The 283,680-nt window shown below is 46.4% G+C and overlaps 3 protein-coding genes, 1 long non-coding RNA gene and 2 other non-coding genes across 12 annotated transcripts in view; 3 read left to right on the top strand and 3 right to left on the bottom strand.

Moving 5' to 3' along the window:
- Positions 1–54,333, top strand: part of PECAM1 (platelet and endothelial cell adhesion molecule 1) — a 73,045-nt gene extending 18,712 nt beyond the window's left edge. The window contains exons 4-17 of one of the 3 annotated variants that reach the window (XM_032429505.1): positions 8,470–8,763; positions 12,205–12,516; positions 15,733–16,008; positions 20,217–20,465; positions 21,721–21,996; positions 25,142–25,429; positions 26,106–26,213; positions 27,373–27,400; positions 28,632–28,708; positions 30,714–30,767; positions 32,481–32,543; positions 39,039–39,095; positions 48,546–48,568; positions 53,116–54,332. In XM_032429505.1, coding sequence (XP_032285396.1) covers positions 8,470–8,763; positions 12,205–12,516; positions 15,733–16,008; positions 20,217–20,465; positions 21,721–21,996; positions 25,142–25,429; positions 26,106–26,213; positions 27,373–27,400; positions 28,632–28,708; positions 30,714–30,767; positions 32,481–32,543; positions 39,039–39,095; positions 48,546–48,568; positions 53,116–53,145 — 2,135 coding nt within the window. In that variant the 3' untranslated portion in view covers positions 53,146–54,332. Of the gene's footprint in view, positions 1–8,469; positions 8,764–12,204; positions 12,517–15,732; positions 16,009–20,216; positions 20,466–21,720; positions 21,997–25,141; positions 25,430–26,105; positions 26,214–27,372; positions 27,401–28,631; positions 28,709–30,713; positions 30,768–32,480; positions 32,544–39,038; positions 39,096–48,545; positions 48,569–53,115 lie in introns of all 3 variants that reach the window. The other 2 variants (XM_032429506.1, XM_032429507.1) reach the window with 2 other exon arrangements.
- Positions 54,334–90,914: 36,581 nt separating this feature from the next.
- On the top strand, positions 90,915–189,711 carry TEX2 (testis expressed 2). Of its 4 annotated transcripts, none has more exons than XM_032429368.1 (12): positions 90,915–91,034; positions 130,949–132,587; positions 149,062–149,262; positions 150,325–150,664; positions 151,907–152,157; positions 163,283–163,429; positions 167,998–168,097; positions 176,405–176,537; positions 182,313–182,432; positions 184,018–184,227; positions 186,150–186,270; positions 188,039–189,711. In XM_032429368.1, exons 2-12 carry the CDS (start codon positions 130,974–130,976, stop codon positions 188,159–188,161), a joined length of 3,360 nt encoding a protein of 1,119 aa, XP_032285259.1. In that variant the 5' UTR covers positions 90,915–91,034; positions 130,949–130,973; the 3' UTR covers positions 188,162–189,711. The 4 variants fall into 4 exon arrangements, with proteins under 4 accessions (XP_032285259.1, XP_032285257.1, XP_032285258.1 ...); XM_032429366.1 differs by having other exon boundaries at positions 182,307–182,432; XM_032429367.1 differs by having other exon boundaries at positions 151,910–152,157; positions 182,307–182,432; positions 188,039–188,161.
- An 895-nt stretch (positions 189,712–190,606) lies between these two features.
- On the bottom strand, positions 190,607–190,740 carry LOC116648171. The gene has a single exon (XR_004302456.1). It is a non-coding gene; the product is annotated as a small nucleolar RNA SNORA76 (small nucleolar RNA).
- Positions 190,741–190,768: 28 nt separating this feature from the next.
- LOC116647825 lies at positions 190,769–191,155 on the bottom strand. The gene is made up of 2 exons (XR_004302403.1): positions 191,071–191,155; positions 190,769–190,857 (listed from the first exon to the last, which is right to left on the bottom strand). It is a non-coding gene; the product is annotated as an uncharacterized LOC116647825 (long non-coding RNA).
- On the bottom strand, positions 190,936–191,005 carry LOC116648168. The gene has a single exon (XR_004302454.1). It is a non-coding gene; the product is annotated as a small nucleolar RNA SNORD104 (small nucleolar RNA).
- A 13,068-nt stretch (positions 191,156–204,223) lies between the features above and the next one.
- On the top strand, positions 204,224–281,297 carry ERN1 (endoplasmic reticulum to nucleus signaling 1). Of its 2 annotated transcripts, XM_032429477.1 has the most exons (22): positions 204,224–204,308; positions 229,338–229,458; positions 248,080–248,113; positions 249,150–249,222; positions 253,179–253,251; positions 255,536–255,658; positions 256,852–256,953; positions 257,779–258,040; positions 259,315–259,393; positions 260,200–260,365; positions 263,850–263,968; positions 266,464–266,655; positions 268,123–268,387; positions 269,142–269,232; positions 269,512–269,701; positions 270,495–270,594; positions 270,882–271,081; positions 271,522–271,669; positions 272,902–273,029; positions 275,511–275,634; positions 276,069–276,136; positions 276,678–281,297. In XM_032429477.1, the coding sequence occupies exons 1-22, from the start codon at positions 204,252–204,254 to the stop codon at positions 276,888–276,890; spliced, it is 2,928 nt and encodes a 975-aa protein (XP_032285368.1). In that variant the 5' UTR covers positions 204,224–204,251; the 3' UTR covers positions 276,891–281,297. The 2 variants fall into 2 exon arrangements, with proteins under 2 accessions (XP_032285368.1, XP_032285369.1); XM_032429478.1 differs by lacking the exon at positions 266,464–266,655.
- Positions 281,298–283,680: the final 2,383 nt, after the last annotated feature.

Genomic DNA, 283,680 nt, shown 5'->3' with positions numbered 1-283,680 from the left:
AGAGGGGGGGGCCCCCCCCCCCCCCGCGGCAATGACAAAAAGGAGTTTTTCCCCCCTGCCCCCCCCCCCCCCAACCTTGCCCCCCCGTGCCCCCCCCCCCCCCCCCCCCGTCTGTCCACTGCTGCCCACATACCCCACTCTCATCCACACCATGCCCTGCAAACACACAGGCTGCTTCCCAGGACCTCCAGTCTCTCCCACCTTCCCCACCTCACATGGAAGTAAATGGCTCCCTTCCCAGGGTTTCTGGAGAAAGGCCTTTGTATGTTTAGGCTCAGAACTGCAGGACTTGGAGCACTGGAGCAGGGAGACTCTCCCACTGCTGCCTCAGGCCTCAGGCCTCCACCTTGTTTTACACTTGAGGAACCTGAGGCGCGGAAGCCATGAGGTACTTGTGTGTGGTCAACTGGGTGTTAGCAGTGTGGGGGCCAGGACAAGGTCTCCCATTCCTGTGGTCACCCACGACCATGCTGATGACACATTTGATGTGCACGACCCCACCGTCTTGCTCCACATCGCCGGCTCTGTGGTTGAGGTCCTTGGTCAGCCTTGGCCCTTTTCTCTTCCTTTTCTCCCAGGCTCTCCCTCCCCACCCTAGCCCTACCGCCTCAGGAGATGACCTCAACTCCATCTTCACCTAGAAAACACTGCTGTCTGGAGGGAACTCCCTCTACTTCCCGCCCTGCCCCAGCTACAGGCTTATCTGCCTTCCCACCCATCCTCCCGGCTTCCCTCCCAGCTGCAGCAATGTCAGCCCTCGTGGCTGATGGGGAGTGGGGGGCAGCCCGTCACTCAACAGCACTCCCACCCCGATCTCGCTCTATTATTTCTTCAGCCCCTACCCCACTCTTAGTATCTCTATCCCCCGCCCCCTTCTGGCTCTTTCTCCTCAGTCTACAAACACAATTGGTAGCTCTTGTTCTTTTAGGAAAAAGAAAAATCACAAACAACCCACCTCCCTCCATTATCTTGTGTCCCCCTATGTATCCACTCCCTTCCTCAAACTTCTCTCAAGGCTGGTTTATGGTTGCTGTCTCTGCTTCCCCAGCTCTCAGTCTGCCCTCACTTACTCTGGCCTTAGTCCTTAGCCCCCACACCTCCCTGCCATTGGAATCCTCTTGCTGAGGGGTCATCAAGGACCCTGTAATAACAAATGCCACGAACACTCCCAGCCCTTAGCTTTCTGGACCCCTGTGCTGCCTCTGCACAAAGCCTCCTTCCTTGACCTTCTAGACTCTCTCCCTTGGTGTTCTCCTACCCCTCTGATGAACCTTCTTCCCCTTCTCCCAGGGGAGACTTGAACTTTCCCAGGGTCTGAACCCCGTTCCCCGGTCTCTTCAGGCTCCATGGTCTTAACCCCTCTGGAGTTCAACACACTCCTCTATGCTCCACATACCTGCCCTGGTCCTCTCCCTCGAGTGTCAGACTTCACAGGGCAGCCAATGGCTGACACCTCCTAGCCGTCCCTTGGGCCCCTCAAACCCAGCGGCACCATCGGGACCTTGTCCCCGTCCTTTATCTTTTTCTGGCGTTCTCTACTTCGGTCGGCAGCACCCAGACCCTTCTGGGTACCTAACCCAGGAAACTTCCACTCTTTGCCTCAACCCCCATATCCAAGCACACAAGTCTTTTCTTTATTGTCGTGAAATACATACATCAAATTTTGCTACTAATTACAGTATATTCGTAATGGTATGCAAACATCTCCACTGTCTAGTTCCAGAACATTTTCATCACCCAGAAAACAAGTCCTTTCTCATCCACTCAAGTCTACCCCTTCCCCCAGTCCCTCCGTGACTGCCCTACCACAGGCCTCCTGGGCTTTCACCTGAACCATGTCCAGGATGTTTACCGGCCTCCGGTCTCGATCTCTCTCCAGCCCATAGTGATCTTTCTAAAGCTCAGGTGTCATCCTGTCACTGCCCCCCCCAAATACCCTCAGGCAGGTCCAGCTCGTCAGCACCCCAGGCAAGGCCCACTGTTTCTGGCACCTCCTACCCGGCCTGCCTGCCCCCTCTGGCCCCAAGTCTTGTTCCTATAACTGCGCATGCCCAGAATGCATTGATTTCTTGGTCCTAGGTAGTTTTGCCCTGAACATCTTTGCTGTAAGCATTTTCACTGCATAACTAATAGGCCAAAAGGCAATTTTGCCATGAAAGTTTAAATAACCGGCTGACAGTTTGTTGGTTTTATCAACTGGTTGAGTGTGGTTTCATTTCTCCATTGACATGTGCTTCACTTTTATATTGTAGAAATCTTAGCCCTCATGATGGTCTATACACTGGTGCAGAGTTTTGAACCCACATTTCCCAGAGAACTGGGAACAGCTATCAATGGACCTGTTAAAATAGCCAAGAACAAACAACAGCGTAGGAGGCAATACGTCTTTGCGATGTAGTACAAAGTTCTGTTACAAATATGCATCCTAGTATTTGGAAACTATACCTCTCTTTTATTTTTATTTTATTTATTTATATATTTTTAAGATTTTATTTTTAAGTCATCTCTACACCTAACATGACCCTGAGATCAAGAGTCGCAAGCTCCACTGCCTGAGCCAGCCAGGCCCCCTTGAACTCCACCTCTCTTCATGAGGAAGAAACTTTAGTAAAAAAAGAATGAGGAGACCCATCAGCAAGCAAAAAGAAAAAAAAATGTATAATTCTATGAACGAGAGACTTTGGAGACAAGTGCTTAGGTACAATCCGTGAAATATAATCAGTTATTTGCAGAGAATTGCCATGAATCTCCACACATTTGAAATGTACTCAATTATTTTGTGTTTTACAATAGCTTTCTAATTGTGTTATTCATTTCTCATGTTTTATTATGTCCTTTTTAATGAATGTCCCTCTTTTATATTTTGTGATTTTATCTTTGACGGCCAAATGGCTTTACAGCAAATAGTTATGTGGTGAAAACACTTGCAACAAAGACGCTCCCTGTGAAAATACCAAACCTGTGATTTCTCATGCCCCTGTGACCTGGTACATGCTGATCTCCTGCCCGGAGCGCCCCACCGGGTCCAAGGCTGGTTCAGGGGGCATTTCCTTCAGATTTCCCTTGGCCTTTCCTGGGCCTCTCTTCTCACCTCTCTCTGGGTGCGTCTAGCATTGTACTTCAGTTATCTAGGTTCCCCCCCAGCCTCTTTGGTGTAGGACAGCAGGGATGATTTCTTATTCACCTTGTAATCCCAGCATCTGACACAGGCGCTCAATACATGTTTCACTGAAGGGGACCCAAACTGAACTTGGAGATGCTTGGGATTCAGATGAGATGGGTCAGCACATTCTCTGCTGAGCACCAGAGTTCATCAGGGGCTGCGTGCTAGCTGGCTCCCTGTAATTTTCCTGACAATGGTGGGAGGGGGCTCCCCTCCCTCCCTTTATGAGTCATTTCCAGGTTGCCCAAGAGGCTGGCTGAGTCATGATGCCTCATCTTCCCAAGGAGCATCAGCATCCGCTGACTGGTGGCTCAAGGTACAGGGAAGCAGGCCCCTTGTTTTAGGGTCTGGGGATTTGGCACAGTGGTCCATGGGTGCCTTAATCTGTGCTCTGGTGACTTTGTTACATGGATCCCCCTCCGTCAGCCTTCATCTGTCCAGGTTGAAAAGATCTGACCTCCTTAGGCTGCTGCCTAACACCAAACTTTCATCACAGTGGTTCTGACCATCTGGGGCTCAGTAAAGAAAGCTGTGGATCCTCTCCCCCCACCCCCCCAAAAACACACACTTGCCTATACTTGAAGGTGGTTCGTGGGCCCCCTACCACCCATCCGTGAACCTCCAGGGGGCCCAGGTGTGAACACTCTATTGTGTAAATAGTGAGAGCCGTACACAGTAATCCAGCTTGGCTTTTCCTGAAGTTTATTGACAAAGACAACAATGTTTTCTATACTATCTTAATAATCAGAGATTTTTGAAGATTAGTTGGGTGGCGTATTGCTGCTTAATAAATTACCCCAAAATTTAGTGACTTAAGATAACAGTTTATTACTTCACAGCTTCTGAGGGTCAGGAATCTGGGAGTTCTGGCTCAGGGCCTGTCAGGAGGAGATTGCCCGTGGAATGCTGGTCAGGATTACAGTGAACAGAGGGCTTATTTGGGGCTGGGGGATTTGCTTTTAAGTTCACTCATGTGACGGCTCCTCACCATGTGGGCCTCTCCAGAGGGATGCTCATGACTTAGCCCAGAGTGAGTGATCCTAATAAAGGAAAAAGTGCTCCAGACAAAAGTTGCAACGTCTTTTATAGATAATTTCAGAAGCAACAAACCAACACTTCAGTATTTTTGGTCAAAGACCAACCCTGGTATGAGTTGGGAAAGTGCAGGTATGGATCGCGGAAGACAGCCTCCCTGGGGCCATCGGAAGGCCAGCTGCCACAAGCACGGAGGTGGCGGTGGTTTTGAAAGCTGGGTTGCTGCTTTTATTGTCCTCACATCAGTGAGGTTTTGTGTTAGTCAAAGAGCTGGGTTTCATAAATTCACAGTAAAGTTATCGATACATTTTATAAAATCATTTTCCTTCTTCCACTTTGCCTTCCTTTCTCCTCCCTTGTCTGTTGCCGTTGGCCATGGGAGTGTGATGTTTCTTCCAGTGAATCGACTGAGTTGATTTATTAAGCAGATGTGTGTTCATTGCTTAGAAAAACCAGTTGGCAGAAGTGCCCCGTGCTAGTGGATATCATCCTTTCTAAAGAACCACCACCTGATGCTTTAGCCAAGTTCGCTGTAGGGCTCCTGTAAAAAGGATACGAATTAGGTCTGGTCAATCGGAAGCCCAGGCAGGGATGATGCTGAGCCTGGAGGGTCTGGAATAGAGAAGACGTGGGACTGCACACGGTGAGCCCCAGGGGGGCAGAGACCGTGCTGATCTCACTCTTTTGTGAACCCCCAGGATTCTGTGCCTGGCACAGAGAAGACCCCTGGAATGGTGCTAAGGAAGAGGGAAGGGAATGTCAGCCAGGGGCCAGGCTCTGCCCCTCGGTGCTCACGGCTCCTTGGTTCAGTCATTGTTCAAGACTGAAATACAAGGGAAGGCAGGTACTAGTGTTCCCGTTCTGTAGGAGGAGAAGTGGTAGCTTAGAGGGGTTAAGTAACTCCCAGCATCACCTAGCTCATGGCTGTGAACCCAGGCATGCCTGACTGGCTTTCTTCCTGTACCCAGGTCTGGGTCCCAGTCTGGGGCCTGACCTGCCACGGGTGTTCACTTCATCCAGGATGATGACAGGAAAGCAGCCTAACACAGCAGGGTGACAGATGCGGGGAGTCTGGAGAACTCACTGTCAGTAACCTGGGAAATTAAGAAATGGTTTTCTTCTGGGAAAAAAAAAAAAATCGCTAGAAATAGGGAGTGGATATAGAGTTTCAGCGCTCTCAAGACTCAAGTTTGGCTCCGTATCTGTGACTAACAGAACCTGGTTAACATTTCTCAAGCACTTCCTCTGTGCCAGGAACTGTGTTTCTAGTCCTTAAATCAGGTTCCCATTTATACTCACTATCAGTATGTCCATTGTATGGATGAGCAAACTGAGGCTCAAAGTTCAGGATCTTGCCAAAGCCACACAGTTCGTTAACGGAGGTGGGATTTGACCTAGACAATCTGGCTCTGCACTTACCTTCTTATTCTGTTAGAATCACTGTGCTAAACAGCATGTTTTATTTTTTTGAAAGATTTTATTTATTTATTTGACAGAGAGAGACACAGCGAGAGAGGGAACACAAGCAGGGGGAGAGGGAGAGGGAGAAGCAGACTCCCCACTGAGCAGGGACCCTGACGTGGGGCTCAATCCCAGGACCCTGGGATCATGACCTGAGCCGAAGGCAGACGTTTAACCGGCTGAGCCACCCAGGTGCCCCAAACAGCATGTTTTAAAATGAGGAGAAGGTCCTGAAGGGGAGTGAGATTGCCTGTCCCTACCCGGGAAGGGACCATATTAATTGATGGGAAACTAAATATGGTCCAAAGAGATTTCGTTCTGAGAGCTCACTGAGTAGGCTCCTCAGATCAGGAACTAATAAGGAATAGACAGACAACAAAGGGAGCTCTAAAGATTTTAATGCTGCAGGAAATAACTTGCATTTAAACAATCACCTTGCTTCATCTTGTAGACCGATCAGATGCCATTTTTTTGTTCATTTAATTGCTCAGAAGAAAGGGACAGGTGTGAACTGTTGTATTCATTTTAAAACCTGAGACATATTGTAGCCAAATTCTAAATTGTTCAGAAAGATTTGACTTTATTGAAAGAGAGAGAGAAGAAGACGATCTTTGCCAGTATCTCTGGCCAGTTAGCTAGCTATACCTTTTCTTATTTGAAAAATGATTTGGGACCACTTAAAAAAATTATGCACTGTTGTTCAATAGGAGATAATAAACGAGGAAATCAGAATGGGAAGAAAGTAAAGGCAGGCAAATAAAACTGGGGGGTCTTTTAGCACACAGAAATTCATCCCAAAGTTTGCTAGAAGCAGAGATGAAATTTTGGGTTTATACTTCTTAGCAGTCAAAGCAAAAAGGAAAACAAGATCCATTAGAAAAATTTGGGAATCTACAAGGTAGAAATGAATAAACACAGCTTTTTTTTTTTAAAGATTTTATTTATTCATTTGTGAGAGAGAGAGAGGATGAGCAGGTAGGGGGTGAGGAGCAGAGGAAGAAGCAGACTCCCAGCTGAGCAGGGAGCCCGATGCGGGGCTCGATCCCAGGACCCTGAGATCATGACCTGAGCTGAAGGCAGACGCTTAACCGACTGAGACACCCAGGCGCCCTAAACACAGCTTTTGCTGATGCAGTTGAAACACAGTGAAATCATGAACAACTTCCTAGTGGCATCCTCAACTAGACAATATCATGTTCCATAAGGCAATTTCTTACCAGAATCTATTAGTTTCCTAGGACTGCCACAACAGAATACCACAGACTGGGTGGCTGAAACAACAGAAATTCATTTTCTCCTAGTTCTGGAGGCTGGAAGTCCAAGACTAAGATGTTAGCAGGTTTGGTTCCTTCCAAGGCCTCCCTCCTTGGCCTGCAGATGGCTGTTTTCTTACTGTGTCCTCATATGGTCATCCCCCTGTACACACGTCCCTGGTCTCTGTCCAGATTTCTTCTTATAAGGACACTAGTCAGATTGGATTAGGACCCATTTTAACTTAATCACCTCGTTACAGGCCTTCTGTTCAAGCACAGTCACATTCCGAAGTACGAGGGGTTAGGTTTTCAATATATGAATGTTGTGTGTGGGGGGGGGGGGGGGGGAATGGGACACAATTCAGTCCCTACCTAACAGCAACCTGTGATAGAGTGCCAAACTTAATTTGGTTAATACAAGTCCACGAGGGTCCATAGCAGAGTGGTCCAAGCTTGCAGGTTTCTGCAAGATCCTCCTCTGTCCCAGGATAAGGAGATTCAGGATATGTAGGAGACTCAATAAATACACATTCATCAAGCATGGGCCCTGAGTATTTTTCTGTTATCAAAGTGTCTGAGAAGAACGGATCCCTAGGAGCCTTACTTAAGCCACGTGGTCCTGTTTTGCTTGAATAACACCTGGTGCCCATAGTCCCACACTATCTCTGGCCCCTGAAGGCCATATAAACTTTAGGTAAGGTTCTAGACTCTGCATATGGAGATCTTGTGCAAAAGATGGGGGGTGGGGGGGAGTAAGTAAGACCTTATCTTTGTATTTGCTGGAAGAAACTAAAATCAGTGGTTACTTCTGCAAGGGGAGGTAGGAACTGGGTGGATAGGAAAAGAATGGGAGAGAGACTTTACACAGTATCTTTTTCTCATATAGAAAATACGTTCTCTTTTTGGGGCCTCAGGTACACAGAATCGGATTGATTATAATCCCTGGTTCATAACATGCCCTCATCCTTGATCTGTGCACAATTGCCTTTTGTTTTATTTATATATGCATGAATTCACGTGAGCCCGCCATCCAATGCTAAAATGAGAACATCACCAACACTCTTTTTGTGCATTCCTAATCCTATCCCCCTCTTCCCTTCAGAAGTGACCACTATCCTGATTTTTTTTTATATTAATGATCTCCATTCACCTTTCTGAGCTTGCATTATTTCAAATGACCTGTAGGCTCTTTGGGATTTTCACATAGACATCATATCCTCTGCCTTTGGGGGTTGGAAACATTTAACTGCACTAGCCACTCACAAATTTCAATAAAATGCTTCTAATCTCATGATTCATGGAAGCCGATGAGACAGGAGGCTCACGGAGCACACCAGACACAGTAGCTCCCAACCCCAGGTCCCGATGTTGGAGAGATAGCCTCCTCGAGAGTGGGCACCACACACAGTCATTGCCTGTCTGGTCCCCGAGGGCCTGGGGACCCCTGGACGCTACACTGCAGAGGATGTGATCATACCAATCTGATGTGGTAAAGGACACTGGGGTGATGTTTCTGAGATAACAGGTGTGTCTGCCTCTCCTTCCCTTGTCATTTAGCTTTCACCATCAACCACATCTACATGGAGATCCTGCCAGGACAGGAGGTGCAAAATGGGGAGAACCTGACCTTGCAGTGCATCGTAGACATCAGCACCACCTCGCACATCAAGCCTCAGCACTGGGTGCTCTTCTATAAGGATGACGTGCTATTTCACAATGTCTCCTCCATGGAGACCACCGAGAGTTATTTTATTCCCCAAGCCCGGGTCTATGACGCAGGGACATATAAATGCACCGTGATTCTGAACAACAAGGAGAAAACCACCTCGGAGTACCAGGTGTGGGTGAAAGGTGAGTCCCTGCATCTGAACGGAGCTCAAGCAGATGCGCTATCGCGCACGCGGTAGCAAGAATAGTAATCGAATGGCTGGTAACACAGGCCCCAGCCTTCTCACTCCCCTGCCTGGCATTTTCCTAACCTGAGAATGTAGGCGTTAGACATGCTCCCAATATGCCAGGCTGTATCTCCTCTCCTCGCCTTTGCATGTGCTGTTCTCTCTCCTGGGAATACCCTTCTTCCTCTCCTCTCCTTCCAAACTGCTTTTCCTCCTTCAAGACTCAACTTGATGATCTCTTCTCTAACACTTCCCCAAGCAAAATCGATCACCCCCAGGGTCCTGGTCCTCACAGCTCCTGTGCAATCTTGACATTCAGTGGTATTTGTAGGACGGCCATAGGCTGAGTGTTGACATGGGCTGCCACAGTCACTCTGTCTGGAGTCCAGTTTGGGCAAGTCCCTCAGCCTCTCTAAACTTTAAAGTTCTCCTCCGTGAAATGAAGATAATAGTAATACCCAGCTTGGGGAGTTATTGGAAGGATTAAAAGGTAAAGTGCTTAGTATAATTTCCAGCACATAATGAGTTCCCAATAAATGGCAATTACTATTCACCGTATTGGAAGTGTTTCTCGCCCACCCGTCTGCTCTTCTGGAATGTACGATCCCAAGGAAAGAGACAGGGTTTGGTCCACTTTTGTATCTTGAACAAAGAATCTGGCTCATAGTAGGCACTCAATAAATGATCGTGGAATAAATTAAACAGATGAAAAAGGGAAGTACAAATGGAGAAACGAGGGAAATCATGGGGAATTTGGGTTCAGAGATACAGGATTCCATCCATCCACTCATGGATTTACTCCCTCAAGAAGCATTTCCCAAGGCTGCAAGTCAGGAAGAAAACCAGGTGCAGGACATGACAAGGCATCAGGTCAAGGCTGGCTCTGGAGGCAGTTGCTATCTGGTGGGGAAGAGAAACATTTACAAAAATAATTACAATCTAATAATCATATGATCTGAGTGCCATAGGGAGCACAAAAGTGAGAGGAAACAGTTCCTCCTGGGGAAATTAGGGCTGGCTTCCCAGAGGAAGGGACACTGGGTCCTGATACAGAGGATCGCGTAGGAGTTTGCTTGATGATGAAGTTGAGCAAGGGCAGAGGAGTGGAGTGTAGCATGGGTGGAAAGCAGAGGCTGAGAAAGAGCGCAGTGTCCCAGCAGAGTGCCCCTCGGTCAGATCCCCCAACCTTCAGAGTCTTGACGTGACGAGGAAAGATTGGCAGGGCTGAATTTGGGGTATGTTGTTGAAAAGAAACGTGCTGGCAGGCTTTTGAAACTTCGGGTAATTTTTCTTACAACTTGGATGACTGAATGGATAGAGTTAGTGAGGTGAGCCCTGTACTTCCTTGACAGCGGCCGTCATCACTGTCATTTCTGCCTTTTTGTGTTCCTGTTGGTCATCAGAGCAGTCATTCACATTCTTGTCACTTCCCGTGGTAAGAACTGCCCCCTTATGAAGTCAACAGTTGGAAGTGCTTTACGCACATTTCATTTAACCCCTGCCAAATGTGGTTCCCCCCCATTTCCAGGGGCAGACACAGGCTCAGAGAGGTTGAGTGGCATGTTCATGCCTCGGAGTTGCTCCAAGGCAAAGCTGATTAGAACCAAGAACTCTTGGACTCCAAAATTGGTCTCTCTAACTCTTTTTTTTTTTTTTTTTTTTTAAAGATTTTATTTATTTATTTGACAGAGAGAGAGACAGCAAGAAAGGGAACACAAGCAGGGGGAGTGGGAGAGGGAGAAGCAGGCTTCCCGCTGAGCAGGGCGCCTGATGCGGGGCTCGATCCCAGGACTCTGGGATCATGACCTGAGCCGAAGGCAGACGCTTAACGACTGAGCCACCCAGGCGCCCCTGGTCTCTCTAACTCTTAATCATTATTAAGGTCTTCGAGGTAGACGAAAGGCCATTCATTTGTTCATTAAACATTTATTGCGTCCCATTCTGAGCCAGGCTGAGGGCGCAACAATGAGGAAGATATGATCCCTTCCTTGGGGGAGATCAGCGTGAGGCAGGGGAATACTTTCTCGTAAACAGCTACCCCCAGAGGTGACAATAGTGGTATGAATACAGTATAGGTCACCTTCCCAAGAGGATGGCCATCGTCGCTATAGCTCTAGGCATCGAAACAAAGATTCTTGAGTCACAAGCAACTGAGTGAGGTGGCAGGTTTACAATATAAGCTAGTCTGTTTGACTCTTAAGGTGTAAGGTGGAGCTCATGACCACCAGACTACAGAGCCTGGACAAGACATCTAGTCCCAGCCAGACCCTCCTAGCTCCCCCTCATCTGATCCTGGCTCACCACTTAATATACCTCCCCCCGCAACCCTTTTCTTTGCTCTAGATGGCCCTCTGGAAAAGTCCCTCACATTCCTTGTCCCCATGCACGTGCACCCTGAAATGCCTGTCCTTAGCCCCCATCCACTCTTGTCAGCCCAAATAACACCCTTCCTCCAAGATTGCTCTCAGGCCCTGTTCCTTCTGGAGCCTTCTCTGATCCCCCAGGCAAAGAGGGCCTCCTTTTTCCTGACTGCTCCATCACTCATTATCTCTGCAACACATTCTGATGCATAGTTATTTTTCAGCTTTGCTTTTTTGAACTGGGAGGCAATGTATCCTTCCTCTCTCCCACCTCCCATGCCCACCCCAACTTCTGGCTTTGGAGTCAGACAGACCTGGAGTCGAATCTCAGTTCTGGGGCTTGATGGCTATGAGCTTTTGGATGAATCTTGCACCTCTCTGAGCTTCACCTTCATCTGTAAAATAGGCACAATTTTTTTTTTTTTTTTTTAAAGATTTTATTTATTTATTCATGAGAGACAGAGAGAGAGAGAGAGACAGAGGCAGAGGGAGAAGCAGGCTCCCCGCGGAGCAGGGAGCCCGATGCGGGACTCGATCCCAGGACCCTGGGACCACGACCTGAGCCGAAGGCAGACGCTTAACCGACTGAGCCACCCAGGCGTCCCATGTAAAATAGGCACAATTTTATCTTTCATGCCCACCCAGGAGATTATTATGAGAATGGACATGAGGTCATGGATATAAAGTCACTCCTAGCTTGTGGTTGGCAGTCAATAAATTATAACAACAACCACAGTAATGCTAATAGATACTGGCTGTTTTGTTTTGTCTTTAATTGTATCAGTTGGGAAGACTTGTCTTCCCAATGGGTTTATTAACTTTGAAGGCACCAACCGCCCCTTAAACATACTTCATATTTTTCAAAGTAGCTGGTATAGCTCTAGGTGCATACAGGCTCGATAATTACCTGGTAGGTAGCACTGAGGTTCTGGGAACAAAGCAAAAGACCCTCAGATGGGCCCACCACAGTGACCCAGCTGAGGGAGGCTTGCATATCTACAGCAAACAATACTAACGGACTTTTTCTTCCCCCCAAGGAGTGTCTGATCCCAGAGTGACACTGGACAAGAGAGAGGCAATAGAAGGCGGGGTCGTGATGGTCAATTGTTCTGTCCCAGAGGAAAAGCCCCCAATACATTTCACAATCGAAAAACTCAAACTACATGCAAACGGTTTCAAGCAAAAAAGAGAAAAAAAAAAAAGTTCTTATAACCAGAATTTTGTGATGCTGGAATTCTCAGTGGAGGAACAAGACCATGTTATATACTTCCAGTGCCAAGCCACGATCTTTTCTGAGAACCACATGGAATACTCGAGAGCCATCAAGAGTGAACTGGTCACCGTGACGGGTCAGAGTCCTAAACTCCTTTTTAAAAAAAATCACTCTTTCTGGTTTGCTGGTTGGGGAAGGGGAGAAAGAGCCCAGAATTCAGAAAGGGGGCTGGGGCCATCTGGCTGGACTGCTGTTCTCAAGACTGTTCTTAACCACTTAAAGGCTATGTTTATCGTTTAACGTGTGTGTGTGTGTGTGTGTGTGTGTGTGTGTGTGAAATTTCCCAAACAAAAGCTTCACAAATCATCTTAATATATGGGGTGTTTGGGTATTTTCTATTCTATTCTACTTTAGTGTTTTATTTTATTTTATTTATTTATTTTTTTTTTTAAAGATTTTATTTATTTATTTGACAGAGAGAGACATAGCAAGAGCAGGAACACAAGCAGGGGGAGCGGGAGAGGGAGAAGCAGGCTTCCCGCAGAGCAGGGAGCCCGATGTGGGACTCGATCCCAGGACCCTGGGATCACGACCTGAGCCGAAGGCAGACGCTTAACGACTGAGCCACCCAGGCGCCCCTACTTTAGTGTTTTAAACCACTGGCCATGACTCAGGGAAGCGATGCATCATAGAAACCACAGCTTTAAGCCAATGTGGGTCAGATGCCAGGAGGTGGAGTCTGGAGGGGATCGGGAGGGAAGGCGGTCCAGGTCCTCAACCTTTGCCTCCCACATTCGATAAAGGACTCCCCTCTTCTACCCACCCCTCATCACCGAGGCGTTGGACAAATAAGAAACCAATGAGGTGGCCTGAGGCGTGCTCTCCGTAGAGAAAGGCCATAGCAGAGAGAAGCCTGGATGCACGTGTCCAGGATGAAGGGAGCTCCGGGACAGGCAGCCCGCAGGACGGGACAGGACTCGCAAGCCAGGAAGAGTCAGGGGAAGGCACACTCTAGAGCAGATAGCCTCTAGTCTTATCTGTAGGAGCCCCAAGGTTTGTCATAAATACCTTCTGCTTGTGGTACCTATGTCACCCCCACTCATTGTGTATGGATATATGTACACATACATACAGGGATGATAGTACGTATGTATAATATTTTTCTGATTATAATACATGGTGTGGGTTCAGTTTTCAGAAAACATGGTACAATATAAAGGGTAAAGTGACAATCATTCATAGCACCACTGCACAGAGAAAATGACTTGTATGGTCCTAGACTTGCTCTGCTTATATGCTCACGCACACACACAATTTTTGTTTTGTTTTTCTTTGTTTTGACAAAAAATACAACCTGCCAAACATACTATTTTATGACTTTTCCTTAACAGTATGTTACGGACTTTTGTCCATATCAAGACATACAGATCTCGGTCATTTTTGTAGCATCTCAGAATCCTATCATAGGGATGTACCATGATTTACCTCATTTTTCCAATGATAGACAGTTAGGTATTTACCCAGTTTTTTTGCTATTAAAACAATCCTGGAATACACATGCTTAAACTTACCATTTGTGTACTTTTGCGAGTATTTTGTTTCATTATTATTTATGAGGTTGATTCCTGGTGGTCAAATTGTTGATTCAGATGTTTTTGTGCATTTGAAATATTGATGTGTATGGCCAAAGCACTCCTCAAAATGGTTGAACATTTCCATCAAAGGTGATGCTGGTGTTTATTTTCCCACATCCTTACTCTCACAGAGTATTATCTACTTTCATTATTTTTGCCAGTCTGATTGAGGCACACACAGTGTTATATCATTGTTCTTATGATTTGTATTTCTTTGGTCTTTCCTAAGGTTGAGTATGTTCTTTGCGTTTATTGGCCTCTTACATTTCCCCCTATAAACTGCCTGTTCATATACACTTGGCCCATTTTTACTGTTTCTGATTGATTTGTTTGAGTCCTTTATAAATTAAAGGCATTAGCTCTTTGTGGAGAACTATGTAAATATTTCCCCGAGTTCGTCATTTGTCTTTATGATAAGTTTTTTAGGCAGAAGTGTTTCATCTTTATTTAATTGAATCTATCCATTTTTTTCTTTTTGGCATTTTGGTTTCATGATTCACACCTAAAGCTTATCAAAGATTATAAAAGTTGGGGCGCCTGGGCGGCTCAGTCGGTTAAGCGACCAACGCTTGGTTTCAGCTCAGGTCATGATCTCAGGGTCATGAGATCGAGCCCCCTCCCTCTCCCTCTGCCCCTCCCCCCTGCTCTCGCGCTCTCTCTCAAATAAATAAATAAATCTTTAAAAAAATTGTTAAGGTAAAAATGCACCTATGTTTGCTCTTACTATTTTCAGTGTGGGGTGTTTTTTTTTTCCTGCATTTAGATCTCTGGTGCATCTGGAATTAATAAGGGTGTAAGAAAAAAACCCTTTAGTGATTATTATGCTTCCCCAGAGGGCAGTTGTTGTCCTCTCTTTTTTGACTTGTATTCAGGACAACAGACTTTTTTTTTTTTTTTAACGATAGCTATTTATTGTGAAGTTAAATGACTTCGCAGTAAAAAAACTAATGAATTAAAGTATATCACTCTAAATCCACTTTTGGCATTTTTAAATGTCCCATTTGATTTTGCAGAGTTGGCAGTCTGTGTGTGCACTCTAACACTCTGCAATTTGTTTTGCAGAAACAAAGGTTTGTGCCTACTTCTCTTACCATCTCCTGAAGATCCTGTGCCCTGGCACCCGACCCATACTTTATTAAAGCAGCGTTTTTCAAACTGCATGAGTCATGAAATCAATTTAGTCAGTCAAGGCCAGCATTAAACAACAATAAAATAGACTATAAATCACTTTTGGGTGGGGGCATACCGTTATTTAAATGTACATTTCCATGAAGTGGCAGAGTCTACATCATTGTCAGTTTTGAAAGCTATGGAATATTTATACTGAAACGCCATAGTTCCGTGAAATGGTGTGAGAGGAGCCTAGACAATTCTTAGTGGGCAGGGGCGAGAGTCTGTTTCTAATGCTCTAATTATTTTTGAGGTCATTTGAAGAAGATTCTGCAGAGGAGATCTAGAGAAGGTGGTTTCGCCTTTGGGAAGCTCAAGGGAGGATTGCAGTTTAGAAGGCTGAAGATTCGAGAATGAGTGAGAAGGGAGAAGTGAGAAGCTATCAGAGCAACTTAGGAGAAGGTTTTGGGGAGGAAAGATTGAATATTTTTAGTTAATAAGGAAGCAAGGTGGTTGGCAACAAAAAAGCAAAAAAGGGAGGACGTAAGTGCCTCTTCCCCTCACCCAGGTTTAAACCCGAGTCCAACCAGCTTGTCCTCTTCTTTTAGAGTCCTTCTCTAATCCCAAATTCCACGTCAGTCCCGAAGGAGTGATCACAGAAGGAGATCAGCTTCACATTAGGTGCACCATTCAAGTGACGCATCTGGTCCAAGCATTTCCAGAAATCATAATCCAGAAGGACAAGACGATTGTAGCGTACAAGAGCCATGGCAACGAGGCCTCCTACTCAGTGATGGCCATGGTGGAGCACAACGGCAACTACACGTGCAAAGTGGAAGCCAGCCGGATATCCAAGGTCAGCAGCATCGTGGTCAACATAACAGGTAGGGCTGCTGCTGGAGGGTGTGGGGATATGGCGGGCTTGAGCAGCCACCATGCTGGAATCCAGAATGGCCAATGAGGGCCGAAACTTCTGTTTCTGCTTGTTTGTCTGATGTGCTCAGGTGGGGTTGTGGTGCTCAAGGGGGGAAGTCAGTAAGCAGTTAGCTGTGGTGGTTGAGTGTGCAAGTTCTGGCATCAGTCAGACGCTGTCACACGCTACTTTGGCGACCTTAGGCGAGTTACTGAGCTGCTCTGTGGTACAACTCTATGAGATGGGGGAAAATGACAGCACTCAACCTGTAGGACTGTTACAATGACTAAGTGACATGACTCTGCTATAAAGAGACTCATACAGAAGAAGCACTCTGTGAATGTTAGCTAGTATGTCTGTTATTATACTACATTTATCTTTCCTCTGTGCCAAGCACTAAGCTAAATCCCAGACACAGGTCCTAAGACAGGGTCAGGAGTGAGAAAGCATTAATAAATTAAAAACAATAGTAACAATTCTTTTTGGTTGAACACTGTTTGGTTTACCTACATTTTCAGTTCATGCTTGTAACAATGCTATGAGATAGGTATCATGATTCTGCATTTATGGATATGGAAATTGAGGCTGAGATGTTAGGTCACTCACCCAGCGATCACAGGGTTACCAGATGGCAGAACAAGAATCATTCCCAGGCCCATTTGACTTCCAAACCCAGGCACTTAAAAGTTCTATTGGACTCTTTTCCCCCTTTCCTGGATTTACATCTCTCCATAGTACCTATTGCCAAAAGAAATATACTCTACCTGTTCCTGTTTCTTTTATGTACCCAGGCACTAGAATGTAAGCCAATGAGAACAGGGACATTACCTATTTTATTCAGTGCTATGTCCTTAAACACCTAGAATAGTGCCCGGCACATAGTAGGACTTCAATACATATTTGTTGGATGAATGAATGAACATTGGATGACAGGGTTTCTGAGGGTAGAGAGAGTCAGCACTTCTTGGTTGCCAAATGGAGATGTTCATTCATTCCTTCATTTACTGAAAGCCTTCTAAGTGTCAAGCATTGAGTGTAGAGTCACAGGGACAATCCACAGTATCACAGGTAGGCTGCCAACTTCCCAACTGGGTGATTGGCAAATGTGTTGGATCCTGCCAGTCTTCAGTGTGTACTAGCAATTTATCATTGATAATGACAAATATCTTGATGGTACATGTTGTTTTTCACTGATAAGACATATTATCTCATTAGAGAAAAGTATTCAATTCAACATACATTGAGTACCTTCTGTATGCTGGGCAACTTATTGGGGATAGATAGCTGTCTAAGGTCAGGGTTTGCCCTTGAAGAATTCACAGACGTAAATAGACCATTCGAATGCAATGTCATGAACAAGTACAATAAAGGGATGGGCATACTGCTGTGAGAGCAACAGGGACCAAGTGGTGAACCAACTGACTCTTGCATCAGTCAGAGCAGCATCCTTACCCGTCAGGCCAGGCTACTTGAGGAAAGCATAAAGCATCATTGGTCCCTAAGATACTACTGTTGTAGGTGATCACCTACACCCAAAAGTCTGTATCATGTCGGGTATGCAAGTCATTCAGTAGATCAGTCTCCCTGGCCCAAGATAGCAAAGTGTTAGACTCAGCCTGCCCTTCCCATCCCTTCAGCCTGAGTGCTCTGTGATCCCGAGCTCTGCCCTTTCCACATGGAGCTAACTGAGCCACACCAGGGCTGGCAGGCAAGCATCCTCATGTTCAAGTTCTACCAGGCCTTTGGAAATGTTTCCAGGCCCACTTAAACATCTGGTTATCCACACCCCTGTTGCTATCAAGCCTCACTGTCAGTGGATATAGTGACGTTAGCAGCTCACGATAATTTTATGAACATGAAAATCATTGAATTAGTCATTTGTCTTCGGATAGAAAAGACACCTTCCCCCCCCCCTCCGCCCCCCACTGTCCACCTTTTCAGATCTAATCTGTCGCCAGGTGTTGCCAGATCTCTCAACTCTGTCCTGTCTTCTTATCTCTGTAATCACATCCTAACACTGGCCCTCACACTAGGATTATCTATTGCAGGGGTGTCCTGGAGCATCTCTGTTCCAGTTCATTCTTCAACCAGCTATAGGAGAAGCCCTTCTAATATGGCCCCTATTTGACATCACTATTCATGGGCTTAAATTCCTGCATGGTCATGATCCTTCACTTTAACCCCATCCCCTTCCCAACATCCCTCCCACTCTGCCTAGATCACCCTTTCCCCTTGGCCGCTGAAAAACTTCTGCTGTCCTTAAAGACCAAGCCCCAGATCTCCCTCCAGACTCCCCCAGGAGAGTCCCATGGTCACACCTCAGTTCCCACCACACTATTCCTATCTTTATGTCAGCAGTCCCTGCAAAGATCTAGCATATGCCACCACCACTCTGAGTAAGCTCTCGAAAGACCAAGTCTGGGGTTCAACTCACCTTACATTGTTGATACTTAAAACAGAGCCTGGCACATTGTAGGAGCTCAATAAATATTCATTCAATGAGCAAGTAAAAGACTAATCCTTATTAGTCTACATGATGGTCCCACCAGTCTGTTACATTATGTCCTTTAGAAATGGACTATTGTTCCCTAATATTTCATTCCTAATTCTAAACCATCTTGCACCTACTTCTGCAGGATGGTTTCTACTTTTTACATTTTTGTTTACATATTTTTAAACAGAGAGTTGTTTCTTTGGGATTCTTGCTGAGTCATTTTTTCACATTTTTTGGTATACACCCAATGAAATTGTAAGGTATTTTAGGATGTCTCTCTTTGGTTCCTTTCCCCACTCCTAAGCTAGAGCTTTTGATCATGCTCTGAAAACAGATAAGTCAATGCTTATATGGAAGGAAGGATGGGATGTGTCTTAATAAAATATAAATTAATTATTGGGCTACCACCTTACTTGAAGTTTTATTTGATTTTATTGAGGAAAGTAGGAAAGCACTGGGGACTGATTATGATGGAAATGACTTCCATAGCTATGTAATATCAATGACAATGACAGTGTTGATTGGTGTCCCCAAACCTGTTAAATTTAGAACCAAAGGTAGATTTTGATTCCCTGACTCCTGGCTGCATTCTCAAACCTGTAGTCCAAGAAGCTTTCCTAAGAGGAACTTTGGGTCTCTGTTCTTTTCTCAATATGCAGATAGTCTCAAAAATTACTGACTCCTGGGGTGCCTGGGTGGCTCAGTTGGTTGAGTGTCTGCCTTTGGTTTGGGTTGTGATCTCAGGATCCTGGGATTGAGCCCCATGTTGGGCTCCCTGCTCAGTGGGGAGTCTGCTTCTCCCTCCCCCCAACACCCCCCCCCCGTGCTTGCTTGCATGTGTGCTCTCTCTCTCTCTCAAATAAATAAAATCTTTTAAAAAATTACTGAGTCCTTCCTTCTGCATCAAAAGCCATAATCCTGAAGCCAGAGTACACTTGCTTACACGAAGGACCAAGTCTTCGCAGCAGCTAAGTAGTTAATCAGTAATTTCCCAGTATCTGAAAATAAAAACGTATTCCATAACTACAAAATCTTGATGTATTTCAGGGAATATTTAAATAAGGAGATGCCAAGACTTCTTAAAAGTCAACTGTATCTTTACTGTTGTTGACATTCAACCTGAATTATGGTACTAGTGACTCCTTAAAGTGGCATAGAATTCTAGCTTACGAAGTACTCAACCTCAGGAGGCTTCAGGTGTCATCTTCATCTTTCTCTGTGGGAAGTTCGGGAGGGATGGGGGCCAGCTGCCACTTCTCCCCAACCTCACGCTCTCACTCTGCTTCAAGCCTGCACTGCATCCCTCCTGCTTCCAGTCTGGGCCCCTTCAACTCCATCCCTTCTCCTTCCAGATATCTCCCTCTAACACACATCTGATGCCATTCCCCTGACCCAAACTCTCCATGGTTCCCATTGCCCCTAGGATACAATTCACATTTCTTTAGGTAGTTCCCAAAGTCCTTCAAGATCTATAGGTCTTCATTCTACTCCCACTATGTTCCAGGATGCTTGAACTTTCAGGTGCTCCTTCCTGCCAGGCCTGTTCCTCTGCTTAGAACACTCCCTGTTCACCTGGATAGCTTCCTGCAAGAGTCCCTTCCTGATTCTCTCTCTTCCGTCTCTGTAAGGGGCCCATGATTGGTGCCCAGAAACATTTCACCCCCTTCCACTCACTGGTTTTTCAGAGCTATTTTCCAAACCGAAGCTGGAATCTTCCGCCACCCGTCTGGACCAGGGAGAAAGCCTGAACCTGTGGTGCTCCATTCCAGGAGCACCTCCAGCCAACTTCACCATCCAGAAGGAAAAGATGATTGTGTCAGAGTCTCAAAATTTCACCAGGATCGCCTCAGCGAGGGACAGTGGGACATACACCTGCAACGCAAGCATGGGCAAGGTGGTCAAGAGAAGCAGTGGAGTCCAGATAACCGTGTGTGGTGGGTACATCCTCACTGGCTCAGAGAGTCTTGAGTGGGATGAGACAGAGACAGTTTATCACCAGCTGCACCCTCTCCAGGCTGAAGGCAGATCACACTGAGGCAGGGGAAGAACTTGGGGGAGAGAGAGCAGTGAAATGAAGAGACCAAACAAGTGGGTATTCCTGCTCCAAGTACAGGAAGGAGGCAATACAAGGAAAGCATAGGCAAAAGTGAAGTTCATGGCTTTATTGTGGCTGCATGCTGATGATGTGGCTGAGCTGGCAAGATTCTGGCTGCTGGAACAGGCTCCCACTCCAAAGGTCAGGGAGGAAACACTCCTTATTCAACACTAAACTTCAGGATCTAAGTTCCTGGTTTTTATCCATATCCTGACTGACTAGTAAGCCCAGGTCTTCTGGTGGGCAGAATGTAGGTACTGGGACCACCTAAAGCCATGCTTCCCAGAGCTGACTGTGCATGCGAAACTGGGTTAGAATGCAGATCAAGATGGAGCCATAGTCTACATCTCTGACTAGTGCCTGCTTTGGGGATGTTGGGCCCTGGACCGCCCTCGGAGTAGAGGGTCTCTAAGTGACAGTGGAACTCTGGTCAGGCTGTCATAGGCTCTGCTGCAACTCAGTCACCATCCTTCAGTTTAACCCATGGCTGTGGTTTATGCAGCCAAGATTTTAGTCTCAACTCAACCAGGGTCATAGTCTCTTGTCAACTCACTCGTCATGGAATTCCCAAGGAAATAATACAAGAGACAAACGCGGGTCATTACATTTCATAAGCTTTACAAATAAGCAAACTTCTGCATAAGGACCTCGTAGAATTCTTGCTTCTCGAGGCATAGATACGGTTTACTTCAAGAGAGCCTGAGGCACTGAAAATTTGTTTTCAAATCGATTCCACCTGGGTGCTTGTTATATTTCTTATGCTTTTCCTGTATCTTTCCTCAACGCAACAGCAACATACGGGTGTGTGAACATGTGTAGGTGAGATATATGAAAATATAAATGGATTTAGGGGGATGTAGTGTTTTTCTTGTCACCCTTTTTTGTTTATATCATTCACTTCCCCTCTCCCTCGTCACCACACACACACACACAACCTGTCCCTCTTAAAATAGTCCTATGAAGGTAGGTAAGACAGGCAGGTAATTATGGTAATGCCAGAGAAGCAAAGAGCAGAGTTTGGAGAAGGACCCTCTTGGGCTGGATGTTTTGTTTCTGCCTTCAGTGTTGTTCAGGTTGTTTCTCTGTCGTTCTAGAAATGCTCTCCAAGCCTAGGATTTTTTATGATTCCAGCTCTGAGGTGATAAAAGGACAGACCATCGCAGTCAGCTGCCAATCCATAAATGGAACCGTGCCTATTTCTTACCACCTTTTAAAAGCAAATAACATTTTGGAGAGCCGTGACATGACCTCAAATGAGCCTGCAGTATTCAAAGACAACCCAACGAAAGATGTAGAATACCAGTGTATTGTGGATAATTGTCACTCCCATACCGAAATGGCCAGTGAAGTTCTGTGGGTCAAGGTGATAGGTGAGTTGCTGTGCTGTGGGAAGAAATCCTGTGGTTTGGGGGCTTTACTTCACATTTTCAAAGGTTTGGGGTTGCCCCGGGGGGTTGTATGCACAAGTGGGTGGTACTTGTGCAAAGGCCATAAACATGTGGCAGCGCGGGCCCAAGGCCCAGGTAAATGGGTCCAGAAGATATCTGGTGGCTCTTGGTGTGGCCAGTGACATCTCTTTGCAGAATCTTTCCATTGAACTGCTAAAATATCAGAGCAAAGTGTCCTGACGTCAAGAAGCACTAAAGTTGTGTTTTGGGGCTCCCTTAACATTTGCTCCTTTTTAGATGAACTGACAGCTATCTCTGAGAATTGTAGACCAGAGTTTTTCTCCACTATGGACTCTTGGGGAGGCAGATTCCGTCATGTGCAGAACCTGCAGCCGTCAGAGCTTCAGGCTGTAGTCTCATGGGACTCACGCTGTCATACTCAGGAGAAATATACCATTGTGGTGGGGTGGATGTTTTTCCTTGAGCCTCTGTCTTGTGCCTCTCAGGAGGCCTCAGGAGGCCATTGTTTGCATCTCTGAGATATTCCATATCCTTTTGTAAAAAGTTTAATATGCTTCTCCTTCTTCCTCCTCCTTCTTGTTTAATAACTGCCTATCTGCAGGTACCACTGTGGACCTCTGAAGCAGGATAGAGATTCCTGCTTCTATTAATGTATGGTCCAAAAGGAGCCATACTTTTCAAATTAATATCAATATATATAAAGCATCTAATGCTATAGGGCATACAAAAAAAGAAAACATGTTCTTTGTTTTCAATGATATAACAAGAAACACAGGATGTCCTGATTAAATAATGGAGAAATATTTTAGTATGTTTGAATGACAGTGCAAGTAAGCATAGAAAAAAAATGTTACTAGGGAACCCATGATTGTCGCATGAACTATCCTTACAACAATGGTGATAGGAATTCAGGGCATGAAAGATACCATCTAGCTTGAGTTAGAAGAGCTGGGTTAGGAGCCAGGTCTTGACAATGGGTCAAGAAAGGGCTGGAGATGGCCTACCAGTTAAATACATGAGCAAAATGTCTCCATGGAGCAGTTCAGAAGACTGGGTAGATCAGATGGCTGGAAACAAAAGATTGGGACTGGAAAATCATTGGATATAAACTGAAAAAGTGACTGAGCTCAACTGTGAAGGGCATCGAATGCCAGTCTTCAGAGTTGAGAATTTGTCCTGTGTGCAATAAGAGCCAGAAGAGGAAAGGAGGTCATGAGGAGGATGGAGCTTGGGGGAGATTAACCAGGGGGCTCTATCAGTTAGAAGTGGAGGCCTCAAACCTCACAATACCTTAAGAAGCCAATGAAGAAGCCTACCTGAAACTGTTTAAATTGGTTTAAATTGGGTCAATACAAGTGGTTAACATTACTGAGCCCTGACTATGTGGGCACCCCAGTGTGAAGTATTTTAGCAAATTATCTCCATTAATACTTACAATAGCCTTGTAAGATGCATTAAAATATTATCCTTATTTTATGATGATGCAGTGAAGGCTTAAGATGAACAGCTGGTGGGCAGTTGGGCTGGGAATGGGGGCCGGGCAGCCTGGCTCCTGAAGCTGGCTTGCCACCACCCCACTGTGCTTCAGCAGGAGAGAGGCTCTCGAATCAGGCTCTACCCTCCAGGACTCTGCCCTTGTGGTTGAACTCCACCCTCCCATCTCGGGCCTGGTGCTCCCTTTTGTGGGACCGGCATCTCTGTGGTCTGGCCACCCACTGCACTCTCAAGGAGGTGGTTCATAAGTCAGATGCCAGGGGCGCCTGGGTGGCTCAGTTGGTTGAGCATCCGACTCTTGGTTTCAGCTCGGGTCATGATCTCATGAGATCGAGCCCCACATCTGGCTCAGAGGGGAGTCTGCTTGGGATTCTCTCCCTCTTTCTCTGCCCCTCCACTGTTCTCTCTCTCTAAAATGAATGAATAAATCTTTTTTAAAAAATAAAGTCAGATGCCAGTCTGCTGACCAGTCCATTTTCACACTAATAGGAAAGTCTGCTTGGGAAGACAATTGAGGATCAGAATTTTGGTAATTAAACTTGTAAAATGTATATGGGAGGAAATTGAGTGCTGCTTGGATCTGCTGGGAATGCAAGGCTGGCAGGGCTTCCTAGTGGAAATGCCCAGGTCAGAATCGAGACCTGGAATCCAGGGGGAGTAATCGGACTAGAGCTGTCTATTTCGGCATTAAATGCTCTATGTTTATGTGTTAAATGCACAAACAGAAGCTATGGTGTAGGTGAGATCACCAAAGAAGAGAATGGAGATGGAAAGCTGAGGACTAAATTTTGCAGAAAGTCCATATTTAAGGGGCAAAAGGAAGATAAACTAGTGAATAAAGAGGGTGTAACAGGTGAGGAGGTTAGAGAATCTAGGCTGGGATGCATCGGAGAGGCCGCAGAGGAAGCCGCACTGGTTTGGGAAAGCCGCAGATGGGAAGACTGGAAGGACACCTATGAAGACTGGAATTAATCTGCTAGGGACTCAGGGATGGGAGAGTCAGGATCGGGTGACCTTTGGCGTATTCTTCAAAACCAGAGATGGAGAGCAGTTTCCAAAGCGGAGGGATGGAAGTCAGGTGACAGGGGTAACAAGAAGGTGGGAAATGAGGATGCGAGAGCAGTTGGTTTAGAACATTTGTAAAGGAAAAGGGAGAAAAACAGGAATAGTTAAAGATAGTGGGTCAAGGTTATTCATAAGATCTGGAAGTGCCATACATCTTTGTAAGCACAGGGAGGGAAATCACACACACATACACACACACACACACTCACACTCACACACTCAACAGGGCACAGAGATGAACTATATCATCAGGCTAAGTGGTCAGCAATCCTTGAGGTGCTAAGTGAAGGGAGGTGTCCCTAGCATCTTGTGTGTAAACAACACATGGGCAAAGGAGGCTTCAGTTGCTGTCCTTCTGGGCTAAGGAGAGGAGGGGAGATGTGAAGGACGTGGGGTGGGGGTGGTGAATTGAGTAAAAGGCACACACAGTCACGGTCCCAGTCTCTGTCACAGGGTGGCAGGAGGCTGGCCCCAAGCAGCACTGTGTCATGTTCCCTCTCTTGCACCTCCTCCTTTCCTCAGCACTGTCCCTTTCACTGCCTTTCAGCCCCGGTGGATGAGGTCAAGCTCTCTATCCTGCTGAATGAGGATGTGGAGTCTGGGAAGGCCGTCGTGCTTCGGTGCTCCGTGAACGAAGCATCTGGTCCAATCACCTTCAGGTTTTACAGAGAAAAAGAGACCAGTCCCTTCTACCAAATCACCTTGAATGACACCCAGGCCATTTGGCACAAGGCGAAGGCTAGCAAGGAGCAGGAGGGACAGTATTACTGCACAGCCTCCAACAGAGGCAACCGGGTTAAAAGCAGTCCCCAAAGCAACATACTGACGGTCCGAGGTGAGTCAGGGTCTGAAACAGTGGGATCTAGCGTGGCCTCCAAGAGCGAGGCCAAAGCCTCATCCCTTGTAAGAGGAAGTGGGCAGCTGTTTAGCTCATTTCACTGAGGGTTAAGAGACCAATGTCCTCCAGGCTCTTTTGTTGCAAGTGACAGACATGCATCCAAATTAAATATAAAAGAGGAATTGGTTATTATAAAAAATTAGAAATTTCTCACATAGTTGTAATTCCAAATTCTTGGTCAAGAGATACCAGTTGGCCCATCTTGGGTCAAATGTCCACCCATGGACTACCTATGGCCAAGGGGATTGGGTTATGTGGAAGGGACATAGTTAGGGGAGCCCACACAAGTGGGTAGAAGCTGGTTTCCTAGTGAAGGAGAAGGGCTGAATAGACCCCAGAAAGGAGTCTGCTTCAGTCCAATGGTCCTTTAAGACCATAGCTGACTCTGTAGCAAACAAACAAACAAACAAACAAAAGACACACAAAAACATCTCTCCACCAGCTATGAACAGTGTCCTTCAGAGGTTGATGTTCATGTAAGATGCTGGTTACAAGGACTATAAAAATTAGTCTTATTTGTTGCTTAAACCTGGTATTATTTCTTGCTGGCAGAGGAAAAACCTATGTGTGTGTGTATGTGTGTGTGTGTGTGTGTTTTTTTCTTCGTTCCCAGTCTTTCTTGCCCCATGGATAAAAGGACTTATTGCAGTATTTGCCATTGGAGTGATAATTGCCATCTTGGTACTTGGGGCCAGATGTTATTTTCTGAAGAAAGCCAAGGGTAAGTACAGTTCTTTCATTCCATTCTGGTAGGTTGCCCTGTCCGGGAAACTGGCCCTGGACGTGAGGGGCTTCAGCTTCATGGAGGGCTGGTGCTCTGCCCCACTGGGAACTGAGGAGATATAACTGGTGACAATTGTTTTTCTCCTTGGGGTGTCACCTTGATAACCAAAGATTTTGGCTTTGGTGGGCATAAAGCTTTTATTGCCCCCTTGGATTTAGTTAGGCACAAAGGAAAGCGATTGCTTTCCTAGCTGGACAACCCAGAAAAGCTGCATCTGGGGGGAGGTTGCATCTACATGTGGTCAGAAGATGCTGTTTCTGTGGATTTGGCCACACCTAGTCCTGCAGTTGGTAGAGTGCTATGGAGACCCACCTAGGGCCCCCACGCCCCCGCCATCCACTGAATGCCTCCTAATTTGTGCCATGATTTCTACCCTGTGCTTGAGGTTAACCACACATGGAAGGGAAGCCAGGATCACCCACTGACACTCAGGAATCAGAGTCAGCTAGCATGAACTTAAGGAAAAGGGCTCGGCCCCACTAAATTCTGCAAAAATTTTTGTAGAGCAGGGCAGGTTGTTTTGGAGCCCCGGTGCTGCTGCCTGGGATGGGTGGGGGCAGACGGGATGAGGAGGGGCCCTGGGCTTTTTCTAGAATAAGAAAGCTGCAACCCTTCTGGGAAGACAGGCTCCAGAACCAGCCCTTTCCTAAGGCTGACCCTGGCCTTCATCTCAGGCCAGCTTGGAATTAAAAGCATAAGGACTGATGTAGCCTTTACTTCTTGGAATCATCTTGAATCAAAGAGATAGTTGCCTGTTTATCTGGCTTACCTGGTTCCTCTCCTGTTGACTTCATCTCTTATCACATTCCACTAAGGAAAATTGCTCCTGGCTAAAACAGTCAAAATGTCCATATTTCTGGAGGAAATGATGTGAAATCTCTTGGTATAAGACCAAGAGAAGACCTACTTTGTTTGTTTATTTGTTTGTTTGTTTTTTTCTTCTTTTTTTAAAAGCAGGAATATATTTGGCTTTCTTTTCTCTTTTTATGGGCATTCAATCTTCAAGAAAGTCAGATATGGTTGAGATGAGTCTTCCTATCTGGTACAGACGTGGATACTTTATACTAACTTTGGATTTTCTCTTTCTCTTTTAAAGCCAAGCAGACACCAGTGGAGATGTCCAGGTCAGTGTGTGTACTTGGGAGAGAGGTGGCTACTCTGTAGACATGCATCAACTATAGGGAGATTCTGGTCCTTAGAGAGTTTTCAGTGTCTCTTGGAAAACTCAGAAAAATAAGGGTCTTAGGTGTGAGTAGCATAGGGATGCGTGTGTCTTTGGCTCCTTGGAAGATTGCCAACTGTCCTTCCATGGGAAAGAATGGCTTTATTCTGAGGTCATGCCCTTCTTATGCTGTTCCTTGTGAGATCCCCTTTTCCTTATGAAATTATATTGGTAGTAGATGGAATTTTTAAAGATTGCTTACTTGGCAAAATAGAGTTGGCCTAAGGAAAAAAAAAGGGGGGGGTAATATTTTTACTGTTCTTGAAATCCAAAATTCAAAAGTATGGAAAGGGATAGCTCTGTCCTGGAGAAAAACAGTAGCACAGGATGAAGAATTCAGAGGGGTGGGATTCACCTTGGCCCTGACACTTCTTATTTTTATTATAGAAAAGCCAAATATCCAATTTTTATTTCTCAATAAAATACATAAAAAGCTTCACATATTATATATAAATTAAAATGAGTTATGCAGAGTCCCATGCAAAATATTAAAAAGTGTCATTTTCATTTCTAATTTGAGGCTAATATTGACATGTATGAGAAATTGTGTGAGAGCAAATAAAACTCTTGATCAACAATAATGAAATCATACGTATTGCTTAAGGCAAATTATTTTGTATTTATAGTAACTATAATATACAATACTATTCAATTTGGCAGACATAGTCTTTATCTGAAACGATTTCTATAAATACATACCAGAATACATTTCTAACAGGCCATTTATATGTAAGTGAAAGCAACAAGGATATATGTGTGTATATATTTGATTAATATAGGATAATTCTGGTATGTCAAATACGTATGAGATGATGGACTATTTAATGAATGGAATAATAGAATAATCAAGCAATTCTGGAAATAAATGAAGACCGTCCAAAGGAGGACAAGAAAACGCTACTTCTTCAGAGCTTGCTATAGCAAGGGAGGGCCCTCACACTTCTTTTAACAGCAAAGAGTTTTTGTCAACATTTTGGAAAAAATGTTTATTTTCCACAGGAGAGGGTAAAGTTTTCCTCACTTCAGAAAACGCCCCCTGGTTTTCTCATATCTTTCCTTGATTGTTTTCGTGGTTTGAAGTTAGAGCCAAAAAAAGTCATACTCTTTCTTTCCTCTTGAAATTTCCTTTTAAGGCCAGCAGCACCACTTCTGAACTCCAGCAACGAGAAGATGTTGTCAGATCCCAATACTGAAGCCAACAGACATTACGGTAGAGTCATGGTTTCCTGCTAAGTGTTTTCCCCAGCTGGCCACAAACTCCCTCACCCCTCTTAGAAGCAGAATCTGTAGATGATGGGGTTCAAGTTGGAAGGGAAGCCCTGTCCTCAAGCAGGGGCACTTCATCTAACGGGTCGTGGAAGGGTGAGCTGATAAGCAAAATAAAAACTTAGGAAGAAAGGCAGAACATTCTACCCTAATCTTAACCACCTCCTAAACATCCCCGGGGAATGAAAGGTGGAGAATAATTATAATGCTGCGGATACCCATCCTGGGTTATCTTCCAAAACTTTGAACATGGCCCAGGTATAATCATTATCATTTTGTTAGAGAGAGAGAGACCAGTTATCAGATGAAAGCATTGGTAAAAGATCTTCTCAGATGGAGTTATTTATTACAAGCACAAGACAGTTTCCACTCAGCTTTTGCCACAACTGATTTCAGTATTTCTCTGTTAGTGGAGGCATTTAAAAGAAAAGAGTGGTACAAAGAGTACCTGGTGATAAGGCTTTAGTGCAAGCTTGGAAGTCCGCTCAGTAGGGTGGGAAGCCAATCCCACCCCCCACCCCACCCCCACCCCCGCATTTCTTAATCCCATTAGGTCTCGGAGAAAATTACTGCAGTCTTGGAGCCAGGGTGGTGGCCGCTTCCCAGCGGGGCAGATAATTTTATCACATGCAATGTCCTGTCCCAGACCAGGTTGGGGGCAGTTTTCTTTATCAGAAGGTCTGGGAATAGAACGCCCATGTTCTTTACTAAATGCGTAAGTGTTCCACAAAATGAGAGTTTTAGGATATGCCTCTTGCAGGGTGTACTTGAGGCATATGTTTTAAGAACTGAGCGATTCTTGTAACTACCAAATCATCAACCTTTAAAAAGTGAGTAAAACAGTGCCTGGCTGGCTCAGTCGGCAGAGCATGAGACTCAGTCTCAGGGTGGTGAGTTCAAGCCCCACACTGGGCATGGAGACTACTTAAAAAAATAAACATGTAAACAAACAAACAAACAAACAATAAATAAACAGATAGAAGAACCTGGGAATTCCTGAAGTCCATCAAATAGAACAGGAACTAAAGAAAACATACAATGTGGTACAATCCTTACTAAAAAGTGAATAAAACATCTGTAATAACAAAAGTAATGGACCAATAAAGAAAACAGAGTATCATGTAAGAAACTACATTCGGAAATATTTGGACTATTTAGCAAAAAGTAATCCAGTGTTATAGGGGAAATACCTTTTTGTGGTATAAGGGGGGTTCTTTTGGTTATTTGTATTATACATAAATACGTAGACACTAAATTGAATGCTAATATAGACTTGTATTAAAATAGGATTTCCCCCAAATTTCTAAAATGCAAGAAATACTCTAATTCTTATATTGTCTCTCCATGGATTATTTCACTTTATAAAATATTTTAGTAATCACAATAAGTAATTAGCTTAAATGCATAATGGAAAATCATGTATTCTTCAGAAGTATTTATATTATTTATAATCCATAAAATTATTTTTAATAAAGAACAACTTGATAAAAAAAAAGTTAAGAAGTTCTTTTTGCCCACTGCGGTGGCAGCCTGGAGGTACCACAATTTCTTTAAACTATGTTCTCCTGCATCCAGCTCTCTGGTTGGAGAGGGTTAGTTTGCTAGTGTTTTTCATGTTTCTGGTTATGGGCCTATCCCTTTAGAATTAAGCTTAATTTCTAATGAGCTTGCTCAAAGTGAACAATTCTGAGTCTTGAACAGTTCATAAGCAGAAGTATCCCACCCGTGGGATGGTGGGCATCACTGGTATTAGAAAGTGACCACACAGAGGTCGGATGGGGCCATAGGGGGACGAAGAGGGAATCCAGAATCTTCTACACTGCTGGTGGACCACTACACTGACGAAGTTAGGCCTCACTCTGTGTGTTAGTGGCACTGAGTTTTTTACAAGTTATATAGGAAACTAGGATTTCTGTTGCCACTCATCCTCTTTGTTATTTTTCAATTAGGTTACAATGAAGATGTTGGAAACCATGCAATGAAACCAATAAATGAAAATAAAGGTAATTATCGAACTAAGTTTTTTTTTTATTAGAAACATTTACAGAAAAAAAGATCCCTAGGAAAGAACTAAAACTGTTAAGACCTGGGGATATTACCCCCCACTCCCCTGCCGCCCCAGTGACCCTGTCCCCAGCTGCTGTGTAAAATGGGGGAGGCTGGTCACTTGCTCCAAAGATGCTATCTTGTGTCCTTACTGGAAAGTAACCTAGGGGCCCCTGGGTGGCTCGGTCGGTTGAGCATCTGACTCTTGGTTTTGGCTCAGGTTTTGATCTCAGGGTTGTGAGAATGAGCCCCACATTGGGTTCCGTGCTCAGCATGGAGTCTGGTTGAGATTCTCTCTCCCTCTCCCTCTGCCCTTCCCCCAACTTGTTCTCTCTCTCTAAACTAAATAAATAAACCTCTTAAAAAAGAAAGACAGTAACCTAAATTCCAGTAGGAAAGAGCTGGGTTATACCTACCAGGGAACTGGGTACTGGGTACTGTAGGAGGATCTCCTCTCTCTTGGATAGTAGAGGTGGGGGCGTTTTCTAAAATAGCATTGTGGTAAATCATCAGGTTGTACACCTTACACTTATACAAGGGTTACATGTCATTTATACCTCAATAAAGCTAGAAGGAAAGTGTTAAGGGTCTGGGATGGGGAGAAGCACACAGGGTACGTCGGGGGTAATAAAAATGTTCTTTTTCTTAAAAAGACGATGGGTACACTTATTTATTATTATTATCTGTATTTTATTCCTAACTTACAAATATTCTTTGAAACCTAAGTATTTAATAAAAATAAAACATACACTATAAAAAGATATAAAAATAGCATTGCTGCTAATTTTTAAAGACAATGAACAATAGATTGCTTGCTATGGCCTTAAAGCTCAGAAGGATCGGCTAACTCATTTTTCAAAATTCCCTTCCCCTCTGGCCTGCTATCACAGGAGCTAAAGATATAAAGAGGTAAATACCGGTGTCCTTGACCACACATCAGTTTTTAGTGCTGGTGAGAAAGACTCACTCTGAGACTTCAAAAACGAAACGATAGGTTGCCTGGGTGGCTCAGGCTGTTAAGTGTCTGCCTTCGGCTGAGGTCAGGATCCTGGAGTCCCAGGATCGAGTCCTGCATTGGGCTCCCTGCTCAGCCTTCTCCCTCTGCCCTTCACCCTTCTCTCTCTCTCTCTCTCAAATAAATAAATAAAATATTTTAAAATAAAAAATAAATAAGTAAACAAACAATAATGTTACTTTGAGTTAAAGACCAACAACTTTCCCAGATTCACCATAGCGGCCCGACTGCTTTCATTAACTTGTTTTTTGAAGCATATGGCTTATATTCTCAGAGCATGTTTGGGCTGGGGAAACCTGTTCCCCATTGCCTGAGATTCTTTCCATCTTGGAGATAGCTTTCTATGCCTGTGGCCGTGGAATAGGCTTCCAGAGTTAACTGCCGTGGCTAATCCTGAGCTTTTGTAAATCCTTCCCCTGTAAAAACAAGGGGACCTGGGCAGAAGGGTCCCTTCACATCCTGGGGATAGCAGGACTCATCACTGTCTTCCCCAGCCTGTGGTGTCCCTCTCACCCTGAATGGCATTCAGCCTGTGTCTGGCTTCCTTCTCGAAATAGGGACTCCTTCAGTCCTTTGAGTGGAAATCTCTAATGCAGGCGGGGGCCCCCGAAGGAGGTTTTGTCTAACTGTGGGGTGCTGTGGTTCTTTTGAGCAGAGCCTTTGACCTTGGATGTGGAGTACACAGAAGTGGAAGTGACCTCTCCTGAACCTTACCAAGGTAAACAGCATTACTGGAGTGGCTCCCCACGCTTTGCTCTCTGCTTGGGTGTAGACACCAGGGTGAGCTATGCTATGACCCAAGGACAAGGGTCCCTTTGGTCAGTCAGAAGGGAGGCAGTCAGCAGACAGACCTGGGCATGCCTACGGCAGGAGCGGGGACCCCTGCCTAGGCTTTTGAGGCATTAAATTTCATTATTATTTACCATACTATTAATAACGAGTAGGTTTTACTGAGCAATTACTAAGTGCTAAGAAATGTGTTTGCTGAGAGACCTTTTGAGGGCCGCCTCACTCCTGGGTGTTTTGGGTTTTCTTCCAGAGCTACGTTCCTTGCCCACACCTAGCATCTTCCTTAAAGAGTTGCTTGCACCTTGAGCTTGGGGAAGTGAAACGCATGTTTGAAGGTAGTGAGGGCTTGGCTCGTTAAAGGGACTCTTGGGTAAATGCTTCTGAAAACAGAGTCCCCTTCTGTGTAAACAGTGGCACTGGCTTCCCACTTCAGGTTTTGTTTTTCTGTGTGTGGTTCTCTCAGGGGCAGGCTGGCTGGAGGTCCCTGGCTCTGGTGCGGTGCTGGGGGCACTGACTCAGCCTGGGCCACCCCATAGCGAACATGAGAGCGTCAGTTCCAGTTCCTCTTGGCCCCACCAAAACCATGCATGTCCTCGTAGCCCTCCCTCACCCTAGCTCTCCCACAGGCTGCTGCGCTCAAAGGAGCCTCCCAGAGCCTTCTGGCCCTGCTGGGAAGCTCTTTAGGGCTATAGCCACGCACCCCCTTCCCACTGAGCCTAAGGGCTGCAGCTGTGTCCACTCGGCCTGGCAAGCTGAGGGCCGCTTTCCATGCCGGGAACGCCTAGCATTACCCAGAGTCACTGGGCAGTGGCATCTCTTTATCGTCTTTGGGTCCATGAGTTGGGAGGAGTTGTGGGTTCCTTCCTTTCTCCTTGCTTAGGTTCTGGGTACCATGTCAGCAGGTATGTGCACGGAATCTTGAGGTGAGGCTGTCCCCTATGGCTCCTAGGTTGTGTGCTGCCCAGGGGGGCACCGTTCCCACAGTCTGCAGTCAGAACGGCCCCTAGAGTTGATGCTGCCCCATCGGCATGCCTACACCGGGCATCCTACTTCTAAGACTGGACTGGACCTGGGAAGGTGGGGGCCATGGCAGGCCTGGAGTTCTCTTCCTCTTTATTTCATTGTAAAGAGGTTTGCTTGTTAACAAAGTAAGGGTCCTTGATGGGCCAGCCCCTGTGCAAGCAGCAAAGGTACATATATGATCCCCACCCCCCAGCCCGACCCATGGAGGTAGAGCCCGTGAGGGAGCCAGGAAAACAAGGAACCGAAGAATATATGGATAGCGTCAGGTTATGGTTAGTGCTCGGAAGGAAAGGAATGGGGAGCAATGAGAAGGCATGAAAGGTAGGTTTGGGGGCTGGAATTTAAGCTGGGGCCTGAAGGGCACAAAGAAGGTGGCCCCACTAAAAGGAGAGAGGGTTAGGAGAACCCAGGAAATGGGAAGGACAGCGTGAGGTGGCCCAGAGCTTGACTCCTTTGAGGATCTGGAAGGAGGCAGATCAGTGTTATCACCAGGGGAGAGGGGGTGAGGGTGGAGCCAAAGTGCTGGCAGTGGATGGGTTCGAGATAGATTTCAGAGACGTGGCAACACTGGATGAGATTCTATGGCAAGGATCGGGGAGACCGAATCACTACAGGTTGCATGACTGACTAACCGGATGGACGGTCAGGATGCCTGAGATTGGGAGGAACAGGTTCAGTTAGGTGAAACATGAGATGCCCAAGAGGAGACAGACAGCACAGGGGGCTGGTGCTCAGAAGCGAGTCTGGGTCGGCTGTGGCTAAAGGGGCTGTAGGGGGCTCCCCTCCAGCCTTCTCTGGTCCCGCCAGAACCTGCCAAAAATGCCCCCCCGCCACCACCCCGGGCACTGTGCATCACGGGCTCAGTCCCCTTCCTCTTTTTTTATTTATTTTTTTTATTGTTATGTTAATCCCCATACATTACATCGTTAGTTTTAGATATAGTGTTCCATGATTCATTGTTTGTGCATAACACCCAGTGCTCCATGCAGAACGTGCCCTCCTCAATACCCATCACCAGGCTAACCCATCCTCCCACCCCCCTCCCCTCTAGAACCCTCAGTTTGTTTTTCAGAGTCCATCGTCTCTCATGGTTCTTCTCCCCCTCCGATTTCCCCCCCTTCATTCTTCCCCTCCTGCTACATTCTTCTTCTTTTTTTCTTTCTTAACATATATTGCATTATTTGTTTCAGAGGTACAGATCTGAGATTCAACAGTCTTGCACAATTCACAGCGCTTACCAGAACACATACCCTCCCCAGTGTCCATCACCCAGTCACCCCATCCCTCCCACCCCACCCCCCACTCCAGCAACCCTCAGTTTGTTTCCTGAGATTAAGAATTCCTCATATCAGTGAGGTCATATGATACATGTCTTTCTCTGTTTGACTTATTTCGCTCAGCATAATACCCTCCAGTTCCATCCACGTCGTTGCAAATGGCAAGACCTTATTCCTTTTGATGGCTGCATAATATTCCATTGTATATATATACCACATCTTCTTTATCCATTCATCTGTTGATAGACATCTTGGCTCTTTCCACAGTTTGGCTATTGTAGACATTGCTGCTATAAACATCGGGGTGCACATAGCCTTTCGGGTCCCTACTTTTGTATCTTCGGGGTAAATACCCAGTAGTGCAATTGCTGGATCATATGGTAGCTCTATTTTCAACTTTTTGAGGAACCTCCATACTGTTTACCAGAGTGGCTGCACCAGCTTGCATTCCCACCAACAATGTAGGAGGGTTCCCCTTTCTCCGCATCCCTGCCAACATCTGTCATTTCCTGTCAGTCCCCTTCCTCTTAAGGGGACTTCCGGCCAGGACAGGACGGGGAAGACTAACAAGAGGGCAAGGCTGCCCAGAGATTTTGCATATGTGTAGAAAAACCCTGCTGTCCCCTGACCCTCCAAACTCTGCTGGGCGCTCAAGCAGACAGGGCTTGCCCTGGGCTCTGGCCTTGAGGTTCTCATGCTCCCCTCTCAGAGGGCCAGGTCCTGCCCCCTCCTCTGCTGCCCGCTGGGCCAGGACGAGGTGGGATTATGAGCGCTGTGCCTGATGGCCTCAGAGGGTTTGGACTGGAGGGAGCTGAAGGAGAAAGGACACAGGGTTTTGTCCTTGGAAAAGGGTCCATTTTCCACTCTTTCGAGAATGTTTCCATGTTAGAGCGTCTGGTTTTCTTTTTCTTGCGTGAAGGTGGGGTGGGCTCTAAAGGGAAAAGAGGTCCTTGGACAGGCTGAGGAGAGGTGCTTTCCTTGCCAGGCCGAGCACAGCTGCAGTCACCTTTCCCCACGTTGCTGCGAGGGTCTCGGGAGAGCTAGAGGGAGTGCCACGTGGGTGGAAATGGAGAGTTTCTAGAAGATTCAAGCTGAGTTTTCTGGACCCAGTGTCCTGGGTGCTCAGGGACAGCAGGGCAGGGCAGGCCTGGCCTAGGATGCTGTCCCCTTGCTTTCTCATGGGTGGCGGGTGGGGCATCACTAGGGTGAGGAAAGGGCCTTGTGGTTTCAAGGCCAGTGATCAGTAAACTTGATCTGGTCTTGGCCAACCCAGTTCCCTGTCCTCAAGGCTCCCTCTTCCACAGCTGGGTTGGGGGAAGGGATGAGGATCGTGCCCAGCTCTGCCTCTGACTGGCAACTGACCAAGGAATCACTGCAGGGTGGAGGCAGGGTGGGAAGGAACTTGTTAAAGCCGGTCTGTTGCTTGTTTGCTCTGAGGCTAATTGCTGGGAAAACCCCATGACGTTGAAGCCATCTCTTTCTCGGTTAAACAGAGAAAAACAGAAGCCAAAATAAAGCCCCATCCGGAAACATCCCTGACAGCAGAGACAGCCTGTTGGCCTGGGTTACTCATTAGCAGGCAGCTGCCAAGCAGAGCAGGGTGGCTGTGATGAGCTGCCAGCCCCCACCCATCACAGGGGGCAGAACTGGGGGGGGGGAGGGGGCAGCAGGAGGAATCACTGGGGCAGCTGCAAGGGTAGCCGCTCTGCCAAGAAGTGGAAATCACCCTGCTGCCCGGGCTGATCCGCAGTTATAAGGAAGAAGGGGGTCAAGTGCAGCTCTTGAGTCCAGAGGGTGTTAGAGTGTCCCCAAGGTGACCAGAGAGGTCTACCAGCAAGCCTGGGGGCTGTGGCTCTTACAAGAGTGTCCAGCCCCAAGGCTGGGCCACCCCACCTCATCCCTCCATTCCTTCCCCACGGCCCCCACTCCCACTATGGGACACGGTCTGAGGATGAGCTAGCAGGGACCCCAGTGCACCTGATATACAGCATCCTGTATCGTTTCTCCCAGCGTTGTCTGCCCCACAGCCTGGAGCTCCCGAAAGCTCCAGGTCTGAGTTACCTTTTCCCTTCCTTGTCCATGGTGCCCAGCACACAACAGGTGTTAGGATCATACCGAACGCGTGACTTGCCCAGGCCTAACATGGCACAGAATCCCTTAGGGATGTGGTAGATACCCAGGAGATGTGGGAATCCCTGGAGTCTCCCTGTATACCCCCAAATCTGGTGCCACGGAGGGAGCATGGGGAGTGACGTAAGCATCTCTGCTGGCCTCTTAGAGAAAAGCAGGTGTCCTGGCAGAGGGGTGCTTGGTATCTCAGCCACACTGGTGAGTACCAACTCCTGTTTGGTGCCTTGGGGGAGTCATATGAAGCCTTCTACAAGGCCCTGGCCACCCCAGATGGCCCAAGTTCACCTGTTGGGGGATCTGAACCACCCCCCACCTCCAGGCTTCTTCCTGGTGTTCAGGTCCTGGCACAGGAACCACCACCATTCACCATTCAGTGTCTAATGAATGACCATGGTTTTAATCCTAAGATCTAAAACCTCAGGGAACAGGCTGATTATGCCAAGGCCTTCCTGAAGCTCAGGGTCTGAGACAGAGACCCTTGCAAGGACATTGGTGCCTTCACTGTCCTATCAAACCTCTATGGCTGCCTCCAGGTAACTGTGCAAGGCCTGGGATCGGGAGGTGCACCAGACCTCAGGTGCTGCTCTGGAGGAGCTCCGGGTCCACCAGGGAGACACTCGTGGGGACAAATAATGTCAGTGTGGTCATGGGCAAGTGTCCCCAAAGTGCTGTGGGAGCACAGGGGTCCTGTGTAACTGCCCTGGGCACAGGGAAGGGGTGAGTGTGTTAGGGAGTAGGTAGGTGTGTGAGGGTGTGTGAACCCAGGCGCAGGAACAAAGCTTGTCCTGGGACTTGGAGGAGAAATGGGGCAAAGAGAAAGGGCCATGAGGGCAGTGAAGGGAGATGTTCAGGGTCAGGGGGCTCCCTGGAGCCTAGTGAGTCAAGGGTATCTTGGCACAGAGTCCGGGGGCATGCCCCGGCCATCTGCCACCAAGGAAAATAACACCCACACGATACTGAGCATGGTGGCAGGAAGCATCTTACCCTGTCTGGGGCTTCATTTCCGGATCTGTAGAAGGAGAATGTTGGCCGCATGTAGAAAGCTACCTTTCCACAATGAGGCTTCCTGGTCCTTTGTGCAGGTGAGAGGAGGCGGGGGGTAGTGGCCGGGCCCCATCCTGTTCCCTGAGGTTTGTGGGTGTGTATGTATGTACATGCTGTGTGTGTACACACTGGACGTAGGAGTACGATTCATGTAGACACAGTATAAGTGTGTGTCCAAGTGTGTGTATACACATCCTGTACGTAGACTCCCACTTAAACAGATGCCCGTGTGGGTGTTTTGTCCCCCAAACCCTGAGTCTCCTCTGGGCATAATCCATACCCTGGTCGGTCATCTGTCTGCTATTCCGAAAGAGTCCAGACCAGAGGATCTCAACCTTGTCTGCGTCTTAGAATCTCCTGGAAGCTCTTTAAAAAACCCCAGTGCCAGGGCCACCCCGGACCAATCAGAACCAGAATGAGGCCCCGGTGTTGGCATTTGAAACCAACTAGCCAGTTGACTAGCTGTGATTCAGTCACAGCTGATCCTCGAAGTCACAGATGAGGCACAGGCTCTAACCCAGGCCTCAGGTGATTGGGAGCCCATGGCCCTGCCTCCTGGGAGGGGCTGGAGGAACAGCTGGACACGGGGACACCCTGGCAGGGGAGCAAGGATGGGGCCCCCGAGCTGGAGGCTGCAGGTGGATACTGGGGACCCCTCCACCTGTGGCCTCTCAGGTCCAGGGTTCCCCTGGAGCAGGTGGACCTGCCCCCGTAATGGCCCGTTGACCTCATCCTTCCAGGTTGAGAGTGACGCTAGTTAGACCAGGATCTTCTAAAGCCAGGAAATGGCCTGAGCTTTGTGGCAACCAGGTCTCCAGGCCCTGCTGGAGATGGGTGCTCGTGGGGTGGGGTAGTGGGCAAGCAGGGAGCCTCGGACATTCTCCTGCTTCAGCAGTGGGCTGAGCTGGTGCCCAGAGGCAGCTGTTGACCTGTACCTGGTCACTTTCCAGGTCTGGAATCCAAGGGCACAGAGACGGTGTACAGTGAAATCCGGAAAGCTAACCCTGGTGAGTGAGGGCCCCTGACTCCCCCAGCCTGGGGGGCTGCTTCCCCCTGAATCATCCATGGGGGGCTTGGGAGTGGGCAGAGAGAAGAAGGAGCGAAGGAAGACAAAAAGGAGTACTGCCCCTTACACCGAAGTTGGTGACATGCCACCCCTAAAAAGTAGCCATGTGTTACGTGTGCTGTAATTTAGTCAACGCACGCGTATTAAGTGCCTACTGCATGCCAGGGAAACAGGACCTCACACATTCATACCCAGCTAATGGGCAGCTGAGCTGGAGTGTGTCCTGGCACCACTGTGCGTTCACGTGACCCCAGGAGAAGCAGCATGGCCCCACCTGTGCTCAGGTGCCACCCAGGGCGCCTTACCTGCCCTTCCCCCCGCCCTGCTGCACGGGCCCTGGTGCGCGGCGGGCGCCCAGAGTTCGTAGACAAAGTCAGTGCTTTGCTTTCAAGACATTTGGTAGCTCAGTCTTTTTGAGAACATGCTGCCTGGGGGTGGGGGGTGGGTCTGCTCCTTTGATTCTCCTTTTCTTTGATGCTGGACCCCAGTTCAGTCCCCATCTCCACCACTTCCCCATGAAGAGCTTCCCCCAGGACTGAGCACAGTGCCCAAGCAGACTTGGAACTGGGGAAGCTCCCAGCAATATCATTTTTTGTATCCTTATTCTATCCCATTCTGGGGAAATGAATGGAATACAAAGACTCCTTTTTAAATTCTGAAAATAAGTCACAACCCAAAAGGCGTGATTCTGGGGGAAATAGTCACTACGTGGATATCTTGCCTCAGGCCTGTATTTAAGCGGATTCTCTGGGAAGCGTTACAACTGGCTGGGAAGCTTCGGGACAGCCTGGCTACTCTGAGCGGGCTCCACGACCGGTGGCCGTGGTGGTCTCGGGGGGAGCCCAGACCCACGAGAACCCGAATCTTCAGAATCTGACCTCTAACAGACTCCCAGATCTTGCTGACACTGCCAACATTTGAGAAGCACTGTCCTAACCGGAGGAGACGCACATTTTAGCTGAAAGAGGGATCTCCCCTTAGTATGTTTTTTAAATGTATTTGCATGGGTAGGGCAGAAACTCAGCCCCTTGTGGAGCTTGAACACTGACTGACTGATTTTTCAGAAGCCATCTCCTGGGGCAATTTTTGGTTTCAGCATCTCATTTTGCACTCTCAATACGTTCAGAGCTAGCAAAATGCAAATTGAGAAATAAATAGACCTTCTCTATTTTTCCAGTGTAACAAAAATCTAGAGCTCCAGTAGGGTTCACACAGTCCTGTTGGGTAATTGTGTAAAAACACTCCTTCTGCTTTCCTCGAGGTCCCTGAGATTGTTCACTTTTAGTTGCTTTGGTTATGCAAAAGGATTGAGCCTGTGTTACAACATCTCTTTAAATCCTCACAATAAGTCCCATTTTACAGACGAGGATACTGAAGCATAGAGCGGTTAAAACACTTGCCCAGGTTCACACAGGAAGCAGGTCCCCAAACTGGCCCACCCTGGAGCTGGATTTCCACACTCCCGATCATGGGTCAGGGAACTGCACTGCCTTTGGTCTCGGGGAAAGGAAGCTGATGGTGTGTGGAGCCCGCAGGGATTCCCCCCAGAGGGATCCCCCGCACAGGAGACCCGCAGGAAGTCTCGGGGTGTGCTGTGGCCTGAGCCTGCTGCTGGAGACCCTTTACAGCTGGAAAAGGCCACACCCAGTGTGCATCCTGAAGGGTCTGTGTTAGGCGCCCCGCAAATTAGACTGACAAAAGACAGATTAACAGGAGAAAAACAAAATGATGAGAAACTGCAGAGTGGTTAGAGGTGGGGGCTTATTTAGCAAGTTAACCAAGAACAATAAATTTTTTCGTAGATGCTTTCTGCATCCGTTGACTGTCATTTGCCTCCAGCTCGAAATAATCCTATGCCAATGTGGCATATTTGGGGGTGGCATATTGTGATTTCCTGTATCTGCTTTAGGGCAGCTGTTCAGATGGGCTCCCTCAAGGGCCCTGGGCTGGTTCTCCAGGCCCAAGTCCTCAGTGCCCCCGCTGTGGGAACCCGACTGCTCCCTCTGGCCTAAGGCAGGAACGGACCGCAGGACCCAACCCTGTAGGGACTCAGGGTGGTATTACATCTATTTTGCTGGCAGACATCTGAGCCCCAGTCCTGGTGCTGCCACTTGGCAGTTGTGTGACTTTGACCAAGATGCTTAACCCCTCTGAGACTCCAGTTTCTTCCGCTGAGATTAAATAAGAAAAGGGGGGAGATGGTACGAAGTACCCCCTGCACCAGTCCTCGTAGTATCCCTATCCTACAGTGAGTATCCAAGGCCTTTTAGCTGAAAGATGCCAGAGAAACTTGAGCCCAGGCAGAGACCAGAGCCGTGTCCCGACTCCCCCCACCCCAGGGCGCTCCCCCTGCCCCACCTGGGCCATGAGGAGTCCACTGGGGCTTGGCACCTCTGTCGTCTGGTCTCTGACCTGGCAGCCCGTTCCTGCCCAGCGGTTGGGGGGTAGAGAGAGCCCTGGGTCTTGTAGCCAAAACCACAGTGCTGCCTTGGAAATCTGTGCTGGACCCTCGCTGAAGAGGCTCTGTCCTGGAAACCTCAGAAGCTGCTGTTTGGAGCATTTCCTGCTCAGCTGCTGCTTCCCAGGGGGGTAGGCCCCCCCCACCCCCCAACCCCACCGAGGTTGCCGGCCTCGAGTCAATTCTCTTCTCTTTCCTTTCCTCTTACTGTCAGATGCCGCTCTATGCTCAATCCTCAAAACCATCCTAGGGGGGATGGAGGCCCTACTACTATTTCTGTTCTGCAGATGGGGAAATGGGCCCAGAGGTTAAATAACTTGTCCCCGATCGATCCCACAGCCAGTGGTTGGCAGAGTAGAGATTAAGAGGCAGGGAGCCTGGCTGCAGAGTGGTGCTCCTCACGTTTCCTCTCCATGCTGCCGAACCCATGGACCGCATGCTGCTACATTTTCCAGCTCTCTGTTTGGCTTCCCATTATCATTGGTTTCCTTAGAGGCTTCACCTCTATTAAGAGTAATAGCGTGTATGGTCTGGGTGACCCTGGGTGAGTCGTGGAACTTCTTGGGACTCTGGTCACCACCTTTGTGAAATGAGGGGCATGGGTCCGAATCTAGATGGATTGTTCTCCAGGTCTGTTAAAACACAGATAGCATGGCACCACCCCCCTGAATTTCTGATTCAGTAGGTCTGGAGTGAGGCTAATTTGCATTCCTCACAAACTCTCACTAAGCGAGGCTATTGGTCTGGGGACCACACTTACAGAAGCCTCTTCTAGATGCTTCCGAGGTCCCTTCTGATTATATCACTCAAATTATGTTCTGCTTCTTGTTTGAAGAGGTAGGGTCTTTCTCATTCCCCAGCAATCTTGGAAGGATCACTCAGGGTTGGCCAGCAGAGAGAATCCCCCAACATGTGTACATGCATGTGGGCGTGTATGTGGGGGGCCGGCGGCAGCGGGGGTGGGGGGGTGGGGAGAAAGGTGACACCTAATAAAATAAAAGCCCTGGGGAGGTGGGTCTCTGGACAGGCCAGTGAACAGGCTGCGTGCAGAGCTAAGTCTTCTCTAACCTTTCCTTCTTAGGTTTTTATTCTTCCCACCTTAGTTTCTCAGTCCTCACCACCTTCCAACCAACAGCACTTCAGGGCTGGCTATTTTGGGAAATGGCTCACAGGGCGTAGTTCTGGCTCTTAAACCCCCTTTTTTCCCCTGAGTGATACAAAGGAAAACTGCTCCTCTAGATAAGCTAAAGGCATGGGGCAGGCCTGCCTCCAAGGAGCAGCCCCAGGGCGGGGCTCTGGGTAGGACCAGCGCCCTGGGGACAGGGTGAGGAGTGGCGGGCATCTGTAGGCGGGCGGGGGGGGGGGGGGAGGAGCCAGGTCTTCGCAATCTTGGCTTTAGGCTCTAAGCTCCTCGGCGCGTGCGTTTTAACTGTGACAAAAATATACATCACACTTGGCACTTTAATCACTTTTAAGTGTACATTTCGGTGGCATTAAATACATTCACATAGTCGTACAACCATCATCACCATCCATCTCCAGAACTTTTTCATCTTCCCAAAGTGAAACTTCATACCCAGTAAACAATAACTCGAGACTCTCCCCAGCCCCTGGCCACCACCATCCTACTTTGCATGTCTGTGAATGTGACTAAGCTCAGCGTTTTTATGTCAAGTGAGGTGGTTGAATGAATGCTTAAGTTGCCTTCTAGTTAGAACATTCAGAGTCTCGTCCTGGCAGCTGGAAGTAACGGTCATTTGTCTATGCTTCGGTTCATCCTGAACCATTCCCCTGGACGTGTTGGTACTAAGTAACTTCTAAGAGTTACTTCCTAGGTCCCTTGGAGCCAACCCTAATCCTTTACTCACCCTTGACTCCAAGACCCTCTAGGTATTTGCTTCTAAGCCTGACTTTTCCCTTCAAATCTGAATTAAGTCATGGATCTCAGGGGCCAGCTCACTGTGCTTCTGCCATGTTTGTGTTGGCGGGACTCCACCTGGATGGTTCTTTGCACTATAATCCTAAGGGGAACACCCTAAGCGGGAGATAGAGGCCTGGGGTTGGGTCTCAGCCCTGCCCTTATCCAGTTGTATGACTTGGCTCCTGCCCCTCATTTCTCCCTCAGTTGTTAGTTTTCTCAATATTCAATAAAATGCCCCTGACCCTCGTGGAACTGCTACAGAACACTCAGTGTTCTCAGGAGGGTGTGTTGGGGGTGGGGGCTAAGCGCTGTAGTGGGCAGGTGGGTTCAATAAAATGGGTGTGAGGGGGCATCTCTTCCAACTCAGTGTCCCCTGCTGGGTCATGGCTGTGGTTAGGTCTGCCCTTCTGTTGCAAGCCTACTATTTTGTTGACAGAGAGCTAAGCTAACATCTTGTCCCAGCCCTTAACTCAGTCCGGGCAAGGAAAACCCTGATCTTGGAGCTTTTCCCCTTTCTAGCTATTAGGTGATTCATTACAACACGTTAGGGAAAGAAGGAGAGGGGTTCTCAGTACTAGGAAATTTACTTCTGAAAGAGACCACATTGAGAGAAGCCTAAGGAGGAGGGAAAACAAGCCCTGGAAAATAGCCAGCACCGGGTTGAGAAAGAGCTTTTCCATCTATGTAACCATCAGCTGGCTTAGGTAATTGAGACCATGCAGATAATTTCTCATAATTTAGATCTGCAAGCTTAGCACTTGAGGTTTTTTTAAAGTACTTATTCCTTTTTCAATGATTTGCCTAAGGTCAGGTTTGCAAATCCCAGTCAGCAACGGGGGCTCTGGTTATGGCTTATGATCTGGCTTTCCAGAAATGGGAACAAAGTCTGTTTTTGTGTCTCTTATTAAGCAGTAATGTAGGTAGTCCTAAGAAGTGAGTGTTTAAGAAAGCCATACAGGTTACAGTTTGGTACCTTTCTCTGTTACGCTTCACTGCAGCCAATTTTTACTCCCATCACCAGTAACCTTGGACTTTATGCAGGTAATGAGTCACACATCTGGGTTCTCTTGATTGAGATGGTGGAGTCCTCCCAGGGGGCTTGTTCATAGCTTTGGTGCTCTGAGGTGCAGGGTGATGTGGCATCAGAAGCCCCCCACCACACCCCCAAATACCACCCCCCTCCCCCGGTCTCTCTTTTTACCTGTCATCAACTTCCCCTTTCTCTGACTAATCCAGGGAGAGGCTTGATTTTCTTTTGTTCCCCTTGCTTTCCTAGTGACAGGAACTAAAAGGGAGGCATTATAACTGGGCGGGGACCCTCTCCAATAAAGGCATGACCACCTCTGGCTTTCTCCACAACTTCACTCTCAGCCTGGCTGAGCCTCGTGTGAACTGCACTTTCTCGCTCACCAGGAAAGTTTGTATCTTTACTCTGACTCAGCGCTTGACATTTTCTAGTGCTCCAGCTTGTTCTTTTTTTTTTTTTTTTAAAGATGTTATTTATTTATTTGACAGAGAGAGAGACAGCGAGAGAGGGAACACAAGCAGGGGGAGTGGGAGAGGGAGAAGCAGGCTTCCCGCAGAGCAGAGAGCCCGATGCGGGGCTCGATCCCAGGACTCTGGGACCATGACCTGAGCCGAAGGCAGACACTTAACGACTGAGCCACCCAGGCGCCCCATCCAGCTTGTTCTAAAAGTACTTCATAAAATGGCTTGCAGCTCATCCAAACCAAAACCTATTAATGTATATTTACACTGGATTTTAAAACAGAAGAGCAAAGTGGTTTACTACAATCAGCAACACAGTCAAGTTCTTCCCTATGAAAGAACTCAGGTCTAGGATGACATTTCCACAGCTTGGAGCACTGGTTCTCAAGGCAGGAGACATTTTGGTTGTCATAATTTGGGCAGGGGGCGGGGGGTAGAAGGGTACTATAGCGTCTAATGTACGGAGGCCAGGAATACTGCTAAACATCTTACAACGTACGGGACAGCCCCCCCCAAAGAAGGATCCAGCCCAGGGCGCCTGGCTTGCTCCGTTGGGAGAGCATGAGACTTTTGATCTCAGTGTCATGAGTTCAAGCCTCACACTGGGTGTAGAGATTACTAAAAAACAATAAGTAAACTCAGAAAAGAATGATCCAGCCCAGAATGTCAATAATGCCAGCGTTAAGAAACCCTGGCTTATAGGAATTTACCTCCTGTGAGTCTTCCAACAGGAGAGCGGGTTTTCCTCTCTAGATGCCCGTGCCCACCTCGAAAGGTGTCCTGAGCACATCCCACCTGACAACTCCAGGCCCTGGGAAGAGATGCCGAGTCCTGCTCCAGGGACTAACCTTTGCCTTTGGGTCAGACGCTAACCTATACCTTCACATCCGAGTATCTGCTCACTCAGCCTTCACCTTCTGCTCTCTCTTTTCCTGGTGTTCCAGATGTTTCCAAAGGGGGTAGAAATTTAATATACTGAGAGAAAGAACCATAGAACAGAGGGCCTCTCTGTTGCAAGCCCTCTGGGAGGGAGAGAAGAGCACTTGGGGGTCAGTCCCCACCCATCCTGTTTGGTCCAGAGCGAGCCAGGCCAGCGGGCACTACCCCCCGGCCCCCAGGGGACTGTTTCCTACTTCAGAACCCAAGAGGGTAGAGAAGTACTCTGAAAAAAAAAAAACTGGTACTACCCACCAGATTCTATTTTTTTAAAAAAGATTTTATTTATTTGAGAGGGGAGAGAGAGAGAGAGAGAGCAAACAGGGGGAGGGGCAGAGGGAGAAGCAGGCTCCCCCCTGAGCAGGGAGCCTGACACGGGGCTCGATCCCAGGACCCCAGGATCTCGACCTGAGCTGAAGGCAGACGCTTAGCTTAACCGACTGAGCCACCCAGGCGCCCCCACCAGATTTTATTTTTGTGGTGATTGCTCTATTACCAAAAAGAAGCAGAAATTGCAAGTGTGCATAAACCTAGGGTTCCTTCAGTACTTACCAGCATATTCGAAGTTTTAGTATTTTATATTCATATTGCTTTAGGAAACACAGCCCGAGGCTCTTTCTTTCTTGTGTCTGATTGCAGAGCCCCTGGGGCTTAAGGGGAGTGGGAAGCATGGGGTCCTTCGGGTCCTTCCAGGTCAGGTTTGGGTTGGAGGTGGGAGTGCCGCCTGGGCCTCACCTCAATGCGTGGAAGTTTACACAATGGCTTGACTTCGCGGTCAGGCTGATTCATCCATTTGGCCGTTGACGTCTGCCTCTGGCCCAGCCAGGACAGAAAGGGGCCCCTTAGGAACTTCTGGCCCTGTTCCCTCTCAAGGGGACGCACAATAGAGCTGTGATAAGACAGGGTTTGAGGGGGGAAGTGGACTTTTGGAAACAGGATATTTTTAAATTAGAGAAAGAAACAGAAGGGTTGTGGCCCCCGTTGTGACAGGTGGGCTCTGAGACTTCCCCAAACTCAGAAGGGACTGGGTTTGAGGTTGGGCCGCTGAGCAGAAACTGAGGCCCCTTGGAGCACATCCCTCTAGTAACACTGAGGACTCGGAGGGCATGGGTGATGGCCCTCCTGCCATTACGTCCACCACCTTCAAGAATGGCGACCATCCCCCACACCCACATCTCCCTTCGCCAGACAAGAAGTCCCCGTGGTTTCTCTGTCTTCGGGTCTGTGTCTATAGGGGCTGTTTGGGAATCAGCCCCAACCATGTGGGCCCCTGCCCATTTAGAAATTGCTATTAGTGGGGGCCTGGTCCTCTCCAAAGGGGAAAACACAGCCCTCTCTTGCCCGTGGTAGCGAAAACCATCTCTAACACAGGCGGGGACGGCGCACCCTCAACACAACGTCTCCCGTTCTCGGTGGCCTTCCTTCACTTCACTCTGATCTTCTGACATTTGGCCAGGCCCATCTAAAGCACTGCAGCCTGGCAGGGGCAGCCAGTCCCTCTGGCAAGAAGCCAGTGTTGAGATGAGGCTCTTCGGGGGAAGGGGGAGACCATGCCATCCCAGACAGCCCTTGGGTCCTTGGGCCGTGTTTCCCAAGAGCAGTGGGTGATGTTTATACCTTCTGCTCCCTTGATCCCACTCCTGGGAGTGGACAGATTAGTATGAAATATGGAAATAGCTTTATTGGCAAAGAGGATATGGCAGCACTATTTAAAATAGCAAAAACTTGGAAAGAACCTAAATTTTTAAAGTAAGGAACTGGATAACAATTGCACATCTATTGAATGATAATTACGCGGCTACTACCAGTTAGGTTTAAGAAGGCGCCAGAGAATATTTGTAAAATCGTGTTATGTAAAAAAGATAGGCTATAAAGTGGTCTCTATTGTATATCAGAACTCAGAAAAAAAGCCTCTTGAGAGCAGAAAATCACTGGAAGACAAAAGCATCAGCAGGGTTTGAATCGACTGAGCCACCCAGGTGCCCCCACCAGATTTTATTTTTGTGGTGATTGCTCTATTACCAGAAAGAAGCAGAAACTACGAGTGTGCATAAACCTAGGGTTCCTTCAGTATTTACCAGCATATTCAAAGTTTTAGTAGAACAGAGATCATGTTTATCTGCTACTTTTCTTCTCCGTAGTTTTCAGGGCTTTTTTCCTGAAATAACATGTGGTACTAATTTAAAAAACAAACAAACAAACAAACAAACAAACAAAAAACCTCTTTAAGGGGCACCTGGCTGGCTCAGTGGAGTGTGTGACTCTTAATCTCAGGGTCATGTTCAAGCCCCACCATGGGTGTAGAGATTACTTTAAAAAAATAAAATAAAATCTTTAAACTGTTTTAAATGTCCAATGAGCTGCCGAGGATTTTATATGCTTGTCACATGGGGCTACAGGGTCCAGAGGAAGCTGTCTTGTGGGCAAAGGAGCCATCCAGCTGAGCACCCAGTGAGCCTCTGGCTCAGGGGTCTCCTTCTGCATCCCCCCCACCCCTTCCTTTTACCACGGAGTTCCTGAGATGGGGTGGGGGGAGCCTAAGGCACTCTCTGTGTGTTCTTACCTCCATGTTATCCTTTGTTTTGCAGATTTCATGGAAAACAGATATTCTGTAAGTACACATTTCATTAACATTTTTTAAATAGTCCACCAAACAGTGTAATATTTCCAAACTCACCCAGATTCTGCATTCCCACTAATTACACCCCTACAGCAGCCTTTTCTGTTTTAGACCAGGAGCCCCAGGCAACTCGGAACTAGCCTGGGACAGTGAAGGTTGGTCATCAGGCTGGCTGGGTGTTCTGGGCCTGTTGTGATTTCGAATATTCTCTCCCACTGTTCCATCATTACATCTCAGCCCTCCTGTGAAGGGATACCACCCCCCCCTCCCCCCCACCGTCACCACCACCATAGGACTGGGAATCTAGGGCACTTAGCTCCCCATGAGCAAAGTGCACATTTCCTCCTAGTCCAGGTTCAGGCTTTGGAAGTGAGGCAGACTGGGGGGTGGGTGGGGGGAGTATGCTTGAGGAGGGGAGATCCAACAGCTCACTTAAACTTTGAACTCTGAGAGCCTACGCCATCACCCCAATACACCAGGCCCTCTGCTGTCAAGGTCCTTGACCCAATGAGGGAATTAGATGAGTTAATACCGATGAGAGAGCAAGGTGATCATAACTCACGAGACGCTATGGAAATGTGGAAGAGAGACTGGCCTGGTTAGTGGTCTCCTTCCCAAGGAAGGTGTCGCTGGGATGGGCCATGAGGAATGAGTCTGACCACAGCAGGCCAAGCAGCTCAGAATGGGAGGAGGAAGGGTGTGGGGGACAAGTGCTAGGAAGAGGTCAGTTAGGGCTTGCACGCAAAGGACTCCAATGCCTCGATACAAGGTTTCACTCTGTAGGAAATTGAGGATTTATGAAGCTGCTACTTGGCAGAGGGATATGTTTTTTAAAAATGTAGAGGTCCAAGTTTAAATTTTGCCAAGACCTGTCTCCTCCTGTCTTCCCATTCCTGACCTCTGTACGAACTACCCAGCAGTGCAGGGGTTAACTAACTGGGCAGCTAGTACCTTGAGAAATGAGGAACTGCTTCTTTAAGGTCTGGGAAGAACTCTCTGCAAAATTGCTGGTAGCCCTTCCAATGGGCCCCCTGGCTTCCTTTGTTTTGCTGGAGTCTGAATTCTTATAAAATAGGGAACTCATTACGCCTTTGCCGGCAGGAAACCACTGACATTCTTTTTATGGAGGAAAGCTATCAATTTGAGGAAAAGGGGAATGAAATGAATGTCTTTTTCTAGCCTAAACCCACCCAGACTCCTGAAACCAGAGATTTGCATTGGAAGGGCAGGGGGCCCAATTTATAGGTGAGAAAACTAAAGGCTGAATGAGCAGAAGAGCCTGGCCAGGGTCACCCAGCTAGGTCATAGCAGAGCCAGGACTAGAACCTATGTCCCCAGACTCCCTGGCCAGTCCACGACACAAGACTCCCTTGAAGAAGTGACATCACCATTCCAGCCATCACAGCCTTGAGAGAGAGTGGAAAGTAAGAACTTTGCTCCATGGGCAGTGTGTGACCCAGATAAAGAGATGCTCTCCAGCTACAATAAACAGAGCTGTGTCCACCCAAGGCAGGTCTGCTGGACCTGCAGGACCGACTTATTTACTTTGTTTTCAATCCAAACGGTCTCTCTGGACAAAGGCTCTAGCTCTGGGACAGATAGAACTTTCCTTTTCCCCAGAAGTTGGCCCGTGGGTCCAGAAGTCTGCTCCCAGGATGCTCCTGAGAGCTCACCCACAACCGGACCTGCTTTCCCAAATAATAAAGCCTTTTGGCGGGAGCTCTGGGGTGCCCAGCCGTTAGGAAAGAGATTTTGAATCTTTAAGCGAATGCATTTTGTTTATAAAAGCGGCAGGTATAGTTTTGCTAATAATCAGCTGGTGAGGGTCAGGAGAAAATTAATTGAATTGCCCAGCAGGGAAATGGGAGGGGATTTCCTTCCTGAAATCAAACCTGGCGATCATTCCCAGTTGTTTAATGGCCGTTGCTTCTGAAAACACACTGGAGGAAATATCTTAACAATGAGATAGCCACTTAGCCAAATACTAATTTAGTATTGTTTGACTTGCTTCAATGGCACATTCTGACTTCATTTTTCCTCTGCCATTTTTGCCTTGTTTATAAATTGTGTTTGTGGCCCAGGCAGACAGATAACACAAAAGAGAACACCTTGTACTTAAATGAAAGGGGGTGAATCTGGACCTTCCTGGGGCTCGGGATCTTGCAGACAGCCTTGCCTTCTTATTGCAAAAAGGCAGCTCCCAGTCACTGCTGACCTCCTTCCCTCCGGGGAGCCAGCCGGCCCCTGGGCCGCGGTGGGACCTGGACTATGGGCGCCGGCCCTCCAGCTGTCTTTGTGGTGATCCTGTCCTCCTCAAACTAAGCTTCCCAATCTGTAAAACGCTGATGGTGAGACCAACAAGAAACACTACCAGCCACCCATTAGAAGGGTCTTAAGGGTAAAATGAGGAACACGTGTGCAAAGTATTTTGCAAACTACCATATAAATGCGGCTTGGTTCTCTCTTTAAAGTCCTTTTCATCACTCTGGCAGTATGAGATATGGATGGGGGATTTACATCACTTAGCCCTGAAATGCCTCTTCACAGGATTCAACCAAAGCCAGGCTTTGACTTAGGAACCAGAGACCCCCCAACCCCCCAAACCTAACCTTTCCCTGATGAGCTATTCGCTAGCCATGTCACTTTGGGCAGATTTCTTAACCTCTCGAAGCCTTGGTTTGTTTCTTCATCTGTAAATTGGAGGTAATAACCACCCCCTCCCCCCAACCTGGTTGTTGCAAGGATTAAATGAGGATCTAGCACAGACTTGGTTTATTGGAAGCGCTCTATAAGGGGCACATTCTAGAAGCAGGAAGTAGAAATCCCAGGGGTGTTAGAAGCAAAATGACCTTTGAGAGTGTCCACACCATGTTCTGGCCAGAAGCGGGGCGATTTCATGGCCGTGCTTGGGTGGCTTGACAGCTGGCCTCTGCTTGAAGCACCGGGAAGGACAGGTCTTGGATGTGAGCATGTTAACCTTTACTTCAAGGTCCGGTTGCCGGTGGCCCAGCCCTTTCCATCCGCAGTCCTCGCCTCGCCTGGCGAAGGAGAACGGAGGCGTCTAGGGAGGGACTTGGTCTGGGGCCTGCAGGAAGGCTGGACACCAGGGTCACCCCTCTGGGCAAAGCGGAAGAAATGAAATGAAGGGAGCTGCCAGGGCTGGCAGGCCTCCAGCCTCCTGGGGCCGACACTGCTCTCTTGGCCCGCTTGCCAGGGTCTCTGCTGGCAAAGGAGGAGGCAGAGCCTGGGCCTACCAGCTGGAGCCCTTTGGACCTACATCCTGTTCTGAGAGGCTCCTCAGACGTGGCAGGGCCAAAACAAAACAGGGACTCGATCTAAGCGCCCCCCCCCCACCACCAAGGAGCCCACCAGCCTGGCCACGGGGCTCCCAAGACCCTGGCTAATCCCCACAACTGCCCCCACGCTGGCCTCCTTGAGGCCCCCCCGTGGCAGGGTGCCCTGTGCTCACAGAGGGGCCAGAGTCAGGGACTCATTTGCCGCCTGCCCTTCGGGGCCCAGGGCCCCTCTACTCTAGCATTTCCCATCTGCTCCTCTCTTCACGCCCTTGCTACATCCATTCGTCCAAATCTGCCCCACCTTGGAGGCTGGCTCTATGATGCCTTCTGTGAGACCCCGGGGAACTCCTGGAGATTGTTGGGAACTCTTCCACGTGGATATAATGTAAAATTCATGCATCCTCAGTAGAGATAACAGTGCTTGGGTCGGAGGGGGGTCCAGTCCCTGGTGGGTGTGTAGGTATCAAAAACACCATACAAAGCGGTTAGAGAACACAACAAGACGGCAGGTGGAATCTTTTTTTTTTTTTTACTTTATTGTGCAAAATATACACAACAAAATTGGCCACTTGAACCATTTTTAAGTGTCCAGTTCAGCGACATGAAGTACGTTCGCATGGCCGCGCAGAAGCCACCACCATCCACCCACAGAACTTTTTCATCCTTCCAAACCAAGAGTCTACCCATTCAACACTGACCCCCCACTTCCCCTGAAAACTAGAGTTTTCCTTTCTGTCTCTATCAGTTCGGCGACTCTGGGTACCTCATGTAAATGGAATCACACAACTTTTGTTCCTTCGGTGTCTGGCTTCTTTCCCTTAGTAGTGTAGTGTCTTCAGCGTTTATCCGCATTGAAGCCCTTCGACTTTGCAGTTAAAAAACAGACCTAGAGAAGGTTCATCTCATGGGAGAGGCAGACCTGGAACAAGAAGCCAGGTCTCTCTTAACTGTCCTAGTCTCGCTCTGTGGGTAAGGGGACCCACAGTGGGTGCTTGATGGAGTCGGTGGATGTTCAGATGTGCGCCATGCCTCCAGGGAGCAGAGCTGGTGTGGACAGAAGGGAAGAGCGAGTGTGGCCAGGAGCCAGCCCCACAGGGTGGAGGTCCCGGCTGAAGACATCACTGCTTTGGGGCCTTTTTGAAGGGCTCTCTGCAGTTCTGCAGTTCTGCATGTCTTTCCACCAGGCCCGTCTTCAGTCCTGAAGGGTGTGACCGTAGCTTGTCTTCTCTCTTGTCTCTACAGAGAACGGAAGGCTCCCTTGATGGAACTTAAGGCTGTGGGTGTAGACACTCCTCCCCAGGGGGGACGTCCAACATTCCAAGAAGAGCAGATGATTCCTGTATTCCAAGAGCTCTGTGCACTTATTTATGAACCTGCCCTGCTCCCACTGCACATAGCAGTTCCTCAGGCCATCTCACCAGTTCTTCATCCATCTTACGACCTTGATGTGGGGCATAGAGAGATACAGAGGGGCTGGTGAATTCCCACCCGCCCCCCACCCCCACCAAGTTGGAGCATCCTCAGGAGTGGAGAGCTGCAGGAGGTTCAGGGTCAACAGGCCATTGGGATATTTTGAAACTTGAATATTTTATCTTGTACAGAGATAAAGAACTTTTCCAAGTATCTTCACATACAGAAACCATTTTTGTTTTGTAGTCGATCACTTCCAGTGAATGGCCTGGCTTAGGGGCTAATTTTTCTCTTTGCCTTTGGTCCTTCAAAGGTCTGTGGTTCTGGGTAGTCCCTGTTCCTTGGAAGGTACACAGCACTGACCAGACAGCTGCACCCTGTTCCCTCCGTGACCTCGCCTGCCACAAACACGAAACCAAAGCTGCCTGGGAGCGAGCCCTTTGAGATGCCAACTTGAAGCTAAGATTCATTCCGGGCAATGCACAAAATAGAAAATGACATTGGACGGAGCACAGATGTTCTTAAGCTGATTTTCTATACCCTTTCTTTCTTTTCCTCTACCATGCTGAAGGCTGCAAGACAGGAAGATGTTGGCCTACAGCAGATACTGTTTTTAATAGAAAAACGAAATGCATATTTTTCTTACTAATTTTTTTTTTATTTATTCCTTGCTAAAGAAATGGTCTCCTGAAGTCTTAAGATGTTTCTGACGGTGTCTTGAGTGGGTGGACGAGTAGGATGAGTAGCTGTGGCCATTTTGCGGTGGGATTTCACTAGGGAGCAGACCTAACTGAACCCATTTCCCCCAGCCACCTCAGTGACACAGCTGCAAGGTTTTGTATTAAATAAATTTGATCTTTACTCTTCACGGACCTGTGAAATGTTACCTTCTAAGAGGCCGCACGCATATAGGATATCTGTAGTGCTCCAGGACTCCGGGCCTTCTGAAGTCACAAAGCACCAAACGGGTCTTATCAGCCGGTTGTCTCCCATGGGCCCAGGGCCTCTGGCCTTCGTTGAAGGCAGGGCCAGACGTAGTCCGAGTGTCAGTCATTGAGTCATTAATACCCATTGGCTGGTGCTTCCGTGTTTGCTTCCCAAGCCAAAGCCTGCCAGGCTATCCCTGGCAGATGGGGTTGCCAGGTTGAGCAAAAAACAACAAAAGCCCAAAACATTCAGAATGTTCAGTTAAATTTGAGTTTCAGGTGAATAATATATTTTGAGTGTAAGTATATCCCATGTAACATGTGGGATGTACTTACACAGTAAAGTTTTCATGTATCTGAGATTCAGATTTAACTAGGCATCTCATATTTTATCTGGTAACCTTACTGGCAAACCCTCTAAGCCAGCCTCACTGGCCTCAGACCAGACCTCACTGCCCCACAGGCCGGGTCCCCATCAGAGCCCCTCACTACTGGGCCTGAAGGCAGAGGGAGCCACGGAGTGTGTGTCCTGTCTCTGCCACATGGCGGCTGCAGGAATGTGAAGAAGACTTTTAACCTCTGAGCTTCAGGTTCTTCATCGCCACAATGAGGAGATTGGAATAATGGTTCTTAACAGTTGGAGGGTTTAGACTCCTTTGAAAATAAGATGAAAGCTATGGACTCACATGCACACATGCACGTATACACACACAAAGTTGTATCACAAAAATGTCATTTCCCGGGTTCCAGGGCCGTGGACTCAGGTTGGAGGCCAAGGATGAGATGGTCTGTAATGAACTTCAGGTCTGATGGTTGAAGTGTTGATGATCCAGGAAGAGCCCAGGGCCACCATGTCAACTCCTCAGTCCCTGCTGTCACCAGAGCCACCGCCCTGGAAGCTGGGATGATCCTCTGCCTATTGCTTATGACTTATTTATGGAGCATAAGTGGGTTTTTAATTGTTTTTCCCCTCTTATCTATAATTCTGAGAGGGAAACCATACAACACATACACGGATCTTTCATAGTAGATTCAGTCGCTAAAAATCTAAGTCCAAGATCTTGGCTCAGCTCTCCTAACCTGATGGCATAACCAAGCATCTAAGCCACAGATCTTCACTGAGGAGGAGCCTCAGTCACCCTTTCCAGAAAGAGGTTGGTTTTCCTCGGCAGTCAGGGCTCCCTCTCGTGTCCTCACATTGTAATAGGTCATTAAAGGACTTAGCACTCCTTTGCAAACACGTGGAATTTTTTCCCCTCTTCAGAGGATCCTCAAGAGGCCAGCCCCCCATTTCAGGAGCATACACTGAGCACTCCATCAGCATTAACTGATCAACTGTATTCTCACCCCCGACATAGACGCAAGCTGGGCGAGGTGACTCCAAGGTCAGCATCCATCAAAGCAGTCGTTTTCTACCAGGGAGATTTTGCCTCCCAGGGTCGCTGGGCAGTGTCTGGAGACATTTTTAGTTGTCACAACTGGGTGGGGTGCTGCTGGCACCTGATGGGGAGAAGCCAGGGATGCGGCTGAATGTCCTACAATGCGCAGGACGGTCCGCCATCGCAAAGAATGATCAAGTCGAAAATGCCAGCAATGCCTGCATTGAACCAGCCAGTTATTCATTTGTCTCCATCATGCTCTGTTTTCCCGACACTGTTGGAAATAGGCCAGATTATAAGAATCACTTGGCTCCTGCTCTTCCTGGAACACACAATCCAGTAGAGATACAGATGAGGAGAGCACCAATGTCAACAGATGGGACAAAGACAGCAATGGAAGGATGAGGAATGAGAGCCAATGGGGGCACCGAGAAAGGGCTCCTAACTCTGAATTTGGGGAACCAAAGTGTCCAAGAGGAAGTTGGGTCTAACCAAAGACCTGAGGACAGGTAGAGAGGGTACTGGGTGGAAGAGGCGGGGTGAGCATGGCTGACAAAGGGGGAAAGTGTGCTAAGGCCCCGAGGCAAGAGAGAGGATGGTGTCCTCAAGGAATAGCAGGAAGACAGCCTATTGGCCCCAGGTCCTTTCCAGCCCGAGGATCAATCAGTCCTCTTCAAACAGCCACCATTGTCCTCTGAAATTTCTGCCTGGCACCGCACTGGCCTGACTCAATCTTTGAGAGTCTTCAGGAGAAGCTTTCTGAAAGTTGCTCAGCCAGAACTCAGCTCCTGAGCACAGTTGTTTTTTAAGACCCTCCATGTGTGTCATTAGCATGTTGAAGACAAAATCTCCGCCATAGACCAGATTCTGCCCTTGCTCACCACTGTGTGGCTCAAATGAAAAGGTGAACTGCAGGGAAATGGAAGCCCAGCTCTTAGAGGATAGTCTCCACAGCCGGGGCCCACAGGGTGGGGGTGGGTAGGATATGGCGGCTGTGAACACCCCGAGAGTAGGGGCAAAAAGTTGTGAGAGAATGCAGTTTTCTGGAAGAGAGTCATAGCTTTTATCAGTTTCTCAGAGACAAGGTCCAAAACAAGGTTAAGAACTACAAAATAATTAAAAACTTGTGTACGCTCCATATGATTTGATGTCTGTTAAAAACCCCAAAAGAGGGGTGCCTGGGTGTCTCAGTCAGTTAAGCGCCTGCCTTCGGCTCAGGTCATGATCCCAGGGTCCTGGGATGGAGACCCTCGTCGGACTCCCTTCCCTCTCCCTCTGACCCTCCTCCCTGCTTGTGCTCTTGCTCTCTCTTTCAAATGAGTAAATAAAAAATCTTTAAAAAAAAAAAGGAAGAAAGAAAACAAAACCAAAAGAGTGGTTAACCCATTTCTTCTCATGAGTCTACTTTGTGGGCAGTTTTAAGTCCAATATCCCCAGAGGAACTTAGCTCACCTTGAGATAATTGCTCAAAATAAAGAAATAAATGGTGATTTCAGTGTTAGAAAGAGACAGCCCTTGTCCCTCAAAAGTAATAAGCTATTAGATTATTTTGGTAAAGCAAAGAAATAGGCAGTAAATTAATTTAAAAACTTAATAGTCCAAAGTATTTCTAAAGCCTGAATTGTCCCTTCATACAAATTTTAAAACTCAATGGGAAAAAATTTGTATTTCAACATGAACTTTGAGAATAGAAGAGAAAAATGATTTCCATGTTTCCAGAGGATGAAGGAAAAGGCAAGTTGCAATAGGAGATTGGCTACCAGTTGACTCTGTGACCTTGGAGATGTCACACATCTTCAGGTTCTTCACCTACAAAAGAAGGTGTATTCATTTTCTAGGGCTCCCATGGCAAATTACCACAAACTCTGACTTCAAGTAAGAAAAAATTATTCTCCCACTGCTCTGGAGGCCAGAAGTCCCAGTCAAGGTGTCCACATACTCCCTCCAAAGGCTCTAGGGAAGACTCCTTCCTTGCCTCTTCTAGCTTTTGGTGGTTGTTGGTAATGGATGGTGACCCTTGGCTTGCAGCTACATCACTAATCCCTGCCTCTGTCACATGAGGCATTTTTCCATATGTATCTGTGTCTGTCTTCACATGGCCTTCTCATAAAGACACCAGTCACTGGGTTTAGAGCTCATCCTAATCCAGTATGACCCAATATTTACTATTTCCAAAGAAACTCACATTCTGAGGTTCCCATAGGTAGACATGAATTTCGGGGAGACATTATTCAACCCAGTACAGAAGGGATTAGACAAGATGAGCTCAAGTCCTTGCAGGCCTGACTTTCCATGTTTCTAAGATGCTCCTATAAATAGAAAGGTATGGCACCAGTGATTTACCTGAAAACAACATAATCTTTGGAGCCATCTCAGTCTGGTGTTTGCTCACTGTGCTTTGCTCTCTTGTGTTTGGTGTCTCCACCTCTGAAATTATCACTGTGTTTCTGTCTCTAACCTTCTTCATGTCCTCACTCTCCTCTCTCATCCTTTCCCTGCTTCTTCTTTCCTTTTCCCCCTCCATTTCATCCTTTTCCTTTCTCCCCCATCTGTGATTACTTGGCCATAATACAGAATTGAAGTTTATATATTTCTTTTTTTTTTTTCCTTTCTTATTCCTTTATTTCACTGTGAAAGTTTTCCTTTAAAAAAAAACTGAAGTAAGCTGACACACAGTATTACATTAGTTTCAGGTATACAACATAGTGATTGAACAATTCTGTGTATTATGCGGTACTCACAGCAAGGGTAGCTACCATCTGTCACCATACAACCCTGTTACCATTGACTAAATTCCCTATGTTGTGCCTTTCATCCCTGTGACTTATTCATTCCATAACTGTAAGCCTGTGCCTCCCACTCCCCTTCACTTATTTTGCCCCTCCCCCCACCCTCTTCCCCTCTGGCAACCATCAGTTTGTTCTCTCTATTTATGGGTCTGTTTCTGCTTTGTTTTTTTGGATTCCACATATAAGTGAAATCATATGGTATTTGTCTTTGTCTGACTTATTTTGCTCAGCATAATATCCCCTAGGCCCATCCATATTGTTGCAAATGGCAAGATCTCATTTTTTAAGGCTGAATAATGTTCTACTGTTGATATATAACACATCTTCTTTATCCATTCATCTATTGATGGACACTTGGGTTGTTTCCATATCTTGCCTGTTGTAAATAAACAATTGCTGCAATAAACATAAGGGTGCATGTATCTTTTCAAATTAGTGTTTTTGTTTTCTTTTGGTAAATACCCATTAGTGGAATTTCTATTTTTAATTTTATACATATATATATTTTTTTTTTTCCATACTGGATGTGTAGCCTGATGCGGCACTTGAACTCATGACCCTGAGATCAAGACCTGAGCTGAGATCAAGAGTCAGATGCTTAACCAACTGAGCCACCCAGATGCCCCTTTTATATATTTCTTATATTTATAGATGAGTTTTATATTCTCATTTATTTTGAGAGTCAATGCATGGAATAGTTTATATTTTTCTCTCTCTTTAGGAAAAAAAAAATGCCTCCAAAAGCCTGCAAAGTTGTTTTTGGTTTCTGTCTATATTTGAACCATGGTGGATTATTTTTCCAAAGGTTTATTGGATTCATTAGGAAAAAGTCCCCAGTTGCTGCCTTACTTCCTTCTGATCCTGGGATGTGCTAGTTTTCCTGGAACCTCTTGGCACAGGAAGATCTGGTTTAGTGCCAGAAACTATTCCATTAGTTTCTGGTACAACTAACACTCTCCGTCTCAGGGCTCGGCTTGTTCAGGCCAGAATCTGCAGCACAAGAAAACCTCTCACTGTTGGGACTTTGAAGGATCCTGGGACTGGGTCCTAGGAAAAGGAAAAAGATGCATCAGAGAACCAGACAGACATGGTCTCTGGTACTTGTGATACTTTGCTTAGAGAAGTCATGCTTTTCAGTCATGCTTTTTAGGGGGAAAATGCTAAAATGTCGAATGTTCACAGTAATTATCCCTTTCCAGTGTTAGTGTCTACTCAGGAAGTGGATCCTGAGATCTGGAGAGCTTCGGAGTCATTGCAAAAGGTCCTCAAATGCATAGGGACATATTTATATCAACCTACAAACACTAAAAGGTCAATTAAACTCATGTGGGAGCTTTTGCAAACTTTTTTGTGTTAAAGAAGAGTCCTTACACCTGAACAGGTTGGGAGCTATTGGTCTACTGTATTCATCTCTGAGTTTGTCCGAGTTCCTGTTGCCGTCTTGAGGTGACGTGCTTGTCCAGCCCTGGTAAGTATGCGTGTGCATGCACACACACGCGTGTGCTCACCCATAGGCACACATGCATATGAACAGCACACTAGAGAACAAGGATGCCCCAGCCCTGCCCCTGAACAGATCCTGTGCCAAGACCAACACAGGTGCTTCTCTCTGTTTTGTAGGAAGGTGTTGGCATATGAATATATGATATTTAAGTCAAAAAGTGAAAATCAAGACAGCCTGACTCCAAACAGTCTACATGTCACTTTTGCTTATCGGATTTTACTCAACAAACACTGAGCATCTGGCTTGTGTGAGACTCTGCATATTCCATGGCTGTGCGGAATATGCCAAGGTAAGCAGACGCCCCAAAGAAACTGGAGCCCACAAATGGCCAGCACAGACCAGAAGCCTGTTACAGGCCTCCCCAGCCCTCAAAGATGGACCCCTTACCACACAGCAGGCTCATGACAAACCCAACCAGGTCTTCTCTTTCAAGATGGAAGCAGCTGATCTAGGTAATTGAAGCAGAGGGAAACCAGGCCATTCAGGCAAAAGCCCAGGGTTTGATCAGTGCAGAACCCAGCACCAGATGATGGCTAAGGCAACTTGATACATTGCAGGTGCAAGCTCTGGGCCCTCTCACAGCCAAGGATTGTTAACATGGCATAGCCAATGCCAGGTGGAGAAAGAATAATGTGTGTGTGTGTGTGTGATGCATCTGTGACGGGCAGAGGCACAGTGCGGTGGGGACTCAGTTGAAGATGTGGTCACAGTGACTTTTATTTTTAAAAGCACCAGACAGAAAAAAATGCCTTGGGAAATATATTAAGTATATTAAAATATTTGTAAATCCTATATCTGATAGGGGACTCGTATCCAGAATAGACAGAAAACTCCTAAAACTCAATAATAACAAAAACCAAACAACCTGATTCAAAATGAGCAAAGGAATTGGATTGATAGTTCTCCAAAGAATATCTATAATTGGCCAATATTGATCCTGTTGATCAGGATCAACATCACTGATCCTTAGGGAATGCAAATCAAAATCACAGGGAGATACCACCTCGCACTCATTAAGATGGCTTCTATCAAAAAAAACCCAGAAGATAAAAGGGCTGGCGAGGATGTGGAGTTAATTGGAGCATTTGTGCCCTGTTGGTAGGAATGTAAAATAGTGCAACCACTATGAAAAACAATGTGGTAATTCCTAAAAAAAAAATTAAAAATAGAATTACCACGTAGTCTAGTAATTCCACATCTGGATATTTACCCAAAAGAATTGAAAGCAGGGTTCAAAGAGATTATCTGTACCCCTATATTCATAGCAGCATGTTCAATAACTAAAATATAGAAGCAACCCAAGTGTCCATTGATGGATGGATGAATAAACAAAACATGGTATATACACACAGTGCGACCTTATCCAGTCTTTAAAAGGAGAGAAATTCTGCAATATGTGACAATATGGATGAAACTTGAGGACATTCTGTGAAATAGTCACAAGAAGACAAATTAAGATTCCACTGATATGAGGGACTTAGAATAGTCACAATCGTAGAGACAGAAAGTAGAAGGGTGGTTGCCAAGGGCTTGGGGGAGAATGGAGGGGGTTATTAATGGATAGAGGGTTTCAGTTTTACAAGATGAAAAGTGTTACGGGGATGGATGGTGGTGATGACTGTACAACATTATGAATGGGCTTAATGTCACTGAACTGTACATTTAAAAAATGGTGAAAGTGGAAACTTTGTTGTGTGTATTTTATCACACATGGTACACACCCACATACACACACACAAATTTTTGGGTGCACCAGGCAGGAAAAAATGCCTTGGGAAAATTTTTTTAAATTTTATTTATTTATTTCAGAGAGAGAGAGAGCATGAGCAGGGAGGAGGGGCAGAAGGAGAAGCAGACTCCCCGATGAGCAGGGAGCCCAATGCGGGGCTGGATCCCAGGACCCTGGGACCATGACACTTAACCGATTGAGCCACCCAGGCACACCCTGGGAAATCTTTAAATTAAAAAAAAAGACCAAAGGTCTATAAGAAAACATGTATTGTTTGTTCATTTGTTTGAATATGTTGGCTAGATTTCATTCCCGGGTTTTGAAAGCGCATCAGCAGAAAACAGAGCAATTGTCCTTGCTTGGTGATGGGGCACAACTTCCCAGCAGCCAGAAGAGGTGAATTTGCTGTACGTGCGGTCTCTCTCTTTTGGACCATAATAAACCCTAGCAAATACGTTATGCAACTTGGAGAAACAGACGTTGCTTCCTCTCCTGTTCCTCTCTGCCCTAGAGATACTGGCCCTGGGGAGTTCCCTGTGGGGAAGTGAGAAAAGGAAAGAGATGGTTTGTAGGCAGAAACTCAATAAGTATGTGTTGAACATGAGAAAATCCAATCCATGAATTAACCGGGTTTCAATGTTGATCAAAGATTTAAGACATCAGATATTTGTAAAACATGTTCTTGGATGTGTTGAACTCTGCATTCTTCTAGACTCTCCAGTTTCCGTCTTTATTTTCAGTGAGAGCATCAGAATAGAATTCACTTGAGCCGGAAGAGCCAGCATGTGATTTAATGCTATACGCTCAGTCTCCGCCAATGAACGGATGGCATTCTTTAACCGTAACTTTGGGTATTTTGTAAACATAGGCCAGCTTGGAGCCCAGTGGATGTTACACGGAGTTCTCCTGTACCAATTCCTCCTGGAAGTGAGTCCCTGCTGAGTGCTCAGGCTTTCTTAGGTCAGACAATGAACACTCTGTAGTCCCACGTGCTTCCTGTTTAACTCAGCTGCCAAAGAAGTTAGAGCCAAATCCTGCACCCCATTAGAGTAATTAACTACTGTCAAGTGCCTGTTACGTGGACTCCCTCTTCCTTTAGATGGTATCTCTTGCGTTTTGATTCCTAACTGTTCCATTTTATATGACCTTTAATCTTGTCTGCTGCTTCAGATCCTTTTTGGAAAAGGCCTAAGACAAATAATAAAAATTAAAAATGTAGCTTCAAATTTAACTGATAGAAACAAGTCCTGTTTTTAAATTAGATTCACTTAGAAGACTAGGGACAATATCCCTCCAGTCTGTGTGACCATGGGCAAGTCTTTATCTTGCCTAAAGACCTGCAGCTCACTTCTTCACCAGCAAAATGAGGGGCTGGGGCTCTGTTATCTGGAAGGTTCCATGAGAGTGCACAGATATTTTCTTGGACACCTACTGTGTGTCAGACACCGCTTTAGGTGTTTGGGCTATATTGGGGAAGAAAATAGACAATGATTCCTGCCCTCGTGGAACTTAGATTCTAGCAAGGGGAGACAGAAATAAGCAATAAACATAATAAGCAGATTATAGGGTATGGGAGAAGATGGTGAGGGCTACAGGAAAAAGGATCAAGCAGATTGAAAGGTAATGGAAGCAGGGATGGGGCAGGTGGTGGTATTTAGCAAGTATTTAGGGTGGTCTGGGCAAACCTCATTAAGAAGTGAGATTTGAGGAAAGGCTGGAGGGAACCAAGTGAGTTAGACAAGCAGAAGGACATCTGGGGGAAGAGCACTGCAGGCAGAGAGAACAGCTAGAGCAAAGTCCCTACTGTTTGGAGCAAGAAAGCCAAAGGGCTGGGGTCAAGGCAGGAGGACATGGGAGCAGCTTCCTTGCTGGTTATGGTAAAAAGTAAAAGTTGCCTAATTGTAAATAGATATGTTTGTTCACATGCTTGTTCTAAACCCCTGCTCCTCCAAGTGTGCTCTGCAGACCAGCAGCATCAGTCATTCCGTGGCTTGTTAGAAATGCAGACTCTAGGGACCCATCCCAGTCCTGCTGAATCAGAACCCTGATGAGCAATATCCTCTGGGGATTATGAATCATATGTGAGAAGTCATGCTCAAAAGAATAGCATCTTTATAGATATTTGGGCATTTTTAACATCATACGCTTTACCAAATAAGAGCCTTATCTGATTGAGACAAAGCCGGTTTGCTTGCCTAAAATTGTCTTTCCACTTGTATGGTCCAAGGGCTGCTAAGAGCGCCACCTGGTGGTGGATTTGGAAAATTTACATTTCTAGGACAAGGATCACATTTAGGATTCAAATACTGTATCATATTTGAAGTAATTGTGGTTTTAAAACAATTGGCTTGGAATTTTCAAAGTCTCCATGTCAGAAAAGACAAAATGTTCTGAGAACTGCTCTAGATTAAAGGAAACTCTTTAGTTTCAGGGAACTGAATGCAATACGTGCATGATCCTGGATGGGATCCCAGGCCTAGAAAGAAAAAAGAAAGAAAGGAAGAAAGAAAAAGAAAGAAAGAAAGAGAGAGAGAGAGAGAAAGAAAGAAGAAAGAAGGAAGGAAGAAAGAAAGAAAGAAAGAGAAAGAGGGAGAGAGGGAGAGAGAGGGAGAAAGGGAGAAAGAGAGAAAGAGAAAGAGAGAGAAAGAAAGAAAAAAAAAGCTATTAAGGGAATATTAGTGGGCCAATTTGGAAAATATGAATTTGGAATGTGTATTAGTACTAGGGTAGTATTAAATGTTAGGTTTCCCAAGCTTGATAATATACTGTGGTTATGAAGGATATCTCTGTTCTTAGGGGATACATACTGAAATATTAGGAATAAAACATCATGATATCTGTACCTAAGTTTCAAATGATTTAGCAAAAATGGAAATTATACGTATATAAATTCCAATTTTTGTATGTATATATATACACACACACAGAGGGAGCAAATGGGCAAAGTGTTAACAACTAGTATGAATCTAGGTGAAGGAAATACACATGTTCATTGTACTATTTCTTGTCACTTTTCTGAAGGCTGGAAATCTTTCAGAATAAGAAAGAGAAACTAGTATCTTTAGACCCACTTTAAGTTGCAAGAAACTACTTGGGCACCTAGGTGGCTCAGTGGGTTAAGCATCGGACTCTTGATTTTGGTTCAGGTCATGATCTCAGGGTCCTGGGATCGTGCCCTGCGTCAGGCTCTGTGCTCAGCATGGAATCTGCTTAAGATTCTCTCTCTCCCTCTGCCTCTGCCTCTCCCCCCTCAAATAAATAAATAAATCTAAAAAAACACACACACAAAAAACAAACAAACAAAAAGAAACTACTTAAGGAGACCAGGGACCTGTGAATCAGGTAGTATGAGCTGGGGTCAACTTGAAGGTTAAGCCCATGAGCCCACGGAAGGCTGAAGCGATCAGGATCCCACCTCTCTGGGCCACGGAAAGAGTAGAAGCGAGACACCGGGCTCAGGCTTGTGTTTCTAGCCCTGCATCTCCATTTCTGCATCTCTCATTCATTTCATTTCCTTCAGGGATCATTTCTATAGTTTGTTACTGTAACTTACAAATATGATGTGCATTTATTGTGGAAAACCTCAAATAATATAGAAGCACGGGGAGTAAAATAGAAAAACCCCCATTAAAACCATTTCCCCGCTCCTGTACTCCCTGCCTAGAAATAACCAATGTGAACAGCTCCTTCCTGTCTTGTGTTCATTTATAAACCCTGGCTATGCACATGTCACGAGGACAGGGGTTTTGTGTCGCTTGCCTTTTTATCCATGGTGCCCGGCCTGGAATAGGTTCTCTTTAAATGTTGGTTGACTAAAATAAGTATTTTCTTTTACATAAATGGGATCATTTTGAATGTTTTTCCTCTGCCTGCTGTTTTCATTTAGATAGTCTCCGTGTGCCTGCACGGCTCTGCCTCATTGTCTTTTTTGCCTCATTATTTTTAACTGCCTGGTGCAACCGCCTGGTATCCCATAATAAGGAAGGACCTTCACTGTTTAACCGGTTTGCTCATTAAAGGGCACTTTTCCCCATTGCAAACAGCATGGAAAGTTCTTGCAAATATCATTATGCATGTACTTGAGCATTCTCTGGGATAAAATTTCTGGACTGGAACTGCGGGTCAGAGGATGAGCACATTTAGCGTTCAGATGGCTCTAGTCCTCCTTTGGACTCAGTCACAGGTGGTTCCCTTCTGCAAATGTCTCTTCCCTACCACACTGGAGACCACGGAGACCCTCGGCTCCTTGGGCACAAGGAGGCAGGTTCCATCCTAAGGCAGGAATGAGCTGGCCCAGAGAGGCTTCTGGTGCAGGTGGGCCCAGACTTTGAGAAGCTTCGCCAGAGTTTCTGGAGGCAGAAAGGGGAGAAGCGTGAAATAGGACAACCAAGTACACTGAGCTTTGAGCTTAGGTGGTGGGCAGCCCCCTTCTTGTCTGTACGGTGGGTATGAGCATCTCAGGTCGGGGCACCTGCCCCTTGGCTGAGTCTCTGGGGAGGAGGAAACTCATCCCTCACACAGAGAGAGAAGCTCTTCTAGGAAAACACACCAGCAGTGTGAGCCCTGGGAGAATGGATGAAGTGACGGGCGCTCACAACGTGGGCAAAATCACCAACCATGCGCAAGAAGAAAATGAGTCCGTGTGTTCCCAGGCCTGAGTAAACAGTAATTACACCTCAAAAACTTGCTAAATGTCTCTTAAGGAACCAACCCAGCAAGGCAATTTTTCTTTCACATTTAGTAGCAACTCTTCTTGTATTCATTCTCATCCAAAGTGGCCATAATCACGGGTCGTGATAAAGACAGCCACCCTCATTATCTGTTGGTGGGAGGGGGAGTAGCACGGTCTTTCTGAAGAGTAACACCTTCCAAGAGCTTTAAAAACCTTCCCACCCTTTGGCTCAGTGAGTCCATTTCTGGGCATCTATCCTGGGGCAATAAATAGACCCACAGACAATATTTATCTATGAAGATGCTCATCATAGCTTTGTTTATGGTACAAAAATATTGGAAATCACCTAAGCAGTGACCTTTAATGAGGGCTGCATTTTAGAATCAACTGGAAGTTTACTAAACCCACGTACACACACGCGCGTGCACGTGAATACGTGCGCGCGAACACGCACACGTGAACACACGCGCGCGAACACGCACACTGGGGCAGAAGCCAGGTGGCCTAGCTCCAGATGGGGCATCTCTATTTTTAACAAGCTCAAGCAGCTCATTCTTATGCTAACACCAGTTTGAGAATCGGTCACCTGGTCCCTCTTGCAGGTTTTTCTTTAAATTTGTTTTTTTATTATTATTATTAATCTCACAGTCGGCTTGAATTACTTTTATAATGAGAAAAATATATTACGAAAATAGACCAGAAGACAATAGGAAGGCCACCTGGCCAACACCAATTGTGTACCGGACCCCATCCAGGCATTGGTTCGGAAATAAAGAAAGCACAGCCTGGCCCTTCATGAAGTTCGCAGCCTTCCATGGGAGATAGCCATGGGAAAACAAATATTCTTCAATATACATGGAGAAACGTGATATACTAGGTAAGTGTGAGGTACACTGCAATCAAGGCAGTAATTAGATCTGGTTACACGTCCTGGAAAACCACTTCCGGAGCAGGAGACATTTCAGGCAGTCCTTGAGGTGCATAGAGGGGGGAAGGAAGGGGAACAGCATTCTGGATTGAGGAAACAGCCCATGCAAAGACACAGAGGCATGAACACCCTCACATACGTGAGAAAATATGAGCAGTGAGGTGTGGCTGCAGCAGAAATCTGCACAAGGCACAGGAGGAGGTGAACTTGGGAGAGGCAAGTAGGGCCAGCTCTGGGGCTTGTGCGCTAGGTTAAGGACCTGCAATTTTAGCTGGAGGGCCAGTGGTTCCCAGACTGTGTGCCAAGGAACACCAGTCCTTCTTCAGATTGATGGATAGATGCTCAGTGTGAAGGAGTCCCATGGCAAAATGCCTTTGGAAAACTCTAGGTTAATGTGTTCTTTGACTTTTTTCAATTGCAGGATGCATCAAAGCCTTTAATAGACTGATATGTCAGGGATTCTCCAAGACAAGGCAGCCTAGGGAATATGCCTCTGATTTACTTAACTATAGACCCACCACCACCACCACCCCACGTACACATACTTCGTTGCTGGTGATACTGTTTTTTAAAGAAAACTCATTATTAACATCTTACACAGTGGTGTCCCCAAGGGCAGAGTTTGGGAAATTCAGCTGTGATCAGTAGGATGCCCATGAAGAAAATCAGTGAAATGAGAGCAGCACAAACTTAGGAGTCCCACAGACCCGGGTTCAAATCCCTGTTCCCCTGTTTACCAGCTCAGCAACCTTGCCAAGTCATCAAAGAAGGTGCCTCATCAGTAAGGTAGGACCAATAAAAACTACCTGGTGGGCTTTTGGAGAGGAAAGTACAAGCAAGATGGCAGACATTCGATAGGGTCTAAGTAGTTGACGATCACCATTAGGATCTTTCCATCTGTGTTTCAGAAAGATCCCTCAGGTGCTCCGCCAAGTTTAGGCCTGCAAACAAGGGAACTGGCCTTGTTTCTGCCGGGGTGGGGCAGGCCAGGGGGCGGGGCAGTGAGGCCAGGGGGAATATCCCGCAGCTGTGAGAGGCAGGAAATCGCAGGACTGGGTGGCCTGATGGAGCCAGAAGGGACTATGGAGGGCACCCTGAGTCTAGTTCCAGTGGGTCTGGGGGTTGGTGGGAACTGTAACCAGGAGAGCAGCACTTTAGGAGGAAAAAAAAATACCAAATTATTGGGTGTGTGAAGACCCCTCTGTTGCACTCAGGTGCTTCTGTATGACTTAAGCCTGGGGCTAAAAGCTTCTCTTTATTAATTTTTTAGAATTGTAGACACAATGATTACTCCCGGTTTCAAATTGCATTTCGTGTTGTTTCTCTTTGCCAGACTTAGAGGGTTTTTATCGTGTCTTTTCCCCAGCCTATAATAACAAAAGAAGGGAGAAAAAATTTCAGGTGGGGAAATGAGTTGCTCAGCTCTTGCCTGGAGATTGCCACAAATGTGGGTGTCCGGGGGCTGTCACTGAAGAAGGGTTCTGTGGTACTGCAGCCGTGGGGGGCGGGGGGAGGGGAAGCGCTGCCCTTTGAATGGATGCCAGTGGTGCTTAGATGTTCCCACCCTGACAGACATCAGCAACCTCCTGATGAACCTGTGTGTTCACCAGGAATCCACTGCTCGTTATAAAAGACAAATGGTAATAAGAGGACTCTGCCAGACGTGTTGCAGAAGGCAAATCTGATCCTCGAGACCTCCCAGGAAGCTAGCTCAAGGCAGCCCCATTTTGCAGGTGAGGAGACTGATGCTTCCCAAGGCTAAGCCACTTGCTCGAGGTCATACAGCTAATTGTGGCAGATCTGAGATTCCAGCTCAGGTCTTTCTGGTTCCAAAGTGCAAACTCTGCCGTCCCGTGTCCTCGTGTCTTTGGAGAAGGGTACAAATAAAATGCTTGGCACAGCGCCCAGCACGTAGGTAAAGGTGAGCTAATCCTATTACCAATATTGTTATTCCTAAAACTCGGAGCAGGGTGGCTGCCAGGTGTAGAATCTGAGAACTACTGCGTCCCCCCACCCCCTAGCCCCATGTTTGTGTTGATTGTTCTCATCAGTGTTTCCTTTAAGCTTAATGGCACTTGGAGCCAGAGGAAAACCTCTTCCTCTACCCAGTGTGGGAGTTTTACAGGCAAGGAAACCAAAAGTTGGGACTTGCCAGTGAGGAGGGCAGAGGGGGACCTGAGCTCAGATCTCTTGACTCCCTGGCTGGGACGCCATCCACTTCCCTGACTGGGCAGCTTCCCTGTTCCCAGGAGGCCTGCTGTGGACTAAGGCAAAGGCTCCAGAAAGCCTCCTTTACCTTGGCTGTAAACCTACTAACCAGGATGTGGGGAGGCTATTTAATTGTATTGATGATTACAGATTATTATCATTATTATTATTATTTAGAGGGGGAGGGGCAGAAAGGGAGGGAGAAGGAGAGAGAAAATCTCAAGCAGATTCCACGTTGAGCACGGAGCCCAACTCAGGGCTCGATCTCATGACCCTGAGATCATGACCTGAGCCTCAATCAAGAGTCAGATTCTCAACAGACTGAGCCACCCAGGCGCCCCCGATCACAGATAATTATTGCAGAAAATTAAAGATGGCTGTATCTGTTACCTAGCTACTGTAACAAATGGGCACAAACTGTGGCTTAAAGCAACACTCGTTTTTTTGTTTTTGTTTTTTTTCTCTCTCACGGTTCTGGAGCCCAGAAGCCCAAAATCAGTATCACTAAGCAGAAGTCAAGGCATGATCAGGGCTGCGATCCCTCTGGAGACTCTAGAGAAGAATCTGTTCCTTGCCTCTCGAAGCTTCCAGGGGCTGCTGGTTCCTTCACTGTGGCCGTGTCACTCCAGGACCAGCATCTTCACGTTCACGTCTCCCTCTGTTCTGTCTTCACATTGCCTTCCCCACTGCGTGTCAAATCTCCCTCCGCTTCTATCTCATAAGGATGCCTGTGATGGTATAGAGGGCCCCCCGGGATCAAGCAGGAGAACTTTCCCACCTCAAGGTCCTTAAGATAATCACATCTGCAAAGATCCTTTTCCCCTATAAGGTAACATCCACAGGTTCCAGGGATTAGAATGTAGCTATCTTTTGGAGGGCCATTTTTCAACAAACCAGAATAGCTAGATAAATTCACCTTATCCTCTAGCTAGCCTTGAAGGCCCTGGGGAATGGGAGCTGGAAGGAGAAGGTCAGACAGGGAGAGAAAGGAAGAGACAGAGACAGGGCAGAAGCCTGGGCTGGGCTCATATCTAGTGGGCCAGACAGCCCCTCTGAGTTTTAGGGGTGCTGAATGAGCAGTCCGGGTGCTGACCGGATGCTCTCTGGACAGGGTCAGGGTCAGCAAACTATAGGCCACCGCTGGCTGCCTATTTTTAAAAAGTTTTATTGGACTACAGACATGCCCATTTGTTCCATATTGTCTGCTGTTGCTTTCGAGCACAGTTGAATAGGCAGAGTTGAGCGGTTGCAATAGAAACCATATGGCTGGGGCACCTGGGTGGCTCAGTCGTTAAGCGTCTGCCTTCGGCTCAGGTCATGATCCCAGGTTCCTGGGATGGAGCCCCACATCGGGCTCCCTGCTCGGCAGGAAGCCTGCTTCTCCCTCTCCCACTCCCCCTGCTGTGTTCCCTCTCTCGCTGTGTCTCTCTCTGTCAAAACAAATAAATAAAATCTTAAAAAAAAAAAAAAAAAGAAACCATATGGCCCACAAGCCTAACATTATCTGCCCTTTAAGAAAAACGATCCCAATCCCTGCACAGGGAGGTGAGAGAAGCAGGGAAATGACTCTCTGTTCCTTTTTTCCCCCTGTCTTTTTTCACTCTGTGTTTCATTTTGGGTAGTTGCCAATGCTATGTCTTCCGGTTTACTTATCTTTTCTCCCGCAGTGTCTAATCTGAAATTAATACCATCCAGTGTATTTTTTTTCCCCTCAGACATTGTATTGTTTATCTCTAGGAGTTTAGTCTGGATCTTTTTTCCTATTTTCTATATCTTTACTAAACATGCTCATTTTCTTCTACCTTCTTGAACATAGGGTGTATTGTAGCTGTTTTTGTGTCCTGTCTACCCATTGTACTATCTGCAATTTTTACATCTATTTCTACTGATTGCCTTTTTTTCTCATTGTGGGTCATATTTTTCTTTTTTGAATACCTGATAATTTTTCAATGGATATCAGACTGTGGCTGTACCAGTTACCACTTTATTCCCTCGCAGCTACGAATGTGTTCTTCATCATCCAACCTGGACTCTAAGCATTTCTTCTTTACAGCGAGCACCATATTAAGCTTTGTCAGTAGGGGGCGCTAGAGGGACACTGTAGGCAAAGGGGTTTCTCTTCCTTACTCTAAGGTACTTCTGTTGGCTTCTTGTTCCTATTGCATATGGCTGCCAGTAGAGTATGGGGGACGTCCAGGGAGACCACCCCCACCAAATTTTAGCAGCCTCAGGAATTACAAGGTTTTCTACAATGGCTGGTAGCAACATGGACTATTCCTGGTCCCGTATGAGCTCCAAAGTTTGTTCTCTCTGTTCCATTCAGGTGGTCCTTTCTCTGGCTTCTAGTAGTTTCTTCACATGTTTGTGCTGATCAGCACTTAGCTGATGGTTTGAGCAGGACGCTGTGCAGATTTCTGGAACTTTCTCTTTGTGAAGCTTTCTTCTCCAGGTCTCTACCTTGTACAATAGCTGCCCTGGCAGCCCAGCTCCCCCTCCTCAATTCAGTGAGCCTGCCAAATTTCATCTGTTTCCCATTGCCCACACCATGGCCTGCAAACCCTCCAGGCAGTTAGTTGGGGCAATTGCAGGGCTCACTTCATCTGTGTCCCATCTCTCAAGGGTCACTGTCTTCTGCTGCCCAATGCCCAATGTTTTGACAACCATTGTCACATATATTTTGTCCAATTTTTAAGTTGTTTCAGACTGGTCCCTGGTACTCCGTCTTGGTCAGACATGGAAGCCAAATCTCCTAATTTTAAAATATTCATTTATTCATTGCATGCACAGAAAATTACTGAGCACCAGCCATCTGGACGCATCAGTGAACAAAACACACAAAAATCTCTGCCCTCCCAGAGCTTACATTCTCACAGCAACTGATTAAGAAAATCTCTAATGCTGTGTGAGCCCACAAAACATGTTCTGGTGTGGACCACCAGTCTGTGAGGCCCCCTCCCGATCTCCCGGTCCCTGAGCTGTACTCAACTGCAGCTCTGTCCTCTTTCCTTCCCTCCTCCATTCAGTCACAGTGCCCACAGCTCCAGAGATGGCCCGTCCTTTTCTTTCCCAAGATAATTAATAGAATTCTTCAAACCGCTTTATCTGTGCATGCCTGTGGAAAGCAGCATGACGAATGCCTCCAAAGCCTAGAAAGTATAATTTATGGTCTTAATTAGATCTTTCTAGCATCATGGAAGGAGTTTTCTTCCTTCCTATCTCCGCAACATCACACTTGCTCTTTAGTAAATAGATTGAGATCAAACCTTGCCCCTTGTGGGGTCACAGGTAACAGGCCTAATCATCACCTTACATCTGACAGCTAAAAGCCAAGGTCTTATTTATGGGCCCTGTTACATACTAAACCACTCCCCTTCCCTGCCAAGTTCATCTTTTATTGTTCTGTTTTAAACTGGGGAGATAGCACCACATCCATCTTCTTTTGCCATACCGCCCAGGGGGTACAGACTGGGTAATGGCCATAAATATTTATGCATATATATTTAATAACAGCTTGATTGAGATATAATTCACATGCCATAAAACTCATCCCTTTAAAGTGTACAATTCGGTGACTTTTAGTATATTCACAGAGTTGCGCCACCATCGCCACCATCAATCTTAGGACATTTTTGTCACCCCCAAAAGAAACCCCATCCCCCCTGATAGTCACTCCTATTTCCCTTAACTCCCCTGGCCCTAGGAAACTACCAGTCTATTTACTATCTCTGTGGATTTGCCTTTTCTGTATATTTCATATAAATGGTATCAGACAGTATGTGGTCCTTCGTGACTGGCTTCTTTCACTTAGCGTCGTGTTTTTAAGGATCACCAAGTCAGTACTTCATTCCTTTTTATTACCAAATAAGACATCATTGTATTGATGTAGCATATTTTGTTTGTCCATTCATCAGTTGATGGACATTTGGGGGCTCTTATGAATAATGCCATCGGGCACATCCGTGCACGAGTTTTGGGGTGGTAGGCATAAATACTTAATGTCAGTTTCCATCAGCACTTCGGTTGAGGATGTGCTTGAGACAAGGTCCGTGAAGGTGGCCACAAAAGCCAGCCTGTGTCCTGACTGCTGCGCTGAAGGAGACTTCAAGGAGAGAGAAGACAGGAGAACAGGCTGCTTCTTAGCAAATTCAGCCTAGTAAACAAGAATTGAAGACTTTGCTTTTTGCCAGGCACTGAGCTGGGTGCTGGGGCTGTAGCCTCCTGCCTCCCCTCTCTTCCCCTTATTAGCTTCTACTCTCTGCCGGACTCCAGGACACCCAAGGGTCTTCACCTAGAGGGAGAAGCAGGTGCTTGACTTCAGGATAGCTCCTGTCCTGAAACAATAGTAACCCATGAGAGGGGTGCTCAATCCAGTTCTGGGAAATCAGGGAAGACTTCTCAGAGGGGGTGACTTCTGTTCTTCCCATATTATACTCTACAAATTTCTAAACTTACAGAAAGCCCTACATGCTCATTACCTGGGTTTAAGGACTGTTAACATCTTGCCAGATTTTTTTCTGGACAATTTTTTAGGTAAATTTCAGACACTGTGGCAGTTCACCCCTAAATACCTCAGTACGATTTTTTTTAATGAGGATACTTTCCTGTATACAATACTCTTATCACCACCGAGCATAAGTCATAATATTCCTTTAATATCCAGTTCATTTTCAAATTTCTCCAATTATTTAAAAAAGATTATTTATGGTTGCTTTGTTTGAAAGAGGATCCAATTCAGGTGGGGGTCCCCTTTAACCTCCAACATGAAGGGAGGCTGAGGGGGCTCTGTGCACAGAGGCAGGTCCCCAGAAAATTTGCAGGAGGAGTCTGATGTGCCCAGAGCCTGGGGGGCTGTGAAGAAGGGTCCTGCTAGTTTTTGCAGTGGCCCCCAGACTTCATGATGTCCCCTCAGGGTGGGAAGAACTTGAAATCTTCCTTCAGCCAGGGGAGAGGTCCATCCATTGATCAGCTGCTCCATCATGGCTCACCTTGTGCTCTCGATGGGGATGGGCCCTGCCTGGACTCTCAGGACAGTGCTCTTTCTACTGCCTCATGCTTCTTCCTCCAAGACAGGAGACCTTCCTTCCTTAGACATGCTGGGACACGAGGACAGTGGCAGATCCTGACTGTATAATGGCCCAGGATGGCACTCTTGCTTCCCTAGATCTCCAGTGGGCTGCTGTGGCACCCCTGGGTGACTCTTCAAATTGTTGTGTTGGTCGTCACACAAGAAGAAGGGAAATAGTGGCAGTCTCTGTTCTGAGCCCTGCCCTTTGAGAACAGCTATGTGCTCCTGATGTGGGCTGGGGGCCGCCTTTTGAGAGCATCAGATCCCACTTCCCAGCAGCCACTCACCCATGTCTTCGGAGATGTCGCTTCTTTCTGTGATGGAACCTCATTCAGACTTCCCCTTGCTGGCCTTGAGTCCACTGACAGCCCTGGATGTGAGCCCTCCTGGATGCGCCAGAGGGGCACTTAAACTCAGCCAGCAGGACTGGAGGGCCCCGCGGACCAGCTCTGACTGCCCCCAGCACAGCGCTGTGAAGCCCAGGTGTCAGGTGCAGGATGGGGAGGGGTCCTCCTTACTCATCAGTAGAGCGTCTTTCCAGGCAGTGCTCCAGCTCAGGCCTTCCCTTCGCCAGAACTTCTCTATCAGCTTATCTCATCAGGCTCACTCATCAAGCCCTCGAGAGCTGGATAAGTAATCCAGGAAGCCACTTCTCCACACATTCATTCAACATATTATTTATTAGCACATTTTGTTTGCCAGGCACTGTTCTCGGGGCCAGGCATGTGGGGATGAGAGACAAAAAGTTCCCACCCTTGCAGGATGACATATAGTCCAGTGCATTCATTTGCAGTTAATTGATTTCAACCAAGACATGGAACAGCCGGAGCACTGAGCACTGGTGTCTGCTGGTGGACAGGGTCAGAACAGTGGTGTGGTCCGTGATCCTAATGACCAACTGGTCCTTGGACCACCAGAAACATCTCGGGTGCCTGCAGGAATGCCCACTTCAGGAAACCCTGATGCATATCATCATGTACTAGCCTTAGGGCCTAGAGACACAGCCCCTGTCTCCACAATTGGCCTTGCCTGGTCCCCAAATGCCTCAGGCCCCCACTACTCATCCTTCCCCAGAGAGCATCACCTCTGTAGATGGTGAAGCTTCTCCTTGTCCTGGGTATTCCACCTGGATTCACTCTGGGGGGTGGTTTGAACCCTGTATTTTAACTACAACTCCTAGGTTCTTTTTCAAGATTTCAGGGTTATATCTCTTTAAAAGCATTATTATCTCAAGATACCCATCTGTATATAATAGTAATGGTGATAACAGTTAAAATAATCGCTGCTAATAATAGCTCTTATGTATTAGACACTGTTTTAAGGGCTCCGGGCTTTGCAAACATAAAAGAATTATAATTAAATTTAAATATAATTAAATGATTATAATAAATAATTTAATCTTCACTGCATGATGGCCCTGTGAGGTAGGTATAACATTATTATCTTCATTTCACAGATGAAACTTAGGGTTAACAAGGTTAAGGGACAGATCCAGGAGGAAATCTTCTATCCGCCTCCAGAGCCCTGTTTTGAACCGCGATGACATCTGTGTTACTTTTGGATGTATTTGAAACAACACCGTACCCTGGAGGAAGTTTTCCAGACTCTGCAGGAAGAAGAGAGAGACTGGCAATTCCAGAAGGGACATCATCTGGAGACTCCCAGATCCCCAAACCTGCTGAGGTTTTGTGAATTACAGATTCCCAGCCGCCGCCCCCCCCCTGCAGACTGCCTGTGTCAGAATTTCTGGGCGAAAGCAACAAAACTCATCATGTCAAAGTTCCCCAAACGACTCGAATGCAGCTGATCCAGGCGGGAACCTCAGGTCTACTCCCTCCACTTCACAGGAGAGGAGGTTTGGCAGCTGGTTTAGCTCCTTACAGAACAGGGGTGACCCGGGAAGGATCTGGTGTGGGCAGAGCTATGGTGACCAAGGTGCAAGTTCCTCCTGGGAAGTTCCCCTCTCAGGTGATTTTCTGGTGGGTAGGTGTCAGCTGGGTTTTCTCTGCACTGGCGGTAAACCCTAGGACAGTTGGGCTCCTCTGTAAGTTGGACACACACGGTGAACACAAGTTTCCAGAAAGGCTTCGACCGAACACAGAATAGCCATGGGACAGGTGAATTAGATTTATGCAGGATGTCACATGGAATGACATGAGCCTTGTTTCTCACCTGAGGACATTTACATGAGGTCCCCAGGATTCCCCCTGTGCCCACAGACTGAAATGGACCTTGGATTAGAAGTCCCATAGCAGGGGGCGCCTGGGTGGCTCAGTTGTTAAGCACCTGCCTTCAGCTCAGGTCATGATCCCAGGGTCCTGGGATTGAGCCCCACATGGAGCTCCCTGCTTGGCGGGAAGCCTGCTTCTCCCTCTGCTTCTGCTGCTCCCCCTGCTTGTACTCGCTCTCTCTGTCAAATAAATAAATAATCTTAAAAAAAAAAGAAGTCCCATGGCAGAAAATTCAGCGTGACATTTATGCTGCGTATGGAGCTGTATATACCATTGTCAGCTTAATTCCACCTCGATTTTTGTCTAAGTAGTTGCTGAGTTTGATCACAAGGTGGCGCTAACGGGCTTGGCGGACCATAGTTGGGGGCGGTTAGGCATTGAGGTCTTTAAAAAGAAACACTCGAGATTGCTCAGCTTCTTGACTGATTAAATCTTACATTTTTTCCCCCTACTCTGCACTTTCCAATTGGTGAGGGGGACCCCCACTCAATGATAAATTGTTATTTTAATATATTAACTCAGACCTTTTTTTTTACATGGTTGTGGCTATATGATAATGTAATTGCTTAATCATTTTTAAACTTGATATAATATTTTTCTGTTACTACAAGTTCTTCATAAACACATTTATTGCTGCACATTATACAGCGACCATATATCAAGGGCTCACTTGGAACCAGGCAAACATTAGCTGAATGTTTTATGCGCATTTTTACAGAGTCTTCTCCACAGTAGTGTCTACCCACTTAGGTGGACACTTATTACCCATATTTTACCTGCGAGTAGAAAGATGCTTAGCTGCCTTTCTCTAATCATAGTGCTATTTCATTGGGTTTTACTTAATGATTCACCTAGTGTGTCCATTTCATTTATTGCCAAATTTCATTATTTTAGATAAAGCTTCAGAAAACATCTTTATGCATAAAGCTTTTTCTGGATTCAGGAAATATTGCTGGAAGTGAACTCCTCACATCTAAACATTTGTAAGGCTCTTGATAAAGATACAGCACGAAATATGAGAAAATTTTCAGGAAAACCATCTCTGGCTGGATATTTTATGATATTAAAGAATTATTGTTCATTTTTCTAGGCGTGCTAATGGTATTGTGGTTCAAAGAGCCTTTCCTAGGGGCACCTGGCTGGCTCAGTCAGTGGAGCATGCGACTCTTGATCTCTGTGTCATGAGTTCCAGCGCCAGGTTGGGTGTAGAGATTACTTAAGTAAATTAATCTTTAAAAAATAATAATAAAAAGTCTTTGCTAGGGAAGGATAGTGAAGTATTTACAAGTGAAATAATATCTAGAATTTACTAAAAAATAATCCGGTTGAGGGAGGAGTAGGGGATTAATAAAAACAAAAAATTAAGCATGTGTTGATCATTGATAAAACTCCATTATGGGTACACAGATGTCAAATATGCTATTCTTTCCACTTTTGTTTATGTTTGAAAATTTCTATGATAAAAGGTTTAAAATATACCCATAAAAAAATCTTGTAATCTATCAGAGAAGCCAGACCCATAATTCCTATTCTGCCTAATTCAGTGAGAAAGACAGGGAAAATAGGGTAGATTTCCAGAATAGTTTGCTCATCTCTCTCTCTCTCCCCATCAAGCAAGAGTTAAGGTCTCCCTAAAACCAAAACATATCAGTCACTTTTGTTTTGCTAAAACTTTTCTTTATTTTTAATAGGATCATAGAGCTGGAAAGGGTCTTTGAGATCTGGTCCTCATTCTTCTAAACAACTGAGAATCCTCTTCTGAATTATAATCAATGCTCTATGACAATATTGTGCACCCACCTCCTAACCCTAGCTTGGGGCAGGCTTTAAGTTTCTGGAACTATCCAGCATCCCCTTCCTAGGGGGCAACCTCACCTATCGTTTTAAATTTAAAAAGCAAAATGTTTTGTGTGTTCTGGACAAGGGTAAGCATTGAGCATTTGGAGACTCCCCAGGAGAGGTCCCAGCATCACAATGAAAGAGTTAGTTATACCCTTTGTCACTCTGCTTGAACCCCTCCATGGTTTTACTCCTATCCCTCCCTCCTGGCTCTTCTTCCTGGGGGCTGGCACCTTCTATCCACCCACCCGCATTCTTGCCCCAGGATATGTGGGTTTCACCTGGCCAGCTCTTCCAGTGCAGGTCCGTCACCCAGCACTTGCTCAGTGCAGCTGGTCCCCAGGCGGTAGACCTGGAAAAGGAGGTTCGGAAAGACTGTGAACACCCCTCTCTAGGTCTTGTTTTTTCAGTCTTCAAGAGTCCTTATCAGTGGAATCTAAAGAAACAAAAACAACAGAACTCATAGATGCAAAGAACACAGAACTCATAGATGCAAAGAACAGATTGGTGGTTGCTAGAGGCAGGGGTTAGGGGGTGGGTGAAATGGGTAAAGGAGGTCAGAAGGTATAAACTTCCACTTATAAAACAAGTCCGAAAATTTTTAAAAATAAAAAATAAAAATTAAGTAAGTCCTGGGGATATAATGTATGCCATGGTGACTATAGTTAATAATCCTGTATTGCATATTTGAAAGTTGCCTAGAGAGTAGATCTTAAAAGTTCCCATCACAAGAAAAAACCCTTTTTGTAACTATGTGTGGTGTTGGATGTTCATCAGTCTTACTGTGGTGATCATTTTGCAACAGACACAGAAATCGCATCAGTATATTGTACACCTGAAAATAATATAATGTTATATGTCAATTACATCTCCATTAAGAGAGGCAAGAAAAAAATACAACAGGCACTTAGTAAATATAAGATGCTTCAGCTTTTACTAGATGAGTAATTATAAATATATTTCTTAATATTTGATATTTAATATTAGATATTCTGGGGGGGGGAGAGTCCTTAAGGGGAACCAAAAGTTAGCACGCCCCCTCCCTCTTTTTTTCCCCCTGACTTGGCCAGGGAAACAGGAATTTCTACCTATCCTTATATATTCCATGTGATTTAGGAAATAAAATCCTTCAAGGGGGGAGAGTTCACTCTCTCAAACAGCACTACTCTGGTTTTTATTAGGTTTGGTGGATGTTGGATACAAAGTCATTGGTGTCACTACTCTCTTCCCGTCATACAGAGGGAGAATTTTTGTCCTTTTCCCCAGGCCTTGGCGACTCCATCCTATGCATTTAGAGTTTGCACCTCTTTTCTCTCACAGGGCTGCTTTGTTCCCTCGATGGGACTTGTCAGGGTGAAGCTTCTGAGGCCTAGAAAGAATTGATGTCTGTCCCACCACCGTGGAGTGAGAATGAAAACTCGGGCTCATCCCAGCAGACTCTAGCCTAAAAATATCTCGACTGCAGGAACTTTGCCTGTCTGTCCTTCTGGTTGACAAGGCTGGAGGCAGCCAGGACCCTTCCAAGCTCTAGCTGGAGGAACACATGTCTATAAGAGCCAAGGTGAGGGGAGCTGATGGACGTTTCCCCTGGCCTAATAGTCCCAGAGAGGGCCCTTCTTACGATGGCCTGGTCCTGCAGAAGGAGAGAGAGACAAGATCTGATCCCTGATCTCCTGGAGCTCACCATCCAGGGGTGGAGATGCTAGTAATGGTCAGTGTCACAGAGGGGACACACAGCAGCAGCAGCTGGATCTAGACCACTCTGATTTACAACCCGGGGCCAAAGGAAACGGTCGCCAGGGTGACAGGCCTCAATTTCACCTTTAGAAAAGGAAGATTCTAGTAGAAGTGAAGAGGCCTTGAGAAGAAGGAGGTAGATATTGATGAAAAAGGTTGAACAAGTTGGGATTTGATATTGATAGATCTCTAGAAAGGGGGAAAAGGCAAGGAGGCTTCAGGTTGTTCCCTGGGTACTCCATCCGCATAAACACTAACCAGAATTGTAGCAGATACACAAATTCTATAGCCAAGCTCTTGAAAAGGTCACTGAGATATAATCACGGCTCCATGGGAGCCTTGAGGGATGCCAGCCAGGACCCAGACTGTCATGTCCTTTAATGCTATGGCAAGCAGGTCCCCTCCATGGAGACTGCTGCCCGTCATGGGCACCTCCTCCCTGGTGCTCCACCCACAGACCAGATCCTTACAGATGAGGGCCAAATCTTCTTATCAGGCATTTTATTTTTTTGGCATCAAACTATTCTCTGTTGCCCAAACACCATTGGAACTACAGAATGGAAATGGAGAGGGGTGGAGAAAAGAAACACCAGCCATCCTATCACACTCCCTCATATCAATGTGTTAAAATTTCCATTTCCAGCCCGTGTGCCAGATGAAGAGAACAGGCCCGTGGGGACAGTGTTGGGTGGTCAGAGCAGACATCCCAGGGCCTGTCCTGGCCAACACCCCATTCTTACATTTCCCGGCACCAACGGACAGATCGACGCCCTGCCTGCTGGACAGGAAACAGACCACCAGAAATGTGTGACCTGACCTGGGTGGCCAAGATTGCTGTCTCCGTCGCAGCCTGGCTTGGAGGGGATGTGAGAAACCAGACTAAGGGAGTGAATTTTGGATAAGGTGAAGGGTAGCCAGTAGACGTTTTGGAAAGGACTGAGTCAGGGTCAAGGAAGACAGAGAAGCGACCTGAGATTTGGCAGAGTACAGATACCAAGGATTTGACAAGCGTGTTTCAGGGGAGCCGTGGAGGCAGAAGCCTCAGGAGCAGGTTAAAGAGGAGGAGAATTTTTGGAGAAGTTGTGCCGGAAAGGATGGTGGAGCATGGGACCGCATGAGGGAGTCTTGGGCCAGAAAGAAGGGAGTTTTCAGAAGAGAGCTGCTAGGGCATGTTTGTGTGTTGGCGGGAATGATCTAGTAGAGGGGAAGAACCTGAATATGGCGGAGAAAGGGGGGGTGACTAGAGCAGCAAACTCCTAGGAAGCCAGCGAGGTCAGCCTTCAAGAGGACCGAGGACAGGAAACAGAGAGTATGGGTGAAGGTACCACAGGTAGACTGTTGCGGAGAAGATTGTGGGCTTTCTGTCCCCCTGGGCCGGAGGAGATGAGGCCAGCAGCTAAGAGGGGGAAGGTGGTGTTGGGCATCGGCAGGGAGAGCAATCAGCACTGTCCCAGAGAGCGGGAACATGAACCCACTGGGGGAAGGCAGCGTTGCTGTCTGGCCTGGCATACCCATGGGGGGTCTGCAAGGATGGATTTAAGCTGGAAGCACTGAGTGAGCATGAAAGCAGAGTCCCTGTGAGTGCTGCTGCTGGCTCTGGGGAAGGAGAGAAGCGGACACATTGGAAAGTTTGGATGTGTCCGAACCAGGACTTGCTCATGGACTGGATGTGGCCAGAAGAGGATGAAACCAAGAATAACTCATTGTTCTTGACTCAAGCAAGCGAGTTGGGGGGAGGGGGGGAGCATGGACTAAGATGGGGGTGGAAGGGACCAAGAGCTGCATTTGAGGAATTTTAACATGAAATGACTATGAGGCATCCATGGAGACAAGCAGGCAGGTGGGGAAGCCTGGAGCATAAGGGGGAGGATTTTCTCCTCTGCTCTGCTCCGCAGTGTGTGAGAACGATGCATGAGCTGGGTCTGGGTGTGTGGTATCACCGTCCTGACTTGCATGAAGAGGAGGGAAGTCTCCAGCACTAGACTACAAGCTCCTTGCAAGCAGGGCCTACATTTTATTCACTGATGCATCTCTAGCACCTTTCAGAGCACCTAGAAGGCCATAAGTTCTAATCAATATTTTCTGTCGAGATAGATAAATCGCATCATGGGCCCCTCTAGCCTCCAGAAACTGGGTGACTTTGGAAAGTCTGGGACAAATACCTTCATAGCTTCACGAGAGAGGCCTTGCTAATTACAATGATGACAAGGATTTGGGGATGACTTATATAGTCAGGGAGGACCAATTGTTCTTCTGAATAATCACTTAAATGGGTCACACCATGATTGCTCAGAGTGACACAGGTGGCAAGGTGGATGTAGGGGTTAGGGTGGGGTGGGTGATCAGAAAATGGGAGGAAGGTGAGTTTAATTCCACCAGAGAGCTGGGTTTGCTTTGTGACCTCAGGCTAACTACTTGACTTCTCCCACACTTTTAATTGTTTGTTTTTGTTTTTTTTTAATGGAAGTGATAGAGATCTACCATCCCAAATGGCCATAGGCACCACTAATAAAATTATGGCACCTCTGTGACAAACAAGGGAACCTGAGAAACCAGAAGCTGACAAGAGTTCTCAGAAGCAGAGACTTTGTCTCTGCTCCAGGAAACTTAGCCAGGTGCCTGGAATGTGTGTGCGCCACAGGAAGAAAGAAGAAGGAACTGTGTGGGGTGAGGAACAGAGGTGCCATGGACACCAGAGTCTTCCTACAATAGTAAAGTGACCACGTGGCAGGCAGCCAGGTAAACAGCCATAGAACAATAGACAGATGGAAACACGCAGAATGTAGGGCATGGAATGGTCTAACCTCTGGGATTTTATAGGAGACTGAAGCCCAACAAAGGGCATCCATTTGTTCACCAGGCATTTCTCAAGAGCCAATTATGTACCAAGTGCTGGGCCAGTGTTTTGGTTAAATATTGCTGCACAACACATCACCCCAAAATTCAGAGGATTAAAACAATAGTCATTTTATTATTTCTCACACATCTGTGGGTCAACTGACCTCAGCTGTGTGGTTCTTTTGCTCCATCGGGTGATGGCTGAGGCTTCAAGTTATTTGGGGTGAGACTCAGCTAGAACCTTCAAGATGGCTCACTCGCAGAGACGGCAGTTGGTGCCGACCTTTGATTGGGAGATTACCTGGGTCTTTCACTTGGCATGCCTCGGTTCTCTTCTGTATGGCTTCTCCACCTGGCTTGGGCTTCTCAAAGCATGGTGACTGATTTCCAAGAGCCAGGGAAGTGGAAGCCGTCAGTCCCCTTAATGCCCAGGCTCAGAAGTCCCGGAATTCCACTTCTGCTGCATTCTATTGGGTGAAACCCAGTCATAGTGTGTGTATTAGTTACCTCCTGCTGCATAACAAATAATTCTAAAACTTAGTGGTTTAAAATGATGATAAATATTTATCTCTCTCAGCTTCTGTGGGTTAGTTAGGAAATATGGAGCAGTTTTGCTGGGCAGTTCTGACTTGGGGTATCTCATGAGATTGCAGTCAAAATGTCAACTGGAGCTGTGCTCATCTCAAGGCTTGACTGGGACTGGAGGATCCATTTCCAAGATGGCTCACTCACTGAGTTGGCAAATTTGGGTTTGCTCTTGGCAAGAGGACTCTGTTCTTCTGGATGGGCCTCCCCACACCCTGCGTGAATATTCTTGTGACGTGGTGGCTGGCTTCCCCAGAGTGAGTGATCCAAAACACCAAGGCAGCCCTTTACAAGCTAGCTTCAAAGGCAGACTTCATCACCTCTGCATGCTTTTTTGTCACATAAACCACCCCTGATTTGCAGTGGGAGGAGACCATGAAAGGACACAAATGACCAGGAAGTGAGGATCACTGGGACCATCTTGGAGGCTGGCTATCACACAAGGCTAGCCCAAGATTCCAATGGGTGGAGAAATAGACTCTACCTCTGGATGAGGGGAATGACCAAGACTTCGTGAGCATCTTTACTCCTCCAGAGCCAGGCCCTAGGGACTTAGCAGAGGACCAGACATCAGAGCTTTGTGCTTACAGAACTCACAGTCTAGACCACAGTCTAGCTCCTACAGTCCAGGACCACACAGAAAACTAGTGCCAGAGAATGGATGTGTCTATCATTTTCCTTATACAGATGGCAAGCCTGAGGCTGAAAAAAAAAAAAGCCAGTAATACACCCAAAGTCATATAATAAGTGGCAGAGCTGAGATTAACACTCAGACCCTTCTGACCCCAAGCCAAGCCCTTCTTTCCCTTATCCTGTACTGCTGCTCATTATATTACAACGTTAAATTTTAAATAGGGAATACAATATTGTATATAGTATAAAGTAACAGCTATGTAAATCAAACTATGCTTCTAAAAAGAACAGAAGGAAATATAAACAAAATATTGACAGTTTCTAATAAGTGGTAAGAAAATGAGTGAGGGGTTTTTTTCTTCCTTCTTCTAGGTTTCTGTTTTTTTTTTTAATACTCTAAACTGAACTTCTATCACTTTCATAATAGAAAACCCCAAACCATTTCCTGCCGTGGTGGATCACACAGGCCCAGGAGGAGAGAGGGGTGCTGGGGGGATTGGAGGGGGAGCTGGGGGTAGGGGGTGAAGAAGGAGCCCTTCACCTGTGGATTTTGGTTCTTCCTCTGCTCTGTGGCTGTTAATTAGCTCACCTGTGCAAACAAAGCTGAGCCCTCCACTGAGGTGTGGGAGGAAGAACCTTGTCCTAAAGAAGATCTGTGCTTCCCACTCTCCAGGAACGGGCAGGGCAAAGGAAAGTAGAGGGCTGATGTTTCTCCTTCTTAATGGGATATATCTATAATGCTGTTTTCTGGTCCAAGATCAAGGTGACTTCCCCTCAAATATGAGCTTACATACTGACAGAATATTTGATATTGATGCTTTCCTGGAAACTCCAAGATAGGTAGTCACTGTAGTTAAAACTAGTTGTTTAAAGTATTAAGTCCTTTTTTTTGTTTCCTGCGACCATGTGATCTCTTCTTTCACCTTTATATTTGAGGCTTAAGCATGTCACTCCATTGTCTTCTTCCATGGCCAGAGTGTGTTTTCCCTAGAGTGAAAAACAACAGCTTCCATTAATTGAGCACCTATTACGGAAAGATGCTATATTAAGCACTTATGCACCCATTTACTCTTTACAATAGTATATGATGTGGTATCTCAATTTACAGATGAGAAAACAAGGGGCTCAAGGAAATTCAGTATCTTCTCCAAGGCCACATGGCTTGGAAATGACAAAGGCGAAACCTGAGCCCAGGTCCAAATGGCCCCCAAAGCCACTCGCCTAATGCTGATTCCCTAAAAAGAACATTGTAACATTAAAAGACATTTGAAAGTTTATATACTGATATCCCAAGATGGCAGTTTGGTGGGGATTGTACAAGGTTCTCTTTTTGAAAATGGACTTTGTATCAGGAACGTCTTAAGCACCACTTGAGAACGTCCAGCCCCGGCTGCAGTGGCCAGTTCCGTGGCTGTACTCCTACCAGCTTCCCAAATATTTCCTTTGCCTAAGCACTCCCTCAAATACAGACCATCCTTGTCTTCTGAATTGCAGAGGTGTTGAGTAAAATAGATATGTGGAAACGGCCAGGACTAGCAAGTCCACTTTCATTTCAATTCTATTTAACAACCTGGTCAGGAGCTAACATTTCCCACTGACTCGTGGGAAATATACCAGAGTATATAAATATATAATATATAAATCTCCTTTTCAAGATTTAAAAACCAAAACCAAAAAGCCCAACCTTCCCCTATGTTTGGGTGGATGTATATGTCGTTAAATGGCCAGCTGAGCCCTCCCATTTCTGCTACTTAAGGGGTGATATACCCTGATGGGGACGAGAGATGCAGGGCTGGGGCTACCCATGTGGGCTGCACTCCTGACTCTCTCATCCCTGGAGTTAGAACTGTGCTCCAGGGTGATTCTGGACAAGCTGGAGATTGAATTTCCCATGCTGCCGTGGGGCAGTGGACCTGGTGGTTGGAAGGTAGCAAGGATGGTGGGTGACATCAAGGTTATCGGGAAAGCAGGGGTGTAACTATTGTACTGTGTTTCTGTGGCCACACCTGACCTTGTCATCACTCAGAATCATTCTTCTGTGAAAACCTTGCCTCAACCATCCCACTCCAAATGAAGGCAAAGCTGGTTCTTCTCATCTCTCCTGCCGCCACGTATTTCCCCCTGCCTATCTCCTCCTCTTTGGATTTCCTTCTATCTCCATCCAACACAGGACCCAGCACCCACCACTTCAAACCCCCTGTTGTCAGTATCCGAGCTGTTTTGTTTTCTTTTTTTAAAAAGATTTTAGTTATTTATTTGACGGGGCGGAGGGGGAGAGAGAGAGCACAAGCAGGGGGAGCGTCAGGCAGAGGGAGAAGCAGGCTCCCCGCTGAGCGGGGAGCCCGATGTGGGACTCGATCCCAGGACCCCAGGATCATGACCTGAGCCCAAGGCAGACACTTAACTGACTGAGCCACCCAGGTGTCCCCAAGCTGTTTTGTTTTCCTCCTGTTCCTGACCCTGTAAATTCATGACTCTGGATTCTCCACACCTGGAACTGCCTAGCCCTCGGCAGTCCCGGGCCGCCTCAAGTGTACGGGCCCGCGGGGCTGCCCCGAATTCTCCTTCTCAATCTGGCAGCTCCCTCTTTCATTCCTCTCAGAGGCTTTTCCAGTTCTTCACTGTTTCCTTCAAAACCCTGTTGTCAACTCCCACCTACTCTCAAGAGATGACTTTGCTTCTCACTTTAGAGCTAAAAAAATAGAAGCCAGCAGGCAGGAATTTCCTCAACTTCCTGCCTTCCACCTATGAATGAAGCTGCACCCACACCCATTCTTAGCTGCATGGAGCTTACTGCAGTGGAAGAGCGGACCCCTCTTCCTGCCCCAGGACTGCTCCCTTTCCCTGTGGGCCTCCTGGGACCCTGTCCCGTGGGTCCTCTTCTGCCCAACCTCTTCATTCTCTTTTCTTAGCTCTTCTCTTCAGCCCAGCTCTGGGGGTCCTCTGCATTTCTAGGCCTACCTACACTGCTTTGGTCAGTGACCCAATAACCAGTCTAATTTCCAAATCCCAAGATTCACTGTTCAGACCTCCTCCAACTTGAACCTTCCGAGGCTATGTTGCTATAGACCACTTCTTCCTTCTCCAGTACCTTCTCCCTTGGCTTTGGTGACAACACTCTTTCTTGGGTTTTTATCGCCTTTCTGGTTTCTCTTTTGAATAGCCCTCATCTGGCCACTCCTAAAACCTCATCTGTTCCCCATGGGTTATTAGTGTTTATTCTGTGCACCATAACTCCTGAGCTTACATTCGAGGAAGCCTATCATGATCTATCAACTTGCTGATCTTTCTCTACTAGATCTAGTGCCCAAATTCTACCTTTTCTTTTTTTTTACACTTTTTTATAGTTACCTTTGTCTCCGTCCCCAGTGTTTAGTATACCACCTGGTACTTACTGAGCTCTCCATGATTGCTCATTAATAGTACAATTCGCGTCACAATGGATCCCTAGCCTTTGTTAGGTATACAAGTGGATTGACTTTTTTGTTTTTGTATATGTTGCAACCATTTCTCCCTTCAAAAATGCAATGTAGCATCAAAACATTGAATTAATGGGGCGCCTGGGTGGCTCAGATGGTTAAGCGTCTGCCTTCGGCTCAGGTCATGATCCCAGAGTCCTGGAATCGAGTCCCACATCGGGCTCCTGGCTCAGCGGGGAGCCTGCTTCTCCTTCTCCCTCTCTCCCTGCTCATGCTCTCTCTCTCTGTGTGTCTCAAATGAATAAATAAAATCTTAAAAAAAAACAAAAAACAAAAAAAACACATTGAATTAAAACTCTTAGAGCATTTTTGTTTGTTTAGAGTTTCAAGAGAAAATAGGGATTATCTTGAAACATCATAATAGGGAATAATTCAAGTATACCAGAACCTAGGTAGGCTTAAGCTGCAGTCTGGGTTGTGAGAGAGATCAGGTTGATGGCTGGGGACAAAGGGGGGGCAGATGTCAGAATAATATAATAACTTGGGCTTGAATTTCTATGACTTCTATTGTAGGTACAAAAATATATTTTACTTTGTACATGATGTACATTAGAGCAACTATTTGGGGGATAGAGTAAGGAATCTTGCTTGATATCTGAATTTAGCATCACAATCCCTGAACTTTGTCACAGGTCACCATAATGAGTACAGATGCCAAACTCTAAAATGACTCTTCATTTACAAGTTCAAAGTCCATGTAGATTCATATATATGTTCTTTATTTGACTGGATTTTCATACCAGCCCAAGGAGGCAGAATTTGTTATTATCCCATTTTATAGATGAGCAATCCAAGGATCAAAGAGACTTAATTATGTAAGTTGTTCAAAGTCAAACAGATGTAAGTTAGAGCAATGAAACTTCAACTCCAAGGCGGTGCTTCTATATCACACTGTCTTTTGGGGAAGATTAGTGATATTTGCTTCTTTTTGCCTTTTGAAGTTATCCATCCTGTTTCTGGCAGCAACAAAGGGCATTTTGGCAGGCACTGGAGTAGGAGGATCCTTGTCATTAGGGTCATGAATGCTGGCTCTTTCTTTAGCTAGTCTTGTGATCTTGGACGCATCAGCAATCCTCTCTGGACTTCAGTTTCTGCATCCGTAAAATGAGGAAAATAGCAATCCGATCTACCACACAGGATTATTGTAAGGTTTCAATGAATTAATATGTGCAAAGGCCTCGACATAGTAAGGTGCATAGTAGCCTCTTAATAGGTAGGAAGTGTTAGATTATTCTGTTATTATATATTCATTTATTTTTCAAAGCATCCAAATTCCTCACTTTTCAAAAAGAAGGGATCCTTCTTAGTGTTCCTGCTGGATCTTATTGGCCTCTAGTTTGAGGTCAGATTGATAAGGTATTAATTAATCTAATATTTATGTAGGGCTTGGAATGGGCACAGAGTGGGGTGGGCACTCTGAGATGCACCTTGCCAACTTCCAAGGACGCTTGCAGCAGTGCAGTTTCAGGGCCTACCCCTCCCCAACCCCCCACTGAGGAGGGTAGTTTAAGATGTGGCCAGAAAGAGTCTGGGGCTCTAATTGCCCTTGTTGCACATTTCCAGATATCCATGAATGGAGCCCTCTCCTGTTGAGACAAGAGTTCCTTTTCCTTTGGGAATGCCAAGAGGATACATGGTAATACCAAGGAAGTGATATCAGCAACCCAGAGACTTAACACTGACTGACAAGGCTGATCAATGTGTGTGTGGAGCTGTCCCTGGCAAACACAGCACCCAGCAGATATTACAGCAAAATATGGGGTGTTCTGTGGAGGCCATTTGCTCCTCATAGGAGGGGTCCAGGTGGACGGGGCTGACCTTGAAATTGAAGGCAGTAACTTCTGGGTCAGATGTGTATCTGGGACACTGAGGATGAGGAGAAGAATGTGGCTGGGAGGGTGGGCAGGGCTCAATTCACTGGAAGGAAGCTCCGGAGGGGCAAGGCACCCTCCTGGGCTTATGACTGGGTCTGGGTGTGTTTGCCATTAAGATATTTCAGCACTGGGACGCCTGGGTGGCTCAGTCGGTTGAGCGTCTGCCTTCGGCTCAGGTCGTGATCCCAGGGTGCTGGGATCGAGTCCCACATCGGGCTCCCTGCTCCGCGGGGAGCCTGCTTCTCCCTCTGTCTCTCTCTCTCTCTCTCTCTGTCTCTCATGAATAAATAAATAAAATCTTTAAAAAAAAAAAAAAAAAAAAGATATTTCAGCACTGTCTCACCAGTCAGAGAACAAGACTGGTTTGTTGCTTCATCCCAGCCCAGTTCCCTTCAAATTCAGTTCTTAGCATGACCCACTCAGGGAACTGCTCTGAGTTTCTTAGTAGGCGACCTCCAGCCCAGCTGGAAAGTCTCCCAGCCATATTACTGATTTTGAGGATAAAAAAGAGTTTAGCTTTATTTTTGACAGTTTAAATTTGAATTTCATCACTATGATGGACTCGAAACATGCACCTGAACCTGTGTGGATCTTGTTTGTACCACCTACATTAGATTATCTTGGGGGAGGGATGCCGAAAAATGCGTATTTTCCCCAGTCCCATTCCAGAAGTGGGGAATTAGAGACTCAGGAGGGACCTAGAGATCTTATTGTTAAAATCCGCCAGGGTGAGACTGAGAATGTGCCTTTTTAAGTGAATTTCTGGGATTGGACGGGAGGCATGAGGGCCTTCTAAAATCCAAATTTGAGTAAATATGCCCCGCGTGGGACCCCTGGTTCTCGTAGCCTCAGTTTCTCCCTCCGACCGGGGCAGGTTCTGTCTCCACTTGTTTGCTAGGCTGCAGGAAGAGGAAATTAGTAAGTGCAAAGAACTGAAGAAAGCGCGGCAGCCGGGCTGGGAGAGAAGAGAAGCTCTTACCCCTCCCATCCGGACTCTTCCAGGTAACCCTGCCACCGCCCCTCTCTAGCCCCTTGGGCGGCGGCCCCTTTAACAGACCTGACCAATCGCGCGCCCATTTCCGCGGCCGCTCCCCGGCGCGCGGGTAGGGGCTGGATTGGCCGGGCCTGGCGCGCGGCCTGCTCCGCCCCTGCCGCCCTCTGGTTGGCGGCGGTGGCCGCGGGCGCGGGGCGGGTCCGCCGGCGGGGCGGGGCGGCCGGTGCCCGGGGGCGGGCGGGCGGCAGGACAGCGGCCGGAGCCCGAGCCCACGCCAGAGCTGTGGCGGCCGCGGAGCACGGGCGCCGGCGCAGTACAATGAAGGAGCCAGCGGAGCCGGGGTGAGCGCGACCGGGGCCGGGCGGTGGAAGGAGCGCCTGCGGAGAAGGCCCGGGCTGGGGGCGGCCCGACGCCGCTGGGTCCCGGCTGTGCTGGGGGCTGGCGGCCGTTGGTGAGGCGGGGCGCGGGGATCGGGGCCCCCTCAGGGCTCCGCCCCGCTGTCACGGCCTGGTGTTGACGGGGACGCCCACACGCGACGCCCCCGGGCGAACCCCTCTTTCCTTTGGGGTCGGGTGTGGCGGTTTGGGCTTGACCCGGACCGGAGGCGCCGGCCAGCCCGTCCCCCGCCCCCCACCCCAGCCTGCCGTCCTCGGGCTCCGGGCTCCCGGCTCGGCCCGGGCCAGGGAGGGCAGTCCACACGCAAACTAAGGGAAAACAGCTTGTAATTTTATGAATGGGGCCCCGGATTCCTGCCGCCCCCCTCGCCCACGTCACGAAATGCTTGCAAGTCGAGAACCGCGGTTACTTTTACGCGGATCTGTCAGGGGCTGACTGCGCTCCGGTTGTTTTTCTCCCAACTCCTGGAAATCGCGGGTGGCCGTGGGGCGGTTTGCGTGCCTTAGACAGGAGGCGGCGGCGTGCCGAGAGCCGGGGGATCGGAAGGTTAACAAGTGACATTGGGCTGAGGCCTAACGCCAGGTGCCCTGCCCGGGAGCGCGGGTGTGACGGTGGAGGCTGTGGCTGTTGGCCGCTGGCTAGCACGCCAGCGAAACCCAGGGACCGCGAGAAGGAACGCACAGCGACAGCGACTCCAGTTGCAGCATGCACGCTGCCCAAATTGCACGGCCGCCGCGGGAGTTGGTGCAGGGGAGTTTTCCCCTTTTTCGAAAACGGTTTTTGGAAAACTTAGCCCCTCAGTGGGTTGATAGTTACTTAACGGTTGTTATGGTTACGGGGCATCAAATGTAAGGGCAAAGTCTGTTTCCACCCTCGCTCTTTCTCCAGAGCTATGAAGTACTTTGTCACTACGTTTTACAGACACTGTACTGGGAGGACATACTTTTTTAGAGTTGAAGGGAAAGCGTGGGCTCCTTGAAGGCAGGGGTGGTACCATATTCCTGTTTGAAGTCCATCGTGGCTGGTCTGCACAAGAATTGAAAGGAGCCAGCCTTCTGCATGTTTTGATGATCCTCATCAAAGGATTTAAAGGAGCCCTTTCAGGAGCCAGATGTAAGCTGGAAGGAAAACAATGAGTGACTTTTATATGGAAACCAATAAGGAAAAACAGAGGGGCAAATGATCCTTGAACTCCAGGGTAAGGGGGTATTTGAGGAGTCTAGGTTTGACAGTTTAGAACTAGGTGACTCCGTGAAGCTTATCTCATAGGAGGTATTGGAAGAGTGAAACGGCCATTGCTGTTAGCTCTTTTTAACCCTTAAGCTATTTTGGTATTTCCGATTCTTCCAAGAATGGGTAGTTGGTCTAAACTTATGGAAAACATGTAAGCCTCCTAAGGGTACCGAGTGGGTTTTTGCCAGACAGTTTCTTTCACACAGGGCTCTCCAGGAGTGTCAGTGAAGGCCTCCAGTCAGCGTGTGGAGGGCTCTGGGTGAACTGAGCTTGGCCTGCCCATTTATCTGCAGGAAGAGGTGCTGTGCCTGAGAGGAAAGAGATTAACAACCCGATTCAAGTCAGAGGATGGTAGTAATGGAGACAACCAACAAGTAACCCAGGGGCTGGGACAGAGGGAGGGAGGGAGGGGAAGTGCAGGAGTTTGCTTGGGCTGAGTTTCTGGGGCTTGGAGGTTTGAAGAGAGTAGAATGCCCTCCTGTGAGAGGGTTGGAGATATCACATATACCAAACGTATTGTTTTTTCATTAGAGATTATGTTTTTAGAATACTTCTGGAAAAGCAGCAGAAGAGATTAGGCTTTCAGGTAGAATAAATGTACAGGATGTTTTGGAGTTTTCGTTTAAAAGAAATTGCATGTAGTTGAAAAATATTCATTCAACTAATTTTTATTGAGTCAGTAGTGTGCCAGAAACTGCAAGGCAATTGTGGGTTGTGGTGGAAAAAAACTAAAATGGGTGGAGGGTTTGTTTCTACTTGCCATATGATTCGCCTTCCCTCCAAGTCAAAAGCTCTCTTCTGAGGATGTTCTGAAATCCTTGAGGAAAGAAAGGGGAGAAATGCACAGAATATTACTTAATGTAAGAACAAAACAGAACAATGGGAAATTCTTCCCACCGTAGTTCACTTTTGGTGTCAAACTGAAGCTTTAAAGAGTGGTTTTCTGTGTCAGGTTTGGTGTAAGATTATCTGCATCCTCATATCTATTGATCCATATCTTTTCATGGTGTTACTTCCTGTTCTTTCTTTTTTTCCCCTTTCTCCTACCAATTTATTTATTCAGAAATTTGGAAGTTCATTAGACAGATACTGTCCTTGGTCTCTAGGTGCTCCCACCTCATTTTCTTTGCCCGAGCATCCCTCAGCATCTACTTTCCTCTGTCTGATCCTTATTCTCCCCGGAGGGTCCCCCTTGGGCATTGTTGAGGTCACAGGGAATGTTTGTTCTTTGATTCTGTCCCAAAGCAGAAGGCAGCTAGTATAGAAAAGAGAGCATTTGTTGAATTTCAACTCCAGCTCTGTACTACTTTCTCTCTCTCTCTCTCTCTCTCTCTCTCTCTCCAGGAGATAATCTATATCAATATAGATGTAGATGTAGATATAGGTATCTTCTCCAGTCCTTGAGCAACCCTCTAAGGGAGATAGATGATGATGGTAGCCTCATTTTATAGAAGAGGGAACCGAGGCTCAGAACAGTATAAGTAACTTGTCTAGAGTGATAAGCTGGTTAGATGGTGGAGCAAGAATTTCAGTCTAGGACTTTCTGATTCCAAAACGTGCCTCTTCCATTGTACTGTATTGCTTCTCCCAGAAGAGGAATGGCAGTTCTAGCACAGTGCCTTCTTTGGACATATGAAAGGTCAGGTTCAGAGCTGTTCAGAGAATTGCCACAGTTAACATGCTTACGGTGGACCAAGAGTTAGCACCCTGTGTACTGCCTCTCTGCCTGGTACCTTTTTGGGTCATTCATGTGGCTGCCAGGAAATTTGAGTTTACTGCTGTGAAAAGGTGATCTGAACTACCAGGGCATATCCCAGTGCTTCCATTTAGCAGCTTGTGACTTTGGGCAAATTATTTTTTCTCTCTCTGTACCTCAGTTTCTTTATTTGTAAAATGGGACAGTATTCACATTCCAGCAATGGTAAGACAAGTACAGTTTGTCTCATCTTAACATTTCTGAAGAAAAATATAGTTTTTATTATAAGATATTAAATATTACAATATAATATATAAGATATTAAATAGAGAATTTAAAAATCTTTCCATTGAAAGGACTGACTAAACAGTGATTATTACTCATTCAGTAAATATTTGAGCACCTACTGGAGCCAACCATTGTGCCTGTCGTTGGCAGCGATGTCCATTTTTGGTACATAAAATAATGGTACGTCTTAGTAGTGGGGTCCTAGATTAGATGAACTATAGTAGTGCATTCTTTATTTTTTTAAATATTTGAGAGAGAGAGCCCATGCGGGCATGAGCTGGGGGGGTGGGGGGCAGAGGAGAGGGGGAAACAAACTCCCCACTGGGCAGGGAGCCTGACACGGGGCTCGATCCCAGGACCCTGAGATCATGACCTGAGCCAAAGGCAGACACTTAACTGACTGAGCCACCCAGGCGCCCCAGTAGTGCATTCTTTATAGGTAGTCGCAGGGATTACATGAAGTCGCTCCCGTGCCTGGTACATAGTGAGCACCCGATATCAGTTGATGGTACTGAATGACAGGGTTAGGGTTAACTGGTGGGTGGCTCTGGCATAAAGCTGGAGAACATCTCATAAGATTTGCCACTTGGAGCCTAGGCAGTAATCCATGATCTGTGGGCCGGAGGAACGTTTTCCATTTTGCCTGGAACTCTGTCCTTTGGCTGACTCTTGTCCCCATGAGAAGCATTAACTTTGGGAGCTAACGAGCCACGCACAGACAGCTCCCTTTGTCCTGCCTATTCATTAAGGTCTTTGTCAACTTTAAATCCCAAGTTAAAAATAAATATCATTATAAGAAGATTGGAAACCTACACTGATGTCAATAGTCTTACATGTGGATTTTAAAGCACCTCAAGGTTATATACAAGATTCTGTGTTTCCCCTTTCAAAACTTTTAATGTCTAATTGCTTTGGGTGAAGTGTCATGAGATGCCAGTAACCAGAAGGAGCCTAGGAGGTCATGAAAGTACAGAAGCCCCTACCTAGCACTGGGTGAGGTAGAGAGAATTCTAGAGTGGGCATCAGAAGGCCTGCTCCCAGTCCTGGGGCTTTATCTTGTTATTGTGTGTGTTCTTGGGCCCTGGGCCCATGTGTCTCTCTGGGTCTCGAGGCTCTCTTTTCAAAATGAGGACTTGATTTCTCAGTCTCCTCCCCTGACTCCCTCCAACACAGTATCAGAGATTCTGTGAGTTTGTGAACTAAGGATCTGAGAGATTAAATGGTCGAAAGAAGTTCCTTCATTCAGGCCTCCTGAAGTCTCACTTGGGTGTTTGTGATCCTGCTTTGTAAAGCAGAAAACAGTAGTCAGGTGATAACAATATGAGTAACTGTCATTTATGGAGGATTGCTGTGTGCCAGGCATTGTCTGCTTTTCAAACTCTCATGGCCCTGTGAGTAGGAGAGACCAATGTCAACCTTATTGTAAGATGAGAACACCCACGTTCAGAGTAGTAAGTACCTTATCCGAGGTCACACAGCAAAGAGGAGGGCTTCTGCCGCTCTCTAGTGTGAGCTTGTGGTTGTTTCAGGTGGACTCTGCCTCATCTTGGTATCCTCTCAAGCCACGGGCCCTGGAAGTTTTCCAGTTTAAAAGTAGGATTCCTCCTGCTTTGAGGTCACACATCTATCGGGTGCTGACACCTGTTTAAATTTGAGTTCTTGTTCAGGACATCTGCTGTGTATTAGGAGAACTTTGTTCAACCTAAAGAATAGCCCCTGTGGGAGTTGCAGGCGACCTAAGTCCTTGAAAGGCAAGGTTTTTCTTTGGTGAACTGAAGCCACAAGCTGGGTCACTGTGAGCATAAGTGGGACCGTTGAGAGCAGAATCCAGTCCTTCGGTGTGGAAGCTGATGGGATGGGAAACGTGGGTGGGCTTTGAAACAATCAGGTAACCTTTCCCTTTTGGGTTTGCCTGGAGGGTTGGTTCTAAGGGCTTTTCGCTAGGCAGGTTATTGGACCTAACAAATTGAGTGCCTCCCTGGCTTATGCTAATAGTTGAGAACGGCACAGGGCTAGCAGAGCCCTCGTCAGTCATAAGCTTATTAGGGATTTGAGATTTAAACCCACCCCTTGGAGCCCTCCTGCAGTAACCTTTCAGAATCACAAGAGGCATTTCTGAGTTTCGTTTCTCTGTTGTTTCTTACAGTTGGTGTAAGCTGGCCTGTTTTCTTACGCAATTTTAAATTCTTTTTTACATCTACTGCTATCTTTTAAACACTGTTCCTAAAGATGGTTATGTTTATCATTTGGGGTTTGAAATAGAGAATTAAAAAATCTTCCCATTGAAAAGACTAACTATACAATGATTATTACTCATTCAATAAAGATTTGAGCATCTACTGGAGCCAACCATTGTGCCTGTCGTTGGAAATCCAGTGGGGAGCAAAGCAGATGTGGTCTCTGTGGGCACATAGCACATTATCTAGTCCAGACAATAAACAAGTCAAGAGATGTATACACTGTGTCTATAGATTACATTGTGATAAGTGGATAGGCTTCTTCCTCTGAAGGGGAAGAACAGGGCACTGGGAAGGAAGAAAGTGAGGGAGGGAGCTAGCACCTGGGAGTGTCCAGGAAAGCATTTCCAGAGGAGCAGCTTGTAGAAAGTATGGCATGGGGAGGAGAGGAGGAGGGAGGGCTTGAGGAGGTAGGGGGAAGACGAGTCACAGGGAGAACCGTGCAATGTAGAGATGAAGAGCCCGGGCTCAGGAGCCAGGCACTTCTTCAGGGGACTTGGGGATTTCTTAGGCTCCTGGTGCCTCAATTTCCCACCTCCAAGTGGCCGTTAGGATTGAAGGAGCTGATGTCTGGGAAGTCTTGAGAGCAGTGCCAGGCACATACAAGAAGGGCTGGGGGTAAGGGTTTGCTGATTCTCACACAGTGGGGATCTTGACCTGGAGTGGATGAGCTTCTCTTCTTGGTCAGCATTTTCCATCATTCCATGTGTAAAGTAACCACAGGGCTGAAGATGAGATGGAGATGGCTAATATGCACATCTGCTGGATGCATTCTAAGGTAGCTTGGTGTTGGACGCTCTGTGATACGCTAACCATTGAGCACATGTGGCTGGGGAGCACCTGCCGTGGAGCCTCAGCCCCATCTGCTGTGGGTGCCATGTTCAGCCGGAAGCGTTGTTCCTCAGCTCCTTCCTACAGTTGTCTGCTTTGGTGTTTGATATGGAAGGTAGATTTTTAGCCTTCCCCCCCTCGCCCACCCATAAGAGGAGGCAGAGGCCGGTGGCCTCATTACCAGGTGATCAAAGGTGACAACTCAGAGTTGCTAAGTGCAGTACCCGCCTGAACTCATGCCCGATGAGATTTGGTGTGGTGCTTTCTTGGGGAAACAGCCACACCTCGGGATCATACAGGAGGAAAACTTCATGAAACGAGTCACTGGCTTTGGTTCTTTGGCCTGGTTTAGGATGTTCAGTAAAATAGTAGAAACCCAGCCATATCAGAGTTTGTAATTATCCTACAGAGTATTTTTTTAGAACTGATCAAATTTGTATATAATTGCATTAGTTCCTTTTAAAAAAAAAAAAACTTATTCTGAAAACATTTTTTAAATTTACAAAAGTAGAGAATAATATAACGATCCCCATGGATCTATCATTGTTTCAATAATTATCGACATTTTGCTAATCTTGTTCCAAGATAGTTTCAATTTGAAGCATTGTTGGTGGATTTTCTGTCACAGTATAAATGTATCTTTGGAATATAAAATTATATGGTAGATATGGTCCTAGAGGAAAAAAAAATTACCGCATGCTGCCTAATTACAGGACTGGTGTTAGTAGTTGAAATTCAGAATCCTAAATGAACATTTCTTGCAAGCCCGCATAGACTTGCTCATGAAAAGTAGGCATCCCTGACCGGACGCATATGGAAGACTATAACCTTGGGGTCTCAGATTGGAGCCCCATTCTTCCAATGATATACTCAGTGAGAATGATGCCTCCTGAGGCTGGGACAGGAAGCCCATCCAGACTAGAGGGCCACCCTTGCAACTTGGCAGGAGAATGCATTTCAAGTCTGGGTCAAAGACACAGAACATGCTTCTTTTGTAAGATGGGCCTGAACCCACTGGACAGCTCCAAGGATGGATTCCCATGGACTCCTTCCCCCTTATTTCCCTTTCTGGATTATTCTACTCTAAAAACTGTTTGATTCCTTCAATGAACCCAAATTTTAAAGAACATATCTTAAGTTTCCCCTTGTCTTCTACCATGCTTGCATTCATTCCTTCATTCATTCATCACCCAACAAACATTTGAGGAGGTTGCGCAATGGGTCAGATAGTGTGCGGTATACAGCGGTGAGCAAAATTCACAAGGTCCTTGCCCTCCTGGAGGAAGGAGAAAAGCAGAGGTCTACTAAAAAATATGTCCTAAGAAATACAAGTGCTACAAAGGACAAGTGCAAATGGGAGTGAGGTGAGGGGGTGGAGCTGTTTCCTGAAGAGGGAGCAGGTGGTTCAGTTCCTGAAAGGCCTAGTTCCTTTCCTCCTGGGAACAGAAAGGTGCTTGGAATATAATAAACCAGGAAGAGAGAGGCACGGGCCCAGCTGAGGCAGAAGGCAGGAGGGGCTAGACCATACAGCACTTTTCAGAACATGGATCTTACTCCATGAGCCACAGGAAGCTCTCATAGGGTTTTGAGCAAGGATGTGGCGTGCTCATATTAGGATTTTTTTTTTTTTTTAATTTTGTTTTTAAGTAAGCTCTGCGCCCAATGTAGGGCTTGAATGCGAGACCCTGAGATCAAGAGTCTCATGCTTTGCTGACTGAGCCAGCCAGGTGCCCCCATATTAGGAAGTTTTAAAACCACTTCCACTGCAGTGGGGTGAATAGATGAAGTCACTGTGGGTAGAGCCATGAGGGGGTTGCTGTTGTCTTCCAAGCAAAAAGGTGGTCGTTAGGACCAGATTGGTGGCAGCAAGATTGGAGAGAAAGAGACCATTCAGGAGAGGTTTAAAGATAAAAATCACAGCACTTGGTTAAGGACTAGGTAAGGGCCAGCTTGCATTTGCAGTGAAAAGAAATGTAAATTACTTCAGGCAGAAAACATTGGCTGTGCATACTCTGCAACTCACTGGTTCCCTTGGCACCTATTTTTCAGAATTTCTAGATAAATTTAAAGCTGTTCTCCTTACTTGCTCTTAAATCTATTCTTGAAAACTGTCATCCACTTTTGAAACATGTTCATCGAGCATCTACTATGTGCTGGGGAGAAATAGGTGAGCAAGACAGCCCAGGCCCTCAGCCCATCTCCTCTGCACCTCTCCGTCCTCCAGGCTGGGGTTGCCTTACCTCCTGAAACCTTCATATGGGCCAGGTTGCAAGGGCTTCCTGTCCGAGCCTCAGGAGGCATCACTCTCGTTGAGTATGTCATCAGTAGCACAGGGCTCCAAATTGAGGCCTTAAGGTTAGAGTCTTCCATATGCAGCCCACAGTCAGGGACATAGTAGTCTTCCTCTCTATCTAGAAGGTAGGGACTATGCCCCGTTCATATTTGTATCTCCTCCCTCTCACACTCCCCACCCCCCCAACTCCCATCAGCAAACCAGAGTGCTCTGCCCTTGGAGGTATTCAGCAGGTGTTTGTTAATAGCCCCTGGTACTACTCAAGAATAATGCTAGGTGGGCCCTAAAGAGGGCTCTGGGCAGCAGTAGGAGGGGAAGAATCTTCCTGATGTTGGGAGAATACCCGTTGGAGAGAACGGAGGCAGTTGTGTTTAGACCTAGCCCTGCAGATGGGCAGACTTGCCCTTCCCTTGAGGCCAACTTCTAGATGAGGGGAGGAGTCTTCCTCCTCAGATCACCTGTCACGTGGGAGGGAATCATAGGAGACATCTGGGTCTTCACCGGAACTTTGAAGTTCTGAATAGGAAATGTACTTGAGGCAGAGAAGGTGGTTAAATTTCCTTTACAACTTTTGTGATTGTGATTCTGAGAGAGAAAACTGATGTGGGATGTCATTAGCTGGTTTCCTAGGTAACTTTTTTTTTCCTTTGTTTTGTTTTGGAAGAATGGATTGGGTCCCTAGACCAGGTCCTCTGATAACCAGAGAGGAGGCATTTATTGAAGACAAGAGTGATGTATTTTCTGGGAGACTTGCAAGTCTGGTTGGGATGGCTTTAAGCTGAATATTAACGGGATAGAAGAGAAAAGTATAAAAAAAAAAAAGTATACAGGAAATTTGCAGAATGAAATGACATAGAGACCTCTGTGACTTAGCCGCAATGTGGGCACCAAAGTGGTGCCCAGAAACTCTCAAGTGGAAATTAGCACCAAAAGCTGCTTGAGAACAGCGTGGAGGGAAGGGGTCAGGAATCTGTCAACTCATGCCTGGGGGTGAGCAGCCAATGTCTCCAGGCACTGGAAACCTTAACATCACTGCCAGGTAAATAAGTGATCTGCCGGTAGGTCGGATTGGAATAGAGCAAAGTAGTATGGGCACACCTGGCCCCAGAGAAAATCCTAGGAGAGACTCCTCTGTGTGCCTTGACCACAGAAGGCTGGCAGCAGGCCTTCCAGTCATGACGGCAAGAGCAGGTATGTATTGTAGGACGGCCTGTCAGACTGAGGTGGCAGTGATTTTGTTCCATAGGCAGATCTTAAAAGAAGCCCCTGGCAGATGTAGTAGATCGTGAAGACGTTTGTAGGTGAGTGTTATTAGAAGTGGACCACGTGGTAAATTTTAACACTACCTTGCTGATATTTTGCCTCTGAGAGCTGGTAGAGGGAAGTGTGTGTGTGTGTGTGTGTGTGTGTTGGTGGGGAGGGGTGCTGTTTGGACCTAATGATGACAAATAAGGAAAAGCCGGTTGACGGTGTAGATAGGGTAAAGGGAGCCTGTGACCGTGGCCCAGAAATAAGCCCAGAGCTGGGGTTTAGGCAGGCTGGCTTCACAGCCCCTGCTCTTGGAGCATCTCCTACCTCCTGTTTCCTTTGATAAAAAGAATGGAACTGCTCCTCACATTAGCTGTACAGGAACCATCTTGGTGTCCTCAAATCCACATGCCTGTTGGAAATGACCTCTCGAGTATCAGGCTATAGCTATGAGTAATTTGATGTGACTCCTCCTTGGTCTCCCATTTGCCTCAACTCCCCCCCCCCTGGCCCCCCCCCCCCCCCCCCGGAAGAGTTAAGAGTAGAAACTGCAGTACCTGTCCTAGAAGTCTGAAGGGAGTTGTCCTCAGGGAAAGTTGAGCTGCTTGCCCTGGCTAAGTTCAGAGGCAAGATCGAAGTGGAAAATAAGAGTAGCAGAAAACCCATGGGAAAGGAGTTGCTTTTGTTTTAATTTCTCAGGGTAGGCTAATGTCTGTGGGGATATGATGAGTGGTATTCGATCCTGTTGGGGTAGGTTAATAGTAAAGCAGGAACATTAATTTTTTTAAGGCTAAAACTCCCAACAGAAATGACTATTGATCATACTCTGAGCCAGAGACTAAACTCGTTTGGTCAGTCTAGCTTTTGTCTTAAGGTCTGACTGTGATCAAGAGGGGTGTTGGCAGAGGCTTAACAGCCTGAAGCGAATTTTATTTGATGAGGTCTGATTTGTGGCATGAAAGTTTTACGGAAGGAAAAAACCTATCTTGAGTTTCTGAATTAGGTGATAGAGTTGCTTTGGCAGCAAATGTAGGCAGGGCAGGGCCCAGAATTTTCTGGGGCAGGTGATCAAGAGGTCCTTCCAGCTATACGAATTTATAATGCCAGAAGTGTTAATCTCAAAAAATAGAATTTTAAACATGTTTAAATTATATGACCCACAGCCTAGAAGTCTTCCAGGAATTTCAGGTTTAGCTATTTCTAAGTCCTAGCTGGATTGTGGCCTAAGAATTTTAGCCATTTTGTGTGATCTGTCAGAGTTGATCCATTAGCTGCAGTTTCCCCTCCCAGAAACATGCTGCTGCTCCTTCTGGGCTCGCTTGAACAGCACTGCACAGAGGGGTGGGCACTGTTGGTTGGTAAATGTTCAGTGAGATGGGTACTTTATAGCAAGCTAAGGAAAAAAGTGTGATTTTTTTTTTTTGCCATGTTTTTCTATTTTAGGAGTTCATACAGGTGCCCCGATTGGTGTTTAAAGAGGAAACGAGAGGTTTTTGCCACCGTAAAGCAGAGTGGTTACCTGGGTCAGCCCTGTCAGTTCGTATTTCTGCCCGTTGTCGTAAGGTGCATATCCATATCTCTCACTGGTGTGATGCTATTGCTTAGGGAGGGAGTGACCCTGCGAGACAAGCAGGAAGCCCTGAAACTAGCTTTGGAACCTTTCATCCAACCAGCTTGATGGTTTCAAGACAAATTCTTTGGGGCTTGAGAAAGGACTCATCAAATGGGTTATCCCCACATTGAGTTAACATGGGCTGGGTATCCAGTGATCCCTTGAGCATTCAGCAGATGATGCTGCTCCCAAGACAGTGGCTGTGCTTGGGGACTGTCACGGGGCAGGTCCAGACTCTCTCTGGCAGTGAAAGTCAGTTTTCTGTGAGTCTTCTGTGAGTCTCTTAAATGAGAGTCTCTTAAAATCTTCACCCACTTTGTCATTCTTTTTAAGGAAGGTCTTGAAGAATCTTAAAGCAAGTGTTTGCATAGCATGAAACATGATAAATTCTTAATTAAGAAATGGTTAATTAGATTTTTTTCTTCCTGATTAATAGCTTAGAAGTCAGTGTGCCAGTTTTTCTTTCTTTTTTAACTTAGGCAAGCACTTAAGTATATTTTGGAATATTTGCTTTTCAATTTTTTGGTTGTTTGTAGCATGTCTAGAAAGGAACCACCTATTTTCCCATTAAGGTCTTGGCCCAGGAGTAAAAAACCCCATGAAGCTTTGGAAAGCACTAAGGACTGTTGTTTTCTTGAGGCAGAATTTCACTTTGCTCTCTCTCTTGTCCTGCCCAGACTTCTGAAAGACCACACACCCACCATCCAAAGGGTGTACATCAAAACTTTATACTTCTTCCTCAGAATAATGTAATGAGTTCTTTAAATCAGGGTTTTTAACCTTGAGGAAGAGAAGGGAGAAGTCTGTATCTGCTTGCAAATTGAATGTGAAATCTTGCGGGTATTTGTGTACTTATATTTGGTGGTGGTAGGGTCTTATGTTCATCAGGCTTTCAGACAGCTAAAGTCTCTGTACCTGTCATCTAGAAAACTCTAAAGCCAGCTTTTTAGAAAGGAGGGACCAATTAACAGTAGGGGAAGAACCTAGAGCACAGACTGTCGGTTCCTGACTGGTGGGAGCCCATGCCCGCAAGCCTGGCTTCTCCCTAGTCATACCTGGCTACCGCTGGGTCCCTGAGAGCCTCTTTCCTCCCTACTGGCCCCTCTCCCCTCTTCAAATCTGTAAGGTATCCTTTGTTGGGAGAGCACTGGATGAACTTGTCCTACAAGCCAGGTGCCATGTGCCAGGATATTTTGTCTTTGGTTTCTTTAGTCACTTCCTTTTGTTCAATGCCCTAACTGCCTCCTAACTTCTTGTAGGCCTCTCTCCTCATTTTTCTTGCGTTTCTCTCTTATACCACCTTCTCTTCCTCCCCTCCTCCTCCCCCTCCCTTTTTTTTCCCCCCCCTTAATGTGTTCTAAGTTAATCTATTCCCTGCCATTGGCTTTTCTGTTCGGTCTGGTAATTCTTGTCTGCAGCCAGAAAGGGGGCCCTGAGCTAGACCCTGAGCTAGACAGAGAACTGGGAGGCTGGTCCTCCCAGCCCTGTGGTTCTGGATGGTGGATCCTTCCCCTCCCTGGGATGCCTTGGGGTCCATCCTAGAAGTCCAGCCATCTGCTCTGGCAGCCTCCACCCAGCCAGGAACACACACATGGATTTGCTGTCACAGGACCCTGCCTTTCCTTGTGGACCTCATATGTATCCTATCATGGTGAGCTCGGTTCATGAAAGTATTTCTTTTTTGTTTTATATTCCTTATTCCAGTGTTGCCAGAGGCAGAAACGACAGAAGTTATTGCTTCCAGAAAGACTGTTCTTCCAGGGGCAGGCCAATATATAAGGGAGCACTGGTGACAAATGTGCATGATTGCAACAGCAGACAGTTAAATTACGGTAAAAGATGGTCATTTTCTACCTTTGGTAGTTTAAGCTTCTTTCCCTCTCCGAATTTCTCCCCGTGCTCTGGGGGGCTAGGCGTCTGGCCCTGAAAGGGTTTGGGAGGAAGGTCTCCTTCTCTTGCTGCTTTTGAGGATTCATTAGCCCCTTGGCAGCACTCACCTTCACACGGAGGTGGGCATGTGATCCAGAAGGCTCTGCTTAGGAAACCAGATCTCTTAACTGATAGAGCCATCTCGTGAGCTGGTAATGCAAGCTGTTGGTAATTACAAAAAACCTACCGCGAAATTCATCTAAAATTAATGAAGAGTCAGCACTGTGGATTTTAAATACAGAGGAAGTTATGGCATCGGCTCTCAGTTATCTGAGTAGATTATTTCTTGCTCATCTTTACGCCTTTAGCTGGCTTCCCTTTGCACCCCATTGTGCCCGTGGGCTCTCTTCCCACTCCGCTCTGCTCGGTTCACATTCCTCCCACACGAACCCATTTTAATGGGAAGCTACCGAAAAATGCTGTGCCTTCCCAAATCAATTGTTTGGGATTATCCATTCCACTTTTCTCTTCTGTGAACACAGAGAAGTGAAAGGTCCAATGTATTTAAAAGAAAACAGTAAAAATGTATGGAGAACAAACACATGTGAGTGAAAACCAGCTAGATGAATAGAACATGTCTGCTTTTCCTGACATTGATTTTTTTTTTTAAGGAACATTGTTCAATACTTTATTTTGTGTGTATGTCAACATTTGAAGGTCTCTAGATCAGTAATTACATAGACTGAGATAAATGGTTAAGGTATTTTGAGGCTAAAATTTGTATTGCTTTGGTGATGTACTTTATAGGTATATCATCCCTTGATTTAATAGGAAGGATCTCTGGTCTATATGTGCTTTTATGTGACTTGAAGAGCAACTAACTATTCCATTTAAACAGATTTCAGTTAGGACAGTGGTTTTGAGACATCTCATAATGGTACCGTTCTCAGACTCTTGGGATAGAATTGTCAAATTATAGCAAGTAGCGTTAGAAATAATTTTGCAATTTTCTAAGCAGATTGTGATTTCTCCTTCTTTACGTCTAGTTGTTCTGGAAATAATAGTGTAAAGGTACCTTTTTCCAAAACTGATTATTTTCCAAATACAGTGGTACCTTTTGGTTTAGAAGAAATGATAGAGGAAGATTGTGGTCCAGGAGACAAGCAGAGAACAGGGTTTTTTTTTAGCCTTTCTTTTATTACACCTTTGGCCACATTTTTGAAGAGAGACCAAGAATTGCCATATGTGTGAAAGAAAATTGGTAACTGGGTAGACTTGAAATGAAAGTGAGATTTTCAGAGTAACAAGGTCCACGTTCTTACATGGCTTGTAGAAACAGGATGTGCAATCACAGTAGGTCTAGCAGCTGGGGTTGGTGGAAGTGGAGAGTTCATGGAATCTGAAGGATATTTAAGTTGGTATGATATTTAAATTTCCAAGTTAGAAAAAGCTCATCGAGAACAATGGTTTGTTAAAACCAAAATAGAAAATAAATTTTTAAAAAATGGAAGGGGGAATGTGCACGTATGCATCTTATAGGATGTTGAAAAAAATTTTAAATACCTGGGACACAGTTTGAGGAGCAGGCCAGAGCACAGTGGGAACAGTGCCTTAAGGATTACATTTGATGTAGAAGCACTCAGTCAAAGAAGAAACTTGCCCAGGAGGAAAGTTTCTGTGGAGATGTGCCCTGCATTTTGAGTGAGTGATGTACTGGAGCATTGCAGACTCAACATTGATTTTGATCATTCTTATGAAGCTGGATAAAATAATGTTGTTTCTGAGGAAAAAACAGTTATCATGAAGTGTCAAGAGCCCTGCAGTGGAAAATGCCAACAGCCAAGAATCCCAAACAAATTCCAGAATCAACATCCTAGGTGCAGACCTCACGCTGACGTACCGTCTTGATTTACCTTACTGTGAGGTCCAGTGGGTTTTTGTTGGGCACCCCAGAAATGCACGGGATCCATACCCACCAAACAGGTGTTGCAGCTAGTACTTAGGCTTCCTAGTATTTTTCCTGGGAGAAAGTGTTTGATCTGGAACAGTTCCCAACTGGGTAGAAACCTTGCTCACCAGAGGTGGCTCTGAGAAACTTTGGTTTCACGCGCCTGGGTGGCTCCGATGGTTAAGCATCTACCTTGGGTTCTGGTCATGATCTCCAGGTCCTGGGATCAAGCCCTGCATCAGGCTCCTGGCTCAGCGCGGAGTCAGCTTCTCCCTCTCCCTCTGCTTCTCCCTGCTGTTCATGCTCTTTCTCTCTATCTCTCTGTATCAAATGAATAAATAAAAAAACTTAAAAAAAAAAAAAAAAGAAACTTTGGTTTCCCAAAATAACGGGTAAAGTTCTGCTACCCCCTAAAAGAGCGGTGTTTTAACTTTTGGAATATACGCCCCTTCGCGCCTCTGAACACTAGAAAACTACACATGTACACACAGACCCAGTTTGGCCCGTAGGATGTGAAGAACCCTTGATGTAAAATAGTAAGATGGAAGGTTTTGAAGAGAATGTGAGGAAGGAGTTTGCTGCTGGTACAGAGGCCATTTTCCAGTGGGAGGTAGAGGTGCTCGCTTGGGAGTGTACTTTGTGCGTTGTTGGGCAGTAAGATTTAGCAGGGCTCGAACACGCAGCCAGACCTATTTTGAGAGAGTTGTACACTCTGAGAGTAGTGCTTCCAGAAGGTGCAACTCCCTGCTGCCCTCAAGAGCTGGGCCCAGTGTTTGCTGTCAGAGGCTTTTTGGAGAAGGTCTTTGTAAGTGCGGTTATTTAGTATGCGTATATCACAAAGCAGTACCAACTCTGCATTTATTTCCCTCGTTACTATTATCCTTTTCCCCTTAAGAAGACTGATACAGACATTGACCAAGTGGGTTTTAAGAGCCTAAAATTAATTTGTTAGATAAATTGCTTCTTATATAAGTTATAAAGGAGGCATTGCATACTTTATTATGAACAATGTGATTTCAGAATTCTCCCATTTGAGAATATATATTTTTAAGAAAGTGCCTTATAAGAACTGCATGTATTGGATTTGCATCCTGCTTTCAAATCCTCTGTTCCACTTTGCAGTGGGGCTGGCCTGTGAGACAAGTTGGGAGTGGGGTGGTTCTGGTCCAAAGGCAGGCCCAGGAGCTACGGACACCTTAAGAGTTCTGTTGGTGGCAACAGCTCTGCGATGTCCACTTCTAAACCCCTGGTAGATGGTGACTTGCAGAGGAGCTCTTATTTATGCCATCAAGATATATAGGGTGCCTGGGTGGCTCAGTTGGTTAAGCATCTGACTTCGGCTTAGGTCATGATCTCTGGGTCCTGGGATTGAGCTCCCTTTTGGGTTCCCCATTTGGCGGGAAGTCTGCTTGTCCCTCTCCCTCTCCTCTGTACCTCCCCCGCTCCTGCATGCATGTGCACATGCTCTCTCTCTATATATATATAAATAAATAAAAAATCTTAAAAAAAGAAAAAAGGTCTAGAAGTCACCACCACCCAGAGGTATTCCCTTTTTCTCCTGAAGGATCCTTTTCTTTGACAGCGGCTGGCTTGGAATTTTGGTTTCCTAGAAGAAATGCATTTTCCCAGCAGAGACAACATTATATATACACAGTGGTTCCGTGGGAAAACAGAGTTAGGAAAGGCTTGTGTTCCTGTAAAGGCTACCACCCGGTAGGGACGATCTGGGTATGAAGTTAGATCTCATTTTGTCCTAGCAAGTGTTATAATATGTTATATTCTGGAGCTAAAACCTGATGCCCAGTTGCTAAAAATATACTGGGCTGTAAATGATATATTTATTTTCTATACCATATGGAATTCTCTGAAAAGGACATAAACAGGTTACTTAGGTATTAGGTGCCGTGTTCTTTCATTCATTTAACTAATAAATATTTAAGTGCCTACTCTGTAGGGCGTATGTTCTGTGGGCTGAGAGGTAATAAGTAGGTAGCCATGTAACACAATGTCAGGTAGTAATACCGTTCTTAAAAATAAGGGGATGGGGAGGCCGTGCTTTTAGGATAAGGTGGTCAGGAAGGTTTTTTCTGAGGAGAACTTAGAGCTGAGTCCTGCCATTGTTTTTACTACAACCAATTTTGGGGAGTAACAGTTGTCTTTGGGGCCATGGAATTCAGTGAGGCTTCTTTGCAGAGATTTTGACCAAGTAATTTGAAGAATCTTTTGAGGAGTTGGGACTTTGGTATCAGTGACATTTTGAGAGAGTGACTGGCCTTATTCTGGTTGGTACCCTCTTTTTCTTACTGTCAGTTTTCCTGTGGCAGGAACAGGAGGAGACAGCCTTTGGCCATCCAAAGCAGCAGACCGAGCATCTCCCTGCTCTTGGGTTGGCTTCGAGCTTGGCCACTGAACTTGCTTTCTGACAAAACGTTTTGCATGCCCAACGGTCTTTAAAATACGTGAACCGACCCTTCACTTGTCACTCCACAAGGTCTGACAACCTGAATGCTTTCCCTGGAAGGGTCACCACATCCAGAGGCCAGCTGACCTGGGCTTGGCCCCGAGTCCCAGACACAGAGGCCTGGCTACAGGCTGAAGGGTTATAGCTGTTGACCTAAGGCTATTTTTTTTTTTTTTTTCCCTCCTCAGTGTCATTTGTAAGCATTGAATCACGAAATTATAAAACAACCTTTTAGGAAATAGTTTATACTTCTTCCAGTGACGCTGTCACTGTCCAAAACCTCTTCTCACACGTGGGGCCTGTTAGTTAGCCCCACGGTTCTCCCCTGTACTCAGTAGTCCCAGGATACATTAATAACCAGTATTTGCATAGGGCTGCGATGGACAGACCCAGGGCCATACCTCTGCCCTTAGTCCTCACAACATCCTGTTGTTATTGCTGCCCCTTTGCAGACCAGGAAACTGACCACACCTGTCAAGGAAGGAAGGGCACTAGTCCTACGAGGAGAAGCCCGTATAAAGGCTAGTGTGGAACCTCTTTCATCCCCACACAGATGCTGTGAGGTACACTTTATTTGTCCCCTTCTGTAGATAAAAAACTGAAGCGCAAAAAGATGATGTAACTAGCCTGAGGTCACAAGCTGGTGAGGGGCAGAGCTGGGTTTGCTCCCCATCTGATTTGGAAAAGCATGCTCTTACCATCCTGCCAGGCGCCTACCTTACCTGCCTGAGGCCGCCTGTCCCTTGCTTCCTTCTTCCCTTTGTCACTCCTGCTCTCCCCCTCTTCAGTATCACCTTGGCCACTTTGCCTGGTACCTGAGCCGGCCTCCCTGAGTCTGTGTCAGGCGGGTGGGCGGTGCCAAGTTGAGCAGTGCTTCTGAGATCCCTGGAGGGCTCACAGACTTTACACATTTGTGGACGAAGAGCTTTATACACACACAGACACGCATGTATGTATATACATATACTTACATGCGTGTCTGTGTGGAGATATAGAGGAAAATTAAACTGTCACTCTAGCATATCAGACATTCTTACATTTCTGAACATTGTGTGAATCAGTGTAGGTACTAGTTTGTGTTTTTTCCTCACTTAATCATGATTTTGTTTGCATATTGCCTCATTTCTATATCATGCACATACTTGCTATTTGTTGTTGTTTTTTAAAAGATTTTATTTATTTGAGAGAGAGCGTGCATGCGCACACGAGCAGGGGGAGGGGCAGAGGGAGAAGCAGACTCCCTGCTGAGCAGGGAGCCCACTTGAGGCTCGATCCCATGACCCCAGGATCATGACCTGAGCCAAAGGCAGATGCTTAACCAACTGAGCCACCCAGGCGCCCCCATACTTGCTATTTGTAAGGACTATGTGATATTTCCTGTTAACACACCTAGGATCCTTGGTTGACTGATTGAGTTGTTAAGCTTTGGGGCCTTGCAAGGAATGTACCTGATAGCATTTCTTCTTCAGGAAAAAAAAGTTCTGGGTTTGGCTTAAGAATAAGTGGTTTTGCAGAATTGTTCTGTAAATTAGAGGCAGCTTATTCACCATAGTTTCAGTGGATTTTCGTTGGAAACATGTAGTAGACATTTGATGAAAAACAAATATTTGTTTTTTCCAGATTGGAGTTCACATTTGGATCCCAATGTTAAAAGCAGTCATAACTAAGACTTATAAAGCCTTTTTGGGTGTGATTTACATGTCTAACCAGGCAAAACCCTTTTCAGAAGCTAGAGTAGAGAGGACTGAATTGACAAAGAAAACTTTTTAAAAATTAAGGTTATCTTGAGGCTAAGGATGAAATTGACGGGTGATCACAGAAAACACCTTCCGAAATAAATATCCCAGCGTTCGACTTCTACAGCAGAGGATTGACATCGAGCAAGTAGCGGCTGTTTCCTTTTCCCTGTGGTGTTGGGCGTCATTAAAGGGAGTTGCCCAGACCCGTTTGCTTTGCATTTCAGCCCTTACTGGCAATGATGCCTTAGGCAAGTCTCTCAACTTCTCTGTCTCCTAGTCCTCGTTTGAAATGAAAACACAGTTCCTGCCTCTTAGGGCCAAAAGATGGAATGAGGAGTGTCTTGATGTATCTGGGACTTAAATCTTCAATCAGAGTTGTTCTCCGTAACTCAGAACTTCAGATGCATTAGTGCATGCCAAGTGAGCTGCCTGGATGATGCCAAGACTCCCCCCCCCCCCCCCCACCCCGCTCCTCATTTTAGGAAACAGTTATTTTTCCTGCTCCAGTTTGAAGTTTCTTGTTTGCTGCCTGGTTTAAATTAGGGTCCCAAAAGTTGAAGAATTGTGTGTGTGTGTGTGTGTGTAGAATAGTAGATGGCATTAAATTTCTCTTGAAAGATGTTCCAAAAAAGTTGAACGTAGGCAGACATTTCTGAAATGGTTTTATTGCATATGTTACTTGCACAGGATTGTTAGAGGTTCATGACTTCAAGAAAATACTTTGTCATCCAACAAATTCTCTCTCTACTGTTTGGTTTTTAAATTTTTTTTATTTTTTATTTTTTAAAGATTATATTTTAGAGAGGGGGAGAGAGAAGGAGGGGAGCACATGTGCAGGAGTGGGGGGAGGTGCAGAGGGAGGGGGAGAGGGAGAGAATCCTCAGGCAGACTCCCGACTGAGCGCAGAGACCGACACAGGGCTCAATCCCAGGACCCTGAGATCATGACCTGAGCTGAAATCAAGAATTGGATGCTTAATTGACTGAGCCACCCAGGTGCCCCTGGTTTTCCATTATTTGTGAGGAACCATTTGTCTCCCTTCCTGGTGGATGTGTAATAGTATCAGTTATTGAATCAGAACTTTCAACACCTTTCTGACATCCACCCATGGAGGCCACCAAGTGTCAGACTCTTAACGATGTCCCAAACTGAACCTATTATGTTCCCCCTAAACTGATCCTCCTCTTATTCCCAGACTTGATAAATGGGATCGCTGACCACTGTCTTGTAAGCCTAAAGCCTAAGGCTTGTCCTTAAAAGCACCTTCTTCCTCGTTCCCTATGCCACCCACTAAGTCCCATGCATTTCATCTCTCTCTCAGTCTCTTTCATCTTCACAGCCACCTCCCTTGTCTGAGCTACTGTGGCCTCTCACCTAAAATGTAAGAGTGTAACTGACCATTCTGAGTCCTTTCTTGGCCCCTCCCAGTCTGCTTTCACACTGTACCCAGAGTAAGCTTTTCAGAATGTCCATCTGATCACCTGCATACTGCCTCTAGACCACATATGATAACCCTTCAGTTGTTCCTCATTGCTCTTGGGATAAAACCGGTTCCTCAATGTGGCCTTTAAAGTCCTGCATGACTTGGTTCCTGCTCACTCTTCCAGTCTCATGCTGTGTACACTAAACCCACATTCAAGGGTCCTTCTTTGGGTTCCTCCGTTAGGCTGTGCTCCTGCCTCAGGTCCCTTGCTCATGCCATTCTCCCTTGTGGACTGCCCACACTACCATCCTAGCCAACTCTGACTCATCCTTGAAATGTCAGCCCAATTCCCACTTGCTCCAGGGACCCTTCCATGACCAGTCCTCAAACTGATTAGGTTTCCCCACTGGCTGTACTCTCTTGGCACCCTTCATGTTCCTTCATAGCTCTTGCATTGATTATTTGATGGTCTCTGCCCCCTGTCCTTCTCTAAGCTCCCTGAGGGCTGTTCCAATACTGTGCTGCTTTGTGCATTGTAAGGCGGGACGCAAATGGCAAGTACTGAATGCAAAAACGTGTCTCTGCTCTCGGAGCTTAAACTCCACATGTCCAACTAGAAAGGTTTGGCTGAGATTAAAATGTTTGTGCAAACAAACCTGTACCAGTGCATAAATTGTGAAATTAAGAGAGCCTTAGATCTACGATCAACTCCAAATGCTTGTTTTATATACATAATAAATTGAGAGGAAAATGAGTTTGTCTTTAGGTGTTGTTTTTGAAGTCAGTTTCTGTATGGTAGTACCTTGAGACATTTAGATGAACATTTCGTGGAGTGATTTACATAGGGAAAGTCTGTGGTAGCAACTGCCAGAGATGGTTAGTATAAAAGGGAAGGCAGAGACATCAGTAAAGTCACCAGGTAATCAATAACGTGGGTAGAACATTTGCTACAAACAACAGCCTCATCTGATGCCACCTCGCACTGTCTCAGTGAAGTCCCAGCTAATTGTGACCAACTTCCCTAAGGTGGAAATATGTGCCCATAGCACACAAAAAGGGATGTGCAGTATTTTTAGGGTTAAGATTTTCGTACATGCAGTAGAACATGTATATACAGCAGTGAAGTAGGGGGGTGGGTAGAACAGGTAGTGCTGAGGGTGATATGGGCCTGCTGGATTTCTTTTTGCTGTAAACTGTGGTTTACTATAAGAAAGTCTTCCCAACGTGGAACATATTTCCTTAATAGGTTGATTATTATCCCAAGCAGGCTTTGAGGGACCTGTAACAATAGAGTGAAGAATAAAGCATTTTACCGCCTGTTCTGTGACTTACTGGGACTTTTTAAAAAAGTACTTTTCATTGCTTTCCTGAGTTGGCTTTAGACTCAGGGTCCACCCTGGAGCTGGTGCTCCCCCTGGACAGACAGTGTGAAGGTCTTTGTCTTTCAGCGATGGGCTTGGCATGCAGCCAGTGCTCAGTAAATGTTGAATGGATGGAAGTCTTTCTTGAAGCACAGAGCACCTGTAGAGAGCTTCTGTTGCCCATGGATTGATTTGTCCTTGGAAACACCTGAATGAGGCAGTTAGTAGGGGTGGGGAGCATCGCCTTGGAGCGTGAGCCCTAGCTCTGCTAGTCAGTGGTTTTGTTGCCTTGGTAAGTTGCCCAGAACACTTTCATCCTTTTTTCTCATCTGCAAAATGTGGGAATAATAATAGCTCCTACCTCACCGAGTCATTAGGCTTCAATGAGATCTTGTTGGTAAGGTCCTGAGGCCTGGCCTGTGTAAAAGTTAATTATCAGAATCCCTCTGATACATCCTCACAAGTCCAGATCGTGTCTGACTTGGATCTCTATGGGCCTCGGCCCTCCTTTCCTCCGAGAAATAATTCCTGCTGCTTTGGGTGACAGGGACATGTACTGCTCAGTACCTAGACGGTGCTCTTTACCATGGAAATTTAAATGGCTGTCATAAAGTTTTTAAAGGAAAAAAACTTGTATTTTCTGAAGATGACCATGATACATCTTTATTTAAATAGAATAACTGCCAAACAGGGTCTTTTGAGAACAAGTAATCATACCCCTTGGTATACTTCATCATGTCCACTGGGAGAGAGCATCGTGGTTAATGATAACATTTCTCATGCTGTTGGTGCCCAAACTTCACAGTTTATGAAGTGCTGTCCCATTTATTCTTTCTCCCAGCAATTTGAGGGGTGAGTTTTCGCCATCACGCCCCTCATTTGACAGATCAGGAACTGCGGCCCCAGCGAGGCTGCTCCCGAGCTGGGGCTCTTCCCAGTTAGCCTCAGCTGTACCGGGCTATCCTTTTGGGTGTTGAGTTATCTCTGTGGGATTTTATGGTATCCTAATTACACGTGGATAGCCAGAAAATTTTGCTCCTGTTTTGGCATTTTGCTTTGGCAGAGAGTACTCTCTGAGGACCCACATGAGCTGGAAGACAAAACCCAACAACAAACTCAGCACTAATCATCTGGAAAGGGCAGGACGCTGCTCTTAGGCAGTTGCTGGACCTATGAATGGAAGAACATCAAGATCACAACTTTACAGCGTTCACTCCTTTGAAACGTCAAATGGAGCCCCATAACAGCTGTCAGGTTTATCGTGCCTCCAGAATTAGATTAGGCAGTTTAGTTCCAAGCTGTGTACTCGTATTTCTGGTTATGAAATGCTCCTTGTGCGTATATTCCCTGATCTGCCAAGAAACAGCTTTTTCTCTTGTTACTTTGTGCATCCAAGTTTGTTTATTTCACTTGCCCTTCATTTCTGCCTTCTGTCCTGCTTTGGGCCTTGAGACAGTGATGAAACAGACCTTCAGGAATGGGCAGCTGTGGAGGCCCTGGCTGGGGTCAACTCTATTGGAAATGCCTTCCTGGATACCTAGGGTCCAGGTTTGGGGGGGATAGGACCAGCCCCAAGAGATGAGGTCACAACTCAAGGGGCAAACGGTGCAGTTGAGGGTATCAAAGATCAAGAGCAGAATGCAGTCATGTCCTGTGCCCATGGAAGAGGGGCCCACCTCTGATTCTTCATTTGAAATATCTGAAGTAGTTCACTGATTAACCTTGATGGAGGTAGGCCTGCCCCCCCCCCACCTTTTTTAATGTAGGTTCAGAGCGGTCACCTCTTACAAAGGAGTTGCCTCCAAGGTAGTGCCTTCTAACGTAGATGTAGGCTGGATTAACTAGTTACTGGTGCTGAGGAATAGCTGACACTGTCTCACCAGCTGAGTTCCTGGTGATTTCATGATTTCATCACATTTTCCTGTGTGTGTAAGTTAGTAAGTAAGTAAGTATACTGCGTTCCTGATATTCCAAGTTGATTTAGACCAGTGAGTCTCAATTCCATGGTAGGTATTGGGGCATGTGTGTGCACATACGTAAGCTATGATTACTAGGGAATTTTTTTCAAATTATTTGCCTTCTAAATCCCCCCTTCTCAATTATGACAGGTCCTGAGATGGGGAGGGGTGGCTGTGTCGTTTGCGTGAATACATTTCCTAGGATTTTCTGGTACACCTCCCCTCCGCCCAATCCCAAAATGCACTTGCCCTTTGATTACTAGGGATAAGAAGGTGCTCAGAGCTGGCTGATCAGCTGTCCCACCGCAGTCTGCTGGGTGGAGCAGATATAGGCTGGTGGTTCCAACCTGACATCTGCAAAGGAACCCATGGGAGCCAGGGGGCCATTTTCAGTATTTCAAAAGGCTTAATAGAAACTGCATTTACCCAGGATAAGGACACAAAAGCTACTCAAATTATCAAGTTTCTTTTCTTCTGTTTGGAATTGCAAGTCTGTGTGGTTTCATGCTGATTCCAAGTTCTGATTGGCTGTAGATTACATAAGAACTTCTGAGACAGGATTGGTCTAACTCTAGACATTGTTATTAGAGCTGGTATCAGGTCTCATTCCCCAAACTGAATGTTCTTACTGCCTTTAGAATGAGGTTGACCTTGACTATCAAAGTTAAGCAACTGATTGTTTCTTGCTTGCTTAGCAATGTTTATCATCATTACACCTGTGGCAGTGATTTGCTTTCATAATGTTATTTAAAACCCTTTATAGGGCACCTGCGTAGCTCAGTCAGTTAAGCATCTGCCTTTGACTCAGGTCATGATCCCAGAGCCCTGGGATCGAGTCCTGCATCGGGTTCCCTGCTCAGCAGAGAGTCTGCTTCTCCCTCTCCCTCTGCCCCTCTCCCCCTCTCCCATGCTCGTGCGTGGACGCTCTCTCTCTTGCACACACACGCTCTCTCAAATAAAAAAAATTAAAACTCTTTATAAATGTAGATTATTGGTTAAAATTTGGATCAGCATTCAAATGCAAAAATAGTAAACAGAATTAACCAGTTACTATTCAACATCGTTTGTTAGCATTTGGCAAAAACAAGTGGCCAAGTGGGGAAGGGACAGAAAAAAAAGAGGTTGCTGGAACTGCAGATCTCATTCAATGCCTTTATTTTTTAAATTTTTAAAAGATTTTAAAAGATTTACTTATTTTAGAGAGAGAGCATGCACCCAAGTGTGGGGAGGGGAGGGGTAGAGGGAGAGGGAGAGAGAATCTCCAGCAGACTCCTTCACTGCTGAGTGAAGTGCCTGATGCTGGGCTTGATCCCATGACTCTGAAACCACGACCCTGAGCCGAAATCAAGAGTCAGACGCCCAACCAACTGAGCCACCCGAGGTGCCCCCAGTGCCTTCATTTTAAAAGTAACCAGCTCTGCAGTAAAAGCAAAAAAGACAACTCACAGTAAAGCACCAACTATTAATCTTTAGTCTCTGTAGCTTCCGAGGATCCCGTTGGCTGTGCTTTTTTTTTTTCACGCACACCCTCCCAAGTTCCACTTTTTCATGTTGTGCTACAATGTATAGACCTTTCGTATTTCTGCTTTGCCCCTGTGTTTGTAATTCTTAATGGTCACAGCTGCCTGAGCTAAACCTGAAGCCAGACAGGTGGGACAGTCTAGTTTGGGTGGTTAGAGAGGCCGGGCACAGGCTGTTTGATCCTTGAGAACGTGGCCAGGCGGGGTCAACTCTGGTCCGCACGGATAAAAAAGATGTGCTCTTGCCTGCTGCAGATGCTGATAATAATAATTTACATATGCCAAATGTTGTTTCTTCATTTTCCCGGCAGCCTTTCTGAGGTGGGCACTGTTATCTCTTTTTGATTTGTAGAATGAGGAGAAAGAGGCCTTTGGTGATAATTTGTCCAGAGTCCCACGCTGGTCAGCGGTGCGGCTGGGATCTGAAGCTGGGTCAGTTTAACGCCTGCATTTGAATTCTTAACCAGGTTTCTCTGACTTCAGAAAACTTACCACCTTCCACCTTCATCCTCACAACAAACACATCTGTTGTCTGCATTAAAGTCGCAGAGGCTTAATATTAAAATAAGATGGAACAAATGCTGCAGGCGAGCAGGAGCCCCGGAACCTCCTGTCAGCATCAGAGCTTTGTTAGTCCTCCTTGGGGCAGAGCGGGGTGAACAGCCAGCCCACAGTCAGGCTTTTCTTTCGTTCCATCCTGTAGTCGGCCTTGAAGTTTCTTGAACTTGCCTAGGCACAGCAATGACAGCACGAGGTCACCTGAATCGTTTATACAGTACTTTGCGGGGTAATCTTGGCTATTAGTAGCTTTTTGCCCTGACCTTAGAACCTAATCCCCACTGATGAGTGGCCATCAAGTTACTAATTAGAAGTTATCTGTGTGCCCTGTTCTATCCTCCGGACAAATTAAAAATGTTCCCATGTTCTCCCCGATGCCTTTTGTCATGGCGATGCTTGAAAGTCATCAAAGCGGTTCTGCCGCTGCCGGAGGGGCCCCAAGAAGAAGTGTTTCCTCTGACTGCCGCCTGGCCTTTATGTGTCTGGGGGCAGGCAGGTCCGATTCCTCTATTTTTCCAGGGTCTTGCTTCTATTGAATGAGAAAATTTTACACATGAGTTAAAACAGACTCATGTCCTTGGGCTGGATTGGAAATTGGAGTTCAGACTGTAGAAGTCTGGTTGGGGCTGATGGGTGAGAATTGTCTGGGTTTACACCCTGGGCCTTTGGCTTCCTGTTGTCTAGAATTGTCTTTTTCTGGAGTATGGACAGGGGGCCGTAGTTCTAGGGTCCTGGCATTATCTGGATTCAGAATGTGGTTTTGTTTTATGCTCTGTGTGGTTGGAAAGGTACATCTGTACCACAGTGACATTGTGGATTGCATAAGATTTATGGGCCCAGGAACCTATTTCCCATGTATTTTCCTTCAGGTTAAATGGATTTTGAATTTCAAACAATTGACTTACTGATGAACTTTTGAGACTCAGTCTAATCTTGCGTGAGAACTCACTTTCTATGATTACTTGTGTGGCATAAACGTTGTAGGAGGTCAGCTGAGAGGCCAGAATTGTCTAGGAGGAAGGCCTGGGGTTCAGTTCAAGCATCACTAGCTTCATGGAGGATATTACTCTTGACGAGGCAGAGGCAAGAGGGGAAGGCATTTCCAATAGAGGTAGCTGCATGAATGGAGGTGGGAAGGAAGATGGTTTTCACATGAACCAGTGGCTCATCAGACCCAACCAGAATGTTGGGAACACGTTGGAGAGTAACTGAAAATAAGGTTGAGTAGATAAAGGGGCCCGGGTTATGTTGGACCCTAAAAGCCAAAGAGATTAGATGAGACAAAAGATAGGTTTTTGAGCCAGAAGAGGGACATGATGAGAGTAGTGTTTAAAGAAGGCTAGCCTGGCTGCAGAATGCCACGTGGGCTGGAGGCTGGGGACGAGGGATGAAACCAGAAAGAAATGTTGAGGTATGAGGTGATGAAAGAAGAACTCAGTCAACAGGACTTGGGGAACAAAAGAGTTTTGGAGGATAAAGAAGAGGAGAACATCAGAGATGACCCGTGGGGGTTGGAGCCTTGGTGGTTGGAAGATCAGTGGTCCCTTGATGGATGAGAGGGAGTTAGTGTGGGGTCGGGTTGGGTGGACAGGAATGAGGGGACAGTTGGGTCCATTTGGTTTAGAATTAGGCCTCTTTAGACCTGGATAGGATCTGTGTCTGGGTGTAGATTAGAGAGGAACAGCTAGAATTTCTAGCCAAGGGATGGATTTGTGTATATAGTTGGGTATTGGAGACAAGATGGCAACTCATACCACCTTCCCAGTGACTTAGGGGCAAGGCCATCTGCTTAGTGGGAGAAAAGAGGGAGACACAATTGGAGGTCTGGATGAGAGACAAGGCCTGGAATCACACCAGTGGGGGATCTGGCCAGAAAATCAATGAGCTATTTCAGGAATTTCCTGGAAACAGCAGTATCCTAGGTCAGGTGTGCATGCTGTAGTCACCTCCTGACTGGGGTCTGGAGCAACCCCTACCCAGCCCTCTCCCCCCCACACCCTCCCTAGCTGGGACGGAGACACCTGGTAATGGGAGTGACTTGCAGGCTGGGGGTGGGGGTGTCTCACAGGCAGTAAATAGCAGTGTTAATGATTCAGAGAGGGTGGTACAGATGGTGGTTTCATCTGAAGAACTAGGCCAGCCCCTCTCTTACCTTGCTCTCTTGCCCCATTAAAAAAAAAAAAAAAAAAAAAAAAGCCAGGCAGAGGAAGAAGGGGATCATCTTTTGTGAGAGGGTATGGGATTGTGTCCCTGTAAGGATAGGTGGGAACCTGGAGGAGGTATAGTTTGAATCCACAAGAGGGTGAAGCTTTTTGTTGCCACAGCACACGCAAGTGCTGATTATCTGCATCTCATTCTTAGTAGACTCGGCAGACTCTCCACCTATGACCAGAAGAAGTGAGGGATGTTTCCACAGCTGGGCTAAGTAAGACAAGGTCTAGAAGTATTCGTTAATGTGAGATGAACGGTTTCAGTATTATTAGAAAAATATTTTGGCTTCATTGCCTTGGCACATTAATCATTTTAAGTGTATTCTGGTTCCCTTTGCTTGACTTGAGCAATTGCCAAGAATTTCTCTGGGCAAAATGAAAATGTAGGAACTCTAAGTAGGTTCTGTTCCATGAACATTGAATCATAGAACCATAGACATATAGAATTTAGAGCTTTCTGGAAAACTTCTTGAAGACGAGGAGGGTCCCCTCAGTTTACAGTGAAAGGACCCAGCGTCAGGGAAGTGAAGTGGGTGAGCTCCATCACTGTCACTTGAGGGTCTTGGTCCCCCTCGGAGCTCCTGGCCCTGCTGCCTCATGGCTTCACTCGGTATGAATTTTCAGTGGCTGATTCTACTACCAACTGAACAATTATCAAAATCTCACACTTGGGTAGAACTGTTGGGCTCCGTCATATCACTGGGCTGCCATCAGCTCAAGTCCTTCCCTGTCACATCCACAATGGTGGTTGAGTAGGTTGGGGGAAGGTTCCCTGACCGGGGCGGGGGGGGTGGGGTGGCTATAGACAAATAGTCCTCTTCAGAGGGAACCACAGTGTGGCCAGTTGGCCATCCGGGACCGTGCCTCTACCAGGAACACAGTACCTCTTGATTTTGCAGGTCTTGAACATGGCCTTGGGTTTCTTGCCTCCTTTTTTCTCATGGTCTGTCCTTCACTTGGAATGTACTCTCAACCCTGAGTGAGAGAGCACACAAGTGGGAGGGACAGAGGGAGAGGATGAAGCTGACTCCCTGCTGAGCAGGGAGCCCGATGCGGGGCTCAATCCCAGGACCCTGGGATCATGACCTGAGCCGAAGGCAGGCGCTTAACTGACTGAGCCACTCAGGCGCCCAGGGAAACAGTTTTGGAAGGTTTTTACAATGAGCTTGAAACTGTGTTTAAAAAAAAAAAAAAAAAGAATGCAAATGTATAGATGCTATGTAACCCTATAATTTCATTTCTTTCTTTCTTTTTTTTTTTAAAGATTTTATTTATTTATTTGACAGAGAGAGACATAGCGAGAGAGGGAACACAAGCAGGGGGAGTAGGAGAGGGAGAAGCAGGCTTCCCCGCGGTGCAGGGAGCCCGATGTGGGGCTCGATCCCAGGGCCCTGGGATCACGACCTGAGCCGAAGGCAGACGCTTAACGACTGAGCCACCCAGGCGCCCCTATAATTTCATTTCTAAAACCTCATTTACTGAGGAAATAATCAGAGGCAGTCAAAGGTTATGTACAGAATTGTAACACATTGTAGCAGTGTTTGTAATAGCAACAAATTCCAAGTAATATCCTGTGTTGAAAGGGTTATGATATGGGATATTCATTTTATGTAGCTATTTAAAATCATGTGTAAAAGAATCTCTGTTGACTTGAGGAAATACTTAAAAGCACAGTTAACATCTAGGGAATGCTTGCTTTGTACCAAAGAGCATGCTCAGTGTTTTACATAAATTGTTTTATTTAATCTGAAGTCTTTTGCCATTCCCATTTTACAGATGGAGAAACAGAGGCTTGGTTAGTGTAAATAATTTGCCCGAGGGTCAGACTCCTCCCAGGTTGGTGGAACTGAAGCCAAAGGCCTCCCTGATACCCATATGCTAGATCACTTCACTGTGTAATCTTGTGTATAAAAACAGATTGCATGCATACATATGGTGTGACTCATTTTGTAAAAATGAATCTTTCTGTGCCTTAGTTTACTCATGGGTAACTTATGGGGGATGGGCAAGTACAATTTTATATTCCAAAGATCGTGATTTTATTTTAAAGATGGACACGCATTTACATGTAATTTTTTTCCAGATTATGAAAATATTTGGAAATACCTAAAACGAGAAAATAAAAATTACTGATAAGCAAAAGTGACATTAGTGCTGCCGGTCCCCCTCTGTTTTTGCCTGATGTATGTGTGGAATGAACATCTTTTTTTTTTTAAGATTTAATTAATTTATTTATTGGAGAGCACACACGGGCGCGTTGCAGGCTCGATCGCACAACCTTGAGATCATGACCTGAGCTGAAATCAAGAGTCAGATGCTTAACCGGCTGAGCCATCCAGGCGACCCTGGAATGAACATTATTGAGGAACCTACTGCAAAATTGGTTTCTGAAAAGTTCTTAACCAGTTATGTTCCAACCATTAGTGCAGTAGTGGGTTTGTCTCAATGTGCTGTTGACAGCATCCCGCATTATATTTTAATGATGGAATGATGGCATTTGATGACCAAAATTGTTTCACTGATTTGTTTCCCAGCTGATGTTTTTAGTGAGTTGAGCTTCTTTTGTTTGTTTGTGTACTGGCCATTCGAGCTTTTGGGTGAATTGCCTGTTTATGTATCTGTTGATGGATGTATTGGGAATTACCTGTTGATGATACCTTCTAAACTTGATCATTTAAGACCTTAAGAAAGACTATCAGAAAGTCCTTATAAGGGGAAGTTTCACTGTCAGGTGGAATGCATTTTTATTACAGGGATGAATTAGTGGTGTATAGTTAAAACCTGATTTCTTAACTACTTGGGATTGATTTGGCTTTAAAATTTAAGGAATGAGGGGCACTTGGGTAGCTCATTTGGTTAAGCATCTGCCTTTGGCTTAGGTTATGATCCTGGGGTCCTGAGATGAAGCCCCTCAGCGGGCTCCCTGCTCAGTGGGGAGTCTGCTTCTCCCTCTGCCTCTACCCCTCCCCCTGCTCCTGCTCTCTCTTGCTCTCACATGCTCTCTCTCAAATAAATAAAATCTTTAAAAAATAATAATAAAATAATAAAAATAAAATTTAAAGAATGATTGGTGAAAGGTACACGGCATTTCTTTGTATTACTTTTGCAACTTACTGCAAGCCTCTAATATTTCATAATAAAGTTTTAAAAAGTTCAAGTTATGGTAAAACTCAGGCTCCTTCCTGTTAGTACTTGTAGCTGGCCATGATCATTCTGACAGGTAGAGCCAGAGGGAGGTGGGAGGGAGCAACGTTTGACAACAGATCCAAAGCCAAACAAGGGCAAGGAGCACTGCCTTTTTTGTTTTTTCAACTTGGAAATTATTTCAAAATTTAAAATGGTTGCAAAAATAAAAACTGAAAAAGGAGCACTATGTACTCTTTCCCAGATTTGCTTGTTGTTAACATTTGACCCCATGAACATCAGCTGTTGAAACATGTTTATGTGGTGACCATAGCCACCAACAACTCTTGTCTCACCCTCCTTCCAGATTTCCAGCACCAGTCTCCTGGGTTCCAGGCATTCACTCACCTGAGCAAAAACATCTACACCCAGTTTTCAAATTTCTGAAGAACCTACAGGGGTTCTGTTTCCTAAGATTTAAATATAAATCCAAACGCTTAGCCTTTTAAGGCTTTGAACAGTTGATTCCCTGCCCCTCAACTCAGATATTAACCTTCCTCCCCTGCCCCCCAGCGCAGCCCCTCAGCTGTAGCTAACCCAGCTGTTTAGCCACCCTCTTGTTCTGACTTGTTCCCACCTCAGGTGCCTTGCCGTGCGCTGATGTTTCATATCTGCAATATTCTTTTCATGTCCGTAGGCCTTGTGCGGTTGTGCTGGAGGTGTGACTGGTTTTGAAGGGGTTACTATGAACTGAACTTGGATTTTATTATTGGGACCAGCTAGCAGTCTATAAAGCAAAATTCTAACTGTGTAGATGCATTTGAACACCTTTTTCCTCCACGGATACGGCCCTCTTCCCAGGTGGGCCTTCTTTGTGGCAGGAAGAAGGTCCATGCATTGGCCGAAGAGGGTGGACGTGGGTTGGAAGAGACTTTTTGGGGTGTGGGTCTTGGAACCTAATAACTAATGGGAAAGGCATTCTGAGTTTCTGATAGTCGAGGTGCCTTGGGAGCCGTTGTCGGTGCTGGAAGTACTTTCCTCTTTCTTTTCTTTTTTTAAATGAAACTAAGGCCAGAGCTAGTTCATTATCTGTAATGTCAATATTGATTTTTGTTGGCGAGGCGGAGTATTAACAGATTAGAATGGCTGCTGGCAATTCTCAGCCGCTTCATTGAATTTAAATGAATCAAGAGGGGCGCCTGGGTGGCTCAGTTGGTTAAACCACTGCCTTCAGCTCAGGTCATGATTCCAGAGTCCTGGGATCGAGCCCCGCATCGGGGTCCCTGCTCATGCAGGAAGCCTGCTTCTTCTCCCTCTGCCTGCCGCTCCCCCTGCTTGTGCTCTTTCTCTCTTTCTCTCTCTCTTGCTATCTCTCTCTCTCTGTGTCAGATAAATAAATAAAATCTTAAAAAAAAAAAATGAATCAAGAGACAGCTACTCGAAGGCACTTGAAATTTTTAGGCTCAGTCAGACCTTCCTATTATGGCCGGTTTGACCAGATTCAGCTGTTTCCTCTGCAGTCTTAAGGCCTCTTCCCTATTTTTTATAAAACCAAATCCTATTAAAAAATGCACAGATAAGAGGTATTAAACCATTCTCTGCCACACAGTGCAGCTTGCCTCTTTTCCCCTGCTAAGAGAAGTTTTTGAATTAAAACTATTGACTGACACAACCCATGGTAGCAGGTGGTACTCACACATCATACGTCCAAGTGCAAGTTTGTTCAGAGGCAGCAAATATCCAACAGGCGGAATTTTACAAAGACAAAGCATTTTAATAATGATCTTGAAGGATTAGTGATGCTTCTGAGAAATGAGGCATATTCCAGACAGGCTTGCCTCCTAAGATCTGCTATATTACTGTGTGCTCTTTATCTGGAGACTAGTTCAGTTTTCAGTCAAAATTGTTCTCTTCCCTCCTTGCTTCCGTCCTCTTCTTTTTCCCTCCTCCGGTGCTTCCTCTAATCTAGTATGTGATTTAGAAATTAATAGTAATGATGGTAATAATAATGGCCACATCACTGTTGTTTTTTTTAAAGATTTATTTATTATTTTAGAAAGAGTGTGTGTGTGTGTGTGTGTGTGTGTGTGTGTGAGCAGGGGGAGAGGCACAGGAAGAGGGAGAAAGAGAGAGAATCCCAAGCAGACTCCCCGCCGAGCATGGAGCCCAATGGGGCTCAATCTCAGGACCCTGAGATCATGACCTGAGCTGAAATACAGAGTTGGACGCTCAACTGACTGAGCCACCCAGGCTCCCCTCACTATTTGTTTTAATGTGGGAGGACCAAGTGGATGAATTGCTGATAAGTGAGTGACCTGGAAGGAACTCTTTTCTCTTTTTTATGGCTCTGTAGGACACCAGGATTGAATTGTTTCAAAGACAGCTGGAGGTAGAAGGACAATTTTTATTAGAAAATTAGTTCCCCCCCCGAAAAAAAAATCACCAGAATTCAGGGAGGTTATTATATGAGTTAATAAATGCCAACATTGAGTCTTGAAATAGCTTTTCATTTTTCATTATGTAGTCTGATTTATTGTTGATTGGTTTTTCATGGCTAATTAATGATGATAACCTTTTTGAGTGACTAGAAATAAAATAAATTTTATGGATGTTTCATATTCTAACCTTGACTGTACTAAGTTTGAGAGCCTTATGGACTTCATGATAGGGAGGGCAGTTGGCTCCTGGCTTCCTGTTTAAGGTCTTTGTTTTTTATGAGTTCAGGTTAGATGGGAGCTGAGGCATTGATTTATTCCTTGTTTTTAGACTGGATAGAATAAAATCCAGCATAAATGCTAGGGAGAGAAGCCCTTCTTTGAGGCTTTCTCAGTCTTATTTATTTATTTTATTTATTTAGAGAGCGAGCACAAGCCTGTGCCTGAGGAGGGGGAGGGGCAGAGAGAGAGAGAGAATCTTCAACAGGCTCCACACTCATTGCGGAGCCTGATTTGGGGCTCAGTCTCACAACCCTGAGATCATGACCTGAGCTAAAATCAAGAGTCACACACTTAATGGACTGAGCCACCCAGGCGCCCTTTATTTATTTATAGAGAGAGGAGGCTTTCTCAGTCTTAATGAGAGCAATGGCCATCTCTACAAGGCATAGGAACTTTAATGGAGAATTGCAGTCAGGATCTTAGGAAAGACCCATCAGCAGAACAGTTTGAAATGTCCTTTTTCCCTGAAACCTACCTGACCAAGGCTAAGGTTCGGGGAGCACTGGGCTCTAAATAGCTTTTTTTTTTTTGACCTCCAAGAAGTATGAGAGCATAAATACAATTACATTTGTTACCTTAGAATGTAACCACATGGCAAAGGCTGAAGCACAATGAGAGCTTTTTGAGTAGAATTGTTTTCATTGGCATGATAAGTAGCTCAAAGTATTTTATTATTTCATTGTTAAGTTTTGAATGAATATTTTTTAAAATATTTTTTAGTTTGAATTTATGGTAAAATATGCATAGCATAATATTTACCACCTTCACTGTTTTTGGGTGTACAATCCAGAAGTGTTAATTAAGTATATCCACATTGTTATGCAACCAATCCCCAGAACTTTTTCATCATATAAAACTGAAAATGTGGACCCACTAAACAACTCCCCATTCCCCCCCTTTCCCAACCCTCAGTAACTGCCATTCTGTGTTCTTTTTATTTGAATTTGACTACTTGAGATACCTCAGGTAAGTGGAATCATTCGGTATTTGTCTTTTTATGACTGGCGTACTTGGCTTAGTGTAATGTCCTCAAAGTTCTCAAATCTAAGAGGGCCCGTTTGTCTCTTGTTCACTCGTTGCTGAGTAGATGTAGCCCTTTGGAGTTCCAGCTCATTGTGGAAGGGCCTTCAGTTAGTGCTCTACCTCGGCCAGCCCTGAACTTGGATTTCTGCTCAGGAGATCATTAAAATTAAAGTTCTGGTTTGCCAGAATCACTCAATGTCTTGAGGGCTAAAGTGGCTTCTCTAGAGCTCTTCTCTGGGTTCCTGTTTGCCTTAGCCTCAGCCTGGTTATTCCTTTCCCAGTTGTAAAGCTTGAGTGCTTTCCAGAAGATTTTTTTTTCTTTTTAATATCGAATTCAGTGTTAGTTATTTTCAGCAGAATGGTGGGCCTGATAATAGAACTCACCTTCCCAGACGCCTCTGCTACCCCCATCCGTTCTGGGGCTGGACGTGATTAATCTTTAACCCCATTTGGCTCGTGACCAAATCAGACTTTTGCTTAAACGCACACCTCTGGCAGGAAATCCTCCTCTGTGGCCACATGAGCTATAGGCCCTCCCCCCGCAGGACTCAGGAGCCAGTGTCAAAGCCCAGGGTCCTGTGATCTGCTGGTGGCTTTGGAAGAAGGAGACCTGTTGGGAAGGAAATTTCCTTCTCTGGCCTTTCAGTTCCTGAGGGCTTGATAAGGTGGTCTCCTTGTTTGGAGCCCCGTTATAATTGAGTTGGAGTAGAGGGCAGGAGCTAGTTACTTTTTTAGGATGCTAGATTGTCAGGAGGATGATGAGATGACTCTTAATTTCTCCACACAGCTGGTCACAGGCTGGTGGCTGAGAACTGAGCTTTTAGTCCCTGGGAGAGCTGTCCGTGAGGGAGCACAGGGGGTGGGTACCAGGTCCAGGACAAAGCAGTCATAAAGCACGTGGGTGACAATGCTGGAGGAGGCAGCCTGTGTGGTGAAAAAGGCATCAGGACATCAGTGTCAAAAGCCCATGTCTGACTGTCCCTCCCTTCCCCCTTCTCGGTCAGTGCCGTGGCCTTGGACAAACCATGTTATCTTCCTGGGGGAGGGTCAGTTTTGCTGGCCCCAGCAGCCAGCCACGGGAGGACAGAGAGGAGGGAGCTTGCAGTAGCCCGGGAGGAGGCAGTGACCCACTTGATGGGTTGTCTAGAACCCAAACCATTGACTCTGGTTCCACCACATTCAATTATCTAGCAATTTTGGTCCTAGAAGCAGCTTTTCTTCAATCTAATCCCCTCATTTTGCAGATGGGCAAACAGGGCCCTGAGATTTTCTTCTATTTAACAGTAGTAGTGCTGCTGTGGCCTCACAGGGCAGGTTTTATCAATGTTTTATCATATTTTATCAGGTAAAATAGATAAAACACAAACATAAAAATAAGCCTACAAAAAACCCCAATCTGGTGAAGTAGAGCAAGGCTTCGGTCAGTGCGGATGCGGGGGAGTTTATGCTGGATCTCTGCGGCTACTCCCTGAGCCCTGGAGAAAGACACTGGATGGTAAGCCAGACTGCCTGCCCTTAGCTGGCTCCCTGGCACCCAGCTCTCCGTGGGTCCAGCTTGGGCCCTACTGGCTGACGTAGGCCTTGAGACAGTCTGATCGGAGAGGAGCAGAGGCCCCTTCAACTGGCAAGTCAGGGGGCCCGACTGTGTGGAGGAGGATTGGGCAAGGAGGCCCCAGTGGTGGTCCTTCCTGGGCAGGTGCTTGCTCGTTGTACCGCAGGCTCCTGGATACACTACTGTTTTCTCTTTTCTCCCTTTGGCTGCTGCCTGGACGGGACTTTGCCTGCGGATTCCCAGGCCATCCCACCCTCAACGATAGACAGGCCTCTCCACTCTTGCCTTGCTCCCCAGAGGACTGACTCAACGCTGTTCAGCGCCCAAATCGTGCTCTGTCTTACCCCTGTGCCCGCAGTCATTTTAACTTGTAGCCACCGCTACCCGTGAAACAGCCTCAGAACAGCAGAGCCTTACAGGTCATCCTTTATGTTATTAAAACAATTTAAAGATTTTATTTATTTATTTGAGAGCGTGCACGCGAGAGAGAACTAGCAGGAGGAGCAGATGGAGAGGGAGAAAGAATCTCAAGCAGACTCTGCACTGAGTGGGGAGCCCGACACAGGGCTTGATCTCACGACCCTGAGATCACGACCTGAGCCGAAGCATGGGACGCTTAACTGACTGAGCCACCCAGGTGCCCTGTTATTAAAGCAATTTAAATGAAGTTTATTTTTCAGCCTACTGAGAATTATCAAGTATCAAACTTTTCTTTTTAAATTACCTCTATAATTTGCTTCTTAAATTACACTTATAAAACTAGGTGACAGTTAAATGAAAAACGTGTTGCACTTGGTATTTTTCTTCTTACTAAGCTTACAAACCTGTTGGTTTAAAGATAACCGGGAAGGATTGTCCTGGACCTGAGGCTGTGTGTCTTTTTAACTTGCCCTCAGCTCCTGGATTTAAATTGCTTTGTCTGCCCATAAAGATCATTCCCTTTTCCTGAATCTGTTGGGGATAGGAGAGCCTGAGGGTCACGGTGAGCATGGGCAAAACTCTGTTGGAAAGTTTCTATGAACATAACTTCTCTTAAGTATTGATGCTAAAAATGTGCAGTTACAGATGTGTCACCTTGTGACTGTGCCCTTGAGTGGTCGTTCTTGTCATCATTGGGGTATTTTCTGTTCTAGTGACGCAGGATCACTGCCACCCACGCCCCCACCAAAGGTTTACTTTTTCTCTTGTTGGTAGTATCAGGTGCCAGCGTTCTGCACATGAATATTTGACAGAAGACTCAAATATAGGAGTTCTTCAAACTAAAGAAACAAGCAAGCAACGTAACATTGATCACCTCTCGTAGATTACTTGTATAAGTGTATTATGTTGGGTTGTATACAATCATCTATAAACGTGTAGGATTTTAGATTTGGAAAGAACTCGTGATCCTCCATTTTACAGATGAAGATTCTGAGAACCAGAGAAGTTTTGGCTTGTTCAAGGTCCCACAGAGTCAGCTGGAAAAAGAGCAAGTGCCAGGGGCTCTATTTGCCTGCCAGCATGTATATACCAGCAGCGCCCAAGGCTGCGCTTGCACTCCCCAGGATGCCGCTCCTGTACTTCTGGTCTCCCCCTGCTCCCCAGCACGCACCCACCCTCCTGGAGGTAAAGGCCCATTTGGCAGGACACATCATGCCCATGTTCATCTTACACCTTTTCGCTTCTTTCCCATCATGCCCCTTCTGCCACAACCTGCCCATCCATTTATTATTTAATTTAATTTAATTTTTTTTTTATTTGAAGTAGGCTCCATGCCTAGAGCCTGGGACCTGAACTCATGACCCTGAGATTAAGAGTCACATGCTCTATTGACCAAGCCAGCCAGGCGCCCCTTCCCCATCGGTTTAAGAGGCTGAGCAGGTATCCTCCTTCCCACACTGGTCTTAGCTTCCTCAGAACACCTGAAGTTCATTCCTCAAGTGTGTTTTAGCTCCTTTGATAGGGTTTCTTTCCAGATTATGGTGTTAATTTCCATTTTGTAGGGTCTGTCATGGTGTGTGGTATCCAGTAAATAGGCCTTTAGTGAATAGGGAGAGAGGTAATGTACTAGATACTGCAGGGTCGGCTTGGTGTCTTCTGTTTTGCTGCCCAGCTTTTCAGGTGTCTGTCTTCTCCCCAGCTGGCTGCTGAGTTCCAGAAGGGCAGAAAGCATAGCTTCCACGTCTCTCACCATAGCCCTTAACGGAGTTCTTGGTTGGTGATGGGTTACAGCATTGAGACTTAATTTTCCTGCCCTCTGAATCTTGGGTTCAGTTTAAAATGTTTCCTTTATCCTGAAGTCCCAGAATATGACCATGTCTTCATGGCTACCTAAGTACTCTGCCATTTGGGGAATAAAGGAGCCAACAGGGTGATAGCAATTCATCTAGAGATTTCCCTTTCCGCCCTTGGAGACTTTGCTGCTCCTTCGCCGTGGCAAGATAGTATGAGTCCTGGTGGGAGAAGCAAGCCGAATATTTGTTAGGATTGCTGGGAAAATAGCACTGGAAGCAGTAATCATCCTGAGTTGGCTTTTTATAGCTGGCAAACAGTGGTGAAGTTTTTGTTCTAAGATTCTCAAAATCCCCAGGCTGCTGCATTCTATTCCGTTGGACTTCTGAGGTAATGCTGGTAACCTCTATTGTGCAGGTATTTCAAGTGTTGAAATATAGAATGGCTGGTAGAAACGAGCCAGTTAAGAGGGAGGAAACAATTACTCAGCTGTTGTGAAGTCAGACAGATCGTATGGCCTTTGTAATACCGGTTTGTAGCTTGCTCATAAAAGAGAATGCCTAACTGGGATTTATCTGGTGAAAATTAAACCATCAAACCCGCTCAGGTGAGAAACAGTGGCCATCTGCCAAGTAAAAGCATAATCACCATTTGGAAGGGAGCTTCATCTGTGCTCCAGTGTGCACTCGATAGCCTCTCCTGTGCGGAAACGGCTCTCTGACTTCCGGTTTCCTTGCTCTTTCCGCAGAGCCTGAGCCCTCGAGAAGCCGGCGATGACAAGTCTGAATGGTCGCCATGCCGAGAAAACCATTGACATGCCAAAACCATCAGCCCCCAGAGTGCACGTGCAGAGGTCCGTGTCCCGAGACACTATCGCCATTCACTTCTCGGCATCCGGGGAGGAGGAGGAGGAGGAAGAGGAGGAGTTCAGGGAGTACCTTGAGGAGGGGCTGGACGACCAAAGCATTGTAACAGCGCTCGAAGCCAAGGAAGACCTCTATCTCGAACCCCAGGGTGGCCATGACTCCTCTGGCCCTGCCGCCCAGCCCATCCTGGCAGATGGACTGTCCGTGTCCCCTGCCATTTTGCCTGTCTCCGAGAACACGGTAAAGCTGTTGGAGTCCCCTCCTCCGGCAGCGCGAGTATTAAGTACGGTGCCATTGGCTCTGTCCCCAGGGTCGTCTTCGTTAGGCCCCTTAGCTAGCTCTCCCAGTGTGTCATCCCTTTCTGAGCAGAAAACCGGTTCTTCCTCCCCGCTGTCCTCTCCTTCCAAGTCTCCTGTCCTCTCCTCCAGTGCCTCATCTTCTACCCTGTCCAGCACCAAGCCCTTCATGAGCCTTGTGAAGTCCCTGTCGACCGAGGTTGAGCCAAAAGAACCCCCCCACGCCTCGAGGCACAGGCACTTGATGAAGACATTAGTCAAGTCTCTGTCCACAGACACCTCGCGGCAGGAGGCAGACGCCGCGTCCTGTAAACCACCCGACTCCAAGCTCAACTTACACCTGTTCAAGCAGTTCACACAGCCACGCAGCACAGGTGGGGACTCCAAAACTGCACCTTCCTCCCCACTGACTTCTCCCTCCGATACGCGCTCCTTTTTCAAAGTGCCCGAGATGGAGGCTAAAATCGAAGACACTAAGCGACGCCTTTCAGAAGTCATATATGAGCCTTTTCAGCTCCTTAGTAAAATTATGGGGGAAGAAAGTGGCAGCCACAGGCCCAAAGCCTTATCTTCAAGTGCTTCAGAGCTCTCCAATCTGTCCAGCCTGAACGGTCACTTGGAAAGCAATAACAACTACAGCATCAAGGAGGAGGAGTGTGATTCCGAGGGGGACGGCTGTGGGAGTGACCCCAGGGCCGCAGATGAGCCCTCAAGAGAGGTGGAGCCGAGAAGCTCCCAGGTGAGCGGTCTGAAGGACTTAGGCCTGAAGACGAGCTCTCTGGTTCTTGAGAAGTGTTCCTTGTCTGCCTTAGTGAGCAAAGAAGATGAAGAGTTCTGCGAACTGTACAGTGAGGACTTTGATTTGGAAGCAGAGGTAGAGAGTACAGTCGATAAGCTCCCGGATATCCCTCTCAAGCCCGAGGTGCTGGCGGATGATGGTCCAACTCTTGACAGTGAGGACGAGGCCCACTCGGCCATGCAGCACCCCGAATTACCAGTGAAGACCCTGGGCTTCTTTATAATGTGTGTCTATGGGTACCTCATCCTCCCCCTCCCCCATTATGTGAGCGGACTCTTTCTGGGAGTTGGTCTTGGATTCATGACTGCGGTTTGCATGATTTGGTTTTTTACACCACCAAGTGCTCATAAATACCACAGATTACATAAAAACCTACAACACTGGAACACAAGATCTCTGGATATCAAAGAACCGGAAATACTGAAGGTAAGTCTGCAGCCACTGGTGAGCGCACGCGCTGTCTCCCATACAGCCTGATTTGTAGATCCAACTTCATTTTTTTAGTTGATTGCCATGGGTTTTCACACAAGCAGTGTTTTTAAGCCTTTGAGATCTCTTCATTCTCCGGCCAAGCAAGAGACTTCTCTGGGAAACCTCATTCTAGTTCACGTTTTAGCAATTCACCAAGTTTTTCAAGGATCTCCATGGTGCTAGAGAGTAGCATTTACGTCCAGTTCGTATTTCAGTCTCTCTCTAAACTTTCCAGGGATTTGCTACTTGCTGAGGATTTGTTATAGCTGAGTCTGCTAGGATTGCGTATTCTTGACACCCTGGAGGAGGGTTCAGCGCTCCTGGAATGCCAGCGGAGGAAAGGAGGAAGAGAAGGCAGATTGGTGTCATGGTTGGCCTTGTTGGCACTCCTCCTTCCTTTGTGCATCGTAAGATGCGGGCTGGAGAAAGAGACCTCACTTCCCAGTGTGCAACAGTCTCGGGATTTGGGCCCCCCCTGAGGGTGCTGGGATGATCTGTTAGGGTGCTAGAAGAAAATATTAGAACTTCCATTCACATTTATTTTTGTATATTTAAAAAGCTGCTGTGTTTTGTGTATGTCTCAAAATATACGAGATATAAACTTAACAGCTGTAGCTTAGTTTGTAAGTCATAGGCACATATACACGTTTTATATATATACATATGATTTTTTAATTGTGGTAAGATGCAGATAACATACAATTGACCATCTTAACCATTTTAAAGTGTACAGTTCAGTGGCATGAAGTACATTCACATTGTTGTGCCCTCATCACTACCGTCTGTCCCTTGTACCCCAGAAGCTCCGTACCTGCTGAACAGTCACTCCTCGTTTCTTCCCTCCCTCCAGACCCCAGCAACCATAGTTCCACTCGGTCTTTTTGATTTTGAATACTCCGAGTGTCATATAAGTGGAATCAGACAGTATTTGTCTTTTTGTGACTGGCTTATTTTACTTAGCATAATCAGAATTAGTCAGAATTTCCTTTTCTTTTAAGGCCGAATAATAATTCCATTGTGTGTATATACTCCCATTTTCCTTATCCATTCATCCAGCAGTGGACACTTGGGTGGCTTCCACGTTTTAGTTATGCTGAATAATGCTGCTATGAACATGGGTGTATAGATATCTCTTTGAGATCTTGTTTTCAGTTCTTTTGGGTATATACCCCAAAGTGGGACTGTTGGATCCGATGGTAATTCTGTTTTTAATTTTTCGAGGAACTGCCGTACTGTTTTCCACAGTGGCTGTACCATTTCACCTTCCTGCTAACAGAGCACAAGAGTTCTAATTTCTCCATATCCTTGCCAACACTTGTTTTCTGGGTTTGTTGTTTTGGTTTGGTTTTAGGGTTTTTTTTGGTAGTTCAAAGCTGGTTTCATTTCTCTTTTAATAGGGTTTTTCTCCCCTCTGTTTAAATAAGAATGCTTAAAAAAGTGGCAGCATCTCTTTCTATTGCAAAAAAATAGAAACAAAAACAAAAAAGCAAAACAAGGGAAGAACGCTCTAAGGGTCCAAAATACTATTTGTTTTCTAGTTTCATAAACTTTATCTTATTAGAAAGAAATACATGGACAATGTTTTTTTGGTTTTGCTTATTTTTTTTTTAAAGATTTTATTTATTTATTTGACAGAGAGAGAGACATGGTGAGAGAGGGAACACAAGCAGGGGGAGTGGGAGAGGGAGAAGCAGGCTTCCTGCCTAGCAGAGAGCCCGATGCCTGGCTCAATCCCAGGACCCTGAGATCATGACCTGAGCTGAAGGCAGACGCTCAACGACTGAGCCACCCAGGCAGACAATTTTTAAAAAACACAGGAAACCCAAAGAAAAAAATTATTTTTTTTATCATACTAGTGGGAAGGGATTAACGATTTTGTTATATATCTTGGTTCTTTTTTTAAATTTCTGCGAGTGTATATACACCACACGTGTGCATGCTCACTCTTTTTGTTTTGACTTAATGAATCATGTATTTGATTTTTTTTTTCTTTCTTTCCCATGGCAGTATGTTAGTTATGGGACTTTCTTTTTTAAGAGAAGCTGGTGCTGAGTCTTGAGGATATGACACACTTAAGCTTAGTATTAATATATGAAGTGGAGTAAGAGTGACTCATTATGGTTGCTATGCTTTTTATAGGGTGGTGCTGTGACTGCCTGAGTTACATGCGCTGTAAGTCAGTTAGTATAACTTTAGCAAAGAAAAATGGTACTTCTATGTTACTCCGATGCCTAACAATCGTGACATTCAGTTTTTTTTTTAATTTTTTTTTAAAGATTTTATTTATTTGACAGAGAGCACAAGCAGGGGGAGCAGTAGAGGGAGAGGGAGAAGCAGGCTCCCCGCTGAGCAAGGAGCCCGATGCGGGACTCGATCCCAGGACTCTGGGATCATGACCTGAGCCGAAGGCAGCTGCTTAACCAGCTGAGCCACCCAGGCGCCCCGTGACATTCAGTTTAAACTGGTTCGAGCACTTGACTTGTTTAGGGTGGCTTCATTACTGTTCAGGAAAAGTTGTATCTTAGCCTGGAGTCTTCTGTTTAGTGTACTGGGCTGTTTTTAGAAACCTGGCTAAAGGGGCGCCTGGGTGGCTCAGTCGTTAAGCGCCTGCCTTCGGCTCAGGTCATGATCCCAGGTTCCTGGGATTGAGCCCCACGCTGGGCTCCCTGCTCAGCGGGAAGCCTGCTTCTCTCTCTCCCACTCCCCCTGCTTGTGTTCCCTCTCTTGCTGTGTCTCTCTCTGTCAAATAAAATCTTAAAAAAAAAAAAAAGAAACCTGGCTAAATACTTTCTTTATTTTATAAAAGGAACACTACTACAGATTAGAAGGGTAGGTTGTATATTGTAAGCCAAAAATTTCAAATGCAAATGTTCTTTGGGCTTAATTAATTTTACTGAGTTGGAGATCATACTCTGGAGAACCGTTTAAAAAATATGACACTTTAAACATTTAGCAGTGTTGACATTAAATTTAGGACTCAAATGTTGTGATAAGAAAAGGAAAGCATAATGGAGTCTATCTTTAAGCATCTATTTTGTGTTACATTTTCTCATTGGACATTGGCTTTACTTTCTGTAAGAGTAGGATAACACTAGCTATTGTAACAAATTACAAGTTTGTTTCTTGCCTGTGGAACAGTCCTGTTTGGGTATTCCTGGTGGGTGGGTGGCCATGCCCACGTGTTGATGCAGGGGCCCAAGTTCCTTCTGTCTTGTGGCTCAGCAAACTTTCTTAAAAGGCCAGATAGTAAATATTTTATGCTTGTGGGTCATATAGTTTCTGTTGCAATCACTGAACTCTTTATTGTAGCAGGAAAGCAGCCACAGACAATGTGTAAATAAATGGGTGTGGCCCATTTATAGAAACAGGCCTCAGGCTCAATTTCTTGACCCCTGCCTAGGGTATTAGAGTTTTTTGCATCCAGCTGGCAGAAGGAGAGTGAGAAAGCAAAAGAAGGCCTGCCTTCTGATAATGCCTGGACCTGGAAGTGACACGCATTACTTCTACTCACATTCCATTGTGAGCTAGTCACATGGGTCCTCCAAAATGTCAGGTGTCCTAGGGAATCTGGGACTTGGCTGGGCAACTTCTTCCCAGCAACAGCTATACACTGTAGAAAGGGGTGCCCAAAGTCTGAGGCACAGCTCGCCTTCTCTGCCTCACTTTCATAGTACTTATAAGAGCCCTAGTTATATGTATATTTATCGCCTATCTCCTCCAGTCCACCATAGGCTTCATGAATGCACAGGCCATGTCCATCGTGTTCATCGTTGTGTCCTCAGCACGTGGCACATAATGGGCACATGATAAGTACTTATTGGATGAATAGGTGGGTAGATGGATGGATGATGAATGAGTGAATGAATGAATGAGGCTTTATCGGGAAATGTAGGTGGTGAGGCAGTATTGACCCTGTCATCTCCTAATGAAGTTGCTTTTTAAAAGAAATCCCTGATACTTAAGGAAAAAATTTAGTTGGGTTGAGAGGGGTGGTCTTTTGAGAAGACAAAAAGTAATTACCAAAAAGTACAGATTATGGAGAGGTTTTTCTTTTCCCACTGCAGTGGAAAAGCCAAGATGGTCCATCTTTGACAGGATTCGGAACTTGATTACTACTTAGAAATCTCTGGCAGCAAGTCTGCTCTTCTCTTACCTGCACTCCTACAGCGCTGGCCTCCTGAATTCAAAGGGAGAAAAGACTGCTGGCATCTGCCAAGTAGAGCATTAGAGAAATGGGGATAGTGGCAAGTTCTAGATTTCTGCTCTCTAGATTTATGGCTTTAAGAGTGATGCAGGAGATGGGCCTTGGTTTCTTTATAAAACAGATCTGTGAACCTGTTCCTAGGGTCGGAAAAGCCCCTTTTTGAAAATAGGCTTGATTTAGGGAATTAGCTGTTTTGAATTATTTTCTGTGGAGGATGTAATGGTGCAGTTCTTGAGGGCAGGCATGGAAACTTTAAAAAAAAAATTCACAGACATGGGTTATAAAACCTGCCTGTGATAAAGATCTCTAGTATAGAGGCCCAGCATTGACAGTGATCCTACGTACCTCGTGCCCTCAGTAGACTCTCTGGGAGCCCCATGAACCAGACAGGCAGGAGGGTTAGTACTCCAGGACTATTTTAGGAGACTGTGTGTCTTTAAACTTCGGAGCCATGTAAGTTCTCAGTGATGGGTCCAGGACTGAGAGTCTGAGTCCTAAATTGGCTCCATAAACAATTCAGAAAGCATTGCAGTTTTTCTTCAGTGAGACTTCACATGAAGATGAAAGGGAGGAGAAAAGTAAAGCTCTTTTGTACTTTATCCAGGTGATTTTACTGTTCCATCCACACTGTGGACATTTGTATTTAAAAATGACCCCGTTACAGGGGCACCTGGGTGGCTCAGTAGGTTAAGTGCCTGCCTTTGGCTCAGGTCATGATCCCGGGGTCCTGGGATCAAGCCTCGGGTCGGGCTTCCTGCTCAGCGGGGCGTCTGCTTCTCCCTCTCCTTCTGACCTCCCTGCCCGTGCTCTCGCTCACTTTCTCTGTCTCTCTCAAATGAATAAACAAAGTATTTAAAAAACAAAATGACACTTCTGCAGGGGTGAGTATATGGGTTGGAGAGTCACAAAGACTGTTAGCAGCCAAGTACTAGCTGTTCTCAAAAACTGATATGTGGCTGATTAGGCCTCATGACCCTCCACCATCTCTCACTCGACCCTGCCAGTCAGCAGCTCTCTCGTCTGGGACGGAAGCAGTCAAAACCTCTGGAAGGCCAAAGAGTTGTCACCAAGTCCACAGAACAGCTCTTAGAACCTCCTCCAAAGCCTGCTCGTTCTTAATGTTTGGGAATTCATACATTATGATTTCATACATTCATGCTGCTGATGAGAAGCAGCAAATAGGAGAAGGGTGGCTACACAGACACCAAGTGACAAGTCGAACTCGTGAGAGCCCGGGGAGAGATCAAAATGCTAGGAGACACTAATTTGACTGAAAGCTTGGCAGTCTGGGTATGTTAGCCCAAGGCAGAGCGTCATGTGTGCTGCAGAGTCCCAAGGCTTCATTTTGAGCAACAACCCCTGTGTGGTAACCTGGGGGTTTTATTTTGGGTGACTAGCTAGATACCCTAGCTGGGGACCCTGGGAAAGAGTGGGTTTGGGCATCAGGAGAATTGCATTTGGGATGTTTGTTTTTGCTGAGCATTCTTAACAAGTTGGATGCTTCTTCTCTAAGAATGTACTTGTCACAGGAAGCCTGGGTGGCTCAGTCGGTTAAGCGTCTGCCTTCGGCTCAGGTCATGATCCCGGGGTCCTGGGATTGAGCCCCGCATCGGGCTCCCTGCTCCACGGGAAGCTTGCCTCCCCCTCTGCCTGCCACTCCCCCTGCTTGTGCACTCGCTCTCTCTGACAAATAAATAAATAAAATCTTAAAAAAGAATGTACTTGTCACTTGACTAGGAGTGTACTTAATTCAGTGCCATTCCTGTACACTGATGTTTCCACATGTCTGTAATGATAAGCTTCCTGAAGATTTCATAAGGTTCTTAGATGTATGTTTGAGTGTATGACTCACGCAGTTTTAAATTATATTCATGGGTAAATTCTTTATCTCAGACTTACAAACCACCCCGTAGAACACAACAGTAGAATGTTGGTTTCCGGAGTGATGATCTCTCTTTTTTTTTTTTTTAATTTTTTCTAAAATTATTTTAATGCAAACGTAAAAAAAGTCTGTCTCTTTTTAAAAGATATGGCCCATGGGTACCTGGGTGGCTCAGTCGGTTAAGCATCTGCCTTTGGCTCAGGTCATGATCCCAGGACCCTGGGCTTGAGCCCCGCATCAGGCTCCTTTCTCGGTGGGGAGACTGCTTTTCCTTCTCCCTCTGCCATTCCCTCCCCTCCACCCCGCTTGTGCTCTCTGGCTCTCTGTATCTCTCCGTTAAATAAATAAATAAAATCTTAAAAAAAAAAAAGATATGGCCCAAGAAGGTCAACTAAAATTATGTTTCCACCACTGCAAGACTAATAGAAATGAATTTTAGAGAACCTTTTTTCCTTAGGTTATATCACATTTAGATTTTTAGTAAGAGGGATGGATTTTTTATTTATTTTTATTTTTTTAAAGATTTTTATTTATTTATTTGACGGACAGCGAGAGGCAACACAAGCAGGGGGAGTGGGAGAGGGTGAAGCAGTCTTCCCGCCGAGCAGGGAGCCCGATACGGGACTCGATCCCAGGACCCTAGGATCATGACCTGAGCCGAAGGCAGACACTTAACGACTGAGCCACCCAGGCGCCCCAGGGATAGATTTTTTAAATCATTGCAGTCCCTAAATACAGGCTTTGGTTTTGACATGTAAAAATGATTTTGTGAGGAAAACATAAATTTTGAGAAGAAATTCAAACTTGTAAATTTAATCTCAATTTCATACAATTCTTTCTTTTAAGAAATTAGAGTGTGCAAATCTTAAGGAGAGAACAGCCCCATTACAGCCAAAAGAGACTTGGGTTGCTTTTTTGTTGGTGTCTTATAACCCCCAATACAATAAGAAATAAAACATTTCTTTCTACATTATACTGAACTGAAAATATACTACTCCCATAATGGGTCACTTGAGTTTTTATGGATGGCTTTTATAAATATGGCTATTTCCTAGTGTCCTTTGTTGCTTGAGAAATACCAGGTGAGATGTTTCAGTGTTCAGTTTATTGTAGAAAATGTCTAGTATATACAAGAGAATAGTATAATGAAACCCCATGTACCCAAGGCCCAGCCTCAGCTTCAATAATTATCAACATTTTGCCAATCTTACTTTTCCTACTATTTGCCAGTACATTCTAAAACTGTTCTTTGGTCACCTGAATTGGGTAGATGCTGCCCTGAAGGATGGAAAAGCTGAGATAAAGGCCATTTTGCTGTGGCTTTAGCTGTGACCCCACTGCTTCTAGTGGTGTGGACATGAAGGTGACCTTGGAGCAGTCAGTTGGAGGATGTGGACGGTATTGAGGCTGGTGCTCCTCTCCCCAGTGGACTTTTTTTCCTTCTTGATGGTTTCTTTGAGTAGCGTTTATTTTGAATGTTGACTGTTGGCTTAAGGCTGTCATTCATAGTATGAAGTCTGTATGTCTGTAGGTTTTTTTGTCTTTTCTGGGTAAAATCAAATTTGTATCTAAAGTTCTGTAAATTTAAGTAGACTGTTCCTGCCATAGTCTCTAAGTCCATGATCTGTGAGATCATGTTTTAACTGATGATCCAGTTCTAAACCATTAATCCATCAAAAAGGGTCGAAACCTGCAAAGAGAAAAATCTTGCTTATGCTTTAGTTTGGGGGACAAAAGAAAAGTCCCCAAGCTTTTTTATGGGCTTCAGAGAGGATTTTCAGCAGGAGGGGCCTCGGGCCCTGGCTCTGTCCTTATGTTTAGGATTTGTTCCTTCCCTGATAGGCTAGATGAAGGAATGATGCCCGGGAGCTGAGTGACAGGCAGCCTCAAATGCCAGCACAGCCATGTGACAGCACGATGTCAGCCCCACAACACTGAAGACAGATAGAGAAAGCCCCATCGCTTCCTCAGGCCAGAGGGCTGGCGCATTGCACTGGTCAGCACAGCGTCAAGCTGACCGAGAGAGAGCATTGGTCTTGACCTCCTGGCTGGCACCGTAACTGAAAGTGAACACAGTAGTAGTTCTTCCAGACTTTATTATTTTGCAAAAGGTTAATTGCAGCTTTTAATCTTTCCAAGTATTAAATGAGTCCCTTTATAGATTGTGGTTTATACTTTCAGCCAGACATGGCTTCTAAGTCCAGTGGAGAATTGAAGAGAAACCCCTGACCTTTTACAGACAGGATCACAGGACCAGTCTGTGGGCCAGGCAGCTGCAGGCCAGCTGACTGTGGTCATTGTCCCCCGGTGCATGCACTGTCTCCATTTTAACAGCTCCAGCCTCTGAAAGAAACAAGGCTTGTCTGAGCTGCTTTAGTGTGGGTTGAGAGCATCTCTGAGTTTTTAGTTGAGCTGTTGAAATGGAATGAGTTGCTAACTATATACTATATCTCTTTATCCCCACTCCTATGTCCCATAACAAAATAAAATTGGAGAAACATCTTACTTGGTAAGAAATGGAGGGTTAAGAACTGTAGAACAGCTGAGCAGTGGACAGCTGGGCACTATATGGGAAACTGTGGGGGGAAGGCCTTGAAGTTGCTGCATGCTCTCAAGATCTGATATTTGACTGCTTAGGTCTGGAAATTCCGTTTGCAGCTGAATCCAAGGGGTTGGTCAAGCTGCGGGAAAAAGTTGGCTGATTGATGGTATCAAAAGGCAATGGGGTTTGCATTGGGAGATCACTTTCTGCAAGGGTAGCCTGCGTGGTTTGGGGTCAGTAGGGTGCATTAGGGGACAGAAGCAGGAGAATCATGCCTGGTGGTTACCTCTTGGCCCGAGCCTCCCAATGGCCATCAGCATCCTGGATGCCTGACTGATGCAGGTCAAGTGCAGCCCCTGTGAGTCTCTCAAGGTTTCCTATCAAAGCTTGTAATGTTCTGGAAGGAGCCTTGCATGGGAGTCAAGAAAGCTGAGCACCAGTCACAACACCTACCTCTCTCTGTTACAGAGAAGTGGCTAATTCAGTTTCTGTCCTGAAAAGCTTGAACATCTTTTACTCCTAAGATTCTTCCTGAGGTTACTTATTCTCTTGTTCTGTGCTATTTTGTGCAGTTATAACTTGGTTTTCTTCTTGGGAACAGTGACCAAGCCTTCTACTTCAAAGTAACCTCTGCCAGTCTCTGCACTTAATAGAATCTCAGCTCCTTCTGTGCTTCTCTCTGCTTATGCAGGTAGAGCAATATTTACAGGCCGTGAAGGGCACACCAGCTTGTCCTGCTCACTTGTGCTTTACATACAGATTTCATGTAATCCTCATGGGTGCCATCTGAATTAGGCTACATTCATGTATTCAGTCAGTGAACATTTGTTACAACTCTGATTGTCTTGTGTTTGTACTCAAGTAGACCAGGCAGTTAACAGATACAGTGATAGGAGGAAGGTAATAGAGAACAGAGCCTAGGTGATCAGAGAGGCTCCCAGGGAGAAGTGTCATCTTTGCCATGACGTGGGGGATGACTAGCCGGACCGAAGGTGGGCCATGCCATGGAGGGGAGGTAGGAGCCTGGGCCTCGAAGTCAGGTAGACTTGGCTTAAGTCCTGGATTTGCCACTCTCTGGGCCACTTTTTTTTTTTTTTAAACCCCTCTTTAGGCAAATCACTTAACCTCTCTCACTGTTTTGCTCACTTAGAAAATTTTGGGTAATTGGCAGAAGTAGCTAATGCACCTGAAGTGCCTGGATCATAATATGAGCTCAGATGTCAGCTATTATTACAAATATTAATGTCTTAAAAATCTTACGGGTAAGATTTATTCCTTTTAGTATATATGCAAATTGTACCTCAGTAAAGTACTGTTAGCATGGAGAAATTCATCACGGCTGGAGCAGAGGGTAAGGTGGGGAGGGGGGAGGCATGAAGCTGGGAAATAAGCCGTGTTAGACCTTCTCACTGGCAAGAAGACCAAGGGTCTAAGGATAAGCATCATCCAACTTGGCAGTTAGCAAGTGGCGAAGCCAGGATTGGAACTCAGGTGTGTCAGACTCAGCAGTTCTGCTGATGTTTGTGGGGGTGTTGCAGTGTTTTGACCAGCAGTCTGTCATGTATGGTTAAGGGTCGGGCCTCACTAAAGCCAACAAATGATTGTCCACAATAGACATGCAGTTGCAATCCTGATTCGTGGGTTGTATCTATTTGTTGGCAGCCATGGGCTTTAGCCTCTGGTAGCTCCTGAACACAAAGAAAATGGTTGAGTAGGAAGCAGGCAATGTGAAGATAAAAGGGAGGAGAAGCCACAGGGCCCTTTGTGTTGGAATGCAGCCACTGGTGATTCTGAGAGGAGCATGGGGAGGAGGAGGCTCAAGCCAGCCTTGAACCAGAATAAGGGAGCTTGGAGCCCCCTGGACCTTTCCTGAGGAAAGGCATCTCCTAGATTCTCTTCCTAGGCCTACCCCTGCCTCTCACCAGTGTCCTCTCGCGGGGCAGGTGTGGCATTTTGTTCCCGAACTGTGTAGGACTTGAAACTTTCTTTTCTCCTCCACATGCCTCTAAAGCAGGTTGTTCTAGTATTTCTGCAGTTTGGCAAGTGGTAGAGGGTAACCTGCTTGTTATCTGCCAGAGCAGTCAGCAAAGGAAGACCACATATCATCTTGGAACTGTGGCCACGTTGCGGGGGGTCACAGGCTGCAGCCCAGCAAAAACTCCAGAGGGCTGGCTCTCTGGCTTGGGTAGGAGCTCAGGCTGCTGGGTCGAGAGCAAATCCCTGAATCACTGGAAGTGGTTGCTCTTGTTAACCAGATACAGGGAGTTTACCAGGAATAGTAACCGGCCAGCAGTTTGTTAGACTAGTACAGAGCGATGGCTCTTCACCAGGTGATCCTGTAAACAGATGAGCTGAAGCAGTCAGTGCTTGTGTCCTAACACGTGTGCCTGTGTGTCCTGTCTTCTTTTCTATAAAAAACAGAGGGATAAGCTAAAAGCTTAATGTGATTTTGTTTGCAAATTGAGCATCTTTTAATGACCTTATAGAACTGTAAGAGTTTTCAAAAACTTTAGCCTTTTACTTAGATTACTTTATTCTTACTCTTTAGTTTTTAAGATTGTATGTTAGCTTTTTTTTTTAAGTATATATATTTTTTAGTAATCTCTACACCCAACATGGGGCTTGAACTCACGACCCTGAGATCAAGAGTTGCATGCTCTTCTGACTAAGCCAGCCAGGCACCCAACCTGTTAGCTTTTTAAAGTGGTTTTGAATTTCTTTTTTTTTTTTTTTTTTTTTAAAGATTTTATTTATTTATTTGACACAGAGAGACATAGCGAGAGAGGGAACACAAGCAGGGGGAGTAGGAGAGGGAGAAGCAGGCTTCCCGCGGAGCAGGGAGCCCGATGTGGGGCTCGATCCCAGGACCCTGGGATCACGACCTGAGCCGAAGGCAGACACTTAACGACTGAGCCACCCAGGCGCCCCTGGTTTTGAATTTCTAAGATTGAATGTTGCATCTGGAGATTACTTAGATTATCTTCTCTCATGTAATTTGGTAAAACACCTAGTAAAACACAGCATAAAACTGCATGTGTTGGAAGTATCAGCAAGAAGGGCGCCTGGCTGGCTCAGTTGGTAGACCGTATGACTGTTGATCTCGGGGTCAAGAGTTCGAGCCCCATGTTGGGCATAGAGATTACTTACTATAAAATAAAATTTAGAATCCTGGAAGTGTCAGCAAGAGAAGAGAGGAGGATTTTGATCATTCTGCTTGAGCCAGGTGTCTAGGTTCGAAAAGCCAGAACCTACGAATTGGATGTGTGCTAATACAGTAGCCACTGGCCACATAGGGCCGTTGAGCCCTTGAAATGCAGCTAGTTCAAACTGAGATGTGCTCTAAGTGTGAAATATGTGCTGGATTTTGAGGAATTAGTACAAAACAAGGAATGTAAAATATAATTAATAATTGTTAATGTTATATGTTGAAATGATAATATTTGGATATACAGTTGACCACTGAACAATGTGGGGGTTAGGGGCACTGACCCCCTGTGCAGTTGAAAATCCCTGTATAACTTTTGACCCCCCCCAAAACTTAACTACTAATAGCCTGTTTTTGGCCAGGAAGCCTTACCAATCACAGTCGATTAACACATATTTGGACAATATATGTATTGTATACCATTTCTTAAAGTAAAATAAGCTAAAGAAAATATTAAGAAAATCATAAGGAAGAGAAAGTACATTTATAGTAGTATACTGTATTAATTGAAAAAAAATCTGCGTTTAAGTGAACCTGCACAATTCAAACCCATGTTGTTCAAGGGTCGACTGTATTGAATTAAATAAAATACATTGTTAAAATTAATTTCACCTGCTTTTTTCTTTTTTTATTATGGCTACTAGACAATTTAAAATTATGTATTTTCATGATGCATATTTATGGTTCATATTATATTTCCACTGGACAGTGCTTCCTTGGACAATTCTGCATTTTCTGACTTACTAGGAAAGGCAAAACGAAAGCAATTGGAGAGAAACAACCTTTTATTCCCAAATGCCTCTTATTCATTAATCAGTTAACCTGTGCAGTCTCAGGAGTTTCAAAAGGGGAAAATCTTTACAGCTCACATTACTCTATTTCTCAGAGACTGTCCTGTTATTTGAGAATAACTTCATAATATGCTTATCTTTTTTTTCTTTCAGCCTTTCTAGTCTGGTGATGATGACAACTATAACGCAGGGTATTTTGTCCAAAATTCCAGTATCATGTTAATTCTATTGACTTTTTTACATGTCCGCTATAATTTTACATAGCTAGAAACAAATGAAAAATCTTTTATATGGAGATATTATTGTAGAAATGTTTGACTTATATCAAATTATGATTATCATAACTCAAGAATCAGTAATAAAAGGTTTAACATCTCAGCTAAGATGTAATTATGAACCCCACAGAGGGTATCACACATGCCATGTATCCTCAAATAGTCTCTATTCTAGGCAGGAGATGTACACTCAGAGTGAAATAATTCAAGAAGAGCAATCCCTAGTGGGGACTGTATAGCTAAACGGCTCATAAATGACACTGATAGAAGTTGCTATTTTAATCTCATTGTCATTCCCTGGCCCTAAGAAATTCTTAAGCACCAGCCCTTCCATCCCTCCCTCCACAGATTCTTCTTGGTTTTAGTAGCTCTGCAAGTAAATACAACCTGGCCTTTGAGCATGGCTCCGAAGCAGCCCAGAAAAATCAGATCTGCTTCAAATTCTTTATTAATCTAGTTGCCTTTAGAACTTTAGGCCTAGTAAACCTATTTAGGTAAGAAAGTATTTTCTGCAACCAAATTGGATAAAAAGAAAACTGTGGATTATATGCCAGGAGATCTTTAGCAAAAATGTTGCTTGAAACATTTTAGACAAACATTGTTTAAAAAGACAAATATATTTATAGAAAATGCGTATTTTTTATAGTGTACATGGAACATTCGCCAGATACACCATATTCTGGGCCATAAAAACTTAATGAATTTAAAAGAACTGAAATTATAAAAAGCATGTTTTCTGACCATCATGAAATTAAACTAAAAATCAGTAACAGAGATATCTGGAAAATTCCCACACATTTGGAAATTAAACAACATACTTCTCACTGGCCTGTGAGTCCAAAGATAATCACAGGGAAAAGTAGAAAATATTTTAATCAAATGAAATTGAAAATACAACATATCACAAATTGCAGCTGATGCAGTGTTTAGAGGGAAATTAATAACATTAAGTGCTTATTTTAGAAGTACAAATTACCAATATTAGGACTAAAAGAATATTGCTAAATTCCACAGACTTAAAAAGCATAATAGGGAAATATTACAAACAACATTATGCCCAGAAGTTGGGCCACTTAAATGAAATAGACAAATTCTTTATAAGACAGAAACTACCAAAGCTCATTCAAGAAGAAATAGATAGCCTAATTTCCAGTAGAAATTAAAGAAATTGAATTCATAGTTAAAAACCTTTCTACAAAGAAAACTGCAGGCCCAGATGGCTTCCTTGGCAAATTTACCAAACCTTTAAGGAAGAAATATTCTGCACAAACTCTTCCAGAAAATAGAAGGAACACTTCCCAACTCATTTTATGAGCCTAGCTAATATTGAAAGATATTGCAAGAAAACTATAGGCCAATTTACCTTATGAACTTAGGGTGACAAATGAACAAAGTATTAGCAAGCCAAATTCTGTAATGTATAAAAAGGATAATAATAGTACTGTGCTGTTAAACTGGTTCTCTGGATCAAGAGGAAGTCCTCTTTGTACCGTTCACTGATTTCCATTGTATAAAAACTCCCACAAACAAAACAAAACGAAACCCTCCCACCATGGCCAATTGTAAGCTACCAGTGTGAGGTCACTGACAGTGGAGTCAGGAAGAGATGTGTAGAATTAGCTCTCGTGAGTTGGTGTAACCCAACTTCAGCACATCATGACCAATGCATAATCTTCCCAAGAATGCAAGACTGGTTGAACATTCAAAAATCCATGAATATACTTAGCAAAATAAATCTACCCAAACTGGTGCTCTTACTGTACAGTCCACTTCAGGCCCCACAGTCTCTTTGTTGCTTGTCCCCCTTTTCATTTCATTGCTCTGATCATTGCAACATCTAGATTACACCCTCTTCCTGTGGCCACTCGCTTGCTCATTTAACATTTTTAATAGATGCAGCGATGCAATTAGGAGGTGGGAGAGCTACTCCTAACTCACGCAAAAAAAACCCTACTAAAATATATAAAACTATATAATTGTCTCATAAATTTCACACACACACTCCATGGTGAAGTATGTTTGTCTGTTTTTACTTACATTCAGGGTACTCTTTGTGACGACCTTTTAATGGTTACGCCAGCAGGGTTGTCACATGGTAAAATGAAGACCTAATTCTCTACTGATTTGGGAGCATCCTTGAGTCAAAAATCCTGTCATTTTTTAAATCTTTGTATCGACTCCTGACACATTACTTGGCACATAGACTCAGTGCATGTTTTGATGAATGGATAAATAAATAGAATTCTAAGGATTCCTCATTTGCAGAGGCTCTCAGGTCAAGACTTAAGTGTGAGACTCAAGTACTCACTGTGGAAATGGCCATTCTTTGAAAAGAATGACATTCCCAATTGCATTGTGATTTTTAGTACTTCTCTGCTCAATTCAAAAACATTTATAAAATGAGGGGAGTAGAGGGGTGCCTGGGTGGCCCCTCAGTTGGGTAAGCGTTTGATTCTTGATTTCTGCTCAGGTCATGATCTCAGGGTCGTGAGATTGAGCCCTACATTGGTCTCCTCATTCAGTGGGGAGTCTGCCTGAGATTCTCCCTCTCCCTCTCCTTCTGCTCCCCCCCCCATGTGCACATGCTCTCTCTCTCTCTCTCTCTCAAATAAATAAATCTTAAAGAAGAAGAAGAATAAAATGAGGGGTATGGAAGAGAATCAATTAAAATTCCCTAGAGAACTTTTTTTAAAAAGATCTGGGCCACTGTATCATCTGAAAAAGGACTGGGGAGCAGGTAGAGTATTAAATGATGAATATTGATCATCGCTATGAGAGTAGCTTTACCATAATTTTATGGTGTGTTAGGCTTTTGTACACTGCCCATACACTTTAATATGTGTGCTCTTTTTGAAGATCAATGTATAAGTAAGTACATTCATGTTGTTGGGGGGGGGCACCTGGAGCACAATTTTACTCATTTAAGTTACTATATATCTTTGGATTTTGACATACTGTTGATTATATCTATAATTCTTAATGCCTAATTTCTGATCATCTGCCTTACTGTGTGATTTAAGTGATCTAGAAATGGAGTGGGAGTGGTAGGTCTCAGTTCTGGAATGATAGCATGAGTTAGTATGATCTGTGAAATTCCAAAGATGGTTTGCAGGTGAGCTGAGAAGAGGATGAGTTTGGCTAATTTAAGAAGGCCAGACTGGGTAGGATTATTCACCCCTAGAGGAGGTTAGGCTGAAAGACTTGCTCTATTTACATGAATAAAACTTCTGAGTTTCCTGATTTGCTTGTTATCTTTAAAAAAAAAGAACCTTTTATTTAGAGAAATGGACATTATCATTATCCTCCCAAATCCGGATTTTTAGTTATCAGAAACATAGCAGATTATAGCTCCACGCTGATTATCCTTCAAGCTTCGCACCTGTCTTAGCAACTCCTAGTCACCAATGAATTGACACTTGCATCACAGTCAGGTTTGGTTTCAGTGTCCTGTGTACCTCAGATCTTCGTTTTTGTATCAAATAAGATTTGTGTTTATTCTAATTTTACTAATGGAAGTTTTTCTCCATCAGGGATGGATGAATGAGATTTACAACTATGATCCAGAAACTTACCATGCAACTTTGACACATTCAGTCTTTGTCCGACTTGAGGGTGGGACCTTAAGACTTTCAAAGCCCAATAAAAATATATCCAGGAGGGCAAGCTACAATGAAACAAAGCCAGAGGTTACCTACATCAGCCAGAAAATCTACGACCTTTCAGACAGCAAGGTGAGCCTGGCTAATTTGAGAAACTAAAATGAAAGAAAAGCATTTGGAATCTTGGTTGTTTTACTGCGTTTTTCCCCCTCAAAAGGGTGTGTGTGTGTAGTGTGTGTGTGTGTGTGTGTATAATTTAGGGCACTACCTTTCATGCAAATCACCCAAGCATCTTTTTAAATGTAGATTCTATTTCAGCAGCTCTGAGTGGGGCCTAAGAGTCTGCATTTTTATGAGCTCCCAAGTGATACTCTTGCTGCTGGTGGTCCATGGACCACACTTTGAGGAACAAAGGCATAACACACTCATCTGACTTTGAGAGTTAACTTTTAACTTTTCAGTCCAACAAAAAGCTAAGTGTAGTGGTGCTAGGGTAATAATGAATGAGGACTCTGTAAATGTGAAAATTATGGATATGCAAAATAATTCCATTTGATAAGTGTTATATACTGCTGTTGTTGAGAAATATAAATTGTTGGTTATTCCAAAAAGCTGTAGGTTTTCTGTTATAACTCATGTGAGTGATCTTTAAATTTACCTCAAATGACAGAAGTATTTAAAATAGTTTTTGTATAAATTTACTCTTGAGACTGATAAACTTGAGCTTCCCATCTAGATGTAGTTTGATAAATTCTTTTTTTTTTTCTTCCAAATTTATGGTTGGTCCAAGGTCATGAAACTTAGTTGATGATAACCTGCTAAATAATTTTTGTGTCACTGTTACCTGAAAATTATAGATACTTAATCATGGAACACTACATCAAAAACTAATGATGTGATGTATGGTGATTGACATAACATAATAATAATTTAAAAAAAGAGAATTACACATACTTGTAACTCTTGCAAAATTCTTAAACATCTACTTCTGGAATGAGTTTGAAGAATAACAAATCACTTCTAAAACTTAATCCCAGTTTCTATAGTCATGTTGTAGACAGGTGGTAATTATTTTACACTCATTGTTTTAGTCAAAAAGGCTATAAAGTTTTCATGTGTGTTCTGAATAATATTAATGCACAGTGTGGCCAGTTCTTAATTTTGTATGTCAGTCATCATTTCCTTTTCCTGTAGATTTATCTTGTACCCAAAAGTTTGGCTCGAAAACGAATCTGGAATAAAAAGTACCCCATTTGTATCGAGCTTGGTCGACAAGATGACTTTATGTCTAAGGCCCAGACTGATAAAGAGACTTCTGAAGAAAAGCCTCCAGCTGAGAGAGAGCTGGGAAGCGAGGACCCTAAGAAGCCACCCCATCCTCAGGAAGGAACACGATCTAGCCAGCGAGATCAGATACTCTATCTCTTTGGGAGAACTGGCCGAGACAAAGAGGAGTGGTTTAGGCGATTTATTCTGGCATCTAAACTGAAGTCGGAAATCAAGAAGCCACCTGGTGTCTCTGGAAATAAACCAGGTAATGACATGTATGCTGAATGCTTAAGTATTTTTAAAGGGTCCATAGGAGAATGGAGAGAGATTCCCAGGTAGGAAGGAAGGAAACCCACCCTGAATTGATGACCCTCCACCTAAGGAATGTTCTCAGGACTCACTTGCCTTTTAGGCTGGTCATGGCAACCCTTTGCACCGGATCATTTAACCAGTGATGGAACAGCTTGCAAATGTATGATTTTTGCCTTTGTTGGTAACTTAGGATTATATTTATTTGTACATACTGTGACTCTGAGAGAAGAAACATCAGGAGAACCCTGGTTGTGATAAGGAGGCGGGTAAGTCAGGGCAGCGTATCAGGCTAGTGTTCTCAGGCTCCCGGCCCTGAACACGCTTCTCCAAGCCTCAGATCACCGTAGAAATGCAGACTCTCTGGCCTCCCGACTCACATTTGTACTGATAAGTGAGCCTCTGCTCATTTCCTGTCCTTCTGCCCCATGTATCCCACTTGGGCCCTCACTGAACCTCTCAGTGTCCTCCAGACATCCTGGGCCCTGTCTTCGCTTTTTGCATATGCTCCTCCCTCTACCTGGAATGTTCTTCCCCCACCTGCACCAGGAAAATGCCAACCATTTCTTCAAGAGGCAGCCGAGAGGACTCTACCTGTGAAGTTGGTACTGGGGCTTTCTTGGGAGAGGTAGTCACCTCCTCCTTTCTGCCCTGAAAGTCCTTCAGTCATGCTTCGGTTGCCATGGTTATTATACAGAGCTGTAATTTATGTGCCTAGGTGCCCAAATTCAAGGGCAGGGATTATGTCTCATTCTTCTTTTCATGTGGAATTGGCCCAGAGAAGGGCTTGATAAAAACCTTTGTTGAATAAAAGATGACAGGTCTGGAATTGCTGTGCGCTGTGGGCGAACGGTTAGCTTGCGGCCCACTTGCCATTTGTTTCTGGGGCTGTGGCAGTTCCATATTTGACCCTCAGTGATCACCAGGAAAAAAGAACAAGGTTACTTACCACATGGACTTCATGGCTTTCAGTTCCTCTGAATTGTTTTAGAGAAGAAGAAAAACCGTTCTAAAAAATGAGCTGTTATTAGAGTCGGAGGTATTTCTCAGGATAGGAAATAGCCTTATAAATATTTTTTTAAACAATCATCTGTTAGCATGTTAGCTCCTTGTCCACTTAGCCCGGGGCAGTCTGTTCGCTGTTGCGTTGACTTTGCAGTCGTTTCCTTCCTGCGTTAACAGCCGCCCCCCTTTGCGGCAGGGGTTTTGCCCTCGTACAGCAGACACAACAGCCCCTCGGGGCACCTGACCCACAGCCGCAGCAGCAGCAAAGGCAGCGTGGAGGAGGTGATGTCGCAGCCGAAGCAGAAGGAGCTGGTGGGCACCGTGCGGCAGAAGATGCTGCTGGACTACAGCGTGTACATGGCCAGGTGTGTCCCCCAAGAAAACCGAAGCCCCCAGAGGAGCCCGGTGCAGAGTGCGGAGAGCAGCCCCACGGCTGGGAAGAAGGTAAAGCTGGCTGCCCAGGCCGTGGCTTTTCTGCTTTTCTACTCAGACTCGTTTCTGCAAACGTAAGCCCTTGGAGCGCTTCCTGTGTACCAGGCCCTGCCCTAGGCACTGGGGACACAGTAGTGAACGAGACAGATGCGGGCCTTGCCCTCGGGGAGCTTGTGCTCTCGGCAGGGAGGCAGCAAGAAACAAACAGCTGGCGGTGGCAAGAATTAAAAGAAAGCCCAGGATGGAAGTGGGGAGGGTGGAAAGTGGCCAGACTGCTATTTTAGAGTGGTGGTCAAGGAGGGCCTCCTTACGGAGGTGACGTTTGGGCAGAGACCTGACCACAGTGAGGAAGTGAGCCATGGGATGAGTGTGGGAGGAGCCTCCCCAGTTCGGGGGACCGGCCCAGAAGCAGGGGTATGGTTGGAGTATTCAGGGAACCGTGGTGAGGTCGGTGAGGTGACGGTGAGCAGGGCACAGAGAGGCAGGGCCTCATGGGATCAGTTCTGAGGAAGATGGGAAGCCCTGGGAGGGTTTTGAGCAGGGAGTCATGTTGATCTATTTAAGTTTAAAAGTGGCTGTCCGTGGAGAGTGGGCAGGAGGAGGAAGAGAGTGGGTGGGGGGCGCTTCCAGCTGTCGGGGATGGGGCTGTGATGAGGGATAGCAGCAGGTGCTGAGAACGGCTGTAGTTGGGATCTGTGTTTATAGGGGAGCGGCTGGATTTGCTGATGAATTAGGTGTGGGGCGTGAGAGAACCAGAGGGGCCAAAGATCACTCCTAACCTTTGACCTGAGCAACTGGGCAATCAGTAGGGAAGTTCTCAGAATCGTTAGTAGTAGAGGTCTGATTCCTCAGTTACCTTTGTATTCTCAGACTCGTTAGCGATGTCCAGTGCTTTTGAAGATTTGCCACGAGCATTCTCCCCACAGCGTAACAAGCTGGCCATTGACTCAGGATCATCTGCAGTAAGATAACTAAGCTGCCATATGCCAGATTCTGTTGGGCACTGTGATAGAATTCCTCTGATCCCTTCAGCAGTCTTGCAGACGAGATGGTATTCTCTCCATTTTGTAGATGGAGAAACAGGTTCACGCGAGCTAAGTAGCTTCATTTCACAGTTGCTAAGTGGTGGCGTGTACAAAACCAGATGACGCTCCCAGGCCCTCAGCTGCCACCACTGCCATGTTGGTGGCCGTTAGAAAGCTGTGCTGGCCCTCAGGCCTCCTGCCACTACCCCACTCATCTCCTCAGCACGGCGCCCAGCCTGTGCACACCCAGCCTGCTTTCCTCCCGCTCAGTAACTCACTGAAGTGTGTGACCTCTTAGAGTGACCGTATCTGCTCTGAATGGGAAGCACTTGGTGCCTTCTCTGTGCTGTTAGCCAGTCATGGGTTTTGCTTCATTCTGTTGGTCCTCTCCAGTGGGGAAGAGGCCCCCGAACCTTCATCCGGCCGACCTTGTCAGGCCAAAAAAGACCCTGTGCCTGCTGGCCCCTCACCCACTGCCTCCACCCTCTGACCTGAGTTACCAACTAAGAGTGGGAAGTAGGCCTTCCTCTAGGCTGGAGTTGGGCAATACAAAACTATTCTAGGCATGTCCTGTTTACCACCCGTGAATCCCCCTACCCCAAATTCCTTTTCTCCCTGGGTTGTCAACTGTCTGAACTCTCATCGAATTCAGGGAAATCAGGAGGAGCATTTGTATACTAATGGAAGAAAATTACCCCATGAAATGCTTGCTTTTTAAAAGAGTTCCTTAAATTAAAAATACAAAAACAAAACCATGTTTTAGAACATCGTGTCCTCAGTGTGTGTTGCATGTGCTTGTCGTGTTGTGTCATCACTGGAGTCTCTGGAAGCCCCAGGAGGGGCTGGGAGGCCCCGATGGCCCATAACTGAGCCCCTTGACCCAGCGTCCCTGTCACCCGGGGGCTTCTCTAGTGCAAACGTCCTTTCTGAGTACTTGGCATTTACCTCTTTAAGCACTGTAACATGTTTTTCCTCTTCTAAGTCTGATGAAAATCTTTAAAAACCACATTGCATTTCCTGGCCCCCTTAGGCAGAGCAGGCAGGGATGATTTCATCTTGATAATTTAAGGACTTAACAACAAACAGAAATTCAGGCTGGTCGTCATGCAGGCCTACTTGAGGTCAGAAGCCTTTCACCCCCATCTGAGCCACCCCAGGCTGCTGATTCTGCAGTAGTTTTCTCTCGATTGTCAGTTGGCTGGTGTTGGTATATGGCCTTCTAGTTGCTTCTCCTTGAGTGCTTATCCCCATCTCCCACCCCCCACCCCTAAGGCAACGATTCTAGTCTGTGTGGGCTAAGAAACCAGAAAGCCAGAATTGTGTGAACAGGATAACTGTCCTTGGAAAGGGAGCTTTGGAAGAAGGTGCGTGGGGTCTAGTGCTGGGCTCCCGCATCCCCTTGGCCTCCCTGAAGCACGTGTGGGCCGTGTCCTGGCTCTCAGGGATGGTCTGCTAGTTAAGACCGTCTTGAATAAGGTATGGGCATGTGTTATAGTTAACTATTACTGTGTAACAGCCCCAGAAGTCGTGGCCTAAAACCATAACAGTTACTCATTTTGCTTACCAATTTGTAACTTGACCAGACTTGGCAATGAAGGCTTCTCTCTACTCCATACAGCATCAGCTGAGGAGGCCCCACTAGGGGCTGGAGGAGCTGCTCCCAAGATGCCTCACTCGCATGGCTGGCACGTAGATGCTGGTTGTTGGCTGGGAGCTCACTTCTCCGTGTGGCCTGGGCTTCCTGCAGCTTGGTGACTGGGTTCCAAGGGCAAGTCTCCCTCGAGAAAGAGCCAGGTGAACACCGTATCACCTTTTATGACCTTATCTCGGAAGTAAAATAACATCACGTCTGTCATGCCCTATTGGAGCAGTCAGCACACCTTCCCAAGTTCAGGGAGGGGCAGAGATTCTACTTCTTGCTGAAGAAGTAGCAAATTCTTGGAAGAACATGTGGGATGGGAAATATCGTGGCACTGTTTTTGGAAAGGAAGTTCTGCTAGTTTCCTCTGCTACTTTGATTACTTTTCACCCTTTAAGGCAGTTCTTAACTAGTTTTATTTCTTATTAATTTTGCAGTTTGAGCGCACGAGGACCTTCTCCCTCCATTTTTAACTTGTTATGTTTGGTGCATGTGAAACATTAACATGGTTCCAGAGGTCAAAGCTGTACAAAGACCTACTCAGAACAGGGCCGTCTCCCCCACCCTCTTTCTTCTGTTCTTCCATGCTATTCCCACTCACCCCCCCTGGAGGAAGCCAATCTCCTTAGTCTCTGGTTTATCCTTTCTGGCTTTATTTTCCCTTCTGTCTTAGTCGAAAGGTAGCATATTATGGATACTCTTTTGAACATTACTTTTTCACTTACTAGTACATTCTGGAAATCACTCCACATCAGTTCATAGATGTCTCTCCCTCCTCTTGTTTTTAAATAGCACCAAGTACTTGTTCCATTGTATAAATGTTTCATAGTATATTCATTCCCTCTTTTATAAGGGCATATAGGTTTCCAGTATTTTGCAATCACAAACAATGCTGCAGTGAATAATTTGTGTATTGTGTATTTTTGTGCTGTTGAAGGTGTATCTCCAAGGTGAAATCTTAGAAGTGAGATCGCTAGATCAGAAGGTAAATGCACATGTAGTTTTGTTAGGTATTACCACATTCCCCTCTATAAGGGTTGCACCAGTGTTCACTCCCACCAGTAGTAAGAGTGCCTGTTTCCCCAAAGGCTCACCAAATGTGGACCCTTTGGATGTGGTCAGTAGTGTTCATCCTTCCTGCCAAAGACCGGGCCAGGTCATTTCTTAGGGTCCATATTGCCTCTGATATCATGAGTCCAAGAGAAATTCAAAGGGCTCAGAGATAAAAATGAACCTTTGACATCTCTTCGGGTGACACTGTCACATTGTCAGTGTCGGCTACCAGCCAGAGCTTACCCAGAGGGAGCTTGGGACACAGCTCCAGCCTTTGCCTCAGCTTCTTCTCTCCCCATTCTCCCCCGCTGCTGCCTCTTGTAGGCCATGGTCAAAGCATCTCTTCCCCTGAGGGCTCCACGTCTAATGGCAACTTCCACCCGCTGGGCCTCCTTTCTCACATGGCACCTAGTGCTAAACTAGGTTTGGAGGAGAATGAGGCCACTGGTTCACAGGAGCCAAACCCAGGATACAATTAGTAAATCTAGACAAGGTTTGTGTTAAACAATGCTGAAACACTTTTGGTGTTTATTCTTACTTATAATAATTAAAAACATATTCAGGGGATTCTGCATACCGAAACCACTTTGGAGCTCAAAATTGGAATTTTAAAATCACTATTTTGGAAGAAGGGCCTGGTTCTCTAGATGTTTAGTGGTTAGTGACTAGTCACTGAGCCCTGACTTGCCCTCATAACTGCTTTGTCCCACAGCCACAGACTGTGCAAGCCTCCGAATCTCCAAACCCCCATGGTGTTGGCGCCATTTTCTCACTGTTCAGGCAACTTAACCTCTAGAATAGTTGAGAGACCATGAGGCTGGCTGAGGAGACTAGAGCTTTATTGTCTTGTCAAGGTAGTGTGCTTGGTTGGAGATTTTAATAGTAATTCAGAAAATAAGAAAATAAGGAGACTTTCTTTTGAAACTAATAATATACTATATGTTAAATTGAATTTAAATAAAATAAAATTTTTAAAAAAGGAAACTCTATTTTTAAAAATGTCTAAAGGTGGCATAGTATTACCCCTGGTGTGGTTACCTCAGGAAGGGAGACTGCACAGGCTGCCTGCAGATTTGCTCAGGGGTGTAGAAAGGCCAGGGAGGCTGCTAGTTCTGTATGCCCCAAAGTGGCCTACCTGGGAGAGAGGACCATCGGTGGGTCAGTGCTGTGCCTGTCCTCTAGGCAGGTGCAAGACTCCAATATTCAGATTGTGTCACACACTTCCATGCTCATTATCCAAGGAAGATCCTAAATGTTTAGGGATAATGTAGGCTTCCCAGGTTTGGAGAATTCTGTCTTCATTATTACTAGTTGTACTAATTATCTTGTTAGCTATAAACTGGATCATGAGATATAAATCCCTGTTTGCAGTTATCAGGAGATGAGAACCCTAAAAAGCAAATAGGAATCAAATAGAAACCAGGAAATCTTAATTGGTGGAGTGGTTTTCCAAGGCTTCCCTTTCCTGTGCAAAGTCACCTTTTCAAACATTTAAAAGCAGAATTGAAAAGTGCTCTTCCTACAGTGAGTAAAAAATCTGAAGCCATAGAGCCAATTTAAACATAAATTTTAGAAAGGATCCAGAAAAGAGTGCCAAGACAATTCAAGGAATGGGGAAGGGGAGGGAAAGAATAGTCTTCAACAAATGGTGCTGGAACAGCGGGTATCCACATGGCAAAAGAATGAAGTTGGACTTCTGCCTCACACCATACACAGAAATTAACTCAAAAGGATCATAGACCTCAATGTAAGAGCTAAAACTATAAAACTCTTAGAAGAAAACATAGGAGTCAGTCTCTGTGGTTTGGGGTTAGGTAAAGCTTTCTTAGATAAGACACCCAAAAGTACATGCAACCAAAAAAAAAAAGATAAACTAGATTTCATCAAAATTAAAAACTTTTGTGCTACAAACAATACCATTAAGATAGTAAAAAGACAACCCACAAAATGGGAGAAAATATCTGCAAATCATATATCTGATATTCTAGTACCTAGAATAAACAAAGGATTCTTAAAACTGAATAATAAAAAGGTAAATGACCCAATTAAGAAATGGGCAAAGGGGAGCACCTGGGTGGCTCAGTCAGTTAAGTGTCTGCCTTTAGCTCTGGTCATGATCCCAGGGTCCTGGGATCAAGCCCCTCATTGGGCTCCCTGCTCAGCGGGGAGCCTGCTTCTCTTCCTCCCTCTGCCTGCCGCTCCCCCTGCTTGTGTGCTCACTCGCTCTCTGTCAAATAAATAAAATCTTTTTCTAAATTTTTAAAAAAGATTTTATTTATTTGACAGAGAGAGACACAGCGAGAGAGGGAACACAAGCAGGGGGAGTGGGAGAGGGAGAAACAGGCTTCCTGCGGAGCAGGGAGCCTGATGCGGGGCTCCATCCCAGGACCCTGGGATCATGACCTGAGCCGAAGGCAGACGCTTAACGACTGAGCTACCCAGGTGCCCCAATAAATAAAATCTTTAAAAAAAAAAAAGAAATGGACAAAGGATTTGAATAGACATTTCTCCAAAGAAGACATATAGATGGCCCATGAGCCTAGAAAAGATACTCAGTCGTTAGTCATCCAGGAAATGCGAATCAAAACCATAACGAGAGGGGCACCTGGGTGGCTCAGTCGGTTAAGCAGCTGCCTTCGGCTCAGGTCAGGATCCCAGGGTCCTGGGATCGAGCCCCGCATCGGGCTCCCTGCTCAGCGGGAAGCCTGCTTCTCCCTCTCCCACTCCCCCTACTTGTGTTCCCTCTCTCGCTGTCTCTCTCTGTCATATAAATAAATAAAATCTTTAAAAAAAAACCCATAACGAGATACCACTTCACAACCACTAGGATGGCTAGAAAGAAAAAGATAATAGCAAGTATTAGTGAGGATGTGGAGAAAGTGGAACCATTGTATATTGGTGGTGGGAATGTAGAATGATGCGGCTGCTGTGGAAAACACTTTGCTTGTTCCTCAGAGTAAACATACAGCTCTACGATCCAGCAGTTCCACCTCTAGGTATATATCCAAGAGAAATGGAAACCTGTGTCTGCACAAAAACTTGTACACAAATGTTCATGGTGCCATTATTCACAACAGTCGAAAGTGGAAGCAACTGAAAAAAGTATGGTAGATGCACACAAGAGAATGTTACTCTGCAATAAAAAAGAATAGTGTGTCAACACCTGCTACAGCATGGGTAAATCTTGAGAACATTATGCTTACGAGAGAAGTCAGTCACAAAAGAATACATATTGTATGATTCCATTTATATGGAATGTCTAGAATTAGGTGAATTCACTGAGATAAATTAGGGGTTGGTTGCCTGGGGCTGGTGGGGGGGCTGAGGGTGGGGGGGATGGGGCTTGTGGGGACAGTGGTGGTGGGGACGGTCGTGGCAGGGATGGAGTTGGGGAAGAATGGCAAGTAACTGCTAAGGGAAACAGGGTTTCTTTGGGGGGTAATTAAAATGTTCTAAAGTTGATGGTGGTGATGGCTTCCCACCTCTGTGAGTATGCTAAAAACCATAGATTGTTCTCTTTAAATGGGTGAATTGTGTGTTATGTGAACTATATTTCCATAAAGCTGTAAAAAAAAAAAGATACAAAACCATGTTAATTTGATCCAATTTTTTTTTTTTTTAAAAGTACTGTATCCTAAAAAGTTATATACATTGAAAAAAGACTGATAGTAAATAGAGGAAAAATGTTTTAAATAATTATATTTGTGGGGCGCCTGGGTGGCTTAGTCAGTTCAGCGACTGCCTTCGGCTCAGGTCATGATCCCAGGGTCTTGGGATTGAGCCCCACATCGGGCTCCCTGCTCAGCAGGGAGTCTGCTTCTCCCTCACCCTCTGCCTGCCGCTCTGCCTACTTGTGCTCTCTCTCTATTTCTCTGTCAAATAAATAAATAAAATCTTAAAAAAAAAAAAAAAAAGCCAGGGGTGGCTTAAAAAAAAAAAAGAAAAGGAAAAATAAATAAACAATTATATTTGGATAGTGGGATTATGGGTGTTTTCTGCAATAAATATGTACTGTTTTTATAATTGGGGAAACATCTAACAGACCTGGGGGAAGGGTCTTCCATTGTGCCTTCTCCTGGACCCAGCGGTCCTTTGTGAAACCCTGGTGGCACCAGATTGTGTGTGACCAAACCTTAGGAGCGGAGGCACTGAGCTCTCTTTGGAACAAAAAAAGCTGGGCTGGCCTTGGCTTCCTGGCCATTTGTTACAGGAAAGATTACACCAAAAAATTAAGTAAATTTGTACTTTACTCTGGAGGTTAGCTTTTAATAAACTATATCCCAAGAGCTACTCAGATAGTCATGATAGCCTCCTTCAGCTTCGGACCTTTTTTTGGAAGTCATTTTGAGAAAGGTGCCCTATCTAAATGTACCTGTATAGTTGAGATGGTGAAATGAATATTCTTCTCACATTCCTTCCTGCGGGCAAATGGCAGTGTTAGGAAACATATGCATATTTATTCTTCAAGCTCTTAAATTTTTACTACATTCATTGGAAGTGAGTTCTTTCTAGTAGCCCAGTGAATCCAGATTTTGTTCGTAAAGCTGCTTTGAAGCATTGTCAGTGTTCTGCTGCTCTTGGATTTTTCTTTGTTCCCAATGAGTCTGTGGAGAGAAGCCTGTAGAAGGAACTGTTGAAAAGAAAAGATAGCCTGCTTGTCAGTTATTTCAGAAATGTGTCTCCACATCATATGCCTTTGACTTGGACATACATTGTGAAATAGCCTTTGTTTCTTGCTATTTTGTGTTAAACCTGTTTGCTGTGAGTATCTAGGGCTGTAAAGAAAGGTTAATAGAGGGTAGACTCCCCGACTCAAGAAGGGAAAGTGACCGGTTCTCTTGTGTCACCTACAAATCTAAGCAAGACATGCACTGCCTTGTGTGGGCACAACTTGGCACTGCCGAAATACCTGGGGGAGGAGGGCACTGTCCTTGGTGGGTGTTTACTTGGAAGTCTGTGTAGATAATCTGGACTGGATAATGTGACTCAAAGACCGTAACCTCAGAAACGCTGGACCAGATTCCCTTGGGGGGTGGGGCACAGATGTTCAGGCAGAGAGAAAAGTGATTCTAAGAAACATGTACCACCTGTGGAATGACCCAAGTACCCAGTGGTCCCAGACATCTGCTCTTGCATCCAGGACCTGGAGGTAGAAGTGTCTTGGTGAGGGGCGCCCGGCTGGCTTCATCGGGGGAGCGTGCGACTCTTGATCTCAGGGTTGTGACTTTGAGCTGCACATTGGGTGTAGAGATTGCTTAAAAATAAATTTTTTTTTTTTTTAGATTTTATTTATTTGAGAGAGAGAGACAGAGACAGTGAGAGAGAGAGCACAAGTGGGGAGGAGAGGGAGAAGCAGGCTCCCCACAGAGCAGGGAGCCCGATGCAGGACTCGATCCCAGGACCCTGGGATCATGACCTGAGCTGAAGGCAGACGCCCAACCAACTGAGCCGCCCAGGCGCCCAAAAATAAAATCTTAAAAAAAAAAAAAAAGATTACAGCACCAGGAAGCACAGAGGTGCTGTGTAGCCATTGAAATGAGTGAGGTTAGAGTCATGTCTTCTGAAATGGAATGACCAACATGTATTATTTTTTAAACCGGAGTTTAATTTTTTTTTAAATGAGACTCACCAACATTCTTAAGGGAGACCTGTGAAAACAATCAAATTTGAAGGACTCCTAGAACATAAAATATCTCCCCTTACACCCGATAATGTTAGATTGAAAAACACAGGCAAACTTCCAGACCCCCAAAGAGAGAGACGGCGCATGCTCTGACAAGACTAGTGGACCGCTGTGTGCTGGGCAGTCCAGTAGGCCCTGCACAAGCTCAGTGACCGGTTCAGACCCCCAAACTTCAGGCTTCAGAAAAATCACACGCAGGTATGTGCCATAGACCTTTGGGGGTACTCACAAGTCATCAGATCTCCAAGGGTCGAATCCAGGAGCACTAGGCCACCTGGGTATGGTCCCCCTGGCCTGGGCACACAGGTCGCGCTGGCGTGAGCAAACACATACAAAGCGTGGAGATGACAAGCGTGTCTGATGTGTGTTATGGCTGCAGGTGGCCCGGGAGGGCAGGGCAGATGCATTTGTACAAACCACAGAGGGAAGAGAAAGGGTAAACAATTCGCTGATTTCTGCTTTTCTAGTTTTTTTTGGTCCTTGCTTTCCAAGGCTAATTGTTTCTGTAAGGCTGTAGTCTAATTAGAGACCTCAGCGTAAGGAAATGTCTGTCACAGCAGGTGCCAGTCCCACCACCTTCCTCCCTCAGGACAGAGCAGGTGGAGATCAGGGAGAAGGAGGCTGTGAGTCAGGCTGTGCTGATAAACCAGGGGCCTCAGGCAGGACACTGCATGGTTCCAAGTCCGTTTCCTCCGCCCTAAAATAGAAGTCAAGGTTCCGTCTTTCTGGAGTATTGTAAGACGTAAATGAACACCCTGAGAAGCAGTCTTATCGCAGGGCCTGGCGCAGGGTCCGCGGCCGCAGCAGTGACAACAGGTGGTGGTCAGCAAGCGTTACCCGCACTGCCAGGTACCTCGCCACACCCTCAGCGGCGGTCACTGCCCGCTTCTGTCTCCTGCTTCACCCTGCCTGGCCCTCCCCGGGCAAGAGTCCATCATCTGATGAGTAGCCTGGGAAATCAGAGACTAACTCAGGTTTGCTCTTGTCCTACCTTGCACACTGGCCGTGCTAGATGTTTGAGACAGATTGTACCTGGCGGAGGGGAGGCCCAGGGGATGTCACTGGGCTGAGACTGGGGAGAACAGCTGTAGGAATTTTCACAGAATTCCTGAGAACGGGCTCTCTCTAATCCGAGCCTGCGGTTCTCAACTTTACCTGTTCATTACATCCGTGAGGGAGCTTCGGGGAGTTGTGATACCCACTCAGATTAGTATCTGGGCGTAGGGCCCAGGCACTAGTATTTGTAAGCACCCCCCTGCCCCTCGCCCAGGAGGGCTGTGAGTTCCCAGCTACTGTAAGAGTCCTGGGCACGGGAGGCTTTGGGGCTGCCTCGGTAGGACCAGCCTGATGGTTACATGTCCAGGGAGCCCCAGTTAGTTGGAAGAAAGGTAGGCAGACATTTGATCAGAGGTGCCATTAATCAGAAGTGGGTACCGAGCTCATTTGGGAGGCAGGGCAATCTGGTTGAGCTAATTGTATGAAATATTAGCTTGTTCACAGGAAGACTGGCAAAAAAAGAAAACAGACAAAGAGGAGTTTTTATCCATGATGGTGGCTTTTGTTTCTCCCTTTTTCTATTCACTGACATAATGAGACTTGTAATTTGTAGGGAAGAAATACAACTCCCGTGGCCGCCCATCTCTGTGGGGAGGGACCTTCAGTGACTTTGGAAAAATAAGCACCTGTCTTGTTCTCCAGTTGCTTTCCAGCTAATTTTGGTTCCCTTTCTTTTGCCAGTTGCCAGAGGCTCTGCCCTCCGAGGAGGAAGAACAGGAAGCCTGGGTGAATGCCTTGCTTGGTAGAATGTTTTGGGACTTCTTGGGAGAGAAATATTGGTCTGATCTGGTGTCTAAGAAAATCCAAATGAAACTCAGCAAAATAAAGGTATCGTTTTCCACACAAGAAGCTTCCAGTTCCTCACATTTCTTAATTTGGAAGTTTTGTATCATTATATCCTAAGTGAAAAATAACTTGGTTTAAAGCATATAACATGAGAACAGCAACATATCTGAGCTGTGACCTTGGCCATATGACTCACCATACCTGGGGACTTAGTGAATGTTCCTGTTTACTTTTTCCTTTGTGTTGCTCTCATTGTTATCCATTCTAGGTGATAATTGAGAATTTGGTTTGGGAAAATGTGAGCTTTTGTAGCTGGTTTGTCATGTAGACCTCTAGTATCTTGAAATTAGTAAGGAACTTAAATTGTACTTCAGGAGCCCACCCAGCCTCACAGTCTGGGGGCTGCACCATCTCTGCTGAGGAAAGTGCCAGACTCCAGACCTCTTTCCCAAGTCATGCTCCCTCTCAAAGCCCAGAAAGTTAGCATTGCACTCTACATGTGTCTGGGCCTGACCTTTACTTCTGGCCAGATGGTATTTTATTTTGGGCTCTCTCTTTGCTGAAAAACAACAGTCCTGGTGCTGAGCAAGGCCCACTTGGAAGTAAGTTTAAACTGCATAAATATTCCTCACCATTGCCACTAAATGACTCATTTAGCACCACCTCCACCAACCCAGAGACATCAGTTAGGTTACGTAGAAGTAAGTTTTTGACCCAGGGAAGACCCAGCCAAGGAAGAGTCCCTTTGGTCCCCAAATGAAGTTGCTCAGTCAGCACCTTAAATCCGTGGATCTTTCTGGGTCATAGATACCTTTGAGACACAGAAACGAATGAATCCTTTCCCTAGAAAAATGCACAGTGGTGCAGAATTTTGCCCATGACTTCAGAGGGTTCAAGGACTCCAGGTTAGGAAACTGTGAGCGAAGGTAAAATTACATTAGAAGGAAAATGTGGGCATGGAGGAGCTTCGATGTGACTTTTGTCATTCCTTTGGGTGACAAACCAAGCCTCTTAGGGCTCAGTCAAGCTCTGGCAAGCTCTGTCTGCCAGCTGCAGGCCGGTGTCTCTTTCCTAACCCCTGATGAAGAGGAGAGCCGCTCTCTGAGCTGGAAGAGCAGATGTCGAGGCAGAATTTGGGGCAAGGATTTGGGAGGGCTCAGTTGACATGAGTCAGTCTGTTGTTTTTCAGGTAGATTGAGGCTTGAATGCACTCTGCTAGCCAGGTCCAAGGCGGGGAGCAGGAAGCGGCAGTGGCCCTCCCATGTTCACAAACAAGCAGCCAAGCTAGAGCTCACGCCACCGCCTCCCCCTTTCTGGAAAATGATGGAGAGCTTGCTGAGTTCCTGGTCAAGACACACAGGCGGGGCTGGCGCTCCGCGGGCCCTTCCCTGAGCAGGAGGGCTGGGGTTCCCGGCAGAGGGAGACAGAAAGCAGGGTGTGCCTCAACTCCAGACGGGACGCTGCCGTCCCTGTTACACACCTTCCAAAACAGACAGGGCAGCCTCCCCTGCTTCTCTCGGGTGCTGGAAGTCCGTGGAACCTCTGCCGTGTGGAGAACGGTGGGTTCTCTCATCCCAGAGGAAGTTGAGAGAAAGTCTTTTATTTTCATCATCTCCCTTTGCTGGTCATGTGAGCTTTTTCAGTCTGCAGATAAAACTGGGGTCAGAAGTACTAGAAGGTGAGGATAGAGAAAAGTGGCCTGGATCCAGTAGTGGGCTGTGCTCCCTCCATTACCAGCCTCACACCTCCACCCTGCCCTGCGTGCCCTGCGAGACCAGAGGAGACCCTGGATGTAGTGGAATAAACAGAAAGGCAGCAGGATATTACTCTAGTTCGGAACCTGCTGCCACCCCTGCCAAAAGGACTCTTATTATCACCAATAGCCAAATATTCTGGGAAGAACGAAACCTAGTAGTGAGCGTTGGTTAACGGCCAATACAAGAGCCAGAATGGCTGGAGGAGCCTGAGCTGTCCTGTCTGCTGTGACAAAGATCTCTTCTGTCTCCTGGTTTCCCCTGAAGGCCTGACATATGGAGAACTCTTTGCTGGCCTTGCCCTGCAGTCTCACATTGTCACCCTCACATGTGATAATGACTCATGTTGTGAAAGAGCAGCCCTGTGGGTGTACCTGGTGCCCAGTGATGGTTTAAAACAAGCTGAGTTTCTGCCCCAACAGCAAGTACATTCTTGGCCTCCGCCGGCCCCTCCCAATACCGCCTTGGGGTCCTCAATCGTCAGGGGCCTCTTGTGCCCATGTCAGCAAATGTTGTCATTGCAGACAGCTTCCAGCAGTCCCTCCCACCAACCTGAGAATGTTCCATACACCTGAATGTCCAGTTGGGTTCACTCAGGAGAGTAAAGAACATGTAGTGGGTTCTCGTCTCACTGTGGTGCCTTTGAAAGGGAAGAAGAGAGTTTCTGGTTGAAAAGAGCTGGAGTGACCTTTTGTTGCCTTTCCCTGCAGAGTAGGAAGGAGGCTGACCAGGCTAGGGCCTGGTCCTGAGAGTTTTGATTCAAATCAGTTGTGATTTGGAGGGGAAGGGTGCTTAGAGATGTTCTAGAATCTTGGAGTGGGCACTCAGGTGAATAAGTAGGAAGCGAGGCTCTGCTGAGCCCCTCCTCGTAGTACCTGCAGGTGATTAGAGCCCAGCCCAGCCCTGCTGAGTCTTTCCCAGTCCCCGGTCCCTCAGCCCCTTCTTTGTCTCCGGTTCCTCCTCTGCCCTTGTAGGACCACAGGGTGCAGGGTGGGAGGGCTGGGAGGTTGGACAGGGGACTGGGAACGCCATCTCTGCATTCGTTCCCCTTGCTCAGTGTCAGACACCTGTTCCCACAGAAACCAGCATGCCCCTGGCTCACTGAGTATTAGAGTGGTAATAACAGACAGTCTGGGGCAAGGGTGCAAGAATTTGGCTACACGTTCTTGGCCAGGTAGGGTTCTGTAGGCTGATCGGGAGGCCAGCCACCAGGTAACATTGATGCCTTAGAAAAAGGTTTTCCAAATCCAGCAATCACCAATTCAAAATGCACGTTTGAGTACTGTCTTTGGTCACGTTTTGTTCATCACAGACATCATGACTCTCACCGACCCACTCCTGCAGAAGAGCAGAGCAAGAGTCCTCTGGTGAATCATCAAAGTGTATACCTTTGACAACTGAAGAGGTCCAGCCAAAATAGGCATTAAATCTATGCCTGGCTAAATGCTACCTCCTTTTATGGGAAATGTTCCGCATATATTTATTTTAAAAAGCAGTTTGATGCTGGTAAAAAACAAGGCGCTCATTACAGGCCCCAGTGTCATGGGAATCTCACATTGACAGGGGGTGCTGCAGGTCAGTGGGGAAAGTATTGGTGGTTCAGTAAGACGCCAACGAGCCATTGAGAAAAGAAAATTAAGGTGGATCAGTAATTTGTATCTTACACTGAAATGAGGAATGGACTACAGATTAAAAAAGAATAACTATACCCATACCTAAATTCAGGTGAAAGAAACAGATGAATTAATTCCATAGTCTTGAGGCAGAGTAGGAATTTCTAAGCAGATTAGTACTCATGCTATTTGCTTTAGAGCGGATTCCTACTGACGCGGTATGAGTTGGGGTCCCAGCAGGAGAAAGATGGCACACTCAAGTGGCGTCACCTGAGAGGAGAGTTTATTAAGGGAAAGACTTATAAATATGGGGGCCAATGTAGAGAAACCAAAAGGGATAGGGTAGGACCCAAGGCTAGCAGCAGCGGGGAGCTGTCAGCACTCCCTGTAGGGGCAAAGCGGGGAGCAGTTACCAGACCTTGGGGCAGCATGGCTATGTGGAGAGTTGCCTGTCTGACGGGAGCCGTGGCCTTCAACAGAGGGAGGGGACAGCTATCTGACAACACTCTTCCCCGAGTACCTCCCATCTTCCCTGCCCATTGGTGTTTCCCACTGGCCAAATCCAGCCAGAAGCCAGAGGATGGGAGAGCCCATCCATGTGATTTGTTCCCAGCCTCTCTGGGAACTCAAGTCCAGGCAGGGGGGGCAAACAGAAAATGTCCAGCACTGGGTCAAGGGATGTGATTTTCTTTTTTTCCAAGGATTTTAATAAATATTGTGAGTGAGTTTGCCTATCAGAAGTGCTATAGCAATTTCTTAACTCCCCACTAGTAATCTGAGAGGGGTCCACTTTCCCACACTCTAGCCAGCTCCAGGCATTGGTAACCTGACCGGCATGGCTGGCTTCTCCTCCTCAGTCAGGTCTTCGGCCAACGGCACTCCTCACAGAAGCCTTCTCCAACTTCCTTGGCCAACACAGCCACCCTGCCCTACACCCCAGCTCCCTCTATCCCACCCCACTGGTCTTACTGTCTCTGGAACACTAATCACTCTCTCAAGTGATTTGTCTACTTAATGATCTGTTTCCGCCTCTCCAACGTAAGCCCCATGAGAGCAAGGACCTTGCCTGACTTGTCCGCAGCTCTCTCTGTAGGATGATGCCTAGTATGCGGTATATGCTCAGTAAATTTTGGTGAAATTAATGTGTCCCCAAAACCTTGACCTTGACTCCTTCTTGAGCGGATGCTGAATTCTAATGACCAGGTTACTAACGTCTCATTTGTTGTTTACTTCTCTCCTCCAGCTCCCCTACTTTATGAATGAACTAACTTTGACGGAACTTGACATGGGGGTGGCTGTGCCAAAAATCCTTCAGGCCTTCAAGCCTTACGTTGATCACCAAGGTAACTAGCAGAGAATTGACCATTTGTACGAGGGTCGAAATGTCTCCATCACTGCAGATCGAACACCAAAGCTTTGTGTTGGGAGGGGGTCAGGGACGTTTTAAGCATCTGTCTTACGTTGATTATCTTTTGTTGTGAAAAGTCACAGCCTTCAACTGATGGGGAACAGATCAGGAATAGATCCCCCTCCTAATTCTTCTAGTCTCTCGGGTCCCTGCTGGTCCTGCCCCAGCCCAAACATGCCCATGTACCCGTTGGCGGGGCCTGGACTCTGGTGTGATTCAGAAAATAGCCCCCGCCCCTCGCGGCCTCCCGTGTGCCCCCTGCAGCCCTCCCCTCTCACCAGGAACTGCTGCTTCTCCATCTGCGCTCGTGCCTTTGCCCTGCCCCAGCTTCTAGGTTGCAGATTCTTTGACCTTCATGTTTCACATCTCGCCTTCCTTCCCACCTCGCCTTCCTTCCCACACCTAGAAGGCGCTCTGTATGTGTTTAAAAAAATGAAGACAGATGTTGTCAGCAATATTTTGAGCGTACAGCTCTCTGCTGGGGGAAAGTGCTCAGATTTGATGTTTAAGACACGCTCTTGACACATTATTTACACCTACTCTGCTGAGTTGGGGCAGGAAGAGTTGATTAGGATGTATAGAGCTTAAATAAAATTATGACGTCAAGATTTATGCGTGTTTTGTGGCATGTGGTTTTAAAAGGACCGTGATGGAAAAGTTCGTACACAGGAGTGGGGTGAAAAGAGGCGCGAGTCAGGTAGGCCAGAATAGTCCGTGAACAGGCAGGAAAAATCTCCCCACCGTGGAAGCGGTCAACTTCTTTTCTGTAGTATTGCTTTCCACACGCACCTCTTTCCACCTAAACTGGACCGTCATTCCTCAAAAGGCACAGGAACAAGATAGGGGAGAAAATAATTACAACTTTCCAAGAGTGATACTTGTTTTGAATTGTTTTGTAAATTTAGGGACTCTAATGTCTACTTTTGTCCCTGCAGGGCTGTATCACATGGCTCTTGAATCATATTTAGTGAAATCATTTTCTGTGTTGTATACATTTGATGTAAATACAGAGATTTTTTCTAGCCCTATAATTAGCAGCTCTGATTATCTCTTTAACAATATTTCAGCTGACAGCGAGCCCATATTTCCATGTTTTTAGCATTCCATGGATTTCAGAGATAGAATATTATTTGCAAATCCAAAAGTCTACCTAATATTTGCATGTTGAGATCACCTGTAACCCTTTGATCATTTCCACACTTTGATAAATCTGTGTGCTCCTGGATTTGGCTAATTTCTGGTACACTGAGGGTAAAACTAGAAAAGATAATTTGCAAATGGTTTAGCTAGAGTTCTTTTAACCGCATATGATATTTTTATTTTTATTTTTATTTTTTTATTTTTTTTAAAGATTTTATTTATTTATTTGAGACAGAGAGAATGAGAGAGAGAGAGAGAGCACATGAGAGGGGTGAGGGTCATAGGGAGAAGCAGGCTCCCTGCCGAGCAGGGAGCCCGATGCGGGACTCGATCCAGGGACTCCAGGATCATGACCTGAGCCGAAGGCAGTCGCTTAACCAACTGAGCCACCCAGGCGCCCCGCATATGATATTTTTAAAAGATACGTTATGTCTTGAGAACCTAGCTAGGATCTCCACCTAATCTGTGTATGAGGGGTTGCCTGCCTTTCTTCTGGCTCTGGCGGGCTCTGGGCTCCCCTTTGCTCTTTGCCTCTTTGGAGATTGACTTGTAACGAGCTGGTAAATGATCAGCTAACATACACCTCCACAGAGTCAGGCTTAAGGAAAGTAAATAATATGTGAACATGCCCTATTTCCTAATGTGTTAGCAGTTTCTTATCTCTGTCCTTTGTTGAATTAGTAGAAATTTCCAGCAAGAAAGAAAGCAGGGCCACAGCTGGGCTTTGCCGCATCTCAGGAGTGTCCCTGTAGCTTTGAACTCTGCGGCCTCCCAGGGCAGCTTTGCCAGGCTTTGAGGGAAATTCACCAAATGCCTAAGTCTCTTTCCTCTTCCTCTGGAGCAAGACATTTCACTACACAGATCAAAGCTTTGCTGGTTTTTAATCCATTTGAGGCTATTTCACTCGTTTCAGGGCAAGTTTTAGACATCTGCCTGCTTATGTAACAAGGGAAGAAATGTTACGAAAGAAAGGAATGATAAAAGACATAAAGCCTGTGGGTTTTAAAAGTTTGATCACATTAGGTTTTTCCAAGTCGGCAAAGGATGCATGCGATAGTTAAAGCAGAAATAAACGTAAAGGAAATGTGCTGTTTTGGATTCCATTGCTCTAAGGTAAACTTTTCTTTGAAGGAAATGAAAATCAAGGGTGACGGGCTAAAACTGACTCTGGGAAGCAGAGCTCACCTTCCAGGGAAATGCAGGCCAGGTGAACAAGCCCCCCACAGCTCTAAGGAGGGGGCACCTCCTGGGGGAATGCACCCCCCTCCCACACACACACCCCTACCTTTTTTTTTCTTTCTTAAACGTTTCCTAACTTGTGCTTGTTTGTTGGAGGCACATGGCTGAGGGGTGGAGGAGGGTGGATATTCGGGCCAGAGCCGGTTGGATCACTGCATCCTCGGGATGAGGGTTGAGCTGTGGTTCCGAGCGCAGCTCTGGGGCCAGGGCTTTGGGATTCACAGTTCTGCGGCCGGAGAGGGGGGGTTCCATACACCCCACTAAGCACTCTCTCCAGTGGGAAGCCTGTGAGTCGGCAGGCGAGGCTGGTCTGAGGACTGAGTGAGTCAGCGCGCGCGAGGCGCCTGGAAGGCGAGCGCGGTACGTGCTGGCTGTTCTTCCTTTTACCATCAGTAGTGGCGCCTTCACTGCTGCTCCTGGAGAGTCTAGAATGTGGGCGGCTGCGGTGCGCAGTTGACCCTTTTACAGGAATAAATGGAAAGAAAGAGGCCATTCTCAGATGTTGTGGCCTTGCCGCTAAAAGGAGCGACGTCTGTAGTTCTGAAATCCCCTGTTGGCCACCACGGGCCTCTCCCAAGTCCCAGGACAGCCAGCCAGTTTCTCAGGTTGAATGACCGCCTTTCCCAGGCGCGTCTTCACTCCCCACCAGCGGCAGGTGGCTGGAAGAGAGCGAGCTGTCCCTTGGAAACTGGCCGCGCCCCTCCCGCCTCCTCTCTGAGCCCGGCCCACTCCCTACGCACCTCTGACTGGGGGCCGTGGCGGGGGGCACAGCGGGCCCAGACGCCCCAGGGAGGCAGAGCAGTGCCTGCAGCCATGTCAGCCAATGTCAGGATGAACCACGGGTGTGGGCTGGACCCCTCAGGTTCAGGTGCATTTAGGCTTCAGGACGTTTGGCGCACGTATGTAAGTCTGCAGATAGGCACTGAGTGTCCCCCATAGAGCGCCGTACTGCTTACACCCTGTTTCGAGATACCAAGTAACAGCCCGAGTTTTGACAGAAGGTGTTGGATTCTGTGGTAGGAGTACCATGTCCCACAGGAACAGGAACCTTGTCTGCTTTCAGAGAGGCGCTTGGTCGTGACTGGTGGTGTCCACCATCAGCGACTTGTCTTCTGGCCCTTAACATTTAGGGCCTGGTGTCTTTATCCAGTGCTGAGACTGAAGTTACTTTGCCACCGAGTATTGCAGAAAACTGGAACCAGAGTCCGTCTGTGACCTGCTCATTCCTTCCACTGTGCCCTTGTCAAGAGCATAGAGGAGAGGGGCAGCCCAGGGCTGAGCACAGTACAGGCCAGACCGTGGGGCTCAGCGCTGACAGGCGTGGCCCCACACACTCTGACCAGATCATGTGGCAGAAAGGAAAATTACTTTTTTTGTGGAAAGGGAGAGAAATCCGTTTTGTGGAACTTGGTTGGGGTGCAAGAGAGGAGACTCTGACTTGCGACTAGATCAACCTTGAGAGGCGGAGCTGTTTCTGAGAACAGTTACAGGTAGACAGAATGGCATCTGTCCTAAAAGACACATTCACATACAAGGAATGCTAGTTTTCTGTGGTATATGAGTGAGCAATATGGCACCAGGAACAAAACAATCACTGGTATACTTTTCTAAGAACCTATAACTCCAGCATCTGTTCTTGGTAATATATTATTAAATGTTCCATTTTAAGAAGTTTGTTCTTTGGATGCCAATGTTGCCTCTCAAAGTGAAAGTCAGCCAGTAATAGTTACAGTTAGAGAGACATGGAGGAGCAGATAACATGAGGGCCAGGCTCAGGTGAGCAAGGCTTTGGGTTCTTTTACCCCTTCTAAGTGGCAGGTACCCCGTTAAGCCTACTTTAATAGTAATAAAACAGTGAGCTGCCGAGTGAAATCACTAGATCTACGGGGCCACAGTTGGGCTGTTCCTGAGGCCGTGGGATCTATCAAACAGAACACTAGGGAGGCTGGTGGACCTCTAGTCTAGCTGTCCCTGGTGACACGCACTAAGGCGTGCTCACCTCCCGTGGCGCCACGGTCAGTCTGGCCCAGGTGGCCCCGGCCATCTTTGTTCATCTTCGAGCATCGGGTGCCTGAGGGCGGGGATTCGTCTCAGTGTCGTTAGTCCTGATGTCTCGCACTGAGAACTCGAGGAACATTTTGGATGGAGCAGGCTGTGACTTTTTCTGCAGTCTCCCCTCCGAGTGGTGGTGATGGTAGCTGATGCTGCCCTCAGCTGAAGAGTGGAAAACCGCCCTCTGAGCTCCTCGCAGGTCCTGCCATGAAAACTGACTGAAGTTGTCGTTGTCAGTTTGTTCCCCCATGTTGCCAGGTGACGGGCTGGTTTTAGTATATGTGCTGCCGAAGCGAGCACGGTGACGGGCTGGTTTTATAGGGACCTGTTGGTAATCAGCTGCCACTCTTCACCACTGGACGTCCTCGTCCTTGTCACATGAGGACCCCTTGTGGTGGGGGGGGGATCTGTTATGGACTGAATGTTTGTGTCTCCCCTGTCCCCCCACCCCCAAATTCAAATGTTGAAGCCCTAACCTACAATATGATGATATTTGGGGAAGCGACTAAGCTTAGATGAGTTCATGAGGGAGGGGTCGTCATGATGGGATTAGTGCCCTCAGGAGCAGAGACCAGTGAGCTAGCTTGCTCTGTCTGCCATGTGAGGACAACACAGTGAGCAGGCAACCTTCTGCAAGCCAGGAAGAGAGCTCTCAGGAGGAACTAAACTGGCCAGCACCTCAATCTTGGACTTCCAGCCTCCAGAGCTGTGAGAAAAAAGTGTCTGTTGTTGAAGCCGCCCCGTCTGTGGTTATTTTGTTCTAGCAGCCCAAGCAGACCAACCCAAGACCCTTTGTCTCCACGGCCTTTCTGGAGAACCTCTAAGAGCACTGATGGCCTTACTCCTATTTAAGGGCTTAAAAAATTGTCCTGCTCAACTTCTGGTTTTTGTCCCTGAGCACTACCAAGAGCAGATGGTTGTAGAAAGCAGCATTTTAAATGAAATGCCTCACAAAAGAGTCTTAACATTTGTCAGGAGCACAAAAGAAAAAGCTCTGCAACCACATTCATCTAGACGAGTAGCATTCAGCTTAGTTAGAGTTAAGACACCCCTCGTGGAACAGTGTGTGTCCCCATCCTTACATTGTTGATGCATTTGTCCCCACAACGGGAAGACAGGCTCCCGAGGAACTGTGAATTTCATCTTTCAGTCACACAAGGCAGGAGCCTCCTGACTCACCTGTTACATAACATAACCGCTCGGTCTCAGCTCCAGGTTGTGTGTGCTCCAGGGTTTTCAGGGTGCTCTTGGGCTCACTGAATCATTGTCACAGGGGCAAGTTTTTCTTTGCACCTAATGTTAAAATAGTCTCCTTACCCTCATCTAAATGCAGGCATGTCATAGTAAAGTAATTTGTTGGAATGGTTGCAGTTTGTATCTGTTTTTAAAAGTTCTCAAGCCTTTCTTGACTCCTTCATATTCTCCCTGAGAGCTAGGGCTGAACAAGGCCATGGGGGTGGGCCTGTTGGGGTATAAACAATGATATAAAAAACCAGACCCCACTGCTCATGCAGAGGCTTGGTCGGAGGTGCATGTTTCGTGCCCTCCCCAGGCCAGACAGGGCTCTCTGCCTGCCCAGTGCCCCCTTGGCCCGGTGACCTCCTCTGGTCTGGTCCGCATCTGCCATGGCAACAGCAGGAAGCGCGGCGGGAGCAGAGAGTCCCAGAAGTAAGGAAGTGGGCTGGTGACAGCAGAGAGAGGGAAGAGCCCTGGCTGGGAGGGACCCAGCCCTCACCTGAAGAGGCATTGCGGTCCCCCTTGTGCACATGAGGAGGCTGGTGAACAGAGGTCTAGAAATGTCCAGTGGAGCTCAAGCCCTGGTCTGAGTGACAGCACTCCACATGCATCTTCCCTCTGCCTGCCTCCCCTGAGCTCCTGGCAGAGGGAGCACTGGCCCACACGTCCCCGGGTGGGATGTCCCAGTTCCCGGGTGTAAGCCAGCTGTTCACTAAGCTATAGCCACATCCCCTCATATAAAAAACAGACAAAACCTTCTACTTTATAAGAAGTAAAATTCTGATGCCTTTTTTAGAACAATCTTCAAAGGCAGTACATACTATTAATATTTATTAGAAACCTGACCAGGATTTTCAAAAGAAATTATTTTTGAATACATACAGGAGCCAGGTAGTTGGAGCCTGTCGATTCTCTAGTTTAAAAAAAGGTGGAGATGGGGCGCCTGGGTGGCTCAGTCGTTAGGTGTCTGCCTTCGGCTCAGGTCATGATCTCGGGGTCTTGGGATCAAGCCCACGTCGGGCTCCCTGCTCCGTGGGAAGCCTGCTTCTCCTTCTCCCGGAGCTCCCTCTGCTTGTGTTCCCTCTCTCGCTGTGTCTCTCTCTGTCAAATAAATAAATAAAATCTTAAAAAAAAAAGGTGGAGATATTCTACAGCAATAAATATCTTCTTTATTGATGTTCTATATTGAGTTTGAAGCCTATTCATATCTAGCCTTTGCCCTATTCCCTTTCCACTAGAAGTGATTAATGACTGTCTTCATTAAAGCAGATGTCCCCTTTGTTTCCAGTAACAGTACCTTTGAAGAGCAAGCTAATTGATGATTTTTAACTGCTTAATATAAGCAAGAAATAAAGCAGTTTTGTGAGTTGCTACAAACAAGACAGTCACAGTTGACCTGCACATCACTTAACGTCATTCGTGGAAAACAGTTACCTTCAATTATGATAAAAAGAATTTGTTGAAAACAAAATGGGAACCATTCCGCCTTTAGTGAAGAATTACACCATTAGTGCTTCTTGAGGTTAAGCAAAGCTTTTATCTGAAATGGTGGCCAAATAAGGGCTAGGTTATTTACTGTAATTGCTTGAAAATGCTGCTGTGTTTCAACAATGCTTTTAGATTAGTTTCCTGCTTCCTTTTGGATGTTGTCATGCATCTTATGAGGATCTATGAAGTTGATTAGCATTTAAACACCCACTTGAAGGATCCCATTTTGATTGCAAGTCCATGAAGTGTTATGGAACCCCGAGTCTGAAAACTCGCAGCATAGCATGTTCTACCCCCAAATCCCAGAATCCTGGTGTGGAAGGTCGGGCGATGATCCCTGATGGCATTTTAGACTTCTGGTCAGTGGCCGCTTCTGTTGGTGGCCCATCCCAGTGAAATTCCACAAAGCTGAAAGCCTCTTACGTATGATCTCACTGACACTGGTGTCTTTTCTAAGGAATGGGGTTTTAAACTAAGGTACCAAGCGGTTACCCCACTTTATCTGGATAATTCTGGGGCTTGAACATTAATTCGTCCATTACTAAGCAATTTCCAGAAAGAAAAGGATGCGAAAAATGTTTGTCCCGCTCCTTATCATACCGAGCTCAGTCTGAAGCATTTCCACTCCCCCACCAACATGAGATCATTTGAAGGCAGTGGTTCTCACGTGCATCTTTAAAGAATAGGCCAGCATTCAGTGAGGTCTCTGCACCTCTCTTCTGCCTCATAACTGGCTGGGAATCAGCAGACTTTGTCCTGGCTTTGCCCTGGGTCAAGCCATCTTCCTGTTGGGAGTGTATTTTCTTACTAAATGTGAGAATGAACCCAGAGAACAGGACCCCTCCAGTGCTGACAGGTGCCCTGAGCTCACCGTTTTAATGGATATTCACATGTTGGCAAGTTGACAAACGCCTGAACCATTTCCAAGGGCTTGTCTTTTCATGACCTCCTCTTGCATGCATTGGTAGTACAGGCGATATAAATCTACAGACTTTCAATGTGATAAATACAAATTTTTATACTGTCATCTATAGTCATGTTCTTCTGGGGGGAAAAAAAACTTCTGTTTTTTTCACCATTTCTCCAGGACTCTGGATCGATTTGGAAATGTCCTACAATGGGTCCTTTCTGATGACTCTCGAGACCAAAATGAATTTGACCAAACTAGGTAAAGAGCCTCTTGTTGAAGCCCTGAAGGTTGGAGAAATTGGCAAAGAAGGGTAAGGGGCCATATGAATTTACTAATCCAACCCTGGGGAACCAAGCTCTCCCTCTAGTCTTTGAGAAGCAGCTTTGATGTGTAGTGAGCTTCCATGCATGTGCTTCCGGACCACAGAGGATTTCAGGGAATGGTTCCCTACTCTCAGCCCCTGAAGACTATGAGTCCCCACCTCTGCTCAGCACCTTGTGGCCTCAGTGCTCCCAGTGGGGCGCACACAGCATCACTTACCCAGAGAGCATCACTGACTCAGACTGGTAGGGCAGGCTCATCTGCACAGTAAAAAGTTCTGTGTAGAGAATCATCATCCAGAAACTTCCTCCTCCAGCTTGCAGCCCCAAACAGCATTGTGTGGGCAAGGCTAAGGTCCCTAGGGGGTCCGTCTGCTTTAATCACAGAGTCTGAATTATTTCTAATAAGACAATTGATTTTATAGCCAAGAGGGTGTTCCTAAGGCGTTTTGAGATGTATTTTCTCTAAATAATACAATATTGATTTGCTTAGTAGTAAATTCCTCTCTTTGTAGAAGATATTGCATCTGCTGCCCAGAGTTTGTCTGATTTAGTAAATATTTTGCATTTGTGAGATAGTTAATGAAGGTTAATTTTTTTCCCCCTTAGATGCCTAGAATGGGTAAGCTGGAACTTTACATTCCCATACACCTTTAAAAAGACTGCTTCTGACCACAAATTTGAATTATATTATTGTTTTGACCAAACTAAAAATGCTGAGTAGAGTCTATTTCTCACATCTTTATCCCTTTGGCATGGAATTAACAGTACGTTGACAGAAAAACCCCACAAGGAGCCACCTTCTCAGGGTCTAAATATAAGACACGCAGACTCTTAGCTTTTTGCTTAGTTATGATGCCGACCTAATGCTTATATTCATACATGCGGTCATAGCAAACGGGGGTGGTCGTACATTTGAGAATGTGCTTTTACTTAGATTATTCTGATTTAATGAAATAATTGGAAAATTTCCCCGCCTGTATGAAATCTAACCTGTATCTGTGCTATTTTCCTTTCGTTTTTCTGCTATTTGTTAAAATGTGTTTGGATTCGGCAATCTGTGGATTGTATTTTCTGGTGAGTGGTGTTTATCAACTCTCCATGTAGCATTTCATACCCTGTAGGTGCTGAGTCTTGTTTGGTCCCATGTGATGCCACTAGGAAGCTTGTCCTTTCATCATGTTCCTGGACGTAAAGGCTCAGTGTGTAGACCTAAGAGGATTGAGGTCAGAGTATTTAAGAGGCTTTCTCGGGAGGGAAAGTCTTGCCAACTTCCCTGATCTGAGTTGCTGGGGTTTTGGTCTAGTTCTCTAATCAGACTCCGTTTCCTGTGTCTGGACGCCCCCACCCCACTGCCAGGTCTGTAAGACAAAGCACGCGTCCGCAGCCTGGCCTGTAAGACAAAGCACGGTGGGCAGAAGCAGCCTTGAAAATGAGGTCTAAATACCCAGGAGAAGGACAGAGCAAACTTCAGTCAGAAGGACTCCATTCTGGAAACAGCCCTGTGCCAGCACCGAGCTGCTGGGACTCCATTGGAAAGGGGCGTCTTGGGCGGCAGGTGGGGCCCCGACACAGCCAGGTCCCTGAGAGCCTGGTCCTGTAGGCCTTCCACGTCACCCTTACTCACGTGGCTCTCGGCACCATTTCAAGTTCGTGAACCCCGGCCCGTCAGAGGATGGACATGTTTCTGAGAAAGCAGTGCTTCTCCAGACTGCATGAAAAAAAAATCCTCTGCTTTGGGAATATGATGGTATTATTTTGTCATATACTTCTGAAGTACCGTTTTTTCCCTAGTAGAGTCTGGTATAAAATGTTTTACTTCTTCCTGTGAGGGTGTTACCTTATATGTTGATGGGTAATTGGCTGTCATTTAATTTTAAAAGCAAGGGAAAAAAGCCGTTCCAAAAGTACTTCGTTTGGGAGAAAAAGGCCTGGAAAAATGGACCGTTAACTTTTTTTTTTTTAACATGAAGGACCCCTTTGGGAATCGGAGAGCTCCGGGTCCTTCTCCCTGGAAATGCCTGCACGTGTACCGCTTTGGCTCAGTTTCTGGGAGTACTGAGAGCCTCTGAAAGCCCATCCATAGCTAAGAACCTAATCCCAGAAGTGATTCTAGAACACACTTCTTCGCTCCCTCAGTGATGAGCATATAGGAATACCCTGAGTCTAAATGCCAGGGAGAGAGCAACCCACAACATTTTCCTTAATGGTGAATCTCTCCAAAGAGGAGGCTGTGGCAGGGCCTCTGCTTTGTCCACGGCCTTTTTTCAGTCCCCTTTAAAGTGTACAAATGATCGGGCCCGGGGGGAGCCTCTAGAAGATGCTGCTCACCCTGTGGGAAGCCCCACTTGTAGCGAGTTTGTTCGTGTCCTCACGTTATTACCCTGAGGGTGATAGTGACACACGGCAATCTGTGTTGCTTTAGTCTAGTGAAGTCCCTTCTCTTTGAAATGTGTGTATACTTTTTATCTGTAGACATTTTTCCTTTAATCTTTATTTCCCAAATAGCCGCCCTGTTACATGTTGTAGTTAACATCACTTTGGGGCAATAAGGTGCTCAGAGTGGAATTCGGGTAGCGAGCTGAGCAGTCGTAACTTTAGGAATTGACCCGGAGAGGACCAGAGTGAGGCAGTAAGGGAAATGTTCTGCACGCCGTCTGCTCTCTGAAGGAACCGTGGCTTTGGAGGAGGGCATTTCCTGTAAGGCACTTGGCCTGTTCATGCTCCACCACTGCAGCCTGGGTCCAGTGTGCCAGTCCCCCCAGGGGGGCCCCTGCGACCTCCGTACTGGGTCACGGGTCCACAGTATACCCCAAACCACCACCCCCCTGAAGCGCCTGAGTCTGGGGAGCCAAGTGGCTGCAGCCCACGCTGTGGCCCGGGCAGGCTCTGGGGGTGTACGCACGCATGTGTCTGTGGTGCCGATTTCACTCAGAGAAAATGCGTACGTTCTCATGTGTGGCCACCTCCCTGGGCTGTTTCATCTAATTATGCATCCTTCATGTAAAGCATTTTTTGGAGCTGCCTTTTAGAACTGCCTCCAGAGTCTGTGACATTCTTTTAACTATTCTGAGCACCAGCAAGTCATCCTGCTTTGTAAGATGGATTGGATCTTGGAGAAGGTGTTGGAAGTTGTTCAGAGGCAATGGAGATTATGAGACCAAGAAATAAAACGGTTGGTCCAAGATAGAGCATCAGTGATAAAATAATTCACTTTTTCTTACGTGTCTGACTCCAAGCACATGTCCAAAAAGATTTTTAGCAGGGACAGCAAAACTAGAATTAGCCCTTTAAGGTGGCTCTTTGAAAGGATATCATCCTCATCTGGATTCTAAGATGCGTTTTTAAAAAGTAGGCTTATTACGTTCTAGCACCCCTTATATAAGTAAGAATGTGCAGTGTATCTTTCTCTCAAGTTCATGCTGACATCATGAGATCATTAAATGCACGTTCAGTTATAAAGCTGAGTATCAGCCAAACATTGAGTGACACATTTAATTAGCTAAGTATTGGGTGCCATGTAGAGGTACCGTTTGCTCAAAATCAGAATTTCATGTCACCTGGTCTACTTTAACTGATATGGCATTGTCTAAATTATTAACTTCAAGCCACAAAATTTATTCTGTTGTCTGTCCTGCGGAGGATTAATTCGGGAACCTGAGAGCTCTCTGCAGTGCTCAGCCTTTGGCATCTTTTGCTTCAGGTCTGGAGGCTGCCAGATGACAAATACCAGTGGGGACAAGACGGGATGGTGGCTCAGCAGGTTTCACTGCAGCCCCATCTCGAGGCAGCATGCTGTGCCGCGTGGATGGGGAGCAGGCTCCCTGTGCGGTGAGGACACAGACGACTCCGTCTGAGAGCGCCTGGTCTGAGAGCCAGGGAGCCCAGGCACCGTACTGATGGACAGGGACAATAGATGTCTCAGATGGCTGTGTTAGCTTTGGGGATTTGCCTCCCTGACTCCTCATCTCAAGCCCCAATTTGGGCTTTCTTGGGAATAATATTTTGCTGGCACATTTTACATAAAAGATCTCTGTGAGGGCTGCCCAACCATGGAAAAGTTCTGAAATGGCTTTGCGACCAAGGAGCATCCATAAGCATTCCTGGACTAGCCAGGACTCTAATGGAAGGAGGAAGAGTCAGTTAGGTACTGTCCCCATGGCCAGGGACAAGAGGCTTTTGTATCTGCAGGGGGAGTTTCCCTTTAACTGTATGCTCAAGCCTGTTGGCTGAAACAGCTGGCTCTCATGTTTCAGAGCTGGGGTGGAGGAGGATCCCCGTGTCCTGCCAGGGAGGACACTTGCAAGGTCTGCTTACAGTCGGGCTCCTGTTTCAGGGGTGGAGATTTCAGCCCCACCCTTCCAGGGCTGGGGCCTCTGCTGGGCCTTCAAGTCTGCACTCGTGTGTGTACTCTGCCCTTGGGTGCCCTTAGCCCCCATGGGCTAAGAGATGGCTGCCCCTGTGAGCATCAGAGGAAGACCCCAAAAGGGATTGCACCTGTAGGGACAGGACCTAAGTCCCATTGCCTTTCCCTGTCCTGGTAGTTTTGTCCTTATCAGAAGTACAAGGCCTCACCTCTGCTTTGTGACCATTTGGTTGCTTAGTAGTGTTCAGAGACTACTCTGTCCCTTGGTGGCTTCATCGCAATGAAGTCTCTGAGCCTCAGAGATGGACCCTGCCTCTCTGCTTCTCTGAAGCAAAGCCACCATCTAGGGAGGGAACTGCCTTTTGTGGGGCCAAAGCTCAGCCAAGAACCCCGCCCCACCCCACCCCGGGCTGGAGAGGGGCACTTGCTACTGCTGGTGATCTAGTAACCCCCCTGACTCTGGAAACTGAGTATCCAACCTGGCAGGATTAATGAGGGACTTTGCTCATTGATGAGGCTTTGTAATTATTTTTTTTTTTAAGATTTTATTTATTTATTTGACAGAGAGAGACACAGCGAGAGAGGGAACACAAGCAGGGGGAGGGGGAGAGGGAGAAGCAGGCTTCCCGCCGAGCAGGAAGCCCGATGTGGGACTCGATCCCAGGACTCTGGGATCATGACGTGAGTCAAAGGCAGATGCTTAACGACTGAGCCACCCAGGCGCCCCATATTTATTTTTAAAATGGTTTTTAAATTTGTATTTCTCCAGGAAACTTCCTGGGTTCTCCCGTCAGTTGCTTCCCAGAGTCCCTTGAGATTTGTCACTTGTGATCATTGGCTTTTTCTCTGGCCTTCCGGAGCTAAGGCAGTATGGGATAGGATACGTAGTTTCACTAGGAAGGAGTCTTGAGTCAAAATGAACCTGGAGGTGACTAAGGAAGCATCATAGTTGTTGAGCTCAGCCAGAGTCAGGGGCTTGCCTGAACATCCCTGTCATGGGTGAGAGGAGGTTATGTCACCAACATAAGCTGTCACCTCACCCCTGTAACCATCATTCTTCCCATTCACCCTCCCACTTGGCTAAGTAGCTGCCGTGTTGATGAGATCACTGCATTTTGTGTGGACGGCATCACACTCCCGCCACCTGTCCTGATGCATGCACAAAATGGAACTCTTGAGGCCCAAGTCCTCTGTGCTGCTCCCAGGGGCCTTGGCACTGAAGAGTGTCCCGGGCAGCCTGGCCAATCCGAGGACTCTTGGATTGGGCCCCTTCTTTCCTGGGCGGGGTGGGCGGAGTGAGGCCATGTTAGTGCTGGTGCTGGTGGAGCATGTGTGTTCTCTCTCTAAGCAGAGCCTGAAGGGCAGGCTACGGTGGTGACTCTGCCCTGATCAGTTGCAGGCCCAGGGCGTACTGTCTGGCAGACAGCGATGAGGAGTCCTCCAGTGCTGGCTCCTCTGAGGAGGATGATGCTCCAGAGCCCAGCGCCGGAGACAAACCACCTCTCCCGGGGGCCGAAGGGTAAGTGGATCCGGTTTCCAGAGGCTCCAGGGGTCAGGGTACCAAGTTGGGAGTGAGCTTCCCACCCCCCCACCCCCCCACCCCCCCAGCCCCGTTCCTAGTAATCTTTCTTCCTCCTTCACATTGAGTGAATGGTTTTTGCATTAAGAACCCAAAGTGGCTTAAACTTCCAGGCTGCAGAGCAAAAAAGACCCGCATAGCTTTCCTTAGCTAACAAGGTCCCCCATCAGAATGGCTTTCTCAGGCCACTGAAGAAAAGTATTATTTTCTAAAGATTTTATTTAAATTCAAGTTAGTTAGCATATATTGTATTATTAGTTTCAGGGGTAGAATTCAGTGATTCATCACTTGCATGTAAGAAAATTCTGAATAGAGAACTGAGGGGCGCACTTGTGGCACAGCGTGCGCAACACCTCCCCCTGCTGTCGACGGAGGGCACTGCGCCCCCTCGGTCCAGTCGCCCTTCTGTTGAGCTCCGGGCATTTCTTTGGTGTGTTTTGAAGATGTGGGTCACTTAGCTGATCTTTTGGATCATGAATTTCATTTTCGGGCTCCCTTTGCCTGTTACTTAGACTATGGCATAATCAGAGTATTTACACAGCTTCTCTGTAAGGATCTTTTAGTTATTTAAAGTGAGTTGAAGAGACGAAGATTATAAAGAAACCAGAGATTCAGAAGCACTGGTAAGAAAATATCAGCCTATTCACTTTTGAAATCCAACAGAAGGTGGAGAGAATCCAGACGTTTGAGGAGTTGATACTAAAGTTTGTGGGTGTTATTTGAAATCTACCCTCTTGACCTTCTTAGGAATCACTGCTTTTCCCTACACACATACACATACTATTCCTGACACTCTGAAACTCTGGAGGATTTTAAAAAGCAAATATCCTCTCTTCCTAGGGCAGTCTTATGGTAGATAGGACCTGATAGAAAAGCTTGCTTTCTTGGCCTGCTAGCCTGTCAGCTTGATTAGCAGTTTTCTTTAGAAAGAAGCTCTAAGCGCTTTGAAAAGTAGTTGCCACTTAAAGCTGATAAGACGTCACCTAAAAGGCAGTCCGTTAACGACTGTATTTTATGTCCCTGTTGATGCAGCATGATTTCTTATTTGATGTGTAGAGATGGGGAGGTTTCTCTAAGAGGACACAGGATTTATAAGCAGTAGTTGAGGTGTATTAAGGAGGACAGGTGAGATGCCTTCTCTGCACTGTGAGGACTTTGTCTCTCCACTGGTCACGACCTGGGCTCTGTCTGATCTCTACACCTTCTCTAAAGTAGTAGTTTCTCAGTTGGAGGTGATTTTGCCCCCCCCCCCCCAGTGGACCCTGAGCAATGTCTGGAGACATTTTTATTATCATGACTGGGGGAAGCATGCTATTGACGTCTAGACGGTTGAGGCCAGAGATGCTGCTAAACCACGTACAGGAATACAGAGGGCAGCCCCAACCACAAAGAATTAGCCCGTCCAAAACGTCAGTGGTGCTTCGGTTGAGAAACTCCGGTCTAAAGTAAGGTGAACGCTGAGCCACAGAGTTTTTGTGTGTGGAGGAGCAAAGTTTATACTAACACCTGTGTCCCTCATTTAAAGGTATGTTGGAGGTCATCGAACAAGTAAGATTATGAGGTTTGTCGATAAAATTACCAAGTCAAAATACTTCCAAAAAGCAACAGAGACAGAGTTCATTAAAAAGAAAATTGAAGAAGTCTCCAATACACCCCTGCTGCTAACCGTAGAAGTACAAGAATGCCGAGGAACCCTGGCGGTCAACATTCCACCCCCTCCGACTGACCGAATATGGTGCGTATAACCTCTCGCGGGACCATCCATATCCCAGCCTGCCTACCACCGCCATTATGGAGAAGTACCTTCTCCTGGGCAGAAGCACTGTCAGATGTTCTTCAGGGAACCTTCATGTCCGTTGCAAATCCAATTCTGCTTTTTTCTGTGAATGGTTAATTCACATTGAAAGCTTCATCTTCACATGTATCTCTTCTTGGTCTTCCTCCCCTTCAAAGCCAGCTCTTTCCCCCAGTTAGAAGAGCCACCCTCGGTAGAGCTCTTACTCTCTGCCTGGCCTGGGGTGTAGCTGCTTCACCTGGTCAGTCCTCACAGCATCCTGCGGAGATAGGTACCACTGTTACCCCACTTTACGGAGGGGGATCATGCATCCGGCAGAGCCCGAGGTACTTAGGGAAGACTCCCCGGGTTAGACCTAAATGTTAAGGAGGCAGAGCCCGTGTACTTGGTAATTGTGGTAGAAGGTCTACCCAAGGAGTTGTCATCGAATGAACCAGTGGTTCTCAACCCTATCTGCATATCACAGTCACCTGGGGACTTGTTAAAAACAAAGATGTACCCAGCCCCCAGGATCCAGGACATGGGGGACTAAGCCAAGATTGAGAACCACTGGAATAACCTATTATTCATGGGTCCAGCAGAAGAAAATCACTATCTGTGAACTGCAGTTTAAAATTGTCATTCCAGATCGTTTAAAATGTATACAAGTGTATACAGTGATTGCAGGAAACTTCATTGTACCAGAAACTACGTTGGCATGAAAAAAGATAGCTCTGTTCTATCCCAGAGTGAAACTATCATGCTGGTGCATACCCCTGGCGTTTAGAAGGGCTTATGAGAATGATCAGAAGACAGTTTTTGAATTGAATAACCATTTGATGATGATACCAGTGTTTCCCAGTAAAAACTTTAAAATACCTTTTTAGATTTTATTTTTAGAGAGTAATATTTTCATTGTAAAAAAAAAAAAGGGAACAAATGAAAAAAAGTGGAGGGGAAAAAAAGCCTCTAATCTTACCGCCCACAAATAACCACCATTAATATCTTACTGTCCAGTCTTCCAAACCTAACAAGAAAAAATTTTTTAAAAGTAAGAGTTGATGTATTTCTTCACTTTCATGCTTTAAGATGTATCAGTTACAGGTGACACAAGGCTTCTGGGGGAGTACTACCCAGGGCATTTGTTATGAATCCATAAAGTTAAGTATAGATCTTGAGAGTGTTTAGAAATGCTTATAGCAATTTGACATTTTCGTTGTAATTTTTAAAACATTGATCCATGACAAATGGAAGTTTTTAGGTAATTTGATAGCACACAGTCTCTTGTCTAGATCCTTTACCAACAGTTTTGAATGCCAGTCTGCTCCACTGGGAAGCCTTAATAAGCATGCTGTGCGGGATGGAATGAAAAAGCAGGTTATAGAACGTTCTCTATTTACATATACATATTAGGAGTGTGGGGAAAATTGACCCTGCTTCTCTCAGTAGTCCTGTCTTGGGGTAAGATTCAGGGAGAGGCAGTATCTTTCACATTCTGCTTTGTACACATGTATTTTGGGGGGTTTGTAATGTACATATGCTACCTTTATTAAAATAGCAACAAGAAAGATCCTTGCCATTTCAGGAAAAACAAAAAACCAGAAAACAACGCCCAGGTCAGACTTTTCCAGTGGTGCTTTCTAAATTTCCCAGCTTGTCAGAACTGTTCTCAGGTCATCACAGCCCTACACATAGTCCAGGGACGTAGGAGCTCACAATTCCTGTTTGCTGCCTTGAATCATTTTTAGAGGGGATTTTCAGAGTAAGAACATTTACATAGGGATGAAGCCCTGAGTAGATGAACAGTGTTTGCTGTTGGTACTTGTCTACTTCCTCTCTTTGCATCTAAATGTAGTTGTTTACTACTTGTCTTCTTCAAAAAGGTATGGTTTCCGGAAGCCACCATATGTAGAGCTGAAAGCTCGGCCAAAACTTGGAGAGAGAGAAGTGACTTTAGTTCATGTGACAGACTGGATAGAGAAGAAACTGGAACAAGAGTTTCAGGTAAACATGTGGTGTCACCTGGTGTGCGTTTCACCTGAGTCTCAAAGCTCAGGGCAGAACAGAGGTTCTGAAGTGCATCTGGGTCAGGATCCTCTTTTGAGAATCTAATGAAAGCTATGGGCCCTCATCCCAGGAAAGTACCCATCATGATCAAACGGGCCTAACGCTTTACGTACAGTTTGAGAAACCCTGAACCTTATCCACAGAACCCTGTAAAGTAAGTAGTTCAGAGGAAGCCCCAAAGGTGCGTTCACTAGGCCAGAGCTCATTCTCCAAGCCTGTCCTTCTGCTTTCTGCCCCCAAAGCTAATAGCAGTGTAGCCGAGGCCCCGGGATGAACCATCAGATATTCGAGGCACATATGTCTTCCAAGGTGTTATGGATTGGCAAACAATTTACTTCGTAAATGAGTTTCACCTTTTGAAGGAGACCTCCTATTTTGGCAGTGGTATATTTTGAGCTCTTGTCTTTAAAATTTTATACTTGTATTTAAAAGCTATGGATTGGGCGCCTGGGTGGCTCAGTCGTTAAGCGTCTGCCTTCGGCTCAGGTCATGATCCCAGGGTCCTGGGATCGAGTCCCACATCGGGCTCCCTGCTCAGTGGGAAGCCTGCTTCTCCCTCTCCCACTCCCCCTGCTTGTGTTCCTGCTCTCGCTGTCAAATAAATAAATAAAATCTTAAAAAAATAAAAAAAAATAAAAAAAAAAATAAAAGCTATGGATTAACTGAAAACCAATTGCTGGAAAGGTTAGTAATAGCACCAAGTGAAAAAGTACTTTGAACCCAGTGGGGGAAAGACAACCTTTAGTTTTTAACTTTTCCCTAGATCCTACAATAGGCATTAGAGTGGGTCATCTCTTTCAGGGATATTGGGGTACAGGGAGCACAAAGAAAGGACGAGGGAGCAGAGGTTGGCATCTGGTTTTGTTTTGTTAAGATGTATTTATTTTAGAGAGTGTGGGGAGGGGCAGAGGGAGAGGGAGAGAATCTCAAGCAGACTCCCTCCAGAGTGTGAAGCCCATCGCAAAGACCGCGGCTCAGTCTCACAATCCTGAGATCATGACCGGAGTCGAAATCGAGTTGGACACTCAGTTGACTGAGCCACCCAGGCACCCTGGCACCTGGTATTTTTGAGGCAAGTTGGGAAGTTGATGGGTAATTGCTACAACCTCCAATAGCCACCTTTTTTTGCTTTTGTGTATGCTTTTGTAAGAGGGCATTACTGGAGACTGAATGCATTGCCAAAATTCAAGTGCGTAAAATTAGTTTATAAACAGGACAGGCAAAGCACCATTACTATCAATCACTGATTATTCTTTGTGCGTTCATTATAGGACTTCTTTCATACATAGCTTTGTCTGGTTCTGGGTGAAAAAAATTAGCTTACATTTTGTTGCTAAGATTTAACTGGATAAATTCACTTGGAATTTGTGTTCTGGACATAGCAATTTGGAAATACTATGAGCCCGTGAAGCCAGTTCTCTTTAAGTAATGGTATTGAATATTTATGAATTCATGAGTTTTATCATATGTACATGAAATCAAAGGCTGCTTCCACCCCAGAGCTGACTTACCGGGTTCTTCTGTTCACGTGCTGATGTGATTCAACTCTTTTTTAAGTGTGGCAGAGGAACTAGTTTAGAATGTGCACAAAAAGTTGTTTGATATGTACTTTTTAAAACTTCTCCAAAGCCTAAAATGATCAGAACAGAGTAGGGGGACAGCCTGAGAAAAGAACATTCTTCCACATGGCTGTTTCTTTCTACAGAAAGTTTTTGTCATGCCAAACATGGATGATGTCTATATCCCCATAATGCACTCAGCCATGGACCCTCGCTCCGCTTCCTGCCTCCTCAAAGACCCACTTGCGGAGGCTGCTGATCAGCTGTGATGGGTGAAGATCTGACCTTCCCAGTATCATGAGACCTAGCGCAAGGTGTGGGGTTCTCGGCTGCCTTCTGTGCTGTAGCATTGGCCTCTCCTCGTGCCACAGCTTCTACCCTCCACCTGCTGGTGCCCATTCCACCGCGAGGTGTCATTCCACGCGTCCAGGAACTGGTCTCTGGGTTGCCGGCTGCAAAGCTGACTCAGCAGAGGAGACTGTGGAAGAACCACCACGGTGGACCCAGAGCCTACAGATGACTCACACCGTGGCTTTTTTGAGTCTACCAGTTTCTGTGGCCGCAAAAGAACACAGTAAGAGTAAAGCTGTACAACTGGAAAGCTGTCCCCTTGCCTTGACCCCTCCAAAGCTTTTCCTCAGGCAGCCAGTGCACAATGGGACATTTTCTCACTTCTAGTTTGTGGGGGATGCAGCCCTCCACACTGCCAGAGAAGGTCAGTTCAGGAACATGTGGAGGGTGGGGAGTGGAATTTTGTGAACCATTTCATTGATGATAAAGAGATACGCATAGCAACTTTTCATATTGTGCATTTTGGAAGCAAGTAGCCATAGCACGCACGCACACACACACACACATTTGATCAGCTGGGGTGGGGACAGTGGGATTTGTGAACATTAAGCAAAGCCATGAGATCAAACCATCCCAAGCCTTCTATCAATGATACAATCACCTGATTTCTAACTAATCCCAAACGTTTTCCTGAGACATGAGCATGTGTGAAAATGTCCAATACTGCACATAATGAGTGGATTGGAGTGTGGGCAGAAAGCCAGAGCCACAGCTTTCTATCTGGCACCTCCTACGTGCTCTGTGCTTCATATAGGCATCTTAAATGCTTTGTTCATCTAACTGGTTTAGGATATTTTGAGGTTGTGGGCAGTTTCCTCTTCTGACAGCCAAAACGGAGAACTCTCTTACCACCTTTGAGAGTCGAGACCAAGTTTGCTCAACATTAAACACTACATTATCTAAAAATCCATGTGACCTTTCTTTAATGTTGCCAACCTTATTTTGTGCATTTGTGTCAGAATCTTTAGTTTACAAGTTTGGGGGCTCTCTAGGTGTATAATTTGCTTTGAGAAGTACTCTTAAAACAATTTTTATTGTTTAAAGCTGCATTCAACATCAAAACTACCGTGGGTAACTTTTGATAACTTACATCTGTGGACAAAGCTAATAGTGGTTTTTTAAACAGCACCTTGCCTGAACATGACTTTAAAGAAATTAATATATTGAAAAAATATATTTGAACCCTTGATTACTTTAAATGCACCATTAAACATTTGACTTAAATTATTTGATCATTCCAGTTGGTGTACTGTTCTAATTTCTCAGTGTGTAGGCCGATTTGCCGGTCAGTCCGCATGTCTTGTTCACTGGTCTATAATTTTTGTGCAATAACTAAAGGCAAAGGACTAGATGCACTACTGTGTAAAGAGATTACACGACTACCCTATTGCACTTAATCAAATAGTATGTGGGGATTTACAATCGCTTGCGTTGTTTCACAAAATAAATATCTCAATGTCAAATACTAGATAAGCATCCAAGTTATTTCTACTCAATCCTTTTTGGATAATAGGGAGAGAATAAACAGTGTGTAGAGGTCACTTGGGCACTCAGCTGCCAAAGCAGCTTACATTTCCTGGGTGATCACCAGATGGGCTTTCTAATATTGCCAGGTGGTCCTCACCTCAGCGGATTTTAAAACACCCGAGGGGCAGTCTGGTTTCTGTGCTGGATCTTACACCCTCAATAGCCTCCTTAATCCTGTGAACTTGGAGCGCCCTGCAGTTACTACACACCAAAGCAGTTTAAACACTGCCCTCATGCATCCTGGCCCTTCAACAGTGCTGCCTTGTACTCAGAACTGATACACCTTTCACCTAAACCCAGGTGAGATGGCTCACCACCACCAATCATCTAGACCGGGAAGGAGTGTGCATCTACTTAGGTGCCTGATGTGACCAGAAATGCGTAAAATTTAATTCACCTTTACAACGACCTCCTTTAGGCTAACTGGGCTAATTTGTCCAAAGCCTTTATCCCCATGCTGGGCACAGTATACAAATAAGAGCTGGCCCTAAATGGTAGTTTTTCTAAATGGGTCGCTGCTACACCTTAGCCAGGCGTTTTTAAATTCATGCAGCTTCAAGACTGAAACCAGTTCCGGGGCCCTTCAACTGCTCACACTTAGCTGCCGCCCCCCCTTCAGAGGCCATCCACGCCGCGGTTAACCTGCAGGTCTCGAGATCACGGACGATAGGACTTACAGGACAGGTACAGAAACGTGCGGGGCACTGAGTAGCAGGGCCTACGGGATCCCCGACGTCTCTCCAGGGCGCTTCAACCTCGGCTACGAGGACTGAGGCTGGAGTCGTCGCAACGCCTCCCTCCCCGGAAAACCTCCCGCCCCCTGCAGCCGGGTGCCGCCGTGTCGCTCGCGGTTAAAAGGGCCGCCGGCGGGAGAACCAGGCGGCCCCAGTTATGCGCAAGCGCGTACTCTGGCGCTGCAGCCTGACCCCCGGCGCCACGCGCAGGCGCAGCGGGGGCTCAAAAGCAGCGCGTCGCGACAAGGAACACAACACCAGCGCTGGGATCAAACCATTTTATTGAAGGGCTTCGGGGAATGGTCCGAGGGGAGGAGGACAGGGAGATGCGACGTCCTCGGCCCGGCCGGAACCTGCAAGAATGAGAGCGGGGGGTTAGCGGGTGTGCGCCCGCAAGCCCGTTCCCTGCCCGCCGCAACCCCGGAGGCCCGGCTCAGATTGTAGTTCGCATCACCCGCATCAGCAGTCTAACACGTGCTTTTTTGGGAGTGTCATCACTGCAGGCCCCCCGCGACCCACCCGGCTCCCGGGCCGACCCGCCGGAGCCCGGCACAGACACATCTCACCTTCTCAGCGTCACAGTCCCCGAAAGACTGATCCCCTTCCTCCGGCTTCTACTTAAGGAGCTGACAGGAGGCGGTTGGGCGGGCCTTACCGGCAGTAACCAATAGCAAGGGACACTTCCGGTCACGTGCCCGTAAAGTAGCCTAAAGAGCGGCCGTGCTCGCTGAGTCCTCCAGAGTATAGAGTGGTCACGTGCCGACCATAGAGATGGGCGTCAAGGAAAGACTGTGAGTCTGGATTTCTTTCCGAGTCTAGGTTGCTGGCTTGTAATTCGCGCGTCTCTGTACAGTACACCAAAGGGCAGTTTACAAACAGGACGCAACTGAGTCACTTTGAAATGTTCTGTGCCAGGAGGTAGGCTAGGAGCTGAGGATATAAAGGTGACAGTCTAACTTTGTTCCTGAATTGAAAGTAACCTGTTCGGGCAAAAAGAGCCTGTCTTTGAAGGTAGAGGATGTGCCAAAAAAAAAAAGAAAGTAGAGGATGTGCAACCAGATCCTGACTTTGTGACGAGTTCCTTGTATGACCCTCAATTTGAGAAAAATAGGAATATCCAAAAAAGTTGTGAAGATTAAATGAAATCATGTCGGTTGCCTGGCACATTCTGAGTGGTAAACAAATAATTGTTTTGTTGTTGTTTTTTTTAAGATTTTATTTATTTATTTGACAGAGAGAGAGCGAGAGAGGGAACACAAGCAGGGGGAGCGGGAGCGGGAGAAGCAGGCTTCCTGCGGAGCAGGGAGCCCGATGCGAGGCTCGATCCCAGGACCCTGGGATCATGACCTGAGCGGAAGGCAGACGTTTAACGACTGAACCACCCAGGCGCCCAACAAATAATTATTTTAAAGGAATGCTGTGAGGTGGAAAACTTAGGTGAGTGCAGAGCTTTAATAAATGCTAAAATAGAGCTATGAACAACCTACTGTGGAAGCCCCAAGGAGAGAATGCCTAACTTTGGGAAAGTTAAAAGTACTTCTAAGTACTGAACTCTTAGAGTAAGCCAGACACACTCTTCACTACAGTTGACCCTTGAACAAGGAAGGGGGTGAGGGAGGTGTTGGGGCACCCACCACCCAGCGGTGGAAAATTCCTGACTCAATTATGACTCCCCCAGAGCTTAACTACTAGTAGCCTACTGTTGGCCAGAAGGCTTATGGATACATAAACAGTCAATGAACTCATATTTTGTGTTGTATGTATTATATGCTATATTCTTATAATAAAGTAAGCTAGAAAGAAAATCATAAAGGAGGGGCGCCTGGGTGACTCAGCAGGTTAAGCATCTGACTCTTGATTTCACCTCAGGTCATGATCTCGGGGTTGTGAGATCTGCCTCCCATGGGGCTCTTGCTGGGCGTGGATCCTGCTTGAGATTCTCTCTTTTCCCTCTGCCCCTCCCCCTGATCCTGCACACTCTCTCCCTCTTAAAAAAAAAAAAAAAAAACGCATAAAGGAAGAGAAAATACGTTTGCAGTGCTGTATGGTATTTGTTGAAAAAAAAAAAAGGTGGACCCATGCAGTTCAAACCCATGTTGTTCAAGGATGAATTGTAATGGAGAATAATATGGCACTGCCCTGTGAGAGCTTGCTTTACCAGGAGAGAGAACAGCAACCAGTCACAATATCTGGTTTTCTTTATTTCCTTAATGTTCTCTTTGGGAAATCTTTTCCTTTTTTCCTCCTAATTTAATAAGGAAAATGTAGTAAGAAAAGCATTTCAACCTGACCTTGTAGTTAAATTGTACTCTTATTTTCATTATTTTCGACACAGTCTTTAGTTAAATTTAAAAATTCCTCTATGACCCAAAGTAATGATTATTTTGTCAAATGTCTTGTGACGTCTATGCAGTTATTTTTATTGCTGTTTAAATTTTTATTATTTTCTACATTTATTACATTGTGGTACAGTTTCTACATTAGGAAATGAATACAAGTTTTCTTTGTGGCCTAGAACATCTATTTTTACAAATGTTCCACAGATTCTCAGGGCACCTGGGTGGCTCAGTCAGTTAAGCATACGATTCTTGGTTTCACCTCAGGTCATGATTGTGAGATCCAGCCCCAACTGGGTTCTGTGCTCAGCTCTCTGTGCTCAGCCGGGAGACAGCTTGAGATTCTCTCTCTCCCTTTCCCTCTCCCTCCCCATCTGCCTCTCCCTCCCCGTGTTTCCTCTGTTACTCTCTCTCTCTCTCTCTCTCTCACACACACACACACACACACACACTCCCTCTCTCAAATAAATAAATAAAATCTTAAATAAATAAATGTTCCATGGATTCTTGCAACGACAGTGTTTTCACTATCATGTACATTGACATGAAATATTTATTAATTCAACCTTAAGTGTGTTGTAATCATATTTTCCAAATGTCTAATTTATACTTGATTGGGAGTATATGTACTGTCACTGACTGTGACGTGTTAAGATTATGCTTCAAGTATGAAATGCTGGGGAGGATGCAAAGCAACAAGAACTTTGCTCCATTACTATTTAGGAATGCAAAATAGTATATACATTTTGGAAAAGAATTTGGACAGTTTCTTATAAAGTTAACTTACCCAAGAGAAATGAAATTTTATGTTCACACAAAATCCTGTACCAAATGTTTATAACATTATTCATAATGCTTCCAAAGTGGAACTACCTAAAAGCACCTACCTAAATCCACCTTCAATGGGTGGATCTTAAGCAACTGTGGTACATTCATACAATTGAATGATACTCAGCAATAAAATAGAATGAACTATTGATACATGCAACACTTGCAAGAATCTCAGAGGCATTATGCTGAGTGAAAGAAACCAGACTCAAAAGATGGTATGATTCCATTTATATGATATTCTAGAAAAGAGAAAACTATAAGAACCAAAAACAGATGAAAGATTTTCCAGGAATTGGAGGTGCAGGAGCATTTGACTACAAAGGTGCAGCATGAGTGCATTTTTGAGGGTGATAGAATTGTTCTGTATCTTGATCGTGATGGTTACATGACTTTATGTATTTGTCAAAATTCGTAGAACTATACCCCCACACGATTTCATATTACTGTAGGACATTTAAAAATAAAAAATTAAAAAATTATGCTTCAGTCGTTTTCCTTGATTATTTCTATTGTTATTTGCTTGGTATATTTTGAGGCTATGCTATTTATCTCATTACACTTTGTGGCTGATAATATTCCATCATGGATTATATGTATCTATGTATAAAATAACACTCATGTTTTTTGCCTTGAGTTCTAATTTGTCTTACATTAACATTGCTACTTGTGTCTTTTTTTGTTTGTTTGTGTGTGCTGGTATAACTTTGCCCATCCCTTTATTTTTAACCTTTCTATGTTATTTTGTTTTTAGTGTGTCCTTTGTATGAGGCACATGGTCGGCTTATCGTGTTTAGCCCAATGTGACAATATTTGCCTTTTCAAATTTTTAGTATGAAATGTCTCTGCACACAAAAGAGTACATATAAAGTATATGTGTGGTTTGGAGATTATTAATAAATTGAACATTCATATGCTCACCACTTTTAGAAAAATGACATCATCGATAATTTTAAAGCTCACTTTCTGCCCCTTCTGATTCCATCTCCTTCCCACACTCTCAGAGGAAACCACCATCCTGAGTTTAGAGTTTGTCTTGTTTCACTTTTTTTTTTTTAAGTTTTGCTTCATACATTTATATGTTATTTAGTTTTGCGTGATTTTGAGCTTTATAGAAATAGAATATATGTATCTTCTATGACTTACTCTTTTTATTGCATAATATTGGTGACATTCACGTTGTATGTTTGCAGCTAGTAATTGTACTAAGGCAACCAGATTCACTTCTGTGTAGCATCCCAGTACACGGTTACATCACTCATTACACATCTGTTCTCTTTATGTTGGATGTTTACAGTACCTACCGTTTTCATTATTGCAAACAAAGCCACTCCGAATATTCTTGTATGTGTGCAAAAAAGTTCCTTTGGGGTATGTAGATTGAAGCACAATTGCTGGGTCGTAGGGTAGGCACATTTCCAACTTTCTAGATAATAGCAAATAACTTTTCAAAAGTGGATACTGTACTTTGCACTCCCACATTGGCCTCCACCTTCACCAATTCTTGATATTGTCAGACACTTCATACGTGAGTATAAAATGGTATCTCAGTGTAGTTAAATTTTTAAAGCATTTATTTTCATACAACCATTGACCAATCAGCTGACAATCAGGTTTTCTCTTCTGCAGTTGCTCTTTTAAAATCTAACTTTATAAAAAAAAAGAAAAATTCAACTTTACACACAATAAAAGGCACCCATATTAGGTGTCCATTTCCCTGGTTTTTGTTTGTTTGTTTGTTTGTTTTTACAAATAGGTACATTTGGGGGTGCCTGGGTGGCTCAGTTGGTTAAGAGGCTGCTTTTGGCTCCGGTCATGATCCCAGGGTCCTGCTCAGCGGGGAACCTGCTTCTCCCTCTGCCTGCCGCTCCCCCTGCTTGTGCTCTCTCTGTCAAATAAATAAAATCTTTAAAATAAATAAATGTCTTTTAAAAAAAAACACAAAGAACAAATAGGTACATTTGTGTGACCTCCCCCACAATCAAGACACAGAAAATTCTCATCGCTCCAAAATGCTTCTCTCTTGCCTCTTTGTAGTCAGTGCCCGCCCTCTTCAATCACCAACTCAGGCAACCACTGATCCATGTTCTGTCATTACAGAATGACTTTGCCTGTTTTAGATTTTCTTGTAAATGGATTCATGCAGTTTGTACTCTTTCGTGTCTGGCTTCTGTCACTTAAACGAATGTTTTTGAGATTCATCCATATTATCGTATCAGTAATCCATGCTTTTGTGTTGCTGAGTAGGATTTCATTGTATGAATATGCCATCATTTGTTTTTCCATCCACATATTTACAGAATTTGGGTTTTTTCCAGTTTGGGGCTATGATGAATAAAGCTGTTATGAACATCAGCGTAGAAGTCTTCTTATGGACATTTATTTGCATTCCTTTTAGGAGTGGAATTACTAGATCATGTGATAAGCATATGTCTTTAACCTTATAAGAAACTGCCAATCTATTTTCCAAAGTGATTATACCATTTTACACTCTCACCAGCAATGTATGAGAGTTCTGGTTATTTCAAATCCTAGTCAGCACTTGGTATTGTCACTCATTCTAATGGGATAGCTCATGGTGGTTTTATTTTTTATTTTTTTAAATTTTATTTATTTATTTGACAGAGAGAGACATAGAGAGGGAACACAAGCAGGGGGAGTGGGAGAGGGAGAAGCAGGTTTCCCACTGGGCAGGGAGCCCGATGCGGGGCTCGATCCCAGGACCCTGGGACCATGACCTGAGCTGAAGGCAGACGCTTAACAACTGAGCCACCCAGGTGCCCCAACTCATGGTGGTTTTAATTTGCATTTTTCTGATGACCAAAGATGGTGACCCTCTTTTCATATGACTATTACTATATCTCTTTTTGTAAAGTGTTCAGATCTTTTGCCCACTTTTAAAATTGTTTTCTTACTAATGAGTTATATGAATTCTTTAGATCCTTTTTCACATCTATATATTGTGAATATTTGCCTTTTTATTTTCCTGACAGTGTCTTTCAAAGAGGAGGTGGCATTTTTAACTTTGATGAAATCCAATTTATCATTCATGGGTTTTAAGCAAGAGAGTGACAGTCTGGTGGAGTTCAAGCTCCTTGTGACATTCCACAGCCCAGATTTATCTCCTCCCTTGAGAATAACATGAGCTACTAATAAGGGAGTGCCTACCACAGGCAAGGCACTTGACATATTTTAGCTCTAATTCTTGGGATAGTCCTGAAAGGTAGGGAATGCTATTTCTGGTTTTTAGCTCTAAGTCCGAACAATCAGAACCAGGGCTCATAAAGATTAAGTAATTTGTTTACATTTGCACAATTAATAGATGGCCAAGCAGAGCTGGGATTTGAATTCATAACAATTTGATTTTAAAGCTTATGCTCTTTGGGGGCGCCTGGGTGGCTCAGTTGTTAAGCGTCTGCCTTCGGCTCAGGTCATGTCCCACGGTCCTGGGATTGAGCCCCACATTGGGCTCCTTGCTCGGCGGGGAGCCTGCTTCTCTCTCTCCCACTCCCCCTGCTTGAGTTCCCTCTCTTGCTGTCTCCCTCTTTCTGTCAAATAAATTAATTTTAAAAAAATCCTAAAAAAAAAAAGCTTATGCTCTTTGATCACTATACCATGCAACCTCCTAAGGGCCACACTTTGTTTTAGTCAAAACTATTCCTTGTTATCTGAGAAGGTTGAGCTCAACCAACATACATACCTCCACACCTCACTTCTGAGGGAGGCTTACTAACCTCCCACCCCATGAACTACCCAGTGAACCAAGGGACCAGGAGCAGGAGGGGCGGTGGGGAGTCCTAACTCAGAACAGTAGATGGACCCAGAAATTATACAGAAGAGCTAAGACCCAAGGCCCTGGGAAGAGAGTCAAGAAGGGCACTGAGTCTGGAGGAGGCTGAGGTGAGTGTGGAACAGGGCTCCTGGGAAGCGAGAGGGACACCAGCATGTGGGGATAAAAGATGGAGAAGACAGAGAACACTGTCTAGAACAATCAGCCAGCCAGCACTGTGACTTGCTCTGACGGCTGCCATGGGTGTGTATGTGTGGGGGGAGGGGATGTGTGGAAGCTGAAAGGGACCCAAATCATCCCATTGTGATTTCCCTCAACTTTCCTCTTCTCTACCTCAACATAACACAGCCCTTGAGACCCCTCTCTCTGGTCTCAGAGGAAGATGTGACCTCTCATTCACTTTCTTTTTCAAGAAACACTTTAAAATTTAGTCTCCCTTCCATGCTTGATCCTGTTCTGGGCATGGGAAATATGAATGTGAAGCAAAGAGTCCCTATCTTCAAGTAGCCCACAGTGTAGCTGAGGGTAAAAAGAAAACCCCTACATTTTATGCACTTCATGTCCCTCTTTCAACCTCCTTCAACCAGAGTCTTCTTCAGAGTGCAGGCATAGGTGGGGAAGAGAAAAGGAGAAAGAAAACTCTGCTTTACTGAAGGTTGGCCCTGGGCCAGGTGTGGTCATACACATTGTTGATTTAGTCCTCCTAGAAATGGTGAGCTGAGCCAGCATTTTGATCAGGGTTGATTGGTTTTGAGTGATGAACTCAACTTGAACTAGCTGAGGTAAATGGGGGAAGGTCTGGTTCAATAGAGGGGGCAGGGCTGGGCAGGCCAATCTCAAGCCAACTCAAATCAGAACGTAAGCTTGGCCAGGGCACCTTGACTGCATCTGTGCATTTCTTGTCAACTTCTTTCTTTTCTATTGGCTTTCTACTGGATGGAGGCAGTTCCTGGGCCTCCTACCTCCTGGCTTGGCCACTAGAAAGGAAATGAGTTTCTTTTCATGACTCTAGTTGGAGTAGGGTCAAGTGAAGGTGGCCAGATGGGTGGCTGTTTTGCTTATCTAATACTGCATACCCAAACTACTCCATAAGTTTTATGGAGTCAGCTGTTTTATTATCTCTTACAAGTGTGTGAGTAAACTAGGCTCAGCTGAGAGGTTCTTCCACTCCATGTGGTGTCCACTGAGGACACCTAGGGGCTTGACTGGGCTGGAACATCCAAGGTGGCTCACCCAGATGGCTGACAGCTGGGGCTGGCTGGCCACTGGGGGCTCAGTGGGAGCTGTTAATTACAGCAACCCCATTCTCCTCCAGGTGGCCTGTGTGTGGCTTGGGCCTCTCCCAACATAGCAACCAGGTTCCAAGAAGGAGTATCCCCAAAGTGAGAATTCTAAGAGGAAGGAAATGGAAGCTGCCAGTCCTCTTAAACCTGGGCTGGTAAGTCCCTGAATGTCACTTCTGGTCAAGACCAATCATGGAGCCAGTCTAGATTCAAAGGAGGAAAAACAGCTCTATCTTTTTATTTTTAATTTTTATTTATTTACTTATTTAATTTTTAATGTTTATTTATTTACTCCCCACCGACCCCTCCTGGCTGCTTCCCCACCTCATCTCCCACTGCTCCCCAGTGTGGGAACCAAGCGTGGGCTCACCGAGGAGTCAGCTCGGGCTTCCATGAAGCCACACAGGGTCATCCCTTCCTCATGCCCCTCCTCTTCCCCTGCCAAATCTGAAAGGACCCAGTGCAGAAACCACTTCTTCCATGAAGCACCCTGCCCCCCGCTCCTGCTCTATCCATCCCACTCCCTTCCTCCACCTGATCCATCTCTCTCTTGAACACCACAGTTATGTTTCTGAGTTTACTCCTGCTTTCTCGAACTTCTCACAGTCAGCCTTGCATGGTGCTTATTTCAGTGCATGTCCTGACACTTTTGCCAACCTGCAGACTCTGTCATATTCCCTTGTGGCACCCATCCTTTGTACTCAGAAGCCCTCGGCAATATTTGTTAAAAGAATGAATGAATGAATGAGTAGTCATCATCCGTGGAGAAGTCAGAGATGAAGTCATCTGCAAAAGGAAGCTGACTAGATTATAACTAAGTCTGCCTCCTGCTCTGAAATCCGGTTACGTCTGTGAATGAGTTCTAAGGACAAAGGAGAGAGAGTCGGTAAGGTCTACTATTAAGCTGTGAGAAGCACAGTCCGGAAGGAGGAAAAAGAACCAGAAAATGGCAATACCCAGAGAGAGAAAGTTCAGAAAGAAGAACTATTAACACATCTGAAGAGAGGCCCAGGAAAAACTAGATGAAGCATGGCCCCTGGGATTTCACAAGAGGAAGAATGTTTATGAGCTGCCTGAAGGAAGTTTCCAGAGAGTTCTGTGGAAATAAGCCAGACCCCAGGGGAGTAAGAGGGACTGGCCAGGGAGGAAGTGGAGGCATTTTGAGAGGACCGCTATTTTCATACTGGTGCTGCGTTGGCTCTTGGAGAATATTCATATCTGATAAACGGTGACAGTGTGGACGCTTCCCCATGGTGGCATACAGACTTGGTATGACTGGGTGTGAAATATGGCAGCTCACAGGCAAGTGAACAAATAATCAGTCAGGATTAGACTGAATTATCTCACAGGGCAGAACTCCCAGGAGGAAGCTCACTCTTCTCTCCCACACGGCTGCTCTATCACTCACATTCTTTTGCACAACCCCCAGATGAGACCAGGAGGCTTACATGTTGTTTGAGGCAATGCCCCTCATCACCACACATTTGTACGAATTTCTGGTTGCTCTCAGTACTTCGGGGAAACGCCAAGCTGGGCACCTAACTATGTTTACAGGTCACATAATGGTACCTTGTCATCATGCTGTGGGAGAAGCAAGAATAACAAGCAGCTAATGGGGGAGAGTGTCATAGCCCCTGGGGTTGACCAGATGAACTCTGACATCATGTACGTAGCTGGGTCCTAATCCAGGTCATGCCTCTTGCTCCCTATGTGTTACCCCTGCCAGACTGTAAACCTCTTAACATTTCAATGTGTCATTTGTAAAACGGGGCAAACAACACCTACCTCTGGAACTGCTGTGCAGGTAACGTGAGCTGATCCCATAAAGCGTGTACTTGCACATTCTCAAACAATAGGAAACAGCCAATAACTCTTAACTGCGATAATGAGGAACACTCCCCTTTGCGGCACAGGAAAGTGTGCATTGGGTTGGATTCTGTGGGAAAGAGTTCTTCAGAGCACCACAGTCTTTTCAAATCCGGTCATCCTGGAACAGGACGAGCCGAAGTTCTGTTTGTCTAAACACACTGCTCACAGCGACAGTGGCTTTTCTTAAATTTCCCTTCAAACAGTAGGACATGAAGGAGATAAAGATGTCACTTGCTACCAGAGACTCTCGCCTCATTGTTTTACTTATCCCGTAACTACCCTACATGTGCTGGAAGGTCAAGTCTGTTTGGAAGCTGCAGCAGCAACACAAAAAAAGTCAGTCACCTTATTCTGATAAAGATGCTGTTCCTTTGAGACGTTCCTGGAACTGTCAACCATGGCCTCTCTTTTGGGTTTTATCAGCTTCTTTTCCTTTCAAGATTCCTTCAAGAGAAAGATAAATATCCATATGATCTCACTCATATGTGGAATCTAAGAAACAAAACAGATGAACATAGGGGAAGGGAGGGAAAAATAAGATGAAATCAGAGAGGGAGACGAACCATAAGGGACTCTTGCTGGAGGGGAGGTGGGTGGGGGGATGGGGTAACCAGGTGATGGGCATTAAGGAGGGCACCTGATGTAATGAGCACTGGGTGCTATATGCAACTGATGAATCACTGAATTCTACCTCTGACACTAATAATACACTATATGTTAATCAAACTGATTTTAAATTGAAAGACTCCTTCAAAGGCAGCTACCCTCTCACTAAATAGCTCTCTGCAAACCAACCTCATGTTCATTTTTTAAATGAAATTTTGAAGAGTTTTAAACAGAAATGAAGAGGCACCAACTCTTTAAAGACTGAGTCATAATTTATCCCACCAGAGGGCGACATTTGCTAAAATAAACAAAAGGGATTAGAGGCCACAGGAATTAACACCGGACATTATGAGACAGCTGGGGCCCAAGATCTTGGCTGCCCTCAGTCACCTGTGAAAACTGGAAAACGTACAGGCTCTGGGGTCCACCCCTGGAGATGCTGAATCAGTGGGGGACGAGGGCACGAAAAGGTGTTGGAAATCTGTTTTTTAAACATTCTCCAAGTTTGGGAACCACTGGTTTAGAGAGAAGTGAAAATAAGATTTTGTGAACTCACTTTCTTCCGATCCCCAGCTCCTCAGACATATTCTGGTCCTGCTGCAGTCCTTGTCAAATCCGATACACATATTTTTCTTGCCTTGGTGAAAAAAGAGGGCTTAGCTTCACACCAAGACCATGACCTTTGCCTTGTTTAGTGCATGCTATTTAATGCAACTTCCAGAAAGGTCACTTACTGCCCATTTTCAGGTCTTTTATAGGGGCAGGTCCACTTCAAAGGCACCCTACAAAAGTATTTCCGTTTCTGTTTTTATTTATCAGTGATGCCAGCTTTAGCTTTATCATTAAGCAAAAAGCTTTTAAAATAGTACTTAACTTTGGAGCAACCTTATGGGCAATGTTACCATAAATAAAACCAGGGCTTACCATAGGAGTTGCCAATCAAGTGGAGAAGTGCATAAAACATGGGAACTGATTAAGTGTAAGAACAATCTAATTGGTGCATAAGAAATTCTGAGAAATTCTGAGAACCTCTAATAGTGCAGTTAAAGCCTGGGGATTTGGTCCAACTAAGTACAAGATGCAAAATATACCTACTCCTTGGGACAGGTTTTTTTTTTCTTCGTTAGATCTTTAAAGCTGATTTATGAGTCAGATGAGTCATATTCCCCTTTGTGTTTCATCTACTGTGCTTACAAGGTCACAGTGACATTTTGAATTGTCAAAGGGCTGCCAGAGTTCCAGCACAAAAAGTTCCCCTCCTAGACTTACTCTGTTTGAGAAAAAGCACCAGTGAAGGGATGTGAGACCAGCATTTTCTAGTCAAGCTCCTCTTTTAACTCAAACGTGGTCTTGCAGATCCTGTCGTCAGCTTGCAAGCTGGACAGGTGATCATTAAAAAGCTCCTCCCAGTTTCTGTGTTGTAGGCTCCTCCGTGGACACCTGGCTACACAGCCTAGGAGTGATGGAGCCTCTGCCTTCACACATCTCTCTGTCAATCCCAAACCTCTCTACATTGAAACTGTGCAGATAACACTTTTCAAAATGTGTCTACCACTTTCACAGTTGCCAAGATTCATCCCACTCTTAAAAATTGGTGTTAGATTCTCCAGCAGTGGTAGAGATTGGTCCCTTGACTTCGATCCAGGTGTTGGTGGCTGGGAATAGGGAACTCTGTTTATGGGATTTGGGCTACCAATGAGCATCTATCTGTCTTATACTCAAATAGGGTTGATCCACAGTGCGCACAGACCAGACATTTGGTCAGTCCCCTGCTACTTCTTTGCTGTTTTCTCTAGCATCGCCTACTCCTTTTTCCCCAATCCCTGAAAAATCTTAGGCTGTCATGTGAGCAAGTCAGGAAAAATTAGAGAAGTTGCTATCCCCTTTTTCTTTTTCTCCAAGGATATGTAAATGTTATGCTTTGAATCTTAGTTTATCCTGTTACAAACAGTATGTCTTCTCTCTCCACTTCCATCCAAGTGGAGAGCAGCATGGGACCCAGTGACCATATAGGTGCCAGATTTTAAATTCAGGTTAATAGTCCATAATCCTCAAATAGGTCTTGTATGAGTCCTCAACACACCCACTCGCTCCAATGAGTTGTGACACACGTCATCTCTAGCTCCACGAAGTCACATCTGCTAAATGCCTCATAAACACACAACGCAAGCCGCTGAAATGGTTTCCTTCTTTGCTTATAATTTTTGGAGAATGACTTGGCTGTAGTTTATTCCAAAGGGAAGAGATGGCTGTTGGACGAGATTTGAGGGGAATTCCTGAGGGCAAAGGGAAGAAAGGGGCCTTGGGGCTAGCTGAGAAACAGCCGGAGGACCCTAGAGCTGTGGACTTGCGCGCATGGCAGAAGTGTTGTGTTTGCTGGAATCCCTGCCAGCTGCTGACCCTGGCTCCGGAGGTCGCCCATGATTCCACCACGACGGAAAGACGAAGCGGGGGCTCTGGACAACCGGCACCGCCCGTCTCCTGGCCTTTCCCCTGATCGAGTCTTCCGAGTCTTAACGCAGCGGATCTCTCCGCGGGGTTGGCGGGACCGCCTGGGGAAGGGGTGCACCCGCGGGGCGGGATTGCCGGCTTCCCCCAGGCTTCGGCAAAGCTCCCTGCCTCAATCGCTCAGCGCCCCTACACGCCGGACACCCAGGCCTGGTCCTTCTCCCCCAGGAACCGCGGCCGCCTGACGCCCGGCCAGCGGGAGGCCAGCACCGCCCCGGCCCCGCCCCTCCAGTACAGCCCCGCCCCAGGCTCCGCCTCCGGGCCCTGCCCCCGCCCAATTTCGGGGCCGCCCCTAGGTAGGCCCCGCCCCCGGGCCCGCCCCGACCGGAAGAAGCGCCGACACCCGGCGCTTATAGGGCTGGGCATGGGGGTGCTGCCACCGCCTAGTCAGCCCTGCGTCCGCTGAAGTCCGGCCGCCGCGGCGCTGTCGTCGCGGCGCCCCCGCCCCGTCCTCAGCCCGCCCGCTCGCCCGCACCGCCCCCCCGGAGCCGGCCGGCCGGGCCGGGAGCCAGGCCCGAGTCCTCGCCATGCCGGCCCGGCTACTGCTGGCGCTGCTGGCGCTGCTGCTGCTGCCTGGCCCCGGGGTGAGTGACCGGGGGAGCGTGGGGTGAGGGACAGCGCGGGGCGGACTGGGGTCCGAGCCGGGAGCGCGGTGGCGGCCCGAGGCCCCGCGCGCCCCAGCGGAGGCTCGGGCAGGGCGTAGGAGACGGCGCCGGGCGGGGAGCGAGCACCTCCGGGCCGGCCTGAGCGGCGGCCGCCGTCTGCCGGGCCGAGGCGCACGCCACCCGAGGGGCCTCGCCGGCCAGCGCGGCTGTCACCGGCAGCGTCTCCCGGGGCCCCGTGCGCTCCCGCACAACTTTGCGGCGTCCCGGCGGCACCTCGGGGCCTCTTGAAGGCCCCGGGCGCTTGGGAGGCCGCCCCACCTGCCGGACCCTTCCCACAGGTGGGCGCCCGCTCTGCCTGGCGGTGGCCGCGGGGCAAGGATGGAAGGGGCCCTATAATCGAGGGGTGGGAATGTCTTGCGTTTATAATCCTTGTTTGAACTTTTAAAAATGCGAGAACTTTGGGAAACGAATGCCACGGGGTGAGGGCAAGCATTTTTACCTGCGAGTGTGATTCTGCTTACCTGCCTTGCAGGTTTCTAAGTATTCAGAGGCAGGAGGCTTCCTTTTGTGCACCAAGACTTCGTGAAGCAAGTTAAGCTATGGGATTTACACTCTTTTTAAATATCCCATGTGGGACAGCGGTGAAGCCGCTTCAGAACTTTAAATGAAAGACTTGTCTCCTCACGTGAGCACTGTAGAGCGGTATGAAACGTCTTTTCATCTTTTCCTGGAGAGAAGCGCCTGGATTACATTTATTTAACTATTTAAGGCCTTTACTCAGGCTGTGGATTTGGGCCCCGTGGCTGGGGAGGACATTTTGTGGACAGACTTGGCTTTTTTCCTTCTAGCTGAAAAAAACCTGAATTAGTGGTTTTTTAAAAAACTCCTTGTTCAGGATGTGGGTATGGTACATTGGTTCAGGTTCTTGTTTAATGACTTCCACTATGTACCTTTTAATATGGTATATCATGTACCAGGTGTCCAGGTGGAGAATTGACATGTGTGTACCTGAGTACCACAGTGTGACGTCTTCGGAGGTTATGCACTTATAGTCTGTGCTCTTGGAGTAACAAGAATTTGGAAATAGATGAAGTAAAATATAAGATCACCTTTTTCAAATTTGGGGGTTTTTTAAGGGGAAAATTTGTACACACTTCGCGATAGAACTCATGTAAGTTTTCTTCTTTTTTTTAAAGATTTTATTTATTTTAGAGAGAACACAAGGGGGGGGGCAGAGGGAGAGGGAGAAGCCCACACCGGGCTGACCAGGGAGCCCCATGGGGTTTGATCCCAGGACCCTGAGCCCAAGGCAGATGCTTAACAGACTGAGCCACCCAGGTGCTCCAGGTTTTTCTTCTAATTAAAAAAGATAATCCACTTTCACAACTAGGGTCACATTTTGAACTTGAACACTTCACCTTGGTTAACTCTTGCTCGGCATCTATTCATAAATAAGAGTATTAAATAGAATGACCAAACAAATGATATGGAAATTGATCATTTCATATCAGGGCCTAGATGTATATGGTTTTCTTTGCCACATCTTTCCATGGGCTGTTATTTCACAGGATTCTAGTATTCTAGTTATTGAGTAACTTAGAGCCAAAAATAACTATTTAGCTTTAGTTGGGACTATAGTTTCAGTTTGTGTAAATATTTCCAAATTGTATTTAGAAATCCAAACTTTTCAAAGTTCATGGTAAAATATTCCAGACCCTTATCAAAAAGTTACATTTTAGTGTAACTGCTTTGTAAGTAAAATGTCAGAATTTCACTCCCAGACTTATCTACCAGTAAAAATTTTGATCCCCAAACATAGAATTATTATTTTAAATTCTAAATGGAACCCATTGCATAGTATGCAGTTAAACTAGGCAACAGTGATGTCCCGCAAAACATATTGGGTGTAAAATTGGACAAAGTTCAAACTGGACTTCAAATTGAACTGAGTTCAAACTGGCCACTAGTTAGCTGTGCCCTCAGACAAATTATTTTACTTTTTAGAGTCTGTTTCCTGATACGTGAAGTGGGGAAAACTAGCACGTGTGAAGGCACCTTGCATATCATAGGTAATAAATGTAACCCCCCCCATGTTTTTAGTGTCATTATTATTTTTTTAATGTTATTATATGCCTCTGCAAAGAATATTTTTCAGTGCTCTTTTTTTAAGTTTTAAATTTAAGTAATCTCTACACCCAGTGTGGAGCTCGAACTCATGACCCTGAGATCAAGAGTCATGTGCTGTACCGACTGAGCCAGCCAGGTGCCCCAGTGCTGTTTCTTTTTGATTGATGAAATAACTAGTGCGTTGGAAGCAATACTGTGAGTTTCTTTCAAGAGTGTGTGTCAGATTGAGCCAGACATTGACTCATCCTAGGCTGAGACTTGAGGCTATCATATCCAAAATGCAGTAACATCGGTGTTACCTACTGCAGGCTGTCTCTTGTTAATCCAAATTGTGCTTATTTAGTGAGTGTTTTCCCTCCTCCCTGGGCCTGGATCTTGTACCCAGTGTTGGTTTGTGTTACGTCATCGCTGTCCTGTAGTCCTCATTTAATGGTGTTTATGCACCATTTCTGTCAAGTACCAAACAGATTGGTAGCATGTGAGCAAAATGCTTTCTTCAACTATAATATATACGATTTCTTTTATTCAGCCAGTGTTTTGGTTTTAGAGGAGAATAAACAACGTCACTGAGAACTGAGGGCCATGTGTGTACGAAAACACGCTGAGGATACCATCTGAGACATGAGTCTTAACTAAAAATGTCCTTGCTTATCATTTGCTCTGATAGCTATCACCCGCATGAATGATCCTACAAGGCGATATCGACTATTTATACTGAGGCCGTGAGGAGAATGTTTCATTAAGCTCATATCAGGGCTGCTGATCATGAAATTGGACTGTAGTTGTTCACATGTGTGTGTTTAGTTTCATTAACCTGCCTGCCCGTTGGGCTTTCCGCAGTAGTTGAGCTTCTCAGAGCACAAGAGAAAATGTGTATGAGAGTTCCTCTTGAGAGTGTTCAACAATAGATCATATTCCTGAACATAAAACCAGTGAGCTACGTAAAGGTTTCTTCTTGTCTGGACAGAATAGTGCCACTTGCATGGTCCTGGGGGGAGAGAGTTCTTTGCCTGCGTCAGATTTTGACTCCATTTTTCAGGTTGAGGAATCTTTGGGTAAAGATTTCATTTTCACTGGAAACCTCTCTGGTTTGGGGATCCAAAGTAATCTTTAGGTTCAATATTGTCTACGTTTTATAATGATCAAATGTTCTCCCTGAAGAGATGATATAGGCGAGAAAAATGTAATGTATTCAGTTTTTATTATGCACAAATAACTAGGGGCCTGTAACCTAGCAATATGATTAGAGTGTGATGCTGGCTTAAAAAATAGGGACAGTGAATCATAGTTTGTGAATAATAAACATGCTGGTTGGCTGTATTTCCCAGGGGTTGGGGATTTTTTTTTTTTTCTATCTTTATCTTCACCTATATCCCCCGTTTGGTTTCAGACTTCCTTGCCTCAGAGCAACACATTCTTAGTGATATTTAAGTGAGTGCCGCAGACAAGATACGGGCTAGGAAAAGTAGAACTTTTAAAAGTAATCATAAGCTCCCTGCTTGCATTCTTTTTTTTTTTAATTTATTTTTAGTTTCTACATAATTTTTTTTTTTTTTAATGTAAGCTCTACACCCAATATGGGGCTTGAACTCACAACCCTGAGATCAAGAGTCACATGCTCGACTGAACCAGCCAGGCACCCCTCTACATCGCTTCTGATTATCATATGATCTTTGTTCATGTACAAACACAGCAAATACAGCAGCATAAAAATATGTGTTCTATATTTATGTTTAGTTTCACAAAAGTTTTCTGTAACTGTTAGGAAATTTTCTGAATATGTTATTGAATTTGTCATTTTGACTAGCACCTTAGTAAACCATCATCCATGTCAAAAGCATTTGAGCCTTCTGTGCCCAGCCTGAGGTTGGAGACGGGTCTTACTGACCAGGATCAGTATGGTAATAAACCATGCTTTGCCTAGTGGCCACCCTACTGGGACCATATGGGTTGTTTCTAGTCTTCTTACTATTATAAGGAAAGGTGTATTTCCCTTTCTTCAAATCTTCTCTGTGTTTGGTGCTTTCTGTAAAACTTGGGAAGATTTTCAAAAATCCCTCAAAGTAATCATATTTTTATAGAAATGTTAAAAAGCTTAGATAAGTCTAAATTAAAACAATAAACCTGTACTATCCAAACATTCTCTATTAACATTTTTAAGAGCTTTATTGACATATAATTCACATATCCTACAGTTCACCCATTTAAAGTATATAATTCAGTGGTTTTTAGTATATTCACAGAACTGTGCAAACATCACCACAATTTTGTAATATTTTCATCATCCCCAAAAGAAACTCCATACCTATTAGCTGTCACTCCCCATTTCCCACTTACCTCCCAGCCCCTGGCAACCAGAAATCTACTTTCTATATCTATAGATTTACCCTGGACATTTCATAGAAATAGAATCATGCTGCATATGATCTTTTGTAACTGGCTTCTTTCACTTAGCATAATGTTTTTGAGGTTCATTCATGTTGTATTGATGTTTTGTTCTTTTTTTATTGCTGAATAATATTCCATTATATGGATATACCACATTTTGTTTATCCATTCATAAGTTGGTGGACATTTGGGTTGTTTCCCCTTTTTGGCTATTTTGAATAATGCTGCTATGAACATTTGTGTACAGATTTTTGAATGGCCATGTATTTTCATTTTTCTTGGGTATATACCTAGGTGTGAGATTTCTGGGTCATGTGGTAAGTAATCTTTTAAGGAACTGGCAAATGATTTTCCAAAGCACCTGCACTACTTGACATTCCTACTTGCAATGTAGGAGGGTTCTAACTTCACATCCTCACCAACACTTGATATTCTCTGTCTTTTTGACTGTAGTCAGCCTAGTGGGTATGAAGTGGTAATTCATTATGGTTTTGATTTGCATTTCCCTGATGGCTGATCTAATGTCTTGATATATAGCTTTCCAGACATTTTTTTCTGTGCACATATTTGTGTAGATATTTTTCTTCCCCAAACTGGAATATATCCTAAATCTTTCTGTGTCAATAAATTTAATTCTGCAACATTATTCTCACAGTGGCATACTACTTCTCTGAATGGATATACCGTGATTTTTTGGTTTTGTTTTGTTTTTTTGGATATACCATAATTTGGCCATTCAGCCATTTAGATATTGAGGCTGTTTTTAATTTTCATTACTATAAACAATGTGATGGGGTGCCTGGGTGGCTCAGTCGGTTAAGTGTCTGCCTTTGGCTCAGGTCATAATCTCAGGGTCCTAGGATCAAGCCCTGCATCAGCTCCCAGCTCAGCAGGGAGTCTGCTTCTCCCTCTACTCTGCTCCTTCCCCTGCTCATTCTCTCTCTCTCTCTTTCTCTCTCAAATAAATAAATACAATCTTTTTTAAAAACAACAACAATGTGATAAACCTCTTGTTGCTAAGCATATCTTAACTGCCTAATTATTTCCTTGGAATAAATTCTCAGAACCAGAATTTTCTAATCTTATTTACTCTTGCCCTCTTCCCCAGCCTCCGGGGAATACTGGATGTTTTAAAAAAGCACAAAACTAACCTTTAAATTGGTTTTGTAGCAACCATTTTAAAGTAACCTGTTTTCTTTTAGCAGTGTGGATTTTAGGTCAAGTGAAAATGGAATGTTTAGATCTTGTTTTGTTTATATTTTGAAGATGTAAATAACCGCAGCAGTCTCTTGATGACCCCTTCTATACCTAAAAGCTGCTGAGAAATGTTTTATTCTGATTTGTTAAGTGACTTGTTTGCAGAGTCCTTTGGTCTGCAGTGGTTTCAGATCAGCTTTCTAGCAGATGTGGCTCCCATGAACACCCTGAAATACCTCGGGATAATTCTGCAAGTTTGGTTTTGAGGGTAGCCGACCTTCTGCAGACAAGATTGTTTCTGTAGTTTGTCATGAGGCCATTTAAGTTTTTGCCTCAAGGCTGTTAATAAGTCAAGAACTGGTGCATTGACTGTCCCTTGTGAAGACCATAGTTCTTAAAACATATAGCTTGTCCGGACAGGTGTTTTTCCTGGGAAGATTCAGGTACCACTTGACAATGGAGTAATGCCTTTGGTGGTGTTTTGTCTTTTCCACAAACATACCTAAACTTACTCATCCAAAAGAATGTTGTGTCTTTCCAAATAATCACCCCTTCAAGGGTCAGAGTTCATGTCATACAAATCAGTTGAAAAAAAAAATTTTTTTTTTTTTTTACTTTTCATTATTTCATTTAGGAATTTTTTTTAACCCATTTAATAATTCAGGAACCCTAAAAAAGCAAATATTTACTCTTAAGCCAATGATACTTACACAATTTAAAACCTTTCCCAATTCCTTCCGGTATTTGCTTGAATATAACTTCTACATGGTTCACACTGAAATTTTGATCAAAACTGTTACTCAGCTTGATTGCGTAATTTATTGAGGACACTTGTATTTGATTTTTGGTTGTTTTTGAAAACCAACTGAACACTTTCTATCACTTAGGGGATTCAAAAGTATATTCTTTGAAGGGGATTTCCAAAAAACTCCAGAAATATTGTGAGCAGTGGGAGCATATACGAATAAATGGATAGCCTCCCAAGATAACTAGAGTCAGGGTAGAAGGAGTCTTGTTGATCTAGCCCAGTGGCTCTCTGTATTTTCCCCACCTCAGGTAAGGAATAGGACAGTGCACATCCATCAGTAACAGTGGGAGCACATTCGAACCTTGGAGGGTGATATTTGGGGCGTATACCGTGTCCTCCCCTCCCAAGTTGAATAATAGCTGCTCCGCTGTGCTCCCCAGAGCAGACAGATGAGGAGGCTGAGACCAGAGAGGGCTGGTGACCTGTCCAAGATCATGCTTCAGTGGCAGAACTGAACTTTGAATCTAACCCTCCTGCTTCCCTTCGAAGAGCAGCTCCTACAGTGCTTATGTCTGGTGGGTTTGTTAGAACTGTCCGTTTACTCCAGTCACACCCTGAGCAGGTGACCGACCATGTTGCAAGGAGAGATTGGCTCTAGAGAAGGACTGGGCAGAGAAGAAAGTAGACTTCCTTGGAAGCTTCAGGAGCATGCTCAGAAAACGCTCTTGTTCCTCCCACGAAAGTCATGGCCTCTTACCCTTTGTTCCAGTAGTAGAAAGATGCAGCTTTGAGGTGGAAACATTGCCTTCACCTGAGACTCTCCATCAGCGAGAAAGACCATTTTCAACTCTGGAGCCAAGTACAGTGATGGTGGATAGAGTGGATATTCAGAGGCCCTTAAAACCAGGTCATAGTGGAAGCTCATTTCTTCGCTTACGTCTAATAATAACCAAGCAGGTGCATGTTTTTCAGTAAGATCTTGCCCAGAAATGTTTCTGAAATAGCAAAACTGAAAGTTCAGGTCTTAAAAGCCTTTAACCAGAGTTGCTCTTCCATGGTGCAGTCAGTCTTTGGTACAGAATCCTGAAAAGCTAGAACCCTCTAATCATCAGGCTGGGCCTGGGGTGTTGATCTTTGCAGAGGCCCCTACCTCCCAAGCGGTTCCGGCACCAGGAAGTGGGTCTGTGGTGACAGGAGAGAGAGTGGCCTTGGCCCTTGGACCATAGTGGAGGACGAAGGTTAGCTTCGGTGGGTCTCGGGAAAGTGTAATGAGGGAGAGAGGAGACCACCAAGAAGGTGCCCTGGTGGGTGGGGGGGGAGGGCTGTTGCTTCTCTTGCTGGTTTGCCCTAGAAGGAAGGGACCCTGTCTTGCTTATCTGCATCCTTTGCGGCATTTAGCATGGTGAGTTGGCCATACCCATTGCAGTGAGCACTCAACAGGTAATGATTGAATGTTCCTTTTTGAAGCTCTTTAAGACCAATAAAACAAGGAGCTGTTTTATCGTCAGGCATGTGGGTTGTGGATTTCTTAGGGGGGAGTAGGGGGGGAGGAAGAGGTTGCTGTACCCTTTAATGGGATCTCATCAATAGTGTTTCTACAGCGTGAGAGGGGCTTCCAGGGTACTTGGTTGGGTGGGCATCAACCGTAGTATGTGGGACCCTCTTGATGGGCTCCTCATATCAGTAATGAGATTAATCTTTCCATGGCCAAACCCTGCAAGATAAATGGTTTGTGATTATTCCAAGTCAGTTTCATTTTTCACTCAGCATGATGTTTCATTGTTAAAAAATGAACCTTGGTCTAGGGTTGTCCTCTTATGTATTAAACATGATTTCCCTAGTTAGTAGACTAATTTATAATTATAATTCAAAACCAGCGCTTTCTCCAGTGGATTATTTCCCCACCCCCCATTTCAGATGAGGGAATAATTGTTTGTCTAGGCTGCAGAAGTGTTTGTCAGGGAAACCAGATTTTTTCATACGTTTTCTGAACAAACGGTGCTGTCAGAATCCCTAGATATTGTCATTGATCTACAGTTGGGTCATAGGAGTTTGTTGACCAAACTGAACCACATCTCTCTTCTCTTAAAGTAAACAGCCTGTCACTCCTGAGGGGCCTCTAGGAGTGAGAGAAACACCTGCCTGGAGGGCCACAGCTGCAACTAGGAATGTGTTACATGAGGCAGTGCGTCTCAGACCTGGCTGAATTAGTCACCTAGAGTCACCTGGGGAGCTCTTTAAAAACCCTCTGTTCAGGCACCACCCAAGGTGACTGAAATTGGAATCTCTAGGAATGGAGCCCAGCACCCTTTAAAAAAAAAAAAAAAATTTTTTCCCCCCCAAGCCCCAGATGATTCTAATGTGCTGTCAGGCAATTCTTGTACCTTAATCGTGGACAGAGCAAATGCATCTCCCTGTGCCCTGTCACATCACAGAGCGCTAGACCAGACTGGAGACAGGTTTGGCTCATTCTGTAGAGAAATTGAGGTTGATACATTCTGCTAGTTAGTGGCAGAACTAGTAATGGACCAGGTCGCATTGTGCTTTTTCTAATATATTGTAGTGCCCAACTTTTAATGAACAAGTAATTCCAGGCTGCAAGTACTGAATACTGAAATTGTTTTTTAGGGACGCCTGGGTGGCTCAGTCGGTCAAGCGTCTGCCTTCAGCTCAGGTCATGATCCCAGGGTCCTGGGATCCAGTCCCGCATCAGGCTCCTTGCTTGGCGGGGAGCCTGCTTCTCCCTCTGCCTGCCGCTCCCCCTGCTTGTGCTCTCTTTCTCTCTCCCTCTCTCTCTAGCTCTCTGACAAATAAATAAATAAATAAAATCTTTTTAAAAATTGCTTTTTAAGAAATCAGCTTTAGCTTATAAACTGGCTTTGTATTTTTTTTTTTTTAAGATTTTATTTATTCATGAGAAAGAGACAGAGAGCACGAGCAAGGGGAGAGGGAGAAGCCGACTCCCTGCTGAGTTGGGAGCCTGATGCCGGGGCTGGATCCCAGGACCTGGAGATCATGACCTGAGCCGAAGGCAGACGCTCAATCATCTGAGCCACCCAGGCACCCCAAAACTGGCTTTGTATTAAATACACTTAATCATTGAATTATAAGATGTTTAGAATTATTTAAAGTTCTACTTCATGCTTACTTGGTATTTTTGCCTTCTCCATATGTTAAGAGGTCTAAGGAATCAATAATTCTGGCTTCCAGGTTCCTTTACAGTACCCTCTCTGAGTTGTTTTTCTTTTAAAGATTTTATTTTTGTGAGAGAATGAGTGAGCGAGCACGTGTGTGCGTGCACAAGTTGGGGAAGGAGCAGAGGGAGAAGCAGACTCCCCATTGAGCAGGGATCCCCATGGGGGCTCGATCCCAGGGCCCTAGGATTGTGACCTGAGCTGAAGGCAGACGCTTCACGGACTGAGCCACCCAGGTGCCCCCATCTCTGAGTTAAAAGAGCCTGCTGGAGCCAGAGTGAAGCAGCTAAGGGGAGTGGGTGTGGAAGAACTGTGTGAAAGGAGTAGGTTCGATAAAGTACAAGAATGAAGCATATAAACAAAAAGGAACTATCTTATCAGGGTGAGAATGTGGGTTGGAAGCCAGTCGTGGGAGGGTACGGTTTGTGATACTCGCCTTCCCCTTCTCTGGGAGGGCTGGATATCCGGATTATTCATCAGCCCGTGGGGATTCTGCAGCAGGTGCCCAGTTGAAGGGCCTGACAGTAGAACGCACGCGGGAGCTGGCCAGCCCGTTGTCTCGAGCAACTGGACTAGCCTTGGTTGTTACCCTAGGAATCCAAATGGGTGGTTTAGAAGCAAGGGGAACTCGCTTCCAAGTTTTACGTTGACTGGGCTTGACCAAATCTAACGCCCTGGATTGGGAGGTCACTCTTCGATGACAGCTTCTGCATGGGGCCGGACATCTGACCTGACAGAGTTGGGTGAACTTCAGGGCAGGGGCCATGTTTCCTGACCGAACTTCATGCTGAAAGCAAATCCCAGTTCTGTACTGCTCAAGTAGACAGATAGGTGTAGTTTGTCATTGTAGCTGTTCTGAAACATAGTTTTATAGGCATACTCTCCTGTTTTCATGTGTATTTTGACCCCTACGATACACATGTATTTTTTCAGTGAGTGGGAGATGGGAGGGGAGGGGTTGGGTGCTAGCCAGCTAGGAGACTTTGGACAAATGAGTTATTTCCTTTCTGTTTCCTCATCCATAAAATAAGGCATGAAACTAGAAAATCTAGGCCAGCCTATTCCTAAATGTCTTCCCAAATTAGGAACACCATTTAGGTTAAAGTGACTAAGGCCCCCCCCCGTGCAGTTTTACATCCACTCTTACCTGCGTGGTCGAAGATGGGAAGGCTGCTTTGGGCCTCCCAGCTTCCCTAGCTCCCGAATGTGGTGGATTCCATCCATTCATTCATTTATTCACCCATTTTATTGGGTATATATTATATGCTAAGCACTGTTTGAGGTGCTTGGGGCACATTAATGAACACAACAAGACGTGCCCTCACGAAAACCTCTACTTGATAGAGAGAGTCAAGCCACAATAGCATGATAAATACATAAACCTATTTGTGAAAAAGTGATAACAATTCTATGGAAAGAAAGAAAACCTAGAGCAGAGCAAGGGAGACGAGGGCCTGGGAGTTGCCACAACAGTGGGCTGTGGTTTCATCCAGTGTTGCTCACCTGTCCTGTAAGGTGCAGCACAAGCGTGGGGCCTTGCCTGACCACTTGTCCTCCCCTAGACAAGAGCCCTTCCCCTACTCTGAGTGACATCACATCACACAGTGTTGGCGTTAATATATGGGTTTGTACCCTAGTTTGTTTCTAATCTCCTGAAGGACTGGTATTGACAACTCATGTATGTTTGAAAATACTGAGCAAATATGAGATATTGAGTGTAACTGTTGCCAATTTTTAATAACAGCATAACAAGAGAAAGTTTAAAATTCTATCAAGGAACTTTTAGAAACCCCCACAATTCAGGGAACAGAGCCAACAATTCTTTGGTTTTTGTGATGGCTCTGCTCCCAAATATACATGTGGTGTGTATATATTTTTTACAAACAAAATTAAATAGTTTTTTTCTATTGTAGAAGTATCTATAAGCTCTCCAGCTAAATTCAAATACTGCAACAAAGATGTAAAGCCAGGTTCGGGGAATCTCAGACTTCAAAGGCACCACCTGTCTCTGAACAATCCAGTGACCTTATCCTATAGTTGTGTTAGGGTTCATTTTCCACTTGCTGTGGTCTGGTTTTGCAAAGCAGAAAACGGTTTCCTTTATGCATAGAGATTAAGAACAAGTTTATCTGAAGTTCTGGCACTCAGCTGACTGGGAACCAAACCACAGTTGCTTCGAAAACCAATCCCAAGTCCTCTTGATCTGTTAGTTCAGTACTAGGAAATCTTTAGGGCTTTTGGTGCCTGGGTAAAGTTCAATCACTTATCTGATTTGTGGTTTGGAGAAGACCAAGATCACCCTTTCAGTTTAGGAGGTGGTTGGTTTTAGTATCTATAGCAAGAATGTGTGCATGGGAGTCACCCATTTCCTCCCACATAACATTAGTTGATTTCTATGGTATTTCTTTTCCCCCACCCTGAACCTTAAGTGAATCAGATTATTACTGATTTCCAACGTTGAAATATTTCAAGATAAGCGGAGACAGTGGGATGTTGAAAGACCAGGATTGGGAATGACTCTGCTTAAAGGCATCAAGACTTTAAAACTCTCTCAAATTCTTATGTGGGTTTTGGGCATGTTTTGATTGGTTGGGGCTAGAAGAATCTAGAAGAATCTGCAGTAAAGCCTGAGGAGGGATGAAGGCCTGGTGAATCATGGGTCATCACATTTCTGAGCTAACAGGCAGATTCAACCCAGTCGTCTTACTTTGTAGAATCGGAAACTGATACCCAGAGAGATTTAATGACTTGCCCAGAGCCCAAACCCCAACTCATACCCCCATGCCCCATCTCCTTTCAGCTTCGTTCATCCAGAAGCATATGTTGAGCATGTGCCAGGCTCATGGGGATACCTGAGGAACTTTGAGGTTTTTTAACTTGGAGTTTTGAGGGCATGATTAACGGGCTTTGGAGTTTACATGAATGCAGGCTAGGCTACAGAGTCAGGACGAAGGCCTGAGCTGGGAAGTGTGGGTGCAGAATCTTAGGGGATTGCTCCAGGCACCGGTCTGCCGTCAGGAGGCGTGGATGTGGACCTACCGTCGTTTCCCTTGTATTGTACCACTTCTCTGCCAGATGGTAAACTCCTTGAAGGCAGGAGCTTTATAGGCCTTGGGACTCCAGTGCCTTATGTGTGACAGGACCCCTCTTCCTGTATGTCTGTAGGATAAAAGAGAGTCCAGCCTGGGGGTGGGGCTGAAATGCGTGAACTAGCAAGTAAATTGTGCATGGAAGAGTCAGCCAACAGGAAGAAGTGTGAAACAGGGAGTGCCTGGATGAGATTGATAAATACTTCATATCCTTGCCAACCTTCTTGAGTAATGTGGGACTGTGATCTGGTGACTTACCTCATTTTATAAGGTTAGTACCCCCGAGATTTCTGCCTGCAGGACAGAAATGGCCCTGGCACTGACAGCGGGTTCTGGGGAGATGGAGCACCCCAGAAGTTTGAGAACTTCAGAGGGAGCTTTCTGATCCCATGTGTGGGGGGCTGGACAGAGAAGTCCCTCAGGTGAGGGTCTTGGAAAGCAAGAGCCCTTGTACTGGGATTCGCTCTGTAGCCATATTTCACCACGACAGTGATTTACTAAACCTGCCCGTGAAGTTTCGGTGTGTTTTGCTCATACTCCGCGATAAACCAGTGAAGAAACATTAGTCTAAGATTAGGGTAAGTTAAAACACCAGAGAAGACTCACCTGGGGTGTGAACACAGATTGTCTGTGTTTGGTATATCAAATATTTCACCTTCGGGGAGGGTTGTTTTCCCCTCTAGATGTGCTTTACACCAATCAGAATAGTACACCTTCCTATTGTTTCTGTGAGCTGCAAGGGTAACAAACACATGAAGAAGGTTCTGATTTTGTGGCTCACTGTGCATGAATGCGCACTTGGGCTTCTGTCTGCTTCCCCGGCCCCACCTTGGCCCATTCCCCCCAGAGGTCTTCACACACAGTAAATTATCTTTAGTCTCAGGACCTTTGCATAGGCTGCTTCCTCTCCCCAGGCTGTTCTGCCCTTCCTTACCGCCCCCCCCCCATAGATCTTAATTCAAATGTCACTCCTTTAGGAAAACTTTGGCACTATGCTTCCATGCACCCCCATCATGAGACCACAGCAGCTTCTCCTAGGCTCTCATGGTTCCCTGTGTCTTTCACAGCACTCACTGCAATTTGTCATTCTGTTTGTGTGATTATTTACTGTGGTCCCTTATTAGACTATAAACTCCACCAGGGCAGGAATAGATCTGTTATGATTAGATCCTATTGCCTTACGTAGTTCTTGATTAGTTGTAATAAGAACTGGCACCCACACGGTGCTCACTGTATAACCAGGCACGGTTCTGAGAACTTTACATGTACTAACTCATTTAAACCTCCCAACAGCTCTTTGAAGTAGGTATTATGACTGTCCCCATTTCCGGGTGAGGAAACCGAGGCACGGAGAGCTGCCCGGGGATGGTCTAGCTCCAGAGTCTGCCCTTCTAGCAGCCACACTGCCAGGCACTACGTTGAAGCATAACAAGTGGAAGTTGAATTATCAAGCATCATCAGAGAACGGGGGCTACGACATGAGTGAGTTTCCAGATAATTCAAATACAGTCCCTGAACTTGAAATGTACCGTTTGGTGAAAATCTCTTCAGCACTTATATTCTCCTTCCTGCTTAACCACCATCAACCAAACATATTTCCTTAACTATTCAGATTGTCAGCACCGGCTCCTGTCTACTCGCTGTCTGCCCACAAGGGTAAATAGGGAGCAGTTGAGCTACTCTGAGACAGAGTAGATAATCAGGTTTTTGAGTGTATTTACTTTCTGATGGCATCTTTGGCTACCACCAATTTCTTTAATAAAACGATCTTCCCTAGTATTTACATAACTCTTGTCTTTGACGTTCTTAACATTTATTTTGCTTTCTTAGCATTTAAAGAGATGTTGCTGTTCCTCAGTTTTCAAAAGAAAAAACAGATTTGGGAGCTTTGCCACCTTGCCCCACAATGCGGATGCCCTCGTAAGCCACTTTTCTGACCTGGAGAAATTGGCAGTAAGATTGGATGACCTCCAGACGAGGCAGAAGCCTGACCAGCATGGTGACTTTAGGAAGAGAGGCCTCTGGGAAAATGGAGCCTGTTGGCAGCAGAGTGGCTCTCTCCTCCCATCCCTGGGCCGGATGGTCATTTTTCCTTTCTCAGCAGCGAGTTGTGTTCTTCTTGGTGTCTGGAAGGGCTTCTTCCTTGACCCCAAAGGCTTGGTAACTCCCTGTGGGTAATGCTTTGCTGCTTCTGTTCTCTGCCCACTGCTCAGTAGGCTGGAGAAAGCAGCCTTGTTCCATCCAGGCCAGTCCTCTTGCTTTGCTCTGGTTTCTCAGCCCTCAGTTTTCACACCACAGCTCTGAGACTTGGTTGTGCCAACACAGTCTTCTAAGCAGTCTCTTTTGCGTTCCTAGCTCTGTCCACATGTGTGAGAATTGCATGGGGTTGTGTACATTTGCCTCTCAGAGAAGCTTAGAACATAGAAACCTGCGCTGAAATTATGGATATCTGGTGACATCAGATTTTTTTTTTTTCCACACGAAAAAGTCAGTATTTCAGATCTGCGTTTCCTTCCCTTTTTTGTGAGCCTCTTATTCCTGCTAAGTGCAGTGGTCATGGCTTCCTACGTGAGGCTCGTCAGCATATGTTTGGTCATTAAAACGGTTCTCACTGTTCGAAGGAGTTGTCCTGTGCTCATCAGTAATGTGTGTTTCCTTGGCACTGGCACTAAACAATTACTCGCTTCATCAAAGGATTTGGCAGTAGCTACTGTATCATCATCATCATCATCATCAAAGAGCATTTTTTTTTTTAAACCATTGGAACTGGCCTGGATAAATGTGTATTGCAGGAATTTTTTTATGGTGGCCAAGGCTGTGACCTTTAACTTTTTCTGGTGTTATTCCCACCCACTTTAGATCTACAGTGGGATCTCAGGAATTTTTATCCATAACGTTTTTTAAAGACCCCACCCTACATAATTTGCAGTGCCTTTTGGTATATTGGGTGTCTATGTAGAATCCACAAATTACATTTTGGTCTCATCCAAAAGCTCCTGCCCCCATATCAGAGCAGGATGCTTGCTGATCTTCATCTGCCCCAGCAAAATTCAAAGGGGAGCTCCAGGCCTGAAGTAATTTAAGCTTATGGTTGTCAGAGAACCATGATTTAAAGTAGTGAAATTATAGTGTGGTATAGTGAGCAAAGGACCAGACGGAGAGGCGGACGCCTTGGTTCCAGTCCTGTGTCTACGGTTAACTGTCTCTGGTGCCTTGGGCAAGTCACTTCACCTCTCTGGGCCTTGACTTCCTCTCTCTTTTTCATCTCTAAAATGGCCTATCCCAGAAGCCGGAAACAGTCCCCGCTGTTTGATCTGTGTTGTATGGAACCATATGGGCTTCAATGACTATCCGGCTAATCAGAAGAACGGGGTGTGGTGCACTGGGCCAGTAGGGAAGTAGATAATCCTCAAATGTACTTGAAACGGTGGGGCTTCTGTCTAGGGGAGGACAGACTGGCCAGGTATCTATCTCAACTAGAGGCGCGTTTCATAGTGTTTAACTTCTATTATAAAGCTTGGTAACATCTGGCAAGCTTAGGTGGCAATTAGGTCATAAATACAGTTGTTTGTAGATCATTTTTATTTCACTAGAGCATTTACCCACTTTCTACTTGACCCCAGTTGTTCCCCTCCCCCCAAAAGAAATCTCTAGCCAGTGTAAAGAGTAAAATTGACAGTTTGAAACTAGTTGCAATTATCAGGACTGAAAAATTTGGTATCTAATGGAGTCCCTCCCCCCCCCACCTTGGAGTTTTCGTAGGGGGCTTCCTCATGATATGTTTAACTGCACATGAGTATGCAAACTCAAGTAGATGAAATCGGGCTTCCTGTGAGGCTGGTAGTCCCCCAATGCATTGATGGTTGAAGTCAGACCTTTCTCAGTTTAGTTTGTTTACCATGCTGCTCCATTAAGGTAAGTGAGCCTCCCAGGGCTCTCAGTTTTTACAGGATCCAAACTGCTGCTATTTCCCTTTAATGAAGGCAACAAAATAATAGTGGCAATGCCTGCATTCTGAACCTCAGCCACTGAATGATTGTGAAACCTTGGGTTTTAGTTTTCATGTCCATAAAATGCTTCGGGGGCCTTGGGGATTTGATAGCACCCGAAACAATAAGAGCTTGTTCCCTCGGCCATGACGTGCTACAAGGTTTCCCGCAGCACCTTTCATGCCCAAATGTATCTCCCCCTCCCATGGTGTCAATATAAGCTGGCGGCAGAGGGACCGTGGAGACCAACAGAACTGCCACCTGCTTGAGCCCAAGCAGTTAGCCTGGGGCCCCGGAACCAGTTTGGGGGAAATATATTCACCTGTTGTGAAAGTAACCTATCTTTGGGCTCAGGAATAAGAGGACTTATGAGGAAGGAACCTTTTATGAGAACCATTAGAAGAGTAGCCTAAACTGAAGAATTGTAACTGTCTTGGGTGGTGGTTAATTACACCACACACAAGGATTGCCACAAATGCAGGTTTAACTCTCTTGGTTGCTTGGTTTGGAAACCACACAGGGCTGTTCAGTTAGGCCTTGCCCTTTTCTGCATCCCAGCCAGACACTTGACTCCCATCCAAAGCAAATGTCATGGTTACCTTTATTGATTAATATCAGGAAACATAACAGCCTGTAGTCTGGTTAGAAGGAACTATATAATTGATGGATTATTGCTGACCTACCTGCAGCCAAACAAAATATAATAGAGTTAGGGTTGATTTTGTAGTAGACTGAGATCACTAAAACAGACACAATTAAACCAGAAAGTCTCTTAATATCACTAATGTCTTAATTCTGTTCTTAATCTTTATCCCAAGTCAGCAGGGATAGTCTGCAGACAGGAGACTAAATACAATGAGTTTTGTGTCACTTTGTACACTTGGCTATATAGAAGCCTCCACGATGGGAACGAGTACTTTACTGTTGGATCAGACATATAAATAGATGGGGGTTGGGGAGCAGAGTATGATTAGAATAAAAATCTTTGTCTGTCTCTCTAATCAGGCTTTTACATATGATACCTTCACAGGTAGGCCTTTAGGATCTGCTAGTTTTGCCCCCCTCTTTCTGATTAATAAGAGCCTTAAATTCATGTGGCCTTTTTTTTTTTGGTCAACAAGAGATCTTTATGTAATGGGTGTGTGCTGACATTTACTGGGCACTGATGTCAGTCTTCTGCTTTGGTGAATTCTTGATAGTTTTTTGGCCATCATCTGCATGGTCTTCTACAATGGGATCAGTGGTGTTAGAATAACAGTGCTCTATTGGGTACTTTTATAAAGCAATCAGAATTGCAAATAGCCAGGCTTTGTTGAAGTTTATAGTCTGAAGTAGATGGTATTACTGCAAACAGAATTATAGATACAGATGCCCTTTTCTTGAATATTGTTCAGTGCCTGCCAGGGAACTGTGTTACAGAATACTATTTTAAGGTAGTTTGTGCTGAATTGACCTATTACTGCACAGGCTGACACGTGTGCACGCGCGTGTGTGCGCGTGAAGCCCTAGAGGGTTGATATCCCATTATGGCATGCCAGAAAGCGTCTTACTGATCTCTCAAAATCAGCTCATCCATCCTGTAGCTTTCAGCTAATTATGGCCAGCAGAATAATCCCGTCTGTTAGCCATTACCCCTCCCCTCTGCCTTCTTACCCATCAGACACCACCTCCCCTACCACATCCGCACACGCACACACGCACTCTCTTTTCCCTCCTTTGGCATTGTACATCCCCCACAGAGAATGCCCCTCTCACCTCTGAGCATTATTGCTAAGATTAATAATTATAAGCTCTGATTCCTTAGCACATTCTAATCCATTCGAAATCCCTTATTTTGCATTTGGTGACATGCAGCTTTAACTGTTCTCAAGATTGCATGTATCCTTAAGTAGTAAGACAGAACATCATGGAAATCTTTCTTATCTAATCCTTTCCTCACTTGGGGACTTGTTTTACATCTTACCCATAAAACTGTAATGTGTATATATTAACCAACCAAAATGAGCTCATAAGTCACTTTACCTCTGTTGCCAGCGCCCAGTGGGTTTGAGCCCTGGTAAGGCGAGCCACGGCACTGCGTAAGGCCGGCTGGGTGTTGATGGCAGGTTGTAGGTTCCAGGAATTTAGGTACACGCTATCTTGTGTAATAATATTTTATTGGAAGCATGCCGGTATCCTTGCTGGAGTAACACAAGTATTGTACTTTTAGTTTGGAGGAATGGTTTTCTTAGCCTTAGGGAAACTAAAGTTTGGACTATGCAGTATAAGAGTAATCCAAGGAACACAGGAAAACTTAATTTAAAAAACCCCAACAAAACAGAAAAACAGCCTCTGAACATATCCTGGAAATTGGTGTGGTACTCCTAAAAGAAAAAAAAAATCATGTTACTAGCCAGATTATTGTGTTCTAATATTATTATGAAGACTGTAGTCTGGTAGAGTGCAAGTAGGAGGTAGAGAAGATTCAGAGAACAGACTGTAACGATTTTTACTGTTTCTGCTGACCTAAGCTGGCGTTACAGTGTTGCCATGTAGATTAGCTTTTGGAGATGTTGGGTTGTGTTTGACTTGATGGATTTGCACCCACCTGAGAAGTGTGTGGCTCTCTTGTTCACAGTGGTGGGTCTTCTGGATGTGTGTGTACACCCCTTTTGTGGGGGTGGGTCCTCACCAGTGTTGTAAACAGAACCAGCACTACAACACTTATCATGTATGGATGACTTTGGAAAGCAGTATGAGACGCACGTGTGCATGGCACCGCTTCTTCCCACTGACTGCAAGGTGGAAAGTCTGTGCTATTTTTATTAACTTATTCTGAACCTTGTTATTAGGTAGTCAGTGTGTGTGTGTGGACTGTTTCTTGAAATGTGTGTCTGAAACTTAAGCACTGTATTTCTTTGGAAAATGCAGCATTTCTGAAAACCCTGATGGGGACCAGTGGGTTCTCCTATGTTCCGAGCTTGCGGTATGCTTCCTTGCTGTTCTTCCTCGGGGGGCGGAGGGTGAGTAGAAATGAGCAACCACCTCAGTGGTAGACGTGGCCCCTGAAACCAAGCCCTGGGCTTTGCTGGTTGCTTTCCAGGCACTGGTGAGCTGCCTCCTTGCCTGACCAGTCCCAAGTCCTAGTTCAAGAATGGGTGGGTTTTTGGGAAAGGCGGTTTCATTTGTTTTTGTGCTGCTTCAACACATCCCAATCTTTTGTGTCTGATTCTCTTTAAAGACATTTTTTTAAAAGATTTTATTTATTTGAGGGGTGCCTGGGTGGCTCTGTCGTTAAGCGCCTGCCTTCGGCTCAGGTCATGATCCCAGGGTCCTGGGATTGAGCCCCGCATCAGGCTCCCTGCTCAGTGAGGAGCTTGCTTCTCTCTCTCCCTCTGCTGCTTCCCCCACTGCTTGTGCTTGCTCACTGTCTCTCTCTCTAGGAAATAAATCTTTTTAAAAAAAAGATTTTATTTATTTGAGAGAGTGGGCATGAGCGGACGGGGGCGGGGGAGTAGGGGCAGAGGAAGAGGGAGAAGTAGACTCCCTGCTGAGCAGGGAGCCCGATGTGGGACTCAATCCCCGGACTCTGGGATCAGGACCTGAGTCGAAGGCGGACGCTTAACCGACTGAGCCACCCAGGTGCCCCTGAAGACATTTTCTAAACAAAGTTATTTCAGAACTCATTTTAGGAAAGATTTTTTTCTTACCTGAAATATAAGCGGTTGAGTTAATTAATGCAAGAACAACTAACAAGTAGCTGAGTTTAGAATATTAGAATGAAATTCTAATTTTAATCATCTCTATATAAGTTGTTGGTAGTTGCTTCCACATCTTGGTAGTAAAGGCAAAGTGAGTGGTGCGTTTTATGAAATGGCGTAGATGCTGGGCTTTGCTTTACCATCAGAACCTTGAACATGAGGATGCAGTGACAGTCCTGCCTTTGTTTTCATGGGAGGAAGGCTCTTGTTGGAGTCCTGGCCGAGCAGGGCTGCAGTGAGGGCTGTTCTACCACCACTGAATGAACCTACATGAAATAAGTTGGTGGTACTAGCAGCCCTTTGCCCAGCATCATCTGCCCTGAATTGCCAGGCTTCATGCATAGTTCTCCGGCTGGGTGTTTGCAGCATTGTTACCTCCTGGGAGAGAGCGTGCGTGGTCAGGCTTCCATGAGGACCAGCTGGCCGATGGATGCTTAGTGTTAGGTTAGACTAGGTTACCGGCCACTAGCATTCTCCCCCTCCACAGTGTCATTGTGATAACTTCTTAGAAGTTGCCATCAGGGCGCCTGGGTGGCTCAGTCAGTTAAGTGTCTGCCTTCTGGCCCGAGTCATGATCCCAGGGTCCTGGGATCGAGTCCCGCATCAGGCTCTCTGCTCTGCAGAGATTTTGCTTCTCCCTCTGTCCCTCACTGGGCTCATGCTCTCTCTCTCTCGCTCTCTCTCTCTCTCAAATAAATAAAAATCTTTAAAAAATTAAAAAAAAAAAAGTCTCCATCAAAGCCAGGAGTACATATCCCACTCGTTGGAAAAATGAGTCAGATGCCAGGTAGTCAACCTGAAGCAGATCTACAGAATCAGCATTTCGTTTCCATTTTCAGGCTCTCCGGAAATGAGCGTGTGTGACAGTAGGGCCTCCAGCCGTTTCATCCATCGTAGAGAGAAGGGAGCCCCGGCCACTAAAATGGCTGGGTGAGGTAACGTGCAAGGTCGTTACTGTGAAGCAGCATTTTTAGATGTTCAGGTACAAATGGTTCTCAGCCATGCTCAGTATCCCAAAAGGCTTATAGAAGCTTATTTAATTCACCTTAGTAATAGCAACTGTATCTGAAGGCAGGCATTTTCACGCTTTCAAAAATGCTGGCGGAGAAAAGCCAGAAGTGTTGTCATGTTAATTTGCCATGTGAGAGCATAACACTGTTCAGAGTGGTTCCCCGGACATTCTAATTGGGAGCCGTCAGCAGCCTCCAAAGAAGCGAGAAGCCTGTTGTGACAGGGTTTGTGACGTCAGTGCGGACGCTGTGATTAACCGTCGGTGCTCTCAGTTGCTAAATTCAACTTCTAGCCAAACCTGGTATTTTTGAGATTTTCAGAAGATTATGTTAGTTATGTGATTAGTGTTTTATTTCGATTCACCAACCAACCATAGACAATTGTTCTTCCTGTGGTTTCCAAGATGCTCAGACAAGGCAGGTGGCTTTTGTTTCCACACTAGTAATGAAGCAGCACTGATATGTTTTAGTAAATATTGACCCATTTTAATGTTAATACTGTGATAAGATGTATTTGGGAGCATTCAGTTCATTAAAATTGTACTCTAGGCTTTACTAACAATGACAAAACTCATCTATTTCTGGATACACACTGTCTTACCGAGGGACCTCTTTGTTTCTAAACTTTTGCGTCTGTGTGGTGGATATTAATGATCGAAGGCGGTTGAATTGTCTGAGAATCCTAATATGGAAAGCACTTCATCTGGAACTTGAGGGCTTGCTGAAGCTCCTTTAAATTTCAGCTTCCCTCCCACCTGCTAACTTGTTCCTCTCCATTCTATTTTATGAAAAATTCATCGCCAATTACACGATATTTTAGAAAATTTAGAAAATACGGAGAAAAAAAACCTGTTGCTATGATTTTGCAGTATTTCCTTCATCTTTTTTCTATAAATATATATATGTATTATTATTTTTTAATAGGGGTGTGTGTGTTTGTTTTGGGACAGTTTTGGGTTGCGAGGGACAGAAATCTAGTTCCAAGAAATGTAAGCAAAGGGGGAATTTCTTGGAAGGCTTTCTGAGCCCAAGGACAGGAAGTTGGCCTGAGGAAGAGTAGAAGCCAGGGCACACTCTCTCCCTCTGTCAGCTGTGTTTCTTCTCAGGCTTCTTTCTCCGTTTCAGTCTTTGTCTCTCCCCCATCCAGCAAACATTCACGGAAATCTCCCGAGTTTAATTGCTTACCAGTTCAGTGACCCAGAGAGTTCAAAGCAATTCTTGTGTCATCCCAAGACCTGTTGTACAAAATGCCTGTTCCTCGGGGAGCCGTTTGACAGGTGGAGGGGGGCTCAGCAGGCCTTTCCACCTCTTGGTCCCCAGGTGTGCATACTCTTCCCTTTTTATTTATTCAGTCTTTAGACAGCCCCCACCTGACGTGATCCCACTGTCCCCCATCAGCTGCAGAGCCATTGGACCTTCTCAGTGGGAGATAGCCCTCAGGCTCACTGAGCTACAGCCCTCAGCGGTCTTGTCCTCGGGCCACTGTTCTGCAGGCCCATGTGCTCTACGCAGTGAGCGTTTCTCTGGTTCAGGTGTGAGCAGGTTCAGATGAAGCTTGTCACCGTCTATACCCTGTAGGCTAAAAGAATTTCATCCCCAAAACACTGGGTATGCAGGACCTCTGGATTCCCTGCTAGGGCAGGCACCACCCTTGAGGCTTCTGTTTTCCCAGCCAGGTAAAAAGCAGACTCTTCTTCCTCAGACTTGAGACTTTACACTGAGAATAGACTCAGCAGGCAGTGAGGAAGCTTGCTCTTGGTTCTCCCATTCCGGGTGAGCGGGCCCTGGCTCTGGGCAAAGGAAAGGGTGGAACCTCCTCGCCTCTAGGCCAGGAGCAGGCAAGGGAGGAGAGAGTGAGGTTCTAGCGGCGGCTTCGTCCCCTTTGCCAGTGGGTCTCCACAGTGGAGAAGGAATGCAGGGACGAGGTGTTTGTCCTGCCATCTCGGTCTGCTTTGGAGGGAGCCGTTGGGCTTTCCTTCTTAAGGGATTAACTAGGTGCCATCCTGGTTCTTACCAAGAGTGGGCAGCTATTTTGGGGTCAGGCTGCCATGCACAAGTATACTCCCAGTCTTGTTGTTTAGTGCTAAAAGCCAGCCATACTCCTGTATTTTAAAATTTTGTGCCAAAATCCAAACTCTCACAGTATAAGCAAGTTGTGTTGGCCCGTTTTTAATTTAAGACCCACAGGAACCAGATAATTTGTGGGACTATACGGTGACAAGGAGAAAACCTTACTACAAGGTGGCATTGCTGAATGGGCCCAGACTCAAAGGGGTGTAGTCTCAGGAAACCTTACCAGCTGTCACCTGCACATGTGTGCCTTGCACGTGTGTACATGCATGTGTGCACACAGTGGCTTCCGTGGAAACCGCGTGGGTGAGGGTACAGTTCTTAGCAAAGCTGGAGGATAAGCAGACCAAAAAAATCTGCCCAGTAGAATCATCATCACAGTGTACATTGAATTTTGGATTCGATATTTTTCACGTGAAGACCGGTAGAAGCATTTTTCTACCTTGCTGTAAATTTTCCAAAGTGCTATTTTAATGATTACATAATATTCCACTGAATGTATATGTCATAATTTATTTCAGTCTTTAAGATATTATTGGAAATTCAGATCTTTCCAGTTTTTGTGTTTGTAAATGGGATACAGTGAGCATCATTGTGCACATGACTTTTTCCATATCTGGAACTGTTTCTATAGGATATAGAAGTGGAATTATAGGATCAAAAGTCTGAGCACTTTTATGCTTTCCAGAAAGAGTGCACTAACTTACAATTTTCATTCCCACCAACAATGGATGAGAAAGTAAATTTCACCACCTTTGGCTATTTTCTGTAAAGAGAGTGCGTGTTTTAACTCATTAAGCATAAAAGATACATTTTTATTTAAATTATATTTTGATTATAATGAAGAACAATTTGGGTTATGTTTTTCATATATTTTATAACCTGTCTTTTTTGAAACCTTGGTGTTTTATTATTATATAAATTTTTTATATAATGAGAGCTGTTTTTTCCTATTTTGCTTTAAATGCTTTCCCCTAATTCTTTGCCTTTTTAAAATTCTGTAAGTGCACGTGGGTATATGTGGGTGTGTTGGCATTCTTCTTTACCATGGAGGCTTGCAAGATGACCAGGTTTTAGAAAGTGAAGTATAACCAAGAGAAGGAAGTCCATTAGAAAGCTGAGCATACCTTCTTCCTGTTTCAGTGGAGGCTACCCATGGATTATTTCAGAATCCCTGTCTTTGTCATATCAGGTTATAAGCCTATCTGTCTGCAGGAAGGATTGCTGCTTAGATAGTATAAAGCAACCTGGGGTCTAGTCCTGACTCGGCTGTTGTCTAGACATGGGCCCTTGGACGTAGGCTCTGTAACTTCAATGTCTTTGTCTGTGAGGTAGTGGATTTTAGAAGGATAACTTTTGGGATGTCCTGGGGGGGGGGGGGGGTCTGTGTGTGGTTGTACATGCCCAAAATGAAGAATCCTATTGAACATGAAGATTCTTCTACATCTCATTGCAGATTTTTGGAAGTCCCAGCACAGTGACACTTCCTGAAACCTTGTTGTTTGTGTCAACTCTGGATGGAAGTTTGCATGCTGTTAGCAAGAGGACAGGCTCGATCAAATGGACTTTAAAAGAAGGTAATTTGGATTTGGTCCTTGGGTGACATGGACATTTGCTCAGCTGCTTCCAAGGAAGCATATTCCAGAAAAAGAGAAAAACAGTTACACATCTTTAATAAAATAAAGGATAGTGGAGTCAAGGAGAGGAGAGAGAGTTATACTCAGAGGGTACATTTACAGCTTGAAGGGATCATTCACCAAATGCATCAGCTGAAGAGGCAAGCTTTATCTTTTTTTTTTCTTTCCAGATTTCATGTTTAAGTGGCTCTAGGCTTTTCTATTAATAGCTCTGGCTGGTAGGTCTTTCACAAAGACATACTCCATTAAAATTTTTAAAGTTCTATCTAATGATTAGAATCTTGTAATCATAATTATCAGAACTATCTTCTGTAACCTCAAATTACTCATTTGTTTTTATAGAGGCTGAAATACTTGAGGGCTATAAGATTTGATATTCATCCAAGTTAGCCACTTTATTGAGTCTTTACGTAAAGTTGAAGGAAGTGAAAGACTGAGCTTGTTTTCTCATTTAATCTGCCATGCCTCCTTTTTTATGATCATGTCTTCCTGGTGATAGTTAGCAGAGTGGAGTCCTACAGCTAGGAAATTGTATTTCATTTCCAAAGTAATCTTCGTGGATAAAGCCATGCAAATCCAAAGATTTGGGGCTTTCAGAGTCATCTCTATTATTCTGTCCAGTAATAATTCTGATTTGGCTTTAGATAGGGTGTGACCAGCATGCTCTCTTTCGTCACTGATCTGTGACTCATTATTTTCATGAGCACAGCAAGTGTTTTTCCTTCGATCATAAAATGTTCCAAAACACTGTTTTAGATGGAAAAATATTGGCATATGTCAGAAGGTCACACATCATTTTATCAGTTCGACAGCAAACCTAGTTACCACCCAGAGATAATGGCAGCTGGGGTACCACACACCTGCCTCACCTGTCTGGGTCCTGCTTGGATCAGCAAGAACCGTAGGCAGCTGACAGGACCAGCTCTCTCAGGAGTGAGTGGCCACAAGAAGACTATAGAGCCGGCATTTGGCATTGCATTACAAGCTCCCAGAATGTTATCCGTACTGTCTCTCCTTCATATTTAAGCCTTTTAACATTTTTATTTAAAAAATTTTTAAAAAATATATTCATTTGAGAGAGAGCATGTGCGAGAGCACAAGCAGGGGGGAGGGTCAGAGGAAGAAGGAGAAGCAGACTCCCTGCTGAGCAGGGAGCCCAACATGGGGCTTGATCCCAGGACCCCAGGATCATGACCTGCCTAAACCTTAACTGCTTAACCGACTAAGGCACCCAGGCAACCCGCCTTTTAACAACAAAAAGCACAGTTCTTTAAATTTTCACAATTTCTGATTTTGTCCAAAGGTGAAATCAACAAATCCTCAACACAAGGATTGAGATAAACATTTTTACCGTTGGATGTTAGGGCTGGGCCCTCAGTCTCAGCATTCCCAGGCAGGGCATTTTTGGCCCAAGCTACTTCATTCTTCTGCTTTGTTTTTCCCTGCATGTATTGTTTTAAACTGATCTTGTCGAAGTCTTAATTTCTACAAGTAGCCTTGGCTGTATCTGGCAAAACCGTGTCTCACCTCGTTTGTTACTTAGTCAAACATAAAAATCCGTCTCTTCTCGCCTATACTTTATTTTTTATTTTTTTAAAGATTTATTTATTTGACAGAGAGCACAAGCAGGGGGAGCAGGAGGGAGCCCGATGTCGGGCTCGATCCCAGGACCCCAGGATCATGACCTGAGCCGAAGGCAGCCGCTTAACTGACTGAGCCACCCAGGCACCCCTCTTCTCTCCCATACTTTAGAACTTAAAGAATTGTTCTCTCTTTTACTTAATTAACGTGTGTTTAGAGAATCTAGTCTGTGAAGGATACTTTATAGGGCACAGAGAAGAAAGAGCCCATGCTTGCCCTCAAGGAGCCCGCAGCCTGATAGGGAGAAAGGACAAGTACCACAACTTCAGCACGGAGCCAGGGTTTGTAAGGGAGGTGGTAGGGACTGCAAGGCCTGCAATGGAGCGAAGGAGGCAGCAGGTCTCGGGTGTGGGGACAGGTCCTGTTAAGGAGGAGCTTAAGGACAGAGGTGGTGGGAGAGCAGCTGGAGGGGATGTTGAGCCCTGTGGTAGCATCAGGGCTTTTGTATCTGAGTGAACAGGAAGCTGGGACCATGCATGTGACTGAGCAGATGAGTGACTCAACAGGTTTAAACCTTTAATCCTGCAGCGGAGTGTGGGAGTGTGGGCTGGCGACAGGGAGGCCAGGGCTGTAGGGCAGACCTGAAAGGGGGGCAGGGGGAAGGGAAGGTGGGACAGAAATATGATCAGTAGAATCCAGCAACAGATTAGGGAGGCAGAGCAGGGAGGTGTTAAAAGACACTTAGAGGGAGAATTTGAGAAATCTCAGTAAGGTCTAGTAATTTCAAGTAATACTTAACATGTTCTAAGTCTCATTGTTTTTCTGAGAATAGACTGGCTTTTTTTAGTTAAATTCAGTCCTGGATATGAGTAGCTGTATAAAATATATATATTTCTATACATCTGTGTACTATGTCTATTCCAGTATATATGTATGTATTTCTACACAAAGATTAAAAGTGGTAATGTATAGAGACCCTGAATTTTTAATTTAGTTTTAATCTTGCAATTGTAACTAAAGATTTCAGAATTGGTATTTCTAAGCCATTAATCTGTAAATCCCCCATAAAGGTAACCCCATGCTGTTCTAGGCCCTGAGGATATGGCAAGTGAACGAAACAGACAAAATCCTGCCCTCCTAGAGCTTTCATTCTAGTGGAAAACAGACAAGGAAATAAATTATGTAGTGGTGATAAGAGCGGATTTTATTGAAGAAAAATAAAGCGGGGAAGTGGAATTAGGGAGCACCGGGTGTTGGGGTGGGGAGCTGCAGTTTTAAGCACGGATGGCCCCACTGAGAAGGCGTCATTTGAGCAAGAACTCAAGGTGGCAGGGGAGTCTTTAGGCAGAACACAGCAGGGAGGAGGTGGGAGAGTCCTTGGTATGGTGGAGGAAGCACCCTGGCGTGGCTGGAGGGGAGTCGGGAGTAAAGGAGAGGAAGAGTAGTAGGAGATGAGCTCAGAGCCCCAGTCACGCAAAGACACAGTGCTGTCTTCGTATACTGTTTATTATAAAAATGCCCCCGCTACTGTCCTGGAATGAAATGTATAAGACAGTAACCTACACACACAATTTCAAAAAGAAATGCATGTATTACCCAGCTAGTAATCTCACACTGGGATAATAGAAAAGTACTTTTTACTCACATATATGTGATTTAACACGTAAATACTCTCACATGGTGACACTCCACTTCTGAGTGAATGCGGTGCCTGCTAATGCAGACTGATCAAAACACCGGGATACTCACGGTGACTGGATTTCCAAGATGGTGGACTATTCTTGGTAATGCTCCAAGCCAAAGCAGTGTGACCTTAACCCAATTTATACAGTAGTTACATTCTGAGAAGATTAGTTGTATAAAATTATGCAAAAAGTGCTTTTGTGCTTTTATACAAGTGAGGTTCTAAGCTCAGGGAGTTATTAAAGGTTTTTGGCCTATGGGAGAGCCTGACAGACATCAGAGCAGGGTGTAGCTTTGGGATGATCTTTGGCTGCGCAGTGCTATCTGCCCCACGCTTCATGCTTGTCTTCCTCCCCCACCCCACCCCCCACCAGTCCCTGCGACCACTAAGAAATGCCCTCACAGATGTCCTGAGTACCGGCAAGCTGTGCCCTCCCGATAGAGCTCTAGGACCTGGTGGCTGGTGTGCTGAAGCCACCACTGGAGATAGCTGAGCAGAGGAGTGACATGTCCCGGTACCACAGACTGATGTTTGTGCCCCTCCAAAATTCACATGGTGAAGCCTTACCCCACCATGTGATAGTATTTGGAGGTGGAGCTTGGGGGATTTAGCTTAGATGAGGTCACGAGGGAGGGGCCCCCATGATGGGATTAGTGCCCTTGTGAGAAAAGGAAAAGCCCAGAGCGCTTGCTCTCTCCCACCATACGAGAACACGGCGAGAAGGCTGCCATCAGCAAGCCGGGAACAGGGCTCTCACCAGAACCCAACCATGCTGACACCTTGAACTTGGACTTACAGCCTCCAGAACTGTAAGAAACAAATGTCTGTTGAAGCCACGACGGCTGTGGTATTTTGTTGTGGCAGCCCATGCTGACTAAGACACCTGGCCTCCACTTCACGGGGTCAGCAGGTGCTATGTTGAGACTGAGCTGATGAGGCCAGGAGGAAGCTGGAGACCAGGCGGAGGCTACTGCACCAGTCCAGGCAAGGGAGGCCACGGTTTTGGGCCTGAGTGGCAGTGGGGAATCAGAGTCAAATGGAAGAAACTTGCTAATGCAAACAGAGCCCCGTAACTCCTCAGGCTGGGGTTATGCAGAATATATACCTGTTATTCCATTTCATGGTTTCCTGACTGTTTACTTGTTTCAGGGGCCAACAAGCTGGGAGAGTTTTGGTTTTTTCTTTCCACAGATTGGTTTTGGCAGGTGCTTTTGTTCTTCACCCAAACATGTGTTGCTGTTCCCAGAACAGAAGAAATGGAGATTTCTTACCCCACAGCAGCAAACTGCACCTAGTGCAGAAAACGGAGTTTTGTTTTCAGAAGCTAATTTGAGTTGTGACATACCAAGTGAGGTGTGGTCTTTCTAGGCTGTGATTTTGTGATTGTAGCAACACCAAAACTGTCTGTCTTTGTCTGAAATTTCACCAGTGAAGACAGTTGAGTGTGTTTCCTTTCTGCACTTTCAGCCCAAATGCAAACAGAAAACATTGCTGCCCTGTTTGGTGTTAGATTGGTTTTCTAAAGCTTGCTTTGGCTTGGTGAGGGTGAAAGGATTTTCTTTGGTATCTCCAGGGCTGGCTTAAGGCTTCTTGCATTCACCTTGGAATACCGGTTATTAAAATTAACTAGATAACTAGGATTATTTGAAAGACTAAACTAGACAGAATAGAATAAAAGAAAAACTAGGGTTATAGGGGAAGATTTTCTTCAGATTTCACGTGCATTTGCCTTTCTTACCATGTGCCTCTTCCCGTGGTTCCTGCTGGTGCTGACAGCCACGGCCCACCCAGTCTGGAAAGTAGAGTGATGCTTTGCTACTTGGTCACTGAGTTCTGTCATGTAGACTGAAGTAGTGTCTCTCAAATCTGACTGCTTCTCCCTGCCCTCCTTGCTAGTGCCTTAGCCAGGCTCTCCACATCCCTTTCCTAGATCAGTATAGCAGCATCCTGGCTGTCCTTCAGCCATCACGCTGCTGTCAGACATGCCCCCTAATGAGACCACGGACCATGCTGCACCCCTGCTGAGATGGCCTTGGTGCCGTCTAAAGCAGTGCTCCAGGTGTGGTCTGCCCACCGGTCCTCCAGAAGCACAGGAGGGATCCTAAGCGTCATCCATGATGGGTTGGAATTTTCAATAGCTGGTCCTTCGCCACAGTCAGAGAAGCACTGGTTTACAGGGTCAAGTCTAAGCTTCTTGGCGTACATGCAAGGTCCTTCACCATCCGGCCCTTACCCACCCCTCTAGGCCTCAGAGACATGGGGCCTTAGCTTGTGTTCCCTCCCCACCAGCACCGTGCAGTGTTGGACAGGCTCCTAGTCATCTGTCAAGATCCCCTTCAGAGGCCACCGTCAGGGTGAGCTCCTTCCTCATCTGGATTCTGGGGTACTTCGTGCTTGTGTTGTGAATTTTTGTTTGCATTTGTCTTCCCAATGAATTCTAACTTCTTTATTTTATTTTTGAGAGAGTGAGAGCACAGGGGTGGGGGGAGGGGGAGAGGGAGAGAGAGAATCTTAAGCAGGCCCCAAGCTCGACGCAGAGCCTCACACGGGGCTTGATGTCATGACCCTGAGATCATGACCTGAGCTGAAATCAGGAGTCGGACACTTAACTGACTGAGCCTCCCGGGTGCCCCCTAAATTCTAACTTCTTGAGGCTGGGCTCTATAGACAACCAGGGATGCTCTGTAAATGTCTGAGCCACCTAATGCTGACTCGGGTCCCAGAACCCTTCCCACTAAGATGTCTTTTGGAATCCCTGGGAAACAGGCGAGACTGGACTCTGCCCCCTTGGGATGCGTTATCTGTCACTTGGACCAGCAGGTTCCAGTTCCAGTTCCTGATCTTGAGTTGCATGTGGCTTTCTGTGATTTTTTGCGGTTGGTTTTCTCTCCTGTGCCTAAGCAGCATGCATGTTCCTCTGAGTCTGAGATCTGCCTTCAGAGGTGTGGCAGAAACAGAAGAAGGGAATTGTAAGGAAGGACAACATTCCGTTAATAGTTCTAATCTGTCTTCTCTTTGGAATTTTCTAAGCTTAAGATATGCATTACTGCCTTTGTACCTCCTTGCTTAAGCACAAAAGAAGTGTTTATTTGCTCTCCATTGTTTTGGAGGACTGAAAATCAAGTCCTGAGAGGGGGATAAGAGAGAGGCCTGTTTCTACTTTTGAGTATCTTGAAAATGTGTTTTCTTTCTCTTTTTCGTATTTTCCTTTTTATCCTGGAAGATTCTAAACATATACCAGCGTAGAGACAACTAGAGATGCAAACGCTCCTGTACTCCTCGTTCAGCTTTAGCGAGCATCTGCTCATGTTCAGTCTCATCGGTGCCCCTTCTGATGTCCCTCCCTCAAGCCTGGGCTTTACCGCAGAGCGACAAGTCTCTCAGTGTAAGGGGTCTCTTAAAAAGTCTCCACGCAGAGGGGCACAGATTTCAACTCCGGGGGTCTTCTTTGCAGCATTACTAGGTCTGTACTGGGACATGGTTGTGAATGTTGAAGGCTCTGGCTTTGTTACTTGTCCTTTTCATATTGGGATGACTGTGCCAGGTTTGATGGCACTCGCACCGCTCACGAATGAATTCCGTGAAGTTCTGATGTCTTGAGAGGCGTTTGGGTTGCAGGCCGTAGCATTGAGTTGTCTTCTCTTCCTCCTTGCATTCTGTCACTGTTGATTGTAGTGATCAATGTGCACTTTTTACGTCTGAGTTACTTCTGTCAGGGGGAAGGTCAGTAAGAACATAGTAGAATCCGACTGCCTTTAGAAAGGGAGGTTTTTCAGATTACTTTGGTCCCTCCACATGATTGTCTTTGTCAAACATGACATTTGGTGACTTGCAGGGGTTTACCTGCAAGAAACCTTGTTATGTCCTCTTGCAGTTCTGGTGAGATTTGGAATTTGAGGATCAGCTTTTGATTAGATGCCTGCTTTAAAATGCTTTCCCTGGGGCCCCTGGGTGGATCAGTCGGTTAAGTGTCTCCCTTCAGCTCAGGTTATGATCCTGGAGTCCTGGGATCAAGCCCCACATTGGGCTCCCTGTTCAGAAGGGAGTCTGCTTCTGCCTTTCCCTCTGCTCCTACCCCCACTTGTGCACACGTGCTCTCTCTCAAATAAATAAAATCTTAAAAAATAATAAAATGCTCTCCCTATGAAAGCTGAACTTTGAAGAACATTTGAGACTTGCTCTCTTACACGTTGGACCTTACAACTTTAATGGGAGCTTAAGGTTTAGATTACAGAAGTACCTTTCCTTTGGGGGAGGAAATGAGCTGCCACTGGGGAGAAATATTCCCTAATTGGTTCACTTGAGTGCATTGAACATATTTGGGAAACTTACCTTTTGAGTTAGGGGAAGTGAATGACCTTGTTTCTACTAATAATTTTTATAAGAAAATAGTATTAGAACCTTAAGCATTTTCTTGAGGAGATGCCAGTGGGTTTATTGCATTCAGACCAGCCAATCTAGCTTCACTATCTGCTAGGATTAAATCTCCACGTCCTCTTTAGGTCCTTTTTCCACTGCATTTTTCTGATCAGGAGGCTTTGTTGCTACATTTCCCCCTTTTGTTTGGTTCCTGACCAGCCCTCTTGCCACCCTTCCTGCCATCCTTCCTCCTGCCCCCACACTGGCGCAGGCCATCGGACTGGGGTTACTGGGCCGCCTTCTTCACTGCCCTTTGTGACTCCTCCCTTTCTCTTTCACTTTGTGCCCTGATGCCTGCCTGTCTAACCTTCCTTCTCATCGGATGTGGATCACGTCCCTCTTTTGCTCAGAAGCCTCCAGTCAGCCCCTGGTTAGTGCCCACCGTGTACCACATCACAGAGTTTTCACAACTTTCTGCTCCACGGCCTCTCTGCCTCCTGTCCAGCCTTACTTGCATTGCTCCTCAGAAGGAACACTTGGCACTTGCCAAGCCTGTGTCCTCATTCCCACAAGTGGGGTGATGGTTCTTCACTCATGCTGTCTGGTCATCCCCGCCCTCTGAGTCATCCTTCTTTATGAAGTCTGTCTTCCCCGAGTACACTAGCCCCCAGTGACTTCCCTCACCTGGGAAATCCTGTGGTATGTACCACAGGTTTCGGCAGTTGATCATTCACTGTTCATGTATATCAGCTTTATAAACTCCTTTCTTTATCCCACACAGCATGGAGCAGAGAACCAAGCTGATGGCAGATGCCCAACATTTGCTTTTGAGATGTGTATGGTAAATCTCAACAGATAATTACTAGTAGTTGGGTTGTTGTCATACTCTTTCTCAGAGAGAAAGGGAGGGAGGGAAGGACAAGGCTCTTGAATATTTGGTATATGAGGAGGCTTCATTTCTGGGTTTTATGGTCCATAAATACCTTTCAGAAGGGCCAACCCAGAAGAGTTCGTATCATTCCTAGAGGTATACTTAGAAGGGGCTGGCTTGGAGAATTTCACATGTTCTGTGACATCTTAGTTGTACCCAGAGAAGTTGTCTAGTCTGAGAGGAAGCTGGTTTTTTATTTATTTTTATTTATTTATTTATTTATTTTTATTTATTTAAAGATTTTATTTATGTGAAAGATAGAGCACACAAGCAGGGGGAGTGGGAGAGGGAGAAGCAGGCTGCCCCCTGAGCAGGGAGCCCCACATGGGGCTTGATCCCAGGACCCCGAGATCATGACCTGAGCCAAAGTGAGACACTTAACCATCTAAGCCACCCAGGCACCCCAGGAAGCTGGAGTTAAGAGCACAAGCAGGGGGGAGCGCCTGGGTGGCTCAGACGTTAAGCGTCTGCCTTCGGCTCAGGTCATGATCCCAGAATCCTGGGATCGAGTCCCACATCGGGCTTCCTGCTCGGCGGGAAGCCTGCTTCTCCCTCTCCCACTCTCCCTGCTTGTGTTCCCTCTCTCGCTGTGTCTCTCTCTGTCAAATAAAAATCTTTAAAAAAAAAAAAAAAAAAAAAAGAGGACAAGCAGGGGGAGAGGGAGAGGCAGGCTTCCTGCTGAGCAAGGAGCCCAACGCAGAGCCCAACATGGAGCTTTCATTAGAAAAAACTTACTGGAATGACTATATCCCACATACAGTATTGACTATCTTAAATTCCTGACTTCCTTTCATTCTGCCAGGTGTGTAGGAGTCAGCTAGGTGGTTGTGCTTTGGAAAGAAGAATGAGGTGAGACAGAGTGGAAAAACCTGTGCTCATCTAGATCCCGCCAGAGAAGCAGTGTTCCAGAAATATCAATGCTCATCTGAGAAAGAGAAGAGAATGATCTTGTAAGGTTCCTTAAGCTCCAGTCAAATGGGCAACCTGTTCTTGTGGCTTCTGTAATCAAAGGAATCTATTCCTTCCTACATGGAAGAAAGTCTGCCCAGAGCTACCTCCAGGGAGAGGCCGTCAGACCTGAGGTCTGTTTTGAAACACTTATTTAAATTTTGGTTGACTTCATCAGGGACATTTTTCGGTTTTGCTGACTTATCACCCCCATGTTTTCCCACACCCTCACCAGTTCTGCTGGGCGTGTGTTAGGGAAGCCTGCCGTGGTGCTGACAGGGTCCTTCTTGCTCTTTGAGCCGGTTTCCCTGCCGTGCCTTCAAACCCTTCAGGCTTCACTTCAGAAAGGGAAGGTTTAGGGCATCTCGCTGGCTCAGTCAGTAGGGATCTCAGGATCAGGAGTTTGAGCTCCATGTTGAGTATAGATACTACTTTTTTTTTTTTAAAAAAGTGAAGGTTTATATTATAGGTGAATGCAGGAAAAAACAGGCTTTTCTTCTGTACATATCGGAAAGGCTTTTCTTAAATGGCTTTTTTTAAGTTTCTCTCTTTTTAAAAATTTTTTCATTTTACAAAAACTTCAACACACACAAAAGTGTGGAATAGTATCATGAGAACCTCATGTACCCAGCGCCCAGCAAGCACATGGCAGTCCCCTTCATCAGCTCCTTCTTTATAGCGAGTGTCAGATCATTTTTTTCCCATACATTTAAATTATTTTTAAATGTGAGTGAACGTGGGGCCCCTGGGTGGCTCAGTCAGTTAAGCGTCTGCCTTTGGCTCAGGTCATGATCCCAGCCCCCTGCGTTGGGCTCCTTGCTCAGCAGGAAGCCTGCTTCTCCCTCTCCCCCTGCTTGTGCTCTCTCTCTGTGTCAAATAAAATCTTAAATGTGAGTGAACAAACAAGTGGTGTGTGGCAGCTCTCTTTGGCTTTTATTGTATAGGTTTCTGTGTGGAAAAGTCCTTTTCATTAGAAAAAACTTACTGGAATGACTATATCCCACATACAGTATTGGCTATCTTAAATTCCTGACTTCCCTTCATTCTGCAGACAGCATTGTCTACTAAGTACGAGGGGAGCAGAGGCCCCCTGGGCAGTTACCCCGGACATCACTCTCTGATTACTCATTAAACTGTACATAAGCTTTATGTACTTTTTCCATGTATATTTCACAGTGTGCAACATAGATGGTCTCTGTCCTTCAACCTGCTTAAAATTCAAGCCAGCCTCCAGATACTTGAGACCCAGAAGGGCCACCTGCCCCTGGGGGAGCATGAGCAGTGCCTCCTAAGGACATGCCAAGTGCAGTGGACGGTCATTTTCTGATTTCCTGTAGCACAGAGACCAACACGAAAGCATGGGGGTGTTCAGGGAAGAGACGCGATTGAAAGAGAATCCTGGAGAAGAGTTGGGCCCAGGTTTTGCAGAACCTTGAATGCCTAGGCCTCTGGTTCCCAAACGGTGCTGAGGGGCCCCGGGTGCCACAGTAAATTCACACAGGCACTGCATCTTGTTTTAAATTTTTGAGAGAAGCGTAGCAGTACGCAGCAAGTGTCAAACACCATGCTCGAGGTAGTTTCTGGTTTCAGCATTAGGTTGTGCTTTTTTCCTTTCAACAGTCTATCTTTGCAAAGCTGAAGTTTTGGTGGTTGCTGTAATAAAATTCAAATACCGTGTGATAATCAGTGTGGAGTGGTAACGAGGGCGACAGTGTCTAATCGGGTTATAAGTTCTGGAATCTGTGCGGCATCCAGCAGGCACACAGCCCCTTAGTAAGCAGGTGTGGTTAAGAAGGAGATAAATGGTTTTCTTTCCGTTTACGTGTTTTCCTTTTTTTCACGTGGCTTCTAAGTTGCTAGTCCCTAAATACTTAGGTCGTGTAGAACTAACTGTTTAATAAATGGAACTGTTAAGTATTTCTTTTGGCCTAGGGTGCTATGAAGAAATTACTGAGACACAAAGGGTGCTGTGAACCAAGAAAGTTTGGGATCCTCTGACTTGAGCCACAGAGATGGAAGGTATTCAGTAGGCAGAGAGGGGAGCCATCGTAGGGTTTTACGTGGAGGAAAGATGTGAACAGATTTGCCTTTGTCGAGCCCTTGCAGACAGTAGGTAGAATGTCCATCTGAAAGGCAGAGATCCCAGACAGGGAGCTGGTTAGGAGACTGCTGGGCAGACCCAGGGAGAAATGGTGACTGCCTAATTTGGCAGTGGTAAAGGAGGACACAGGTTTTGAGAAATGTTTACTGGGTTGAATCTTACACAAGTCAGGATCTAATTGAACGGGAGCGGGTTAGAACTAAGGGGAGAATCAAGGACAACTCTGAGTTTCCGGATTGTACAACTAGGTGGAAGTGAGGCCAGCCAATCTGGGAATGTCGAAGAGGAACAGGTTCTGGGGGGGAATGACATCGGGGGTTGAGATACCCTATAAGCAGCTGGAGGTGGGGCTGAATCATGGACTCCACTGGAGAACGTCATAAGCTGCCATGTGGAAACCTAATAGGAAGGATTTGCAAGTGTTTGTTAGATTTGGTCACTAGAACTTGACAGTGGCAGTTCTGGTCTTATTCTGAGGGTAGGGGCCAGAGCGCAGGGACTTGAGAAGGGCACAGAAGGCGAGAAGGTGAAACGGGGTCCAGAGCAATGGTTTACTAGTTAAAAGCACTAATTCCCTGGCCTTACCGACAGAATCTGCTTCTTGCGGGGAAGGACCTGGTACCCAGCATTTTAAAAAGTATACAGACACTTACACATTGTTGGTGGGAACCTAAAATAGCACAACCACTTTGAAGAGCTGTTTGGCGGCTCCTTGTCAAGTCAAATGTAAACAAGCATGGCTCCACTTTCTAGGTATTTTCCCAACAGAAAGGAAAACCTAGGACCCAACAAAACTTGCACACAGATGTTCATAACTGCTTTAGTCATGTTTTTCCAGCCCCAAACTGGAATAACCCAGTGTCCCTCAGCAGATCCATAAACAAATTGTGGCATATCCATACAGTGGAACACTACTTAGCAATATAAAAGGGCAGCTGGTGATAGGGGCAACAATGTAGCGGAATTTCAGAAACCTGATGCAGAGAGAAGGAAGCCAGACACAAGAGAAGCTAATGGGTGAACTGCATTTGTGCAGTTTTGGAACAAACACAACGAATCCGTTGGTGGTTATGTGGGGTGGGAGTTGGGGATATTGAATCCAAAGGGACGTGAGAAGATGCTTTGGGGTGACGGAAACATTCTAGGGTGTGAGGGTGGTTACATGGGTGTGTAGGTTTCTCAATATTCCTCAAATTGTGCACTTAAAAGGGGCTGCATTAGGAGAGAAAGGAGAGCCCCCAGAGGTTGGGTTGTTTGTGGGCTGAGGGGAAGGAGTTAGCCAGCCAGAGGAGGATGGGAAGATCCTTGGAGACACGGTACCGCCCGGGGGCTGTGTAGTACCTATGAATGTGAAGGTGAACACATTGTCCTTTTATAGAGAAGGGAAGGGTAGAATTGGACAAACCTGAGGAGAAGGGTAGGAAGTTTGGGAGAGCTCACTCTGCCCCCTTTTCCTCCCCCTGTGCCACAGAAGGCAGAATCGGGTATGGAGATGAGGAGGCCTTGAGGCAAGGGGTGAAGGTTTGAAATACCAGCTGTGAGGAACAGGGAACAGAAGCCAACCAGGAAGTAGATAAATGTATCTCCTATGACTTGGGGCCCAGCTGGAGAATGGTTTCTTCAAGAGTGATTTAGTGTTTTCTTCAGCAGCACTCAGAGCCTGGGTGGAGGAAAGGGGATTGCTAGGTAGATTTTGGGTTGAGGGGTGATAGAGCATAGTTGCTGGATTATTAAAGGTAATTAATGATGGGTGTCCAGACTGGGCAGGAATAGATGTAGGAAGGAGACTAACAGGAATTGATTGCTCCATTCAATCAATGTATTGAGCACTCCTCTGTGCCAGGCACTGTTTTAGGTGTTGGGGATATGGCAGACAACAGAAGATAAATCCCAGCCCTCATGTAGTTAACAGTGGCTAGAGTCATTTTTTTTTTAAATAATTAAAATATACTGTACTTCAGAGGTGGTAAGTGTCGTGGAGAAAAATCAAATAGTGAAGAGGGGTAGGGAATTTCTGGGCGGTAGGAGTTGGTCATGGAAGACCTCTGTGAGATAGTGATATTTGATCAAAGGTGTGGGCAGAGGGGGCAGCAGATGTAAAGGCCCTGAGGCAGGGGCAAGCTAGACCATATTTGAGGAATATGAAGAGGCCAGCTTGGCTAGAATAAGCAAGGAGGAAATAGTGGGAGAGCATTAGAGGGTGGGAGGGTGGGATTGTGTGGGATTTGTAAGCTACTGTGTGACCACTGGCCTTTATGATTGAGATGGGAACCACCAAAAGATTTTGAGTGGTAGAGAAGAATAATCTGACTTCTGCCCTTAAAAGGATCACCATTCTCTGTGTCAAGGCACAGACTTCAAGTCTTGACAAACATTTAGTCCTTATTTAATCCACATAGAGATGCCTCATGAGGTTGGTGTTATTATCTATTTTTTCTCTTTCTTTATTGATGAGGAAATTCAGGCCCAGAGAGATTAGGTAATTTGGCAGAGTTAGGACTTAAGCATAGACTCATCTGATTCCAAAGGCCACATAGACCAGAGAAAAAGGAGCCCTTAAAAGGGAAGGGGTTCTGATGATGGAGGGATACTGGGTGTAGGAAACAAACCCTAGAGTTTGGCAGCTGACAAGATGTGTTGGGGAGATGTGAGTGTCAACAGCGTCATTTGGAGCTTGCCCGTCTTCTAAGAGAATAGTGGTACTGTTAATAAAATAGGGTGTCAATAGTAGAAGTAGGTTTGAGTTAAAAGATGGAGGGCATGACTTTGGGCGGGTGGTGGCTGAGGTGCTGGTAGGAAGTAGTGGAAATGTCTGGTTGATCCAGAAAGAAGAGCTCAGAAGATGATGGGGACCTGGAATCTCCCATCGTGGTTGTGGTTGAAGCTTCAGGGATGGGTGTGCTCTCTGAGAGGACTCAAGGGAGGACCTGGAAATGTCCCTTCCTGTGGGAGTAGGGAGGGAGGGAGCAGAAATCAGGCCGTGCAGGGCCACAGAGGCCAAGAGGTGAGAGACTCAAGGGGCAGGGTGAGCCATGGAACGGGAAGTGGCAGTGGAGGGGCCGCCTCCTAGTGGGTGGTCAGAGCAGCAGGTACACGGGCTCGCCAGAGTGGTGGAGAAGCAGCCGAAAGGGTAGGGCTGTTGGTGCTGCTGGATGGAGCCACGAAGACCCATAGCTCAGGACGGAGCAAAGTCAAGAGTCCACGTGTGGCCCAGCACAGAAGGAGAGGGCATGAGGTTCCAGAGAGGATGGGATGGAGAATGAAGGTGCAACAGGTATTTGTGGAAAGACGAAAATTCATGTCTTGTGGAAATAAAAATGTTTAAATTTTCACCCTTGTGAACTTGGGCAAAGGAAGGATGTGACCATCTGTTTGGAGGCATTTCTGTCCCTGGTTAAGAAAGAGGCTTCGATGAGCACAACAGTGGCAGTCCGGTCACACAACGTCATCCGGGTCTCTCTGGGGGTAAAGATTATGCCATTTCAAGCCTGAGCTGGACCCGTTAGGGGAATCGGGTCCAGTCCGGGGGCTGCTCTCTGGGGAGCAGTGAGCAGGTTTGTGTCTGCCCCTGTCAGTTCCTCCTCTGATAGCCTTGCCTTTACCTTGATTAACCCGTTTTCATACTTGCAAAGCAAGCCCCCCTTCCGCCCCCACCCCTTTTCTCCCTTCTGAAAGTGAAACAGCTTTGTGAGATGGCTTTTATCCTTATCAGTCTCCATATAGATAGAGTGGCTTGTTTTGTAGCAGTGTTTGTTTATAGCCTTATACGTAGGCCAGGTTTCTTTTCACATGGCTGAATTTTTTTTTTTTTTTTTAAAGCAAGAATCTTGCCTGATACCAGTTCCCATTATTAAATAAAAACAAGCACTTTTCCATGTTGGGCTTTCATTGCACATCTTTCAGATGATGCTGTTTACTTTTATTTTGCTGGCTTTCCAAATATTTTTTTATCTCTAACCTTTTATGTTATGGAAAATTTCAAGCATATGTAGAAGGAATAGCAAAATAACTCCCCAGTGTCGCCACATTCATCTTTAACAGTTATCAGTTGGCTGCCATTTTTCGTTTTATCTGCCCTTCTTGTAGTATTTTAAAGATTTTGTTTGAGAGAGAGCGCACGTGCATGCAGGTAGGGGGAGAGGCAGAGGGAGAGGGACAAGCAGATTCTGCGCTGAGCGCAGGGCTCGATCTCACCACCCTGAGATCAAGACCCAGGCTGAAATCAAGAGTTGGACACGTTTTAACCCACTGAGCCACCCAGGCGCTCCTTTTTTCTATAGTATTTTAAAGCAGATCACAGATGCAAATGATTGTTTAAGAAAACAAAAATCTAGGGTATAGGTCACCGCTCCTCCTCAGAAGCCAAGCAGCACTTTGCTCACCCGTGGGAGCTGACTTAATGGTGGTGCTGTTACATGGCTTCCAGCTCTGCACATGTTCATTCCAGGGCCCGTATCTTACTGAGTGGATGGGAATGCTAAGATGACCAGAAGCTCCTCCTACTGGAGTTCCTGTCCTCCTAAGCCTAGAATTCTAGAAGCACAGTTCTTACACACCCGTATATCTGTCCCACGGGTCGTTCCCTGGCTCCTGCCAGTGGCCTTTGTCTTCCCGGGAACCTGTTGGGTACAGGACACGTGTTGGGACTTCAGGCCTCAGTGTCAGGTGACCAGCGGATGAGCTCTAAGAAACCAGGAAAACCTGCACCTGAAGACAGGTGTGTGAGCGGGCACGAGCGCCGTCCGGCAGACATGAGCCTGTGACCAGGACTGGAAATCCTGTCGGTCTCCGTGTCTTGTTGCCGGGGAAGGGCGGGAATCCGGCAGTGTCCTCCTCAGCTGTGATTATCTGCGGTAGCTCAGAGCAGCCGAGATGAACAAAAAAAGGGGCCTTCTGACTGCCGTGTTTTGTTCACACTGCGTGTGGCGTTGTCGCTCCTCCGGGCTTGCACGCCGTCCGGGCCGGGTCGCGGGAGCTGGGCCGTGATGGCACCGCGGCCCCTTTCAGTGGGTGAACGCCGCGCGCTCTTGTTTCCTGTCTCTTGCATCAGTCTGTTTGTGAGAGAGTACCGAGAGGTGACTAATGGGGACGCTAAACACTTCCTAACTGAAAGTTCCTCCTGTTTCCTAAAATGTTTTCAGCTTAATGAGTTGTTTGTTTGCTGCCCACAGACCACATGTGCTGTGTGCGCTTCTGTCCCCGTGAACACCGTGTATGCTTTTGCGTAGGAGCTGGGCTTGCAGAGCAAAGTCAACAGATGATAAGGCTTGAAAGAGTTCTCTTCATCTGAGAATCCCAGGCGACGGGGGGAATCAGGCAGCCGTCCGTCACGACCAGCTGTGGAGCCTGGCACCCTGCATCCAAAACCCTGTGACACTATTTGCCATCCTCAGCCCCGGCTTTGACGTTGCGGACACCGGGGCTGTGCGGCCCGCGGGGCTTTGGTTGCTGGGAATCCCTCAGGACGGCGCTGTCCTACGCCTGTGGATTTTCGCTCTGCGTCGTGTCGGTGCGCCCTGATGCCCCCACCGTCGGCCTCCGGGAACCGGGAGCATCCTCTTGCTTCGAGCCTGGGAGAATCTGGGGAGGGAGAAATTCTCCTGGTTTTGACTACTGAAAATATAAAATTGACTTTGAGAAAATGCTTTTCCCCCCAATTTAAAAAGTAATGCCTGTTTAGATTTTGGGAACTACAGAAAAGGTGGGGGAGTCACTTCCAATAAAAATAACTTGGCATGTTTTTTTGCCTTTCCATCATTTTTTTTTCTATGTGCATTGAAGATTTTCTCCTCAGCTGCATTAATACTCTGTATAATGTTATCTTTTCTCCTGAACATCACAATGTAAAGATTTGTACATGTTTTTAAAATTGTATAAGCCCTTTTAGAAGCCTTAATTTTCTGCCAAGTGGACATTCCTTAATTTAACCATATTATTGAATAGTTAAGTCATTTGTAATGCTACTGTGAGCATCTTTGTACACAAAGCATTTTCTATGTTTCATATTACTTTTAATCTCGATTTTTATAGAAAGGGAATAATTTATGGATCAAAGGGAATCAAGGGAAACAAGCCCTTGGAGGCTCTCAGATCGCCATAATGCTGCCCCAATGGGGTGTATCCATTTACCACCAACCAAATTCTCATCAACAGGAAAATTTATTCTTAAGCCACAGTTTTGTTTTTCCCAATGGGAGTTCCTAGTATCACTCCAGGAATCTGTGACAAGGTGATGGCTTCAGTTTTAAAAGTCCTTGATATGTCAGACACACTATGACTCATTGTCCACTGTGGGTTGCGACTGGTTCTTCCTTCGCAGTCCATTCCCCAAGTTATGTGCATATTTCTTTTTTTTTTTTTTTTAAGATTTATTTATCTGTTTTAGAGTGGTGGGGGAGAGGGAGAGAGAGAATCCTCAAGCAGACTCTGCGCTGAGCACGGAGCCTGACATGGGGCTTGATCTCATGATACTGAGATCATGACCTGAGCTGAAATCAAAAGTCAGGTGCTCAACCTACTGAGCCACCCAGGCGCCCCTGTGTGCACGTTTCTTGACATCAGTTCCATTCTGCTATGTTCTCTAGCCAGTCTCGGTGACAATCTGTGTCTTTGGTGTGTGTTGTGTTTTTTTTTTTTTTTTTTTTAAGATTTTGAGAGAGAGAGCAAGTACGAGAGGGGGGTAGGAGCAGAGGGAGAGAGAGAGAGGCCAACTCCCCCTGAGCAGGGAGCCCGATGTGGGACTCAGTCCCAGGATCCTGGGATCATGACCTGAGCCGAAGGCAGAGGCTTAACCGACTGAGCCACCCAGGCATCCCTGGGTGTGTTTTCCAAAGTGCCTTCATATACACTCTCTGGTAAATTTAAGATTTTGATACCACTTGTGAATCTGTCCTGGGGACCTTCTTGGAATCCTGATATTTTAGAGTCTGATGATGCCTTTGTTGTTCTTTTGCACAGATCCGGTTCTGCAGGTTCCAACACATGTGGAAGAGTAAGTGTTCTGATTTGTTCAGTACTTCCCTTTAATTCATTTTCCTTTTTTAAAAAATTCATTTTCTTAATTATTCAATCAATATTTAGGAAGCTAACTGCTGGGAGTGCATATATGCATACACTTTTATACACTTAAGGTATAATGAGAATGATGGAGACATGAAGTCTTATAGGTGCTATGACCTGTGTTGTGTGGTCAGTTCTTCGGGGGAGGGAGGCAGTGATATTAAAGAGGCTTCCTTGAGATGAAACTCAAGTTGAGTTTTGTGCTTAAGCTGCCAAAGTCCTACCAAAGGGTTTAGATCTCTCCCTTTTCACTGTCGTACCGTGAAAGGAAACATGAACGTGACCTGCTACTAGAGAGTGTGTTATGGCCCCTGTAAGAGCTCAAATGATGGGACATCCTAAGCACAGAAAAGATTCAGCAAGGGGTTTTTGAGTTCCTGCTCCTAGTTCAGACTTCACCAGGTTAACCTTACCAAAGACTACCTCGTATCTACTTTACAGGAAGCCACGGACTGGAGACCATCATCCATCTCCTTGGCATGTTTTCTCTGATGTCAGAGTTTTCATGTCTCATGTTTTCAGACTCTGCTTTTATTGCCTCCAGTTTAAAAATAAATGTTTGTTGAACACTAAAGGTAGATTTGTCCTACCTGTTTATGTACTGTTCCATGCTATTAAATATTAATTGTTGAAGTTCTATACACAATTGACTTAGAAACTGAAAAGCAAACTTACTGGGTCCTTTTTCACTTATTTATCATCATCCAGAGTGCTTTGACCAAATGGTGATTTACTCTTCTATGGTTTTTTACTTTTTTTTTTTCTTGCAGGTTGCTTTTTTCTGCTCAAATATAGCCTATCACCATAGGGATATTTTATTTGTGGCTAAAAGTGAAAGAGCAGTGGGTGGAATTGTCTTATACACACACATGCCCCCCTCCCCCCAATCATGACTTTGCATGGCTTTGATATTTTGTTCTGTGCCCTGGGCTATAATTTATCACTAATACTTACTGCTCAACCTCTAGGCCTGCCTTCCTCCCAGATCCCAATGATGGCAGCCTGTATACGCTTGGGGGCAAGAATAATGAAGGCCTGACGGTGAGTGTATTTAGATTCTTTGTGTACTTCAGAGGTTCCAGACCAGTGGTCCTCAACTGTTGCACACTGAGATCACCTAAGAGCTTAAAAAAAAAAATTCCTGGAGATTGTGATTCAGGTGGTCTGGAGTGAGATCTGGGCATCAATATCTTTTTTTTTTTTTTTTTTTTAAGCTTCCCAAATGAGCTTTTATTTTTTTTATTTTTAAAAGTTTTATCTATTTATTTGAGAGAGAGAGAGCATGAGTGGTGGGGAGGGGCAGAGGGCGAGGGAGAAGCAGGCTTCCCGCTGAGCAGGGAGCTCGATGTGGGGCTCAATCCCTAGACCCTGGGATCATGACCTGAGCCGAAGGCAGACGCTTAACCGACAGGGCCACCCAGGCACCCATCTAAATGAGCTTTTAAATGGCAGCCAGAATCCAGAAACGCTGATCTAGACCAGCAGGTTCCCATGGTCCAGCCAGCACACTGGAGGGGTAGAATACTCCCTTTAACAGCAGGACTTCCTCTAACTAGAGATTCTCAAATTGGGGGTGGAGGGTAGTTTGAAGCATTGCCTACCCCCACCCACCCCAGCAAATGTCCCCTTCTGGCATGGGGAGCTGGTGATATTCCATTCCCATCCCATCGTCATTTGAGAACCTAGACCAGTGGTTCTCAGCCTTAGCTACACATTGTAATACCTGGAGAACTCTAAAAAAAAAAAAAAAGTCTAGATCCCAATCCCAAAAGTTTCCACTTAATTGATCTAGGTCATCAGCAATTTTTAAAAGCTCACCAGATAAGAGACTTTAGAAACAGGTCCACACTTATGGTCACCTGATCTATGACAAGGGTGATGCTGCAGTGCAGTGGGGAAGGGTGGTCTTTCAATAAATGGCATGAGTCAGCTGGGATGTCCATGAAAAAGTATCTTAACTTCTGCCTCACACCAGATACACGAAACTTAGTTTCAGAGAGATGGCATACCTAAGTGTGAAATGTGAAATAAAACTTTAAGAAAAAAAAGTAGCAGAACATCTTCACAACCTTAGAGTAGGAAAAGATTTCTTTCTTTCTTTTTTTTTTTTGACTCGACTCCACACTGGGCGTGGAGCCCAATGCAGGGTTTGAAAACAAAACCGTGAGATCAAGACCTGAGCCAAGACCAAGAGTTGGACACTTAACCAGCTGAGCCACCCAGGTGCCCCAGAAAAGATTTCTTAAGTAGAATGAGATAAACAAAACAAACACCCCACACTAACCATAAAGGAAAAAAACCAATATATTCATTTATATTAAAATTAAGAGTTTATCTTCATTAAGAGACACCATTAAGAGAGGCAGGCCACACTGTACTTGCAAGACACATATGACTCCAACAAAGGATTCGTATTCAGAATATGTAAAGAACTATGGATTATTAAAAAGAGAACCCAATAGAGAAATAGCAGAAGAGGATATCCAAATGGTCATTAAACATACGAAAAGATACTCAGCTTCATTAGTCATTAGGGAAATGCACATAAAAATCACAATGTCCTACTACTACACACTCACTAGAGTGGCTAAGATGAGGAAAATAGACAAAACGGGTGTTGGGGTGGGGAGTGGAGCAACCAGAGCTCTTGGACACTGCTGGAGCAAGTGCAACTTGGCGTATCCAGTTTGGAAACCGTAAAGATGCAGAATCTGTAAAGCGTTATGACCCAGTAAGCCTTCCCAGGTTATTATGTACCCAACAGAAATGCCTGTGTGTGTTCACCAAAGACAGGTACCCAAATGTACTGCAGCGTTACTGAGAATAACCGAGAGGTGAAAACTGCCCAGACAGCATCAATAGTAGACAGAATAAAGAAATTATGGAACAGTGATACAATTTAATAGTCTATACCAGTGAGAAGCAACAGTCTGCAACTCTACATGGTAACATGGACGAACCTCACCAACCAAAGGTTGGACAAAAGATGACAAACAAGAAAGGCTGCACACTGAATGATTCATTTATATAAAGCTCCAAGACAGGAAAAACTAGTCTATGCTGTTTTGAAGTTAGGATAATGATTACCCTGGAAGGTTACGATTGGAAGGGAAGGCAAGAAGAGGGCTTTCAGAGTGCTGGAAATGTCCTGCTGCTCCGTGTGGATGCTGGCTCTGTGGGTTGGTTCACTTTGTGCAATTTCACTGAGCTGAACTGTACACTTCCGTGTGCCATTTGTATGTTCTGCTTCAATAGAAAGTGGTTTTTTTTTAAAAAAAGCCTCCAAGTGATTCTAATGTGCAGCCAAGGTTGAGAACCAGTGGTCTAGAATGTAAGTGGCTATGAGTTCTAATCGGGATTTTTTTTTTTTTTTTTAAAGATTTTTATTTATTTTTTGACAGAGACAGCGAGAGAGGGAACACAAGCAGGGGGAGTGGGAGAGGGAGAAGCAGGCTTCCGGCCGAGCAGGGAGCCCGATGTGGGACTCAATCCCAGGGTCCTGGGATCATGACCTGAGCCGAAAGCACACCCTTAACAACTGAGCCACCCAAGCGCCCCTAATCGGGATATTTTAACCTTATCTTCTGAATACCCATGACTGGAACCGATGGGAGGAAGGCAAGCCTTGCATACAGGTGTGCGTGTCCCACGTCAGCATTTCCCTTCATATACCCAGAGCCTGTTTCTGAGTGCTCTGTTTGCTAGACACTGTGCAGCGATTTGTGGAAGTTGTCTCATGTTTCAGCAGCCCTCTGGGATAGAGACGTTATCCTACGTAAGAGGCGTGGAAGCTTCACCCATAGAGGTGAAGGAATGTGCCCAAGGCCAAAGTGTCAGGTGTTGGAACTTGGGACTTGAGCTCGAACTTCCAAAGGATGCTCTGACCACCACCCCTCACGTCTTCCTGTGTTGTGGGTTAACAGTTCCGCAAGCCATGTGTTTCCCAGTTTGGGCCTTGAACAGGCGGCCTGTAGAAATGCTCAGCAGACTATAGGGCTCCAGACTGGAAGCCTTGCAATGACCTTCTGATTCTCCAAAACATCTGGCAAAAACCCAGTCAGCCATGTCAGCCTCCTGTGGCATTTCTCCTTTTAAATGTGGGGATAATGGGAAAATCCAAATGATTGATTATTTCAAGTTCTGTTTATTAAAGCTAGAGAGAAATCTTTTCTTTTTTGGAGAAAAAGATGACAGTGTAGTAGAAGCAGGTATCTGTAGAATAGTTTCAAGAACACAGAATGTTCCAAAAATAAAGTATACCGAAACGAACATTAACCAAAGGAACTCGTCACATGTCAGCTGTAGACTCAGAAGACTCAGTTTTATGATGAAATGCAGTTGAAACATGTGAATTCTTTTGAGTTTAGTTTCTTTTCCTGCACCTACCGTAATTTCTTTTTAATACCAAAAGTCTTAATTCTCTTGCTTTTTCAGTAGAGCATTATTTAATGAAAACATCAAAGTGACTTTTTCCACCTCAAACTCCTGGGTCACCCACATAATGACTACTTCTCCTTTCCCTTAAAGCTTCAGCTGGGTACTGAGGTTGCTTCTCTTCAGAGTTAATCTCGGCTCATCCACACTCTGAAAAGCATGTCATTCCACTCAGCCTAGCTGGCTCTGGGTCAATTTTCAAAGACAAGAGAGTTCTTTCTGCCCCCCCGCCCCCCCGCATTTCAAAAATTGTATAACTTCTCCATATTTGTATAAGTCTTTTCAGAAAAGGTTTGTGTCTCCCCCAGAGGTGCTCTGGAAAAGACACTTTAAGGGGCTTCTGGGGGGAGGTTATCTGGGAGCTGGAGGCTTGTTCAAAGTGGTTAAGGAAGCTTGGGGCGGCCCTTCTCCTTGGTTTCCAGTTAGGAAAACTCCCATCAACCATCCACACTGCTTCTCTCTTCTTAGCAGAATTGGGTAACAGAAACAGACTGTGCAGTAAAATTATAATAATTGCACAAGACGTGGTTAACTTATTTTTTCCTTTGCCTCCTTTTTTAAAGAAACTTCCTTTTACCATCCCAGAGTTGGTACAGGCATCCCCGTGCCGAAGTTCAGACGGAATTCTCTACATGGGTAAGAGTTCTTGTTTTCAACACGGAGACTTTGATCTCTTTGGAAATGAGTCCCAGAATCTGGGAAAGTGGCGCGTCAGAGAGCGAGGTGTGCGGTGACTCCCCACCAGCCTTCTGGGAAAGGTCTTTCTTGCCTCGGTTGTGCTTGTTCGCGCCAGGATCAGCTGACCAATTAAGAAAGGGTTCCCCCCACTTGGGAGCAGACTTGACACCATTAATATGGTTACTCATTTAACAGGCTTTTAGCTGCTGTGTTGACTTACCCCTGTGATTTAAAGATTGCAACATACCCAGGAGCAATTGGATGAAATTTAAAGTGAACACAATAGTCTGAGCCAAGAAAGGGAAGCCAGGTTCTGCCTATTAATTATAGGACTTTCTTAGTATTTCCTGCTATCAGAATATTGGATAAAACAGCACTTAACAGCTTGGCTAGATAAGCTGCCTTCAAATCTATGGGGTCACTTCTTTGAAAGCATCAGATCCCCTGCTTTTCTTTTACCGTGTTGCTGCCAAAATGTCAATAAAAATGCATTTGTAATACAAAGGAGAGCTGTGTTTATCTTGAAATCATAGTAGTAATAATATCCTGTATTTACATAGCAGCTTTCCTTCTGAGGAACTGAAAGTGCTTATTGCCTATTCATGCCTCGGGAGCTTTATGTGTATTTCTGGGCCTCAAGTGCAGGCTGGATTTTAATTTTTTGCCTGGACACAGGGGCTGTTGCTTTCTTCCACACCTTCAGGATGAGGAAGCCCCAAGCCTCGAGATTCAGAGGAAGTGATCAACATAGGCTTTCTCTCTCTCTCTCCTGGGCCATCTTCTTTTTTAAGATTTTATTTATTTATTAGAGAGAGCGAGCACAAGTCGGGGGAGGGACAGAGGGAGAAGCAGGCTCCCTGTTGAGCAGGGAGCCAGACGTGGGGCTTGATCCCGGGACCCCAGGACCATGACCTGAGCCGAAGGCAGACGCTTAACCAGAGCCACCCAGGCGCCCCATCCTGACCATCTTCTGACTGTGTCAGTGTTGTCTGTCTGGGCTTCTAACTTTTACCAGCGGTTCATCACTTACGTTGCATTTAGGATAGTGTGTTTCTATCATCTTTGTGTGGTGCCCTCTTAAGTGAGTTCATTAAGCATATTTAAAACTGTGGCAATTGCCCAGTCCATCCTTTAAGAGGTAGCTGAGTTATGCAGACTGTAATGGTCCTCGAAGTCACCAGAAGGGTGTCATGCCAGATGGAAAGGGATCATGGGCATGGCTGTTTGGTGATGTTTTCACTCTATCTGCAGATCTTTTTCACATTAAGATTTTGTCGTTGAGAACAGAAAATTATCATCCATGGACAAGTTTCACATATGTAGACTAGGCCTGTGTGTTACACCTGTTGAACTGAATGTAGCTCCAGCCAATTCTGATGCCCTGTTCTGTGATCTGTGATCACAGACATGTGATCTTCCTGACGTCTCTCTACTCTGCTTCCAAGAGTCCCTTGAAATAGGACCGTTGGCCAATAAGTGAGGAAGATCCCAGTGACCAGAGGCCATGCCTTACAAAATAGAAATGCATACCTTACGGTGACTGTGTTGACTTTCAGATGGGAGGCCTATGCTACCGACCCAACATTAGCGGGTTGCTCTGGTGTATGTACCGTAGAAACATGTTCACACCTTTTAATCAGCAGACCAAGGTGTGGGGGTGTAGTGTGTGTGCCTGGGGAATAACTTACTGGCTGGAGTCCGGGGCTGAGACAAGTTTGGCCTCATTACCACCAGGTTGCAACCAACTCTACTACCTAGTCCCAGGTACCAGCTAATTAGAGTTATAAACAGTAACTGTAGATCCTCTTTACATGTGGGCTCCTTAGTAGGGGTGTGGAGATCTATGAATGATGGTTACCAGGGAGGTAAACCCTGGGTGCATTTCTCTATTTATATAGATCCTAGTCTGTGGGAAAAGGATTGTCCTTCAGAGGCCAGGCTTTTCATATTTAAGGCCACTCATCAAAGCAATGAAATCTATGAGTTTTATTAGGTTTGAAGACATTTTTAAACCATCATTAGGCTATTAAGTTATTATAAGACCCAGTGGGCCAAGAAGTTTTATTAACTCTGCAGTAGCATTCAGCTTGTCACCCTCAGAGCATCATAGAAATGTCTTCAACACCAGGAGAACTCTGGGCCTCTCAGCTCAGAAAACATCTTGGCCTGCTAGTTTGGCAGGGATACATTTTTTTCCATATGGGGTGAGTGTAAACCACAGTGTGTCCTTGTGACCTTTCAGGTAAAAAGCAGGACATTTGGTACGTTATTGACCTTCTGACCGGGGAGAAGCAGCAGACTCTGTCATCGGCCTTTGCAGACAGCCTCTGCCCTTCCACCTCTCTGCTGTATCTTGGGCGAACGGGTAAGAAGGGACCTTCTGTTGTGTACAACCTGCCTGTTTCCAGAAAAGGACGTGAAGTAGCCTCTCCCTGGGTCTCTGCTCCGGGCTTCATTCTCTAGAAGGTGGCCAGAGCTGTCTTCTCCAAACACAGATTTTACCACGTTGTTCCCCTTTAGAAGCCCCCCTGGTGGCGCCCCATGGCCTGAGGGATGAACCCACAGCACCAGAGCCTGCAAAGCCTCCGTGGTGCAGCCACGGCCTCTTTTAGCTCCTCTCTGGCTGTATTTCCCAGACTTAAACATTTTCCAGTCAGTTCCCAGAATAAGCATTGCTATTTTTAAAGACGTTCCGCAGTAGGTCCCTCTCCACCAGGTATGCACCTGTTTGGCTTGATTTGATCTTGACCCTGAGGCCTTTTTTACAGTGAGACTCTTCCAGCTGGAGCGTCAGTCCTGAGCCCTCTCTATTTTCTCTGTATTCAGCTTGAAAACTGAATGGTTCCTTCTTCAGCCCCTCTGTCTCACATTATATCACATGCAGTTAAGAGAAACTGCTTGGCACTTTCTGCGTTCTGCCTGGAGATCTCCTCAGCCAGACCCGCAAGATCCTTAGGTGCTTTCTTGTGCTTTTCCAAGTTACTGCAAGCCGTGGTCCTACTAGTAGTGTCTCTGTGGTGTGACCTGGGCCACCCCTTTGCAGCTTCCAGGAGCAGTTTCCTTACTGCTCCTTCGGTCTCCACGTCAGCCTGCCACCCTCCCCCTGCCACCTTGTCCCAGCCAATGCCACACGTTTCCATGTGTTGTCGTGGCCCTTTCCCACGTCTGGGTGCCGGTTTATAACATCAGCTAACTGTTGCTGTATTCTAAACCACCCCATCACTTAGGTGGTTTTAAACGACACCGTGATAAAAAAAATAAAACAGTGATGCACAATAAAAAAAAAAAGTAAATAAACACGGTGATATTGATTCTGTGAGTCATGAGTTCAAGGGCACAGCGCAAGTGCCCTGTCCCTGCTCCACATGCTGTCAGCCAGGTTCACTCATGTGTCTGGGACTTCGGTTCCCGCCCACGTGGCCTTTCTCTTGCCCCGTGGACGGCCTGGACGTGTCACACACGGTGTGGGGAGGGTTTGTCTGTTGCAGCGTAGGTAAGGTCGGCACCTCAGCGGGTGCTGTGGCCCCTGCAGGTGACCGGCTGGTGTGTGTTCTCCAGAGTACACCATCACCATGTACGACACCAAAACCCGTGAGCTCCGGTGGAACGCCACCTACTTTGACTACGCCGCCTCTCTGCCCGAGGACGACGGGGACTACAGTAAGTGTGCACGGCTGGCTGGGTACGTGTGACCGCTGAGGAAGCCAAACGCTGGGTTTTCTCTGAAGGCACTCTCAGCCACCAGCTTCCGGGCTTTCTAAGGCTTCGACAGTCGGTATTGAAGGCAGGGGCCTGGGCGAGAAGTGTGGAGGGGAGCCTTAGTAGAACAGGTGGGCCATTTAGCCTGAGAGGAGGGAGGATGCGCCTTGTTGAGTCTCTCTGTGTCCCAGAAGGAACGTACCACAAACCCATGGGAAGCAGAACTAAGTACCTGCTGTGACGTGAACAACCCACCCCCTAGATGTGACTCATCCCCTAGTTTATTTCTCTCGTAAACGTTCCCCCAACTCAAATGAAAACTGAAAGCCAGTTTTGCCATCTGAACACTGATACCTGAAAGTTTGACAGAAATCTCCTCTGTGGGGCAGATGTGGGTCGTGTCAGTGGTCAGCTTTGACTTTCCACTCCATCAATTGGTTCGAAATGATTGCTATAAAATATCCGAAGCCTAGGCCTCTCCACTGGCTCTTTCCTCCTCACTGTTGACTCGCACTAATTGCATAGAGCGCTAAAGAATCTCACCAAGTAAATTGCCTTCCCCAGAGTGGTCCTATCTTATGTTTATAAAGCAGGCAGCTCTCACTGTCCCGATGTTGTAGGGCCTGTGCGGGTTTATTGGAAACAAGTGAAATTGTCGGGAGGGTATCTGAGAATACTCCAGAAGCCTTGTTTCCTCTAGCTGAGTGACTGCCACTTGCCAGGGCAGAGAGGATGTGGTCACAAGATGGGGTGAGACCGCATGCTTTGTTTATTTGATCCGTACAGAGATGTCCCACTTTGTGTCCAACGGCGACGGGCTGGTGGTGACCGTGGACAGTGAATCCGGCGACGTCCTGTGGATCCAAAACTACGCTTCCCCCGTGGTGGCCTTTTATGTCTGGCAGAGGGAGGGTCTGAAGAAGGTGATGCACATCAACGTCGCCGTGGAGACCCTGCGCTACCTGACCTTCATGTCTGGGGAGGTGGGCCGCATCACCAAGTGGAAGTACCCGTTCCCCAAGGAGACGGAGGCCAAGAGCAAGCTGACGTGAGTCAGGGGACCCTGGGCAAAAGAGGGCAGCCGTGACCCAGACGTCCCGGTCCTGCTGCAGCGTGGCAGACAGTACACAGGATGCCACGGTGCAGGGCACGCCTCTCGGAAGCCACGAGGTGGATAAAGAGCCAGGACTGGCTCAGTCGGAAAGCTTGTGATGCGTATAAGAACCGGGGCATCCCTTGACGCTTCGGAGTTCTCAAGTATTAAATAAATCAGAAATATGGACAGGGATAAGAGACTGCTGATTCAGAACCACAGTACAGTTTGGATCTATCTCAGCTGACGGAGGACAAGAGCTATCTTTACCTTTTAACTTTCTAAATTTTCTAAATTTTTTACTGTAAGTTATATTCGTTTCCAAAACCAGGGAAAGGGTATTACCGCATGTATGCCTGAGCCTCAGCAGGCTTGTGTTCACCATCCCCACCTGTTAGCACCCTGAACCTCGCTCCCTTGGCCTTGCCGAATCCCCATTTCCCGCTCTGCAGAGCTGCTGAGAGAGCGGATGAGACTGGGAGAGTGCTAAGTTGTACAGCACCTTTCACACGAGAGATATCTATTGGGAGAGGGTTCAAGAATTTAGTGGACGACCAACCCCAAACTGGCAATGGACGGTAACCACAAGGGGTCTGGAGGTGCAGCCCCTGCCTTTTCACGCTGACCCCACAGACAAGGCCGGACCCTCCCCCCACCTCACCCCTCCATGCCCCAGGCAGGGACAGCCCCCCAGCCGGGGGAGCAGAAGCCTCACCCAGATTGGAACTTTTTGTGTATCCCTTTGCTGTAGTCATCCACCTGAGAGCAGCTAACTGTTTCTTAGGGCTTCTGTGGAACCTCTAGACTCCCGAAGAGTCACAATTCAGAATGGCAGCTCGCCTGTCAGAGCGGGCTATGGCCAGGGCCATCTTAGCGGCTTTGCAGTGGCCGCGAGCATTCAGTCCTTCCTGGGGGAGCACCGTCCGTGGTTGTTTCTGCAGGCCGGCGTGGGGATGGTCCAGCGCAGCCCTGCCCTTGGCAGATGAGGAAAGCAAGGCTTGCAGTTAGGTGACTTGTGCGCGTCTCTGGAGGCGGTGACAGCCGGGGCCTGCAGTCCAGGTTCCCAGGACAGTAGCCCTGCCTTCACGTCCCCACTGCCCGAGTGCCAGGGGTTAATCTGGTTATTCTTAGCGTTGCATTTGGGCCTGGGATACTTCTCTCCAGAAAGGCCCCTTTTGTGGGACGCAGAAATTGAATGGCTGGAATGTGTATTTCTGCTTGTCTCCTAGGCCCACCCTGTATGTTGGGAAATACTCTACCAGCCTGTATGCCTCCCCCTCCATGGTCCACGAGGGGGTCGCCGTTGTGGTAAGTCTCCTCTGGGCGGCTCACAGGTGCAGCCTCCTCCCAAGCACTCCTCTTCCATTTTGGCAAAGAATGACTCAATTATATTTGAACATCCTGCGGGTAAAGAATGCAAGACACTGGTCTTAGATCCTCAGAAACAGTTTTTGCACATACCACATTCTACTTCTTGAGGAAAGATGCATGACAAGAGCAGCTTCCTAAGCCAAGGGAGCTCGGTCATTCCGCTTTGCTTTCCTGTTCAAGTCTAAACTGCCCAGGCTGCTGTTCACGCCCTCCTCCGTCTCCGTCCGGGCCCTCGGGGCCCTTCTGCCGCACTGCTTGGGGCTCTGTGGGAGTTGTACAGGCCATCTTCTCCCCAGTTCCAGAAGGTTCCTGTTTGCCTTTCTCCACCTTTGTTCAGGCCGTGCCTCACACGTCAAATGCCCTCCCTCCTTTTTTCCTGCTCAAATCCTTTCCATCCTTTGGTGACCTCTCGAGGCCTCCTCAGACCTCCCCAGCCTCTTCCAAGTGCAGAGCCAGCACCGGGCTCCTGGCCGGAGCTTCTTCCACCCCTCACTTACCGCTGCTTCTCCCAGTAGCCTCCGGAAATTCCACACGCATTCTTCCCAAGTCCCAGACAGAAGAACTTAGATGTCCCTGATAAAGGTGTCAGCGCAACAGTGTCATGTGTTGAGGGAGGAGCTGCTGCCATCTGAGGGCCTTTGTGTCTTGCTCTGTTCTGGACCAGCCCCACACTAGAAATCGCTTCCCTTGGGTGCACGTCTACAAGAGCTGCCCCAGACCTCGCTCCTGTGCTTTATTCACAGCCCCGAGGCAGCACTCTTCCTTTGCTGGAAGGCCCCCAAACCGACGGGGTCACCATTGGGGACAAAGGGGAGTGTGTGATCACGCCCAGCACAGACCTCAAGTTTGACCCTGGGCTCAAAGGGAAGAACAAGCTCAACTACCTGAGGAACTACTGGCTTCTGATCGGTAAGAGCGGGTTTTGCATCCATTCCGGCCGCCACGTGCTGCCCCCTGGTGGGCAAAGGCCGGCCTCGCTAGTGACCGTGGTCAACTCGGCACTGGGCTCAGTTCAGGTCCAAGGTAGTCTTTCAGACCTGGGGCCGTTTTTACCCCCAAGGAAAAGAAACAGGGTGGCTGTGTTACCAAGTCAGTTCTCAAAAGCCATTTAATGTTCCAAAACCCAAGTACTGACTTAACCTTTATGCAGTTCTCTGGCACACTGACCGTCTGTTCGTGCCAGGCACTGGGACTAAGCGCTTGAGAACCCACCTCCTCATTTCTGCCAGTAGACACCCTTGTTTTTCCACTTAGGGGAAACCAGGGCGATTCCTATGGAAGAGTTCCCTGGGGCTGGGGCTGGGGCAGGGACTGGGGGGAGGGGAGGGTTGGAGACCCAGGAGGGTTGGAAGCCATGAATAGGTCAAGGCTGGACTTGGGTCAAGGAGCCACGGCAGAAGTCCCTGGTGTGTGTGTGTGTGTGGGGGGGGGGTCCCCCCTTTTCCTTTTGCTTCTGTTGTTGCTGTCCTTGCTAATGGCCCTCAGGGGGAATTGGGGGGTCCCGTCAGCCACAGAGATAAGTTGAGATGACACTCGAAGGCAGTGAGTGTGACAAATGAAGGCAAAGTCACGTGAGAAGAGCTGTGTCTCTGGCAAGTGTCCCATGTAATTAGAGCGGGGCAGAGTTTTCTCGAGTTTGATTTGCCTTTGTGTGCCCCGTCTCCCCCAGTTCCGCTGCCTCCCGGCCCCAGAGGTGGTGAGAGGTGGGGATGTGGCCTCGTGAGGGGGGCCAGGAGGCAAGTGGGTGCCAGCTGCTGAGTGGAAGGGGGCAGAGAGAGGGCAGCTCTGGAGGCACCGGGAGGGGATGTGGAGCGGCTCGGAAGAGTATGGGCCCAGGAGGCCTCAGGATCGGCCCCGAGGCAGCACCCGGGCTGGTGGGGGGTGGTAACTTAACTGGGTGTTGCAGACAGGAGCCTGAGCCTCCTGGAGTCCTGATCAGTCCCTTTATGGTTGTCCGGGTCTTGTTCTTCCTGACTCCCTGTAGCCATTTTTTCTCTGCTGATTATTTCTACCAAATAATGGGCAAAGGAGGTAACAGTAATTCTGCCTTTTTTTTTGAACAGAAGTTCAAGAGCATGCGTGAGTGGGCCATGTGGGAAAATAGCTGTGAGCGAAGGCCATTAAAATTACAAGGTCACATAGTTTTCTGTACCAGTTAAGGGATACATAAACTGCCCACCAGTGGCCAAGAAGTGAAAAAATAATTGGAAACTAAGGAAATGTGTACGTAAGACTATAAAAACTGTGGGGGAGAAGTCTTCATGGCTAGGTCGCAAAATGATACCCTTTTAAAGTGGAAAGGTTGTCCAAGTAAGAAAACTGAGAAACTCAACAAAGTATGAAGAAGTAATTAGGGAATCACCCCACACTTCCGAAGTCCCCTGGAGGAACTCCAGAGCTAGTCATTTTTTAGTCAATTTTAAATAAGGAACTACTTGACAATCTTTGCAGGGACTCGGGGCCACAGGTAAAATGACATGCCCTTTTATGTCCAACTGTGTCCTTTGATTTGGTTTTTGGGGAAGACATTAAGGATATCCCCACTTCCACGTTGGTCTTGAAAATAAAATGAGTCCACTTAGCTTGAGCGGTGTGGTCTCTGGGTTTCCCCAGAGCAGTGGCGCTAACCTGGGGTGCTCTTGGCTTCCCCTGGGAGTTTTGTCAGACAAGCATGTATGACCCCTGGAGATCCTGATCCAGTAGGTCCGGACATGATGATGATGATGATAAATAAATCACGAAGTCCAGGTACTGTTTGTACAAAATGTGTTGGGATCTCCTGATGATGCTTGTGGAACAGTTGGTTCAGCGTGTGTAGCATGAGAGCACCAGAGGCCCAGCTGGGGGAGACGCCTGCCTGTGAGCAGAAGTGCAGCAGGAAGCGAGGATCCGGGCCAATCCTGTCTGTAGTGGTCTGTTGCCAGGTCACTAGCAGGGAGGCGGACTTGAAACACCGGGAGCAGGCCCTGGGGGTGGGGCAGGCAGGGCTCTGTAGCACAGGTGGACACATGGGAGAGCAACCCGTTTTCTCCTGGGAAGGTTTCTTGTTAGTGAGCCTCAGAGGTACCCAGAGAAACTCACATTCAGATCCCCGGGCCCCATCAGCAAGTCCGATTCCAGGGTCTGAAGCAGGTAGACCCCACATGAGGACATCATGCTTCCCAACAAAGCACGTCTCACAGTTCTCACAGACAAGGGGAAACTGGTGGTGGTTCAAAACAAGACGAGGTTTCCCCAAAGAACGATCTTGTAGAGGGGCACCTGGGTGGTTCAGTCGGTTAAGCATCTGCCTTCAGCTCGGGTCATGAACCCAGGGTCCTGGGGTCAAGCCCCGTGTCAGGTTCCCTGCTCAGTGGGGAGTCTGCTTCTTCCTCTGTTCTCTCTCTCAAATAAATAAAATCTTAAAAAAAAAAAAAAAAAAGAACGATCTTACAGAGAACTGATCTAAAGATAAAGATTTTTCCAGATCAAGAAATGTACATAGTGTGGACTAGTTCTTGTTTATTTTTGTCTTAGAAATATAGACCATAGAATCTCTGATAGGTTTGGGACAGCAGTAGAAAGATCATAGGGTGAGATCCGAATCACAGGGAGAGAACAAAAAAGGAAAGTGTGTCCTGGGGCCAACAGCCCAATGAGAGAGAGTTAACTGGCTCTTCTGGGTAATATAGGAGTCATTTAATATTAGAGCTAAATAGATTTTCAAGCCATTATCGAATCCCAGTTGCCTATTTTATTCAACTTTGTCTCTCTTACAGTAATATGCACACAGTAGATGCTCAATAAATGTGTAACATATACTAGGTAGTCTTCAAATAGCGTAGAGAACAGTGAGTGAGCGCAGAGAGAACCATGACCCCCTGCTCCCGTAGCAAATGCATCCTGTTTCTCTCTTGTGAATAATTCACCACTTCCCAGGATGGAAGCTCCCATTTAGATAATAGGAATAGAACTCCACCTGAGCAATTTAAATACCAAGGTGGGAATGTGATCGCCTTAGTATAGTGATGTTTACAAGGTAGGCCTTCAAGGGAGAACTGCTTGAATTTTTAATGAAGCTTCAAGATGCTTCAGCAGCCCACAAGGTAAATTAGGAATTACCCACAGAAGTCTTGCTCTGAACATATCCCAAAGATCCTGATTCATCTCTCCTGACAAGGACACTTCTTTGCCCCTCATTATGAGATCCAGAACACTGTATACCTGCCACTGGGTAATAAAATTTCTGTCTTAATGAGATTTTTCTGGTAACTGCCTCTCCTTTTCTCTTGCTTTACAAATGTGGGTGTTTGCACTCTGGGCCCCTCAGTGGGGAGCAACTGTTGCCTAAGCTTAGCATGGAGGGCTCCCACTGTGGGGAACTGGTCTCATGGAAATTTGTTTCCTCTCATAGGACACCATGAAACCCCCCTGTCTGCGTCTACCAAGATGCTGGAGAGATTCCCCAACAACCTGCCCAAACATCGGGAAAACGTGATTCCTGCCGATTCAGAGAAGAAGAGCTTTGAGGAAGTGAGTGGGGACGTGAACAGTTAGTTTCTGGCTCCTCGTGTCAGGTGCTGGGGGAAGGCATTTGCCCTTGCCTTTGGAGCTTGCAGTGGACTCAGGAAGGGAGAGGAATGCTGGGGAACCCATAGCAAACATCACCCAGTGAAGGCCTGGTGGGTAGGAAGACAGAGCGCTTAGTGAGGGCTGTGGGAAAGGCAGAGGGACGGGGGAGGGAGTTGGCCTGGTGGGACAGAGGTAGAGGTCACGGGAGGACAGAGAACAGCAGAGATGAAGGCCTAGACGTGGGACGAACCCTACGTGTGCAGCTCTGGGGCTGAGACCAGATCTGAGGCCACCAGGTGGGGGGCAGTGGGAAGTGGGACCACGTGCTGCAGAGGAACCATGTTACCGAGCTTTGCTTGCGCCTGGCAGTGGAGCCAACGGTTGATGAGAGGAGGAGGCGGGAGACCTGAAGCTTCATGAAGCCACGAGTGGCCCTTTGGAAGCGGCCGGCTTGGCTGCTCGGTCTGGTAGAAGCTTGGTCTGGCAGGGACCCAGCGTGCCCACAGAATGGAAATTTGGGCAGCAGGGAGGCCCACCCAGGTGGTAGCTGCCATGAGCCTCTGACCTGGGCTGCCGTCCTGTAGCTCTGGAGAGACAGAGTGCCAGGCAGGGTCTCAGCTGGATGCAGAGGGCCACCCAGATCAGGACGGTCAGAGGGGAGTTAAGGAAGGGATTATTGGCACAGATGTGGACAGCCCTAGGGGTTCCCTTAGCATCCTTTAGCCTCAAGTTGGGAGGTGGAGCTTCAGTTGACATACTCAGCAACCCCAAAGAATTGGACCTCCTTTCCCTCCCCCTGCCCCATCTGCTGGTGTCCCAATCAGGAACCAGAGGGCAGGGAGACTCTGCTGTGCCCACAGGTGGCCGCCTTCTGAGGCAGAGCAGGTGGAGAAGGTGGGAGGGTGGTTCTGCAGGGGGGTTCCAGCATGGCCGGTGGGGTGGGGAAGGTGTCCAGAGAAGCCATTTAGACTTGGTAACTGCTGCAGCCCTGCCGTGGGGGACTCGAGCCCGAGAGGGGCCTGGACTATGGGCAAGGTCCGAGGAAGACGAGGGCGGCTGGCTGATATGGGGACCGAGATCGCCGCAAGTTCACTGTAAGGCTCAGATTTTATCCAGAGAGAAAGGGAAGGAAAATTATGTAGCTGTTTAAGACTCTAGAGCGAAATATCTCGAGTTGCCTGTCGTCTCTGGAGGTAGCCAGTTAGAGAAGCACTCTGAGTCCTAAGACAGGGATTTTGGAAAACTTTGGTGCCATAAGGTCTTGATCTGATGTTGGTCTTATTAAAGTCACTCGTATCTACCACTAAACACGTAGAAAATAAAAGTATAGAGAAGAAAATAAGACAGACCCTTAATCTAATGCCCAGAGATAGCCACAGTTAAGATTTTAATAATCATCCAAACTTGAGCAGAGCTTTTAAAAACTCCACTAAAATACTCTGAGGTGCATTTATATGGCAACAAGACAAGCTTTTTAACAAACACTTGACCGAATATAAACCTAGTGTTGTTCCCGGTCACACGCTCAGCAGACATTCCTCAGCTGTCTGCTCCCCACCAGCTGCGCCGCCCCCACCCCATACACCGTGGGAGTGGGGCAGCCAGAGGGGAGAGACGCACAGGCAGAAGTCTGGGCCCTGGGGGGGCAGGGGGGGAGGTGTGCAGGGCGGGCGATGCCAAGGTCTGCGCTTGCCGGGAGGCTGTGTGTTTGCCTCACTGGGCAGCTGGCGACGGCACTCCCGGGACACGGAATGTTTGAGAACACATCGATGCATTTTCCCAAACTGTTCTTGGAGTCCTAGAGACTCCCGGAAGCTGAGACGGGAGGTCCGCTTTTATCTGGTTTAATTTTGGGCTTCCAAGTAAAGTTTTCTTTAACAAAAGATTCTGATGCTTTTCAGAAACTTTGAAAAATACTGGGATATGTAAGAAAAATGATTTTGCTTTTGGAGTTGCCCTGAAAGTTTACAAGCAACAGAAGCAAGCTGCTTTATTATTCTTCAGCCATGTGTGTGCGCGCACGCAGGGTTTTCCTTTTTAATGTGAAATGGTTTTATTAAAGTGACTATCAACCTTTTCACCAGCCTTTGTCACCGATGACATCAGAGTTTTCCCAGATATCAAATCTACCCTCAAAGGAGGATGTCTTTGCCTTCAGTGAGGATTTTCAAAAGAATATAGGATCTGAAGGCCCTTCCAAAAGTACTGCTCTTAGAACTGTTTTTGAGTACTGATAACCTCACAGCAATAAAGCCTGGCCTCTCAAGACAGTCACTTTGATAAAGGCAGCGATTATTTGGCTGTGTGATCTCTGGTGAGCTTAAAAAAAAAAAAAAACAACCCAGCACATTCTACAGTATGATCCTTCCCGGTAGTCATGGCTACTCTTGACCATTTGGTTCATTTATATCTGGCCAGAAATTGTTCAGTGACGTAGTCACTCTGTCCCATACAAGGTTATCAACCTGGTTGACCAGACTTCAGAAAACGCGCCTACCACCGTTTCACAGGATGTGGAAGAGAAATACGAGCATGCCCCTGCCAAGCCCGAGGCCCCCGTGGACTCCATGCTCAAGGACATTGCCACCATCATCCTGAGCACCTTCCTGCTCATCGGCTGGGTGGCCTTCATCATCACCTACCCCTTGGTAAAGCTCTGCCCCTTCCCTTTGCCCTCCCGGGTGTTTCTGAACTTCCGTGCTGGTCATCTGGTGTCTGTGAGCTCCATGCACAGCCACGCACACGGCAGATAAGCAGATACGTTTCCTTTCACATTTCAAAGTTAGTATTTGCTTATCTTCAGAAACATTGTAGTTAAAAAGACACTAGTTTCTCAGGAAAGGACAGTTGTTTTTTTTTTAACCTATGTCTTAGAGTTAACTGATTGTAAAAGCTGATTTGTAAACCTTGCTTTTGCAGGTCATTTCGAATAGTCAACTATATTTTCCTTTTTAAGAATAGGCATGATAGATGAAAATCCACTTAACTTTCCTCCCTTACAAACTGCCTGTGAGAGATGCCAGCTAGAGTGAAAAAGGCGGCATTCCTTCCACTTTCTATTGGAAATGAGTCAGCTAAGATTACATAGTTGAATAGGTTGTCAATTGGATAAAACAGTCTAGAATATTCTTTCATCAGGTTGCTCAGAGCACTGAAGTGTCATCACCTTAGAATACTAGTGTCCGGGAAGCTCATGTCCCCTATAGGAATGTGAATGACTAACTCTTCCATTTGTGCAAATGGGTTCACTTGCATTGTTTTATATTTTACCTCACACAGTCATTATCGCTGTGCCCTACCCACAAATGAAGAAGCTAAGCTCTGGGGAAGTTAAATAACTTTCCCAAGGTTACTCAGCTGGTAGGGGGCATTTCCAGGATTTGAACCCAAGTTCAGAGAAAGAGAGTGTGGGGGTGTACACGAGAGCCAGAAAACTCCCAGGGGGGGGTTGGCTACGCAGCCGTCCCTTCAGTGCCCTTCCCACACACAGGCAGTGATAATCACGGATCACTGCTACTTCAAATTATGACAGAACGTATTTTCCAGAATAGATGAGAGGAGTAAGGGAGGTGGGGAAGGCAGCGTGGTGAAATGGGGGGAGTGAGACTTGGCCAGGCCACGTGTTTCAGCCACATCCTGGCTGTGAGGCTGTGAGCCCCAGCTGCTTCCTCTGCCTGGCTGGATTGGTGCCCATCTGTGTGCCAGCCTCTCTGGAGTACACGACTGCAGTAGACAGCAAGCCCAGGTCTTCCTGTATCCACCATGCTCTGGTTCCTTGTTTGTAACAACTCCCGGACTTTCATAGAAGTCCCAAAATTTTAGAATTGAATGGACACCCCCCCCCCACCTTCATCTGGCCCAGCCTCCACCTACAGCAGAGTCCTCCCTCTTGTCCCTCCCAGGCCCCTCCAGCAGGGGGACTGGGCTCTCCTGGGAAATCCTAACTGGCAAGAACCCGTCCTGCCTCCTGTGCCTTCTCACTGGTCTCGGCCCGCCCTGTGGGGGTCTGTAACGGGTACGGGCTTCTTCTGCCACAGGGAGCCTCTCCCTGCTGGCCTGCCTGTGTCCCTGGGGGAGTGGGCTGCACTTGTTTGGACGTGTCTCTCTCTTCCCAGAGCATGCATCAGCAGCAGCAGCTCCAGCACCAGCAGTTCCAGAAGGAACTAGAGAAAATCCAGCTCCTACAACAGCAGCTGCCCTTCCCTCCGTCTGGAGACATGGCTCAAGATGCTGAACTCTTGGACTCGTCCGGCCTGTACTCCGAGAGCTCGGGCACCAGCAGCCCCAGCACGTCCCCCAGAGCCTCCAACCACTCACTGCACTCCACTGGCTCGGCCTCCAAGGCTGGCACCAGCCCCTTCCTGGAGCAGGACGATGAGGGTAAAGCGAGTTGCTGTCTTCCCTTTCCTTTGAACTCAACCTGAGAACCATAAAGTACCAAGTCCTCCTGGGGAATCTGCATGGGATTATGGAGTGCCGTTTCTAAGGGTTCACCGTGTTCTCACCTCATTCCCTGTCACTCTGGCGGCCGGGCTTCCATGCCATCCCAGGGCCTTTCCCTCTCAGGGGCCCTTTGGGGGACCACCTTGCCCTCCCTCCATCTTGCTCCATAAGGGCTGGCAGTTGCTGCTGGCCAGAGGGCCACTGGGTGTCTGGCTTGAGAGCGTTCCTGAGGCCAGCCAGGGGCCCCGTGTGACAGTGCCATTGTTGACCCCCATTCCTCTGGGGGGTTGGCTCAGACCGGCCGTCAGGGCGATATTCTGAGGGGATGGATGCCGAGCTCGTGCAAGAGAGCTGAGCCCCAGTCCCAAGCTGGAGGCCGCTCCTGGCCTCATTTGCACATCCACTGCGGCTCCCTGAAGGCTTCAGGCGCAAATCGTCTGTGCATCTGTGGCAAACCCCTGTCTCCTGACAGTAACACGGAGGCAGGAACGGAGGGCAGGAGGCAGGGGAGCCGTGGTCCTGGGCGTCAGGGAGGCGTGGAGCCCGCCGGCTCTCGCCTACCGCGGGGCTGGGAACATACAGCCTGAGAGGTCCCGTCCCTGAATCTGAGCTCAGGAAGCTCGCACCATTCCGGCCTCAAGGTGTTTTAGATTATGTTTGTTTAAAACCACTTCTTCCTGTTTTGTCCCAGATGAGGAAACCAGCATGGTGATAGTTGGGAAGATTTCATTCTGTCCCAAGGACGTGTTGGGTCACGGAGCTGAGGGCACGATTGTGTACCGGTGAGTGGCCCCGGGAGCTCTGTGACTTCGCCGCCTGTCCCAGTACCTGTCAGCTTGCGGGTGGCAGGCCAGGCTCCAGGGGTGCAGCGGGGTCACAGCGGTGGCGTGGTGCCAAGACACAGGAGTTCACCTCCGGGGCGGAAGCGACGGTTGGTCAGGGCTGTGAGGCTCACGAGGCGGCTGCTGGCTCACGGGACAAGGAGCACGGTGGGTCCGTGGGTCTCTCGTGTCCACAGCCTGTCTTGCCCCCCCAACCCAGCCCCTGATCCTTGTCCTCAGGGGCATGTTTGACAACCGCGATGTGGCCGTCAAGAGGATCCTCCCCGAGTGTTTCAGTTTCGCGGACCGCGAAGTCCAGCTGCTTCGAGAATCAGATGAGCACCCCAACGTGATCCGTTACTTCTGCACAGAGAGGGATCGGCAGTTCCAGTACATTGCCATCGAACTGTGTGCAGCCACCCTGCAGGAGGTGGGGGCCCTGGGGGCAGCCTTGCCGGGGCCGCTGCAGCCTTCCTCCTCCCGGCGGCGGTGGCTCGAGGGCCTGCAATTTCTTTTTCTTTTATTTCTCTATATTTACTTTATTGAAGTTATAACACAGCCTACTCATTTCAGTGACCAGTTTGGTGCGTTTGACAGGGGCACACGCCCATTTAACCACAAACAATCCAAACGGAGAGCATTTTCAGCACCTCAGCTTCATTTGGGTGGGGCAGTCTTTGGGTGCGGTTGGTGTCTGTCTCCCTGTGCCTCCAGGAAACCCCACAGTTGTTCTCACCACTGGTCAGGGCTGGTGTGGGCTTGGAGGATGCTGGTTGAGGAGTCAGGCCTTTGAGATCCTCCATCGATCTCCTTTTGCTCAGTCTCCAGGCTGACTGTGAACCTACCTTGGTATTAGCTGGCTGCACTTGCAGATTTACCTATATGAGGCCATGAACTTGAGTTCCTTGCCCTTACCTTTATCACTGTACACTAGTCCGTCAGAACTTCTGGTTGTTTAAGTGAGCCTATGGCTTCAGGAGAAAGTCTGTTGGCAAACGTGGATTTGGGCAGAGAACGTTGTCAGTAAAACTTCCCATTTCTTTCTTAAAATAGGAGCAAAGAAAATGAGCTGACCTAATCCCAAATGTTAAAGCAAAAAGCTGCAGGCGGGACTTTTCTAAATAAAATTGAATCACTTGAAAGAAAGAAAGAGCGTGCTGCGCAGAGGTGCCCCTCTCTGCAGAGGGGCTTTGTGCATGACCTGGCCATGGTGTCTCTTGCAGTACGTGGAGCAGAAGGACTTTGCCCACCTCGGCCTGGAGCCCATCACCTTGCTGCAGCAGACCACCTCGGGCCTGGCCCACCTGCACTCCCTCAACATTGGTGAGAAGCTTCCCTTTCCCAGGCCGCACCCCAGCTGAGGGGGGAGGTTGGGGAGGGTGGCCGACTGCTGGCGTGGTCCATCCCTCCGCTGAGAATCTGTGCTTCATCGCTGGCTTGCACGTGGGGTTTTTAGGTGGCCTTTTGACAATAAGAATTTGAGGAGGAACCTTTCATAGTCGCAGACCAGAACCCTTAGAGGTGGCAGCAGGCCTGCTGGGAGTCAGAGAAAGTGCACTCCCTGACACTACTCATGGTAAATATGGGACTGATCTGGAGCGTTCTATTAGTTCACAGAGACCTGAAGCCCCACAACATTCTCCTCTCCATGCCCAACGCGCATGGCAGGACCAAGGCCATGATCTCGGACTTCGGTCTCTGCAAGAAGCTGGCGGTAGGCCGGCACAGTTTCAGCCGCCGCTCAGGAGTGCCGGGCACAGAAGGCTGGATCGCTCCAGAGATGTTGAGCGAAGACTGCAAGGACAACCCGGTGAGCACTGGGCACAGCTCTCAGCCTCTTGCCTCTTCAGGAGTGACAGCTTCTGAATTCAAGACTTGGGGGCTGTGGCACATGAAGAATGACATTTCTTTGTCAAAGAGCTTCTGTGTGAACAGCATGCTGCTGGCACTTTCCATATAGTCTCCTGCTCAGACGAATGAAAGGGACATATGTGGGCAATTACTATCCCCCCCCCAACTTTTCCAGTCACTTCCAGCCCCAGCCCATCGGCTCTAGAGCCCACATTCCCCACTGTGAACGCCAACGCGCCCACAGCCCTTGCAGCTCTGGGCACTGCCAACATGCTAGACGAGTCTCCCGGGACCCCTTCAAGGTGGGAGAAGCGGCAGCAGCACTCCGGTCCTCACTGCTGCTGAGTCTGAGGATGAGAATTCTCCAGAAGGCCTCTCACACCCTGCCTCTCTTTTCAGACCTACACAGTGGACATCTTCTCTGCAGGCTGTGTCTTTTACTACGTGATCTCGGAGGGCAGCCACCCTTTTGGCAAGTCCCTGCAGCGGCAGGCCAACATCCTCCTGGGTGCCTACAGCCTCGACTGCTTGCACCCCGAGAAGCACGGTGAGCGGGCCACGGGGCGGGAGAGGTCGGGAGCCACCCCAGCTGCCCAGGTGGACCCTTGGCCTGGAAGGGTGCCAGCTCTGTGCCCCCCAGAGGCCCTTCTTTCCAACTGCTTGCCCTGTGGGCCTCCGTGAATTGATGACTCATTCCGAAGCTGGTAGAAGGTTGGGTGGGTTGTCTTTGGAGCACCTCCTCCTAAAGCCAGGCGGCTCTGAGGTTCCTTCAGGTCACCCAATGACCTCTGTGACCTGGGCAAGGCCCCCTTTGGGGACCTCTATTTTCCTGCTTGTGACTTGTGAGGGGTTAAGTAACCTGAGGTCCCTTCCTGCACCAACATTCAGGAAAACAGATAGTCCATGCTCTGTAAACTCTTGTGTGCAGGCCAGTGGTCAGTGGGTGTGGTCTGGGCTGGGAACAGACAGGCTGGCTCTTGCTCTCCGGGTGCAGGGGCAACAAGTCTTTCTTCCTGACTTCAGGGTTTCCTGTGTTATAATTGACCCATGACACCCAGTACCACCTTTTTAAAAAATTAAAACTGGGGCACCTGGGTGGTTCAGTCGGTTAACCGTCTGACTCTTGATTTCGGCTCAGGTCATGATCTCAGGATCGTGAGATCGAGCCCCACATCGGGCTCTGCACTCAGCACGGAGTCTGCTTGGGACTCTCTCCATCTCCCTCTGACCCTCCCCTGCTCGCATGTGTGTGCACTCTCTCAGTCAAAATCTTAAAAAAAACAAATTAAAACTAACTTACTGTTTTGGTCATGGATTAATTTTCCTTATTCCCTGTAGAAACAATAGGTTAGCATAAAGACCCACAACGCCTTTACACCGTGATGAATTCCTGCTATTAATACCTTTGTATATCTTATTCCAGTCTTCTAATTAGACAGGTGTGCGTCCTTTTGTAAAACATGGAGGGTAAATCGTACATGCCATCGAATCCCTCTCCATGTTGACTGGTGCTCCACAGGGCATCATTTTAAGAGCACAGCCCAGGACCTGGAGGCAGCATTACCGGAGCCTCCGCTAGTGGGTATCTCCAATTACTCCTTTTCCCAGACACCCCGCCCATCAGCTGACGTTTGTGCACGTTCTTAATTCCATTACTGCAGTGAGCTCCTGTCGGTAGAATCTTGAATCAAAAGGCACACGTGCTGTTAAGTTTCAGGTATTTCACGGCGACCGTGGGCCGGTGATAATGAGTTACTTGCTTGTTTTCCTCCTTTGTAGAAGATGTCATTGCCCGGGAATTAATAGAGAAGATGATCGCGATGGATCCTCAGAAACGCCCGTCCGCAAAGCACGTGCTGAAACATCCGTTCTTCTGGAGCCTGGAAAAGCAGCTCCAGTTCTTTCAGGTCGGTCTCTTGGGTTTTTGCGTTTGGGGTATTTTTTTAATCAAAACCTTCATTTAAGTTCTCCCAGATTTTAAAAAAACAGAGCAAAAGACAATGAAACAAATGACTCCTAATCCCATAACCAAGGGATAACCATGGTTGACATTTTAACATATTTTCATCATATAGCTAAAAGTGTGATTGGGGTCAAACTGTATATACAATTTTATATCCTTTTCTTTTCTCAGTACCTAATATTTTTACACAGTATTTCGTTCAGTGTTAATAATAGCATTACTAGTATTTGCAGTAGTAAATGTAGTGTTTTAACATACTCTTTTTCCATGTTAAAGTTCTAAAATTTTTTTTTTTTTAATTTTTTTTATTTTATTTGAGAGAGAGAGTGAAAGAGAGAGCACAAGAAGGGGTAGAGTCAGAGGGAGAAGCAGACTCCCCACCGAGCAGGGAGCCTGATGCGGGACTCGATCCCGGGAGTCCAGGATCATGACCCGAGCCGAAGGCAGCCGCCCAACAAACTGAGCCACCCAGGCACCCCTAAAAGTTCTAAAATTTTAATGACTCTAGTACTCCATCCTACGGATGTGCCATAATTTAAAAACCTTATGTTATGGGAACTTTCAAATATACACAAAAGTAGAGGGAATACTATCATGAACTCCCCTTTATCCATTCTCCAGCTCCAGCAATTAATAACTGAACCTCTACTCCCTCCTCGAATCTCCACCCCAGATTACTGTGAAGCAAATCTTAGGCATTATATAATTTCATTCAAGTCTCCTAAATCTAAACATTTACTTACATTGGATTCTTTCTATCCTCTTTTACCTAATCTTTGCCCAGATCTCTTTTCGCTTATGTTGGATTCTGAGACGTGAAATTAATAGGATCAGTAGAGATGAGCTCTGTCAGTGGTTTGGCTGTCTTTTTTTTAAGATTTTATTTATTTATTTGACAGAGAGAGACACAGCGAGAGAGGGAACACAAGCAGGGGGAGTGGGAGAGGGAGAAGCAGGCTCCCCGCAGAGCAGGGAGCCCGATGCGGGGCTCGATCCCAGGACCCTGGGATCATGACCTGAGCTGAAGGCAGTCGCTTAACCGACTGAGCCACCCAGGCGCCCGGTGGTTTGGCTGTCTTAAGGCTTTGTGGTGTTGCCCGCCCGGTGGCCTTTGTAGAAAGGGAACGTGTTTCTCAGAGTCTTCCCCGGTGTCAGTTCAGCACAGCTCGTCCAAACACATCGTACCCAGCCCACCGGCTCTGGAAAGCAAGCACACGGGCTCAGTGCTGTTCCTCCTGGGGCTGGGTCAGAGTGAAGCTTGGGTTTAGGAGTGACCATCACCCTGTCCTGGAATCTGACTAGAGCCTTAGCCCCCAATATTTAAGCTCCTTGAGGGCAGTGGTGGTTGACTTCTGGTTCGTCGCTGCCTGGCATGTGGCAGGTGCTTACTAAGTATTTGGGTGGATTGGGAAGGCGAGGGTTTCGTGCCACTTTCCACGGACAACATTAGGATTGTTCACTATGTTCCACGGATCATAACATTACAGTTCGGAGGTCAGGTGTCCTCAAGGGACGTCTGGAAAGTCGCCAGGTTCCTTTGATGATGACAAGATGTAGAACAAGAATAAAGCTCACACAAAGGGACCTCCAGCCCACCGTGGGTTAGGATTTAAGCTCTTCATTTTCCCGAGCCCGCTCTCATGTGAACACACCTGCCTCGCGTTGTATCAACTAGCCACCCCGGCTCTGCGGCAGAAGTGTGTGTCTGCAGGGTGCCCAGGGCTTTCCTCTAGCCACTCTAAGTTTGAGAGTCAGCCAGTCTGGCTTCATCTTCATCAAAGAAAGAAAAGCCTATGGCCAGTGAGTCTGTGTGGGGCTCCTCGCTCCGTTTCCTCAGCTGCTGGAGCTCGCGCTCGGCTCTGGCTGGGGCCCTCAGACACGGGGCAGGGCGCGAGGCTAGAGCAGGGCCTCCGGAGCCCACACGCTTGTCAGCAACTTTCTGCCTCTCAAAGAGCGCTTCATCCATCTTTTCTAACTGTTTGTATGGGGAGTGCTGACCGGCTGTGGGTCTGAGCATGTCCTGTTTCCCTGCGTTGACAGAAAAGCCCAAGATGCAAATCAAAATTGAGCTTTTGTTGTTGTTGTTCATTGATGAACGTTGATTGCACTACGGCTCCGTGTGAGATGCGGTGTGCGTGCACAGGGGTGAGACGTGGGTGCGGCATTAGGGTTCCTGGAGAGGTGTGACACCTCCCCTGTCACGGAGGTGCTCTGTGTGGGTCTCTCCCCAGTGAGCCACAGACGGGGCTGCTTGCAGGGGAGAGGGTGATGGATCAGGAGGGACCGAGGCACAACACTTCCTGTCAGTCCTGAGACCCGAGGTTCATGTGGCAGCGACCAATCTGTGACTTGTGTGTGTGTCGCTCCTCCAGCTTCCGATTCTCCACACCCTGACCATCATCTGCTGCCCTTGTCACCCTCACAGGACGTGAGTGACCGAATAGAAAAGGAGTCCCTGGACGGCCCGATAGTGAAGCAGCTGGAGCGAGGCGGGAGAGCTGTGGTGAAGATGGACTGGAGGGAAAACATCACCGTCCCCCTGCAGACAGGTGACCATGCTGATGCCCCGGCCGTGCATGTTGGCAGAAACGTTTCAAGAGCAGTAGCCATTTCTAAGAAGCGAACATGGAACTGGCAGCTCCAGGCGGTCTGGGCTCCAGATCCTCCTCTCGGGGTTGAGGCTGTTGTGGGTGTGTCCTCTGGGGTTCGTTACGCTGATGTGGGTTTCATTTTTGTCTCTTTGAATGACAGGTTAGTGACGGGTGCTGTGCTCTTAATGGTTGTTTGTGCTTGTGGGTGCGACCCAGAGGTGGCATTCATAGCGCTGCCCTCAGTCAGGCTCGCTCTGGGGGACACACTCCTTTAACCCCGAGCGTGGTGTAGTTCTGTTGTGTTTCAGTCTGATCACTCATCCCCAGGAGCCCCGGGAATTTTCTCCTTTAGAAATGGGTTTGTTACATTGCATTCCTTGTTTTTTCCCTAGATCTGCGGAAATTCAGAACCTATAAAGGTGGCTCCGTTCGAGACCTCCTCCGAGCCATGAGAAACAAGGTAAGGGGCGTGAACCCCCGGTGGTCCCGGTGACGGGGGTTACAGCCACCTTTCTCCTTTCTGTTCTCTGTGTGTCCTTCCATTCGTACTAGAATTCTGAACTTGCAGGGCCAACTTGTTCCCTTAGATGGGTTTTCTCTTCCGGGATGTTGAGGTGAGGAGTTCCGCTCTGGGAAGCGGGCTGTCTGGTGTCATCTGTGGTCTCTGCTGACTTGTGTGTGCCCTGTTCCTGTCTGAGACAGCACGGTATAAACTCCCTTGATGGGGACCTTCCCACACAGGCCTGGCCAGCGGGCCACTCCGGTAGGGCAGCTCCTGCCTGCCTCCCCAGCCCTGGGCCTGACTCGGCTCTGAGGCACCCTCCTGAACGAGGGGAAGCAGGGAAGGTAGGCGGCTGGACCGTTGAGTATCTGAGTCTTTTCTCTTTGACAGAGAACCAACTGACGTTCTATCTTCCTTGACTAGCGAGAGGATCTTTCACCCGTGCTTCCTGGGCTTTCCAGCTGCTAACCCCTGTGTCTGTGTGTCCGCCTGTTTGCAGAAGCACCACTACCGGGAGCTCCCCGCGGAGGTGCGGGAGACGCTGGGCTCCCTCCCTGACGACTTCGTGCGCTACTTCACGTCCCGCTTCCCCCACCTCCTCTCCCACACCTACCGGGCCATGGAGCCGTGCGGCCACGAGCGGCTCTTCCAGCCCTACTACTTCCACGAGCCCCCAGGGCCCCGGCCTCCATTGACTCCAGACACCCTTTGAGCCAGGGTGGTCCTCCGTTCTGGTGGCCGCAGCTGTGACTGTGGGCCTGGTCTCTACAAGCCCGAGCCTGACGCCTCCCGGCTGGGCAAGGAGACCAGGCTCCCAAACCAAGTGCCTTGAGCTGTCCACAGTGCAGCCAGCAGGGGATGATGCCGACCCCAGGAAGCGGGAACCATGACCCGTTCTGACCTGTAGGGAGCTGGGAAGATGCTGGCCACGAAAGTCCTGCACTCGGGGGTCCTCTGCCAAGGAGGGCCCATCCCAGAGGCAGCGACAGAAGCATCCTCCACCTTCTCCTGGATGCACTTGCTTCAGACCTACACTTTCTTTTTTAAACTTCCTGTTTGATGTCAGCCTGTGGGCCTGTAAGGAAGAGAGAGGAGGGAATCCCACGTTTTGCCTGCGTGTGGGACCAGGAGCATCTCTGTCCCCGGCCAGCGAGGCTAAGAGGCACTAAGCACAGCTTCTGCTCGAAGTGGGGCTCCAGAGGTGAGGGCTGTTACGGAGAAGGCAGTCGTTCAGAGCGTGTCGTTCCTGGGGATCGGCGATGCCGCACTCATCACGGACACACCCAGAGTTCCCCAGCTCACTCTGACCAGTGTTCTTTGGGGGCAGTGAGAGTCTTGAGTGTGAGGCGCGGCGTTGGGACAGGTGAGCACCGCACACTGGAAGATGAGGCCGTGTCTGCAGATCTCTTAGAAACGAAGAGGACGCTCTGTCCTGAGTCCACGGTAGCCCAGTGCATCAGTGGCCTTTGGTGGATTTGGGGGATGTTTAGGAGCATTTGGGGGCAAGAGGTGATAAGTTCCCCATCAAGAAGAGCAACACCCAGGCAGGAACAGGCCTTTGGGACCAGAGGGGAGCAGGCCAGGTGGGACACTCACGGCCACCCTGGGGGAGTCCTGGGCCAGCAGGTGGGCAATGTGGCTCCTCCGTCCCTGGAGCCAGCAGGACGGGCCAGGGGGTCGGGAGAAGAGGCCAGGGTCACCACGGGCTTCGTGGGCAGGCTTTTATGTTTCTCTTGGCAGATTTTAATAACTTTATATTTTGATCATACTGTAGAATGCTATGTTAGCATAAGTAAGCTGAACTTGAAGCTTCCTTGTGAAGAAGATAAATGCAAGATATATAATTCACTTTTTATTTTGTGGGTACCAAAAGTCTCCATCCCCTCCAGAGAGAGCATTCACGTTCAGAACATGCTCTGCTGCTGAAGAGTAAAACAGTGTAGCAAGGCTATATACATCCATTAAACAACTTCAAAGTAATAGTCCCTAAATTATGTCAATATCTTTTTTTGCTAAAATTAGTGTAGTTTTTAACTTTAGTTTCAGTCAGAAATTCCTGTCTTTTCCTCTACCGAGAGCCTTAGCGGTTAAATGTGAGCAGGGTACAGTGTGGAGGTGTTCCCCGTGTCCTTTGTCCAGCCGGGTGAGTGGGTCCCTGCACTTCATTCAGTGCTGGGGAGCTCGGAGACTCCACTCAGGAGTAAGGATGTTACTGACGGACCGAGAACTCACTGTTTCTTCTGTGAAATACTTCCTGATGGTGGATTGGACTGAGGGCCACTCCTCAAAATCTCTCCTTCTGTCTTCGTAGAATTCAGTTTCCTTCCTTTCATAATGCCCGGAGTCACTTTTTTCCTTAAATTCACATTATCCTCCATCTGCGTTATCCTGCACCCTCACCGGTTACCTCATCTAGACCTGGGAACCCCGGTGTTCTGGGCTGGCCTTGTGGTGAGTCTTCTGCCATACTGCTCGTTTTTCAGGAACCCGGCCAGATGCCTGCCCTCTCCCTGCTCTGCTGCATCCACGCCATTGTCCCTGTGGCCCTGCGGTCACTTTGCGGCCGGGCCTGAGTGGCAATCCCCGCCCCGCCAGGCAGTCAGGTGGAGAAGGTCCCACAAGTGACGGGCAGGCTGTCGGCCCTCTATGCTGCTTCTGTCTCGTGGCCGAACGGTGTCGTTGGGGGAGTAGCCAGTCACTTCTGGCTGCCCAGGGTTTGTGTCCTCTCACTGTTCGGGCCCAGCTTGTCTCCAGGACAACTGTTTTTCACATGCCTTTTCTGCTTCTCCTCTTCATTTCTAGCCACCCATCTTCTCAAATTCATGTATTCGATGTGTTGGATTCTGGGTACTCGCGGGGTGAGCCAGGCCGGATCCTGGGGGCTGGGGACGCAGAGGTGAACAAGATAGGCAAAACCTCTGCTTTTGTGAGAGCGTAGAGGGAGAGACACAACAAACGGTAAAGATCAGGGCTCCAGGAAAAGCCGTCCTCCGTCAGCCTTCTCTCCGTCACTTTTAGGAACCTGGTCACTCCTCAGCCCCTCGGATGGCTTGAAGAGGTCTCATGTGGACCCTGGTTATGCAAACTGCTCGGGCATTCTCCGCCACATCTCTCTCGTCTCTAGAATCCTGGTTTCCTGTTGTGCTCTGCACCATGAGAAGGTGTCTGTCCTTTGCTAGAACAGGGCTCTGCAGCCTTGTGCATCCTGTCACAGCGGAGCTAATTTGATCTTTAGCACGATTCCTGGAAGGCTGTTTAACTTTTTAGAAGTACACTATCTTCATTGTCACGACAGAATTTAGTCATATCTGTTGGGAATCCCAGGGACACTCTCATTAAATCCTGTGTTGAATCTGTCTTTGGCACGCCTGCCAGAATTTCTCCGGTTGCTTCTTGAGTCTTTTTAACTGCAGTTTGTCGAGAGCTCCCATGTCACTAGGCATCAGAGCACTTGCACTTTGGGGGATCATTGGCGTCTGTGGTAAGTCACTAAATCATCTAGTGGTGGATCTAAAACCCTGAGTGCAGAGGGGCTCTCCCTCACCCCTCCCTCTCCGTGCCATAGCCGTCCTAGGCTCTTTCCAGTGAGACCTCCCTCTGACCCATTACACGGATTAGAAGATCCACAGGTTAGTGGGCCCCGCAAAGTATTTTCTTTCTACCAACTCTAGAAGAAAGGCCTTGATCAGAATCAACTCCGGGCAAGGTTTTGTGTGAATGTGATTTGTTTACCATTGCACTTCTTTCACACCACAGTGAAAGATGCGGTGGCTGCTGATCGGACCTCTCGCAGATGTGGGGGGCCTCTGGGTTGTAGACCTTTCTCTTCTTGGCCGCTGTCTCTTCAGAAGTTGGGCTCCGGCCGGGTTTGGGTTTCCTGAGTCTGCTTTCGCTCTCCCGCTCTGTGTATTGGGTCCTCAGCCTGGAGGTCCTCGCAGAAGGTAGGCTGGTTCACCACCTGTGCCACGAGCCCTGGAAGAGCACACAGCATGCCTGTACAGAGCCTCTCTACATTCTCTGCTCTTTTAGTGTCTGAACTCCCTTTTCTTCACATATCCCAGTGTCTCTTCCTTGCTGATTCCTTCACCATCCTGGAGTTGTCCTTGCAGCTGGTGGCCTGGCATTGGCCTTTCCTGGAAGAAAGTCACTGGGTGTCCCCTACAGATGAGCCGAAATGCCACCTTCCAAGGTTGGACTATGATCTTTTAAACCAAAGTGTCTCCTCATCCTGCACTTTGTTTTCTTGATGAGACAGTGATTTCCCCCACGAGTAACCCTGGTTTCAGTTTTTTGTATCTGCACGTGAATCCGTTCTGTATTCATTGGGCAACCACAAAGAGCGCATCTGCAATGAGCCTCCCCCTGGGGCAGCCTTAACCTCCACTTCCGGCCAAAGTCCCCACCCCGCTCGCCTCACCCTGTGTTTGGCGGGTACAGTGTTCCTTTTCAGTATCCCAAAAGCTGTGACGGGGGCATCCCCACTTACCTAGAGAGCATTACCAGTCAACCATGCGGCATTCTCAAACGCAAACCTTACGTAGTGTTCTTTTTGCCATGACCTATTTATTTAACCTATTTATATTTATTTAATTTTTACTCTGACGTATATCCAGCTATAATTGCACTTGCTTTTAAAGCACATCAGATTTGTTTTGGACAACACACCCCTGACCATTCTAAAACTGGAAAAAGAAAAGTTATACTGTATCCTTCCATGGGATGGACGCCTCACAGTAGTTTTATCATTAAAGGGTGAGAAATTCGGTCAGGGTAAAAATTTTCTTTTTTGAGTGATTTTTTTTAAAAATTCTGTGCCATTGTGTCTTCTCTATAGACAGTTGTTTAATGGGTATGTGTTAATTGTGTGATAGAATCCTCTCTGTGAACCTACAATCCTCTTTTTAGCTTTATATTTTATAAACTGCCAGATTGTACAATTTTTATGTGTATTTTTAAAGCTTGATGTGAGGGTAATTATCTAAGTTAAACAGCCTATTTTTGTACCTCTTGTACAGTTTTATAATTCTGCTGATTGATAAAGGCGTCTTACGCAGCGCCAACCACAAATAAAGGTAGTTTTAGACCTGGAAGTCGGCTTCGTCTTCTTAAAAATTTGACCCCCACTCTCGGGCCTGGGGTCATTCCTGGCCCTTTTCCTGGCTGTAGGGGTCTGGATGGTGAGGGTGAGCAGCTGACTCGGGGGGTGAAAGGGGTGCGGTTGCCCGCCGGTGTCCGAGGCACGGTCCAGGGGGCTGGAACGTCCTCCTTGGTGACTACAGGGAAAGGTTCTTTAAAACCCTGCAGGGAGGGCGCCTGGGTGGCTCAGTTGGTTAAGCAACTGCCTTCGGCTCAGGTCATGATCCTGGAGTCCCGGGATCGAGTCCCGCATCGGGCTCCCTGCTCGGCAGGGAGTCTGCTTCTCCCTCTGACCCTCCTCCCTCTCATGCTCTCTGTCTCTCATTCTCTCTCTCTCAAATAAATAAATAAAATCTTTAAAAAAAATAAAAAATAAAACCCTGCAGGGAGTCCCCAAAAGTATTGGTTTGGGCTGAATTCCAGGAAGCTGGCCAGGTTGGGACCGAAATGCCCCATGGTGAGAATGAGACTCCAGCAGAGTTTGGGGGTGGGGGTGTACAGTGGGGAGGACCCGGGACCAAGAAGCCCATGAAGAGGTTAAAACCACTTCAGGAGCTCGGCCAGCGCAGTGCCAGGAAAGCAGTGACCTGAGTGTGTCAGGGGCACATACTCCATCTACCCACATGCCAAGGAATGAGCCAGCGGCCAGTCTGGTTGGAATTTAGAATCCTGCCAGTGTGCTTCTTCCTTTCCATCTGGTGAAAAAGCAGAGGAGGTTCCTCTGTCTTGGATCACAGGAAGGGACCGCTCACAAAGCCCCAGGACTGGCTCCTTCTGCTCTGCCCACCACCGTCCCATCCCTCTGGCTCGGCAAGGCCCCAGGAGCGTGCCTGACAACCATGGACACAGCCTCTGAAGCTCTGGATCACGGACACGCCCAAACCCGAGGGAGCTGCAGGATGCTGTTGATGCCCGCTCGCTGCCTCCTGCCACTCGATGGAGCAGCAGAAATAGCTCTTGGAGTCCCCAGAGAGCTGCGAGGCCGGAGCAGGGGCCACATTTGGAATTGGCCCAGGCCAGGGAGGGGGGCCTCTGGTAGCACCCTTAGCTGCCTCTGAGAATAGAGACAGGCGCGGGTCCTCAAGAGGGAGGCCAGCAGGTGGTCGAGACACTGGCATGGCCAGGGCGACGGTTCTGGGCCACTGAGGCAGGGTTTGCTGCTTGGCATGCTGAATTGGTGTTGGGCTGCAAAGAGGGTGCTTTTTTCTGAATGTTGGATACATTTCATTAGGTAAATGTGTGTATTTACACAACAGCGTTTCATCAGCAAAGGCACCGACTGGTACTCTTTCTATTATTTGTCCCATCTGTCATTTGTGCTGGGCGCAGGCCTGAGCTACAAGAGCTCATGAAAAGAGCCATCTAACAGCCTGACCTGTCTGCCCTTCCCACTGGGCCTGACCTTATTCCTCTCCCCCTGCAGACCAGCATTTCCCTTCAGATCAAAAACATACAACATCTTTCGTTTTAGCGAGACACTGACTGGACCCTTCGCCAAGGCCAACGATCGGGAGATGATCTCGCATCTGGGCCACTTAGCTGGGGGCAGAGGGAGCAGGGCTGGTAAGAAGATGGCAGCCCCTGGGAAACCATAATAAAAGATGGCAGGGGGTAGAGGGCACGGTTTCCAGAAACAGGAGAGGCTGGGCCGGCAGGACAGTAGCTGAGTGAACTTGGCCTCTGAGAGGGTTGGCAGGTGAGCCCAGTAGGTGTTCTTCCCTGCCCTCCCCAACCTTTGCCTCCCCAGGTTCACCTACGCCTGCTCAGCGGTTTGGATGAAGCCACAGAAGTGTGCTCATTGGGTTTGCCTGCCGGCGACACAAACCTGGAAAGGGTAACTAATCACGAACATGATTCATGACCCAGTCAAAATTCCAGAAGGTTAACAAGAAGCTGGAATGCCGAGCCCAAACCCAAAGGATGATCGGAAGCCCTTTGACATGACAATGGGGTTGGGGGCGGAGGGCAGGGCCGTGAGGGGCTTGGGAACTGCCACAGACACTTGAAAGCAGAGCTGTTGGGGCCTCAGCCATCTGTCACATGACAAGGGGCTGGCTTTGCCCTCTTGCGCCGGAGGGTTTCAGCTAGCCTAGTGGGGAGCAGGGTCCAGGCGGGAGCCTGAGCTGCCCGACAGTGCCAGAGGAGGCTGGGCAAGGGAGGGAGAGCTGGGTCTCTGGAGGAATCCAGCAGAGAGGACAGGCCCCATCCTGCATCCCGAGCAGATCAGGAAGAAATTCTTCCTTGGGTCGGAGGTTGCACTCAGGGCCCTTCCAAATAAGCATCTGTGGCTGAGGCCTGCCCCTCCCCGCAGTGAGTTCCTGGAAAAGGCTGCCTGGCTGGGTGTGAATCACAGGAAGCTGGGGCGG

Source organism: Phoca vitulina, unplaced genomic scaffold (assembly GCF_004348235.1).
Source record: "Phoca vitulina isolate PV1807 unplaced genomic scaffold, GSC_HSeal_1.0 scaffold41, whole genome shotgun sequence".
Classification (NCBI taxonomy): domain Eukaryota; kingdom Metazoa; phylum Chordata; class Mammalia; order Carnivora; family Phocidae; genus Phoca; species Phoca vitulina.
Note: the sequence above shows the minus strand (reverse complement) of the source record. Positions and strands in the feature narration are given on the sequence as shown.

Excerpts from the sequence above, each read along its gene's own strand:
- TEX2 (XM_032429366.1), top strand. The coding sequence starts at position 130,974 with ATGACAAGTCTGAATGGTCGCCATGCCGAGAAAACCATTGACATGCCA. Across the intron at positions 176,538-182,306 it reads GGAGAAATTGGCAAAGAAGG|TTGCAGGCCCAGGGCGTACT; the intron begins GTAAGGGGCCAT and ends TGCCCTGATCAG. Across the intron at positions 184,228-186,149 it reads CCTCCGACTGACCGAATATG|GTATGGTTTCCGGAAGCCAC; the intron begins GTGCGTATAACC and ends TTCTTCAAAAAG.
- ERN1 (XM_032429477.1), top strand. The coding sequence starts at position 204,252 with ATGCCGGCCCGGCTACTGCTGGCGCTGCTGGCGCTGCTGCTGCTGCCT. Across the intron at positions 269,233-269,511 it reads GAGGGCACGATTGTGTACCG|GGGCATGTTTGACAACCGCG; the intron begins GTGAGTGGCCCC and ends CCTTGTCCTCAG. Across the intron at positions 270,595-270,881 it reads CCTGCACTCCCTCAACATTG|TTCACAGAGACCTGAAGCCC; the intron begins GTGAGAAGCTTC and ends GCGTTCTATTAG.